Source organism: Salmo salar, chromosome 26 (assembly GCF_965601325.2).
Source record: "Salmo salar chromosome 26, fSalSal1, whole genome shotgun sequence".
Taxonomy (NCBI): Eukaryota; Metazoa; Chordata; class Actinopteri; order Salmoniformes; family Salmonidae; genus Salmo; species Salmo salar.
In genome coordinates, this window is record NC_138316.1 from 37,551,585 (window position 1) to 37,832,247 (window position 280,663).

General features: G+C 43.7%; 4 protein-coding genes and 1 pseudogene across 13 annotated transcripts in view; 3 read left to right on the plus strand and 2 right to left on the minus strand.

The window, feature by feature from the left end:
• LOC123730786 (alpha/beta hydrolase domain-containing protein 17C) overlaps nt 1–2,726 on the minus strand; it is a 50,715-nt gene extending 47,989 nt beyond the window's left edge. Inside the window, exon 1 of the mRNA XM_045708747.2 lies at nt 1,846–2,726. Coding sequence (XP_045564703.1) covers nt 1,846–2,330 — 485 coding nt within the window. The 5' untranslated portion in view covers nt 2,331–2,726. The remainder of the gene's footprint in view (nt 1–1,845) is intronic.
• Nucleotides 2,727–35,860: 33,134 nt separating this feature from the next.
• On the minus strand, nt 35,861–148,731 carry LOC106587844 (aryl hydrocarbon receptor nuclear translocator 2). 9 transcript variants are annotated; one of them, XM_045708572.2, is made up of 21 exons: nt 148,418–148,730; nt 143,594–143,708; nt 129,191–129,238; nt 126,931–126,981; nt 122,542–122,743; nt 122,189–122,221; nt 121,404–121,617; nt 99,223–99,325; nt 95,503–95,568; nt 93,384–93,469; nt 89,346–89,422; nt 84,617–84,751; nt 82,307–82,381; nt 69,703–69,854; nt 61,119–61,194; nt 57,377–57,500; nt 56,471–56,573; nt 56,057–56,195; nt 50,971–51,121; nt 38,443–38,588; nt 35,861–37,321 (listed from the first exon to the last, which is right to left on the minus strand). In XM_045708572.2, the coding sequence occupies exons 1-21, from the start codon at nt 148,446–148,448 to the stop codon at nt 37,223–37,225; spliced, it is 2,226 nt and encodes a 741-aa protein (XP_045564528.1). In that variant the 5' UTR covers nt 148,449–148,730; the 3' UTR covers nt 35,861–37,222. The 9 variants fall into 9 exon arrangements, with proteins under 9 accessions (XP_045564528.1, XP_045564527.1, XP_045564532.1 ...); XM_045708571.2 differs by having other exon boundaries at nt 122,542–122,755; XM_045708576.2 differs by lacking the exon at nt 126,931–126,981.
• A 58,382-nt stretch (nt 148,732–207,113) lies between these two features.
• On the plus strand, nt 207,114–208,536 carry LOC123730791 (cortexin domain-containing 1 protein). The gene has a single exon (XM_045708759.2). The coding sequence runs from the start codon at nt 207,198–207,200 to the stop codon at nt 207,378–207,380; it is 183 nt and encodes a 60-aa protein (XP_045564715.1). The 5' UTR covers nt 207,114–207,197; the 3' UTR covers nt 207,381–208,536.
• Nucleotides 208,537–235,085: 26,549 nt separating this feature from the next.
• LOC106594926 (major histocompatibility complex class I-related protein 1-like) lies at nt 235,086–236,922 on the plus strand (annotated as a pseudogene). Its single transcript, XR_014382856.1, has 2 exons — nt 235,086–235,540; nt 235,636–236,922. The product of XR_014382856.1 is annotated as a major histocompatibility complex class I-related protein 1-like (transcript).
• Nucleotides 236,923–267,016: 30,094 nt separating this feature from the next.
• Nucleotides 267,017–269,598, plus strand: LOC106566091 (major histocompatibility complex class I-related protein 1). The gene is made up of 2 exons (XM_014133932.3): nt 267,017–267,142; nt 267,242–269,598. The coding sequence occupies exons 1-2, from the start codon at nt 267,088–267,090 to the stop codon at nt 268,222–268,224; spliced, it is 1,038 nt and encodes a 345-aa protein (XP_013989407.2). The 5' UTR covers nt 267,017–267,087; the 3' UTR covers nt 268,225–269,598.
• Nucleotides 269,599–280,663: the final 11,065 nt, after the last annotated feature.

The window sequence follows — 280,663 nt, forward strand, 5'->3', positions numbered from 1 at the left end:
TTTGCTTTAGTTTTCATGTACCAAATAATAGTTGTCACGAAAACTGTTGAATTAAATAGCAAATGTGCCTACTCTGGTCTTGGCACATGCGCTCTAGCCAACCGCTCACAGATACAGTGCGGGTAGGCTGTGCGGGTAGGCTAGTCTACATGATGAGATTATGGACAAGACTAAGAGCGAGAACATTTTTTGTCAAACGGCAGTTAAGCGTCGACCATGTTCCTAGAAGACTCTTGATATTTATTGGAAAGCAGCATCAACCTGATCACTGGCACTTTCACCAGCCTGTGAAGTTCATCTGCAGCCTAACACACTGCATGGTTTCCCCGTGTTGTAGCGGAAGGACCACACACACCATATAATCACACCACTTCAATATGGTTATTATAACAATATATCAGCATTTCTACTGCCATTTCTCGCATAATTAATTTTACGGACAAAAAGATCAAACCATGTTTAACGAACAAATTTGGCATTTATCAAAATTGTACCGAAACTTCCTGTTTCCATAACAGCTGTCCTGATTTTGTTTTATACAGTAGGACTTTACTTTCAGAAAAACTGTGGCTAGAAACGTGGTAAATGACAAAGCATTGGGCTGGAGGGAGTTTCCATCATAGCCCTTACACCAGTACATTACTTTCCATTACTTTTCATCCATGCACACTTTTGGGGAATAGGCAGAGGAACAAAATAACAATTTTGGGTCTCTTTTCTGGTGGATATTCATTAAGACTAGCAACATGGCTGCCTATAAGTTTCTGCTTTATCCAACCACTGTCGTTGTCTTGAATATTGAATGTGGAACTGAAAAGGCGCCGGCAGCAGAGTTGCACCAGGCTTCCTTTACTTCCGACTTAATTTGGGAGTTAAGTCACATGGGCAGCACCTAGACATCAGTGGAGGCTGCTGAGGGGAGGATGGCTTATAATATTGGAAACCATGTGTTTGATACCATTCCACTGCTTCCACTCCACAAGCCTGTCCTCCCCAATTAAGGTGCCACCAGCCTCCTGTGCAAGGCATAGGCCTACATTGAAGAGTTATGCGACAGACAGTCACACTATCTGAAACTGAAGGAACTAACAGCCTGTCAGGATAAAGAGCAAGTAAACAAGGAAAGGAAGCTGGGAGTTGGCAGTTGTCTCTCAGTAATCTAGCAACTAAAATGCCAGGCAGTCTGTCCTGCCCTGACCCTGCCTTAAGCATCTCATAGCTGGGCTAGTAAGCTAGTGTCACCTGCTATGGCTAGTTTATAACTAAAGCTCTCTGTCCTCCGCATAAAGAGGAGACACGTCAAACCTGTTATTATGATTTCTGGAAGATCAACGTTTTTGGACACATTCAGAAGGTTTTACCTGATTAAGTATAAGACACAAACTATTGTAAATTAATGTTTAAAGTTCCAGTGTGGGCTTCAAGAGGAGTTGTCTGGCCTGCACAGATCATCAAAGTTTAAACATGGAAGCTTCTGGACATGTTCAGAGTAGCATGGCACAAAATCAATTGAATATGTGCAAAGTATCAAATCACTATGCAACTAGCTACCACCTAAACGTGTGCACAGAATCTAATGTTACCAGTCATCTCAGCCATATAAATGAATAGCTAATGCTCTGCTCTCAGCTGTGTAGGCAAATCAATAAAAAAGCTGTGCAGGCATGTTATAGTGGTTGTCATAGCAATCAAATATGGAGAGGGAGGGGGGCAGCCATAGAAATGGAGTACGGTAGCTAGCAAACGTTGGCTAACTAACAAAGCCCAATACAATAAACCCAACTAGCTATGTAGCTTGCATGTTAGCTTGTTGACACTGGCTGTATAGGCTAGTGCTATACTCACTTGTTCCTTAGCACCTGCCAGGCAGCCTCGATGTCCGCATACAGGTTCTTTTCTGACGGTTTCCCGCTGCTGACACCGTAGCCCGAATAATCATACGAGAAGACGTTGCAGTTTATCCTCGAGCCGAGGCCGATGTAGAAACTGCACATTTGGCCTAAGTCCACTGCGTTACCGTGGGAAAAGAGCAACGTGTACCGGCTGTTGGGTGCGCATCGTACAAACATGCAACCCAGTCGGTTTCCCCGACTGGTTCTGGTGTTGAACACCTCGACAGCGTCCAGTTCGCGTTGGGAGTACTGCCAGTCTGCTCGCTCGGTTAGATGCAGGCTACTCGTCCCGTTAGCATCGGTGTGTACGGAGTACGTGGGTTCGGGAGGGAGAAAGGCTAGTTTGGATGCGATGCGACTGGGGCAGGGCGGGCAACAGAATAGCCAGCATAGTTCGCCGAGGGAAAAACCATTCATCCTTGGGCCTTGTTCGGGCATTGAGGCTCGATTGACGCTTTTTCTTTGTAACACCAGCAAATGTATCCAGCTCTGTTTTTTTTATCTGGCTGGTAACAAAATAACAATAAAACACTTCGTAAGGAGCTAAACAAGCTAGCCACCTAGTACTAGCTAGGCTAGTAGCTGGCTAACTGGTTTCTCCTTTGTATAGCTTGGTAGCTAACGTGATTTACAAAACTCAGAAAGTCGTTAACATGGTTAACGATTTTTTTTGGTGTCTACAGAAGCGATATAACTTCCTTGTTGTCATACAATTTCAAAACGTTGGTCGAAGACTTAAGCTTATGTCAAACGTAAACGTCGAGTTAGCAGGCTAATACAATGTATGCAGCCATATCTTTCAGCAGTAACGCCAAATATAAGATTTCCGGTCGAACCGGATATCCTTTCGCACTTTTTCGTCAAAATCATGTTGATGACAGAACCGTAGTAGCAATAATATGCATATTATGCAGTCACTCACTTGATAGTAGGCTATTATTGAAATATGAGTGTTTTCTCTAATGCATATGCAATCATGCAACAGCTTTGTTCATGCTAGCTACATCAATCGTTTGCCTGAAACCACAGTTTGAATGGAAATAGTGTTGCTTTTCCTGTAATTGCATCTGAATAAATGTACATTAGTTGTAGATCCATTGGGTTGGAAACAAACATGCAAATTGCTGTGAAAAGAAAATGGACAGTTTAAGGACCAGAAATATAAATAGGTTTAGAATATTCATTGAGAAAATGTAATGCATGTGAGAATGATAGGTGGCGGTATATGCACCTGTCAGTTGGTTGTGATCACCCCCCCCAAATGTTGCTTAATGCTCAGCACTAAAGGCTAGTAAATGTCTGACATACAGATTCGAGGTCGCAACGGGGAGCGAGTCGTGCGGACGAAATCTAGAAAAAGTGGGTGATGCAACAATATGGGTGTCAGTTCTGATGTTATGGAGTGGGAGGATAAGGGTCAATGACCAGAATGGTCAGTAGTGGAAAGACATATGTTACGTTCCCCAGTTTCTGTGTTTTGGGTTTGTATGTGTTAGTATGTGTGTATTTCAGGATGGCTTCCTGGATTCTAAGCAGCTGATTGGTCGCCCCAATCGATGATTGGAGCTCTGAACCCTCCCTCTCGTCAGGGGAAACAGCTGTTTTCAATTACCAACTCCTTCTCCAGCTGGATAAAAGCCAGTGTTCCTTTATCAAAAGGAGGGAGCTTCTTTGATATTCTGTGTTGGTTGGTGCTACTCAGTGACAGTTTTGTTGAAGGTATTTTGTAGCTGCTACTTCTGAGGTAGGCCTTAGTGTTTTTTTTTAAATGCCTATGGGATGCAGTGTTTTTGATTATTGAAATTGTTCACTTTGTTAGTAATTATTCTGTTTGTTCCCAGGGGGGAAGGAGAAGGTACCTTGGGAGTGCTTAGGCAAGAGGCTTGCGGGCATACATAACCTGTAGTATTTACTGTCTATGCACACTAGGTAAGACCTGGGCAGACCACCCCCTGTATTTTGGTTAGTGTGCCAGGAGGTGCTAAAAGGTTAGGAGGGGGTGCTTTAACTTTTACTTTCTTTGCTTTGGTTCTGTCTAGCCCCTTTCCCCCACATTACCGTGTTAAGGAGATAATACCATGTACAGGGAATTTCTTTGTCATCCTTACCTACAATCACATACCTCTTTCACCCCATGGGGAGTTGATTTGTAGCAGGGTGTTTCCTCCTCCAAGCGTTGTACATAACAGGAAGAAGTGAGATCTTGATACAGAAAGCATTGGAGCATCTAGTAAAGAGGGCAAGAGTAGTGATGTGTTGGAGTGGTGATGGTGTTTGATAAGACCACAGGGCCTTACACCCTATCTAACTAATGCCATAGAGAAAGAAGTAGGTGATGTGAAATTAGCTTGGTTCATTTGAAATGGTAGATTGTTTATATTGTGTGGTAGCCAGGCTCAGCAAGAGAAGATTAAAAGACATGTCCCTGGTGCTTATGTTAGGTTGAAGGGAGTCATCACTGGGGTCGCAATATCTTGCCAATTGGCCTGGACCCCATATTGTTGACATGGCGCCTCGCCGATCCATCACGACTGGTCTGCCGACGTAATCGTCCGATGTGGTTTCAACAGACTTTTCCGTTGCGACGTCGCCGAAGACCCATCTGCTATCCCCGGCCCGCTAGCTTTCTGAACGCCGTGTCTCCCGCTTGCCTAGCGTGGTAGCGACTACAGAATGGCTCCCTGACCCTCCTATTGCTGCTCATTAGACCTTATGATCACTCGGCTACACAGCTGAAGCCTGCTGGACTGTATATTAACACTACCTCTGTTTATATGTCGGCCCCAGCCTCGAACTCAGGCCTTGTGTGTACCTAACTGACCCCCTTTGCCCATTCATTGCCATTTAGCTGTTGTCTTAGCTCTCCCGACCAAAACCTGTGATTGCTTTATGCCTCTTTCTAATGTCAATATGCCTTGTCTGCTGCTGTTTCGGTTAGTTTTATTTCACTGTAGAGCCCCCAGTCCCGCTCAACATGCCTTAGATGGCTCTTCTGTCCCACGCATGCGGAGACCTCACCTGGCTTAACTGGTGCCCCCAGAGATGCAACCTCTCATCACTCAATACCTAGGTTTATCTCCACTGTACTCACATCCTACCATACCCTTGTCTGTACACTATGCCCTGATTCTATTCCACCACGCCCAGAACTCAATTTATTCTCTGTTCCCAACGCACTAGACCAGTTCTTATAGCCTTTAGCCATAGCCTTATCCTACTCCTCTGTTCCTCTGGTGATGTAGAGATTAACCCAGGCCCTGTAGCCTCCAGTACTACACCTACTCCCCAGGTCACTCATTTGTTGACTTCTGTAACTCTAAAAGCCTTGGTTTCATGCATGTTAACATCAGAAGTCTCCTCCCTAAGGTTGTTTTAGTCACTGCTTTAGCCAACCCTGATGTCCTAGCCATGTCTGAATCCTGGTTTAGGAAGGCCACCAAAAATTCTGATATTTCCATCCCCAAAGACATCATTTTCTGTCAAGATAGAACTGCCAAAGGGGGTGGAGTTGCAATCTATTGCAAAGAGAGCCTGAAGACTTCTGTCATACTATCCTGGTTAGTGCCCAAACAATTCGAGCTTCTAACTTTGAATACCCATCTATCCAGAACCAGGCATCCTCTACTGACAGGATGAGGTCAATATCCTTCCAGGATACCCGGGCCAGGTCGATTAGAAAGTCCTGCTCGCTGAAGTATTTTAGGGAGCGTTTGACAGTGATGAGGGGTGGTCGTTTGACCGCGGACCCATTACGACGCAGGCAATGAGGCAGTGATCGCGGCGATCCTGGTTGAAGACAGCAGAGGTGTATTTTGAGGGCAAGTTGGTCATGATGATATCTATGAGGGTGCCCATGTTTATGGATTTAGGGTTGTACCTGATAGGTTCCTTGATAATTTGTGAGATTGAGGGCATCCATCTTAGATTGTAGGACGGCCGGTGTGTTAAGCATATCCCAGTTTAGGTCACCTAACAGTACGAACTCTGAAGATAGATGGGCAATCAATTCACATATGGTGTCCAGGGCACAGCTGTGGGGCTGAAGGGGGTCTATAACAAGCGGCAACAGTGAGATACCTATTTCTTCTTAGTGTTTCCACACCATCCTAAATAAGCATGCCCCATTCAACAAATGTAGAACTAAGAACAGATATAGCCCCTGGTTCACTCCTGACTTGACTGCCCTAGACCAGCACAAAAACATCCTGTGGTGTACTGCATTAGCATCGAATAGCCCCAGTGACATGCAGCTTTTGAGGGAAGTTAGGAACCAATATACACAGTCAGTCAGGAAAGCAAAGGCTAGCTTTTTCAAACAGAAATGTGTATCCTGTAGCACAAACTCAGTTTTTGCCCACTGCACTGAGGCTAGGAAACACTGTCACCACCGATAAATCCACGATATTTGAGAATTTCGATGAGCATTTGTCTACGGCTGGCCATGCTTTTCACCTGGCTACCCCGGCCAACAGTCCTGCACCCCCCCCCACAGCAACTTGCCCAAGCCCCCCCGCTTCTCCTTCACTCAAATCCAGATGGCTGATGTTCTAAAAGAGCTGCCAAGTCTGGACCCTTACAAATCAGCTGGGCTAGACAATCTGGACCCTCATTCTAAAATTATCCACCACAATTGTTGCAACCCCTATTACTAGCCTGTTCAACCTCTTTTTTTTTGTATCGTCTGAGATCCCTAAAGATTGGAAAGATGCCGCTGTCATCACCTTTTCAACGGGGGAGATACTCTAGATGCAAACTGCTACAGACCTATAGCCATCCTACCCTGCCTTTCTAAGGTCTTTAAAGCCAAGTTAACAAACAGATCTCCAACCATTTTGAATCCCACCGTACCTTCTCTGCTATGCAATCTGGTTTCAGAGCTGGTCATGGATGCACCTCAGCCACGCTCAAGGTCCTAAACGATATCATAACCTCCATCGATAAAAGACAATACTGTGCAGCTGTATTCATAAACCTGGCCAAGGCTTTCGACTCTCAATTACCGTGTTCTTATTGGCAGACTCAATAGCCTTGATTTCTCAAATGATTGCGTCGCCTAGTTCACCAACTACTTCTCTGATAGAGTTCAGTGTGTCAAATCAGAGGGCCTGTTGTCTGGACCTCTGGCTGTCTCTATGGGGTGCCACAGGGTTAAATTCTTGAGCCGACTCTCTTCTCTGTATACATCAATGATGTCGCTCTTGCTGCTGGTGATTCTCTGATCCACCTCTACGCAGACGACACCATTCTGTATACATCTGGCCCTCCTTTGGACACTGTGTTAACTAACCTCCAGACAAGCTTCAATGCCATAAATACCCTTCTGTGGCCGCCAACTGCTCTTAAATGCAAGTAAAACTAAATGCATGCTCTTCAACCAATCGCTGCCCGCACCTGCCCGCCAGACTATCATCACTACTCTGGACGGTTCTGACTTTATGTGGACAACTACAAATACCTAGGTGTCTGGTTAGACTGTAAACTCTCCTTCCAGACTCACATTAAGTATCTCCAATCCAAAATGAAATCTAGAATCAGCTTCCTATTTCACAACAAGGCCTCCTTTACTCATGCTGCCAAACACCCTCGTAAAACTGACTATCCTACCGATCCTTGACTTCGGCGATGTCATTTTCAAAATAGCCTACATCACTCTACTCAGCAAATTGGATGTAGTATCAGTGCCATCTGTTTTGTCACTAAAGCCCCATATACTACCCACCACTGACCTGTATGCTCTCGTTGGCTGGCCCTCGCTTCATATTCATCGCCAAAACTACTGGCTCCAGGTCATCTAAGTCTTTGCTAGGTAAAGCCCCGCCTTATCTCAGCTCACTTGTCACCATAGCAAAACCCACCCATAGCACGTGCTCCAGCAGGTATATTTCTCTGGTCATCCCCAAAGCCAGCACCTGCTTTGGCTGCCTTTCCTTCCAGTTCTCTGCTGCCAATGACTGGAATGAATTGCAAAAGTCACTGAAGCTGGAGACTTACATCTCCCTCACCAACTTTAAGCATCAGCTGTCAGAGCAGCTTACCAATCACTGCACCTGTACACAGCCCATCTGTAAATAGCCCACCCAACTACCTCATCCCCGCTATATTTTTTGCTCTTTTGCACCCCAGTATCTCTACTTGCACATCTATCACTCCAGTGTAAATGCTAAATTGTAATTATTTCGCCACTATGGCCTATTTATTGCCTTTCTACATTTGCACACACTCTATATAGATTTTACTATTGTGTTATTGACTGTACGTTTGTCTATCCCATGTGTAACTCTGCTGTTGTCTCGCACTGCTTTACTTTATCTTGGCCAGGTCGCCGTTGTAAATGAGATCTTGTTCTCAACTGGCCTACCTGGTTAAATAAAAAAATCTGGCTACAGATATTAAATAAAATGTGAAGGGGGACAGAGTGATTGTGGCCAAAATGTTGATCAGTAGGAAAGAGGGTCAAATCAGTGAAGCTTATTAGTGATGCTGAGGTTTGAGAAAGTCTTGATGGGAAAAGTACAGCTAGGATTTCTAAGTTTCAATGTTACAGAATTTGTCACATGCACTGCAGTGTTTTAAATGCCAAATAATAGGGCATGGAGCTCTGTAAAGAAAAGCTGTGCCAAGTGTGGAGAGGAAAGTGATTACAGTGGATGTGGAAGCAATGTGAAGGCTAAGTGCTGTAATTGTGGGGGAGAACACTGCAGCTTTTGGTGGATGCCAGGTATAGAGAGCGGCTCAGATATAGGATCATTCATGATGTATCGTATGCAGAGGCCATAAAACAGATTGGTAGAACTGCAGTGCGGACTGATGGAGCTTACATGGATGTACCTGTAGTAGGTGGACCTACTGTCAGACTGATGGAGTTTACATTTACGTAAATGTTTACGTCATTTACGTAAATGTTTACGTCATTTACGTAAATGTTTACGTCATTTACGTAAATGTTTACGTCATTTACGTAAATGTTTACGTCATTTACGTAAATGTTTACGTCATTTACGTAAATGTTTACGTCATTTACGTAAATGTTTACGTCATTTACGTAAATGTTTACGTCATTTACGTAACTGTTTACGTCATTTACGTAAATGTTTACGTCATTTACGTGTTATCCAGAGCGACTTACAAATTGGTGCATTCACCTTATGATATCTAACGGAACAACCAGTTTACAATAGTACATCTATATCTTTTTGGGGGGGTAGAAGGATTACTTTATCCTATCCCAGGTATTCCTTAAAGAGGTGGGGTTTCAGGTCTCCGGAAGGTGGTGATTGACTCCGCTGTCCTGGCGTCGTGAGGGAGCTTGTTCCACCATTGGGGTGCCAGAGCAGCGAACAGTTTTGACTGGGCTGAGCGGGAACTGTGCTTCCGCAGAGGTAGGGGGGCCAGCAGGCCAGAGGTGGATGAACGCAGTGCCCTTCTTTGGGTGTTGGGACTGATCAGAGCCTGAAGGTACGGAGGTGCCGTTCCCCTCACAGCTCCGTAGGCAAGCACCATGGTCTTGTAGCAGATGCGAGCTTCAACTGGAAGCCAGTGGAGTGTGCGGAGGAGTGGGGTGACGTGCGAGAACTTGGGAAGGTTGAACACCAGACGGGCTGTGGTGTTCTGGATGAGTTGTAGGGGTTTAAGGGCACAGGCAGGGAGCCCCGCCAGCAGCGAGTTGCAGTAATCCAGACAGGAGATGACAAGTGCCTGGATTAGGACCTGCGCCGCTTCCTGTGTGAGGCAGGGTCGTACTCTGCGAATGTTGTAGAGCATGAACCTACAGGATCGGGTCACCGCCTTGATGTTAGCTGAGAACGACCGGGTGTTGTCCAGGGTCACGCCAAGGCTCTTAGCACTCTGGGAGGAGGACACAATGGAGTTGTCAACCGTGATGGCGAGACCATGGAATGGGCAGTCCTTCCCCAGGAGGAAGAGCAGCTCCGTCTTGCCGAGGTTCAGCTTGAGGTGGTGATCCGTCATCCACACTGATATGTCTGCCAGACATGCAGAGATGCAATTCGCCACCTGGTTATCAGAAGGGGGAAAGGAGAACATTAATTGTGTCATCTGCGTAGCAATGATAGGAGGGACCAGGTGAGCATATGACAGTCAAGTGACTTGGTGTATAGCGAGAATAGGAGAGGGCCTAGAACTGAGCCCTGGGGGACACCAGTGGTGAGGGCACGTGGTGCGGAGACGGATTGTCGCCACGCCACCTGGTAGGAGCGACCTGTCAGGTAGGACACAATCCAAGAGTGAGCCGCGCCGGAGATGCCCAACTCGGAGAGGGTGGAGAGGAGGATCTGATGGTTCACAGTATCAAAGGCAGCAGATAGGTCTAGAAGGATGAGAGCAGAGGAGAGAGAGTTAGCTTTAGCAGTGCGGAGAGCCTCTGACACAGAGAAGAGCGGTCTCAGTTGAATGGCCAGTCTTGAAACCTGACTGATTTGGATCAAGAAGTTTACATGGATGTACCTGTAGTAGGTGGACCTATTGTTGGGGCTGGTGCTTCAGGTGGTCCTGGCATGGTTTCAAGGCCTGTTCAAAAATCTTGTGCTCATGACTGTGCGGTGTCAAAGGACACTTTGATAATGAATAAAGTTGACTTCATAGCTTTTATTGGTAAGGTTATCAATACGACTCGGGTTGTGGAAAGCAAAAATGCCAGGTTGAAGGTTATTGTGGAGACGGGAAAATAGATATGGGGGGTAACATGTTACTGTTCAAAGAATTGTTCAGCATGTCAACAACCATAAGGGTGGAGTGTTTCAGCATAATATAGATAAAGTTTAATGGGGTTAGGGAGGGTGTGGTAGAAGTTAAGGATTTATTTGTTTTTGATTTTATGTTCATGGCTGTACAGAATTGAGCAGCTCATGATTGATCGGTGGACTCTAGAGTGTGGCTTGGAGTCTAAGGTAGACATTGTCGTTAGGTTGCTGTGGTGATGGCAATCCGGAGATCTGTGGAAGAACCTAAGAGATACTAGCTAGAAGGTGGAGATGGGATGCACAACTTGATAAGGCTAGTGACTTGACATGCACTGCAGAGCAAAGAGGAGGAATGTTAGTTTGGTCAGGTTTAGGTAGGGAGGCAGTGGTGATTAAGCTGAGTGCGGACAGGTGTGGAGGCTGATTAGCAATTAGTAGCATCTGGTGCTTGTTGAGTTGCTAGGGATCTGTGTATAAGGCAACTAGTTAAAGTGTTGCATTCAAGTCTAGTCCTCTCACCTGAATTGTAGTTAATTCTTAACACCAAAGTATTTCTGGTAAGTGGAAATGTGAATTAGCGTGAAAGCATATATTTGAATACCATAGAGCAGAGGTGTCAAACTCATTCCACAGAGGGCCGAGTGGCTGTGGGTTTTCGCTCCTCCCTTGTTCTTGATCGATGAATTAAGGTCACTGATTAGTAAGGAACTCTCCACACCTGGTTGTCTAGGCTTCATTGAAAGGGGAAAAAACGAAATCCTGCAGACACCAGGCCCTGCATGGAATGAGTTTGACACCCCTGCCATAGAGGTTGCAACTTGCATCTTTTTCTTGTGTGTGTTGTAGTTGGGAGTGGTGTTTCTGCAGTATCATAGAATCCCACTGGTGTGGATCCACCAACGTAACACAAACACACAGTTGTACTCTCTCAAACACACATTGCAATCTCAAACACGCACTCGGACACACTGCCACAATCAGTAATAACCATATGGAGTCGAGACGGGGCTGGATTTATCATAGCTAGAAGGATGACGCACATGACCAGATAGACTAATGTGCTTAAAGCTGACAGTGTGCAGAGAGACGTGGCCTGGGACTTGTCTGAAAACCACTTGGCTGCCTGGGAAATTAAATGGAGTATAAAGTGCCGATTGCTCCAACCCATCTGTTTAATATTCGGAGGAGATAAGCATAACTTTTCTTAGCATAACTTCAATTCCCATGTAGAGCCCCATGCAGCTGTAAAGTGGAGGCATGTGCCCATCACAGGGGGTTGGTGGCACCTTAATTGGGGAGGATGGGCTTGTGGTAATGGCTGGTATCAAACACGTGGTTTCCATGTGTTTGATGCCATTATGAGCCATCCTCCTCTCAGCAGCCTCCATGGGTGCCCATATGCACCATATAAATAACATGTTAGTGTTCTGTGGTCTAGGCATCTACCAGTCACTCACAGACACGCACATGTTAAGAGAAGCATCCTAGAATGTAATGTACCTACTCGCCTCGTCATCTGCCCTTCATCAACCCTAGGTAGGTATGAACAACGCACACATCTCTTTCATCCTCTGCCCTATGTTCCTCTTGTATACGTTGACGTGCATTCTCAAATGAATGGAGACCGACAGGGATCAAGCATTTTTAACTGCATCAAATGTCTAGTTGTCCACTCAAAGCAGATATTTAATCTTGTTCTCGCACACGCCGAGAGCATCTGGTCAGCGGGGTGGTGGCACTGGAATCCTCATCTCTCCCAAGTGGACATTCTCTCTTTCTCCCCTGACCCATCTGTCTATCTCCTCCTTTGAATTCCATGCTGTCACAATCACTAGCCCATTCAAGCTTAACCTGTTGGGGATAGGGGGCAGTATTTGCACGGCCGGATAAAAAAACGTACCCAATTTTTAATCTGGTTACTACTCCTGCCCAGTAACTAGAATATGCATATACTTGTTTGATTTGGATAGAAAACACCCTAAAGTTTCTAAAACTGTTTGAATGGTGTCTGAGTATAACAGAACTCATTTGGCAGGCCAAAACCTGAGAAGATTCCAAACAGGAAGCGCTCTCTCTGACTTTCTTGGCCTTCTTGATCATCTCTAACCAAAACAGGGGATCTCTGGCATAACGTGACATTTTCTAACGCTCCCATAGGCTCTCAGAAGGCGCCAGAACGATGAATGGTGGCTTTGCAGGCCATGGCTGAAAAACATTAGCGCATTTGGTAAGTGGTCGATCTGAGGACAATGAGACTGGAGGCACGAGCCGACACCATGTTTACTTTCTCTCTCTTTGAACGAAAACAACGACTCCCGGTCGGAATATTATCGCTTTTTTTACGAGAAAAATAGCATAAAATTTATTTTAAACAGCGTTTGACATGCTTCGAAGTACGGTAATGGAATATTTTGACATTTTTTGTCACAAAACGTGTCGGGCGCATCACCCTTCTTTACCCTTTGGATAGTGTCTTGAACGCACTAACAAAACACCGCTATTTGGATATAACTATGGATTATTTGGAACCAAACCAACATTTGTTATTGAAGTAGAAGTCCTGGGAGTGCATTCTGACGAAGAACAGCAAAGGTAATCAAACTTTTCTAATAGTAAATCGGAGTTTGGTGAGTACCACACTTGGTGGGTGTCAAAATAGCTAGCCTGTGATGGCCGGGCTATCTACTCAGAATATTGCAAAATGTGCTTTCACCGAAAAGCTATTTTAAAATCGGACATAGCGAGTGCATGAAGGAGTTCTGTATCTATAATTTTTAAAATAATTATGTTTTTTGTGAACGTTAATCGTGAGTAATTTAGTAAATTCACCGGAAGTGTTCGGTGGGAATGCTAGTCACATGCTAATGTAAAAAGCTGGTTTTTTATATAAATATGAACTTGATTGAACAAAACATGCATGTATTGTATAACATAATGTCCTAGGATTGTCATCTGATGAAGATCATCAAAGGTTAGTGCTGCATTTAGCTGTGGTTTGGGTTTATGTGACATTATATGCTAGCTTGAAAAATGGGTGTCTGATTATTTCTGGCTGGGTACTCTGCTGACATAATCTAATGTTTTGCTTTCGTTGTAAAGCCTTTTTGAAATCGGACAGTGTAGTTAGATTAACGAGAGTCTTGTCTTTAAAATGGTGTAAAATAGTCATATGTTTGAGAAATTGAAGTAATAGCATTTCTAAGGTATTTGAATATTGCACCATGGGATTACACTGGCTGTTGAGTAGGTGGGACGCAAGCGTCCCACTGGCCCAGAGAGGTTAACATCTTACCATTTATTGCCCTCCAGGTTCCCTTGGAGAGTTCATCAATGAGCTTGACGCCTTTTAAGTTCCTTTCCTGAGGATGGCTCACCCCTCACAGTTCTGGGTGACTTTAACCTCCCTACGTCTACCTTTGACAAATTTCTCTCTGCCTCCTTCTTTCCACTCCTCTCCTCTTTTGACCTCACCGTCCCCCCTACTCACAAGGCAGGCAATACGCTTGACCTCATCTTCACTAGATGCTGTTCTTCTACTAATCTCACTGCAACTCCCCTCCAAGTCTCCGATCACTACCTTGTATCCTTTTCGCTCTCCTCCAACACTACTCACTCTGCCCCTACTCAGGTGGTATTGTGCCGTCGCAACCTTCGCTCTCTCTCCTCTTCCATCCTATCATCTCTTCCCTCTGCTCAATCCTTCTCCAACCAATCTCCTGATTCTGCCTTCTCAACCCTCCTCTCCTCCCTTTCTGCATCCTTTGACTCTCTGTCCCCTATCCTCCCAACCGGCTCGGTCCTCCCCTCCTGCTCCGTGGCTTGACGACTCATTGCAAGCTCACAGAACAGGGCTCCGGGCAGCTGAGCGGAAATGGAGGAAAACTAGCCTCCCTGCGAACCTGGCATCTTTTCACTCCCTCCTCTCAACATTTTCCTCCTCTGTTTCTGCTGCTAAAGCCACTTTCTACCACTAACTTCCAAGCATCTGCCTCTAACCCTAGGAACCTCTTTGCCACCTTCTCCTGAATCCTCCTCCCCCTCCTGCCTCTCTGCGGATGACTTCGTCAACCATTTTGAAAAGAAGGTCGATGACATCCGATCCTCGTTTAAGTCGAACGACACCGCTGGTCCTGCTCACATTGCCCTACCCTATGCATTGACCTCTTTCTCCCCTCTCTCCAGATGAAATCTTGCGTCTTGTGATGGCTGGCCGCCCAACAACCTGCCCGCTTGACCCTATCCCCTCTCTTCTCCAGACCATTTCCAGAGACCTTCTCCCTTACCTCACCTCGCTCATCAACTCATCTTTGACCGCTGGCTACGTCCCTTCTGTCTTCAAGTGAGCGAGAGTTGCACCCCTTCTCAAAAAACCTACACTCGATCCCTCCGATGTCAACAACTACAGACCAGTATCCATTTCTTTTCTCTCCAAAACTCTTGAATGTGCCGTCCTTGGCCAGCTCTCCTGCTATCTCTCTCAGAATGACCTCGATCCAAATCAGTCAGGTTTCAAGGCTGGTCATTCAACTGAGACTGCTCTTCTCTGTGTCACGGAGGCTCTCCGCACTGCCAAAGCTAACTCTCTCTCCTCTGCTCTCATCCTTCTAGACCTATCTGCTGCCTTTGATACTGTGAACCATCAGATCCTCCTCTCCACCCTCTCCGAGCTGGGCATCTCCGGCGCGGCTCACTCTTGGATTGCGTCCTACCTGACAGGTCGCTCCTACCAGGTGGCGTGGCGAGAATCCGTCTCCGCACTACGTGCTCTCACCACTGGTGTCCCCCAGGGCTCTGTTCTAGGCCCTCTCCTATTCTCGCTATACACCAAGTCACTTGGCTCTGTCATATCCTCACATGGTCTCTCCTATCATTGCTACGCAGACGACACACAATCTTCTCCTTTCCCCCTTCTGATAACCAGGTGGCAAATCGCATCTCTGCATGTCTGGCAGACATATCAGTGTGGATGACGGATCACCACCTAAAGCTGAACCTCAGCAAGACGGAGCTGCCCTTCCTCCCGAGGAAGGGCAAAAAGCCTCGGCGTGACCCTGGACAACACCCTGTCGTTCTCCACTAACATCAAGGCGGTGACCCAATCCTGTAGGTTCATGCTATACAACATTCGCAGAGTACGACCCTGCCTTACACAGGAAGCGGCGCAGGTCCTAATCCAGGCACTTGTCATCTCCCGTCTGGATTACTGCAACTCCCTGTTGGCGGGGCTCCCTGCCTGTGACATTAAACCCCTACAGCTCATCCAGAACACCACAGCCCGTCTGGTGTTCAACCTTCCCAGGTTCTCTCGTCACCCCGCTCCTCCGCACACTCCACTGGCTTCCAGTTGAAGTTCGCATCTGCTACAAGACCATGGTGCTTGCCTACGGAGCTGTGAGGGGAACGGCACCTCCGTACCTTCAGGCCCTACACCCAAACAAGGGCACTGCGTTCATCCACCTCTGGCCTGCTGGCCCCCCTACCTCTGCGGAAGCACAGTTCCCGCTCAGCCCAGTCAAAACTGTTCGCTGCTCTGGCACCCGACTGGTGGAACAAGCTCCCTCACGACGCCAGGACAGCGGAGTCAATCACCACCTTCCGGAGACACCTGTAACCCCACCTCTAAGGAATACCTGGGATAGGATATAGTAATCCTTCTAACCCCCCCCCCCCCCCCCCCCCCCCCCTCTTAGTTTCAGTGTGCTATGATAGGCTAAACACAAACTGTGGGAGAAATTGGCGCTGGCCAGTTTGGCCACCATATCCCTTGTTTCATATCATGTAACATGATCTGGGCCCTGAGCAAAGTACATGTCACTCACTGCACTTGAGCAAAAGCACTAGTAAGACATTTGAACAAGTTCACACATTTCAAGTTTACAAAAGCCTCATTAGCAAAGCCATTAGAGAGAGTAAACATTTAGTTCAGTACGTGCTAGTAATGCCCGGTTTAATGCAACAATCAGCAGTTGAAACAATAACAAAGCGTTTTCCCCAACCGTTTCATTAAAAAGATGAGGGTTAGGGTTGGAGAAATGTAACCACTCTGATTCATAGACGGAGCTATGGATGCAAGGACTGACGATCCATAATATCAAAATGATATGCTCATATGGTGTTTTTACATTTACTTTGTTTTTCAAACATTGGAGTGAACAAGCTTATATTCTGGGTTCTGATGGGGTATGACAGCTGAACTAAGTTCATGAGGCATAAGTTATATTCTTCAAGAATCATTGGGTACATTGCATTGCTTCAGAAGTCCAAAAATGGATGAAGCAACTGTAGATTTCCCCTTTTTATCTCCATCACTTTACCAGTGTCTAAATAAGTGAAATCTGCAATTTTCTGTTCTGTGTAAAAATATCCTTTTCTTAGGACATTTTCTTATGAAAATCAGCTGATGAAATGCATTAGAACAGTGTTTCTGAACTCCAGTCCTCGAGTTCCCCCAACAGTACACATTTGTACTGTAGCCCCGGACAAGCACACCCGATTCAACCTGTCAACTAATCATTAAGCCATCAGTGAGTTGAATGAGGAGTGTTTGTCCGGGGCTACAATGAAAATGTGTACTGGTGGGCGGCAAGTTGGTTCAGTTGCACAAGCTGCCCTCTAGTTGTGAAATTCTGCCCTTAGGATAGAACAAGGGTTTGTCTATCCCAAGACAAATAAGATAGACAGCCTGCTGATCGCTGCCTCTACCCAACTGGCAAGGTCATGGCTTCCCCTCCATATGATTTGTTTGTGGAGTAGTATGAGACTGATCTTCGGCCTGTTTTGAGTGTCCCCTTAGTGGTTAAGGGTTGGATGTCGAGAGGGGTAAGCTGATCCTAGATCAGTGCCAAAGGACAACTTTTTAACCTGGAGTGAATGTTTGTTTTAAATAGATCTGATTCCAGCTATGAGAGAGAGAGGGGTTTAGATTTGTCTCTCTAAGGCCGATGAGAATGGAGGGTTGGGTTAAAGTCCGGTCACAAGCAGGGACAACAATCACCGTCTTGAATTTCTGCTATAACAGACCTCTTACTGCCAAGCTGTCTGCACAATAATCCATCCCATGTTTTGACACATTGCAGTATTTGTATTCTAATGGTATCTCATGTCCATGTACTCAGCTGTGCCTGTGGTAGATGTGAGAAGAGAACTCTACATTTGAAACAGTAAGTGTAATCAAATGAAGCAGAATGTGTTCCTTTAAAAATACATTCTTTCATAAGAGCCTTTATTTTGTAAGGCTAGAGGCTACTCTGGGTGGTGCTAAAGCCTGTACTTAGACTAATTCATCACTCACACCCCAGCCCAAAGGATTTGGTAACAATCACCCAGACACACAATCACTGCAAATGCATATCAGCTCGTGGTGCTAAAATGGCTGTCTGACTTTCAGTCTTAAAAAGTATTTTGTTTAAGAGCGTCATCCTTATGACCGCAATATCTGGAAGAGTTCTCAACTTTAAACAAATATTTTCATGCTAGACCTACAATGGCTACCACAAAAATGTGCACAGTGCCATATCTATTAAATCAACTAGACAAATACTAGGCTGCAACAAGACTTTGTTCTTATGTCAAACAACTTTAAAGTAGGTTTTTATGTGAGGTTGACTAGTTCATCATTTTGTAATGCCACCTCGTTAAATCCATTACAGGGTTAATGGAGGTGAGGGAGCAAGTGCCCAGAGAAAAGAGATGGGTGGGGAGTGAGTGACAGAACAGAGGCCAGAGACAGAGAGATATCGAAAATAGGGAGAGAGAGACAGAGGCATACTGTGAAGAGTGTGATAAGGAGACTATCATAACTAGTGATATAGTGCTAATAAAAAGGTAGAAAAACGCTGGTCAGGGTGAGTAAAGTAAAGCTCCCTATACTTTCAATGCACTTTTCTGCAAAAGGTGGGTTAACCATATGCACAAAATAAAAAGGTGGGATCGTTTAAGTGCGTTTACCTTCCACTGCACCACTGGTCATAACCAGCTGTGTTTCATAACATGACATAAGCAGCTGTGTTTCATAACGTGATAACCAGCTGTGTGTCATAACCATAGCTTGTTCTTTCAGAGGGCACAATGAGGATATGACGCCTTTAGAGTCACACTCTAGCCAGCTTCCCGCTTTGTGCATCAGCACTCCCGTACCTCTTCTCTCTGCCAACTCTATCAACATCTACTTCCTGTATGTGTTTGCTCCCCTCCCTCCCTCTCCCTGCCATGCCTATCGTCTGCCAGGGGGAAATCTCTGCCCAAAAACTAAACTCCAATTTCCGGTTCACGCAATGCTGGGGACCGTAAATCCTTTCATTGCCATACCCTAGATTGCATCCCAAATGGCACCCTATTCCCTATAGGGTGCCTATGTTATGTGTTTCATAACATAGTGCACTATATAGGGTGTCATTTGGGACGTAACCCTCTTGTATTAGCATAACAAGACAGTAGCCGACGCACCCAGATGGTGCAATAAAAAGGGCTTTGAGCAAACAGGGAGAAGTCACCGGGTAGCGTACGTTCGCAATTGACCAGGACTCTCCCAAGGCTTTTGTTCAGGCAACGTCAAAGACACTAATATAACCTGGTTCCTTCACCATAGCCACACAGTATTCACATCAACAATGAAGGGAGCCAATTCAGCTGATTACTCAACAGTACCTGACTCACTCCTTCTGGGAAGAGAAGTGTTCTCAGGAGCACACACACATACAGAGCATACAAACATTCAGACGCACACACACACGCTCCACAATCACATCACTACCAACCACTGACGGACTTCATCTAAAATCCTCAGAGTTAAATAACAGTGTTGATTTCAGCTAGAGAGAGGAAACAGCCATTCTGCGGCACTTAACGATCAAAGGGACCAAGACAAATGATACTTTACCCACTGGGGAGATGGAGAAGAGATGTTTTACGGCTATGATCACCCCCTGGAACAACAACAATCTGAGGTCATCAGACTGCAGTCTACAGCTACGCTAGCGCAACAACAGTACTGAATCTGATGTTCTGAGCTTGCCCTGATAATAGACTTCCATTATCAAAGCCCTCACTCCCACAGAAAAGCAAAGACACACTTAATGACACCTAGACAAGCAGCCAAAGGCCATTGTTTTTTGATCTGAGATGTCTTGCTGGGGGGGGGATTTGGACGCCAGCATCTGCACTTAGATCGAGGCGGATTCATTTTCTGTAGGAATGATGCCTTAATGGGCCTATGGGAGTCCATTCTCAGGCAAGCTGCACGCTTATTGTCTGAAGAGTCTACACATGCTCCATTAAGCAAACACACACACACACACACACAAACGCCCTGGTGGAGTGGTGCCAGGAAAATAACTTCTCCCTCAGCATCAACAAAACGAAGGTTCTGATTGTGGACTACAGGAGACAGCAGAGAGAGCACACCCTCATCCACATCGACAGGGTCGCAGTAGAGGGCCAAAAGCTTAAAGTTCCTCAGTGTGCACATCACTAAAGAGATGAAATAGTCCCTTCACACACACTGTGTGGTGAAGAAGGCACAGCAGGAGGCTGAAGAAATTCATCTAGGCCCTTAAGACCGTCACAAACTTCTACAGATGCACCATTGAGAGCATCCTGTCGGGCTGTATCACCGCCTGATATGGCAATTGCACCGTTCGCAACCGCAGGGCTATCCAGATGTGGGTGTAGTCAGCCCAACGCAACATCAGGGGCACACTGCCTGCTCTCCAGGACATCTACAGCACCCAGTGTCACAGGAAGGCCAAGAAGATCATAAAGGACAGGATGCTCTCAATGGTGCATCTGTAGAAGTTTGTGAGGGTCTTAAGCCACCTGAGCCACTGCCTGTACACCCCGCTACCATCTAGAAGGAGGAGACAGTACAGGTGCATCAAAGCTGGGACAGAGAGACTAATAAACAGCTTCTATCTCCAGGCCATCAGACTGTTAAACAGTCACCACTAGCCGGCCTCCCCCAGTACCCTGCCCTGGATCTTAGTCACTGATACTAACCAGCTACCACCCGGTACTCTACCCTGCACCTTAGAGACTGTTACTAACCAGCTACCACCCGGTACTCTACCCTGCACCTTAGAGACTGTTACTAACCAGCTACCACCCGGTACTCTACCCTGCACCTTAGAGACTGTTACTAACCAGCTACCACCCGGTACTCTACCCTGCACCTTAGAGACTGTTACTAACCAGCTACCACCCGGTACTCTACCCTGCACCTTGGAGACTGTTACTAACCAGCTACCACCCGGTACTCTACCCTGCACCTTAGAGACTGTTCTAACCAGCTACCACCCGGTACTCTACCCTGCACCTTAGAGACTGTTACTAACCAGCTACCACCCGGTACTCTACCCTGCACCTTAGTCACTGTTACTAACCAGCTACCACCTGGTACTCTACCCTGCACCTTAGAGACTACTGCCCTACGTACATAGTCATTGAACACTGGTCACATTAATGATGTTTACATACTGTTTAACCCACTCTATATGTATATACTGTAATCTAGTCATGGCTCATCCTATATAACTAGTGCTGTACACACCTTTTCTATTCATGTACACACATTATATACAGTACCAGTCAAAAGTTTGGACACACCTACTCATTCAAGGGTTTTTCTTTACTTTTACTATTTTCTACATTGTAGAATAATAGTGAAGACATCAAAACTATGAAATAACACATATGGAATCATGTAGTAACCAAAAAAGTGTTAAACAAATCAAAATATATTTTATATATCGAGATTCTTCAAAGTAGCCACCCTTTGTCTTGATGACAGCTTTGCACACTCTTGGCATTTTCTCAACCATTTTCAAAGACCAAGTCCATATTATGGCAAGAACAGCTCAAATAAGCAAAGAGAAACAAAGAGTCCATCATTACTTGAAGACATGAAGGTCAGTCAGTTTCTTCAAGTGCAGTCGCAAAAACCAACAAGCACTATGATGAACTGGCTCTCATGAGGACCGCCACAGGAATGGAAGACCCAGCGTTACCTCTGCTGCAGAGGATAAGTTCATTAGAGTTACTGGCCTCAGATTGCAGCCCAAATAAATGCTTCACAGAGTTCAAGTAACAGACACATCTCAACATCAACTGTTCAGAGAAGACTGCATGAATCAGGCCTTCATGGTCGAATTGCTGCAAAGAAACCACTACTAAAAGACACCAATAACAAGAAGATACTTGCTTGGGCCAAGAAACACGAGCAATGGATATTAGACCGGTGGAAATCGGTCCTTTAGTTTTAGATTTTAGATTTTTGGTTCCAACCGCCGTGTCTTTGTGAGACGCAGAGTATCAAATAAAATAAAATGTATTTATATAGTCCTTCTTACATCAGCTGATATCTCAAAGTGCTGTACAGAAACCCAGCCTAAAACCCCAAACAGCAAGCAATGCAGGTGTAGAAGCATGGTGGCTAGGAAAAACTCCCTAGAAAGGCCAAAACCTAGGAAGAAACCTAGAGAGGAACCAGGCTATGAGGGGTGGCCAGTCCTCTTCTGGCTGTGCCAGGTGGAGATTATAACAGAACATGGCCAAGATGTTCAAATGTTCATAAATGACCAGCATGGTCAAATAATAATAGTCACAGTAGTAGTCGAGGGAGCAACAAGTCAGCACCTCAAGAGTAAATGTCAGTTGGCTTTTCATAGCCGATCATTGAGAGTATCTCTACCGCTCCTGCTGTCTCTAGAGAGTTGAAAACAGCAGGTCTGGGACAGGTAACACGTCCGGTGAACAGGTCAGGGTTCCATAGCCGCAGGCAGAACAGTTGAAACTGGAGCAGCAGCACGGCCAGGTGGACTGGGGACAGCAAGGACTCATCATGCCAGGTAGTCCTGAGGCATGGTCCTAGGGCTCAGGTCCTCCGAGAGAGAGAAAGAGAGAATTAGAGAGAGCATACTTAAATTCACACAGGACACTGGATAAGACAGGAGAAATACTCCAGATATAACAGACTGACCCTAGCCCCCGACACAAACTACTGCAGCGTAAATACTGGAGGCTGAGACAGGAGGGGTCAGGAGACACTGTGGCCCCATCCGATGATACCCCCGGACAGGGCCAAACAGGCAGGATATAAACCCACCCACTTTGCCAAAGCACAGCCCCCACACCACTAGAGGGATATCTTCAACCACCAACTTACCATCCTGAGACAAGGCCGAGTATAGCCCACAAAGATCTCCGCCACAGCACAACCCAAGGGGGGGCGCCAACCCAGACAGGAAGACCACGTCAGTGACTCAACCCACTCAAGTGACGCACCCCTCCTAGGGACGGCATGGAAGAACACCAGTGACTCAGCCCCTGTAATAAGGTTAGAGGCAGAGAATCCCAGTGGAGAGGGTAGGTGAACAGATGATCACCGCATGTGTGGTTCCCACCGTGAAGCATGGAGGAGGAGGTGTAATGATGTGGGGGTACTTTGCTGGTGACACTATCTGTGATCTATTTAGAATTCAAGGCACACTTAACCAGCATGGCTAAAATCGAGCACACAGCCATGCAATCTCCATAGACAAACATTGGCAGTAGAATAGCCCGTACTGAAGAGCTCAGTTGACTTTCAACGTGGCACCATCATAGGATGCCACCTTTCCAACAAGTCAGTTCGTCACATTTCTGCTCTGCTATAGCTGCCCCGGTCATCTGTAAGTGCTGTTATTGTGAAGTGGAAACGTCTAGGAGCAACAACGGCTTAGCCGCGAAGTGGTAGGCCACACAAGCTCACAGAACGGGACCTCCGAGTGCTGAAGCGTGTAAAAATCGTCTGTCCTCAGTTGCAACACTCACTACCGAGTTCCAAACGGCATCAGCACAAGAAGTGTTCATCGGGAGCTTCATGAAATGGGTTTCCATGGCCGAGTAGCCTAAGATCACCATGTGCAATGCCAAGCGTCGGCTGGAGTGGTGTAAATGAGAATGTATTTGACGAGCAAGTGTCCCCATACTTTTGGTCATGTAGTGTGTGTGTGTGTGTGTGTGTGTGTGTGTGTGTGTGTGTGTGTGTTTTCCAGACTGACATTGTTCATTCTGATATTTCTTAATTTCTTTCTTTTTACTTTATGGATTATGTGTGTATTATAACTGCACTGTTGGAGCTAGTAACACAAGCATTTCAGTGCACCTGTGAAAACATCTGGGAATCTCAGTACGTGACCCATAAACTTTGATTTGACATGCAATCACGCACATATTTGACCCCCACGGTTTCCCACACTGATAGGCTCCCAGCTGGAGGAGATTTAACCCCCAGAAGGCCCCTGGCAGACACCAGCCCTGCATACCTCCTCCTTGGGTTCAGTCCAGCCGGGGCCTGGGCCGATCAGGATAGAAGGCCGGGGGACGATTCCTGCTTTCAGCAACCTCACTCCCCTGGGGTTAAAAGACAGAGGTTTGACTTTAATTGAATGAGTTTAACTCAATAACCTTTAGTGTAAATCATCCAATTGACGTTAAAATGACAAATTATATTTATTTACTTAGGCAAATGGACATTGGTGACTTCAGCAAATTGTTGTATTCAGCCTTCAGCTAGTAGCCTAGCTGCTGGTAAGGTGTTACATTGATTGGATAAAGTACACAAGCATGTTACTAATGGTACTAGTTTTAAAGTCCTGAAGCTACAAACAGCTGAATAAGACAGCAGTGAAATGCTTTAGCCATCATATTAAATCCACTGTAGAACCTTTAACAGTTGAGTGCGCAGAAAAAGGCATAGAAGACATAAAATAAAAAAGAATCTGCCTCTGGCTCTCGACGTGAGATCGAGAGAAAATTATGAAACAAGCAGAATCTGATTCATTCCGTTCATCTCCACAGAATTGTTCTTTAAAGCCTCGCTTCCTGTGAGGGATATGACAAGGAAACAAAATCACACATTCTGCCTAAGGGTAAAGCTCCTAGCCAATGAGCGCCCTTTCCTTCCTGCCCCTCAGTGGTAGGAAACCGTCATATTCATGTACCTGTGCTGTAAAAGCACTCAACCACGAAACACTACAATGCGTCTGATTAATAGAAGTGGGTAACACCAGTTATAATTGATGCCCTACGGCAGGGTTTCCCAAACTTGGTCCTGGGCCCCCCACACCCCCTGGGTGTGTGTTTTGGTTTTGCCCTAGCACTAGACAGCTGATACAAATAATCAACTAATTATCAAGATTTGGAAACAGTTCAGGAAACAGTTCAGGACCTAGTTATGACCACGTGCCCTGACCAGGAAACAGTCCAAGACCTAGTTATGACCATGTGTCCTGACCAGAATGAGGAAGAAATAACTACATACAGTAAATCTCCCTCATCATGTATAGTAAATCAACAGTTACCTTTAAGAGGCAATGTTTGTTCACAGTGGATGTGTGAGATGATGTCGCCCATATGCTTTGATTTCTCTGATTTCTCTCTGTCAGCTCAGTTTCACACACACCGCACACACTCTGGCATGCTCACTTGGTAACACCTCTCCAGAATCTATTTACGAGGTCTTGAATGTACAGGTAGTCATTTATAAATGGCTGCCTGGCCTGCATTCCTACCTGACATGACACGCACTAAGATTAGCCTGTAAATACCTATCTGACATCTGCTAAGCTCTGAAACATGCGTGGTCTTTCTGTAGCTACATGCACTGGTGTTTGTCTGGCGTCTACCATAGTCTATCATGCCTGATTGTCATAACCTCATAGCTGGTAGCCTGGTGTTTATTTGAAAGAGACAAGCTGAAGTATTGTTAATGCTGTGCTTTAGGAAGGCATGTCGTTCACACAGCTCTCTGCTCCAGGCTCTGCAATCACCACTGAGATGAGATTTGGAATCTGCGGTGAAATCTGCCGTGTTTGCCAGGGCTGGGCTTTGCGTCTGTCTTTCTGTTTGTCTGTCAGTCTGTGTGCTGACAGGCTTCAATCACGCTCTTCTGCACGGACAACGGCAACAAACCCCAAAACACCATCAACCTGTTTACTTGGGGAATCGTGTTGCTTCGGCTGTGCTTTGGAGGTCACACATTCCACACACTAATTAACAATACACTTTGGTCTGGTTTCCCAGACACAGATGAAGCTTAGTCCTGGACTAAAAAGCCCTTTCAATGGAAAATTTTCATTGAAGTGTGAAAGACTAGGGTTTAAATACGGGTCTCCTGAGAGACACAAGACTGTGTTAGCTCCCCGATGGCTGTGTTAGCTCCCCGATGGCTGTGTTAGCTCCCCGATGGCTGTGTTAGCGCCCCGATGGCTGTGTTAGCGCCCCGATGGCTGTGTTAGCGCCCCGATGGCTGTGTTAGCTCAACGGGCTAACGCACGTCTTCAGGTCTCAGGTAGCATTACTCAACACTTGAGCGTGGTTAATTAGCCCATTGCACATTGTTGTTTGTGTTTTTTTGTGTATATCCCTTATCTGCATCAATTGTCTTTGTATTTTGATAGGCCTACTCTATTGACCACGTTCCAGGCTGACTACATTGCAGTCGGCAGCCAGATCTCACATCGCCTTGATAGGTGTTAAACATACTGTATCAGCTAACCACATGGTATGCTATAGCAATCTGATGCTTGACTGCACAGTTGACGATGTGGCACACAACCATTGGTTGCTAAGTGCAACATGACTACAATAATCAGCCTGGAACGTGACCACGGTCATGCCCATGGATTTCAGTTTGTATTGATCACGTTCCAGGCCAACTACATGCATTGCATCAACAATGGTTGTGTGCCACGTCAGACTGCGCAGTTGGGAATCAGATTGCTATATCACATGATGTGGTTAGCTGATATGTTAAATACCTATCCAGTTGTTGTGAGATCTGGCATGCGTCTGCAATGTAGTCAGCCTGGAACGTGGCCAATGTGGTCATCTAGAACCACGGACACTGTAATATAGCAATCTCAGTGAGGATCTACCTGGATCCCTCAGAGTTAATGCTAACCTCACGGTTAACCCCAGCCTGGTGTTACAGGCCTTCGTTGCTTTTACACACAAAACCCCCTAATGTCAGTCGAATTATGTTTTTAGACATTTTTACAAATTAATACAAAATAAAGCTGAAATGTCTTGAGTCTAAGTATTCAACCCCTTAGTCATGGCAAGCCTAAATATGTTCAAGATTAATTTGGTTAACGTAAGTTGCATGTACTTACTGTGTACAATAATAGTGTTTAAAAGGATTTACCCAGAAAGACTCACAGCTGTAATCGCTGCCAAAGGTGATTCTAACATGTATTGACTCTGGGTTCGGAATACTTATGTAAATAACATTTTGAATTCAGGCTGTAAAATGTGGAATTAGCAAACAGAATTTCTAAGCAAACAGCTGGAGGCAGGGCTTTCTCCTATAGAGCTACATTTTTATGAAATGATCTGCTTATCCATGTGAGAGACGCAGACTCAGTCTCAATGTTTAAGTCTTTACCAAAGTCTCATCTCTTCAGTAGGTCCTATGATTGAGTGTAGTCTGGCCCAGGGGTGTGAAGGTGAACGGAAAGGCACTGGAGCGACGAACTGCCCTTGCTGTCTCTCCACTGGGATTCTCTGCCTCTGACCCTATTACAGGGGCTGAGTCACTGGCTTACTAGTGCTCTTCCATGTCACTCCTAGGAGTGGTGCATCACTTGAGTGGGTTGAGTCAGAGACGTGATCTTCCTGTCCGGTTTTGCGCCCCCTCGGGCTCGCACGTTGGAGGAGATCTTCATAGGCTATACTCAGCCTCATCTCAGGGTAGTAAGTTGGCGGTCTATTGATATCCCTCTAGTGGTGTGGGGGCTGTGCTTTGGCAAAGTGGGTGGGGTTATATCCTGCCTGGTTGGCCCTGTCCGGGGGTATCGTCGGACGGGGCGACAGTGTCCCCCGACCCACCCATCTCAGAATCTATGCTGCAATTGTCTATGTGCCAGGGGGCTAGGGTCAGTCTGTTATATCTGGTGTAATTCTCCTGTCTTATCTGCTGTCCTGTGTGAATTTAAGTATGCTCCCTCTAATTCTCCCTCTCTCCCTCCCCTCCCAGAGGACCTGAACCCTAGGATCATGCCTCAGAACTACCTGGCCTGATGACTCCTGGCTGTCCCCAGTTCACCTGGTCGTGCTGCTGCTCCAGTTTCAACTGTTCTGCCTGCGGCTATGGAACCCTGACCTGTTCACCAGATGTGCTACCTTGTCCCGGACCTGCTGTTTGACTTTCTCTCCCGCACCTGCTGTCTCGACCTCTGAATGCGTCTATGAAAAGCCAACTGACATTTACTCCTGAGGTACTGACCTGTTGCACCCTCTACAACCACGGTGATTATTATTTGCCTGTTGGTCATCTATGAACATTTGAACATCTTGAAGAACAATCTGCCTTAAATGGCCATGTACTCTTATAATCTCCACCTGGCACAGCTAGAAGAGGACTGGCCAACCCTCCGAGTCGGGTTCCTCTCTAGGTTTCTTCTTAGGGAGTTTTTCCTAGTCACCGTGCTTCTACATCTGCATTGCTTGCTGTTTGGGATTTTAGGCAGGGTTTCTGTATAGCACTTTATGACATATGCTGATTTAAAAAGGGCTTTATAAATAAATGTGATTGATTGCTTGAATAAGTCAAGGGATATGAATACCTTGAAATCACTGTATGTCATAAATTTGGCTCTCCAGACCCTCGAGGTCATTTTCACATATGAATTCGGTACCCTGTTGCGGTTCCCTGGTGTGTTTGTGACAGTTCTCCAAAATACATTTTGCTTTCAAAAGACCTGAAAATATCACCTTTAGGATGCGATTTGCAAGACACACATTGTACATGACGTTAGCAAGCTAGCTTGTTCACAATGAGCAACAAGTTCCACTGTCTTAACACTAGGGTCTATCATTCAAGCTGTACAGTAACATGTCAGGATGTGTTTTTTGAAAGCAACCAGATTCAGTAGAGTAGTTACACTGGTGTCAGGAGAACAAGGTCCAAGTAGGTTAAATACACTAGAGCCACCTGAAAACACACACATCCATCTCCTGTGAAGTGTTATTGAATCCTCCCATAAACCCCGCTCACACTGAAACCCTTTTCAGTGTGCCATCTCCAATATTTTCCTCTCAGACCATTCTTTCAAGCAAAGTTTCGGCAACTATGGTGGACGCAGAACCATAGCATTGCATGTGTTCTTAAAGCTGACAAACTCTAAATACAGTAGGGGAAAATAAGTACACCCCCTGGAAAGTATTTTTATTTGGACAGATGTATATGTAATGAAACTGAAAGACTTTATTTTGCAATCATTTATTCATAAAAAAATATCTAAAATAAGTTGTTTTTTTTAAATTAAAAAAGGAAACCCCTAGCTTCAATAGCTGGTGTTGGCTGAAATAACTTTGTGGCCATTTCTTGTAACTGGCTATCAGTCTCTTATATCGACTGGGAGGAATATTTTCCCCACTCTTCTTGACACTGTTGAAGCAGCACTGTAATGTTCGAGGGATTTCTTGCATGCACGTCCCGCTTCAAGTCCCCCCACAGCATTGACAGGATTCAGATCTGGGCTTTGACTCGGCCATTCCATAACCCTCCATTTCTTCTTGTTGAGCCATTCTGTTGTAGCTTTGCTTGTGTGTTTTGGATCATTGTCCTGTTGAAAGATCCATGTTCGGTTCAGCTTCAGCTTCTTGACAGATGGCCTCACATTCTCCTCAAGAATTCTCAGGTACAACATGGAATTTATGGTTGACTAAATGATGGCAAATTGGCCCTCAGGCAGCAAAGCAGCCATAAACCATAATTCCACCGCCTCCATGCTTTACGGTTGGTATGAGGTTCTTCTGTTCAAAGGCAGTGTTTCGTTTTTGCCAAAGATGGCGTCTGGAATTGCAGCCAAACAACTCCACCTTTGACTCATCTGTCCAGAGCACATTATTCCAGTAGTTTTGGTCTTTACCCAGGTGTTGTCTGGCAAAAGTCACTCTGGTCTTGATATTCGTTTTTGAGAGCAGACTTCTTCCTTCCTGACCTTCCACGTAGGGCAAGTTTGTGCAGTCTCTTTCTGACAGTTGACTCATGCACTTTGACATTGATTGTGTCAAGAGAGGCCTGTAGACCCCTTGATGTTATCCTGGTGTTCTTAGAGACTTCTATGAGCATCTTTCGGTCAGCTCTTGGGCTGAATTTGGTGGGACGACCTGTCCTAGGTAGATTGCCAGTGGTCTGGAATTTTCTCCATTTGCATGATCTGTCGGACAGTAGAACGATGTTCTTGGAATTGCTTGGAAATGGATTTGTAACCCCTCCCAGACTCATGGTCATCAGTAATCTTTCTTCTGAGGGCCTCTGAGGTCTTTTGATCTTGGCTGATGTACTACCACCAAACCAAGTTTCTAATCTTTATGGAAGGCTGTACCCTCCCAAGGTACTCTCAAATGATTTCCAAATAATTTGCACCTGTATTGGTGCACCAGATCCACATTTTAGCCATTGTAGGTGATGGTAAAGTACACATTTTTTCTGCATAAGGAAACATTTTTGGTCATTTTAATTGTTTATTTTTTTATTTAACCTTTTTAACTAGGCAAGTCAGTTAAGAGCAAATTCTTATTTACAACGATGGCCTAGGAACAGTGGGTTAACTGCCTTGTTCAGGGGCAGAACGACAGATTTTTACCTTGTCAGCACGGGGATTCGATCTAGCAACCTTACTAGCCCAACGCTCTAACCACTAGGCTACCTGCCGTTAATTGCATAACATTTTCAAAGTACATTTTTGTGTGTTTTTTGTTCCATTGGGTTACCTTTATCAATGAATGTGGTTGGAATTTAGCTCAAATGTCCATGTGCCCAAATGTGTGTTAAAAAAAAAAAAACACTTTTCAAAGGGTGTACTTTCTTTATCACAACTGTATAAGTCTGGGTGCATAAGCAGGCTTGCATAGTACAGCTCGGCTCAGGTCACCTAGTAGGCCTAACAGTAGTGTGACAAGGTCAAGAGAGTGGCTGTATCTAACACTTTTTAAAAGGTTTTCTTACCATGTCACTTCCTTTTTCCAAGTTCAGCAGTGTTTTTACCATTTTGCCTCATATCTAGTCATCTCAGTGTGTTCGTGAAGGAAAGAGAAAGGAAGCGGTAGCCATTTTACTACTGAAACAGCCATTTTGATGTTCTTTCTGCAGACTCATGTCCCGGTAAGTCCACCAGTTCCACCTAAAGGAAAACAGACACACACCCATCTTGTCTTGTGTGAAGTGATAGTGTGGAAAGACAGAGGGACACGCCTGTGAAATCACCACACACAAGTAGGTACTCAAGCACACACACCTTTAGACTGTGAACTATGGGAGATCCCAACTCAGCACCTCCCTCACGTCCACCCTGATTCCTCCCAGAAAGGAAGGGCACACTGTTGCTACTGGCACTAGGACAGGGCTCGGGAGGACTCCAATGAATGAGTGATAAACACACACGTCTTCTCACAACTATATGTTTTGACAAGAAATGGAAACCTACAGTAGAGACAGACCTAACATTTCCCTTGGTAAATCTAATCTTTAGACTAGATTGGAGATTGTCTCCTTTACAAAAACACCGGACAAGGATGTTTCTCAAACAATGGCACACTATTACTTCAAATCAAATCAAATCAAATTTATTTTTATATAGCCCTTCGTACATCAGCTGATATTCTCAAAGTGCTGTACAGAAACCCAGCCTAAAACCCCAAACAGCAAGCAAAGCATGTGAAAGAAGCACGGTGGCTAGGAAAAACTCCCTAGGAAAAACTCCCTAGAAAGGCCAAAAACCTAGGAAGAAACCTAGAGAGGAACCAGGCTATGAGGGGTGGCCAGTCCTCTTCTGGCTGTGCAGGGTGGATATTAAAACAGAACATGGTCAAAATGTTAAAATGTTAAAATGTTCATAAATGACCAGCATGGTCAAATAATAATAATCATAGTAGTTGTCGAGGGTGCAACAAGCACGTCCGGTAAACAGGTCAGGGTTCCATAGCTGCAGGCAGAACAGTTGAAACTGGAGCAGCAGCACGGCCAGGTGGACTGGGGACAGCAAGGAGTCATCATACCAGGTAGTCCTGAGGCATGGTCCTAGGGCTCAGGTCCTCCGAGAGAAAGACAGAAAGAGAGAAAGAGAGAATTAGAGAGAGCATATTTAAATACACACAGGACACCGGATAAGACAAGAGAAATACTCCAGATGTAACAGACTGACCCTAGCCCCCCGACACATAAACTACTGCAGCATAAATACTGGAGGCTGAGACAGGAGGGATCAGAAGACACTGTGGCCCCATCCGATGATACCCCCGGACAGGGCCAAACAGGCAGGATATAACCCCACCCACTTTGCCAAAGCACAGCCCCCACACCACTAGAGGGATGTCTCCAACCACCAACTTACCGTCCTAAGACAAGGCCGAGTATAGCCCACAACGATCTCCGCCATGGCACAACCCAAGGGGGGGGGGGGGGGGGGGCGCCAACCCAGACAGGAAGACCACGTCAGTGACTCAACCCACTCAAGTGACGCACCCCTCCCATGGACGGCATGGAAGAACACCAGTAGGCCAGTGACTCAGCCTCTGTAAAAGGGTTAGAGGCAGAGAATCCCAGTGGAAAGAGGGGAACCGGCAAGGCAGAGACAGCGAGGGCGGTTCGTTGCTCCAGCCTTTCCGTTCACCTTCACACTCCTGGGCCAGACTATACTTAATCATAGGACCTACTGAAGAGATAAGTCTTCAGTAAAGACTTAAAGGTTGAGACTGAGTCTGCGTCTCTCACATTGGTAGGCAGACCATTCCATAAAAATGGAGCTCTATAGGAGAAAGCCCTACCTCCAGCCGTTTGCTTAGAAATTCTAGGGACAATTAGGAGGCCTGCGTCTTGTGACCGTAGCGTACGTGTAGGTATGTACGGCAGGACCAAATCGGAAAGATAGGTAGGAGCAAGCCCATGTAATGCTTTGTAGGTTAGCAGTAAAACCTTGAAATCAGCCCTTGCCTTAACAGGAAGCCAGTGTAGGGAGGCTAACACTGGAGTAATATGATCAAATTTTTTGGTTCTAGTCAGGATTCTAGCAGCCGTATTTAGCACTAACTGAAGTTTATTTAGTGCTTTATCCGGGTAGCCGGAAAGTAGAGCATTGCAGTAGTCCAGCCTAGAAGTAACAAAAGCATGGATTAATTTTTCTGCGTCATTTTTGGACAGAAAATTTCTGATTTTTGCAATGTTACGTAGATGGAAAAAAGCTGTCCTTGAAACAGTCTTGATATGTTCTTCAAAAGAGAGATCAGGGTCCAGAGTAACGCCGAGGTCCTTCACAGTTTTATTTGAGACGACTGTACAACCATCCAGATTAATTGTCAGATTCAACAGAAGATCTCTTTGTTTCTTGGGACCTAGAACAAGCATCTCTGTTTTGTCCGAGTTTAAAAGTAGAAAGTTTGCAGCCATCCACTTCTTTATGTCTGAAACACAGGCTTCTAGCGAGGGCAATTTTGGGGCTTCACCATGTTTCATTGAAATGTACAGCTGTGTGTCGTCTGCATAGCAGTGAAATTTAACATTATGTTTTCGAATGACATCCCCAAGAGGTAAAATATATAGTGAAAACAATAGTGGTCCTAAAACGGAACCTTGAGGAACACCGAAATTTACAATTGATTTGTCAGAGGACAAACCATTCACAGAGACAAACTGATATCTTTCCGACAGATAAGATCTAAACCAGGCCAGAACTTGTCCATGTAGACCAATTTGGGTTTCCAATCTCTCCAAAAGAATGTGGTGATCGATGGTATCAAAAGCGGCACTAAGATCTAGGAGCACGAGGACAGATGCAGAGCCTCGGTCTGACGTCATTAAAAGGTCATTTACCACCTTCACAAGTGCAGTCTCAGTGCTATGATGGGGTCTAAAACCAGACTGAAGCGTTTCGTATACATTGTTTGTCTTCAGGAAGGCAGTCAGTTGCTGTGCAACAGCTTTTTCTAAAATTTTGGAGAGGAATGGAAGATTCGATATAGGCCGATAGTTTTTTATAATTTCTGGATCAAGATTCGGCTTTTTCAAGAGAGGCTTTATTACTGCCACTTTTAGTGAGCTTGGTACACATCCGGTGGATAGAGAGCCGTTTATTATGTTCAACATAGGAGGGCCAAGCACAGGAAGCAGCTCTTTCAGTAGTTTAGTTGGAATAGGGTCCAGTATGCAGCTTGAGGGTTTGGAGGCCATGATTATTTTCATCATTGCGTCAAGAGATATAGTACTAAAACACTTTAGTATCTCCCTTGATCCTAGGTCCTGGCAGAGTTGTGCAGACTCAGGACAATGGAGCTTTGGAGGAATACCCAGATTTAAAGAGGAGTCTGTAATTTGCTTTCTAATGATCATGATCTTTTCCTCAAAGAAGTTCATAAATTTATTACTGCTGAAGTGAAAGCCATCCTCCATTTGCGAAGGCTGCTTTTTAGTTAGCTTTGCGACAGTATCAAAAAGAAATTTCGGATTGTTCTTATTTTCCTCAATTAAGTTGGAAAAATAGGATGATCGAGCAGCAGTAAGGGCTCTTCGATACTGCACGGTACTGTCTTTCCAAGCTAGTCGGAAGACTTCCAGTTTGGTGTGGCGCCATTTCCGTTCCAATTTTCTGGAAGCTTGCTTCAGAGCTCGTGTATTTTCTGTATACCAGGGAGCTAGTTTCTTATGACAGATGTTTTTAGTTTTTAGGGGTGCAACTGCATCTAGGGTATTGCGCAAGGTTAAATTGAGTTCCTCGGTTAGGTGGTTAACTGATTTTTGTCCTCTGACGTCCTTGGGTAGGCAGAGGCAGTCTGGAAGGGCATCAAGGAATCTTTGGGTTGTCTGAGAATTTATAGCACGACTTTTAATGCTCCTTGGTTGGGGTCTGAGCAGATTATTTGTTGCAATTGCAAACGTAATAAAATGGTGGTCCGATAGTCCAGGATTATGAGGAAAAACATTTAGATCCACAACATTTATTCCATGGGACAAAACTAGGTCCAGAGTATGACTGTGGCAGTGAGTAGGTCCAGAGACATGTTGGACAAAACCCACTGAGTCGATGATGGCTCCGAAAGCCTTTTGGAGTGGGTCTGTGGACTTTTCCATGTGAATGTTAAAGTCACCAAAAATTAGAATATTATCTGCTATGACTACAAGATCCGATAGGAATTCAGGGAACTCAGTGAGGAACACTGCATATGGCCCAGGAGGCCTATAAACAGTAGCTATAAAAAGTGAGTGAGTAGGCTGCATAGATTTCATGACTAGAAGCTCAAAAGACGAAAACGTCATTGTTGTTTTTTTTTTTGTAAATTGAAATTTGCTATCGTAAATGTTAGCAACACCTCCGCCTTTGCCGGATGCACGGGGGGTATGGTCACTAATGTAACCTGGGGGTGAGGCCTCATTTAACACAGTAAATTCATCAGGCTTAAGCCATGTTTCAGTCAGGCCAATCACATCAAGATTATTATCAGTGATTAGTTCATTGACTATAACTGCCTTGGAAGTGAGGGATCTAACATTAAGTAACCCAATTTTGAGATGTGAGGTATCACAATCTCTTTCAATAATGGCAGGAATGGAGGAGGTCTTTATACTAGTGAGATTGCTAAAGCGAACACCGCCATTTTTAATTTTGCCCAACCTAGATCGAGGCACAGACACGGTCTCAATGGGGGAAGCTGAGCTGACTACACTGACTGTGCTAGTGGCAGACTCCACTAAGCTGGCAGGCTGGCTAACAGCCTGCTGCCTGGCCTGCACCCTATTTCATTGTGGAGCTAGAGGAGTTAGAGCCCTGTCTATGTTCGTAGATAAGATGAGAGCACCCCTCCAGCTAGGATGGAGTCCGTCACTCCTCAACAGGCCAGGCTTGGTCCTGTTTGTGGGTGAGTCCCAGAAAGAGGGCCAATTATCTACAAATTCTATCTTTTGGGAGGGGCAGAAAACAGTTTTCAACCAGCGATTGAGTTGTGAGACTCTGCTGTAGAGCTCATCACTCCCCCTAACTGGGAGGGGGCCAGAGACAATTAATCGATGCCGACACATCTTTCTAGCTGATTTACACGCTGAAGCTATGTTGCGCTTGGTGACCTCTGACTGTTTCATCCTAACATCCTACTTGTCTGGAACAATTAGAAATAAAACCACGTTCCCCCTGTGTTCTCCAATGTTCTTCTTGCACTTTATGGTTTTGTGTTTATTATTTCTACACTATATTCCGTGACACAAAAATCTGCCCGGAAACACTTCTTTGATTAGAAGCCACGTAACCAATAAACATTTATTTTCACAAGCACAAAAATGTGTTAAACAAAAATAATGGGTAACATTTACACAATTTTATACAGGTTCCTTCAACTCATGTACAATTAAGACTAAACTAAATACCGATAGTTAAATATGTACTCACATTGATGACACCTACATAAACCTACACAAAAAAACAACGTATACTGTGTAAAAGTAACAAGTCAACATAAAAATCACATTATTTACAAAAACATACATTTTTAGATTTTTTTTAAGCAAAGGATTCCAGTTGTAGATTTTGTCCCATCAGTCATTAACCAGAAACACAGTACACAATCTATCATGTAAAAGTTCCCTCGCTATAAAGTAGTATTCAGTCTCTGTTAATAATCAGAAAAGAGAATATAATAAAGTTATAAAGTAGAGCAGCGAGAGCCACAAGGATACACTAAACTAGTATATATACTGAACTGCGTTGCTTTGGCGATATGGCGCTTTTTCCCTTTTTAGCAAGCTGGTGAGTTTTAGCGGTTAGCTTCGATGAAGTGCACTTAAGCATTGTAGCTTAGCGACTTCTGCCGGTGAGTGAAATCTTTATTTTTATTTTTTCTACACAGAATCCTTCTAGACTTCCGTAGGTTTTAGCTAGGCGTTATGAACATCACTACATATAGGTATAATTTACATCATAAAGCTTAATGTAATACTGAGGGAGGAGCAGCAGTGACATACTGTATGATAATATGTATCGATGGCACCAACATTGATCAGCGTGGTGAGTGTCTCTTGGCCTGGAGCAGTTTGGCAGAGTAGACTTCAAATGGAGTGCAAAGTGGATATTGGAAGCTTAAAAGGTGCAATCTGTAATTTTTGTTTCCCCCCCAAAAGTGCTGCCTGCCTCTGCAATTGTTTGCAAACGGAAGGGGGGAGTCTGCATTGGTGAATTTTCCAGGCTTTGTATTTTTTACTGCTTCTTTTGCCTATTTTGTAGTACTTCAACATGCCACTAGGGGAAATTAAAGTTACAGATTGCACCTTTAAATTCACAAGCCTCTGTTAAAAGAACAGGCATCATTTAAGTGAATGAAGACATTATTACAAAGGAAAAGGTCAGTACACCACTAGCAATGTACCAGTCTTCTATAGAACCAACTCTCTTCTTGTAAAGGACAGAGGTATGTGTCAGAGTGTGTGTGTGTTTATGAGAGGGTGCATCTGGACATTCACTGTGCTCTACTGCTAGTGTGTGATAAACTGTGTGTGTGGGGTTGGGTAGCCATGAAGGAACGGATGCACATTGTGTTCTATTCCTTTTCCACTATCAGAGGGTTCTAGTGGAAGAACAGAGCAGTGTTCCATTGATAGAACGTTAAAGGGTTCTACTCGGAGAAGGGAGGGAACATGCCCAGATCAGCAAAGTCTTCAATGTTGTAGTTGGCTGTTCCTTGTGTTGGGTCTCCTGCCATCGGCAACATGTCCTACAGAGAGACAGACGGGGAGGGAGAGAGGAAAGGTCAGGGACACAGACTTTCATGTGGAGCCATATCAGACAGCACTGTGTACACTGGGCTCAGGCCAGGGAAGGAGAGGAAATAAGCCATTGAAGCCCAGTGTGTCCAAGGTGGCCTCTCTTCCTGCCTCCCATACACATGGATTACTGTAGGATATTGGAGCTTGGGATTGGTGTGCATGATACCTGGAAGAGTTAGTGTCTCTCTGTGCTACCTGGAACACCGCTGTCTGGGAGGGGTAAGGGTGTGTCTCTGTTACCTGGAACACCGCTGTCTGGGAGGGGTTAGGCTGTGTCTCTGTTACCTGGAACACTGCTGTCTGGGAGGGGTTAGGGTGTGTCTCTGTTACCTGGAACACCGCTGTCTGGGAGGGGTTAGGGTGTGTCTCTGTTACCTGGAACACCGCTGTCTGGGAGGGGTTATGGTGTGTCTCTCTACCTGGAACACTGCTGTCTGGGAGGGGTTAGGGTGTGTCTCTGTTACCTGGAACACTGCTGTCTGGGAGGGGTTAGGGTGTGGCTCTGTTACCTGGAACACCGCTGTCTGGGAGGGGTTAGGGTGTGTCTCTGTTACCTGGAACACCGCTGTCTGGGAGGGGTTAGGGTGTGTCTCTCTGTGATACCTGGAACACCGCTGTCTGGGAGGGGTTAGGGTGTGTCTCTGTTACCTGGAACACCGCTGTCTGGGAGGGGTAAGGGTGTGTGTCTCTGTGTTACCTGGAACACCGCTGTCTGGGAGGGGTTAGGGTGTGTGTCTCTGTGATACCTGGAACACCGCTGTCTGGGAGGGGTTAGGGTGTGTGTCTCTGTGATACCTGGAACACCGCTGTCTGGGAGGGGTTAGGGTGTGTCTCTGTTACCTGGAACACCGCTGTCTGGGAGGGGTAAGGGTGTGTGTCTCTGTGTTACCTGGAACACCGCTGTCTGGGAGGGGTTAGGGTGTGTCTCTGTTACCTGGAACACCGCTGTCTGGGAGGGGTTAGGGTGTGTCTCTGTTACCTGGAACACCGCTGTCTGGGAGGGGTTAGGGTGTGTCTCTTAACTGGAACACCTCTGTCTGGGAGGGGTTAGGGCGTTTCTCTGTATTACCTGGAACACTTCTGTCTGGGAGGGGTTGGGGTGAGAGTGTGGCTCTCCTCCCTGCTGGCCGTGGTGCTGGTTCTGCCATTGGGACCAGACCTCACTGGGCCGACCCTGGAACTGACCCCCACTCTGACTGCCCTCTCCTGACACATCTAGAGAGAGAGAGGGGGGGGGGAGAGAGGAGGGGGGAGGAGAAGGGAGAGGAGGAGTGAGAGGGAGAGGGGGAGGAGGAGGAGGGAGAGAGAGGGAGGAGGAGAGAGGGAGAGGAGGAGGAGGAGGGAGAGAGAGAGAGAGAGGAGGAGGAGAGAGGGAGAGGAGGAGGAGAAAGGGAGAGGAGGAGGAGAGAGGGAGAGGAGGAGGAGGAGGGAGAGGGAGAGAGGAGGAGAGAGGGAGGAGGGGAGGAGGGAGGGAGAGGGAGGAGGGAGAGGGAGGAGGGAGAGGGAGGAGGGAGAGGGGGGAGGGAGGAGGAGGGAGAGGGGGGAGGGAGGGAGGAGGAGGGAGAGGGAGGAGGGGGGGAGAGGGAGGAGGAGAGAGGGAGGGAGAGGGAGGAGGAGGAGGGGGGAGGGAGGAGGAGGGAGAGGGGGGAGGGGGGGAGAGGGAGGAGGAGGAGGAGGGGGGAGGGAGGAGGAGGGAGAGCGAGGAGGGAGAGGAGGAGGAGAGAGGGAGGAGAGACACAGTGAGCAGTCAGCAACACATTGCGTTAGTGTGAGGTGACCCTTCACCACCCTTGGTGTTCAGATAGGATATGGTCATCAATGTTCTCTGTTCCCTACAGGCCCAGCACTAATACATGTCTACATGCCAAATGCCACCCGTCCCCTATATAGTGCTATATATAGACAACCCTGATCAAAAGTAGTGCACTATGTAGGGAATAATACATATCTCCCTCAGGGGAGAGGTTAGAGATGCTGTTAGGAATGTTTCTGGAGAGCTGGATGCCAGCACCAACATGCAGGTCTGCATTCATGTATGTAGACATGTACTTTACACACACACACACACACACACACACACACACACACACACACACACACACACACACACACACACATCTCCCTATCCCATAAAACACCTACATACCACGACAGGGGGAAGTTATGCAGTAGTTAGTAAGGCTGTAAAACCAATGTTTTATCTTGCTGACGTCATAAACAGCTTTGCAGTCTTGACCTGACTAGTCAATAAATCCTTATCTGAGAGGAGCAGATGGGGAGAGCCACGTGCTGTTGGCTTCCTAGAGAGACATGTCATTTATCAAATATAAATCAGTGTTTGGGGTGTGTGTGTGTTTCTGTACCACTAATATGTCAGAGCCATTGTAACGAGGAAGAGATCCTACTCATAAATGTATTGATTTGCTGAGTGTACTCAAGGTGTCTGATATTTCACCTAGGTGTTCCTAACCTACAGTCAGCGGTCAAACCACTGCACAAAGACACAGACCTAGCTGGGCCTCCCTACTGGGACCCTAGTACCTACAGTCACCAGTCAAACCACTGCACAAAGACACAGACCTAGCTGGGCCTCCCTACTGGGACCCTAGTACCTACAGTCAGCAGTTTACATACACTTATGTTGGAGTCATTAAAACTCGTTTTTCAACCACTCCATACATTTCTTGTTAACAAACTATAGTTTTGGCAAGTCGGTTAGGACATCTATTTTGTGCATGACACAAGTAATTTTTCCAACAATTGTTTACAGACAGATTATTTCACTTATAATTCACTGTATCACAATTCCAGTGGGTCAGAAGTTTACATACACTAAGTTGACTTTGCCTTTAAACAGCTTGGAAAATTCCAGAAAATGATGTCATGGCTTTAGAAGCTTCTGATAGGCTAATTGACATCATTTGAGTCAATTGGAGGTGTACCTGTGAATGCATTTCAAGGCGTACCTTCAAACTCAGTGCCTCTTTGCTTGACATCACGGGAAAATCAAAAGAAATCAGCCAAGACCCCAGAAAGAAAAATGTAGACCACCACAAGTCTGGTTCATCCATGGAAGCAATTTCCAAATGCCTGAAGGTACCACGTTCATCTGTACAAACAACAGTACGCAAGTATAAACACCGTCATACCGCTCAGGAAGGAGACGCGTTCTCTCTCCTAGAGATGAACGTACTTTGGTGCGAAAAGTGCAAATCAATCCCAAAACAACAGGAAAGGACCTTGTGAAGATGCTGGTGTAAACAGGTACAAAAGTATCTATATCCACAGTAAAACGAGTCCTATATCAACATAACCTGAAAGGCCATTCAGCAAGGAAGAAGCCACTGCTCCAAAACCGCCATAAAAAAGCTAGACCACAGTTTGCAACTGCACATCGTGACAAAGATTGTACTTTTTGGAGAAATGTCCTCTGGTCTGATCAAACAAAAATAGAACTCTTTGGCCATAATGACCATTGTTATGTTTGGAAGAAAAAGGGGGAGGCTTGCAAGCCAAAGAACACCATCCCAACTGTGAAGCATGGGGGTGGCAGCATCATGTTGTGGGGACGCTTTGCTGCAGGAGGGACTGGTGCACTTCACAAAATAAATGGCATCATGAGGGAGGAAAATGATGTGGATATATTGAAGCATCATCTCAAGACATCAGTCAGGAAGTTAAAGTTTGGTCTCAAATGGGTCTTCCAAATGGACAATGACCATTTGGCATACTTTGGCATACTTCCAAAGTTGTGGCAAAATGGCTTAAGGACAACAAAGTCAAGGTATTGGAGTGGCCATCACAAAGCCCTGACCTCAATCCCATAGAACATTTGTGGGCAGAACTGAAAAAGCGTGTGTGAGCAAGGAGGCCTACAAACCTGACTCATTTACACCAGCTCTGTCAGGAGGAATGGGCCAAAATTCACCCAACTTATCATGGGAAGTTTGTGGAAGGCTACCCGAAATGTTTGACCCAAGTTAAACAATTTTAAGGCAATGCTACCAAATACTAATTGAGTGTTTGTAAACTTCTGACCCACTGGGAATGTGATGAAAGAAATAAAACCTGAAATAAATAATTCTCTCCACAGAGCATCTGACATTTCACATTCTTAAAATAAAGTGGTGATCCTAACTGACCTAAGACAGGGAATTTTTACTAAGATTAAATGTCAACAATTGTGAAAAACTGAGTTTAAATGTATTTAGCAAAGGTGTATGTAAACTTCCGACTTCAACAGTATATAGTGCTCTACTTTTGAGCACAGCCCTATAAAGTGCACTATATAGGGAATAGGGTGCCATCTGGGCCACACATCAGGAATAATCCACAGGCAGAACTCATACTGGGTAATAAACTGAGGTATGTGGTATGATGTATTGAGGGCATGTAAATTACATGTTCCTCCAAGCTGGAATATTAAAGACAGTGAGATATCTAAATTACATGTCCCTCCAAGCTGGAATATTAAAGACAGTGAGATATCTAAATTACATGTCCCTCCAAGCTGGAATATTAAAGACAGTGAGATATCTAAATTACATGTCCCTCCAAGATGGAATATTAAAGACAGTGAGATATCTAAATTACATGTCCCTCCAAGATGGAATATTAAAGACAGTGAGATATCTAAATTACATGTCCCTCCAAGATGGAATATTAAAGACAGTGAGATATCTAAATTACATGTCCCTCCAAGCTGGAATATTAAAGACAGTGAGATATCTAAATTACATGTCCCTCCAAGATGGAATATTAAAGACAGTGAGATATCTAAATTACATGTCCCTCCAAGATGGAATATTAAAGACAGTGAGATATCTAAATTACATGTCCCTCCAAGCTGGAATATTAAAGACAGTGAGATATCTAAATTACATGTCCCTCCAAGATGGAATATTAAAGACAGTGAGATATCTAAATTACATGTCCCTCCAAGCTGGAATATTAAAGACAGTGAGATATCTAAATTACATGTCCCTCCAAGATGGAATATTAAAGACAGGGAGATATCTCAGTTACATGGACGTATGCGCACACGCACGCGCACGGACTGCCACTCGCACGTGCTCAGCCACACACACATTTATGGATGCATGTACACACACAGAGCATTGAGGAGCGGCCTGGCTGTGTCCCACAGTGATGACTTCACACACAGAGCATTGAGGAGAAGTTTCGCTGTGTCCCACTGTGATGACCTCACACACAGAGCATTGAGGAGCAGCCTGGCAGTGTCCCACTTTGATGACCTCACACAAACAGAGCATTGAGGAGCGGCTTGGCTGTGTCCCACTTTGATGACCTCACACACACAGAGCATTGAGGAGCGGCTGTGTCCCACTGTGATGACCTCACACACAGAGCATTGAGGAGCGGCTGTGTCCCACTGTGATGACCTCACACACAGAGCATTGAGGAGCGGCCTGGCTGTGTCCCACTGTGATGACCTCACACACAGAGCATTGAGGAGCAGCCTGACTGTGTCCCACTGTGATGACATCACACACTCTCACAAGTGAGAAACACAGCAGCAGTCGCTCCACTTCATTTCCTCTCTCCTCTCTACAGACAGACACATACTGAGCCAGACAGACAGACACACAGGGAGACAAATACTGTCTGGTGCACTAACACACTGCATGACACCCTGTAGGGAGATGATTTCAGAGCTATGACTTCTCTCTGTGTGTGTGTGTGTGTGTGTGTGTGTGTGTGTGTGTGTGTGTGTGTGTGTGTGTGTGTGTGTGTGTGTGTGTGTGTGTGTGTGTGTGTGTGTGAGAGAGGTCTCTCCACATTAAACAGAAGCAGATTGATAAGCTCTACAATATATCCCATAGCGTAAGTCATATCCTGCTGCTGAGAGAGATGACCATAAACACACTCAGCACACGGAACCTTGACAGCTTATTGCCGTAAATAATGAGGGAGGGAGGGAGGAACGATTAGCCAGGTGAGCGGAGGGATGATTGTTTGTTTATAGAATGGAAACAAATCGGTAAATGACTGACAAAGTAAACAAACGCAACAATAAAGGGAAATGACAAAACAGACAACAACAGAGGAAATGAGAAGTGCTGAGAAAGAGATCGGCTGTAATTCACTTCTATTTCTTAATATCTCTCCTCACCTCTGTCTCTCTGTCTCTGCACCAAGACTAGCCCGGAGGAGAGAGAGACATAAAGAGACAGAAGGACAAAGGGAGAGTATGTGTGTTAGAGAGACATAAAGAGACAGAAGGATAGAGAACTAGTCCATTAGTGTAATGATTGAACATTAAAAGCTCATCAGATGGTCATGGCTAGACCAGACACCCATTCCCCCCAGCTGAGAGAGATTAACAAAAAGACAGGAGAGAGAAAGAGAGAGGACAGAGACATAGGGAGAGAGAAACAGAGAGGACAGAGGATAGAGAGACAGAGAGGACAGAGGAGAGAGAGACATGGTGCCCTGAGATGTGCCACTACTACTAATACATTCTAATACACTATTTAAAAGCACAAGCTAGATGTTCTGCTCCAACAGTAAAGTATATCCTGGACAGATTCTGGACGACTGAGGGGGAGAGGTTTATGAAAGTGCTGCCGTCAGTTCTTTTCCATTTTTAATGTCTCATATGTAACGACAGCAACATCTGTCATCTAAAACACTTTCTCCCTGTAGCTGCTGAATATCTGGTGTGGATTCCATTCCGCTTTCCGCTCTGCTTTCTCCCTGTAGCTGCTGAATATCTGGTGTGGATTCCATTCCGCTTTCCGCTCTGCTTTCTCCCTGTAGCTGCTGAATATCTGGTGTGGATTCCATTCCGCTTTCCGCTCTGCTTTCTCCCTGTAGCTGCTGAATATCTGGTGTGGATTCCATTCCGCTTTCCGCTCTGCTTTCTCCCTGTAGCTGCTGAATATCTGGTGTGGATTCCATTCCGCTTTCCGCTCTGCTTTCTCCCTGTAGCTGCTGAATATCTGGTGTGGATTCCATTCCGCTTTCCGCTCTGCTTTCTCCCTGTAGCTGCTGAATATCTGGTGTGGATTCCATTCCGCTTTCCGCTCTGCTTTCTCCCTGTAGCTGCTGAATATCTGGTGTGGATTCCATTCCGCTTTCCGCTCTGCTTTCTCCCTGTAGCTGCTGAATATCTGGTGTGGATTCCATTCCGCTTTCCGCTCTGCTTTCTCCCTGTAGCTGCTGAATATCTGGTGTGGATTCCATTCCGCTTTCCGCTCTGCTTTCTCCCTGTAGCTGCTGAATATCTGGTGTGGATTCCATTCCGCTTGGTTGGACTGCAAGGCAACCCCAGCACATAGTACGTTTAGCTTTGACCTTTAACCTCTACCCTATGAATGACTAGTCCAACAGAGATATTCAGTGCACAGCTCACATGGAGCGGTTTAGGTATGTTACCAGGTTTCCTTTGTGGAGATGGTACATTGCTAAAACATGATCTCACTTTACATAACATTTCCCAAAAGACATGGACGTACACTGTACTGTCAACACTTCACTTCTAAAATCACCCTAAAGGATATGTTCACAATGTTTTCACATTCCTGTGTGTGTGTGTGTACACACATGTTTGGGTAACCTCACTTGGCGTGCCTGGGATCCTCTCACCCCATCTGAAGTCATGGGGTGAAAGGGGTAATGGCTGTGTGTGTGTGTGTTAAACGTAGTGTGTGTGTTAAATGTGGATGTGTGTGTGTGTGTTAAACGTGGTGTGTTAAACGTAGTGTGTGTGTGTTAAATGTGGATGTGTGTGTGTGTGTTAAACGTGGTGTGTGTGTGTGAAACGTGGTGTGTGTGTTAAACGTGGTGTGTGTGTGTGTGTGTTAAACGTGGTGTGTGTGTGTGTTAAACGTGGTGTGTGTGTGTGTGTGTTAACCGTGGTGTGTGTGTGTGTTAAACGTGGTGTGTGTGTGTGTGTGTTAAACGTGGTGTGTGTGTGTGTGTGTGTGTGTTAAACGTGGTGTGTGTGTGTGTGTGTTAAACGTGGTGTGTGTGTGTGTGTGTTAAACGTGGTGTGTGTGTGTGTGTTAAACGTGGGTGTGTGTGTGTGTTAAACGTGGTGTGTGTGTGTGTGTGTTAAACGTGGTGTGTGTGTGTGTGTTAAACGTGGTGTGTGTGTGTGTGTGTGTTAAACGTGGTGTGTGTGTGTGTGTGTGTGTTAAACGTGGTGTGTGTGTGTGTGTGTGTGTTAAACGTGGTGTGTGTGTGTGTGTGTGTGTGTTAAACGTGGTGTGTGTGTGTGTGTGTTAAACGTGGTGTGTGTGTGTGTGTGTGTGTTAAACGTGGTGTGTGTGTGTGTGTGTGTGTGTTAAACGTGGTGTGTGTGTGTGTGTTAAACGTGGTGTGTGTGTGTGTGTTAAACGTGGTGTGTGTGTATGTTAAACGTGGTGTGTGTGTGTGTGTTAAACGTGGTGTGTGTGTGTGTGTGTTAAACGTGGTGTGTGTGTGTGTGTGTGTTAAACGTGGTGTGTGTGTGTGTGTGTGTTAAACGTGGTGTGTGTGTGTGTGTGTGTGTTAAACGTGGTGTGTGTTAAACGTGGTGTGTGTGTGTGTGTGTTAAACGTGGTGTGTGTGTGTTAAACGTGGTGTGTGTGTGTGTGTGTTAAACGTGGTGTGTGTGTGTGTGTGTTAAACGTGGTGTGTGTGTGTGTGTGTTAAACGTGGTGTGTGTGTGTGTGTGTTAAACGTGGTGTGTGTGTGTGTTAAATGTGGTGTGTGTGTGTGTGTTAAACGTGGTGTGTGTGTGTGTGTTAAACGTGGTGTGTGTGTGTGTGTGTGTTAAACGTGGGTGTGTGTGTGTGTGTGTGTTAAACGTGGTGTGTGTGTGTGTGTGTGTTAAACGTGGTGTGTGTGTGTGTGTGTGTTAAACGTGGTGTGTGTGTGTGTGTGTGTGTTAAACGTGGTGTGTGTGTGTTAAACGTGGTGTGTGTGTGTTAAACGTGGTGTGTGTGTGTGTGTTAAACGTGGTGTGTGTGTGTGTGTGTTAAACGTGGTGTGTGTGTGTGTGTGTTAAACGTGGTGTGTGTGTGTGTGTGTTAAACGTGGTGTGTGTGTGTGTGTTAAACGTGGTGTGTGTGTGTGTTAAACGTGGTGTGTGTGTGTGTTAAACGTGGTGTGTGTGTGTGTGTGTTAAACGTGGTGTGTGTGTGTGTGTGTTAAACGTGTGTGTGTGTGTGTGTTAAACGTGGTGTGTGTGTGTGTGTGTGTTAAACGTGGTGTGTGTGTGTGTGTTAAACGTGGTGTGTGTGTGTGTGTGTTAAACGTGGTGTGTGTGTGTGTGTGTGTTAAACGTGGTGTGTGTGTGTGTGTGTGTTAAACGTGGTGTGTGTGTGTGTGTGTTAAACGTGGTGTGTGTGTGTGTGTGTTAAACGTGGTGTGTGTGTGTGTGTTAAACGTGGTGTGTGTGTGTGTGTTAAACGTGGTGTGTGTGTGTGTGTGTGTGTGTGTGTGTGTGTGTGTTAAACGTGGTGTGTGTGTGTGTGTGTGTGTTAAACGTGGTGTGTGTGTGTGTGTGTGTGTGTTAAACGTGGTGTGTGTGTGTGTGTTAAACGTGGTGTGTGTGTGTGTGTTAAACGTGTGTGTGTGTGTGTGTGTGTGTTAAACGTGGTGTGTGTGTGTGTGTTAAACGTGGTGTGTGTGTGTGTGTTAAACGTGGTGTGTGTGTGTGTGTTAAACGTGGTGTGTGTGTGTGTGTGTGTGTGTGTTAAACGTGGTGTGTGTGTGTGTGTTAAACGTGGTGTGTGTGTGTGTGTGTTAAACGTGGTGTGTGTGTGTGTGTGTGTGTGTGTTAAACGTGGTGTGTGTGTGTGTGTGTGTGTTAAACGTGGTGTGTGTGTGTGTGTGTGTGTGTGTGTGTGTGTGTGTGTGTGTGTGTGTTAAACGTGGTGTGTGTGTGTGTGTGTGTTAAACGTGGTATGTGTGGATGTTAAATATACGTAAAGCAGATTTAGCCATAATGTCAGACAGAATGTTAAGAGGACAGAAACATGCCACATTAATGAAGACCCACTGCTGTCCCACAGGGATGTTAGAATGTCAGACAGAATGTTAAGAGGACAGAAACATGCCACATTAATGAAGACCCACTGCTGTCCCACAGGGATGTTAGAATGTCAGACAGAATGTTAAGAGGACAGAAACATGCCACATTAATGAAGACCCACTGCTGTCCCACAGGGATGTTAGAATGTCAGACAGAATGTTAAGAGGACAGAAACATGCCACATTAATGAAGACCCACTGCTGTCCCACAGGGATGTTAGAATGTCAGACAGAATGTTAAGAGGACAGAAACATGCCACATTAATGAAGACCCACTGCCGTCCCACAGGGATGTTAGAATGTCAGACAGAATGTTAAGAGGACAGAAACATGCCACATTAATGAAGACCCACTGCTGTCCCACAGGGATGTTAGAATGTCAGACAGAATGTTAAGAGGACAGAAACATGCCACATTAATGAAGACCCACTGCTGTCCCACAGGGATGTTAGAATGTCAGACAGAATGTTAAGAGGTCAGCTGGTATGTCACTATAGAAGAGCATAGACAGTTTGATGATACGGGCCGACACCTGACAAGTAGAAAAAACATGCCTTTTACCAGATGTACTACACACACACACACACACACACACACACACACACACACACACACACACACACACGTTCAACCAAGCCTCTACCACACAGACACAGGCTATGAGGACAAGAACAGACATTTCCAATTCCTACTATTTTCAGGCTTTTCAAGAGAACACTGTGAAAGCCTCAACATGATCCCAAATGGCCAATCATGAAAGATAAAGGCTGTCCCAGGCTCTGGGTTCAACTCATCAGAGAAGAGTCAGGTGTGCGAGCGCTTGGCAGGAACAAAGTCTGCACCAAAACCTGTAGGTTAGGACCCAGGTTTGTAGGTTAGGACCCAGGTTTGTAGGTTAGGACCCAGGTTTGTAGGTTAGGACCCAGGTTTGTAGGTTAGGACCCAGGTTTGTAGGTTAGGACCCAGGTTTGTAGGTTAGGACCCAGGTTTGTAAGTTAGGACCCAGATTTGGTTAAGTAACTTTCCCCAAATTCCCAAGGTTTCCAGAAATCCCGATTGGAAGGTTTCCAGAAATCCCGATTGGAAGGTTCCCAGAAATCCCGATTGGAAGGTTCCCAGAAATCCCGATTGGAAGGTTTCCAGAAATCCCGATTGGAAGGTTCCCAGAAATCCCGATTGGAAGGTTCCCAGAAATCCCGATTGGAAGGTTCCCAGAAATCCCGATTGGAAGGTTCCCAGAAATCCCGATTGGAAGGTTTCCAGAAATCCCGATTGGAAGGTTTCCAGAAATCCCGATTGGAAGGTTCCCAGAAATCCCGATTGGAAGGTTCCCAAAATCAAGAGGGAAAGAGCAGGAAATCTGGGAATCGTCCAACCAGGATTTCTGGAAAACTTGGTAATGTACGGAACATTACTGGAATTTTGCAAACCTAGCAGGGTATAAACAGTATGTATATAAACAGTATATATATAAACATTATTTTAAAAGTTTGGGGTCACTTAGAAATGTCTTTGTTTTTGAAAGAAAAGCTAATTATTTTGTCCATTAACTTCTCTAGGGTAGGGGGCAGTATTTTCACGGCCGGATGAAAAACGTACCCAAATTAAACGGCCTACTACTCGGGCCCAAGAACTAGAATATGCATATTATTAGTAGATTTGGATAGAAAACACTCTGACGTTTCTAAAACTGTTTGAATGATGTCTGTGAGTATAACATAACTCATATGGCAGGCAAAAACCGGAGAAAAATCTAACCGGGAAGTCTGTTGCTTGTTGTCCTTTCAAGTCATTGCCTATCGAACACACAGTGACTTAGTTTTCATTTTGCACTTCCTAAGGCTTCCACTAGATGTCAACAGTCTTTAGAAAGTTGTTTGAGGCGTCTATGATGAACAGAGGAAGTTGGAAGTTGTTGACTCAGGAAAGCAAATGAGTTCATTGGCGAGCATTCACGTGAGAGTTAGCTGTGTTCCAAAACGTTTTTCAAGACACTGGAATCGTCCGGTTGGAATATTATTTAAGTTCTAAGTTAAAAAGGCCTTAAAGATTGAAGCTATACAACGTTTGAACGAACGTAAATATAACCGTTTTTGACTTTTCGTTGTGACATTTTGGCCACGCTTCCTACACTTGGAGTAGCTTACTGAACGCGGAAACAACAAGGAGTTATTTGGACATAAATTATGGACTTTATCAAACAAAACAGCATTTATTGTGGACCTGGGATTTCTGGAAGTGCCTTCGGATGAAGATCATCAAAGGTAAGTGAATATTTATAATGCTATTTATGATTTTAGATGACTCCAAAATGGTGGGTATCTGTATTGCCTAGTGAATGTTTCTGAGCGCCGTACTCAGATTATTGCAAAGTGTGCTTTCCCCGTGAAGCTTTTTTGAAATCTGTCACAGCGGTTGCATAAAGGAGATGTTCATCTACAATTCTTTGAATAACAGTTTAATATTTTATCAACGTTTATGATGAGTATTTTTGTAAATTGTTGTGCTGATTCACCGGCAGTATTGGAGGCAAAATATTTTCTGAACATCACGCGGCAATGTAAAATCCACCTGCCCAAGAGAGGTTAAAATAACATCAAATTGATCCGAAATACAGTGTAGACATTGTTAATGTTGTAAATGACTATTGTAGCTGGAAACGGCAGACTATTTCATGGAATATCTACATAGGCGTACAGAGGCCCATTATCAGCAACCATCACTCCTGTGTTCCAATGGCAAGTTGTGTTAGCTAATCCAAGTTTATCATTTTAAAAGGCTAATTGATCATTAGAAAACCATTTTGCAAGTATGTTAGCACAGCTGAAAACTGTCGTGCTGATTAAAGAAGCAATAAAACTGGCCTTCTTAAGACTAGTTGAGCATCTGGAGCATCAGCAATTGTGGGTTCAATTACAGGCTCAAAATGGCCAGAAACAAAGAACTTTCTTCTGAAACTCGTCAGTCTATTCTTGTTCTGAGAAATTAAGGCTATTACATGTGAGAAATTGCCAAGAAACTGAAGATCTCGTACAACGCACTGTACTACTCCCTTCACAGAACAGTGCAAACCGGCTCCAACCAGAATAGAAAGAGGAGTGGGAGGCCCCGGTGCACAACTGAGCAAGAGGACAAGTACATTAGAGTGTCTAGTTTGAGAAACAGACGCCTCACAAGTCCTCAACTGTCAGCTTCATTAAATAGTGCCCACAAAACACCAGTCTCAACGTCAACAGTGAAGAGTCGACTTGGGGATGCTGGCCTTCTAGGCAGAGTTCCTCGGTCCAGAGTTCGTTTGCCTTTCTTAATCTTTTATTGGCCAGTCTGAGATATGGCTTTTTCTTTGCAACTCTGCCTAGAAGGCCAGCATTCCGGAGTATGTACACACACACACACACACACACACACACACACACACACACACACACACACACACACACACACACACACACACTTTGATGTTATCACTGATCAAACATGATTGGATAAATCCTGGAAGAGAATGAGAAGAACATCTTTTTGATGGAATGCTTTGCTGTGATTGGCTGGTGCTTACCGAACGCCGTGCTCCGGTTGGCCAGTCCAGAGTAGGCGTTGCCGCTGGGCGATGAGGTGGCCGGGGAGGACAGGGGGCTGTAGGAAGATGGGTCTCCTTGGTAACTGTGGCCGGAGCCTATCCCAAACGGACTGGACTGGGCCTTAGTGGACTGGATAGAGAGAGAGAGAGAAGGAATTTTTTTTTAGTGTGTGTGTGTTGTACTAGACTAGCAGAGAGACGTGTGTGTTTTACTAGACTAGCAGAGAGACGTGTGTGTTGTACTAGACCAGCAGAGAGACGTGTGTGTTGTACTAGACCAGCAGAGAGACGTGTGTGTTTTACTAGACTAGCAGAGAGACGTGTGTTGTACTAGACTAGCAGAGAGACGTGTGTGTTGTACTAGACTAGCAGAGAGACGTGTGTGTTGTACTAGACTAGCAGAGAGACGTGTGTGTTTTACTAGACTAGCAGAGAGACGTGTGTGTTTTACTAGACTAGCAGAGAGACGTGTGTGTTTTACTAGACTAGCAGAGAGACGTGTGTGTTGTACTAGACTAGCAGAGAGACGTGTGTGTTGTACTAGACTAGCAGAGAGACGTGTGTGTTTTACTAGACCAGCAGAGAGACGTGTGTGTTGTACTAGACCAGCAGAGAGACGTGTGTGTTGTACTAGACTAGCAGAGAGACGTGTGTGTTGTACTAGACTAGCAGAGAGACGTGTGTGTTGTACTAGACTAGCAGAGAGACGTGTGTGTTGTACTAGACTAGCAGAGAGACGTGTGTGTTGTACTAGACTAGCAGAGAGACGTGTGTGTTTTACTAGACTAGCAGAGAGACGTGTGTGTTGTACTAGACTAGCAGAGAGACGTGTGTGTTGTACTAGACTAGCAGAGAGACGTGTGTGTTGTACTAGACTAGCAGAGAGACGTGTGTGTTGTACTAGACTAGCAGAGAGACGTGTGTTTTACTAGACTAGCAGAGAGACGTGTGTGTTTTACTAGACTAGCAGAGAGACGTGTGTGTTGTACTAGACTAGCAGAGAGACGTGTGTGTTGTACTAGACTAGCAGAGAGACGTGTGTTGTACTAGACCCCGCAGAGAGACGTGTGTGTTGTACTAGACCAGCAGAGAGACGTGTGTGTTGTACTAGACCAGCAGAGAGACGTGTGTGTTTTACTAGACTAGCAGAGAGACGTGTGTTGTACTAGACTAGCAGAGAGACGTGTGTGTTGTACTAGACTAGCAGAGAGACGTGTGTGTTGTACTAGACTAGCAGAGAGACGTGTGTGTTGTACTAGACTAGCAGAGAGACGTGTGTGTTTTACTAGACTAGCAGAGAGACGTGTGTGTTGTACTAGACTAGCAGAGAGACGTGTGTGTTTTACTAGACTAGCAGAGAGACGTGTGTGTTTTACTAGACTAGCAGAGAGACGTGTGTGTTGTACTAGACTAGCAGAGAGACGTGTGTGTTTTACTAGACTAGCAGAGAGACGTGTGTGTTGTACTAGACTAGCAGAGAGACGTGTGTGTTTTACTAGACTAGCAGAGAGACGTGTGTGTTTTACTAGACTAGCAGAGAGACGTGTGTTTTACTAGACTAGCAGAGAGACGTGTGTTGTACTAGACTAGCAGAGAGACGTGTGTGTTGTACTAGACTAGCAGAGAGACGTGTGTGTTGTACTAGACTAGCAGAGAGACGTGTGTGTTGTACTAGACTAGCAGAGAGACGTGTGTGTTGAACTAGACTAGCAGAGAGACGTGTGTTTTACTAGACTAGCAGAGAGACGTGTGTGTTGTACTAGACTAGCAGAGAGACGTGTGTGTTTTACTAGACTAGCAGAGAGACGTGTGTGTTGTACTAGACTAGCAGAGAGACGTGTGTGTTGTACTAGACCAGCAGAGAGACGTGTGTGTTGTACTAGACCAGCAGAGAGACGTGTGTGTTGTACTAGACTAGCAGAGAGACGTGTGTGTTGTACTAGACTTGCAGAGAGGCGTGTGTGTTGTACTAGACTTGCAGAGAGACGTGTGTGTTGTACTAGACTAGCAGAGAGACGTGTGTGTTGTACTAGACTAGCAGAGAGGCGTGTGTGTTGTACTAGACTAGCAGAGAGACGTGTGTGTTGTACTAGACTAGCAGAGAGACGTGTGTGTTGTACTAGACTAGCAGAGAGACGTGTGTGTTGTACTAGACTAGCAGAGAGACGTGTGTGTTGTACTAGACTAGCAGAGAGACGTGTGTGTTGTACTAGACTAGCAGAGAGACGTGTGTGTTGTACTAGACTAGCAGAGAGACGTGTGTGTTGTACTAGACTAGCAGAGAGACGTGTGTGTTGTACTAGACTAGCAGAGAGACGTGTGTGTTGTACTAGACTAGCAGAGAGACGTGTGTGTTTTACTAGACTAGCAGAGAGACGTGTGTGTTGTACTAGACTAGCAGAGAGACGTGTGTGTTGTACTAGACTAGCAGAGAGACGTGTGTGTTGTACTAGACTAGCAGAGAGACGTGTGTGTTGTACTAGACCAGCAGAGAGACGTGTGTGTTGTACTAGACCAGCAGAGAGACGTGTGTGTTTTACTAGACCAGCAGAGAGACGTGTGTGTTTTACTAGACTAGCAGAGAGACGTGTGTGTTTTACTAGACTAGCAGAGAGACGTGTGTTGTACTAGACTAGCAGAGAGACGTGTGTGTTGTACTAGACTAGCAGAGAGACGTGTGTGTTGTACTAGACTAGCAGAGAGACGTGTGTGTTGTACTAGACTAGCAGAGAGACGTGTGTGTGTTGTACTAGACTAGCAGAGAGACGTGTGTGTTTTACTAGACCAGCAGAGAGACGTGTGTGTTTTACTAGACCAGCAGAGAGACGTGTGTGTTTTACTAGACTAGCAGAGAGACGTGTGTGTTGTACTAGACTAGCAGAGAGACGTGTGTGTTGTACTAGACTAGCAGAGAGACGTGTGTGTTGTACTAGACTAGCAGAGAGACGTGTGTGTTGTACTAGACTAGCAGAGAGACGTGTGTGTTTTACTAGACTAGCAGAGAGACGTGTGTGTTGTACTAGACTAGCAGAGAGACGTGTGTGTTTTACTAGACTAGCAGAGAGACGTGTGTGTTGTACTAGACTAGCAGAGAGACGTGTGTTGTACTAGACTAGCAGAGAGACGTGTGTGTTGTACTAGACTAGCAGAGAGACGTGTGTGTTGTACTAGACTAGCAGAGAGACGTGTGTGTTGTACTAGACTAGCAGAGAGACGTGTGTGTTGTACTAGACTAGCAGAGAGACGTGTGTGTTGTACTAGACTAGCAGAGAGACGTGTGTGTTGTACTAGACTAGCAGAGAGACGTGTGTGTTTTACTAGACTAGCAGAGAGACGTGTGTGTTTTACTAGACTAGCAGAGAGACGTGTGTGTTTTACTAGACTAGCAGAGAGACGTGTGTGTTGTACTAGACTAGCAGAGAGACGTGTGTGTTTTACTAGACTAGCAGAGAGACGTGTGTGTTTTACTAGACTAGCAGAGAGACGTGTGTTGTACTAGACTAGCAGAGAGACGTGTGTGTTTTACTAGACTAGCAGAGAGACGTGTGTGTTGTACTAGACTAGCAGAGAGACGTGTGTGTTGTACTAGACTAGCAGAGAGACGTGTGTGTTGTACTAGACTAGCAGAGAGACGTGTGTGTTTTACTAGACTAGCAGAGAGACGTGTGTGTTGTACTAGACTAGCAGAGAGACGTGTGTGTTGTACTAGACTAGCAGAGAGACGTGTGTGTTGTACTAGACTAGCAGAGAGACGTGTGTGTTGTACTAGACTAGCAGAGAGACGTGTGTGTTGTACTAGACTAGCAGAGAGACGTGTGTGTTGTACTAGACTAGCAGAGAGACGTGTGTGTTGTACTAGACTAGCAGAGAGACGTGTGTGTTGTACTAGACTAGCAGAGAGACGTGTGTGTTGTACTAGACCAGCAGAGAGACGTGTGTGTTGTACTAGACTAGCAGAGAGACGTGTGTGTGTTACTGGTGTAGATTGAGGAGAAGACAGATGATCCTGCTAAACACCATATGCTCAACACACACCCCTTAGCACGCATGTCGTGTGGTCCGATATGCAGATCAGAGACACACACACACACACACACACACACACACACACACACACACACACACACACACACACACACACACACACACCATTATCAGGCTCTGCTGATGAGATTCACTGAAGCGAGGAGAAAGAGAGAGAGAGAAGGAAAGAGAATCTGCATAGCGACCACTGAAACGCATTTCATTAGAAATGCTAATGATGCTATTGGCTAGCTGTTGTCAATCAAAGGAGACATGACTACATTCTGTAGCAGTAGCTATGGGAGTCAGTGTGTGATCAGTGTGTCGTCTGCCTGACTAGAAAACACCTACGCATTACATCTGGAATGGAACCACGTCTGGATTGATTCTACAGATATTTATTCACTTTCAGATTTCTGGATTCTGTCTGACTCTACTCACAACACAAATCATCTCTGCTACATGTTCAGGTCTGTGTTTTTTACCTGGCCTGAGAAGGTAGGGTATGTTACTAGTCCTGTGTGTGTGAGACCTGGCCTGAGAAGGTAGGGTCAGTTACTAGTCCTGTGTGTGTGAGACCTGGCCTGAGAAGGTAGGGTCAGTTACTAGTCCTGTGTGTGTGAGACCTGGCCTGAGAAGGTAGGGTCAGTTACTAGTCCTGTGTGTGAGACCTGGCCTGAGAAGGTAGGGTATGTTACTAGTCCTGTGTGTGTGAGACCTGGCTTGAGAAGGTAGGGTATGTTACTAGTCTGTGTGTGTGAGACCTGGCCTGAGAAGGCAGGGTATGTTACTAGTCCTGTGTGTGTGAGACCTGGCCTGAGAAGGTAGGGTCAGTTACTAGTCCTGTGTGTGTGAGACCTGGCCTGAGAAGGTAGGGCATGTTACTAGTCTGTGTGTGTGAGACCTGGCCTGAGAAGGTAGGGTATGTTACTAGTCCTGTGTGTGTGAGACCTGGCCTGAGAAGGTAGGGTATGTTAATAGTCTGTGTGTGTGTGTGTGTGTGTGTGTGTGTGTGTGTGTGTGTGTGTGTGTGTGTGTGTACCTGGCCAGAGAACGGGGGTCTGTTGCCAGTCCAGGTCACCTGTCCTGGGTTGAGCTGTCTGGAGATCTGAGCTAGGTTCTGATTGGACGATCCCGACGGCTGGATATCGTTCACCCCCGGGACATGGATCACTGAGGAGCTGTGTAAAAAAACACAGACAGACAGACAGACAGACTTTATATGGGCCCCTGCAGACGGTCATATTTAATGTATACTTTAACAACACATTTAACTGTTCACATCTGTCAACTCTAGTCTGCTCAATTGTTTAACCATCACCTGAGGCCCTGTCTTTCCCTATGGCTTTCAACTTTAAACACACATGCTAATGTGCATGCATGCCCGCACACACAGACCCACACAGACCCACACAGACCCACACAGACACACACACAGACACACAGAGAGGTGTACCTGAAGCTCTTGGCAGAGTGTCCGGGCTGGAAGGGAGAGTTCTGGGAGTAGAGCTGCTGACCTCCCGCCGTAGACGAAGGAACCATCATCTTCTTCTCACCAGCTGGAACCACACAATACACACACCGTTTATAGAGAGAGATATATAGAGGGAGAGACAGACATTCAGAGAGACATTCAGAGGAAGATATTTAGAAAGAGGGAAAGACAGACAAATAGAGACATACAGAGAGAGAGAAAGAAAAGCAGACAGAGAGACAGAAAGAGAGGCAGACAGAGAGAGGGACAGAGAGAGAGAGACATACAGGGAGAGGGGGAGAGAGACAAAGATACATACAGAGAGAGAGAGGGAGAGGGAGACAGAGACAGGGAGACAGAGACAGGGAGACATACAGAGAGAAAGACAGAGGGAAAGAGAGATGGAGGGAGAGACAGAGTGAGAGCCAGACAGATATAGGGAGGGAGAGAGAGACAGAAACATTCAGAGAGAGGGAGAGAGAGATAAAATACACCACACAGTCAGAGAGGGAGGGAATGGAGAGATAGAAAAAGGGAAGGAATGGAGAGAGATAAAATACACCACACAGTCAGAGAGAGGGAGGGAATGGAGAGATAGAAAGAGGGAAGGAATGGAGAGGGAGAGAGATAAAATACACCACACAGTCAGAGAGAGGGAGGGAATGGAGAGGGAGAGAGAGCGAGAGAGAGAGGAGAAAGTCCAGTTCTGATTGAGTTGTGTGGAGGTTGTTTTACATTCACACACACACACACACACACACACACACACACACACACACACACACACACACACACACACACACACACACACACACACACACACACACACACACACACACACACACGTAACAAGACGAGTAGAGGTGAGAAAATAACTAGATGTCGTACAGCCTGAGATGCCGGAGTACATGTCAGCAAAGCGCGGGTCTCTCTCCTGTGAGAACATGGTGTCCGTCTTGTCAGTGTTCTTGCCCGCCTCGTGAACCCCTCCTCCCACACTGGGAACGGGCACCTGGAGGGAGACAGGAGGGAAGGATAACTTCATTTAGTAATACTAACTTTATTTATACAAGGGTGTGAGTATATCCCCCTTGCTGATGTACAGTCAACAGCTAGAAAGAGAGGAGAGAAGGACCTCTTCACTTAATGAAACCCTAGAAACTGATGTACAGTCAACAGCTAGAAAGAGAGGAGAGAAGGACCTCTTCACTTAATGAAACCCTAGAAACTGATGTACAGTCAACAGCTAGAAAGAGAGGAGAGAAGGACCTCTTCACTTAATGAAACCCTAGAAACTGATGTACAGTCAACAGCTAGAAAGAGAGGAGAGAAGGACCTCTTCACTTAATGAAACCCTAGAAACTGATGTACAGTCAACAGCTAGAAAGAGAGGAGAGAAGGACCTCTTCACTTAATGAAACCCTAGAAACTGATGTACAGTCAACAGCTAGAAAGAGAGGAGAGAAGGACCTCTTCACTTAATGAAACCCTAGAAACTGATGTACAGTCAACAGCTAGAAAGAGAGGAGAGAAGGACCTCTTCACTTAATGAAACCCTAGAAACTGATGTACAGTCAACAGCTAGAAAGAGAGGAGAGAAGGACCTCTTCACTTAATGAAACCCTAGAAACTGATGTACAGTCAACAGCTAGAAAGAGAGGAGAGAAGGACCTCTTCACTTAATGAAACCCTAGAAACTGATGTACAGTCAACAGCTAGAGAGAGAGGAGAGAAGGACCTCTTCACTTAATGAAACCCTAGAAACTGATGTACAGTCAACAGCTAGAAAGAGAGGAGAGAAGGACCTCTTCACTTAATGAAACCCTAGAAACTGATGTACAGTCAACAGCTAGAAAGAGAGGAGAGAAGGACCTCTTCACTTAATGAAACCCTAGAAACTGATGTACAGTCAACAGCTAAAGGAAAGAGAGGAGAGGAGGACCTCTTCACTTAATGAAACCCTAGAAACTGATGTACAGTCAACAGCTAGAAAGAGAGGAGAGAAGGACCTCTTCACTTAATGAAACCCTAGAAACTGATGTACAGTCAACAGCTAGAGAGAGAGGAGAGAAGGACCTCTTCACTTAATGAAACCCTAGAAACTGATGTACAGTCAACAGCTAGAAAGAGAGGAGAGAAGGACCTCTTCACTTAATGAAACCCTAGAAACTGATGTACAGTCAACAGCTAGAAAGAGAGGAGAGAAGGACCTCTTCACTTAATGAAACCCTAGAAACTGATGTACAGTCAACAGCTAGAAAGAGAGGAGAGAAGGACCTCTTCACTTAATGAAACCCTAGAAACTGATGTACAGTCAACAGCTAGAGGAAAGAGAGGAGAGAAGGACCTCTTCACTTAATGAAACCCTAGAAACTGATGTACAGTCAACAGCTAGAGAGAGAGGAGAGAAGGACCTCTTCACTTAATGAAACCCTAGAAACTGATGTACAGTCAACAGCTAGAGAGAGAGGAGAGAAGGACCTCTTCACTTAATGAAACCCTAGAAACTGATGTACAGTCAACAGCTAGAAAGAGAGGAGAGAAGGACCTCTTCACTTAATGAAACCCTAGAAACTGATGTACAGTCAACAGCTAGAAAGAGAGGAGAGAAGAACCTCTTCACTTAATGAAACCCTAGAAACGGATGTACAGTCAACAGCTAGAAAGAGAGGAGAGAAGGACCTCTTCACTTAATGAAACCCTAGAAACTGATGTACAGTCAACAGCTAAAGGAAAGAGAGGAGAGAAGGACCTCTTCACTTAATGAAACCCTAGAAACTGATGTACAGTCAACAGCTAGAAAGAGAGGAGAGAAGGACCTCTTCACTTAATGAAACCCTAGAAACTGATGTACAGTCAACAGCTAGAAAGAGAGGAGAGAAGGACCTCTTCACTTAATGAAACCCTAGAAACTGATGTACAGTCAACAGCTAGAAAGAGAGGAGAGAAGGACCTCTTCACTTAATGAAACCCTAGAAACTGATGTACAGTCAACAGCTAGAAAGAGAGGAGAGAAGGACCTCTTCACTTAATGAAACCCTAGAAACTGATGTACAGTCAACAGCTAGAAAGAGAGGAGAGAAGGACCTCTTCACTTAATGAAACCCTAGAAACTGATGTACAGTCAACAGCTAGAAAGAGAGGACAGAAGGACCTCTTCACTTAATGAAACCCTAGAAACTGATGTACAGTCAACAGCTAGAAAGAGAGGAGAGAAGGACCTCTTCACTTAATGAAACCCTAGAAACTGATGTACAGTCAACAGCTAGAAAGAGAGGAGAGAAGGACCTCTTCACTTAATGAAACCCTAGAAACTGATGTACAGTCAACAGCTAGAAAGAGAGGAGAGAAGGACCTCTTCACTTAATGAAACCCTAGAAACTGATGTACAGTCAACAGCTAGAAAGAGAGGAGAGAAGGACCTCTTCACTTAATGAAACCCTAGAAACTGATGTACAGTCAACAGCTAGAAAGAGAGGACAGAAGGACCTCTTCACTTAATGAAACCCTAGAAACTGATGTACAGTCAACAGCTAGAAAGAGAGGAGAGAAGGACCTCTTCACTTAATGAAACCCTAGAAACTGATGTACAGTCAACAGCTAAAGGAAAGAGAGGAGAGAAGGACCTCTTCACTTAATGAAACCCTAGAAACTGATGTACAGTCAACAGCTAGAAAGAGAGGAGAGAAGGACCTCTTCACTTAATGAAACCCTAGAAACTGATGTACAGTCAACAGCTAGAAAGAGAGGAGAGAAGGACCTCTTCACTTAATGAAACCCTAGAAACTGATGTACAGTCAACAGCTAGAAAGAGAGGACAGAAGGACCTCTTCACTTAATGAAACCTTAGAAAGTGTATTTATACAGCAGGATTGGGATCAATTCCATTTGAATTTAGTCAGTTCAGGAGCTAAACTGAAATTCCAATTTCAATGTTTTTTTTTCCCTCAGACAAGCATCGAGGACAAATTACATTTCTGTTAACTTCCTGAATTGACTGAATTAAAATGGAATTGACCCCAAGCCTGTTATACAGTTGAGCCCTCTTAAATGTCCAATGCAGCCATTTTTTTAATCTCAATATTAAATAATTTATGGGTAACAATTACCTTACTGTAATTGTTTTGAATTAAAATGGTCATAAAGAAACAAAAATAGCTTCTTTGCAAAGAGCAATTTCTGTGAGGGGAAAACCGAAAACTAGCTGTTATTGGCAGAGAGGTTTGGAACGCTTTCTTATTGGTCTATTAACTAATTGACCACCTGGTGATGTCACCAGGCAGACCAAAACGCCATCCCACCAAAAACAGGCTGAAATTTCAGGCGGTCTTTTCAAATAGCTCTTAACCTAAAAAAAGGGCATTATCATAATATTCACAATTCCACAGTATTATTCCAACCTCATAGTATGTAAATATATATAAAACAGAGAAAAATCACATTTTTGACTGCACTGGGCCTTTAATGATATACAATCAACAGCTTCAGAAGCTGTCTAGCATGAAAAGCCAGGGGTATGGACAGGTAAGTGGGCCACACTGGGTACAGTGGGTATAGGGAAGACACAATGTTATATGTTATATTATGAACAGGCAGGTATAAGGCCAGCTATAGGGGTCCTGTGGGGTACCTGTGATAGGTCATAGGCTGTCAGGCCGTCTCTCTGATGGACCTCCAGCTCTGCCTGCTGCTGCTGTTGGAGCTGCCTGGAGAACACACACAATGACAACACATTAACACAGAATCACACAATACCATCGCTTTGATGTTTCCTCTTTAGATTGTATTATTAGTAACAGATGGTCAAGTTAGTGATACACAATAGCAAAACACCAGCATCCAAACGTACCAGCAAGATACCACACCTGGCACCCTAACGGCTGTAGAACAAATCAGAACATTGACCAACTGGAAAAACCCAAGGGTCCTTTGTGAATACTATTAAATACAGACTACAAGCTGGTCTGTCCATCTGTGCTGAATGACTATAGGGGGTAACAGGCTGCTCTCTCCCCTCTCCATCCCTTTCTGTCTTCATCATTCCCTTGTTTTCTCTCTTTCCCTTGCTCTAGTTCTCTCTCCCTACTCACAGCTGTCCAGGCTCTGCCTCTTAACAAGGAGCAGATTCTAACTGTGTCTTCTATACACTGGGAAACAACAGATTCTAACTGTGTCTTCTATACACTGGGAAACAACAGATTCTAACTGTGTCTTCTATACACTGGGAAACAACAGGTTCTAACTGTGTCTTCTATACACTGGGAAACAACAGATTCTAACTGTGTCTTCTATACACTGGGAAACAACAGATTCTAACTGTGTCTTCTATACACTGGGAAACAACAGGTTCTAACTGTGTCTTCTATACACTGGGAAACAACAGATTCTAACTGTGTCTTCTATACACTGGGAAACAACAGATTCTAACTGTGTCTTCTATACACTGGGAAACAACAGGTTCTAACTGTGTCTTCTATACACTGGGAAACAACAGGTTCTAACTGTGTCTTCTATACACTGGAAAACAAGAGATTCTAACTGTGTCTTCTATACACTGGGAAACAACAGATTCTAACTGTGTCTTCTATACACTGGGAAACAACAGATTCTAACTGTGTCTTCTATACACTGGGAAACAACAGATTCTAACTGTGTCTTCTATACACTGGGAAACAACAGGTTCTAACTGTGTCTTCTATACACTGGGAAACAACAGGTTCTAACTGTGTCTTCTATACACTGGGAAACAACAGGTTCTAACTGTGTCTTCTATACACTGGGAAACAACAGGTTCTAACTGTGTCTTCTATACACTGGGAAACAACAGATTCTAACTGTGTCTTCTATACACTGGGAAACAACAGATTCTAACTGTGTCTTCTATACACTGGGAAACAACAGATTCTAACTGTGTCTTCTATACACTGGGAAACAACAGGTTCTAACTGTGTCTTCTATACACTGGGAAACAACAGGTTCTAACTGTGTCTTCTATACACTGGGAAACAACAGATTCTAACTGTGTCTTCTATACACTGGGAAACAACAGATTCTAACTGTGTCTTCTATACACTGGGAAACAACAGGTTCTAACTGTGTCTTCTATACACTGGGAAACAACAGGTTCTAACTGTGTCTTCTATACACTGGGAAACAACAGATTCTAACTGTGTCTTCTATACACTGGGAAACAACAGGTTCTAACTGTGTCTTCTATACACTGGGAAACAACAGGTTCTAACTGTGTCTTCTATACACTGGGAAACAACAGATTCTAACTGTGTCTTCTATACACTGGGAAACAACAGATTCTAACTGTGTCTTCTATACACTGGGAAACAACAGATTCTAACTGTGTCTTCTATACACTGGGAAACAACAGATTCTAACTGTGTCTTCTATACACTGGGAAACAACAGATTCTAATTCGGTACTCTCAAAAACAGGCCTTTTTGTTTTGTAGGGGAAAGGTTATGTAATGAATAAAATGACCTGTGTCCCAAATGGCACCCTTTTCCCTTCATAGCTTCCTATGGGCCCTGGTCAATAGTCGTTGACTCTTAGGGTACCGGCTGGGATACATCCATTGTTGCAGAGTCAGTGTATTGTAAATGCCTAAACAAGAAGAGCAACACCTGCATGCAAACAAATATTCCCAATAGTCAATGTGGCGGCAATAAGATGTTTCAAGAGCTGTTTTTAAACTCAACCATTTCCAGACAGAATGTCTCCTGTCAGCTCTTATGCATCATTAGTAAGCTGGCAACAGAATGACTGTATTTCTCTCTCACACACACACACACACACACACACACACACACACACACACACACACACACACACACACACACTTGTGCCTGGAATCCATTTGTCGCTGGCAAATTGCACCACAGAATCTAATTCAGGCCCTTAATTTCAGAAGCCTCGGAGTGATTTCCTGCTAAGTTATTTTCTGGAGCATCCAACCCTGACATTTCCTATTTACCCAGAGAGAAACAAACAGTTTTTCTTCTCCTGCCATGAGAAGTATGCAGCTCTCTCTCTCTCTCTGAGGAGACGCGATGAGGAGAGGAGAGGAGGAGGCCACTTTAGACTACAGAGGACCAGTTAGGTTTGAGTCCACAGACAGACCTTAGGAAATTGACAGCTCATCTCTGTCTCTTTTTGCTTTCTCTCTCTAAGTACATCACAACAGTCCTCCTTTCCTGTCTCAAATAAATGACTGAATATCTAACAGAAAGAATGAGAGAGAAAGAGAAACTACTTCCTCCTTTCCTGCCTCAAATCAATTCCTGAATGTCAAAGAGAGAGAGAGAGAGAGAGAGAGGAGAGAGGAGAGAGAGAGAGAGAGAGAGAGGAGAGAGAGAGAGAGAGAGAGAGAGAGAGAGAGAGAGAGAGAGAGAGAGAGAGAGAGAGAGAGAGAGAGAGAGAGAGAGAGAGAGAGAGAGAGAGAGAGAGAGAGAGAGAGAGAGAGAGAGAGAGAGAGAGAGAGAGAGAGAGAGAGAGAGAGAGAGAGAGAGAGAGAGAGAGAGAAACGCGTTAACAACATGAAAGCGTCCCCTAGCAGTGTACATAGACTGGTGCTGTGCTGAACTTAGTGGCCCTGGCCGTCACAGCCTATAAGAGCCTAGCGTCTGACAACAAACCTAATGTGAGTAACTAGAATATATGACGGCCAGAGCGCCAGTGTGTGTATGCCTGTGTGTTTGTGTCCTGATCAAAAACACCTGTCACTAGGAATAAAGAGCTTCCACTGAGGAAAACAAACTACTTCAAAACCCCATTATGTTTAGTGTCCTCTCAAAGAGACACCTGCAGTGAATATTCTCTCTCTCTCTCCCAGACGAGAGGAGAGTAGAGGAGAATAGGAGGTAGAGATGTAGGGAGGGAGGAGGGGTGAGCACACAGAGGTCACCTGGACTGAGAGAGGACTAAGATGGATAACACTTGGCCAGGAAAACTCCAGAGGATATTTGAACTTCTGAAGAATGTGCATAAATAAGTCCAGCCAAGCCGTCTCCAAGTTTCCAGCACAGTTCCACAGTGTCCTGTTTAAGCACCTGTACAGCACTCTGCATCACACGGTCGGGAAGAAACATTATTATGAAAATGGAACCAGTTATTTATTTATTTCACATCAGGGCCAGAGGTTCAGAGTGTGTGTGTCTGACGTGTGTGTGTGGGTTTGTAAGTGTGTGTGTATGTGTGCACTTGTACGTGCGTGTGTGATGCAGATGAGTTACTAAGGTTAATAATTTGTTGTTGTTCTGCTCTGATGCCCCTGGGTAAACTCCAGCGGTGTTAAACAGCGGATGGGGAATGGCTTCATTGGTGACTTGGCTGCTATGATGTGTGTGTGTGTGTGTGTGTGCTCTGCCCACACATTCAGAGCTGGCCTAATAGTGGAGTTCTGAGGGAAGCAGCCAGGTCACGTAGCAGTGGCTGATGGGATGTAGCAAGGGTGCAAGCGGGCAGCCTGAGGCTGGTAGCCATGGTAACAATGCCAATGCCAATGCACGCACGCACACACAAAAGCCCTCCACGGATGACTTCCTAAAGAGAAACAGTCCCAGAAACAGTCCCAGAAGTGGAGGCTAGCCTCTAATATCTCAGTTTATGGTTCCAACCTAGAGCCAGCCAACATTACTAACCATTACAGATGGCTCTGTTGGCTTGCTCAACAACTGAGGCACACTGAGAAGGGGCAGTGTGTGAGGTGTGGGTCTGTCATGGTTCCAAAGTCATCTCCTTCTGCACTCCTGCAGGCTAAAGGACAGTCAGAAAGCCAGTTGGAACATAGACCACACTACCATGCAGCTGTTAGAATACACACTCTCCATTACAATGTTGGATTCCCTTTAATCCAGATACACTGCATGACCAACAGTATGTGAACACCTGCTCATTGAACATCTCATTCCAGAATCATGGGCTTTAATATGGAGTTGGTCCCCCCCTTTGCTGCTATAACAGCCCCCACTCTTCTGGGAAGGCTTTCCACTTGATGTTGGAACATTGCTGCGGGGACACAAGAGCGTCAGTGTGGTCGGGCACTGATGTTGGGCGATTAGGCCTGGCTCGCAGTCAGCGTTCCAATTCATCCCAATGGTTTTCAATGGGTTGAGGTTAGGGCTCTGTGCAGGCCAGTCAAGTTCTTCCACACCAATCTCGACAAACCATTTCTGTACGGACCTCGCTTTATGCATGGGGGCATTGTCCTGCTGAATCAGGAAAGGGCCTTCCCCAAACTGTTGCCACAAAGTTGGAAGCACAGAATTGTCTAGAATGTCATTGTATGCTCTAACGTTATGATTTCCCTTCACTGGAACTAAGGGGCCCGAACCATGAAAAACAGGCACTATGCATTCTCCTGGCATCCGCCAAACCCATATTCATCCGTCAGACTGCCAGATGGTGAAGCGTGATTCATCACTCCAGAGAACGCGTTTCCACTGCTCCAGAGTCCAATGGCGGTGAGCTTTACAACACTCCAGCCAACGCTTGGCACTGAGCATGGTGATCTTAGGCTTGTGTGGGGCTGTTTGGCCATGGAAACCCATTTCATGAAGCTCCTCACGAACAGTTATTGTGTTGACGTTTCTTCCAGAGGCAGTTTGGAACTCGGAAGTGAGTGTTGCAACCGAGGACAGACGATTTAGCAGGGCAGAAATTGTACAAACTGACTGCTTGGAAAGGTGGCATCCTATGACGGTGCTACATTGAAAGTCACTGAGCTCTTCATTACAGGCCATTATACTGCCAATGTTTGTCTGTTGAGATTGCATGGCTGTGTGTTCAACAGGTGTGGCTGAAATAGCCTAATGTACTAATTTGAAGGGGTGTCCACATACTGTTGTATGTATAGTGTAGGTGCATTCACCATGCATTGTATGGTATTTTCATTGTCCAAGGCCCACAGTGTGTACTGCAGCCAGCTCTGAAATAACAGGGCTTTCTCCACTGGCTTCCCACACAACTACATCTTACTTTCTTTATTTGGTCCAGTAGTAGTTGCTACCACAGTAATGACATACGGCCTGGCCTGCACTCTGTGTGTGTGTGGCAATATATGGGCTGTATACATGGATATATGCCCAGCTAGGTCTCCACAAATGATTGGGTGTGTAATCTATCGTTGGTGAAGAGATATCCAATATGAGAGGGGGATATAACCCAGGAGAGTAAACACATTGTCCAGATCCCTATATTCTTTCCCTAATATATGAAGTGTGCACTCATTCACTCCCCCTCAAGAATGTTAAAGCATTGGGCTACGTCCTAAATGGCATCCTACTCCCTACATAGTGCAGTGGTTTTGACCAGGGCCCATAGGAAAGAAATATGGCAGTCGCTCGACATCAATCAAACTCTTAAATCTTGGAGGGGAAGTGAACGAGGGCACACCAGAGATGAGAGAGAAGAAACAGAGTGGTGTCTCTCACGGACAATACATTTACTACAGAGAAACACTCAGTTACACCAACAACCAGATAGATGGTCTGTCTCATAACCCTGTGTGTGTGTGTGTCGCTGGGTGAGACTGGCTCAGGTACCCCAGTGGTCAGATGCTGAGCTTCACAACTGTTGTAGAGGGTTGATGAATGAGATTAGATATTTTATGCAGCCAGGTTTCCACTGCCCTGGCTCTCACCTCAGCTAGAGAGAACGCTGCCACACAACGGAGCACACACAGGGATACACACACACACACACACACACACACACACACACACACACACACACACACACACACACACACACACACACACACACACACACACACACACACACACACACACACACACACACACACACAAATGTTTACTCCACTAATCTGATCTCCAGAAACATTGTTACTACCTTCCTTAAGTCATTATAATGTCTGAGGAGATTGAGAAAATGATGTTTCAGAGCATGTTTCCACACACACACACAAACGGGTGGAGGAGAGAGCAGAACAATCACAATCTAGCAATCTAAACCAAACGGAATAACGGAACTCTTCCAGTGTTTCCCCAGTTCTCTGGAGTGTGAGTGGGATGTTAGTGTTGGAAGCGTCAGGATCAAGTTTAAAGTCAATGTTGATGGTCCTGGGGTATGAGGGTTGCACCCATTCTCTGATTTTTCAACCACTAAAAGGCCTTTCCTTTTCCTCTCTGGCCTCTATTTAGGCACGGTGACAAAATCAACAGTGATGCTACTGCCCCCTACTGACCAGGACCTGGTAGTGCAGGTGAAAAACCGTGCAGGTAAGCAGTCACACGCACTTAACAGGTTAACACGTGTACGTAAACACAAACATGCTCAGGCGTGCACATACACACAAAAACATGCACACGCATCCACAAACACACACATACACTCTACAATACAGTTTCTGCTAGAGGGGATAACTGGGCCTGCTACAGCTAGAGGGGATAACTGGGCCTGCTACAGCTAGAGGGGATAACTGGGCCTGCTACAGCTAGAGGGGATAACTGGGCCTGCTACAGCTAGAGGGGATAAATGGGCCTGCTACAGCTAGAGGGGATAACTGGGCCTGCTACAGCTAGAGGGGATAACTGGGCCTGCTACAGCTAGAGGGGATAAATGAGCCTGCTACAGCTAGAGGGGATACATGAGCCTGCTACAGCTAGAGGGGATAAATGAGCCTGCTACAGCTAGAGGGGATAACTGGGCCTGCTACAGCTAGAGGGGATAACTGGGCCTGCTACAGCTAGAGGGGATAACTGGGCCTGCTACAGCTAGAGGGGATAACTGGGCCTGCTACAGCTAGAGGGGATAACTGGGCCTGCTACAGCTAGAGGGGATAACTGGGCCTGCTACAGCTAGAGGGGATAAATGAGCCTGCTACAGCTAGAGGGAATAAATGGGCCTGCTACAGCTAGAGGGGATAACTGGGCCTGCTACAGCTAGAGGGGATAACTGGGCCTGCTACAGCTAGAGGGGATAAATGGGCCTGCTACAGCTAGAGGGGATAACTGGGCCTGCTACAGCAGTGTTTCCCAAACAGACAAAATATGGCATCACTGGTAAGGGCATTGAGTAACATAAATGCTAATGCTAACAGCGCTAATTAAGTGTAAAAGGTGTGGAAACGCTATGCAGGAAATAAAAAGGTGACTATTATAACTGGTCACTCTAGTCCTTCTAGGCTGATGGCTAAAGGCTGTGTTTTAAAGCCATTGGTATGCACATCATGGTGGACCAGAAGAAAACTGAAAGCTTTTAAGACTGGAGGCCTGGTCACAGCACATATTCAATGGGGACATTATGTATCAAGCCTCTCAGAGTAGGAGTGCTGACTTAGGATCAGTTTTGCCTTTTAGATCACAATGAATAAAAACACATGGATAGAGGGATCTGATCCTAGATCAGTACTCCCAGTTCCAACCAACAGGTTTGTGGAACCTGAGGGACCAAAACAAACACAACCTGGAACCTGTCTCCTACAAAACACACTGTTTAGAGAAGGGAAAATGGGCCAAGTTACACACACACACATACTTTCCTTAAATGTTTAATTTAACACCTTATTAACATGGCGTGAATCAATAACACACTGTTAATATTATCCTCCATACTGAACCTTTAACAGTTGGTAGCAAAACACACTGCTACCATTCCAACGCCATGTACTGTCAATATTATGGCTGACTGACTGACTGACTGGGGCAGCAGACCTGTATGCTGTCACACTGGTGTTAATAGTCAGTAAGTGTGTGTTGGTTGCACGAGCACTGTGTGTGCATGTGTGTGTGTGTGTGTATGTGTGACTGTGTGTTAACAACCAGAGCAATGAGTGAAGTGTCAGCGGTGTGTGTAGAGTCATTCCAGTCCAGACACATGCAGAAGGTACAACACTCAAAGATGTAAAAAGAATCCAGGAGGAGTTTCATTTCACAGTATTTCTGTTGAGGATTTCCTTCGGACATGTTAGAATCCCATTCAAAAGAAGACATCTTTCCAACTCATCATCAAGCTAGGATTATTTCAAATCAGCTGTGTTGTTCTAGGGCAAAAAAGTGCACCAGGGGGGCAGGACCAACCCTGGTCTAGAACATTCCACTGGTCCATGTCTGTCCCAGGACATGAAACGTGTGCCAACAATTTACACACGTTTTTATTATTCAGTATCTATCTCTGTGTGTGTGATCAATGTAAGTAAATATTTCTGTGTGTGCGCGTCGGTCCGTGTGTGTGCGTCCACCTACTTGACGTTGGTGTTGGTACAGATGATGTACTCGATCTCATCGGAGTAGGGGTTCTGGAAGGTGAAGGAGCTGGTGCGGATTAACATCCACTCTCTGTTCTTCATACGAAACCTGTACATCACAGACAACACCTGGCCTTTCAACTTTACCACCTGGAGAGGGAGGGAAGGAGAGAGGGAGGGAAGGAGAGAGGGAGGGAAGGAGAGAAGGAGAGGGGGAGGGAAGGAGAGGGGGAGGGAAGGAGAGAGGGAGGGGAGAAGAGGGAGGGAAGGAGAGGGGGAGGGAGGACAAAGGTTAGATAAGGCACATCACAAACAATCTGACCACCTAGAGTGGAGGGCAGGGGAACCTTGCGTGTGTGTTTGTGGGGGGGGGGTCAACATATAAACGCTTAAATCAGCAAATTCAAAACAGCACATATTGTAGAGACAGAGAGGAGAGAGAAATGTTCCTCCATCTTACAAAGAAAAAAAAGGAGTAATTTGAGGCAGGAAGGAGTTGGGAGTACTCAACAAAAAAAGGCTGATTCATTTCTTATTTGGTCAGCTTTAATCCATCTCCATCAAACTAACGTCTTCCTCAGAGTTTCTCCATCTTTGGTGTGGAGCGTGGAAATCTGGTGGACTTCAGAAGATTTTAGGTTTTCGGTTCCAACCAGTCTAATCTCCCCACCCATACCTCTCCCACCATTCTGAACAAACACACACACACACCTACAAAATAGCCTCCAACACGCTACTCAACAAATTGGATGCAGTCTATTACAGTGCCATCCGTTTTGTCACCAAAGGCCCATATACTACCCACCACTGCGACCTGTATGCTCTCGTTGGCTGGCCCTCGCTTCATACTCGTCGCCAAACCCACTGGCTCCAGGTCATTTACAAGTATTTGCTAGGTAAAGCCCCGCCTTATCTCAGCTCACTTGTCACCATAGCAGCACCCACCCGTAGCACGCGCTCCAGCAGGTATATCTCACTGGTCACCCCCAAAGCCAATTCTTCCTTTGGCTGCCTCTCCTTCCAGTTCTCTGCTGCCAATGACTGGCACGAACTGCAAAAATCTCTGAAGCTGGAGACTCATATCTCCCTCACTAGCTTTAAGCACCAGCTGTCAGAGCAGCTCACAGCACCTGTACATAGCCCATCTGTAAATAGCCCATCCAATCTACCTCATCCCCATACTGTATTTATTTATTTATCTTGCTCCTTTGCACCCCAGTATCTCTACTGTCCACATTCATCTTCTGCACATCCACCATTCCAGTGTTTAATTGCTATATTGTAATTACTTTGCCACCATGGCCTATTTATTGCCTTACCTCCCTTATCTTACCTCATTTGCACATGCTGTATATAGATTTTTATACTGTATTATTGATTTTATGTTTGTTTATTCCATGTGAAACTCTGTTGTTGTATGTGTCGAATTGCTATGCTCAATCTTGGCCAGGTCGCAGTTGCAAATGAGAACTTGTTCTCAACTAGCCTACCTGGTTAAATAAAATATTCTCTCTCTCTCTCTCCTCTCTCTCTCCTCTCTCTCTCTCTCCTCTCTCTCTCTCTCTCTCTCTCTCTCTCTCTCTCTCTCTCTCTCTCTCTCTCTCTCTCTCTCTCCTCTCTCTCTCTCTCTCTCTCTCTCTCTCTCTCTCTCTCTCTCTCTCTCTCTCTCTCTCTCTCTCTCTCTCTCTCTCTCTCTCTCTCTCCTCTCTCTCTCTCTCTCTCTCTATATATATATATATATATATATATATATATATATATATATATATATAAGCATACCGGTGAACCTCACCTGTCAGTCTGGCTAATGGATGTGCTTCGTTGCATCTAAATGCAAAATGGCTTTCAGTTAGGGGATCTGAAATGGCCAATCGTAATGAAAGCTCTGTGGACAATCTCAGAGACATGGAAGAGTGTTTTTCCTTCCACACAGAGGGCACCACCAGCAAAACAACAGTGGGAGAAGGCCAGAAATGTCATCTAATTTTGATTTCCTTATTGACTTGAGCAAATGTGGATTAGCCGCGTTTCTCATTGCTTAAACATGGCCTAGGGAGGGAGTGAGCATCCTATTGGTCAGAATGTATGACCTGTGACCTCAGTAACAGGAAGAGATAGTGGAGCAGTCTGTCGTTCTTGGCAGCAAATCTCAAATGGCACACTATTCCCTATGTACTGCACCACTGTTGTCCTGAGCCTGGGGCTAAGTAGTGCACTATGTGTATGGAACTAAGCGTGATTTGAGATTCACCTACAGAGACACTGGAAGGTGTGTGTCCGTGCTTGTTTGTATCTCTGTTTTTGTGTGTGTTTGTGTCTTCTAGGTCATGATTACCTGTATGAGAGACTATCCCAGGAAGTGAAAGGCCAGGGCTGGATGGGGCTGCAGCCCAGAGGGTGCACCCCAAATGGCACTATATTCCCTACATAATGCACTACTTCAGACCAGAGCACGTAGTGCACTATAAAGGGAATAGGGTGTCATCTGGGACGCAGCTGGTAAGACGGACCACCAATTATCCCAATACTTCTACTCTACTGTCAGCGACTGAGGCTGGACTGATAGTGGCAACTACACAGAAAGAGACAGGAGGTAGAGAGGAGGTGAGGTGAAGGGAGAGAAAGAGAGCAGGAGAGAGAGGGAGAGAGAGAGCAAGACAGAGATGGTGTGCAAGAGAACGAAGTGCATTTGAGTGAAAAATACTTACAACCCTCATCTCTATCTCTCAATCTTTCATTACCTGAGCTGGAGTGGTTCCTACACTCTACGTGTGTGTGTGTGTGTGTGTGTGTGTGTGTGTGTGTGTGTGTGTGTGTGTGTGTGTCATTACCTGCCTCTGATGATTTTAAATGAATTAACGGTCAGTAGGCTGGGAAAACAAAAATGGTTTTCTGCCAAGAAAAACTGTGTTGCACAAAAGTCAATCGCATACAAACCAATCAAAGCTGACACACAGCTGAGAGCCAAAGCTATTGGACTGTCAATACCTGAACATAAAGGTACCAGCGTCTCTCTCTCTCTACCTGTCCGTCTGTCCCTCCACCTGTCCCTTTACCTGTCCATCTGCCCCTCTCCACCTGTCCCTTTACCTGTCCGTCTGTCCCTCCACCTGTCCCTTTACCTGTCCATCTGCCCCTCCACCTGTCCCTTTACCTGTCCATCTGCCCCTCCACCTGTCCCTTTACCTGTCCGTCTGTCCCGCCACCTGTCCCTTTACCTGTCCATCTGCCCCTCCACCTGTCCCTTTACCTGTCCGTCTGTCCCTCCACCTGTCCCTTTACCTGTCCGTCTGTCCCTTCACCTGTCCCTTTACCTGTCCGTCTGTCCCTTCACCTGTCCCTTTACCTGTCCGTCTGTCCCTCCACCTGTCCCTTTACCTGTCCGTCTGTCCCTCCACCTGTCCCTTTACCTGTCCATCTGCCCCTCCACCTGTCCCTTTACCTGTCCATCTGCCCCTCCACCTGTCCCTTTACCTGTCCGTCTGTCCCGCCACCTGTCCCTTTACCTGTCCATCTGCCCCTCCACCTGTCCCTTTACCTGTCCGTCTGTCCCTCCACCTGTCCCTTTACCTGTCCGTCTGTCCCTTCACCTGTCCCTTTACCTGTCCGTCTGTCCCTTGACCTGTCCCTTTACCTGTCCGCGCCCTCCCCCCCCTGCCTGCCCCTCCACCTGTCCCTTTACCTGTCCGTCTGCCTCCCCTGTCCACCTGTCCCGTCCCTTCACCTGTCCGTCCTGTCCGCTGTCCCACCTGTCCCTTTACCTGTCCGTCTGTCCGCCTGTCCCTACCGCGCTGCCCCTACCGCCTTTACCTGTCCGTCTGTCCCTTCACCTGTCCCTTTACCTGTCCGTCTGTCCCTTGACCTGTCCCTTTACCTGTCCGTCTGTCCCTCTACCTGTACCTTTACCTGTCCGTCTGTCCCTTCACCTGTCCCTTTACCTGTCTGTCTGTCCCTTCACCTGTACCTTTACCTGTCCCTTCACCTGTCCCTTTACCTGTCCGTCTGTCCCTTCACCTGTACCTTTACCTGTCCGTCTGTCCCTTCACCTGTCCCTTTACCTGTCCGTCTGTCCCTTCACCTGTACCTTTACCTGTCCGTCTGTCCCTTCACCTGTCCCTTTACCTGTCCGTCTGTCCTTTCACCTGTCCCTTTACCTGTCCGTCTGTCCCTTCACCTGTACCTTTACCTGTCCGTCTGTCCCTTCACCTGTACCTTTACCTGTCCGTCTGTCCCTTCACCTGTCCCTTTACCTGTCCGTCTGTCCCTTCACCTGTCCCTTTACCTGTCCGTCTGTCCCTTCACCTGTACCTTTACCTGTCCGTCTGTCCCTTCACCTGTACCTTTACCTGTCCGTCTGTCCCTTTACCTGTCCCTTTACCTGTCCGTCTGTCCCTCCACCTGTCCCCTTACCTGTCCGTCTGTCCCTTCACCTGTACCTTTACCTGTCCGTCTGTCCCTTCACCTGTACCTTTACCTGTCCGTCTGTCCCTTGACCTGTCCCTTTACCTGTCCGTCTGTCCCTTCACCTGTACCTTTACCTGTCCGTCTGTCCCTTCACCTGTCCCTTTACCTGTCCGTCTGTCCCTTCACCTGTCCCTTTACCTGTCCGTCTGTCCCTTCACCTGTACCTTTACCTGTCCGTCTGTCCCTTCACCTGTACCTTTACCTGTCCGTCTGTCCCTCACCTGTACCTTTACCTGTCCGTCTGTCCCTCACCTGTCCCTTTACCTGTCCGTCTGTCCCTTCACCTGTCCCTTTACCTGTCCGTCTGTCTCGCTACCTGCCTGTGTCTGTCTGTCTGTCTGTCTGTCTGTCTGTCTGTCTGGCGCTACCTGTGTCTGTCAGTCTCTCTCGCACTACCCGTGTCTGTCAGTCTCTCTCGCGCTACCTGTGTCTGTCAGTCTCTCTCGCGCTACCCGTGTCTGTCAGTCTCTCTCGCGCTACCCGTGTCTGTCAGTCTCTCTCGCGCTACCCGTGTCTGTCAGTCTCTCTCGCGCTACCCGTGTCTGTCAGTCTCTCTCGCGCTACCCGTGTCTGTCAGTCTCTCTCGCGCTACCCGTGTCTGTCAGTCTCTCTCGCGCTACCCGTGTCTGTCAGTCTCTCTCGCACTAACCCGTGTCTGTCAGTCTCTCTCGCGCTACCCGTGTCTGTCAGTCTCTCTCGCGCTACCCGTGTCTGTCAGTCTCTCTCGCGCTACCCGTGTCTGTCAGTCTCTCTCGCGCTACCCGTGTCTGTCAGTCTCTCTCGCGCTACCCGTGTCTGTCAGTCTCTCTCGCGCTACCCGTGTCTGTCAGTCTCTCTCGCGCTACCCGTGTCTGTCAGTCTCTCTCGCGCTACCCGTGTCTGTCAGTCTCTCTCGCGCTACCCGTGTCTGTCAGTCTCTCGCGCTACCCGTGTCTGTCAGTCTCTCTCGCGCTACCCGTGTCTGTCAGTCTCTCTCGCGCTACCCGTGTCTGTCAGTCTCTCTCGCGCTACCCGTGTCTGTCAGTCTCTCTCGCGCTAGCCGTGTCTGTCAGTCTCTCTCGCGCTACCCGTGTCTGTCAGTCTCTCTCGCGCTACCCGTGTCTGTCAGTCTCTCTCGCGCTACCCGTGTCTGTCAGTCTCTCTCGCGCTACCCGTGTCTGTCAGTCTCTCTCGCGCTACCCGTGTCTGTCAGTCTCTCTCGCGCTACCCGTGTCTGTCAGTCTCTCTCGCGCTACCCGTGTCTGTCAGTCTCTCTCGCGCTACCCGTGTCTGTCAGTCTCTCTCGCGCTACCTGTGTCTGTCAGTCTCTCTCGCGCTACCTGTGTCTGTCTGGCGCTACCTGTGTCTGTCTGTCTGGCGCTGCCTGTGTCTGTCTGTCTGGCGCTACCTGTCTGTCTCTATGTCTGTCTGTGGTGCTGCAGGCAGTATGTATGTGTGTGTGTGCTGACAGGGCTTGTCAGTTAGCTCTGGGTGATAGAGCTGAGGTCTCTGTGCTGCTCATATCAGGAGATATCTGGGCCAGACAGGTGGATGTGAGCTCTCTGCCAGATGAGAGAATCTGTGTGTCAGAGGGTAAGGAGTGCGTGTCTTAGACATTTTGTGTGTGTGTGTGTGTGTGTGTGTGTGTGTGTGTGTGTGTGTGTGTGTGTGTGTGTGCCTGTCAGAAAGGTAAGTGTGTGTGGGGTTTCTGTTCCCTGCAAGGAAACATGTAAAATAATATTGCCCTAACAAAACATTCCTCAAGGATAGTCTCTCTCACACACATGTTGATATTTCACCTTTCACCTCATTGCTGGTGTTCAGTACACGGCGCTCCCCTGGCAGACACACTGAACAGCAATGCAGAGGACACACACCTGGGTGCTCAGATAGAAATATATCATGTACAACAGATCTGTCAGTCCAGTTTATTAGGATTAGGCAATAGGGTTTGCTCTATTCCTTACATTTCTATCCGCGAAGTTGTGAACGTTTCACCCTTCTAAACTGGACCCTGCAGTGTGTTCCAGAGCACATCTTAAACCATTACAGATTGGCCAATAGTATTAGCCTGTCTGCCAGTCCTTGGCATGGCTCCAGTCTTTAGGCTAGGCAGACGAAGGCTCTAGATTTATGACCTTTAATTCCCCAGGTGGGTTACTAAGTCCATCGGTAGGTAATGAATGAACGATGGTCTCAATGCTAAAGATGATCTTGATGGTTTGGTGGAAACTCACCCCTGAGAAAGAGCATGTTTCTGATAGTTTCATTTACAGGTGAGTCTAGGGTTGTACAATTCCAGTAACTTTCCCCAATTTCCCAGGTTTTCCCCATGGGCCCTGGTCAGAAGTAGTGAACATGGGCCCTGGTCAGAAGTAGTGAACATGGGCCCTGGTCAGAAGTAGTGAACATGGGACCTGGTCAGAAGTAGTGAACATGGGCCCTGGTCAGAAGTAGTGAACATGGGCCCTGGTCAGAAGTAGTGAACATGGGCCCTGGTCAGAAGTAGTGAACATGGGACCTGGTCAGAAGTAGTGAACATGGGCCCTGGTCAGAAGTAGTGAACATGGGCCCTGGTCAGAAGTAGTGAACATGGGCCCTGGTCAGAAGTAGTGAACATGGCTGTCTGTTCTAAAAGCCTGTCTGTTCTAAAGGCCTGTCGGTTCTAACGGGCTGTCTGTTCTAACAGGCTGTCTGTTCTAAAGGCCTGTCGGTTCTAACAGGCTGTCGGTTCTAAAGGCCTGTCTGTTCTAAAGGCCTGTCTGTTCTAAAGGCCTGTCGGTTCTAACAGGCTGTCGGTTCTAACGGGCTGTCGGTTCTAACGGGCTGTCGGTTCTAACGGGCTGTCGGTTCTAACGGGCTGTCGGTTCTAACGGGCTGTCGGTTCTAACGGGCTGTCTGTTCTACACAGTCTAATTCAACCATAATGACAGACTACTGGTGTTTAAATAAAGAGCGCCTCCCGCTTCACCTCGGGGTGACAGGGTCAGGAGAGGACCTGAGTGGAACCACTGGCGTGTGACAGGAAGACAAAGGCTTTACTGCCAGACAGCATAATTCAACTTCTTTGTTGTAATTCAACCTCTTTGTTCACATTATGATGCCCCATCACCTTATTTTACTTAGCCACATACTAGATAACTAGCAAGTTAAGCGTAGGGGTCGTGTTAACAAAGAATTCTTCATTTTACACAGGAAAAATATATTTACATTTTTGTCATTTAGCAGACGATCTTATCTATAAATGTTCATACTTTTTTCATACTGGTCCCCCGTGGGAATCGAACCCACAACCCTCGCGTTGCAAGCGCCATATTCTACCAGCTGAGCCACACAGGTGCATGAAACTGGTAAGAAATATCTTGCTGTGTTTTGTAAATGCAGATCTAAAATTCTTCTTATTGTCATTTCTGCTCGGCATCAGAGCAACCTTGTCCCTCAGCTGTACTTCTCCACTGGGATGACAATTCACCAACAGGCATTCTATCAGCAGACAGCACTCTAACTGATGTGGAGCTACTGTTCTCCATCATTCTATCAGCAGACAGCACTCTGACTGATGTGGAGCTACTGTTTTCCATCATTCTATCAGCAGACAGCACTCTGACTGATGTGGAGCTACTGTTCCTGTATAAAAGACACCTGGGATCCAGAAATCTTTCTGATTGAGAAGGGGTCAAATACTTATTTCCCTCATTAAAATGCAAATCAATTTATAACATTTCTGACATGCGTTTTTCTGGATATTTTTGTTGTTATGCTGTCTCTCACTGTTGAAATAAACCTACCATTAAAATGATAGACTGATCCTTTCTTTGTCAGTGGGCAAACGTACAAAATCAGCAGGGGATCAAATACTTTCCCCCCCCACTGTATAGCTACATGTGGCAAGTTCTCATTGGTCCAAATGGTCTATACAGTCGCGGCCAAAAGGTTTGAGAATGATACAAATTTTCACAAAGTCTGCTGCCTCAGTTTGTATGATGGCAATTTGCATATACTCCATAATGTTATGAAGAGTGATCAGATGAATTGCAATTAATTGCAAAGTCCCTCTTTGCCATGCAAATGAACTGAATCCCCCAAAAACATTTCCACTGCATTTCAGCCCTGCCACAAAAGGACCAGCTGACATCATGTCAGTAATTCTCTCGTTAACCTGTTAAGGCTAGGGGGCAGTATTGACACGGCTGGATAAAAAACATACCCGATTTAATCTGGTTACCACTCCTACCCAGTAACTAGAATATGCATATACTTATTACATATGGATAGAAAACACCCTAAATTTTCTAAAACTGTTTGAATGGTGTCTGTGAGTATAACAGAACTCAAATGGCAGGTCAAAACCTGAGAGATTCCTTTACAGGAAGTGGCCTGTCTGACCATTTCTTGAACTTCTTTTCCATCTCTATCATTTACTAAGGATCTCTGCTCTAACGTGACACTTCCCACGTCGTCCATAGGCGCTCAGAGCCCGGGAAAAAACAGAATGTCGTCATTCCAGCCCCAGGCTGAAACACATTATCGCCTTTCTCAAGTGGCCGATCAAGGGACCGGGGCTTATGCGCATGACCCGACCGCCCCCGCCTTTGGGATTTTTTCCTCTGTTTGCCGAAAAGGAGATTCCCTGTCGGAATATTATCGCTTTTCTACGAGAAAAATGCCGTAAAAATTGATTTTAAACAGCGGTTGACATGCTTCGAAGTACGGTAATGGAATATTTAGAATTTTATTGTCACGAATTGCGCCATGCGCGCGACACTTCTTTACTATTTCGGATAGTGTCTGGAACGCACGAACAAAACGCCGCTATTCGGATATAACGATGGATTATTTTGGACCAAACCAACATTTGTTATTGAAGTAGCAGTCCTGGGTGTGCATTCTGACGAAGACAACAAAAGGTAATCAAACTTTTATAATAGTAAATATGATTATGGTGAGTGCTAAACTTGCCGGGTGTCTAAATAGCGAGCCCGTGATGCCTGGGTTATGTACTTAGAATATTGCAAAATGTGCTTTCACCAAAAAGCTATTTTAAAATCGGACATATCGACTGCATAGAGGAGGTCTGTATCTATAATTCTTAAAATAATTGTTATGCTTTTTGTGAACGTTTATCGTGAGTAATTTAGTAAAATGTTAGCGAATTCCCCGGAAGTTTGCGGGGGGTATGCTAGTTCTGAATGTCACATGCTAATGTAAAAAGCTGGTTTTTGATATAAATATGAACTTGATTGAACAAAACATGCATGTATTGTATAACATAATGTCCTAGGGTTGTCATCTGATGAAGATCATCAAAGGTGAGTGCTGCATTTAGCTGTCTTCTGGGTTTTGGTGACATTATATGCTGGCTTGAAAAATGGGTGTCTGATTATTTCTGGCTTGGTACTCTGCTGACATAATCTAATGTTTTGCTTTCGTTGTAAAGCCTTTTTGAAATCGGACAGTGTGGTTAGATTAACGAGAGTCTTGTCTTTAAATAGCTGTAAAATAGTCATATGTTTGAGAAATTGAAGTAATAGGATTTTTAAGGTTTTGAAAATCGCGCCACAGGCTGCCAGTGGCTGTTACGTAGGTAACCTAGCCCATAGAGGTTAACACAGGTGTGAGTGTTGACGAGGACAAGGCTGGAGATCACTCTGTCATGCTGACTGAGTTTGAATAACAGACTGGAAGCTTCAAAAGGAGGATGGTGCTTGGAATCATTGTTTTTCCTTCTGTCAACCATGGTTACCTGCAAGGAAACATGTACCGTCATCATTGCTTTGCACAAAAAGGGCTTCACGGGCAAGGATATTGCTGCCAGTAAGATTGCACCTAAATCCACCATTTATCAGGTCATCAAGAACTTCAAGGAGAGTGGTTCAATTGTTGTGAAGAAGGCTTCAGGGCGCCCAAGAAAGTCCAGCAAGCGCCAGGACTGTCTCCTAAAGTTAATTCAGCTGCAGGATCGGGGCACCATCAGTACAGAGCTTGCTCAGGAATGGCAGCAGGCAGGTGTGAGTGCATCTGAACGCACAGTGAAGCGAATATTTTTGGAGGATGGCCTGGTGTCAAGAAGGGCAGCAAAGAAGCCACTTTCTCTCCAGGAAAAACATCAGGGACAGACTGATATTTTGCAAAAGGTACAGGGATTGGACTGCTGAGGACTGGGGTAAAGTCATTTTCTCTGATGAATCCCCTTTCCGATTGTTTGGGGCATCCGGAAAAAAGCTTGTCCGGAGAAGACAAGGTGAACACTACCATCAGTCCTGTGTCATGCCAACAGTAAAGCATCCTGAGACCATTCATGTGTGGGGTTGCTTCTCAGCCAAGGGAGTGGGCTCACTCACAATTTTGCCTAAGAACACAGCCATGAATAAAGAATGGTAACAACACATCCTCCGAGAGAAACTTCTCCCAACCATCCAGGAACAGTTTGGTGACGAACGATGCATTTTCCAGCATGATGCAGCACCTTGCCATAAGGCAAAAGTGATAACTAAGTGGCTCAGGGAACAAAACATCTATATTTTGGGTCCATGGCCAGGAAACTCCCCAGACCTTAATCCCATTGAGAACTTGTGGTCAATCCTCAAAGAGGCGGGTGGACAAACAAACTCCAAGCATTGATTATGCAAGAATGGGCTGCCATCAGTCAGGATGTGGCCCAGAAGTTAATTGACAGCATGCCAGGGCGGATTGCAGAGGTCTTGAAAAAGAAGGGTCAGCACTGCAAATATTGACTCTTTGCATCAACTTCATGTAATTGTCAATAAAAGCCTTTGACACTTGTGAAATGCTTGTAATTATACTTTAGTATTCCATAGTAACATCTGACAAAAATATCTAAAGACACTGAAGCAGTAAACTTTGTGGAAATTAATATTTGTGTCATTCTCAAAACTTTTTGGCACAACTGTACATTGAGCCTGAAACAGGATACTTGTTATTTGGCCATTGGCCCAATTTTACTGCTATGAATTCTAATTGGGCAACCACAGGCTACGGGTTGGGTTATAAATTACATCCTGTCCCTTTGTTCTGTGGAGAGTCACTGAGGACAGGGAAGAATTAACGTCTCCCATCTACTTCCCAGCATAACAACTATATTTTTTCTCTTTGAATAAACCTATTTTTCTCCCTTTGATTTTCTTTGGGGTTGAAGAGTAAAATCAACTGCTAACACTGATCACTTGTCTTTCAATATAAAACGTGACCCCAGTCAATACACAGCTGGAATCAGTCGCTCCTGCTTTCTCCCGTTGTGCTATTTACAAACATGTGACTGGCTCAACTGTTCTGGGGAACTACGGTAAGCTTCATAATGAAAAATAATGTGGCGTGAAATGAAGAACGCAATCTGCTTTATCTCCTAACGTATTGCAAAAGTTGACAGCATGTATTTACTTAAAAACTAGCTACAAAAAAATAAAATGTATTTAAAAACTTCAGAGATAGTTTCAATGCTATTGCCTGTATTGAAAACCCACCCCGTGGCTACCCCAGCATACGGTATACTGCCCAAGCTTAAATGAGACTTGTTGAAAATCTCCCTACAAATGCACTTCATTCATCATTTCATCATTGGTTGGAGGAGAGAAGTGGCTCAGGAGCATTCCTGCACATCGATCATTTCATTATGTCACTCCTATTCTCTCCTCTACCCATCCTCGGTCTCACCTATTCTCTCCTCTACCCATCCTCGGTCACTCCTATTCTCTCCTCTACCCATCCTCGGTCTCTCCTATTCTCTCCTCTACCCATCCTCGGTCACTCCTATTCTCTCCTCTACCCATCCTCGGTCACTCCTATTCTCTCCTCCACCCATCCTCGGTCACTCCGATTCTCTCCTTTACCCATCCTCGGTCACTCCGATTCTCTCCTTTACCCATCCTCGGTCACTCCTATTCTCTCCTCCACCCATCCTCTGTCACTCCTATTCTCTCCTCTGATCATCATGTCCTTCTGTTATCACCCCATCCTTCTCTTCTATTCCTCTTCCCCCTCTCCTCTTCCCCCCCCCCTCCCTCTGGTGGTGTAGTACCTGTAGAAAAATCTCTCAAGAGGTCTCTCTGTAGTCCTCTGAGTGACATAAATCTTCCTCATACCGCTCTCCTCCACCCTCCCTTCGTCCCTCCTCCCTCATCCACCTCTCCTTCTCTCCGTACCTGTTGAAAGCTCTCTCTCAGGTGACTCTGGTCCTCTGGGTGACAGAACTCCAGGATATCTTTCCCCAGCAGATCCTACACAAGACAATGACACAATAAATACACACACATTAATAAAACTACACACTTCAGGTCAATTTCAAATCCTGAAATACATGTACAATATATTAATTTTGAAACTTTGTCAAATTCCTGGACAAAAAAACATTTTCAATGGAGATTCTGTATTGACAATGCCTTTTAGTCCAGGACTTAGGACAACAGGCCATACAGATCATACATCATTCAGACCCTTGGACTTGAGTCAATGGCCTTTTCTCAATTAATCTTTCTTCCATTCCTTGCATCCGCTCTCCCCGGCTCTTTCTCATTGCAGAAAAAGGTCTGAGGGGAGGGACCTTGGACCTTCTCCTCCAATACGATTAAGAAAGGGCTGAGGAGATTGAGGGCAGAGGATTTGAGATCGAGCCAGTGATACATATTTAAATCATTCTTCCTGTCATGGAGGGGAAAGAAATGAATGGTGTGCGGCCCAAATGGCACTCTATTCCTTGGCCTATTAGTGGACTACTTTTGACCAGGACCCATAGGGCAAAAACAAAAGTAGTGCATGCTTTAGGGTGCCATTTGGGGGGAAAAACGCTCTTCGTTAAACAAATCAAATCACATTTTATTGGTCACATACACATGGTTAGCAGATGTTAATGCGAGTGTAGCGAAATGCTTGTAGCGAAATGCAAACATCCTACATACACATAGCAGCTGCGCTGTAGACAATCATACATGATTATACATTAACAAGGTAAATCAATCACAAAAGAAACTCGCATCCTGCCAAGTGATCACTTTCTCATCCTAATAATGCGACTTTATGGCAGGAATCGGCCCATTTTCGCTAATCTGTTTCTGTAGTGTGAATGGCGTGGAAAGGAGAGGGGTGGACTGGGAGAGAACGCTATTTGACCAAAATTCCCAGATCTTCCTGAAGTCCCGGCTGTAAATGAACTGGAATCAGGATTGATTAACCAGGAAAATCGGGGAATGTGTAGAAAGTTATTAAAAAATGTCCAACCCTAAATGTTTAATGGATTGATCGGTCAACAGTCTGTCAGGTTTAAAATGTTGGTCTGTATTCTGGTGTAGGCTAAATTCAAGCGCTTCGGAAAAACACTATATGTGTACATGCTTTCTTTACACTGTAACTCTATCCTACAGTCTCAACCAACATCTGACCTATCAAGAGTCAGGCTGGGAAAATGGACAACACTTCAATCTTAAGTTATTGAAGCTTTAAATAACTTACAATAACTTAAAAGATAGTTGTCTGTGTTTACACTTGTAAGTCATCATGTTTAAGAGCTGCAGTTGGATTGTCATCTAAAAAGGCCCTACTGTAACTTGTGTCTGTAAACTCACATGTACGTACTAACACACTTCCAGACAGCGGTCTTACATTACAAGCCATCAAACAGGGGTCATCTCTCTTCATAAGGCAATATTAGGAACCAGGGTTTCTATAGCTTCTGTGAAAATGCATATGTCCCTTCCTCTCTTTCACTGCTGATCTAACATGGTGGGACAGCTGAAAACAAGGACTACTGGTACAGCCTGTCTCCTTGATCTGATCATCAGCTGGGCCAGAAGATTCTCTTCCTCAATAGAGAGCAGCGAATTCATACTAGGAAAGGACTATGACATCCTGGCATTTAAAGTCTACTTATTTCTTTTTTTCAATTATACATACTAAAAAACATACTATTGTTGCATACCCAAAAAAGCTATTTAGTACATACTTGGTGTTTCCCATAGATTATTTTCCAGGCAGTGCATAATGACCATGATGTCAACATTTCGGGCCTCTTCAATTTCAAATGAAATCTGCTGAACAGAATTCTCCAATGACAGGGGAAACACCGCCCCAAAACACTTTTTGTCATCTTTACATTTAACAGTCTGTGACATGGCATCGAACGAGCTGCTCCATTTCATCAAGGGGGGTAGGAAATCTATTAACAGGTTACATCCCTACTGACCACAGATGTGTTCCTCTTGATAAAATAACAGAATGCTTTGACGTGACCTCGCAGACCGTTTCAGGTAAACAGGTTATGTTTTGCAACATTATCGCAACATTTGTGATGAGTGGGCATGGAATTAGCGGCTCCAGTTCACCATAGGGGTTCTATTGTGAACTCTGACGAGTGGCATCACAGGCTGTTCCGGTTACGTTTCGCAATTTTTTAAATGTTTCGCATCATCGTGCCCTACTAAACGCGACCCTGATTGTGATAAGTAGGGGGAGGAACCAACCTGAGGCTGGTATCCAATCACGTTGATGCACCGCGGGTCCACGAAAGTGATGATGCCGTCTGAGTTGTGGCGCGACAGGAACTCCGTGGGAACCGTCAGGCCGTTCATATCCATGGAAACGGGAGAACTGGTCACCTAGGAGATGAGAGGGAACATGCCATCAATTAATTAATGAGTTAATAAAAACCTCAGGAAAATTGACTGATGAAACATTGTTACAAAGGTTTTGACAGACTTGCTGAAAATTTAAACATCCCCCCAATTGCTATTAGTGCATTTTTTCTCTTAACCTCTTGACTTTTCATCAGGTGGGAGATGTCTCTTTGGACATGGTCACATAAAACCTCAGGCCTCTTCACCTCCTAAAACATGCTGCCTAAGAATGTGAAGTTCCTCCCTTGCTACTTAAAAGCAGAGGAGAAGGATGAAGGGACCAGAGGGTTAGATATATGTGAGAGAGATTAAAGGATGGAGGGACCGGAGAGTTAGATATATGTGAGAGAGATTAAAGGATGGAGGGACCGGAGAGTTAGATATATGTGAGAGAGATTAAAGGGTGGAGGGACCGGAGAGTTAGATATATGTGAGAGAGATTAAAGGGTGGAGGGACCGGAGAGTTAGATATATGTGAGAGAGATTAAAGGGTGGAGGGACCGGAGAGTTAGATATATGTGAGAGAGATTAAAGGATGGAGGGACCGGAGAGTTAGATATATGTGAGAGAGATGAAAGGGTGGAGGGACCGGAGAGTTAGATATATGTGAGAGAGATGAAAGGGTGGAGGGACCGGAGAGTTAGATATATGTGAGAGAGATTAAAGGGTGGAGGGACCGGAGAGTTAGAGAGATTAAAGGATGGAGGGACAAGAGGGTTAGATATATGTGAGAGAGATTAAAGGGTGGAGGGACCGGAGAGTTAGAGAGATTAAAGGATGGAGGCACCAGAGAGTTAGATATATGTGAGAGAGATTAAAGGATGGCGGGACCGGAGAGTTAGATATATGTGAGAGAGATTAAAGGGTGGAGGGACCGGAGAGTTAGATATATGTGAGAGAGATTAAAGGGTGGAGGGACCGGAGAGTTAGATATATGTGAGAGAGATGAAAGGGTGGAGGGACCGGAGAGTTAGATATATGTGAGAGAGATTAAAGGGTGGAGGGACCGGAGAGTTAGAGAGATTAAAGGATGGAGGGACAAGAGGGTTAGATATATGTGAGAGAGATTAAAGGGTGGAGGGACCGGAGAGTTAGAGAGATTAAAGGATGGAGGCACCAGAGAGTTAGATATATGTGAGAGAGATTAAAGGATGGCGGGACCGGAGAGTTAGATATATGTGAGAGAGATTAAAGGATGGCGGGACCGGAGAGTTAGATATATGTGAGAGAGATTAAAGGATGGAGGGACCGGAGAGTTAGATATATGTGAGAGAGATTAAAGGGTGGAGGGACCGGAGAGTTAGATATATGTGAGAGAGATGAAAGGGTGGAGGGACCGGAGAGTTAGATATATGTGAGAGAGATGAAAGGGTGGAGGGACCGGAGAGTTAGATATATGTGAGAGAGATTAAAGGATGGAGGGACCGGAGAGTTAGATATATGTGAGAGAGATTAAAGGGTGGAGGGACCGGAGAGTTAGATATATGTGAGAGAGATTAAAGGATGGAGGGACCGGAGAGTTAGATATATGTGAGAGAGATTAAAGGATGGAGGGACCGGAGAGTTAGATATATGTGAGAGAGATGAAAGGGTGGAGGGACCGGAGAGTTAGATATATGTGAGAGAGATTAAAGGGTGGAGGGACCGGAGAGTTAGATATATGTGAGAGAGATTAAAGGATGGAGGGACCGGAGAGTTAGATATATGTGAGAGAGATGAAAGGGTGGAGGGACCGGAGAGTTAGATATATGTGAGAGAGATTAAAGGATGGAGGGACCGGAGAGTTAGATATATGTGAGAGAGATTAAAGGGTGGAGGGACCGGAGAGTTAGATATATGTGAGAGAGATTAAAGGTGGCACTATGAAGTAGAAGGTAAAAAGCAGGAGGAGGATGGGAGTACTAGGAAGGTTATATTTGGAGCCTTCAGGGCCCTTATTCATAAAGCGTCTCATAGTGGGAGTGCTGATCTAGGATCAGGTTCCCCCTGTCCATTTAATCTAATTCATCAAGACCTAAGAAACTAAACTGATCCTCGATCAGCACTCCTACTCTGAGAAGCTGTATGAATACGGGGCACTTTTTCAGGAACATGTTTAATCTGTTGGGGCTAGGGGGCAGTATTTGCACGGCCGGATAAAAAACGTACCCGATTTAAACTGGTTACTACTCTTGCCCAGAAACGAGAATATGCATATAATTAGTAGATTTGGATAGAAAACACTCTAAAGTTTCTAAAACTGTTTGAATGGTGTCTGTGAGTATAACAGAACTCATATGGCAGGCCAAAACCTGAGAAGACTCCATACAGGAAGTGCCCTGTCTGACAATTTGTTCTCCTTCTGTGGCATCTCTATCAAAAATACAGCATCTCTGCTGTAACGTGCCATTTTCTAAGGGTTCCATTGGCTCTCAGAAGGCGCCAGAAAGTGGAATGACGTCTCTCCAGTCACTGGGCGAAAAACAGCAGGAGATTTTGTGAGTGGTCAGGCTGAGAACAGTGACACTGGAGATGCGCGTTCATGTGAATTCTCAATTTTTTTCTTTCAGCCTTTGAATGAATACAACGTCGCCCAGTTGGAATATTACCCTATTTTACGAGAAAAATAGCATAAAAATTGATTTTAAACAGCGTTTGACATGCTTCGAAGTACGGTAATGGAATATTTAGAATTTTTTTGTCACGAAATGCGCTCGCGCGTCACCCTTCGGATACGGACCTGAACGCATGAACAAAACGGAGGTATTTGAATATAACTATGGATTATTTGGAACCAAAACAACATTTGTTGTTGAAGTAGAAGTCCTGGGAGTGCATTCTGACGAAGAACAGCAAAGGTAATCCAATTTGTCTTATAGTAAATCTGAGTTTGGTGAGGGCCAAACTTGGTGTGTGTCAAATTAGCTAGCCGTGATGGCCGGGCTATGTACTCAGAATATTGCAAAATGTGCTTTCGCCGAAAAGCTATTTTAAAATCTGACACCGCGATTGCATAAAGGAGTTCTGTATCTATAATTCTTAAAATAATTGTTATGTATTTTGTGAACGTTAATCGTGAGTAATTTAGTAAATTCACCGGAAGTTTGCGGTGGGTATGCTAGTTCTGAACATCACATGCTAAAGTAAAAAGCTGTTTTTTTATATAAATATGAACTTGATTGAACAAAACATGCATGTATTGTATAACATAATGTCCTAGGAGTGTCATCTGATGAAGATCATCAAAGGTTAGTGCTGCATTTAGCTGTGGTTTTCGTTTTTGTGACATATATGCTTGCTTTGAAAATGGCTGTGTGATTATTTTTGGCAGGGTACTCTCCTGACATAATCTAATGTTTTGCTTTCGCTGTAAAGCCTTTTTGAAATCAATGTGGTTAGATTAACGAGAGTCTTGTCTTTAAAATGGTGTAAAATAGTCATATGTTTGAGAAATTGAAGTTATAGCATTTTTTAGGTATTTGTATTTCGCGCCACGCGATTCCACTGGCTGTTGACTAGGTGGGACGCAAATGTGTTGTGTTCAATTCTGTTCCCCCATTAGCTTCCGTTCAAGACACCAAAGGCCTGTTTCTTCCTAATGTCATCAGATCATATAAACATTAGATTTGTTGTAGCATGTGATGTGGTCTCATAAAGACTTCAGTTGTGTCCAAAAGCAAGGAGAGACGAAATCTGGATTACAATGTCCTGAAAACTGTCCCAAGCGGTTAATTGGCCCTGAAAACTGTCCCAAGTGGTTAATTGGCCCTGAAAACTGTCCCAAGTGGTTAATTGGTCCTGAAAACTGTCCCAAGTGGTTAATTGATCCTGAAAACTGTCCCAAGTGGTTAATTGGCCCTGAAAACTGTCCCAAGTGGTTAAATTGGCAGCGTTTGAGATACAGTAGAAAAGGTTTTATCAAAACTTAACAGAAAATATGAACTGTTTTGACCATTTAGCCAGATACTGTACATGTCTGGTGTGTCTTATGCACATGTAAGCACCCTTTACGTTTTCAAGCTAATTTCACACAATTCTACACATTTTGCAAGGGGTAGAGAATTGCTAGGCAGTTGTACAGCTAATGTCCTGCAATTTGACAATTGTTTTCATGTCTTATGTGTGTTTACATGATACCAGGGATCGAAGCCTGACGGAGTAAGCCGGGACACAGACTGCGGTCCACCAGTTGAGTATGGGGGGTATATGGGATACTATGAGGGGACAGTAGTGGTTCAACTCCCTCTAAAACATCAGAGAAATCTGGGAGCTGAGAAGGTTAAGGTAGGAGATGGTAGATGTTGGACACGGGAATAAGGGTTGAACTGGTTGAGTTATGGTAGGATGGGAAGAGGTCTTCAGTGCTCGTTCCACCTGTCTGCTCCATTACTGTAATCCTCCTATACTGATGCTCCCCGACAACCCCGTGCTCTCAGGTCACACCTTCTCATGCACAATATACACCCACCCAACCAGAGCATGTACACACACACACACACACACACACACACACACCCACACACACACACACACACACACACACACACACACACACACACACACACACACACACACACACACACACACACGATGGTACCTGCAGTCTTCCGATGGCCACAAGGCAGTATTTACTGGTCTGTCCTGCCTCTGTGTCTTCTTCTGGTATGGTCATACCTGACATAGAGAGAAAGGAGGAGAGAAAAGAGAGAAAGATATTAAATACAAGAGAGAGAGATATCAAGATGACAGCTATCTAATAAAGTGCAAATGTGTGGTTTCAGATGTGAACTTTGTGTTGTTGAGGTGATTTCCAGCATGATGCTGTGTAGTCTAGTACCGTACCAGTGTGGTGTATATTTCCAGCCTGACACAGTGTAGTCTAGTACCGTACCAGTGTGGTGTATATTTCCAGCATGACACAGTGTAGTCTAGTACCGTACCAGTGTGGTGTATATTTCCAGCCTGACACAGTGTAGTCTAGTACCGTACCAGTGTGGTGTATATTTCCAGCCTGACACTGTGTAGTCTAATACCGTACCAGTGTGGTGTATATTTCCAGCCTGACACAGTGTAGTCTAGTACCGTACCAGTGTGGTGTATATTTCCAGCCTGACACAGTGTAGTCTAGTACCGTACCAGTGTGGTGTATATTTCCAGCATGACACTGTGTAGTCTAGGACCGTACCAGTGTGGTGTATATTTCCAGCATGAAACAGTGTAGTCTAGTACCGTACCAGTGTGGTGTATATTTCCAGCCTGACACAGTGTAGTCTAGTACCGTACCAGTGTGGTGTATATTTCCAGCCTGACACAGTGTAGTCTAATACCGTACCAGTGTGGTGTATATTTCCAGCCTGACACAGTGTAGTCTAGTACCGTACCAGTGTGGTGTATATTTCCAGCCTGACACTGTGTAGTCTAGGACCGTACCAGTGTGGTGTATATTTCCAGCATGACACTGTGTAGTCTAGGACCGTACCAGTGTGGTGTATATTTCCAGCCTGACACAGTGTAGTCTAGTACCGTACCAGTGTGGTGTATATTTCCAGCCTGACACAGTGTAGTCTAGGACCGTACCAGTGTGGTGTATATTTCCAGCATGACACTGTGTAGTCTAGGACCGTACCAGTGTGGTGTATATTTCCAGTAGAGGTCGACCGATTATGATTTTTCAGCGCCGATACCAATTATTGAAGTACCAAAAAAGCTGATGCCGATTAATCTGCCGATTTTTACATATATATTTGTAATGAAGACAATTACAACAATACACTTATTTTAACTTAATATAATACATAAATAAAATAAATGTAGTCTCAAATAAATAATGAAACATGTCCAATTAGGTTTAAATAATGCAAAAACACAGTGTTGGAGAAGAACGTAAAAGTGCAATATGTGCCATGTAAGAAAGCTAACGTTTAAGTTACTTGCTCAGAACATATGAAAGCTGGTGGTTCCTTTTAACATGAGTCTTCAATATTCCCAGTTAAGAAGTTTTAGGTTGTAGTTATTATAGGACTATTTCTCTCTATACCATTTGTATTTCATATACCTTTGACTATTGGATGTTCTAAGAGGTACTTTTGTATTGCCAGCCTAATCTCGGGAGTTGATAAGCTTGAAGTCACAAACAGCGCAATGCTTGAAGCACAGCTAAGAGCTGCTGGCAAATGCAGGAAAGTGCTGTTTGAATGAATGCTTACTAGCCTGCTGCTGCCTACCACCACTCAGTCAGAATTAGAATATAATAAATACACAGAAATACGAGCCTTAGGTCATTAATATGGTCAAATCCGGAAACTATGATTTCGAAAACCAAACGTTTATTCATTCAGTGAAATACGGAACCGTTCCGTATTTTATCTAACGGGCGGCAACCCTAAGTCTAAATATTGCTGTTACATTGCACAACCTTCAATGTTATGTCATAATTATGTACAATTCTGGCAAATTAATTAAGGTCTTTGTTAGGAAAAAATGGTCTTCACCATTGGTCTTCCAGGTGCTGCATATACCGTGACTCTGCTTGCACAGAACGCAAGAGAAGTGACACAAATAAATGTAAAAGAAAATCATGTTAGCAAGGCAATATTAACTAAATATGCATGTTTAAATAAATTTAAAAGAAATTCATGTTAGCAAGGCAATATTAACTAAATATGCATGTTTAAAAATGTAGTTGTGTATTGATTTTAGAGAAAGGCATTGATGTTTATGGTTAGGTACATTAGTGCAACGATAGTGCTTTTTTCGCGAATGCGCTTGTTAAATCATCACCCGTTTGGCGAAGTAGGCTGTGATTCAATGATAAATTAACAAGCACCGCATTGATTATTTGCAACGCAGGACAAGCTAGATAAACTAGTAATATCATCAACCATGTGTAGTTAACTAGTGATTATATTAAGATTGATTGTTTTTTATAAGATAAGTTTAATTCTAGCTAGCAATTTACCTTGGCTCCTTGCTGTAACAGGTGGTCAGCCTGCCACGCAGTCTCCTCATGGAGTGCAATGTAATCGGCGTTTAATCGCCGATTACCAATTGTTATGAAAACTTGAAATCGGCCCTAATTAATTGGCCATTCCGATTAATCGGTCGACCTCTAATTTTCAGCATGACACTGTGTAGTCTAGTACCGTACCAGTGTGCTGTACAAGCTGCTTTCTCCAGAACAGCTGAGGCGCAAGCAGATAAAACACACAAACACACACCCACACAAATCATCCGGAACAAATATCCAAAATCTCTTACTGCCAGTATCCATATTCATATACATCACAAAGGGAAGGAGGGAGAGGAGGGAAAGAGAATGAGCAAGAGAGAGTTTAAGTCTTCATTGATTTAAATGTTGATATCAGTTTCCCACAGTAATGAATTCCTTTCTTGTTTCCTTGACAACACAAAAACACCTATTAGTCATAATGAAGACTGTTCACAGGTCTCCCTCCCCCCTCCTCCCCTCCCCTCCCCTGCCCTTTCCTCTCCCCTCCAGTAGGGGATCAGTGTGTTTTTCTATCCGTTTGTCTTATTGTCTGTATAATTTTTCAAATGACAAATAAAAAAAAAAGTTAAAAATAAATAAATAACAAACAAGAGAATCTGTGTTGAGGACTTTTACATGCATAGTCAACCAACTAGCCAGCCACGTCAATGCAAGAAGTAGCCTGCGGCCCAAATGGCACTATATTCCCTGTATAGTGCACTACTTTTGACCAGAGCCATATGTGAATAAGGTGCCAATTGGGACACATCCGTCTAGATTCAATAATATACTCTAGATTCAATAATATACACAACTATCATTTTGATGTTCCATCCCAGCCATACCATCCATCCTACTACCTGACCTCTGTCCACTTTAGTCTCCCCAGGGCCTTTGTTCAGAAAGACACTCAGAGAAGGAGAGCTCATCTAGGATTTCCTTTTACATGGTCAGGGGAGGACCTGATCCTAGATCAGCACTCCTAATCTGAGATGCTTTCTGAACATGGACCCAGAAGAGCTGACATGAGACATAAGCTACATTCTACCAGTTCTTGTGCTGTTTTCGCGTGTGTGCACGCGGGTGATGCGTCTGATTTAGTACCTTAAGACTGATAGTGGGCGAGCGATAGACTGACAGTCCAGAACATTCCACTGGTCTATTTATGTCCCAGGAAGTTAAACATGTGTCAACGATTTCCACACACATGTGGCGTGTCCGTGTGATCGGGGATTCTGGGAATCATTCAGTATAGCCTCAAAGCAGTTGAAATACATTTCATACTGTGATGCTGAAAGTTGCTCCCCACCCCCCCATTTAGACACCTGGTTCTGAATCCCAAAACACTCATGGGAATTGCAGACAGAATTCCAGGCCGGGGGGTTGCGTGACTCTGTAAACACTTGAAAGAGTTGGAGTGTGTGTCAACGAGTGCATCCGAGGTCATGTGTGATCTCTGACCCCCATCCATCCTGGATGCCACGTGTGTGCATGCGTGTGTATGCGTTTGTGCATGTGTGCGTGTGTGTTCTGCTACCACCACTGTTGTCAATGTTTTGAATGGAAAACCCACACACTGCTAGCATCAACAAATCTATTAGTTGACCTAGTTAGGGAGATAAAAGGTTGTGTATGGTCAGTAGATACCTGCTGGGGGCCATGCTTTGATGTAGCCGGTACAGTGCACCACAGAGTACTGATCCTCTCCCTCCTTCGAGGGTCCCAGACCGTTCCTAGAAACAATCAGATTACACACACATTTAACAACACACACATTTAACAACACACACATTTAACAACACACACATTTAACAACACACACATTTAACAATACACACATTTAACAATACACACCAGGGTTTTTAATGGATCAATAATGGGCTTAGGTGGTGGGCGTGGCAGGTGTGCGTGAAAAATGCTATTTTTTAAAGCCAATTTCCTGCAATTCTATACATTTTCCCATGACGCTGAGAGAGAAATGTTGCAGTTTTAAAGCTAATTTCTATGCATTTTGTAATGGCTAATGCTGTGTTCTTTTGCTCAAACATAATAACAACATCAACACTGCTAAATTCATTGTGGAAATGTCAATTCTCCCTGACTGTCTAGCTTTTATTTTGGTGATTGTTAGTTGTCAAAGATTATATTATTAAAAAATATACACTGAGTGTACAAAACATTAGGAACACCAGCTCCTTCCATGACAGACTGACCAGGTGAATCCAGGTGAAAGCTATGATCCCTTATTGATGTCACTTGTTAAATCCACTTCAATCATTGTAGATGAAGGGGAGAAGACAGATTAAATAATTATTTTTAAACCTTGAGACATGTGCCATTCAGAGGGTGAATGGGCAAGACAAAACATTTAAGTGCCTTGCCTTATTATTTCACTGCCATACTGTGTTGGATATTGTCCAGCCATCTTGTCTCAAGAGGACCACAATGGAAATAAGTCCCAGACTTTATTGTGTGTTATCCTCCATGATTTTATTCATGTGCATGTATGGCTTTTAAGTTTAATGTGTGCTTGTTTTTAAAATGGTCGAATGAATAAACTAAACAAAAAAAACTTGGAATGGCGTATTGTAGTAGGTGCCAGGCGCACCGGTTTGAGTGTGTCAAGAACTGCAATGCTGCTGGGTTTTTCACACTCAACAGTTTCCCGTGTATCAAGAATGGTCCACCACCCAAAGAACATCCAGCCAACTTGACAACTGTGGGAAGCATTGGAGTAAACCTGGGCCAGCTTCCCTGTGGAACACTTGACACCATGCCCCGACGAATTGAGGCTGTTCTGAGGGCAAAAGGGGGTGCAACTCAATATTAGGAAGGTGTTCCTAATGTTTTGTACACTTTTTCTATATACAATGTTTGGACCGAAACAATTGTTATGCGGCCACCCAAGGATTTCAATGGCAGAAAAAACCCAACACACGTAAAGTTGCACATGTAAACATGAACGTACACACAAACAAGTTATCTTAGCCTGATGAAGGGAGATGGGGGGAGGATAGAAGAGGTAGAGAGAGGAGGAGAAGAACAGGGAGAAGATTTATCTGCTAGCCTGGTTCCTCTCTAGGTTTCTTCCTAGGTTCCTGCCTTTCTAGGGAGTTTCTCCTAGCCACAGTTTTCTACATCTACACTGCTTGCTCTGTGGGGTTTCAGGCTGGGTATCTGTAAAGCACTTTGTGACAACGGCTCAAATAAAAAGGGCTTTATAAAAATGTTTGATGTTAATTTGACGAGGTTAGTCTCAGATTTTTTCAAGACCTGGCCAAAATAGCAGCACACAAAGTTGCAGACACATTTACAACATAAAACACTACAGCAAGATAGTTTTGGAAAGTGTGGTGCAACTTCATTTTCCATCAGAGTGTTCAACCTAGCTTTAAACTCATTTAAAAAGGGACAAGCTCCTGTAATTTCAGGACCTGAAGCTTGTTCCAAGCGAAAGGTGCAGAGAACTGGAAAGCTTTTTCCCTAGCCCTGTACGGACCTTAGGCCCAATCAACAAAACACAGTCATGTGAGCGCAGGCCATAGTTTTCATTTGTCTGCTGGACAATGTAGTTACACAAGTCAAATGGGAGCTGTCGCAATATGGCCTTCTAAATAAAAACATTCCAATGATCTAATCTCTGAAGAGCTAAATCATTGGTACGTTTATTTATTTCTATGGCCATATTGAGACAGGGGAGAAGAACATCTAGTAAAAAAAGAAAGGTATGAATAGTAAAGTGAGAGCTGACGTCTGTTTGTCTCACCTGTATCTCTTCCTCATGTTGGACAGTCGGTTGAGAGAGATGTGGTCCAGTGGGGTGCTGCCACATCTGACGAGGAACACACAGGGTACATCAGAGATCAACTAGATTCAGACACGGGACGATCTTTGAGAAACACACAGGACACTATACATCAGAGATCATTAACTAGATTCAGACACGGGACGATCTTTGAGAAACACACAGGGTACTATACATCAGAGATCAACAACTAGATTCAGACACGGGACGATCTTTGAGAAACACACAGGACACTATACATCAGAGATCATTAACTAGATTCAGACACGGGACGATCTTTGAGAAACACACAGGACACTATACATCAGAGATCAACTAGATTCAGACACGGGACGATCTTTGAGAAACACACAGGACACTATACATAAGAGATCATTAACTAGATTCAGACACGGGACGATCTTTGAGAAACACACAGGACACTATACATCAGAGATCATTAACTAGATTCAGACACGGGACGATCTTTGAGAAACACACAGGACACTATACATCAGAGATCAACTAGATTCAGACACGGGACGATCTTTGAGAAACACACAGGGTACTATACATCAGAGATCAACTAGATTCAGACACGGGACGATCTTTGAGAAACACACAGGACACTATACATCAGAGATCATTAACTAGATTCAGACAGGGGACGATCTTTGAGAAACACACAGGACACTATACATCAGAGATCATTAACTAGATTCAGACACGGGACGATCTTTGAGAAACACACAGGACACTATACATCAGAGATCAACTAGATTCAGACACGGGACGATCTTTGAGAAACACACAGGACACTATACATCAGAGATCAACTAGATTCAGACACGGGACGATCTTTGAGAAACACACAGGACACTATACATCAGAGATCAACTAGATTCAGACACGGGACGATCTTTGAGAAACACACAGGACACTATACATCAGAGATCAACTAGATTCAGACACGGGACGATCTTTGAGAAACACACAGGACACTATACATCAGAGATCAACTAGATTCAGACACGGGACGATCTTTGAGAAACACACAGGACACTATACATCAGAGATCAACTAGATTCAGACACGGGACGATCTTTTCTTGAGCGGATGCTCAGGGGGTCGGAACATAATTACATAATTTGTAGACTGCATATTTGACAAGAAGAATATTTGACCAAAACAATAATTTCAAACCTCACATTTGTATATGATCACATCTCTCTCTGGTATGCGTGGGAATACTTTGGAACAGATTTCCAAAATGTACATCACTTGGAGCTGACTGTTTTTACAATCATGTCAATTCTTTGTTGCTACGGATACTTGGGGGCAAATAAAATCACCCGCAAGTTGGGGAACCCTGCTATACGTCATACATACAATGGTACCTCTGGGCCCCCCCCCACACACACACAGTCAAGCAGAAACAGACAGACACAAACACAGAGAAAGGAACGGAGTGGGAGGAGACAGAGACTAATGTTAATCAGAGAGATGTTTAGACCAGAGAGCTAGAACACATGAGCTGCTGAACTGGGGACATGTCAACCCACAGCACTGATGAGGTGTATGGACCATAAACCAGAACACACACACGCACACGCACACACACGCACACACACACACACACACACACAGAGAACAAATAACCAGTGCCTGACATTATATAATGTACTGTTATGTTCGCTGTGTGAGACGACGGATGCAGGACAAATTGCACCCTATTCCCTATATAGCGTACTACTTTAGACCAGAGCCCTATGAACTATATAGGGAATAGGGTGCCATTTAGAACACAGGCATGGTGAGTGTTATTGGAAAAATCTTGTTTGGTGTGTTGCCATGTTGCTGTGGATAGGATTCTCCTCAATGAGAACAATACATTTGAAATCTGAACCTGCTTTTTTGTGTGTGTGTGTGTGTGTGTGTGTGTGTGTGTGTGTGTGTGTGTGTGTGTGTGTTTTCATGTCTGCTAAATGACAAGTGTACTGATTAGATGACTGCATAGAAATGGAGAGGGAAAACAACATGTACTGTTGGACCAGGTCTCTCTTACAGAACAGACTGTATCTCACAGAGACCTGAGGACCTGGATAAAGGAAGTTTAAAAGAAGCAGAAAAAGAGATTTATGGACAGTGATGTCAGCTTTAACTGCTGTAACCAAGTCTACACAGTCTCACATTATGGAAACCAAGATGGAAGCCATTTGACATGTGAGTTTCTTTCAGCCGGTGAGTCAGGTATCATTGAGAGCAGAGAGGAGGGACAACCTGGGTTTTTCCACTGATCAACAAAAGGTTCAAGAGGACATCATCTTCTGCCCTTCTGGAGTTAGCTAATATTAGCTTCCCTGAAATGACGTTGAAGAATGAACAATTCCTTTCCACTTGGTTGCATGGCATGCTGTTCGGGGATCTGTGTGTGTGTTGTGTATTCTCAGCTGTGGTCACCGCAGAGTGCAGACAGTCATCCCTGCATGCTGTTTTCAATTTGCCAAGCGGCCTAAATAGCAAAAGGAACAAAAGACACACACACATTCCAGTCGTCCTAACAAAGCGTGATTAGCATCTGTGTAATGTGAGTGAAGCAGACAACAAACATCTCTGTGCTAACGAAGCTTTACGCACGCCAGGCCGCATCGGAAACAACGGGAAACACGTGTCGGTGGTCTGGGTTTTTTAAAACCCGCTCCAGTCAAACGGTCAAGTTCAAAAACATTCGGTCATTCTGTGGGCATTAGAGGAACCGGTTTGTAAACATCCTGAGAATGAAATAAACAAAAGTAGCGCTCAGGGTTGAAGCGAGTGGGAGGGGGCGGTGGTGCATGACACAAACACACCCACCCAGGGGGGATTCTAAACTGGATTCCCAACCTTATGGATTCCTGATTATTGAAATATCTGCAGCAGGATAGGTCATACATAAATGACGTGTGAGCTATGGAAGCATCCATCACTTTAACCAATGGTGTCTTCACTTCATCTTGGGGATAGAAAGCATATGGCTCGATGGCCGCGGGGGGAAAGCATATGGCTCGATGGCCGCGGGGGGAAAGCATATGGCTCGATGGCCGCGGGGGGAAAGCATATGGCTCGATGGCCGCGGGGGGAAAGCATATGGCTCGATGGCCGCGGGGGGAAAGCATATGGCTCGATGGCCGCGGGGGGAAAGCATATGGCTCGATGGCCGCGGGGGGAAAGCATATGGTTCGATGGCCGCGGGGGGAAAGCATATGGCTCGATGGCCGCGGGGGGAAAGCATATGGTTCGATGGCCGCGGGGGGAAAGCATATGGTTCGATGGCCGCGGGGGGGTGAAATAGATTATGGCTACACACTCATCACAGTCTACGTCCCAAATGACACCCTATTCCCTATATAGTGCACTCTATGGGTCCTGGTCAGAAGTAGTGCACTATATAGGGAATAGGATGCCATTTGGGATGCAGAACGCATCTCCCAGGCAGGTGTGAACCAAAGACTGGATGATTGCTGATGTAGGGAGACGAAGGTATCTACATATCAGAGAAGACTAAGTTTTAAAGGATGGACGAGTCCTATTGGGAGTGAGTTTACAACACAGGTGTTCATCACTTTAAATCCCCCGCAGATGGAGAGATGGATCCAGTTGATATATTGTACGTGCACACTAGCACACACACAGACAGAGACACACACAGACAGAGACACACACCTCATTCTGCAGATGAAGGATCGTCTGGAGCCCATGCACATCCTCATAGAAGACTGTTGCCCCTCTTTCTTCACTGTTCCTGTCTTCAGGTCCAGGATACGCCCTGAGACAGAGAAAAGAACATGAGATGAGAGACACACACACACACACACACACACACACACACACACACACACACACACACACACACACACACACACACACACACACACACACACACACACACACACACACACACACACACACACACAGCCTTGCGGCATCCTGAGGTTCGGGAGTAGAGCTGCACCACCGTTTCCGTCTGGGACAGAACATTTTTGTTCATTTTATATTTACGTCATTTAGCAGACGCTCTTATCTAGAGCGACTTACAAATTGGTGCATTCACCTTATGATATCCAGTGGAACAACCACTTTACAATAGTACATCTATATCTTTTTTTGGGGGGGGGGGGGGTTAGAAGGATTACTTAATCCTATCCCAGGTATTCCTTAAAGAGGTGGGGTTTCAGGTGTCTCCGGAAGGTGGTGATTGACTCGTCAGTGTATCGCTCCCTCGTTTCTCATTAAGTGTTTGGAGAGGAAAAACAATATAATTCCTGATATTTAGCCTAATGTAATAAATGGAGAGAATGTCTCTTCCTTTTCTCTCCCTCTGTCTGTCTTCCTCTTCACCCCATTTAGACTATTAGCTGCATCATTACTGACTAGTCTGTAGGAAAAACATGTCTACAGTAATTCCAGACAAATAAGCTTTGTGTGTGTGTGTGTGTGTGTGTGTGTCCTGCAGCGATCCATTCCAGCTGACCCCAGTGTTTTTATTCCAGAGGAATTCCTCCTCCACACACACAGTCAGTCTGAGCTGCGTTGCAACTAATTTGTTTGTTAGATGACTGGGGGCTTAGATCATGCTAACAGCTATCGAGTTAGCTAGCGCCAGCCAGAGGTTATTCAGCAGGACAAGGAGCGGATTCAAGCCACACACACACACACACACACACACACACACACACACACACACACACACACACACACACAAAAACGAGTATGAGCGAGCACACACACACAACACATCGTACTCTCCACAATTCACATTCCAGCTATAGACTACACAACAGGCCAATTCAAGGCCGGGGGGGGGGGGGGGGGGGGGCATTTGACAAGGAATGTTGATGACAGGTGGGGGGTTTAATGTTGAAACTGGACATATGGACAACCTGCCAGTAACATTAGTGTAATGAATGCAGCATTAGACAATGTTAACTCTGCTGCCTCCCAAAGCATTGATGTGGTCATCTATACTGTTCTATTATTGCAGTGGATCCTCAAGGGAGGGAGGCGGCCAGTGTTTGACCCCAGCTAAAGGCTGGATTGTAGTTTTGGCTATAGTCTTGTATTGGAGAGGATACAAGGATCTCAGCTCCCCCTCTTCCTGAGACTGACCCCTGAAGGCTGAAAGAGAGCTCTGGACGAATACAACCCGTCTTAGCACGGACATTGCCATTGAAGGTTTCCACCATTTTAAAGTACGAGATGAGACCTCTTTCTACCTCTATGGACTGACCACTATGTTTAGATAAAGACATTATCTCCCTGGGGCTCTGGGTTTTGAACGTGTTGATAAGCTTTACCACATGTATCTCCTAGGGTCTTTCTCATGGATTGTTGACAGGTTTTCAAGCTCCATTGGTTCGAGTAAAAAAAACAAATAAAAAAAAACACTGCTCTGAAACACTTCTCTAAAACCCGCATGCACAGGTTATTTACCATTATAAACTGGGTGGTTTGAGTCCTGAATTGTGATTGGCTGACAGCCGTATACAACGGGTATGATAAAACATGTATATTTACTGCTCGAATTATGTTGGTAACCAGTTTATATGCGACCAATATACCACGGCTAAGGGCTGTGTCCAGGCACTCCAGGCACTCTGCGTTGCATCGTGCATAAGAACAGCCCTTAACCATGATATATTGGCCATATGCCACTCCTCGGGCCTTATTACTTAACCTGTTTGGGATAGGGGGCAGTATTTTCACGGCCGGATAAAAAACATACCCGATTTAATCTGGTTACTACTCCTGCCCAAAAACTAGAATATGCATATAATAGCATATAATATATTTGGATAGAAAACACTCTAAAGTTTCTAAAACTGTTTGAATGGTGTCTGTGAGTATAACAGAACTCATATGGCAGGCCAAAACCTGAGAAGACTCCATACAGGAAGTGCCCTGTCTGACAATTTGTTGTCCTTCTGTAGCATCTCTATCGAAAATACAGCATCTGTGCTGTAACGCGACATTTTCTATGGCTTCCATTGGCTCTCAGAAGGCGCCAGAAAGTGTAATGGGGTGTCTGCTGTCTCTGGGCGAAGAACAGCAGAAGAATTTGTTAGTGGTCAGCCTGGGAACAGTGAGACTGAGAGGCGCGTTCACAAGAATTCTCCATTTTTTTCTTTCAGCCTTTGAATGAATACAACGTCGCCCGGTTGGAATATTATCGCTATTTTACGAGAAAAATAGCATTAAAATTGATTTTAAAAAGCGTTTGACATGCTTCGAAGTACGGTAATGAAATATTTTGATTTTTATGTCACGAAATACGCTCGCGCGTCACCCTTCGGATAGTGACCTGAACGCACGAACAAAACGGAGCTATTTGAATATAACTATGGATTATTTGGAACCAAAACAACATTTGTTGTTGAAGTAGAAGTCCTGGGAGTGCATTCTGACGAAGAACAGCAAAGGTAATGCAATTTTTCTAATAGTAAATCTGAGTTTGGTGAGGGCCAAACTTGGTGGGTGTCAAAATAGCTAGCCATGATGGCCGGGCTATGTACTCAGAATATTGCAAAATGTGCTTTCGCCGAAAAGCTATTTTAAAATCTGACACCGCGATTGCATAAAGGAGTTCTGTATCTATAGTTCTTAAAATAATTGTTATGTATTTTGTGAACGTTTATCATGAGTAATTTAGTAAATTCACCGTAAGTTTGCGGTGGGTATGCTAGTTCTGAACATCACATGCTAATGTAAAAAGCTTGTTTTTGATATAAATGTGAACTTGATTGAACAAAACATGCATGTATTGTATAACATAATGTCCTAGGAGTGTCATCTGATGAAGATCATCAAAGGTTAGTGCTGCATTTAGCTGTGGTTTTGGTTTTTGTGACATATATGCTTGCTTTGAAAATGGCTGTGTGATTATTTATGGCAGGGTACTCTCCTGACATAATCTAATGTTTTGCTTTCGCTGTAAAGCCTTTTTGAAATCGGACAATGTGGTTCGATTAACGAGAGTCTTGTCTTTAAAATGGTGTAAAATAGTCATATGTTTGAGAAATTGAAGTTATAGCATTTTTTAGGTATTTGTATTTCGCGCCACGCTCTACCATTGGATATCCGCTAGCGGAACGTCTGTCCCTAAAAGGTTCATTATTACCATGGTTTACCATGAAGAGGATGGAGACAAGAGAGAAAGGAGATTATGTTATTTACCAGTATTATAACCATGAAGAGGATGGAGACAGGAGATGAGGTTATTTACCAGTATTATTACCATGGAGAGGATGGAGACTAGGTTATTTACCAGTATTATTACCATGAAGAGGATGGAGACAGGAGATTATGTTATTTATCAGTATTATTACCATGAAGAGGATGGAGACAGGAGATGAGGTTATTTACCAGTATTATTACCATGAAGAGGATGGAGACAGGAGATTATGTTATTTACCAGTATTATTACCATGAAGAGGATGGAGACAGGAGATTAGGTTATTTACCTGTATTATTACCATGAAGAGGATGGAGACAGGAGATGAGGTTATTTACCAGTATTATTAACATGGAGAGGATGGAGTCAGGAGATGAGGTTATTTACCAGTATTATTACCATGGTTAACCATGGAGAGGATGGAGACAGGAGATTAGGTTATTTACCAGTATTATTACCATGAAGAGGATGGAGACAGGAGATGAGGTTATTTACCAGTATTATTACCATGAAGAGGATGGAGACAGGAGATTAGGTTATTTACCAGTATTATTACCATGAAGAGGATGGAGACAGGAGATGAGGTTATTTACCAGTATTATTACCATGAAGAGGATGGAGACAGGAGATGAGGTTATTTACCAGTATTATTACCATGAAGAGGATGGAGACAGGAGATGAGGTTATTTACCAGTATTATTACCATGGTTTACCATGAAGAGGATAGAGACAGGAGATGAGGTTATTTACCTGTATTATTACCATGAAGAGGATGGAGACAGGAGATGAGGTTATTTACCAGTATTATTACCATGAAGAGGATGGAGACAGGAGATTATGTTATTTATCAGTATTATTACCATGAAGAGGATGGAGACAGGAGATGAGGTTATTTACCTGTATTATTACCATGGAGAGGATGGAGACTAGGTTATTTACCAGTATTATTACCATGAAGAGGATGGAGACAGGAGATGAGGTTATTTACCTGTATTATTACCATGAAGAGGATGGAGACAGGAGAGTAGAGGTATGTTTCCCAAACAAAAAACCAGACCAGGAACACATTGGCTACATCATGTTATTTCCCCTGAGAGATCAACACACCCCCACACACTAAGACACCAACAAGTGCAAACAAGTTTGTTTGTGTGAGAGTGAGTTTCATCTGCTGTGTTTGTGTGACCTCATGTTCTAACTGACGGAGGTTAGGCTTGGCTGGGCTTCCAGGACAGCAGAGAACAGGCGACAGGAGAGAAGTTATCACACACACAGGGCTTGGGTTTCGGTAAATGACTTAACGAGGAGATAGTTTAATCAGTGAATTCCCAGGCTTGTCTGGAGGAGATGACTAACATGTTCTCTTGTTAGCAGGAAAGCTGGGGGGCTAGCTGCTGTGTGTGTGTGTGTGTGTGTGGGTGTGTGTGTGTGTGTGTGTGTGTGTGTGTGAAGCTATCCTCTGCTTCTCTCCATCTGTCAGTTGAGCACAACAGGTAAAGTTTATCCTGGAACTAATTCCATGTGAAACACTGCAGGGTAGAGGGAGAAGAAAAACACTGCTGCACATGTCTGGACACCATCAGCTGTGTTAGTGTGTTGATTTGTGTTGAGCTCCCGTTTATATAGGGGGGGGGGGGTGTGTGTGTGTGTGTGTGTGTGTGTGTGTGTGTGTGTGTGTGTGTGTGTGTGTGTGTGTGTGTGTGATCCCCATTGGTCAGGGATGGTCTCCACTTAGTGATGATTTCAGGGAAACCGAGAGGAAATGAAGGGATCATGCAGACATTTGTAGACTGTGTGTGAGGTGTGTGTGTGTGTTGATATGTGTGTGTGTGTACGCCAACTACCATCCAGTCCAAAAACCATGTGTTTCTATGTGTAGTGCTAGGGGTTGTTTAAGGTCTAGGTGCGCCACACACACAAAAGGAATGTGCGGTATGTGCTATCAAACCATGTGTGTCTATGGAGTGTGACACTCAAAGGAGATAAGATAAAGCAGTGACAGGCCACTGAAGTCCTCAACAGCTGCCATGTCACTGCTGCTTCTACTGGTCGACTTTCAGTGAAAGAGTCAGATTTTGAAAACCAGGGTCAATCGAGAGAAAATGACAAACAAAATAAAAAATACAAAAAGATTAAATAAAATCGGGATGGTAAAAAGTTTTCAGTGTAAACTTAAAACAACTATTACCAGATATAAAGTAAGTAGGAAAGATAATGGACCTATATATATTTAAATAATATTATCTTTGAGAACTAACAATCATCAAAATAAAAACTAGATAGTCAGAAAGAATCTAAAATTCTCAATGTCATGGCACGGTGCCTCTACTGATTTTGTTATAATGTTTGAGTCATAAGAACAAGACATAAGCCATGGCAAAATGTGTAGAATTGTAAGAAATTAGCTTTAAAACAGCAAAAACACCAACACTTTGCCACTGCTGTTAAAACAAATCTTAGGGGAAACACTGAATACAGATTTGTTTTTCCTTTGCAAAACGTTTTACTACGGTTTGCAATTCAACACAACCCAGGTGTGAAAACTCTGTCATTGTTCCATCTCTGAATGGCCAGGGGATACACAACAATGATGGAATGATAACCAGGCACAGATGAATGTGCCTGGCTGGCAACCAAGCATCCTCTCTCACTTAGCAACCACAGCTACCTGTAGTCAAATGACCAAAATAACAACATAGTTCATAGTTCCAGGGACCATAGTTACGGCATCGATTAGCCCTATGGCTTAGACCTTTTGGAACATAGATAGCAGCCGATAGGATTTATGCAGTAAGGTACACTATGCAGAAATCGCTCCGCCATTTCCTGGATGCTAAAATTCAAATAGTTTGCCTAATTTCAGTTTGTGACAAAACGAGCAAGTATAGTGTAGAGAATCATTGTACAATCTAAACCTCTGAAATATATTTTCTATAACAAAAAATATTGTATTTTCAGCTGTTTAAAGCTGGTTAAAGACGCAAAAACAAAACATAAGAACGGCAAGCATAGAAATAGTGCACATAGAACAGGTCTACTGCTTCTTAGACTTGCTTTAAATGAGATCTATAACTCAGATTTCTATGTGAATTTGGTCAGGTCGCCCAAAAAGTTACATATTGCAGCTTTAATGTCAAGGAATGATGAACACAGACGATTGTTGAAGATATACCTGATCACGTCCTAATATGGGGAACAACTATTGTTACAGGAAATCAAACTGTGCATGCCTAGGTCGTGTTACCACTGGTTTAACTCAAGAGTTTAGATCAAGACCCACCAACTACATAGAGTTCAGTTGCTGCCGACTGCTAAACAATAGCTTCCCATGCAAAGTAGTAGTACAATCATCATTTACAGAGAAGTGAGGTTTAGAAGTTTGTTATACACATAATATTTAGTCATGGTTCTGGAAGAGCAGAGCCAGCTGTCTTGACTTGGTTGGTTTCACACACACACACACACACACACACACACACACACACACACACACACACACACACACACACACACACACACACACACACACACACACACACACACACACACACACACACACACACACACACACACCAGGGTTTCCATTAGTTGGTAATATGAAAAGCAGATAAATAAAACTGGCGCCGGCCAATTATCGGGAATAAAACAACATAGCAAAATAATGGTTGTTAGCCTGTTCATTGATGGAAATACCAGTTGACATTTCACCTATAAGTGTTTATTTTGTTTGGAGGGGGGTTAGATCAGCTTAAAAACTGCAGATAGAATGTAGCTTCCATACATGTAATTGTCTGCATCATTTCAAATCCGCCACATATTTTTATTGTATATATATTTTTTTATTATAACCACACACACACAGTACTAGTCAAAATTTTGGACACACCTATTCATTCAAGGGTTTTTCTTTATTTTTATTATTTTCTACATTGCAGAATAATAGCAAAGACATCAAGACTATGAAATAACACAAATGGAATTATGCAGTAACCAAAAATATATTTTATATTTGAGATTCTTCAAAGTAGCCACCTTTTGCCTTGATGACAGCTTTGCACACTCTTGGCATTCTCTCAACCAGCTTCACCTGGAATGCTTTTCAAACAGTCTTGAAGGAGTTCCCACATGCTGAGCACTTCTTGTCTGCTTTTCCTTCACTCTGCAGTCCAACTCATCCCAAACCATCTCAAATGGGTTGAGGTCAGGTGATTGTGGAGGCCAGGTCATCTGATGCAGCACTCTCCTTCTTGGTCAAATAGCCCTTACACAGCCTGGAGGTGAGTTTTGGGTCATTGTCCTGATGAAAAACAAATGATAGTCCCACTGATGGAGTATCGCTGCAGAATGCTTTGGTAGCCATGCAGGTTAAGTGTGCCTTGAATTCCAAATAAATCACTGAGTGTCACCAGCAAAGCACCCCCACACCATCACACCTCCTCCTCCATGCTTCACGGTGGGAACCACACATACGGCGATCATCCGTTCACCTACTCTGCGCCCCACAAAGACACAGCGGTTGGAACCAAAAATCGCACATTTGAACTCATCAGACCAAAGGACAGATTTCCAGTGGTCTAATGTCCATTGCTCGTGTTTCTTGGCCCAAGCAAGTCTCTTCTTCTTATTGGTGTCCTTTAGTAGTGGTTTCTTTGCAGCAATTCGACCATGAAGGCCTGATTCACACAGTCTCCTCTGAACAGTTGATGTTGAGATGTTTCTGTTACTTGAACTGTGTGAAGCATTTATTTGGGCTGCAATCTAGATGAAGTTAACTCTAATGAACTTATCCTCTGCATCAGAGGTAACTCTGGGTCTTCCTTTCCTGTGGCGGTCCTCATGAGAACCAGTTTCATCATAGTGCTTGATGGTGTTTGCGACTGCACTTGAAGAAACTTTCAAAGTTCTTGAAATTTTACAGATTGACTGACCTTCATGTCTTCAAGTAATGATGGACTGTCATTTCTCTTTGCTTATTTGAGCTGTTCTTGCCATAATATGGACTTGGTCTTTTATCAGATAGGGCTATCTTCTGTCTGTATACCACCCCCACCTTGTCACAACAAAACTGATTGGCTCAAACGCATTAAGGAAAGAAATTAAACAAGTTAACTTTTAACAAGGCACACCTGTTAATTGAAATGCATTCCAGGTGAGTACCTCATGAAGCTGGTTTAGAGAATGCCAAGAGTGTGCAAAGCTGTCAATAAGGCAAAGGGTGGCTACTTTGAAGAATCTCAAATATAATATGTACACTACCGTTCAAACGTTTGGGGTCACTTAGAAATGTCCTTGTTTTTGAAAGATTTTTTTTTTTTGTCCATTAAAATGACATAAAATTGATCAGAAATACATTGTAGACGACATTGTTAATGTTGTAAATGGCTATTGTAGCTGGAAACGGCAGATTTGTAATGGAATATCTACATAGGCGTACAGAGGCCCATTATTAGCAACCATCACTCCTGTGTTCCAAAGGCACGTTGTGTTAGCTAATCCAAGTTTATCATTTTAAAAGGCTAATTGATCATTAGAAAACCCTTTTGCAATTATGTTAGCACAGCTGAAAACTGTCGTGGTGATTAAAGAAGCAATAAAACTGGCCTTCTTTAGACTAGTTGAGTATCTGGAGCGTCAGCATTTGTGGGTTCGATTACAGGCTCAAAATGGCCAGAAACAATGAACTTTCTTGTTGTGTAGATCCAGTTTGCGCTGTTCTGTGTACTACTCCCTTCACAGAACAGCGCAAACTGGATCTAACCAGAATAGAAAGAGGAGTGGGAGGCTCCGGTGCACAACTGAGCAAGAGGAAAACTACATTAAGAGTGTCTAGCTGAGAAACAGATGCCTCACAAGTTCTCAACTGCCAGCTTCATTAAATAGTACTACAAAACACAAGTCTCAACGTCAACAGTGAAGAGGCGACTCCACAGGATGCTGGCCTTCTAGGCAGAGTTGCAAAGAAAAAGCTCAGACTGGCCAATAAAACAAACAACAAGATTAAGATGGCCAAAAGAACACAGACACTGGACAGGGGAACTTTGCCTTTGTCCCGCGCCACGTTTTTCTAACATAAACCCTGACACACAAAGACACACACACACACACACACACACACACACACACACACACACACACACACACACACACACACACACACACACACACACACACACACACACACACACACAGGAAAGTAGAGTGTAAACAAATACTTCAGAGTCAGTGTGCATTATCAAGACGGGACCCAGAGGCTGTGGATACATGTAGTTTCATTATCCAGACAGGACACAGAGGCTGGGGATACATGCAGTTTCATTATCCAGACAGGACCCAGAGGCTGAGGCTACATGTAGTTTCATTATCCAGACAGGACCCAGAGGCTGAGGATACATGTATTTTCATTACGCAGACAGGAGCCAGAGGCTGAGGCTACATGTAGTTTCATTATCCAGACAGGACACAGAGGCTGTGGATACATGTAGTTTCATTATCCAGACAGGACCCAGAGGCTGGGGTATATGTAGTTTCATTATCCAGACAGGACCCAGAGGCTGAGGCTACATGTAGTTTCATTATCCAGACAGGACCCAGAGGCTGGGGATACATGCAGTTTCATTATCCAGACAGGACCCAGAGGCTGAGGCTACATGTAGTTTCATTATCCAGACAGGACCCAGAGGCTGAGGCTACATGTAGTTTCATTATCCAGACAGGACCCAGAGGCTGGGGTACATGTAGTTTCATTATCCAGACAGGACCCAAAGGCTGGGGTACATGTAGTTTCATTATCCAGACAGGACCCAGAGGCTGGGGATACATGCAGTTTCATTATCCAGACAGGACCCAAAGGCTGGGGTACATGTAGTTTCATTATCCAGACAGGACCCAGAGGCTGGGGATACATGCAGTTTCATTATCCAGACAGGACCCAGAGGCTGGGGAGACATGTAGTTTCATTATCCAGACAGGACCCAGAGGCTGAGGCTACATGTAGTTTCATTATCCAGACAGGACCCAGAGGCTGGGGTACATGTAGTTTCATTATCCAGACAGGACCCAGAGACTAGATGTAGACAACTATCCCTCCTTTATCCCTCCCTTCATCCTCTATCCCTTCATCCCTCTATCCATCCCTTCATCCATCTCAATCTATCCCTTCATCCATCTCTATCTATCCCTTCATCCGGTATCCATCGAGTCATCCCTCTATCCGTCCCTTCATCCCTCTATCCATCCCTTCTTCCGCTATCCTCCCTCTATCCATCCCTTCATCCTCTATCCCTCCCTTCATCCTCTATCCCTTCATCCCTCTATCCATCCCTTCATCCATCTCAATCTATCCCTTCATCCGGTATCCATCGAGTCATCCCTCTATCCGTCCCTTCATCCCTCTATCATCCCTTCTTCCGCTATCCTCCCTCTATCCATCCCTTCATCCTCTATCCATCCCTTCATCCTCTATCCATCCTCTATCCATCTCTCCCCATCTCTTTCTGACAGATTAAACTCAGAGCGAAGCCATGTGAAGTGAATCCAAATGTATACCTACCACTCCAGCCCCCTTTCCCTCCCCCTCTCCAACCCACCCTCACACCCACAGACGGAATGGAGGTTGAAGCATTTCATCTCTCACTTTGCCAGCGGGTCCTCATTCACTTTCGGCCTGGTCCAATCCCTATTCATATAATATGCATGCTCATCCAATCAGTAACCTCGGCATGCAAACAGCTCATTAGCCATGCGAGGGCGTGGGAGGAGTAACCGGGCTCACTCAATCACTGTGAAACATGAGGCTAATCACACACATAAACACACACACACACACACACTCAATCAGTGAGAAACATATCACAGGCTGATCAGGGGCTGATGCAGGCTAAATATTTTATCTGGAGCTGTTTTCCACTCCAGGACAAATGATCAGGCTACACTGAGAAGACACCAGCTTGGAGATGAAATCAGTTAAATGTTCCAGTTTCAGGGGAGTATATTCCACCCCCGTGCAGCAATCGGTGTTAATCTGAGACGTGTGGTTTGGGAGGCGACGGGAACATCCGTGTGTGTCAGAGCGGAGGAGAAATGTCAGCAGAGTTTTACATGGGGCGGCTCAGAACAGATGAGGGGGAACTCGGAGAGAGGATGCATCCCAAATGGCATCCTATTCCCTATATAGTGTACTACCTTTGACCAGGGCCCATAGGACTTGTGTCAAAAGTAGTGCACTTCATAGTGAAACGAGTACCATTTGGGAAATCATGTTCAATTGAATTTCACACTGGGAGCATGTTGTTAGCACTCTGTAGGATTACTGTAGAAGACTCACTGTCTCACTCCCACTCCAAAACCAAAGTTTACTGAACATTATTAGAGACGATGTTCTGTTGCAAAAATGACGACTTGAGGTCTGAAAACCTCTGCTAACCCTGGATAACCCCTAACACTCCTATCAACGACCATAACCATGTACTGACATGTATTACATATGCTAACACATCACATTGTACACAATGATAGATATATTCGTTTTTTTTGTTGTACATTTTTTGGGGTGGCCACAACGTACCATTGGTCCTTATGGGAGAAATAAGGAGTTATTGACCTGAATTGACCTCCTCAACAACCTTCTCTTCCCATCACTATGACTCCCATCACTAAGCTGCAGACAGCAACAACTGCTCCATCACTATGACTCCCGTCACTAAGCTGCAGACAGCAACAACTGCTCCATCACTATGACTCCCGTCACTAAGCTGCAGACAGCAACAACTGCTCCATCACTATGACTCCCATCACTAAGCTGGAGACAGCAACAACTGCTCCATCACTAAGCTGCAGACAGCAACAACTGCTCCATCACTAAGCTGCAGACAGCAACAACTGCTCCATCACTAAGCTGCCGACAGCAACAACTGCTCCATCACTAAGATGCAGACAGCAACAACTGCTCCATCACTAAGCTGCAGACAGCAACAACTGCTCCATCACTAAGCTGCAGACAGCAACAACTGCTCCATCACTAAGCTGCAGACAGCAACAACTGCTCCATCACTAAGCTGCAGACAGCAACAACTGCTCCATCACTAAGCTGCAGACAGCAACAACTGCTCCAAACAAAACAACAGTAGCCTGAACTGATCTGTCTGGTCTCTCTCTGTCAGCGAGCTGGCAAACACACTTGATTCTAATCATGCACATACAGGCAGGCAGGCAGGCAGGCAGGCTAACGCTAACACACACACACACACACACACACACACACACACACACACACACACACACACACACACACACACACACACACACACACACACACACACACACACACACACAAAACAGGGGGAGAAAGAAGGCCAGACAGAACAAAACATAGTTAGTTTAGTTACACTAGGTTTCACAATGGGCCAAGGCTCTAATGCTCTGACTGACTTCAAAGGGCACGTGTGTGTAAGTGTGTGTGTATCAAAGTGTGAGTCTCTATGCATGTGCGTCCTCGATATTCTCCAGAGGGAGAGAAGAGTGTGTGATGGCTGTGTGTTGTGGACCATTAGATTCAGAAGAGAGGCTGTAGAGTCTATGCGAGGACAGATTGATGGTGGTATTCACATGGCTACAGTGCCCTCTAGTGAACAGTTATTGTATATCCCTCCTTGTCAGATACAATACAGTGTTTTATGGATGCACACCTTTCTTCCAGGCAGGGAAACAGTCATTCTTGTTAGTCATCCTAACCAGAGAGGTTTTAACTATCTTAACTATTGATGAAACAGTTTGGAGTAGAATTCCATAGCTAAAGTATGGCTTACTGAGCTATATTCAGAGGGGTTGGGTTTAATGCGGAAGACATATTTCAGTTGAATGTATTCAGTTGTGGATCTGACTAGGTATCCCCCTTTCCCTTTATAGGACGCAATAGAATCTGTCACAGACTTCTGGGAATGAGAATAAGAGTGAAGACCACCGTCACTATCTGTCAGAGTTGGGTATAGAACAGGATGGGACTGTCACTATCTGTCAGAGAGTTGGGTATAGAACAGGATGGGACCATCACTATCTGTCAGAGAGTTGGGTATAGAACAGGATGGGACCATCACTATCTGTCAGAGAGATGGGTATAGAACAGGATGGGACCATCACTATCTGTCAGAGAGATGGGTATAGAATAGGATGGGACCATCACTATCTGTCAGAGTTGGGTATTGAACAGGATGGGACCATCACTATCTGTCAGAGAGCTGGGTATAGAACAGGATAGGACCATCACTATCTGTCAGGGAGTTGGGTATAGAACAGGATGGGACCATCACTATCTGTCAGAGAGATGGGTATAGAACAGGATGGGACCATCACTATCTTTCAGAGAGTTGGGTATAGAACAGGATGGAACCATCACTATCTGTCAGAGTTGGGTATAGAACAGGATGGGACCATCACTATCTGTCAGAGAGATGGGTATAGAACAGGATGGAACCATCACTATCTGTCAGAGAGATGGGTATAGAACAGGATGGGACCATCACTATCTGTCAGAGAGATGGGTATAGAACAGGATGGGACCATCACTATCTGTCAGAGAGTTGGGTATAGAACAGGATGGGACCATCACTATCTGTCAGAGAGATGGGTATAGAACAGGATGGGACCATCACTATCTGTCAGAGAGATGGGTATAGAATAGGATGGGACCATCACTATCTGTCAGAGTTGGGTATTGAACAGGATGGGACCATCACTATCTGTCAGAGAGTTGGGTATAGACCAGGATGGGACCGTCACAATCTAAATGTTTTTCTCTCCAGTTGTGTCTGTTTAGCGCGGTTTCCTCCCAGTTGTGTCTGTTTAGTGCGGTTTCCTCCCAGTTGTGCCTGTTTAGCGCAGTTTCCTCCCAGTTGTGCCTGTTTAGCGCAGTTTCCTCCCAGTTGTGTCTGTTTAGCGCGGTTTCCTCCCAGTTAGAAGTCGACCGATTAATCGGAATGGCCGATTAATTAGGGCCGATTTCAAGTTTTCATAACAATCGGTATTTTTGGCCACCGATTTGCCAATATTTTTTATTTATTTATTTGTAATAAATATCTTTTAACTAGGCAAGTCAGTTAAGAACACATTGTTATTTTCAATGACGGCCTAGGAACGGTGGGTTAACTGCCTTGTTCAGGGGCAGAACGACAGATTTTTACCTTGTCAAGCTTGGAGATTCAATCTTGCAACCTTACGGTTAACTAGTCCAATGCTCTAACCACCTCCTTTACATTGCACTCCATGAGGAGCCTGCCTGTTACGCGAATGCAGTAAGAAGCCAAGGTAAGTTGCTAGCTAGCATTAAACTTATCTTATAAAAAACAATCAATCAATCATAATCACTAGTTAACTACACATGGTTGATGATATTACTAGTTTATCTAGCCTGTCCTGCGTTGCATATAATCGATGCGGTGCGCATTTGTGAAAAAGGACTGTCGTTGCTCCAACTTGTACCTAACCATAAACATCAATGTCTTTCTTAAAATCAATACACAAGTATATATTTTTAAACCTGCATATTTAGTTAATATTGCCTGCTGACGTGAATTTCTTTTAACTAGGGAACATGTGTCACCTCTGCAACAGAGTCAGGGTATATGCCGCAGTTTGGGCCGCCTGGCTCGTTGCGAACTGTGTGAATACTATTTCTTCCTAACAAAGGCAGGCAACTTTGCCAAACGGGGATGATTTAACAAAAGCGCATTTGCGAAAATGCACAATCGTTGCACGACTGTACCTAACCATAAACATCAATGCCTTTCTTAAAATCAATACACAGAAGTATATATTTTTAAACCTGCATATTTAGCTTAAAGAAATCCAGGTTAGCAGGCAATATTAACCAGGTGATATTGTGTCACTTCTCTTCCATTCACTGCACACAGAGTCAGGGTATATGCAACAGTTTGGGCCGCTTGGCTCGTTGCGAACTAATTTGCCAGGATTTTTCATAATTATGACATATCATTGAAGGTTGTGCAATGTAACAGGAATATTTAGACTTATGGATGCCACCCGTTAGATAAAATACGGAACGATTCCGTATTTCACTGAAAGAATAAACGTGATAGTTTCCAGATTTGACCATATTAATGACCTAAGGCTCGTGTTTCTGTGTGTTATTATGTTATAATTAAGTTTATGATTTGATAGAGCAGTCTGACTGAGCGATGGTAGGCACCAGCAGGCTCGTAAGCATTCATTCAAACAGCACTTCCGTGCTTTTAGCCAGCAGCTCTTCGCAATGCATTGCACTGTTTATGACTTCAAGCGTATCAACTCCCAAGATTAGGCTGGTGTAACCGATATGAAATGGCTAGCTAGTTAGCCAGGTGCGCACTAATAGCGTTTCAAATGTCACTCGCTCTGAGACTTGGGAGTGGTTGTTCCCCTTGCTCTGCATGGGTAACGCTGCTTCGAGGGTGGCTGTTGTCGATGTGTTCCTGGTTTGAGCCCAGGTAGGAGCGAGGAGAGGGACGGAAGCTATACTGTTACACTGGCAATACTAAAGTGCCTATAAGAACATCCAATAGTCAAAGGTATATGAAATACAAATCATATAGAGAGAAACAGTCCTATAATTCCTATAATAACTACAACCTAAAACTTCTTACCTGGGAATATAGAAGACTCATGTTAAAAGGAACCACCAACTTTCATATGTTCTCATGTTCTGAGCAAGGAACTTAAACATTAGCTTTCTTACATGGCACATAATGCACTTTTACTTTCTTCTCCAACACTTTGTTTTTGCATTATTTAAACCAAATTGAACACGTTTCATTATTTATTTGAGGCTAAATTGATTTTATTGATGTATTAAGTTAAAATAAGTGTTCATTCAGTATTGTTGTAATTGTCATTATTACAAATAAATAAATAAATAACAAATCGTCCGATTAATCGGCGTTGAAAAATCATAATCGGTCGACCTCTACTCCCAGTTGTGTCTGTTTATCACGGTTTCCTCCCAGTTGTGTCTGTTTAACGCGGTTTCCTCCCAGTTGAGTTTGTTTAACGCGGTTTCCTCCCAGTTGTGTTTGTTTAGCGCAGTTTCCTCCCAGTTGTGTCTGTTTAGGGCGGTTTTCTCCTAGTTGTGTCTGTTTAGCGCGGTTTCCTCCTAGTTGTGTCTGTTTAGCGCGGATTCCTCCCAGTTGTGTCTGTTTAGCACGGTTTCCTCCCAGTTGTGTCTGTTTAGCGTGGTTTCCTCCCAGTTGTGTCTGTTCAGCGCGGTTTCCTCCCAGTTGTGTCTGTTCAGCGCGGTTTCCTCCCAGTTGTGTCTGTTCAGCGCGGTTTCCTCCCAGTTGTGTCTGTTCAGCACGGTTTCCTCCCAGTTGTGTCTGTTCAGCATGGTTTCCTCCCAGTTGTGTCTGTTTAGCATGGTTTCCTCCCAGTTGTTGAAGGTGATGTGGAATTTCTTAAGGTTCGTTTTATGTTGTATTTGTAGCATTTATTTTGCCCGCCAGGGGCTCACTAACCTTCCTTCAACTGGGAGTGCATCAGCTACTTCGGGAGGCGTGAGTTGGGCATCCGGGTGACATGGAATTCCATCAGAGTTGGTGCTGTATTATGCACTGAGTGTACAAAACATTAGGAACACCTGCTCTTTCCATGACATACACTGACTAGGCGAATCCAAGTGAAAGCTATGATCCCACTTGTTATATCCACTTCAAATCAGTGTAGATGGAGGGGAAGAGACAGTTTAACCTGTTATGGCTAGGGGGCAGTATTTTCACGGCTGGATAAAAAACATACCCGATTTAATCTGGTTACCACTCCTACCCAGTAACTAGAATATGCATATACTTATTACATATGGATAGAAAACACCCTAAAGTTTCTAAAACTGTTTGAATGGTGTCTGTGAGTATAACAGAACTCAAATGGCAGGTCAAAACCTGAGAGATTCCTTTACAGGAAGTGGCCTGTCTGACCATTTCTTGAACTTCTTTTCCATCTCTATCTTTTACTAAGGATCTCTGCTCTAACGTGACACTTCCTACGTCGTCCATAGGCGCTCAGAGCCCGGGAAAAAACAGAATGTCGTCATCCCAGCCCCAGGCTGAAACACATTATCGCCTTTCTCAAGTGGCCGATCAAGGGACTCTGGGCTTAGGCGCGTGACCCGACCGCCCCCGCCTTTGTGATTTTTTCCTCTGTTTGCCGAAAAGGAGATTCCCTGTCGGAATATTATCGCTTTTCTACGAGAAAAATGGCGTAAAAATTTATTTTAAACAGCGGTTGACATGCTTCGAAGTACGGTAATGGAATATTTAGAATTTTTTTGTCACGAATTGCGCCATGCGCACGACCCTTCTTTACCATTTCGGATAGTGTCTGGAACGCACGAACAAAACGCCGCTATTCGGATATAACGATGGATTATTTTGGACCAAACCAACATTTGTTATTGAAGTAGCAGTCCTGGGAGTGCATTCTGACGAAGACAACAAAAGGTAATGAAACTTTTATAATAGTAAAGCTGATATTGGTGAGTGCTAAACTTGCCGGGTGTCTAAATAGCTAGCCCGTGATGCCTGGGCTATGTACTTAGAATATTGCAAAATGTGCTTTCACCAAAAAGCTATTTTAAAATCGGACATATCGAGTGCATAGAGGAGGTCTGTATCTATAATTCTTAAAATAATTGTTATGCTTTTTGTGAACGTTTATCGTGAGTAATTTAGTAAAATGTTAGCGAATTCCCCGGAAGTTTGCGGGGGGTATGCTAGTTCTGAACGTCACATGCTAATGTAAAAAGCTGGTTTTTGATATAAATATGAACTTGATTGAACAAAACATGCATGTATTGTATAACATAATGTCCTAGGGTTGTCATCTGATGAAGATCATAAAAGGTTAGTGCTGCATTTAGCTGTCTTCTGGGTTTATGTGACATTATATGCTAGCTTGAAAAATGGGTGTCTAATTATTTCTGGCTTGGTACTCTGCTGACATAATCTAATGTTTTGCTTTCGTTGTAAAGCCTTTTTGAAATCGGACAGTGTGGTTAGATAAAGGAGAGTCTTATCTTTAAAATGCTGTGAAATAGTCATATGTTTGAAAAATTGAAGTTTTTGTATTTTAGAGGAGTTTGTATTTCGCGCCACGCCCATCATTGGATATTGGAGCAGGTGTTCCGCTAGCGGAACGTCTAGATGTAAGAGGTTAAAGAAGGATTTTTAAGCCTTTAGACAATTGAGATGGATTGTGTATGTGTACCATTCAGAGGGTGAATGGGCAAGACAAAACATTTAACCTGTTACGGCTAGCGGCACACCTCGACAACATCCGGTGAAATTGCAGAGCACCAAATTCAAACTACAGTATTATAAATAATTAACTTTCATGAAAATATACATGTAATACATCAAAATAAAGCTTAACTTCTTGTTAATCCAGCCGCTGTGTCAAATTTCAAAAAGGCTTTACGGCGAAAGCTCACCATGCGATTATCTGAGGACAGTGCCCTGCAAATCATTTTTCAACCAGGCAGTTGCGACACGAAAGTCAGAAATAGCGATATAATATATGCCTTACTTTTGAAGGTCTTCTGTTGGCACTCCAAAAGGTCCCAGTTACATTACAAATGGTCCTTTTGTTCGATAAAGTCCTTCTTTATATCCATAAAAACTCAGTTTAGCTGGCGCGCTTCATTCACTAATCCACCGGTTTCCCTCCATCAAAATGCATACAAAATGAATCCCAAACGTTACTAATAGACTTATCCAGACAAGTCAAACAACGTTTATAATCAAACCTTACGTACCCTAATACGTAAATAAATGATAAAATTTAAGACGGAGAATCGTTATTGTCTTTACCGGAGATAAACAAAAAGAACGCGCTCTTGTCCATGCGCATGGCAACACTACAGCTAAAATGGGAGCCACTTTTTGCACCTAATTTTTGCAAAAACCAGCCTGAAACTCTTTCTAAAGACTGTTGACATCTAGTGGGAGCCCTAGGAACTGCAATTGGGGAGGATTTCGCCTTATAATAAAAGTGACAGCTATTGAAAACAGTGGTAGGATGAATTTTTGGGGGGAGGATGGTTTGTCCTCGGGGGTTTCACTGAGTGTTTTCTATCCAAATCTACCAATTACATGCATATCCTAGCTTCTGGGCCTGAGTAACAGGCAGTTTACAGACATCATTCAAACAGTTTTAGAAACTTCAGAGTGTTTTCTATCCAAATCTACTAATAATATGCATATCCTACCTTCTGAGTCTGAGAAGCAGGCAGTTTAATTTGGGCACGCCTTTCATCCGGACGTCAAAATAGTGCCCCCTACCCTAGAGAAGTTAACACACTCAAAGCAGTGTGCCTGGCACCTACTACCATACCCCATTCAAAAGCAAATGTTTGGTCTTAAGAACTGCAATCCTGATGGGTTTTTCACATTCAACAGTTTCCCGCTAAGGACATCCAGCCAACTTGACACAACTGCGGGAAGCATTCAACATAGGCCAGCTTCCCTGTGGAACGCTTTCGACACCTTGTAGAGTCCATGCACCGACAAATAGAGGCTATTCGGAGGGCAAAAAGGGGTGCAATTCAATATTAGGAAGGTGTTCCCAATGTTTTGTACACTCCGTGTAGTAGTGATGATGCTGTTTATGTTGGCCTCCTCCAGGACGCTGCTGTTGGTGTGCCTGTCCTCGCAACTGATCCTCAGGATTTTTCGTGAGGATCTTTGCAGGTGTTGTTCCAGTGCTTTCAGGTATCTACTGTAGGTGGTCCATGCACTCCGTATAGCAATGTGGGAAGGATAACAGCTTTGTAGACCAGTATTCCGATGAACTTGTCAGGGCAGCTGTATTTTAGTGTCCACCAGAAGTGTGGCGTAAAGGCCTTCACAGGTTAAAAAAGTTGAACCCGTTCCGAAATGGACCTGGGGCTTTCCCATCCGGAACAGATATGCACATTTTAAAATAGGAGACCCGTTCCGAACGGACCCGAGGACAACTAGACCTGTTCCGTATAGACCTGGTCGGCTCCAGACCCGGTCCAACCGAGTGAGGGAAGCAGCAGAAAAGTACATTTTTAAGCTACTTTATTAACTCAAGCAGATAAAGCGTAAGGGAGCGGAGGTAGAGAGAGGTGACGCTCTAGCAGGGGCCGTGCTGTGTGTGTAGTACGGTTTCTAGATTTTCATATCATACCGTCCTTCTCTCATTCCGGGGTTTACGGTATTACCGACTTAGTGCATAAGGGGGCGCAAAAAAAAGACCATTAGGCATCCGTTACCTGAATGCTAACAAAATTAGCACAGGTAAAAGTTCATTTCCCTGGAAGCTGTTAGCTAAATATGCTAACAAGCGCAAAAGTGCGAAAATAAACAAACTTGCAAAGACAGACAATCCAGCTCATAAAGTTAATTTATTTAACCAGGCACATCAGTTAAGAACAAATTCTTATTTACAATGACGGCCTACCCCGGCAAAACCCAGACGATGCTGGGCCAATTGTGCACCGCCCTATGGGACTCCCAATCACGGCCGCATGTGATGCAGCTTGGATCCAGGGACCGCTGCGCCACTCGGGAGCCCCGAGTGGATTTAACTAAATTCTTATTTACAATGACGGCCTACCGGGGAACAGTGGGTTAACTGCCTTGTTCAAGGGCACAACGACAGATTTTTACCTTGTCAGCTCGGGGATTCGATCCAGCAACCTTTCAGTTACTGGCCTAACGCTCTAACCACTAGGCTACCTGCCTGCCACCCCCCTCCTACCTACATATATATATAGGTAGGAGCTACCGAATGTAATGTTTTGTGAGTTTGGACATTTACAAACAAATGTGAACGAGAGACAATGTACAAATTAACAAAGTTTTGTCTGCTCTGAAGCAGCTCTGTCTGTCTGGAGTTGCTCGGGACGAGAACGGAGAGGAGACAAAAGCAAGGAAATCAAAAGATATCTGTACAGCTGCCACTGCTAATTAATCCAAAGGGCTTTGACTTCTCAAACAGAAAGCTTACACAACATGATGGGCCGTTATCTTATTAATTCAGTAACTTACTTAACTAGCAATTTAAACTCAAGGGTTGCGTTAACGCAGAATTCTTCAATTTTTCACGAAGGAACAAATATATAAAACACGTAAGAAATCTCTTGCTGCATTTTGTAAACGCAGATCCCCAAAAATATTTTCTGCTCGGCATCAGACTATTTTTGTGCGTCAGTTGCACTTCTCCACTCAGATGAGAATTAAAAAAAGGGCATTCTATCAGCAGACTGCGCTCTTTACTGATGTGTAGCTTTTTTCACCGGCCTTGTCCCCGCCACTTCTCTTGTAGCTGGCGTGCTTTGAAGATCATATCTGCAGTACCTCTGGATGGGCGGAAGCAACACTGTGATTCTGGGAGTACTTCCTCAGACAGGGGTAGCAGTTGGTTGGCAAGGACACGTGCAAGAACTTCTAGCTATGTGAACAGTGTTATTCCTGAACGGTATAGCGGACCAATATTCCTACCTATCGTGGAGTTCTAGCTTGGGAAACTGCAGTATTCCTAAGCAGCATTCACAACCAACATTCCTACCTCTGACATGGAGTTCTAGTTAACGGAATAGCAGTATTCCTGAACAGTATTGCGAACCAACATAGCTTTCACTAGGGAATATCAATGTGTATAGCAGTATTCCTACCTGTCATGGAATTCTCTGAGGTGCTGAGCTGTTCCCGCAGCTTGTCCACGTCGTCAGGATGCACTTGCTCATACAGCGTGCTGCCAAACCACTCCGACTGCGGGTGGTTGAGCACCGGCGTCACCGAGTCAGACACGTAGATCACGCGGCCCGTCTCCGCGGCGACCACAAACAGGAAGCCGTCGGCCGCCTCCAGGATGAGGTGCTTCAACTCCTATTAGACGAGAGGAGAAAAGAGAAACAGAACACACACACGTGTGTGATGGCAGAGCAGAAACACACGTCACAGTAAAGATGAGGGATATACAGTATTGACTGACATACCATTGGTGAAAATCCGGGACAAACAGACACACACGCCAAGGGCAGAGGCAGGGGACATGACAGACAGCCTGCAAAAGCTTTATTTATTTCAAATTGATAAGATCAATATGCTGACAGGAAATTGTGTCAGCGGATATCATTTGTAGAGCTGCACAGATGTGCAGACCCAACGTACAGAACCCAAATGCAGAGTCAAAGAGAACAGAACAAAACCAGTTCATAGACTCACCTTTTCAGTTTGGCTTTGTACTAGTTTATTTATGTACTCTTTTTCATCTCTAATTCCTATGTGTTTGTATTCATTTTGATCATATTATGCTGCTTTTATTGCCTTTTATGTTACTTTGTCTTTTTATTGTTTACTTTTTAATGACTATTATTACTATTTTATTATGTACAGCACCTTGAGTTGCGGTCTCTGTATGAAATGTGCTATACAAATAAAGTTGTTTTATTATTACCTGTTTGCTGAGGAGGAGGGTTTGTAGACCCTGCTAAATTACTCACACAGACACACACACACGCAAAACGCACACACACACAGATACGCGCACATCAGCCCCCATGACCAACCCACCCACAAAACACACACACATTGGTCGTGTTCCAGGTCGACTACATTGCAGTCATTGCATGGCATCAACCAATGGTCGTGTGCCATTTCATCGACAGCGCAGTTGGGTTATCAGATTGCAATATCATGCGATATCATACGATGCAGTTAGCTTAAACACTTTACACTTTGTGAGATCTGGTAGTTGTCTGCAATGTAGTCAGCCTGAAACGCGGCCATCGTCACCCCCACCTATAATACCTGCTCGGTCAGGAACGAGGGCTTGTACGCCCCGTCAGTGGACGTGTTCCCGGTCCCTCTCATGGACTTCATGTGGGACACGGCCATGCGGAGGATAGTCAGTTTGTCTGGCTTGCGGGCCAGAGCGCTGCAGGTGGGCACCATGTCCGACAGCTCCGTGATGTACTGGGTCATCTTGTTACGGCGACGCCGCTCTATCTCGCTGTGGTTCTCTCTGGAACAGAGAGGAGGATTTAGACACATAGGGGGAAGCGTCGCTGGTGGTCGGGGGGGGGGGGTTATCACACGGCTCCAGATCAGAGCTGTAGACACCCGGGGGTGGTGGTCGTCACTGGTTGGCCACAGTTGACAGGATATAAATGTAAACATCATTTCTTATCTTTAAATTCACAAATCAGTGAAAAGTATGGAGCAGACAGAAGGGGTCTTTGAGGCTGTACTGTGGGACGATTTGGTGTGTGTTTGTGCATTTCTTTTAGCATTGATGTGTATGCACCATAACCCTAAACCCAATTCTGATTTCATGATAATGCCGTTTTTTTTCTAACATGAGCATCCAGTGACAACCATCTGCATATACCAGTGTTTCCCCTAGCAGTGCTTAGGCCGGACAGGCTGCCTACAAAATCATTCACCTCCCTTGGTTTGAATTGGAACTTTGGGTGTTAAAAGCTTAGTATGTTAGTTTTAATACAGTATGGTAAACTCTAGTGAACCGACTTCAAACTTGGTTGTTCAACACCTACCTATGGCTGGATACACACTTTCACTTAAACTGAATTCATTGTCAGCCATTCTTGGAGATAGGAGTATGTGCACGTACTCTAAGAACCATAATACTCTGTACTAGAGAAGACTAAAGGGAAGTTAGGAGAAGAGAAGTTATTCAGTTGCTTTTCAGCGTTTGAGTTTGTCTTCTGAGGACATAAAGAACATACAGGGATTAAAGAACACAGCAGACCAGAACACAATCTCTGAGCTACGGATAGACGGGTCCTCAAATTCTATGTTCATTTATTTGATCATGAACGTCATGTGTGAATAACATACATTGCCTTCAGAAAGTATTCACACCCCTTGACTTTTCCAACATTTTGTTGTTACAAAGTGGGATTAAAATGAATTTAATTGTCATGTTTTTCAAAGATCTAAACAAAATACTTGGTAATGTCAAAAATGTGTCAAATAAAACACTAATATATCTTACTTATAAGTATTGACTCATTGGGTTGAATACATGTTACAATCACCTTTGGCAGCGATTACAGCTGTGAGTCTTTCTGGGTAAATCTCTGGATTGTGAAACATGTGCCCAAGTTCTTCAAACTCTGTCAAATTGGTTGTTGATCATTGCTAGACAACCATTTTGAGGTCTTGCCATACATTTTCAAGCAGATTTAAGTCAAAACTAACTCAGCCACTCAGGAACATTCACTGTCTTCTTGGTAAGCAACTCCATTGTAGATGTGGCCTTGTGTTTTAGGTTATTGTCCTTCCGAAATGTGAATTCCTCTCCCAGTGTCTGTTGGAAAGGAGACTTAACTAGGTTATCCTCTAGGATTTGGGGTGTGCTTAGCTCCATTCAGTTTTTTTAAATCCTGAAAAATTCCATAGTCCTTAACGATTACAAGCATACCCATAACATGATGCAGCCACCACTATGCTTGAAAATATGGAGTGGTACTCAGTAATGTGTTGTATTGGATTTGCCCCAAACTTGACACTTTCTATGCAGGACACAAAGTGAATTGCTTTGCTTTGTTGAAAACAGGATGCATGTTTTTGAATATTTGTATTCTGTACAGGCTTCCTTCTTTTCACTCTGTCAATTAGGTTAGTATTGTGGAGTAACTGCAATGTTGTTGATCCATCCTCAGTTTTAAACTAACTGTTTTAAAGTCACCATTGGCCTCATGGTGAAATCCCTGAGCGGTTTCCTTCCTCTCTGGCAACTGAGTTAGGAAGGACGCCTGTGTATTTGTAGTGACTAGGTGTATTGATATACCATCTAAAGTGTAATGAATAACTCCATCATGCCCAAAGAAATATTCAATGTCTACTTTATTTTTTACCCATATACCAATAGATGCCCTTCTTTGCTAGGCATTGGAAAACCTCTGTGGTCTTTGTGGTTGAATCTGTGTTTGAAATTCATGTCTCGACTAAGGGACCTTACAGAAAATTGTATGTGTGGGGTACAGAGGTAGTCATTCCAAAATCATGTTAAACACTATTATTGCAGACAGAGTGAGTCCATACAACTTGTGACAAATGTTTCCTCCTGAACTTATTTAGGCTTGCATAACAAAGGGATTGAATACTTATTGACTCAAGACATTTCAGATTTTCATTTGTAATTCATTTGTAAACACTTCGACATTATGAGGTATTGTGTGTAGGACAGTGACAAAAACATCTAAATTGAATCAATTTAAATTCAGGCTGTAACACAACAAAATTTGGGAAAAGTCCATGGGTGTGAATTCTTTCTGAAGGCACTGTATTTCTAATGTCCCAAATAGGTGAGGTTGCCATACAAACCCTTTTTGAGTCAGTACTAATTGAATTGGTGAGGTTGCCATACAAACCCTTTTTGAGTCAGTACTAATCGAATTGGTGAGGTTGCCATACAAACCCTTTTTGAGTCAGTACTAATCGAATTGGTGAGGTTTCCATACAAGCCAAGTTTTGAGTCAGCACTAGCTGAATAGGGTGAGGTTTCCATAGAAGCCCTTTTTGAGTCAGCACTAACTGAATAGGGTGAGGTTTCTATACAAGCCCTTTTTGAGTCAGCACTAACTGAATAGGGTGAGGTTTCCATACAAGCCCTTTTTGAGTCAGCACTAACTGAATAGGGTGAGGTTTCTATACAAGCCCTTTTTGAGTCAGCACTAACTGAATAGGGTGAGGTTTCCATACAAGCCCTTTTTGAGTCAGCACTAACTGAATAGGGTGAGGTTTCCATACAAGCCCTTTTTGAGTCAGCACTAACTGAATAGGGTGAGGTTTCCATACAAGCCCTTTTTGAGTCAGCACTAGCTGAATAGGGTGAGGTTTCCATACAAGCCCTTTTTGAGTCAGCACTAACTGAATAGGTAGCCATTTGGGACAGAACCTTCATTTCCATAGCAGAGGTCTGGTGGCATAAATACATTATGAAGATGAATGATGAATAAAACATCAGATTAATAAATTGTCAATTTTGAAAATTATGTTTGTATTCAGAGTTAGTAATATAAATTAGGGGAGCTTTGATAGATTTTTGAATTGGTATGATTTACTTGAATTTGACTTGCACATTAATCAACATTACTGTAAATGTCCAGGGGTATGGAGTCCCTGGGCATTTAGGCTTTCCATCTGAAATCCCTGAGAATTTAGGCTTTCCATCTGAAATCCCTGAGAATTTAGGCTTTCCATCTGAAATCCCTGAGAATTTAGGCTTTCCATCTGAAATCCCTGAGAATTTAGGCTTTCCATCTGAAATCCCTGAGAATTTAGGCTTTCCAACTGAAATCCCTGAGAATTTAGGCTTTCCATCTGAAATCCCTGAGAATTTAGGCTTTCCATCTGAAATCCCTGAGAATTTAGGCTTTCCATCTGAAATCCCTGAGAATTTAGGCTTTCCATCTGAAATCCCTGGGCATTTAGGCTTTCCATCTGAAATCCCTGAGAATTTAGGCTTTCCATCTGAAATCCCTGAGAATTTAGGCTTTCCATCTGAAATCCCTGAGAATTTAGGCTTTCCATCTGAAATCCCTGAGAATTTAGGCTTTCCATCTGAAATCCCTGAGAATTTAGGCTTTCCATCTGAAATTCCTGAGAATTTAGGCTTTCCATCTGAAATTCCTGAGAATTTAGGCTTTCCATCTGAAATTCCTGAGAATTTAGGCTTTCCATCTGAAATTCCTGAGAATTTAGGCTTTCCATCTGAAATTCCTGAGAATTTAGGCTTTCCATCTGAAATTCCTGAGAATTTAGGCTTTCCAACTGAAATCCCTGAGAATTTGGGCTTTCCATCTGAAATCCCTGGGAATTTAGGCTTTCCATTTAAAGTCCCTGGGCATTCAGGCTTTCCTTTTGACCGTATTCTATCCAAGTCTCCACAGCTCTGTGGGTCAAATTCACTCAGTGCTTGGCTGCACTGTTTGAAATTAAGTTTACACCTGATATTTCCATTAAGGAATGAAAGACAACTGTAAAAACATCCCTTTTATCCACGCTAAACAGTTAGTGTTTAAAAAAAAATACATGTAGTGTTTTATTCACTGGTGAAAAGAGCAGGTGTAACCTGACACTGCTGTAAACGTTAGGTAAGTGTTTTAGTCAAGCCCTGGGAGGTGGGGTGAGTCAGTGAAATCCTGTGGAGCTCTAGCAGGCCAGGCCTACCTGGCATATCTCTCCTTATCATCACCAGGTATCTGATCATCATCATCATACCTAGAGAGAGGAGCAGAGAAGAACAAAGCATGTAACACCTGGGACACCACTCACTGAGACGCAAACACCTGAACACAGTAGCATGACCACAGTAGCCTGACCACACCCTAACACAGTTGCCTGAACACAGTAGCCTGAGAACAGTAGCCTGAGAACCGTAGTCTAAACACGGTAGCCTGAGAACAGTAGCCTGAGAACAGTAGTCTAAACACGGTAGCCTGAACACAGTACCACAGTAGCCTGAACACAGTATCCTGAGAACAGTAGCTTGACACAGTAGACTGAAAACGGTAGCCTGACCAAACCCTAACACAGTAGCCTGAGAACAGTAGCCTAACACAGTAGCCTGAGAACAGTAGCCTAACACAGTAGCCTGAGAACAGTAGCCTAACACAGTAGCCTGAGAAGAGTAGCCTGAACACAGTAGCCTGATCACACCCTAACACAGTAACCTGAACACGGTAGCCTGAACACACCCTAACACAGTAACCTGAACACAGTAGCCTAAATATGGGATAACACAGTAACCTGAACACGGTAGCCTGAACACACCCTAACACAGTAACCTGAACACTGTAGCCTGAATAAGGGATAACACAGTAACCTGAACACGGTAGCCTGAATAAGGGATAACACAGTAACCTGAACACGGTAGCCTGAATAAGGGATAACACAGTAACCTGAACACGGTAGCCTGAATAAGGGATAACACAGTAACCTGAACACGGTAGCCTGAATAAGTGATAACACAGTAACCTGAACACGGTAGCCTGAATAAGGGATAACACAGTAACCTGAACACGGTAGCCTGAATAAGGGATAACACAGTAACCTGAACACGGTAGCCTGAATAAGTGATAACACAGTAACCTGAACACGGTAGCCTGAATAAGGGATAACACAGTAACCTGAACACGGTAGCCTGAATAAGGGATAACACAGTAACCTGAACACGGTAGCCTGAACACAGTAGCCTGCATATGGGATAACACAGTAACCTGAACACAGTAGCCTGAATATGGGATAACACAGTAACCTGAACACGGTAGCCTGAATAAGGGATAACACAGTAACCTGAACATGGTAGCCTGAATAAGGGATAACACAGTAACCTGAACACAGTAGCCTGAATATGGGATAACACAGTAACCTGAACACAGTAGCCTGAATAAGGGATAACACAGTAACCTGAACATGGTAGCCTGAATAAGGGATAACACAGTAACCTGAACATGGTAGCCTGAATAAGGGATAACACGTGTAGAATTAGAATGATACACATGCTATTTATGGGCTTTAAAAAGTGTTAGATATTTTGATGAGAGCAACATGCACAGGACAGGTAATGGGTGTTACAGCAGAAAATGGGCATGCGTTGTATTAAGTGGCTGTAAAAGTGCTAACTATTCCCTATGTAGTGCACTACTTTTGACCAGAGCCCTATGGGATCGGTACTCTCTGGCCTCTAAGAAGGCCTCACTAGAGTGGACTAGACAGGGGAGAGAAGTTGAAAAATAGGACTTCCCGTGGCCTGGTCAGGTATGGAGTAACAAGAGACTTTCAGAAGGTGTGTGAGAACACTTTTTATAATAAGCAGTGGCATGCTGGATGTCTGCAACAAAGCACACTATTTATCAATGTGGTATTTTTGGTCAATAGGCTCTGGTTGTTTGGTAGGCTCTTCTCATCAACTTTAAAATGAGAGAGTTAGTAATGTGGCAGAGGTAGTAGTGTGTTTCTCATTATATACAACATGCTGTTGTAGTTTATCTTCTCCCCAGCAGAGGGCATTGTCCCCACTCCACTAACAGAGACCACTGCTGCCAGGGAACTCTGGATAAATCTGAGAGAACACAGAATAGAGGAAAAACCACACTTTGGAGAAAAACAACACGTGAGAGAATGCCTGTGGGTGGAAGACAGCTGAAGCTGCTTTTGAGGAACAAAAAAAAACGTTTAACAGATCAAAAATGTTAAAACGCTTGAAAATATGAAACAATGAGTTTGGTAAATGTGATTGAATGTCCATAGCAATAAGATGACAACAAGGAATGATTGTACAAAATATGGAATTCTGTATAATAAACACTCATAGCAACAACTTCAAGTCTAGAACTTGACTGCTTCTCATAGAAAGAGTTATTTGTTATAACAATGAGTGACACTTACTACATGGAAATATCAGTCGGCCATCGTTCACTGTTCTCACCTTGAAAATTTACTTGGTCCTTCCCCATCCTCGTCATCAAAGTCCATCCTGCAATCAAAGACCAAAACAGTTACTCATCTAGTCTAGGGTGTGTGTGTGTGTGTGTGTGTGTGTGTGTGTGTGTGTGTGTGCGCAAACTGTCCATATTTGTGTGTGTGTGTTGCCATTGTTTTATGGCTGTATGCTTATATTTTCCTGCTGAGGGAAATTAGCTTGACAGCCAACTCTTTCTAGCTTTCTAATCCAGTGGATACAAAATTTAAAAACATTCAAACAGAGATACCACAATGAGAATGCTTATTTCCTCCCCTGTTCCTACTGAACAATGAGAATGCTCATTTCCTCCCCTGTTCCTACTGAACAATGAGAATGCTCATTTCCTCCCCTGTTCCTACTAAACAATGAGAATGCTTATTTCCTCCCCTGTTCCTACTAAACAATGAGAATGCTTATTTCCTCCCCTGTTCCAACTAAACAATGAGAATGCTTATTTCCTCCCCTGTTCCTACTGAACAATGAGAATGCTTATTTCCTCCCCTGTTCCTACTAAACAATGAGAATGCTTATTTCCTCACCTGTTCCAACTAAACAATGAGAATGCTTATTTCCTCCCCTGTTCCTACTAAACAATGAGAATGCTTATTTCCTCCCCTGTTCCTACTAAACAATGACAATGCTTATTTCCTCCCCTGTTCCTACTGAACAATGAGAATGCTTATTTCCTCCCCTGTTCCTACTGAACAATGACAATGCTTATTTCCTCCCCTGTTCCTACTGAACAATGAGAATGCTTATTTCCTCCCCTGTTCCTACTAAACAATGACAATGCTTATTTCCTCCCCTGTTCCTACTGAACAATGACAATGCTTATTTCCTCCCCTGTTCCTACTGAACAATGACAATGCTTATTTCCTCCCCTGTTCCTACTGAACAATGAGAATGCTTATTTCCTCCCTTGTTCCTACTGAACAATGAGAATGCTTATTTCCTCCCTTGTTCCTACTGAACAATGAGAATGCTTATTTCCTCCCTTGTTCCTACTGAACAATGAGAATGCTTATTTCCTCCCCTGTTCCGACTGAACAATGACAATGCTTATTTCCTCCCCTGTTCCGACTGAACAATGACAATGCTTATTTCCTCCCCTGTTCCGACTGAACAATGACAATGCTTATTTCCTCCCCTGTTCCTACTGAACAATGACAATGCTTATTTCCTCCCGTTCCTACTGAACAATGACAATGCTTATTTCCTCCCCTGTTCCTACTGAACAATGACAATGCTTATTTCCTCCCCTGTTCCGACTGAACAATGACAATGCTTATTTCCTCCCCTGTTCCTACTGAACAATGAGAATGCTTATTTCCTCCCCTGTTCCAACTGAACAATGAGAATGCTTATTTCCTCCCCGTTCCGACTGAACAATGAGAATGCTTATTTCCTCCCCTGTTCCGACTGAACAATGAGAATGCTTATTTCCTCCCCTGTTCCTACTGAACAATGAGAATGCTTATTTCCTCCCCTGTTCCTACTGAACAATGAGAATGCTTATTTCCTCCCCTGTTCCTACTGAACAATGAGAATGCTTATTTCCTCCCCTGTTCCTACTGAACAATGAGAATGCTTATTTCCTCCCCTGTTCCTACTGAACAATGAGAATGCTTATTTCCTCCCCTGTTCCTACTGAACAAGGCCCTGGTGCAACAGCAACAGAAATTGTGAAATGCATAGTCACTGCCAAACAGAAAATGAATCAATTTCCTCTGCGTCCCTCGACACTAAGACTGAGTCTCAAATGGCACACTTTGCCCCTATAGTGCACCACTTTTGGACTAGGGCCCATGGGCCCTGCAGTCGACATGTTATGATGAAAACACTACAACTCAACTTCACTGAGACATTTGATTGAAGAGTATCAGAAAGAGCATTAAAAACCTTAAGTTACGGCCACATTTCTGAGGAGTCTTTTCTTATGCAGCATTTGAGTACATTTCAAGGTTGCTGTTAACACAACATGTAATAAATAGTAAGCAAGTGTGTCAAGAAACAACGCATGTCATGACTCCTACCGTAGGCGGCTCTCCCTCCTGTTGGGGTGGCGCTCGGCGGTCGTCGTCGCCGGCCTACTAGCTGCCACTGATTCCCTTTTCCCCCTTTCCTTTATTGTGTGCACCTGTTTTTGGTTTGGGCTGATTAGCTGGGCTATTTTAGCCAGGAGGCCCGCCTGCTCTGTGTGCGGGATTATTTGTTTGCTGTATTGCTTGTGTATGCACGCTCATTTGTATTTTGAGGTGCGAGCGCGTATGTTCCGCCGACCTGTTTTGTCCCATGTGTTTGGGCACTTTGGTTTTTTGTGTGCGCTCTAGTTCGCTGTTGGGGCGGCTTGTGTTTTGCCGTTGTGTGTTGAATAAATAAACCACCCTGCATTCTCTGCCTCCTGCTCCTGACTCTGCACCCACTACACCCTAGCGTTACAACGCAACCTGAGAAGAAATCATACCTTTAACTTTTTTTTTACACCTTTATTTAACTAGGCAAGTCAGATTAAGAACACATTCTTATTTACAATGACGGCCTAGAACCGGGGGTTAACTGCCTTGTTCAGGGGGGATTCGTTTTTGCAACCTTCAGTTACCAGTCCAACGCTCTAACCACCTGCCTTACATTGCACTCCACAAGGATTAACAGGCTGACCACCTGTAACGCGAGGGCAGCAAGAAGCAAAGGTAAGTTGCTAGCTAGCATTAGACTTATAAAAAACTATCAATCTTAACATAATCACTAGTTAACTACACATGGTTGATGATATTACTAGTTTATCTAACGTGTCCTGCGTTGCATATGATTGATGCGATGCCTGTTAATTTTCATTGAATCACAGCCTACTTCGACAAACGGGTGTTGATTTAACAAGCGCAAGTTGCGAAAAAAGTACTGTCGTTGCACCAATGTACCTAAACATCAATGCCTAACAGGAATATTTAGACTTAGTCACCCGTTTGATAAAATACGGAACAGTTCCGTATGTCACTGAAAGAAAAAAACTTTTGTTTTCGAGATGATAGTTTCCAGATTCAACCATATTAATGACCCAAGGCTCGTATTTCTGTGTGTTTATTATATTATAATTAAGTCTATGATTTGATAGAGCAGCCTGACTGAGCGGTGGTAGGCAGCAGCAGGCTCGTAAGCATTCATTCAAACAGCACTTCACTGTGCTTCAAGCATTGCTCTGTTTATGACTTCAACCTGGGTGGGTATAATTTGTGGAACGTTCCAACAGGAATCTATTCCAAAAACTTCCTAAATAACAAGGTTTCCAAAAAACTACGCATACAAAGTTGTATAGCGGCAGAATAAGATACCGGGTAGGGAGTGGTCTATTTCATTGCGTTTTTCACTCATCACGTTTATTCCGAAAAATGTCTGTCCTCGCATGTCTGTTTGCCTATGGACAAACATTAAGAATACGCTACGTGGTGAGTTGATGCCTATTCGGCAGCTAGTTAGCTAGGTTTGTATGCGTTGCTACTTTGTATGCGTTGTTGGTTGGCAACCTTTTACTTTATGTTTTTTTGGAACAGATTCCTGTTGGAACGTTCCACCCCTTCAAGCTTATCAACTCCCAAGATTAGGCTGGTGTAACCGATGTGAAATGGCTAGCTAGTTAGCCGGGTGCACGCTAATAGCGTTTCAAACGTCACTCGCTCTGAGACTTGGAGTAGTTTTTTCCCTTCTTCTGCATGGGTAACGCTGCTTCGAGGGTGGCTGTTGTCGATGTGTTCCTGGTTTGAGCCCAGGTAGGAGCGAGGAGATGGACGGAAGCTATACTGTTACACTGCCAATACTAAAGTGCCTATAAGAACATCCAATAGTCAAAGGTATATGAAATACAAATCGTATAGAGAGAAATAGTCCTATAATTCCTATAATAATATAATAACTACAACCTAAAACTTCTTACCTGGGAATATTGAAGACTCATGTTAACCTGTTAGGGCTAGGGGGCAGTATTGACACGGCTGGATAAAAAAACATACCCGATTTAATCTGGTTACCACTCCTACCCAGTAACTAGAATATGCATATACTTATTACATATGGATAGAAAACACCCTAAATTTTCTAAAACTGTTTGAATGGTGTCTGTGAGTATAACAGAACTCATTTGGCAGGCAAAACACTGAGACATTTTCTGACAGGAAGTGGATACCTGATGTGTTGTATTGCCTTTAAACCTATCCCATTGAAAAACACAGGGGTTGAGGAATATTTTGGCACTTCCCATTGCTTCCACTAGATGTCACCAGCCTTTACAAAGTGTTTTGAGTCTTCTGGAGGGAGATCTGACCGAACAAGAGCCATGGAACGATGATGTCCCATTAGACACCTGGCGCGCGAGTTCATGTTGGGTACCCTCGTTCCAATACGTTATAAAAGAGTATGCATTCGTCCACCTTGAATATTATTCATGTTCTGGTTAAAAAAGGCCCTAATGATTTATGCTATACAACGTTTGACATGTTTGAACGAACGTAAATATATTTTTTCCCCTCGTTCATGACGAGAAGTCCGGCTGGCTTAGATCATGTGCTAACAAGACGGAGATTTTTGGACATAAATGATGAGCTTTTTTGAACAAAACTACATTCGTTATGGACCTGTGATACCTGGAAGTGACATCTGATGAAGAGAATCAAAGGTAATGGATTATTTACATAGTATTTTTGATTTTAGATCTCCCCAACATGACGTCTAGTCTATCGCAACGCGTATTTTTCTGGGCGCAGTGTTCAGATTATTGCAAAGTGTGATTTCCCAGTAAGGTTATTTTTAAATCTGGCAAGTTGATTGCGTTCAAGAGATGTAAATCTATAATTCTTTAAATGACAATATAATATTTGACCAATGTTTTCTCATTTTAATTATTTAATTTGTGACGCTGACTTGACTGCCGGTTATTGGAGGGAAACGATTTCCTCAACATCAATGCCATAGTAAAACGCTGTTTTTGGATATAAAAATGAACTTGATAGAACTAAAAATGCATGCATTGACTAACATAATGTCCTAGGAGTGTCATCTGATGGAGATTGTAAAAGGTTAGTGCATCATTTTAGCTGGTTTTATGGTTTTGGTGACCCTGTCTTTGAATTGACAAAACATTACACACAACTCTTGTAAATGTACTGTCCTAACATACTCTAAATTTATGCTTTCGCCGTAAAACCTTTTTGAAATCGTAAAACGTGGTTAGATTAAGGAGATGTTTATCTTTCAAAGGGTGTAAAATAGTTGTATGTTTGAAAAATTTGAATTTTGACATTTATTTGGATTCAAATTTGCCGCTCTTGAAATGCACCTGCTGTTGATGGAGTGCACCACGGGTGGCACGCTAGCGTCCCACCTAGCCCATAGAGGTTAAAAGGAACCACTAGCTTTCATATGTTCCCATGTTCTGAGCAAGGCACTTAAACATTAGCTTTCTTACATGGCACATATTGCACTTTTACTTTCTTCTCCAACACTTTGTTTTGCATTATTTAAACCAAATTGAACATGTTTCATTATTTATTTGAGGCTAAACTGATTTTATTGATGTATTATATTAAGTTAAAATAAGTGTTCATTAAATATTGTTGTAATTGTCATTATAAAAAATATATATAATAATAATCGGCCGATTAATCGGTATCGGGCTTTTGGTCCTCCAATAATCGGTATCGGCGTTGAAAAATCATAATCGGTCGACCTCTACCTTTAACGCCTTACTGTTTTAGACTAGGGGGTCAACACACTGAACGGACAAACACGTCAGAATGACAAACTGTTCCAGAGGTGTTACGTCTGTTTTTGCACGTTGCCTTTGTAATGTAAAGCAATTTGCATTGTTTGCCTTTCACATGAACAGCACTATAGAAATAAAACATATTGTTATTATTAAAAAAGGTACAATCAAGTAGGTATTGTTCAGAGCATAGAGGAAGCGTGGGATGTGCAAACCGCTGAGGCCGCCTCTGTAGTTGAAAGGTTGCCATGCCACTAGTGATGACTCTTCCAGAGTGGCGTTTTTCAATCTCACCTCACGCCTGTGTGTCTAACAGACTACTGAACTGACCTGTGATGTCTTGATACAGCGATCTGTGTTCTTAGTGTGTGTGTGTGTGTGTGTGTGTGTGTGTGTGTGTGTGTGTGTGTGTGTGTGTGTGTGTGTGTGTGTGTGTGTGTGTGTCAAAGCAATGTACACCAGTACATTTCACATAATCTGATGACTGATTAGCTAGAGCATATATGACTGAGATTGTGAATGATTCTTAGGCTTGACTGAATTCAGCCTCCGGTCGAGTTCGCACCTGATGACGGACCAAGATAGAGTTAAACAGAGGACCATTTACTGTTATAACTGAGGTATAAAGGAACACAGTCACTGAGTAGTGTCATGAGTTGAGTGCTGAGTAATTACAGCCTTCACCTTAATGCTATAGTCTGTGATAATAATCTTCTCTCCTACTCATTCTTCTGATAATAAGTGACTGATGAGAATTTGTCTGTCTCTGTATTCCTAAGTATCACTCTGTCTGCTTGCCTGTCTGCCTCTGTATTCCTAAGTATCACTCTGTCTGCTTGCCTGTCTGCCTCTGTATTCCTAAGTATCACTCTGTCTGCTTGCCTGTCTCCTAAGTATCACTCTGTCTGCATGCCTGTCTCCTAAGTATCACTCTGTCTGCATGCCTGTCTGTCTCTGTATTCCTAAGTATCACTCTGTCTGCTTGTCTGGCTGTCTGTCTCTGTATTCCTAAGTATCACTCTGTCTGCTTGTCTGGCTGTCTGTCTCTGTATTCCTAAGTATCACTCTGTCTGCTTGCCTGTCTGTCTCTGTCTGTCACATGCAGTCCCTCAGTAGTGTGGCTTGCCCCATTCAATGGCTCTTTCTCAACTGTCTTTCCTCGATTCCCCGCGTCCCCTCTCCTTGCCTCCTTCTCAAAACGCATTGGAGGAGAGAAGGTCTCAGGGGAGGGACCTCAGATCTTCTCCTCCAGTTATAGGGAGGTTAGTAACCAAGGAAACCAGGAAATAGAAAGCACCTACACAGACTAACATGTCACAGCGTAGTATGCATGGTTATGTCTGATAAGAGAGGTAATGTGAAACGCATGGTTATGTCTGATTGGAAAGGTAATGCAGTATGCATGCCTGATAGTTAAGGTAATGCAGTATGCACTGTTATGCCTGATACGAGAGGTAATGCAGCATGCACGGTTATGCCTGATAAGAGAGGTAATGCAGTATGCACGGTTATGCCTGATAGTAGAGGTAATACAATATGCACGGTTATGCGTGATAGTAGAGGTAATGCAGTATGCATGGTTATGTGTGATAGTAGAGGCAATGTAGTATGCATGGTTATGCATGATAGTAGAGGTAATGCAGTACAAATGGTTATGCCTGATACACGAGGTAACGCAGTATGCACGGCTATGCCCGATACGAGAGGTAACGCAGTATGCACGGCTATGCCTGATACGAGAGGTAACGCAGTATGCACGGCTATGCCTGATACGAGAGGTAACGCAGTATGCACGGCTATGCCTGATACGAGAGGTAACGCAGTATGCACAGCTATGCCCGATACGACAGGTAACGCAGTATGCACAGCTATGCCTGATACGAGAGGTAACGCAGTATGCACGGCTATGCCTGATACGAGAGGTAACGGAGTATGCATGGTTATGCCTGATACGAGAGGTAATGCAGTATGCATGGTTATGTCAGATAGAGGTAATGCAGTATGCATGGTTATGTGTGATAGTAGAGGTAATGCAGTATGCATGGTTATGTGTGATAGTAGAGGTAATGCAGTATGCATGGTTATGTGTGATAGTAGAGGTAATGCAGTATGCATGGTTATGTCTGATAATAGAGGTAATGCAGTATGCATGGTTATGCGTGATAGTAGAGGTAATGCAGTATGCATGGTTATGCGTGATAGTAGAGGTAATACAGTATACATACAGCATGCTTCCACCGAGCACAAGCCTATCTCAGTGAAAATTGAGGATCATTACTCTGTGTCAGTATATGTTGTTGACCGTCTTAGTCAGGCTCCTACTGGAAATGACTCCAGTTTTTCTATCCACAGACATTCATGTAAGGAGTAAATAAAAGATGCCCTGGACGGGTCCCTGTTGTGTTCCGTGTCATGTCGAGTTGCCATATTGCCTGGATGGCTTTCGCTTTTATTTCTTCATGTTTGTGTAGGCTAGATGTATAATGGATACAGTGCATTCGGAAAGTATTCAGACTCCTTGACTTTTACACATTTTGTTACATTACTGCCTTACTCTAAAATTGATGTAAATCTACACACAATCTACACACAATACCACATAATGACAAAATGTATAAAAATAGAAAACAGAAATACCTTATATACATAAGCATTCAGACCCTTTGCTAGGAGACATAAAATTGAGCTCAGGCACATGTTTCCCATTGATCATCTTTGAGATGTTTCTACAACTTGATTGGTATATTCAATTGATTGGACATGACTTGGAAAGGAACACACCTGTCTATATAAGTTCCCACATTTGACAGTGCATGTCAGAGAAAAAAACCAAGCCATGAGGTCAAAGTAATTGTCCGTAGAGCTTCGAGACAGGATTGTGTGGAGGCACCGATCTAGGGAAGGGTACAAAATAATTCTGCAGCATTGAAGGTCCCCAAGAACACAGTGGCCTCCATCTTTCTTAAATGGAAGACGTTTAGAACCACCAAGACTCTTCCTAGAGCTGGACGCCCGGCTAAACTGAGCAATCTGGGGAGAAGGGCCTTGGTCAGGGAGGTGACCAAGAGCCCTCTGTGGAGATGGCAGAACCTTCCAGAAGGACAACCGTCTCTGCAGCACTCCACCAATCAGGCCTTTACGGTAGAATGGCCAGATGGTAGCCACTCCTCAGTAAAAGGCACCTGATAGCCCGTGTCATGACGTTGGCCTGTGGGTAAGGTTTATGACCCCCCCCCCCCCCCCATAAATACCTTTCTCCCTTCCCCTCTCTGACCCTACTGAAGGACTTGAATAGCCTGTGTTAACCTCTATGGGCTAGGTGGGACGCTTGCGTCCCACCTACGTAACAGCCACTGGCAGCCTGTGGCGCGATTTTCAAAACCTTAAAAATCCTATTACTTCACTTTCTCAAACATATGACTATTTTACAGCTATTTAAAGACAAGACTCTCGTTAATCTAACCACACTGTCCGATTTCAAAAAGGCTTTACAACGAAAGCAAAACATTAGATTATGTCAGCAGAGTACCAAGCCAGAAATAATCAGACACCCATTTTTCAAGCCAGCATATAATGTCACCAAAACCCAGAAGACAGCTAAATGCAGCACTCACCTTTGATGATCTTCATCAGATGACAACCCTAGGACATTATGTTATACAATACATGCATGTTTTGTTCAATCAAGTTCATATTTATATCAAAAAACAGCTTTTTACATTAGCATGTGACGTTCAGAACTAGCATACCCCCCGCAAACTTCCGGGGAATTCGCTAACATTTTACTAAATTACTCACGATAAACGTTCACAAAAAGCATAACAATTATTTTAAGAATTATAGATACAGACCTCCTCTATGCACTCGATATGTCCGATTTTAAAATAGCTTTTTGGTGAAAGCACATTTTGCAATATTCTAAGTACATAGCCCAGGCATCACGGGCTCGCTATTTAGACACCCGGCAAGTTTAGCACTCACCATAATCATATTTACTATTATAAAAGTTTGATTACCTTTTGTTGTCTTCGTCAGAATGCACACCCAGGACTGCTACTTCAATAACAAATGTTGGTTTGGTCCAAAATAATCCATCGTTATATCCGAATAGCGGCGTTTTGTTCGTGCGTTCCAGACACTATCCGAAATAGTAAAGAAGTGTCGCGCGCATGGCGCAATTCGTGACAATAAAATTCTAAATATTCCATTACCGTACTTCGAAGCATGTCAACCGCTGTTTAAAATCAATTTTTACGCCATTTTTCTCGTAGAAAAGCGATAATATTCCGACAGGGAATCTCCTTTTCGGCAAACAGAGGAAAAAATCCCAAAGGCGGGGGCGGTCGGGTCACGCGCATAAACCCAGTGTCCTTTGATCGGCCACTTGAGAAGGGCGATAATGTGTTTCAGCCTGGGGCTGGAATGACGACATTCTGTTTTTTCCCGGGCTCTGAGCGCCTATGGACGACGTGGGAAGTGTCACGTTAGAGCAGAGATCCTTAGTAAATGATAGAGATGGAAAAGAAGTTCAAGAAATGGTCAGACAGGCCACTTCCTGTAAAGGAATCTCTCAGGTTTTGACCTGCCATTTGAGTTCTGTTATACTCACAGACACCATTCAAACAGTTTTAGAAAATGTAGGGTGTTTTCTATCCATATGTAATAAGTATATGCATATTCTAGTTACTGGGTAGGAGTGGTAACCAGATTAAATCGGGTATGTTTTTTATCCAGCCGTGTCAATACTGCCCCCTAGCCCTAACAGGTTAAATATAGAGAGTCTGGGAACATCAAACAAATGGGGAAAGGAACCATATTTTGGTAATAAAACCAGTTGGAAATATGCTTTGGAACGTAATGAGTATGTATGTAAGGTTCGGTTGTCATCTGAGACATTATGATTGATGACAGGACGACATAAACTGTACCTGAGAAAGTATACGCCCTCTAGTTATCAGAGTAACATGGAATTGTTATGCAATTGAAATGTTTGATATTGAAATTGTTTGTTAGGAGATTAAATGTAATTTTAGCTTCCAAATGAGAGATTTGGGTTTTCATAAGGAAAGTGCCCTGCTTGATCAGTGGCCCACCCCTGTGAAGAGGAGGGGTTCTAAACGATGAAACACATCCTTCCCCCCTCTCCACTATGTAAGCCTTTGACGAAAAGATAACCAGTGGTTCCAGTACGTGAGGTCTGCAGCCTCTACGTTAGAAGGACACACATGTCAAGGACAGAACTAAGCCAACCTCGGCGTGAGCTATGGTATGAACTGGTATGAACTTTGAGCTTATTCACTACAGAAGTGATACTTCCTAGCCGTTGAGTTAGCAGCGGCCGCTGTCGACGGGGGCTAGGAAAGGACGGACGACGGATCCAGTCTAACAGACGGACGAAGATACCACCACGTATCCAATTTACCACCAGAGACATTCTTCCGAGTTTACAGGAAGATCTGTTGGCCAACCCGGCCAGCATCTACGACCAATCTACCGAAGCGCAGCTCAGAGTAAATATTTATTGCATTTTCCTTTTCCAAATGGGCGGTAATTTAGAATGCATAAGATAATGTATTTACGTTAGCATAGCTGCTGTTTCTTTGTTCCTAAATCTTCTCGCTCTGTCATTCAAGCCCAACCCCCTTTCCTTTGTGTAACCAGCCATGATACAGGTTCCGTCCACCAGGACGGTTTGTGTATGACATCATTTGTATTCGGTGTATTTGTAATTCTGTGTGATTAGTTAGGTATTTAGTAAATAAATAATTAAACCCAATTTTGTATTGCTGATTCAACTTGTTAGCCAGGGTTCGTGAAGATAGCCAAGAATTTACAACTTTCATTATGAGACTGAAAATAAGACAAGGGTTAATATTGACTGCTATCGATGTAAAATATTACAAAGTATTTTAACCTGTTAGGGCTAGGGGGCAGTATTGACACGGCTGGATAAAAAACGTACCCGATTTAATCTGGTTACTACTCCTGCCCAGTAACTAGAATATGCATATAATTATTGGCTTTGGATAGAAAACACTCCAAAGTTTCTAAAACTGTTTGAATGGTGTCTGTGAGTATAACAGAACTCAAATGGCAGGTCAAAACCTGAGAGATTCCTTTACAGGAAGTGGCCTGTCTGACCATTTATTGTCTTTCTTTGACATCTCATTCAATTACAAAGGATCTCTGCGGTAACGTGACACTTCCCACGGCTCCAATAGGCTCTCAGAGCCCGGGAAAAACCTGAATGTTGTCACTCCAGCCCCATGCTGAAACACATTATCGCCTTTGTCAAGTGGCCGATCAAGGGACTGTGGGCTTATGCGCGTGCACTGGCCGCCCCCGTCTTTGTGTTTTTTTTCCTCTGTTTGCCGAAAAGGAGATTCCCGGTCGGAATATTATCGCTTTTTTACGAGATAAATTGCATAAAAATTGATTTTAAACAGCGGTTGACATGCTTCGAGGTACGGTATTGGAATATTTAGAATTTTTTTGTCACGAATTGCGCCATGCGCACGACCCTGATTTACCATTTCGGATAGTGTCTGGGACGCACGAACAAAACGCCGCTATTCGGATATAACGATGGATTATTTTGGACCAAACCAACATTTGTTATTGAAGTAGCAGTCCTGGGAGTGCATTCTGACGAAGACAACAAAAGGTAATCAAACTTTTATAATAGTAAATCTGATTTTGGTGAAGGCTAAACTTGCCGGGTGTCTAAATAACTAGCCCGTGATGGCTGGGCTATGTACTTAGAATATTGCAAAATGTGCTTTCACCAAAAAGCTATTTTAAAATCGGACATATCGAGTGCATAGAGGAGTTCTGTATCTATAATTCTTAAAATAATTGTTATGCTTTTTGTGAACGTTTATCGTGAGTAATTTAGTAAATTGTTAGTAAATTCCCCGGAAGTTTGCGGGGGGTATGCTAGTTCTGAACGTCACATGCTAATGTAAAAAGCTGTTTTTTGATATAAATATGAACTTGATTGAACAAAACATGCATGTATTGTATAACATAATGTCCTAGGGTTGTCATCTGATGAAGATCATCAAAGGTTAGTGCTGCATTTAGCTGTCTTCTGGGTTTTTGTGACATTATATGCTAGCTTGAAAAATGGGTGTCTGATTATTTCTGGTTGGGTACTCTGCTGACATAATCTAATGTTTTGCTTTCATTGTAAAGCCTTTTTGAAATCGGACAGTGTGGTTAGATTAACGAGTCTTGTCTTTAAATAGCTGTAAAATAGTCATATGTTTGAGAAATTGAAGTAATAGGATTTTTAAGGTATTTGAAAATCGCGCCACAGGATTCAACTGGCTGTTACGTAGGTGGGACGAATTCGTCCCGCCTGCCCTAGAGAGGTTAAGAGTTTATTCGGAAGATAACGGCTCTATAAACGTTCTTCCGTGGTGCCCCGACTTTCTAGTTAATTACATTTACATGATTAGCTTAATCAGGTAATATTAATTACAGAGAAATCATTTTATAAGTTAGCATGTCATATCACTTAATCCGGCATAGCCAAAGACACGACACCCGCTTGGAGTTTGCCGAAAGGCACCTAAAGACTCTCAAATCATGAGAAACAAGATTCTCTGGTCTGATGAAACCAAGATCGAACTCTTTGCCCTTAGGTGTCACGTCTAGAGGAAACCTGGCACCATCCCTACGGTGAAGCATGGTGGTGGCAGCATCATGCTGTAGGGATGTTTTTCAGCGGCAGGGACTGGGATATTAGTCAGCATCAAGGGAAAGATGAACGGAACAAAGTACTGAGAGATCCTTTATGAAAACCTGCTCCAGAGCGCTCAGGACCTCAGACTGGGGCTAAGTTTCACCTTCCAACAGGACAATGACCCTAAGAGCACAGCCAAGACAACGCAGGAGTGGCTTAGGGACAAGTCTCTGAATCTCCTTGAGTGGCCCAGCCAGAGCCCGGACTTGAACCCAATCTAACATCTCTGGAGAGACCTGAAAATAGCTGTGCAGCGACGCTCCCCATCCAACCTGTTTTTGCTTTGTCATTATGGGGTATTGTGTGTAGATTGATGAGGGGGAAAAACACGGTTTAATCAATTTTAGAATAAGGCTGTAATGTAACAAAATGTGGAAAAGGTAAAGGGGTCTGAATACTTTCCGAATGCACTGTATGTTGTTGTATAGGCAGAATGCCAGGGCATGGGGTAAATATGTCCTGATTTCACCCCGGGGGTTAACGTACCGTGGAATACCCCCGTAATCTTCTGTTACCTCTGTCTTCAACCTAAGAATGTTTTTTTAATCATACATGCAGCTATATGAGATTACTGTTTGCTTTTTTCGGTGGCACTATATCAAACTATCATACATTGTATATCTCCGGCGTGTTACTCTGTCCTGCTAATAAAGCTTCTTTGAAATTCAACATTGGAATATTGGCCTGTGTGCTTGCTCTGTGTTTTTGTTATCCATGCCTGAAGTTCGCTAATTGGAATAATGAAGCAATTCTATTGATATTTGGTCCTGGGATAAACATGGAATACTCTTGATATACTGGTGTAATACTCCTGGAACACCTGTGGAATAGCCTTGTGGGTAAAATGCAGATATAAAATAGTACTCACCCTCCGGATCTCCTCTTGCCCCCGCGGCCCGGCATGGCTCCGCCCATCCTCACTTGGCCCGCCCCCACCACCGCCCCCGGCATAGTAACGGGCCCCGGCAACTCACTGCCCATCTCTGGAACAGGGGACAGAGAAAAGGTACCACATGAGAACATGGCATTAGTCATTGTGTGACATTGTGACTGTATTACAGCTGCATTAATATTACTCTGAAAGCGTGGACATGGCCATGTGGAACCTCCAGAAGAACATGCAATGGTGGCTTTTCTGTTGTTTTCAATGTAGCCTAAATCCAGCCTGTTTTAGGACACAGAAAGACTGAATATGGCGCTCCGTATCGTGCTGGGTGGTGAGCTGAAGCACATTGCATGCCAAATCACAATTTCTCTCTCTGTGCCTTCTCCCAGGCCTACCAACTCACCCTCTTTCTCTCTCTCTCTCTCTCTCTCTGGTCTACTCTCTCTCTGGTCTACTCATTCACTCCTTCAGCCAGATGTTATGGATATGCTAAACAAACCCCCTTCTCTGCCCCAGTGCTCCCAGCAGTTTTGTTAATATTTGATACAAGCTAGCGTTTCCCCTCTCCTCTCCCTCCCCTTCCTATCCTTCCCTCTCTGTCTCCTCCACTAGCTTCTACTTTTCTCTGTCTTGGAAAAACCCCAGATCCAATGCAGACCCCAGCAAAGAACCAACCAACCAATTCATTCATTCATGAAGTAGCCTAGAGGTATATAAACAACACTTCAACTCATACATGCATAATAACTAGTGCTCAGGAAGTGGTAGCCAGACATAGCATGGCATACTGTGGTTCTAGGTGAGAACACAGTGTCTGGCTACACAGGGCTGGAGAGGACAGCCAGGAGCACTGTGTCAGGCTACAGGAGGCTAGGGCTGGAGAGGACAGCCAGGAGCACTGTGTCTGGCTACAGGAGGCTAGGGCTGTAGAGGACTGCCAGGACACACAGCATCTGGCTACAGGAGGCTAGGGCTGGAGAGGACTGCCAGGACACACAGCGTCTGGCAACAGGAGGCTGGGCTGGAGAGGACTGCCAGGACACAGAGCGTCTGGCTATAGGAGGCTGGGCTGGAGAGGACTGCCAGGACACACAGCATCTGGCTACAGGAGGCTAGGGCTGGAGAGGACTGCCAGGACACAGCATCTGGCTACAGGAGGCTGGGCTGGAGAGGACTGCCAGGAACACCGTGTCTGGCTACAGGAGGCTAGGGCTGGAGAGTGTTAACTCGAAATGACACAATGACAAGGTTCCAGTTTAACAAAGTTTACTATACCGTATGAACACACTACAAGGTAGCCATTACACTCTCGGCTAGGTCCATCAACGAACAGACTTTCTGCGCAGGCACACTCTTGACTGAGTGATAGCCCCGTAATAACAGAAATATAGGGATACTTAAAACATGAACTTAACAGAGAGGACAGTCAGGACACAGTGTCTGGCTACAGGAGGCTGGGCTGGAGAGGACAGCCAGGACACACAGCGTCTGGCTACAGGAGGCTAGGGCTGGAGAGGACAGCCAGGACACACAGTGTCTGGCTACAGGAGGCTAGGGCTGGAGAGGACAGCCAGGACACACAGTGTCTGGCTACAGGAGGCTGGGCTGGAGAGGACAGCCAGGACACACAGTGTCTGACTACAGAAGGCTGGGCTGGAGAGGACAGCCAGGACACACAGTGTCTGGCTACAGGAGGCTGGGCTGGAGAGGACAGCCAGGACACACAGTGTCTGGCTACAGGAGGCTGGGCTGGAGAGGACAGCCAGGACACACAGTGTCTGGCTACAGGAGGCTAGGGCTGGAGAGGACAGCCAGGACACACAGTGTCTGGCTACAGGAGGCTGGGCTGGAGAGGACAGCCAGGACACACAGTGTCTGGCTACAGGAGGCTGGGCTGGAGAGGACAGCCAGGACACACAGTGTCTGGCTACAGGAGGCTAGGGCTGGAGAGGACAGCCAGGACACACAGTGTCTGGCTACAGGAGGCTGGGCTGGAGAGGACAGCCAGGACACACAGTGTCTGACTACAGGAGGCTAGGGCTGGAGAGGACAGCCAGGACACACAGTGTCTGGCTACAGGAGGCTGGGCTGGAGAGGACAGCCAGGACACACAGTGTCTGACTACAGGAGGCTGGGCTGGAGAGGACAGCCAGGACACACAGTGTCTGACTACAGGAGGCTAGGGCTGGAGAGGACAGCCAGGACACACAGTGTCTGACTACAGGAGGCTGGGCTGGAGAGGACAGCCAGGACACACAGTGTCTGACTACAGGAGGCTAAGGCTGGAGAGGACAGCCAGGACACACAGTGTCTGGCTACAGGAGGCTGGGCTGGAGAGGACAGCCAGGACACACAGTGTCTGACTACAGGAGGCTAGGGCTGGAGAGGACAGCCAGGACACACAGTGTCTGGCTACAGGAGGCTAGGGCTGGAGAGGACAGCCAGGACACACAGTGTCTGACTACAGGAGGCTGGGCTGGAGAGGACAGCCAGGACACACAGTGTCTGACTACTTGAGGCTAGGGCTGGAGAGGACAGCCAGGACACACAGTGTCTGGCTACAGGAGGCTGGGCTGGAGAGGACAGCCAGGACACACAGTGTCTGGCTACAGGAGGCTGGGCTGGAGAGGACAGCCAGGACACACAGTGTCTGGCTACAGGAGGCTGGGCTGGAGAGGACAGCCAGGACACACAGTGTCTGGCTACAGGAGGCTAGTACTGGAGAGGACAGCCAGGGTTTCCCCTATCATTACTTAGGAGCAGCGCCACCATGTCTAGTAGCAGCATTCCCTGTGTAGCCTAATCTTTCAGCACGCTTCTTCAATCCACCCAAAGACGACATAATATCACTGGCTCTCACAACAAAACACAACAAACATGGATTATAGCCTATTGCATAATCTGACAAATAGGTTTGTTACTGTGATAAGAGGAGATTAATGCATTATGTAATCTGGCTTTAATGAAAAATAATGCTCTTTGGTAAATGCATTTATTTTTGAATGCAATGCTTTTAGATTCGTGAGAAGTAGTTAACGAGTGTACTCTTCAAGAGAAATTAAATATTATTGGGAAGCAACCCAGGTAATAATCAGTTGGTTGTTCATTCTGTTCCATGCTTCTCTTCACATGGCAACTCTATATGCAGCCACTCTATGTTCCATGCTTCTCTTCACATGGCAACTCTATATGCAGCCACTATGTTCCACGCTTCTCTTCACATGGCAACTCTATATGCAGCCACTCTATGTTCCACGCTCTTCTTCACATGGCAACTCTATATGCAGCCACTCTATGTTCCATGCTTCTCTTCACATGGCAACTCTATATGCAGCCACTCTATGTTCCACGCTTCTCTTCACATGGCAACTCTATATGCAGCCACTCTATGTTCCATGCTTCTCTTCACATGGCAACTCTATATGCAGCCACGGTGCTGTTAACACCCCAGGTATTTCTTCATTACACTTCAATTTGCATATCCAATGAGAGAGAGAGGCCTGCTGTTGTGGTTATTATTGGAAATGACAGTAAAATCGAAGATGAATTTCTTATTAAATGTTTTTGGCAGTAGAACAGTTAGTTTCAATAATCAGTTAACGTTACTGTATAAAAGACATCAGGCCTAGGCTAACCAGAGCAAATAGAACTGGAGTGAATGCACATCAGGAAACGTAAGATTTAGGCCTATTTTTAGAGTACTATTTTTCAACACACAAGGCTCAGGCTACATTCCATAGCCTACACATATTTGATGGCAAGCAGCAATTCAGCAATGCGTATATACACCATTGTTTGCCTTCCTCTAAATGTTTTCTCCTATATCACTACCAAACTTGTATCATTGCCCAGAATTGATTATATTAATAAGAGCGCCAGCGATATAACTGCACCTCAGCTAAGGATGCATTGTAGCCTAGTACTTCCGTAATACAGTACAAATCTGAAAACAAAGTGTATGCTGTGTGTACATTTATTTGCTCAGTAACAATGTAACAACGTAATGACTACATAACAGCAACAATGTAATTAACACCTTTGACTGTCATTACATGACAAATAGAGCTTCAAGGTTCAAACACAGGCAGATAAAGTTAGTTTTACTGGTCATGCATATAACACTAGCTAGGCCACTAGGTTACTATTTAGGCCGTTCACTAAAAACGTTAACTTCTTCCTCAAATAACATTGAGTAAAGAAAGCCAGGCTACAAAAGTGCTGTTAGCGCCCAGCAAGCTGCAGATTTCATCTAGTTAATGACTATCGAATTAACCGGCGATGGAGATGGACCAACAAATCGCTGTGACTGACACCAGTGACAAACATCGAAATGACTCGACTCAAATCGCCCGAGTTTACGTCGATAGGCCAAGGGCTCGGATATGCAAAATAACCTTTGTATCGTGAGGGGGACTGGCTGTTCAGTGAAATCAGAGCACGTAGCAGCAGCTAACTAGCTGCCTGTTGGGTTGAGCCAAAACGCAACCAGTATCTCATTTTGCGTGCAGATAATACATGCAATACATTAAAAAGCTTCTGCCCCTATCATAGGCTGTGTGTGTAAACAATGGACGTATGTTAACGCTATAATGAAGAAAATGAGTTTCTAGGTGTACAGAAAGTGTTTTGAGGCTGCGATAGCACCGTGGGGGAAGGGGATGCTGTGGAGAGCTGGAGCACTGTGAGCCTGACGTCCGCGTCTTCAGCTTTCCATTTCGGTAAATGTCAAAAATACATTTTAAAGATATAATCACCATTAAACCCCCACTGTTTTTGCTTTTTCCTTAAGATAAAATCGCGACTTACCCGATGGATTTACCGCGGCGGGAGTTGCCATGTTGCCTCGATAGAAAAACAAAATGCAGCTATGAAAATGACGCACAATACGGCTCGAGAGCCCCGGGAGAGACAATCCACTCAGTGGTTTGACACGCGAGCTCTCGGTTCAGCCACCTATAGCCTCACATGCATTCGGTCGAAATACAAATAAGTCACGAATATCAACAATAAAGGCCCTGTTATTTCGGGTTCGCTTGGCCCGATGAAGTCAACGGTATTTTATAAATTCGTTCTTTCAGACTGAAAAATGCAAGATGTCTGAAAGGTGTCTAAACACCGCGAGACTTCACTTGAATTAATTCTGTGTAGACTATTTTTGCTTTGAGTCAAATTAAGCTTTGAAAGATGAAAAGTCAGCTAATGTCAGTGAGATACAGTAGCCTAACATCCTTTGCCAGTATTCACTTGTTGAATCGTGGTCCTATCTTTCATATAGAATAGAACAGCCAAATCAAGTAGGCTAAAATGTAATCCCAAATAGGCCAAATGTTTGCTTTGTAAGCATTTGTGGCGCTTCAACAGCGCTCACTTTGTAAAAGACCTTGTGTTTTTCACCATTGTATCATTGTCAAACTATGAGATGGAAACGAGAACTAGCTCCATGTGTTTGATGTGAAGATCAATCCACTTGAGATGCATAGAGGGCATGACTTCCAATGTCACAGATCATTTTAAATGGATGAATCCACAGGGCATTGTTTCAGAATCTGCACAAACCAGCAAGATTCTGGGAGTTTGTCCATCCTGATTTAACTCACAATATTAGCTTTTTTTTTCAATGTATGTTTTAATTTTGTCAGTAGGGTTATAGTTACAATTTGATGTACAAAATGCAACACAAGTGAAGACAGCGGAAAGATAATTTACTCCAAAAGAGATAAAAGGAAGGTAAACTTGGGTTTAGGTTTCAGATTTTTCTGTAGGCCTAATCTAGGAATGAGTTACTGTGTTACACCAATAATTTCAAACTACATGTAATTACAGATGGTATCTGTGACCATTATGTTGATTGTAGGCCTATTCCTATTTCAAACTTAACCCCTGGCCTACCCAACTGTTCACCTGCCTTTTTTTTAGGCACAAACTACTTCAATATACATATACTTCCATAAGTGTTTTAAATTAGTACCAGGCTAACTTTAGACAAGGCTTGTAAGGCTTGTGGGCATCCTAGAGCAAAACAACTGATATGTACTGTAGGTGTTCATGAGATTCTCACCTTTCCAAAGAGGGATCATAGTTTGTGCGCCAAACTGTTCCGACGCTACCAGAAGTTCGTACCAACTTCAGACGAGTCCCATGATGTTTGTGTGGGTCGTAGAGCAAAACGGAGAACACCATCGTGTTCGTGAGAGTCTCATATTTTTCAGTTTTGTAGGCCAAACTGTGCGGATTCTTTAGTTGAATATTTATAGGCCTACTCATGTCTAAAACTACTGTAATATAGTGTAGCTGTTGCAGCCTTAGGATATTTCACACGGTTGTGGTCAACATTTACTAATACTTTCCTGGTTTTAATGAACCTGTTGCAAGTATCTGCAGCTCTGTACCTGTATCATTAGATAATACACCCCCCATTAGGCAAAGGCACACCTAACTGCTCTGTTTTTCTCAGAAGAGATAAATATTCTAACTCGTCTGTCTCTAGATTACATTTCAAGTTTTCCTCTCCATTACGTGCACTGAGTGTACAAAACATTAGGAACACCTGCTCTTTCCATGGCATAGACTGCCCAGGTGAAAACTATGATCCGTTATTGATGTCACTTGTTAAATCCACTTCAATCAGTATAGATGAAGGGGAGGAGACAGATTAAAGAAGGATTTTTAAGTCTTGAGACAATTGAGAAAGGATTCTGTATGTGCCATTCAAAAGGTGAATTGGCAAGACAAAATAATTAAGTGCCTTTGAACAGGGTATGGTAGTAGGTACCAGGCGCACCGTTGTGAGTGTGTCAAGAACTGCAACACTGATGGGTTTTTCATGCTCAACAGTTTCCCGTGTCTATCAGGAATGGTCCACCACCCGAAAGACATCCAGCCAACTTGACACAACAGTGGGAAGCATTGGAGTCAACATGGGCCTGCATCCCTGTGGAACGACACCTTGTAGAGTCCATGCCCCAACGAACTGAGGCTGTTCTGAGGGCAAACGGGGGTGAAACTCAATATTAGGAAGGAGTTCCTAATGTTTTGTACACTCATTCTAGTACCATTGCAAAGTTTAAAATGTAATGTTCTTTCCACATTCATTACAATATATTTATGTTTTATATTGATTTTCATTGGTGGTCAGTCATATTTACAGTATGACATTGTGTGTTAATAAGACATTGAGCATGCCTTTAGACTAAATGTGAATATGTCTCGGTCTACTATAAACCACTGAAGGGAAATGCCGATTTGTGTCAACAATGTAGAACATGACATAAAACATTTACTTTCAAAATTGCAGACATCTAGTTTGGATTCCACATAGCATCTGCAGGGCTAGAGTTTACATTTATTGGGAATTTTGAGAATGTTAAGCCCTCTGCTTGCAGTTTCTCAGATGGTGGGGGAAAAAAACGAATTTAATACAGAAAACTTACAGTGATTTATAAAATAAATGTATTCTACTAGCTAACCACCATTACCTTGAGAGACTAATGCAGTACAATACTTTTCATAGCGACATGTTTGTCTTGTTACATAGCTGTGCAGAATGTAATTTAAAGAGACCAATTCCTAAGAAAGAATAGTTTTCAAGGTAAAAGTTATGCCCGAGGATAAAGTCTGACAACAGTATTGATTGTGCAATGTTTTTGTTGTCAACCGGTGGATTTGTTACTGCAGTGTGTAGTGTATTGTATATATTTACTAATCAATTGACTTAATTCAAAGCCTCCAGATAAATATACCTAAAATGTATAGGCCTTACTGCAATTAAACATAGCCAATGCAAGTAATCAGATTATTACTGTGTTGCTGCATTGTTATAAGTTCTCATTTGTATGTGGCTAGCCTGGGGGATTCTCATTGGCTGTAAACAAACCGCCTTAATTGTTTGTTTTTTTGTTCACAGTAAGGTGGTAGCATGCTGTGTTGCTGTGTTTGGTTAAGGTCCCTTAGATACCACAAAGCAAGATCAATGAGTTATCAAGCTAACGTTCAGAGATAACCGTTAAATCTCTGCATCCTAAAATAAAAACCTGAAGCTAGTGGAGTATGTCTTATGGAGTTTCCATTTTGCCCATCTTTGTTTACCAATGTGGAGTTGTACCAGAATATTTTGGAAAGTTAGCTGGCTAACTCATTCAAATAAAATATTTATTTATTTATTTATTTAACCTTTATTTAGCTAGGCAAGTCAGTTTAGAACAAATTCCTATTTACAATGACGGCCTATCCCGGCCAATCCCTAACCCGGACGATGCTGGGCCAATTGTGCGCTGCCCTATGGGACTCCCAATCACGGCCGGTTGTGATACAGCCCAGGATTGAACCAGGGTCTGTAGTGACACCGCTAGCACTGAGATGCAGTGCCTATAATCGCTGAGCCCATTTAAAGTGCTTTTTCTATCACAACACACTTAGCAGTAAAGAAGTGAAATGAAGGACATAAAAACAAAAACACAATAAAAGAGATTAATAAAATAATATAAAACATGAATTAATTCTGATTTATAGGGCCTGAAATCTTAATGCCAACCAATCCTCTAGACAAAAACTTGCCTGCCAAAAAGTGCCCTGGGCTCGTTTCATCTGGAAGTTGGGTTGCTAAATGTCTGACTCCCACCAAATCTGGCTGTCCTTCTCCAGACTCATTTGTCATTTGCCTGGGTACCAGTCTGGAGTCTGGTTTTGCTCTAGCCAACTGCTCTGACACAAGGGAATGATGGAGTGTCCCTGAATGCTACCCAGGCTAGGGAATTCCTCCTGGGATTCTCTAATGTAATCAATAAGAGTATAAATAGTGGGCAAACTGAGTGGGAAAGAGAGTGAGAGAATGACCCATAGCCAAGCTGCCCCCAAGTTGCCCCCTAGACAGTGATCTTAGATCAGTTTAGCATTTCCCCACTAATGGTTAGGATAAGTTAGGAATGGTTAGGAGTAGTCAGGATTGGGGGAGGGGAAGCTGATGCTAGATCTGTACCTAGGGGAAACGTTACCCCTGAGCCAATATAAAGTTTTTTGGTCACGTACACAGTTTAGCAGATGTTATAGTGAGTACAGCTTGTGTTACTAGCTCCTAACATTGCAGTAAAGTGTCAAAGCAGTGCAACCTGCAACAGACTGGGTGTATTTACGTGTTATTATGCAAACTGTATTCTTATAGTTTAACAAAACTTGGGCTGTATGACAAGGGGGGGGTGTGTGTGTGTGTGTGTGTGTGTGTGTGTGTGTGTGTGTGTGTGTGTGTGTGTGTGTGTGTGTGTGTGTGTGTGTGTGTGTGTGTGTGTGTGTGTGTGTAAAGGAAGAAATAAATAACTTGTGTTCTTCACACACTGTTCTTCCCCCCTCTTGTCTTGTTTGTCCTTGACCGGGGGGGTGGGGAGGGCTGACAGGTCCCAAAGGACAAGAGGAGAAGAGCGTAAGTCTCTCAGGAGTAGTGAAGAGATGAGGGTATTGTGTATTCCTTTCTGTCTGTCTGTCTGTCTGTCTGTCTGTCTGTCTGTCTGTCTGTCTGTCTGTCTGTCTGTCTGTCTGTCTGTCTGTCTGTCTGTCTGTCTGTCTGTCTGTCTGTCTGTCTGTCTGTCTGTCTGTCTGTCTGTCTGTACTTTTTCTGGTGACTAAGGCTTTAGGGACTGAACACAGCAGAGAGTTAATAAAAAATGTTTTTATTTTTTTATTTCACCTTTATTTAACGAGGTAGCCTAGTTGAGAACAAGTTCTCATTTACAACTGCGACCTGTCCAAGATAAAGCAAAGCAGTGCGACACAAACAACACAGAGTTACACATGGAATAAACAAGCGTACAGTCAATAACACAATAGAAAAAAAAGAAAGTCTATACACAGTGTGTGAAAATGGCATGAGGAGGTAAGGCAATAAATAGGCCATAGTAGCGAAGTAATTACAATTTAGCAGATTAACACTGGAGTGAAAGATGAGCAGATGATGATGTGCAAGTAGAAATACTGGTGTGCAAAAGAGCAGAAAAGTAAATAAAAACAATATGGGGATGAGGTAGGTAGATTGGATGGGCTATTTACAGATGGGCTATGTACAGCAGCAGCGATCGGTTAGCTGCTCAGATAGCTGATGTTTAAAGTTAGTGAGGGAAATATAGGTCTCCAGCTTCAGCGATTTTTGCAATTCGTTCCAGTCATTGGCAGCAGAGAACTAGAAGTAAAGGCAGCCAAACGAGGTGTTGGCTTTGGGGGTGACCAGTGAGATATACCTGCTGGAGCGCGTGCTACGGGTGGGTGTTGTTATCGTGACCAGTGAGCTGAGATAAGGCAGAGCTTTACCTAGCAAAGACTTATAGATGACCTGGAGCCAGTGTGTCTGGTGACGAATATGTAGCTAGGGCCAGCCGACTAGAGCATACAGATCGCAGTGGTGGGTGGTATATGGGGCTTTGGTGACAAAACGGATGGTACTGTGATAGACTGCATCCAGTTTGCTGAGTAGAGTGTTGGAGGCTATTTTGTAAATGACATCGCCGAAGTCTTGGATCGGTAGGATAGTCAGTTCTACGAGGGTATGTTTGGCAGCATGAGTGAAGGAGGCTTTGTTGCGAAATAGAAGGCCGATTCTAGATTTAATTTTGGATTGGAGATGCTTAATGTGAGTCTGGAAGGAGAGTTTACAGTCTAGCCAGACACCCAGGTATTTGTAGTTGTCCACATATTCTAAGTCAGAACCGTCCAGAGTAGTGATGCTAGTCGGTCGGGCAGGTTCGGGTGCGGGCAGCGAATGGTTGAAAAGCATGTATTTAGTTTTATTTGCATTTAAGAGCAGTTGGAGGCCACGGAAGGAGTGTTGTATGGCATTGAAGCTCGTTTGGAGGTTTGTTAACACAGTGTCCAAAAAAGGGCCAGATGTAGTTGGGCTGGGGGAGGAGGGGCTAGTTCTGTACTGGCTGATACACTAAACACACACACACACACACACACACACACACACACACACACACACACACACACACACACACACACACACACACACACACACACACACATAAATGCATACACACACATGCAACTTGTGTAGAAACAGACACAAACATACAGAAACACACTCAGGCAACATGCCTATTCACACGCACACACACACACACACACACACACACACACACACACACACACACACACACACACACGTACACCTACCCACCAGTAGTGACAATCAGTGCAGCGTGCTGTATTGAGGTAAAGGACCGGTATGTGTTCTTGATTAACACAGAGTGTCTTCTGTGCTGTGGTCCTCTGTGTACATGATGATCGGACACGTTACGCCACTCCCTCTTCTGTTCTCCTCTGTTGCTCCCTTTCCCTCTCTCTCTACTCCCTCCCTCTTACTTTTTCTCTCTACCTCTCTCCCAATCTCTCTCATCCCACTCTCCCTCCCTCTCTCACCATTTCTCTCTGCCTCTCTTTCCTTCTGTCTCTCTCCCCTTCTCTCTCTCTCTGGAGTCCCGCCGTCTCTTTTTTCTTCATCCTCCTCCTCTCTTGTTCACTCTCCCTCCCTCTTACCTTCAGGAGCACAGGATGTGAGGAGAGCAGGTAGGAACATTCTCTCTTTTCTCTCTCTTCTCTGTGTCTTCTGTTTCTGTACGTCTGTTCTCTCTCTCTCTCCTGCTGGCAACAGTTTTTCATTCTGTATGTCTGTGAAGGGTGTGTTGATGTCTTAATGTGTGTATAGTTGTTTTGGGGGTTTGTGTTTCGGGAGTGTGTGTGTGTATATGTGTGTCAGTGGAGGCTGGTGGGAGGAGATATAGGAGGACGGCTCATTGTAATGGCTGGAATGGTATTAATGTAACGGAGTCAAACATGTGGTTTCCATATGGTTGATGTGTTTGATACCGTTCCATTCATTTCATTCCAGCCATTACAATGAGTCTGTCCTCCTATATCTCCTCCCACCAGCGTCCTCTGGTGTGTGTGTGTGTGTGTGTTGTAGTAGGGTTTGAGAACAGTATATGACTGTGTGTGTGTGGAGGCTACAGTATATGACTGTGTGTGTGTGGAGGCTACAGTATATGACTGTGTGTGTGTGGAGGCTACAGTATATGACTGTGTGTGTGTGGAGGCTACAGTATATGACTGTGTGTGTGTGGAGGGTACAGTATATGACTGTGTGTGTGTGGAGGGTACAGTATATGACTGTGTGTGTGTGGAGGGTACAGTATATGACTGTGTGTGTGTGGAGGCTACAGTATATGACTGTGTGTGGATTTGCCTCTTCGCCGGCTCTCTGTTCCGAAGTGGCTCTCTCTCCTCAGTGACAGCTCAAGTGGAGCCAGAGCAGAGATGCTGTTAGCCCAGAGGCTTGGCTTGTTGAGTTGGCCACAGAACACAGATTGCTTTCTGTTCTGTTACTTTCATGTTCTTCATATCGGAGAGAATGAAGACAGCTTCTGTTCTAAGGTTCAACTATCAACAAGAACTCACGGTCTCACTTCAGTATTCAACGTTTGTCCAGGGGGGGAATTAACATCACATTTTGATGGTAAATTTGAGGCATTAATTCCGACTGGTTAAGGTAAGGGTTAAAACAGAAAAAACGAATACGATTGTCTAGCACTGGGATTGAACCCACAATTATCAGGCCAGGGGTTTAAGCGGTTCCTCTATCCCAATCCACAACACCCTAGCAAACCGCCAGCCTACTAGATGGTAACAGGTGCTCACGTTGCCCCTAGTGAACAGTATTGAGGCATCTCCCCACATCCTACGGGACCTGGACAAACATTGAATACTGAAGTCGATTAGGTGTGAGTTGGCTGCAACTATGGGGATTCACTACTTTAAAGAGGCAATCTGGGATTAGTATTTACGTTTTTAGACTTTTAAATGATTTATATATATCATTGTTTCTTGAAAAATATAACTTATGAGCTTATTTCAATAGGTATAGTAGTTGAATCCCAGATTGCCCCTTTAACAACAATTATGGGTTTAGAACGATACAGCTTCTCTTCTAAGGGCCATTTTTTACTACGATTCTGTCAATACATTTGTTTCAGTGCTGCAGTGAGTAAACCTAAAAAAATGACTGCAGCACTGTACCAACAGTCAGTAGCTATGACCCAAATCAGTGCGAGGCGGATAGAGATTGGGAACCTTCAGTTTTTTTATACTGCAAAGTCGGCACTTTAGAAATTTATCGGAGGAAACACTTGTCATTAAATGTCTTCAGAAACGCAGAGAGTATCTTCTCCAATTAAACCTGCTATCATTCTAGTGGAACTAACTCACTTATTTAATTGAATGGGACCTGAGATATCAGAGAGTTCAGTCCAAATGATCATGATTATGTTCTGTTATATGTTGCTTTTAGCAAGTCGATATTCCAGAGTCAGTATATCCGTACACACACACTCACATAGTTTACATAAGGCATACCTTTTTCCACTAAACCATACATGCATGCACACGCATGGAAACACGCATGTACACACACACACACACACACACACACCACACACACACACACACACACACACACACACACACACACACACACACACACACACACACACACACTAACATTGATTCAGAAGCACAGCCATCAAGAACAATAAGGTAGAAGTCAATGCTCAGATCAATTTCGGCGCAGAAAATGATGTTAACATTGACACATTAGAGGTTTTACTTAAAAAAAAGTATCTGCTCTTTTGATGTTTTCACTGCAGTGGGGGGAAATATAGATTTAGATATATTCTCTCCTAGCCGTGACCCATGGGCACCAGTCTGTGCCAGCTTTAGCCAAAGATGGAGCACTGTGTTGCAGAAAGTCCGTCTAGCCCTATTTGACATGCCTACAGTACTTTGGGTCTGTATATATCAAGCGTCTCAGAGTATAAGTGCAGAGTGTCAGTTTTGCCTTTTAGATCATAATGAATAAGATTACATGGACAGGGGAGATCTGATCCTAGATCAGCACACATACTCTGAGACGTTTGATACATATGCCCCCTGATCCACAGATTATTGGTGCGTTCTGTTTCCAATGACTTGCAGATATTACCCACATTACTCCTGTTTTCAATCCATGAGGCTTCGGATGTCTGGCTACGCAGTAGAAATTGAATGCTGTCATCGATAAACAACAAAAGGAGAAATAGAGAGAAGTGTGTGAGAGAGAGAGAGAGAGAGAGAGAGAGAGAGAGGGGGAGGAATGGGTTTTGGTCTATGCTTCCTTTAGGCCATAGGTGTGATCTCTGACTTCTAGAGAACTGAGAAGATCAAAGAGAATTTCTCTTAGGGAATAATTAACAACAGTCAATTAGCAGGAAAGGTACCAGATGCGGGCTGGTCTAGCAGTAGTGCTGCTGCCCCTGGACTGCTCAACCCTGAAGGCAGCAGATCAATCCCCAGTCAAATGCCTGTTGTCTTTCACTTGAATGGCCAAACTGTAACCTTCACATTTAAATATCCCTCTGAAGTCTATCAACTCCTTGAAGGATTTTGTTTTAATATCAATACATATTTTGAGCATATGTTAATGTGTGTGTGTGTAACCTTTATTTATCTAGGCAAGTCAGTTAAGAACAAATTCTTATTTACAATGACAGCCTACCCCGGCCAAACCCGGACGACACTGGGCCAATTGTGTGCCGCCCTATGGGACTCCCAATCACGGCCGGATGTGATACAGCCTGGATTCGAACCAGGGACTGTAGTGACATCTCTTGCAGTAAGATGCAGTGTCTTAGACTGCTGCACCCCTCGGGAGTGTCTGTGTGCGTTTGTGCGTCAAACTTGAGTGTGTTTGTGTATGTGTGTGTTTTGTTCAATATATCAGTTCAATATATCCCTCTGGGGGTAGCTCAGGTATCATAATGAATGTAGAACAGATGAACTGTCTGAGGCAACACTGAATTTTATAGTTCTATATCTGAATTACAGAGACAAGATTCACCCCGTCATGAACAACGGAAACAATAAAACTCTGTTTGGCCCAAGAAGCTGAAAAGGAGATTGGTAAGCCTAATGAAACAAGTAGTGGAGACAAGCCTTCACCTGATTAAAAATCACCTCAATATTTGCAGGTTGACGTTTATCGCCATGAGTCTTGTCCTGGAGGCAGAACTGAGTTTCCACTAGATGGGCCAGCTACAAAGTCAAAATTGGCTATATTGTAAAAATTCATTAAAACAAAAATGTGCTTTTTGATGGTTAGGCATTTTGGTTAGCAGTGTGGTTAAGGTTAGGGTCCAAATCAGATGTTATGACTTAGCAGCTGTGTCAGCGAGTGACACTCTGCCTAGCTGCCTCCAGTACATGAGCCATCTCAAAAAATGCCAACCTGCTCAATATGTATGATGAGCTCTGTAGACTGAAGTGTTGAGACTGCTTAGCTTTATCCATAATCCATTTTAAGTCTCTTTCAGTTTTAGAAAGTATTCAGACAAGGTTACTCATCATACAAGCATAGTTTTTCATACCCCCTCTGCTACAGTCTGGGCTAATGAGACGATCAGTTGAGAGATCAGAAAACTTAAAGCTCTTTAGAATAGCTTTTCTACTACTTTTGTTAGATAATTCTACCATAGTCTAGTGCACTTTCCAGGCCCAAGCCAATTCAACAATGCAATCTCCGCAAATACGGGAACATTGCCTTTTAAAAGCCGGATTGTCGACAACCCACAATCAGATTGATTCCGGGCCTAACATTCTGCTGAGCAGGCCCAATTTGTTGCATCTAACAGGAGTCCAGAGTTCAGATTTCTATGTCTTTGGAGTGAGCAGGCAGTCTGTGCTGGGCATGAGAGAGAGAGACCGAGCTGGCAGGGGAAGAGCACGTTGCTCTTTGGCTCAGTATCAGTTGGGTCTATTTAGAAATGATTACCACTATCAGGTTTGACATCAGAGTTCCTTGATGGGTACTTAAAGAGGGCATTATAGTAAATCTGACCTGCCATTGGACATTGCTCTTCAGAGGATCCTGCTCTGTTGTCTTGCCCTGGGTTTGCCTTCCATGCAAGATTAGTTGCCAGGAATTCTCCATCTCATGACTCTATGGATGCATCCCAAATGGCACCTTTATCCCAACATAGTGCACTAGGGCTCTGTTCAAATGTTTTTATTTATTTAACTTGGCAAGGCAGTTAAGAACAAATTATTATTTACAATGACAGCCTACACCAACCAAACCCAGGCAATGCTGGGCCAATTGTGCACCACCCAATGGGACTCCCAATCACAACTGGTTGTGATACAGCCTGGATTTGAACCAGGATGCCTGTAGTGACACCGCTAGCACTAAGATGCAGTGCCTTAGACCACTGCGCCACTCAGGAGCCCACTAAAACTGTTGCACTAAATAGGGGAAATTGGGTCATTTGGGACACAGCCCATTCTTAAGTTGCCAGGAATGGAAGAGTAGACATTTGATCAACGAACGACAGGACTACTACAGCTAGAATATCTTATTCTGTAGCTAGTTAGGAGATACTGATACTTCCGTTGCTATAGTTATTCTGTAGCTAGTTAGGAGATACTGATACTTCCGTTGCTATAGTTATTCTGTAGCTAGTTAGGAGATACTCATACTTCCGTTGCTATAGTTATTCTGTAGCTAGTTAGGAGATACTGATACTTCCGTTGCTATAGTTATTCTGTAGCTAGTTAGGAGATACTGATACTTCCGTTGCTATAGTTATTCTGTAGCTAGTTAGGAGATACTGATACTTCCGTTGCTATAGTTATTCTGTAGCTAGTTAGGAGATACTGATACTTCCGTTGCTATAGTTATTCTGTAGCTAGTTAGGAGATACTGATACTTCCGTTGCTATAGTTATTCTGTAGCTAGTTAGGAGATACTCATACTTCCGTTGCTATAGTTATTCTGTAGCTAGTTAGGAGATACTGATACTTCCGTTGCTATAGTTATTCTGTAGCTAGTTAGGAGATACTGATACTTCCGTTGCTATAGTTATTCTGTAGCTAGTTAGGAGATACTGATACTTCCGTTGCTATAGTTATTCTGTAGCTAGTTAGGAGATACTCATACTTCCGTTGCTATAGTTATTCTGTAGCTAGTTAGGAGATACTGATACTTCCGTTGCTATAGTTATTCTGTAGCTAGTTAGGAGATACTGATACTTCCGTTGCTATAGTTATTCTGTAGCTAGTTAGGAGATACTGATACTTCCGTTGCTATAGTTATTCTGTAGCTAGTTAGGAGATACTCATACTTCCGTTGCTATAGTTATTCTGTAGCTAGTTAGGAGATACTGATACTTCCGTTGCTATAGTTATTCTGTAGCTAGTTAGGAGATACTGATACTTCCGTTGCTATAGTTATTCTGTAGCTAGTTAGGAGATACTGATACTTCCGTTGCTATAGTTATTCTGTAGCTAGTTAGGAGATACTCATACTTCCGTTGCTATAGTTATTCTGTAGCTAGTTAGGAGATACTGATACTTCCGTTGCTATAGTTATTCTGTAGCTAGTTAGGAGATACTCATACTTCCGTTGCTATAGTTATTCTGTAGCTAGTTAGGAGATACTGATACTTCCGTTGCTATAGTTATTCTGTAGCTAGTTAGGATATACTGATACTTCCGTTGCAATAGTTATTCTGTAGCTAGTTAGGAGATACTGTATACTTCCGTTGCTATAGTTATTCTGTAGCTAGTTAGGAGATACTGATACTTCCGTTGCTATAGTTATTCTGTAGCTAGTTAGGAGATAATGATACTTCCGTTGCTCTAGTTATTCTGTAGCTAGTTAGGAGATACTGATACTTCCGTTGCTATAGTTATTCTGTAGCTAGTTAGGAGATACTGATACTTCCGTTGCTATAGTTATTCTGTAGCTAGTTAGGAGATACTGATACTTCCGTTGCTATAGTTATTCTGTAGCTAGTTAGGAGATACTCATACTTCCGTTGCTATAGTTATTCTGTAGCTAGTTAGGAGATACTGTATACTTCCGTTGCTCTAGTTATTCTGTAGCTAGTTAGGAGATACTGATACTTCCGTTGCTATAGTTATTCTGTAGCTAGTTAGGAGATACTGATACTTCCGTTGCTATAGTTATTCTGTAGCTAGTTAGGAGATACTGATACTTCCGTTGCTATAGTTATTCTGTAGCTAGTTAGGAGATACTGATACTTCCGTTGCTATAGTTATTCTGTAGCTAGTTAGGAGATACTGATACTTCCGTTGCTATAGTTATTCTGTAGCTAGTTAGGAGATACTCATACTTCCGTTGCTATAGTTATTCTGTAGCTAGTTAGGAGATACTGATACTTCCGTTGCTATAGTTATTCTGTAGCTAGTTAGGAGATACTGATACTTCCGTTGCTATAGTTATTCTGTAGCTAGTTAGGAGATACTGATACTTCCGTTGCTATAGTTATTCTGTAGCTAGTTAGGAGATACTGATACTTCTGTTGCTATAGTTATTCTGTAGCTAGTTAGGAGATACTGATACTTCCGTTGCTATAGTTATTCTGTAGCTAGTTAGGAGATACTGATACTTCTGTTGCTATAGTTATTCTGTAGCTAGTTAGAATATACTGATACTTCCGTTGCAATAGTTATTCTGTAGCTAGTTAGGAGATACTGATACTTCCGTTGCTATAGTTATTCTGTAGCTAGTTAGGAGATACTGTATACTTCCGTGGCTATTTACTGTCAACATTACATTTCTTTTAAATTACTATTAGCTGTGCTCTGTTGTTCTGTGGTTTGGTTTGGAAAGTGTTTGATTTTGTTTACTTTGCTGTAGTGTGGAATAGTTTTTTAGTGTGGTTAACAGTCAGTGTGTCTATCTGTGTGTCTGTATGTAAATCAAATCAAATCAAATCAAATTTTATTGGTCACATACACATGGTTAGCAGTTAATATTGATTCCGTGTGGCTCAGTTGGTAGAACATGGTGTTTGCAACGCCAGGGTTGTGGGTTCGATTCCCACGGGGGACCAGTACGGAAATTAAAACAAATAAAAAAATGTATGAACTGTATGCAGTCACTACTGTAAGTCGCTCTGGATAAGAGTGTCTGCTAAATGACGTAAATGTTAATACGAGTGTAGTGAAATGGTTGTGCTTCTAGTTCTGACAGTGCAGTAATATCTAACAAGGAATCTAACAATTACACATTAATTACCCAATACACACAAATCTAAAGGGATGGAATAAGAATATGTACATGTAAATATATGGGTAAGTGATGACTGAGCAGCATAGGCAAGATACAATAGATGGTATAAAATACAGTATATACATATGAGATGAGTAATGTTAGATATGCTGTTAGGGCTAGGGGGCAGTATTGACACGGCTGGATAAAAAACGTACCCGATTTAATCTGGTTACTACTCCTGCCCAGTAACTAGAATATCCATATAATTATTGGCTTTGGATAGAAAACACCCTAAAGTTTCTAAAACTGTTTGAATGGTGTCTGTGAGTATAACAGAACTCCAATGGCAGGCCAAAACCTGAGAAGATTTCAAGCAGGAAGTGGCCTGTCTGAGAAGTAGTGTTTCATCTTGGCTCTTTTTATTGAAGACTCAGGATCTGTGCAATAACGTGACACTTCCTACGTCTTCCATAGGGTCTCAGAGCCCGGGAAAACGTTGAACGATATCGAGGCAGGCTCTGGCTGAAACACTTTATCGCTTTTGGCAAGTGGCCACTCAGAGTACTATGGGCTTAGGCGCGTGCCCGCTTCGACCGAATGCTTTGTTTTCCTTTGTCTGTTTATCTAAACGCAGATTCCCTGTCGGAATATTATCGCTTTTTTATGAGAAAAATGGCATAAAAATTGATTTTAACCTGTTGGGGCTCGGGGGCAGTATTGAGACATTTTGAAAAAAATATGTGCCCATTTTTAACTGCCTCCTACACCAACTCAGAAGCTAGGATATGCATATTATTAACACATTCGGATAGAAAACACTCTGAATTTTCTAAAACAGTTTGAATGGTGTCTGTAAGTATAACAAAACTCATATTGCAGGCAAAAACCTGTGAAAAATAGATCCCAAAAAAATGTGAATTTTGTGACTGTACTATTTAGTGTCATTGTTTTATAGATACCATAGTGAGAAAGGATTCATTTCGCAACAATCTGAGAAACGTGAGTTTGTCATCATTTTTTATCTAGACATAGGATAGGTTGTGTGAAAATATTACTGATGTTTAACGTTAAAAATGGACCAAAAGATTAATGCTAAACAACATTTGACATGTTTGAACGAACATAAATAGATTATTTACTAGGTTTTTTTAGCTTTTCGGCGTGATTTTACCAGCCCCCACCACGTTTTGTGGGAGCATAATGAACGCTAAGTACTTGGTGTTATTTGGACATAAATTATGAACTTTGTCAAAAGAAACCACATTTGTTCCGGACCTGGAATGCCTTCCGGACCTGGGATCCTGCCTTCTGATGGAGATAATCAAAGGTAAGGGGGTATTTACAATGTTATTATCGATTTTAGATGATGCTAACTGTATAGCATAGCCTGTTGTTCTTAGCATAGCACCCCGTTTATTGCAAAATGTGATTTCCCAGTAAAGTTATTTTGAGATCTGGCCATTCGGTAGCAATTACGAGATGATAATATATTATTCTTTGAATGACAATATTATAATTTACCAATGTTTTCGAATAGTAATTTTGTTATGTTCACCGGAAGCATTTCAGAGAAGAAAAAAATCTGAATTTCACGCTACTGTAAAATGCTGTTTTTGGATATAAATATGAACTTGATGGAACAAAAAATGCATGTATTGTATAACATAATGTCCTAGGAGTGTCATCTGATGGAGATTGACAAAAGTTAGTGCATAATTCAAGCTGGTTTCTGCTTTTGGTGACGCCTGACCTTGAATTGAAAATGGATGTTTGTACTTTTGTGGCTATGTACTGTCCTAACATAATCTAACTTTATGCTTTTGCCGTAAAGCCTCTTTGAAAATCGAACAATGTGGTTAGATTAAGGAGATGTTTATCATTTAAATTGTGTAAAATAGTTGATTGTTTGAGAAATTGAAATTATTAGATTTTTGATGTTTTGAATTTCCAGCCTTGTTAGCAATCCCGGCTCGGGGTTCATTGCTAACCTGTAGCCCCAACAGGTTAAACAGCGGTTGACATGCTTCGAAGTAAGGTAATGGAATATTTAGAATTCTTTTGTCACGAATTGCGCCATGCTCGTCACCCTTATTTAGCCTTTAGGATAGTGTCTAGAATGCACGAACAAAACGCGCTGTTTGGATATAACGATGGATTATTTTGGACCAAACCAACATTTGTTATTGAAGTAGAAGTCCTGGGAGTGCATTCTGACGAAGACAACAAAGGTAATAACATTTTTCTTATAGTAAATCTGACTTTGATGAGTGCTAAACCTGCTTGGTGTCTAAATAGCTAGCCCTGTGATGCCGGGCTATCTACTGAGAATATTGCAAAATGTGCTTTCACCGAAAAGCTATTTTAAAATCGGACATATCGAGTGCATATAGGAGTTCTGTATCTATAATTCTTAAAATAATTGTTATGCTTTTTGTGAACGTTTATCGTGAGTAATTTAGTAAATTCACCGGCAGTGTTCGGTGGGAATGCTAGTCACATGCTAGTCACATGCTAATGTAAAAAGCTGGTTTTTGATATAAATATGAACTTGATTGAACAAAACATGCATGTATTGTATAACATAATGTCCTAGGGTTGTCATCTGATGAAGATCATCAAAGGTTAGTGCTACATTTAGCTGTGGTTTGGGTTTATGTGACATTATATGCTAGCTTGAAAAATGGGTGTCTGATTATTTCTGGCTTGGTACTCTGCTGACATAATCTAATGTTTTGCTTTCGTTGTAAAGCCTTTTTGAAATCGGACAGTGTGGTTAGATTAACGAGAGTCTTGTCTTTAAAATGGTGTAAAATAGTCATATTTTTGAAAAATTGAAGTAATAGCATATCTAAGGATTTGAATAACGCGCCACAGGATTCAACTGGCTGTTGAGTAGGTGGGACGCTTGCCCATAGAGGATATGTAAACATTATTAAAGTGCCATTAATAAAGAGACTAGTGATCCATTTATTAAAGTGGCCAATGATTTGAGTCTGTATGTTGGCAGCAGCCTCTCTATGTTAGTGATGGCTGTTTAATGGTCTGATGGCCTTGAGATAGAAGCTGTTTTTCAGTTTCTCGTTCCCAGCTTTCATGCACCTGCACTGACCTCACCTTCTGGATGGAAGCGGGGTAAACAGGCAGTGGCTCGGGTGGTTGTTGTCCTTGATGATCTTTTTGGCCTTCCTGTGACATCGGGTCCTGTAGGTGTCCTGGAGGTAGTTTGTCTCTACTTCTGTCCCGTCGATGTGGATAGGGGGGTGCTCCCTCTGCTGTTTCCTGAAGTCCACGATCATCTTCTTTATTTTGTTGACGTTGAGTGAGAGGTTGTTTTCCTGACACTCACCTCCTCCCTGTAGGCTGTCTCGTCGCTGTTGGTATTCAAGCCCACTACTGTTGTGTCGTCTGCAAACTTGATGATTGGGTTGGAGGCGTGCATGGCCACGCAGTCATGGGTGAACAGGGAGTACAGGAGGGGGCTGAGCACGCACTCTTGTGGGGCCCCGGTGTTGAAGATCAGCGAAGTGGAGATGTTGTTTCCTACCTTTACCACCTGCGGGCAGCCCATCAGGAAGTCCAGGACCCAGTTTCACAGGGCGGGGTTAAGACCCAGTGTCTCAAGCTTAATGATGAGCTTGGAGGGTACTATGGTGTTGAATGCTGAGCTGTAGTCAATGAACAGTATTCTTACATAGGTATTACTTTTGTCCAGATGGGATAGGGCAGTGTGCAGTGTGATGGTGATTGCGTCTTCTGTGGACCTATTGCAGCGGTATGCAAATTGAAGTTGGTCTAGGGTATCAGGTAGGGTGGAGGTGATATGATCCTAGCCTTGCGAGTGTTAATACATTTAAATGTCTTACTCACGTTGGCCACGGAGAAGGATGGGGGGCCTGCAGTCCTTGGTAGCGGGGTGCATTGGTGGTACTGTATTATCCTAAAAGCGGGCAAAGGTGTTTAGTTTGTCTGGAAGCAAGAAATCGGTGTCTGTGACGTGGCTGGTTTTCTTTTTGTAGTCCGTAATTGCCTGTAGACCCTGCCACATATGTCTCGTGTCTGAGCCGTTGAATTGCGACTCCACTTTGTCCCTATACCGACATTTCGCTTGTTTGAATGCCTTGCGGAGGGAATAACAACACTGAACGGCTGAAAGAAGACGGTGGCCGTCTTGTCACCTCTGACCACAGAACATCGGCCGTCATTTTCTATTCCTTTCCTGACAATTCTACATGTTGAATCACCACCGTTAGTCTAAACCCAGCAGTTTATCACCCAGCCACCCGCTGCTTTAAAGTTGACATTAATGTATAGGCAACAAACTCTTATTGGGGCATAAAAGATCAACCCAAGAGGTCTCTTTTGTGTAGTACCAGCAGGGTGGTTCCAGGTGAAATCCTACCCAGGTTTGGGGTCACCTTGCTGGGGCAGGAAAATCCTAAAGAGTCCTTAACGGACAATCAGGGACCCAGGGGGAAATCATTGGTCCTGTCAAGGCCACAACAAACAGGGACATAGATTTATGGTGTTTTAGTTTCCTTTCCCACCCACCCCCCAAGAAAACATGCCACCTCAGCGGTTAGCTTTAATTTGTTAGCTAGCGACTCCAGCGAGGGGTTATGTGGAATAGTATTGTGTGGAATCAAAGTGCCAGGCCTTTCCCTGAACTATTATCGAGTTCCATCTGGCCCCAAGCATCATTCTACTGTAACACTGTCTGTGGGAATAAGGAGACAGACTTTTGTCGTTTTCACCCCTCCAGCTCTTTCACTTCTTTTTAAAAATGTTTTATTGAGAGAGAGAGAGAGAGAGAGAGAGAGAGAGAGATCCTGTTCAGACAGAGGAGTCAGTGAACATGAACACAGAACAGATCTTTGGTTTCTCTGTCTTTTCATCCCTCTCTCCCTGGTCTCTTTATCTCTTTCACCCTTACACTCTCTTTTGCTCTCTTTCAACCCCCCCTTCTCTCTTGTTTTCTCTTTCTCTCCTCTCTTTCTTCTTCCTCTTTCTGTTTATTTCTCTCTCTCCCCTCTGGTTATTCCTGCATCTATTCCTCTTTCTTGATGTCTCCTTCCCTCTCTTTCTCTCTCTCTCCCCCTCTCTCCTTCCCTCTCTTTCTCCCTCTCTCCTTCCCTCTCTTTCTCCATCTCTCCTTCCCTCTCATTCTGTCCCTCTCCTTCCCTCTCATTCTGTCCCTCTCTCCTTCCCTCTCTTTCTCCCTCTCATTCTCTCCCTCTCTCCTTCCCTCTGATTCTCTCCCTCTCTCCCTCCCTCTCTTTCTCTCCCTCTCTCCTTCCCTCTCTTTCTCCCTCTCTCTCTTTCTCTCCCTCTCCCTCTGCCACCCCTTTCTGCACGGCCCCTCCCTCTCCTTCCCTCTATCTCTCAAGTGTTACTCTGTCTCTCTCTCCCTTTACCCACTCTTCCCCTCCCTCTCCTGTGGCAGATGGGTAAGGATGAATAGAGTCAGCAGCTAGACTCTTTAACCCCTACACCACACCAGACAACACCATACAATACACAGAGATTAAGGCTTTTCTAAACAATTCAACCAAACATGCACTGTGGAAACAAACTCACAATAGAACTCATTCACGGCTGACAGTCATACGGATGCCGTTATCCGTCTTGCGCAGACATTCAAAGCAATTTCTTCCTTCACTCAAAAAAATCCATAGACGAAAACACGAAATCATAGAGGAAAACACTGTAGTTGTGTCTAACTGCCAAAAAGCCTGCTTTATAGCGGTGACTGAGTGACTAGGCAATACATTCATGTTTACTGGATTAAGGAAAGACGTAAAACTCAATTCTATGTGTTATTTTTCTGCATGGTAGGATGGAATGAACTCTGCTGTAGGACATACATACAGCAAATAGCTTAACCAATGAAACTCTTCCTCTAAATCAGCCTCTGACTGCGTCCCAAATGGCACACTATTCCCTATATAGTACACTACTGTTGAGCAGGGCCAATAGACTATTCCCTATATAGTACACTACTGTTGAGCAGGGCCCATAGACTATTCCCTATATAGTACACTACTGTTGAGCAGGGCCCATAGACTATTCCCTATATAGTGCACTACTGTTGAGTAGGGCCCATAGACTATTCCCTATATAGTACACTACTGTTGAGCAGGGCCAATAGACTATTCCCTATATAGTACACTACTGTTGAGCAGGGCCCATAGACTATTCCCTATATAGTACACTACTGTTGAGCAGGGCCCATAGACTATTCCCTATATAGTACACTACTGTTGAGCAGGGCCAGTAAGGAATAGGTTGCCATTTCTCTCCTGCCTTCTAATCCCTGACTGACTGATTGACACTTCTACCCAGGGCTCACACAGGGGAGAGGTTATCAGTGTGTCTGTGTCTGTGTCTGTGTGAATGACTGACTGGGGATTCATTTATGCTCTTCCCACGATTGCAGCTTGTTAATCATAGCAGATCGTTATGAGAGGTTGTTTGTGTCAAACTGTAGTCCAGCTGAAATAATGCAGACACAAGCCATTTATTTACTTCCACAGAGCACTGTCTCTCTCTGTCTCTTCTGCTTTCCATCTCTACCACTCTCTGTCTCTCTGTGTCTCTCTCTGTGTCTCTCTCTGTGTGTCTCTCTCTGTATCTCTCTCTCTCTGTGTCTTTCTCTCTCTCTCTATCCTACTCTGTCTCAGTTTCTCTGTCTCCCCCACTTCCTCCTTCTCTCCACTTCTCCCTCTCGTCTCTTTGTATGGGGGTAATGCTTCCCAGACCCCCTCATGTATAAATACACCACCTCCAATGCAAGGTACATGAGAGATGGTGAGACGGTGTGTGTGTGTCTGAATGTGTGTGCATGCGTGTGTGCGCATGCGTACACATGCATTTGTGTGTGTGTGTGTGTGTGTGTGTGTGTGTGTGTGTGTGTGTGTGTGTGTGTGTGTGTGTGTGTGTGTGTGTGTGTGTGTGTGTGTGTGTGTGTGTGTGTGTGTGTGTGTGTGTTTACTTACTAATGGATGGGTGCCCATATGGCCCTGCCTAGTGGTTTAAGCAGAAACACTTCATAATGAAGCCTATTCACCATTGTAATTAGCCACTGATATAGGAGTCATTATCATTGATCACTGTGTGCTGTTAGAAAGACACCAATGCACTTGATGTCACACTGGGCTCTGGCTCTGGCTCTGGCTCTGGCTCTGGCTCTGGCTCTGGCTCTGACTCTGACTCTGACTCTGGCTCTGGCTCTGGCTCTGGCTCTGGCTCTGGCTCTGACTGGCTCTGACTCTGGCTCTGGCTCTGGCTCTGACTCTGACTCTGGCTCTGGCTCTGGCTCTGGCTCTGGCTCTGGCTCTGGCTCTGGCTCTGACTGGCTCTGACTCTGACTCTGGCTCTTCTATCTGGCTGCTGTATGCTTGGGGCCAGGAGGTTTTTGTTTGTTTATTTTATTTTTTTACTCTGGGCCTTAGTTATAACTACTATAGTAGCTATAGCCTGTACCTAGGGACAACAGTGTGTCATCACTGTATGATCTAATGGAGTTAAACTCTACTATAGTAGCTATAGCCTGTACCTAGGGACAACAGTTTGTCATCAATGTATGATCTAATGGAGTTAAACTCTACTATAGTAGCTATAGCCTGTACCTAGGGACAACAGTTTGTCATCACTGTATGATCTAATGGAGTTAAACTCTACTATAGTAGCTATAGCCTGTACCTAGGGACAACAGTGTGTCATCACTGTATGATCTAATGGAGTTAAACTCTACTATAGTAGCTATAGCCTGTACCTAGGGACAACAGTGTGTCATCACTGTATGATCTAATGGAGGTAAACTCTACTATAGTAGCTATAGCCTGTACCTAGGGACAACAGTGTGTCATCACTGTATGATCTAATGGAGTTAAACTCTACTATAGTAGCTATAGCCTGTACCTAGGGACAACAGTGTGTCATCACTGTATGATCTAATGGAGTTAAACTCTACTATAGTAGCTATAGCCTGTACCTAGGGACAACAGTTTGTCATCAATGTATGATCTAATGGAGTTAAACTCTACTATAGTAGCTATAGCCTGTACCTAGGGACAACAGTTTGTCATCACTGTATGATCTAATGGAGTTAAACTCTACTATAGTAGTTATAGCCTGTACCTAGGGACAACAGTGTGTCATCACTGTATGATCTAATGGAGTTAAACTCTACTATAGTAGTTATAGCCTGTACCTAGGGACAACAGTTTGTCATCACTGTATGATCTAATGGAGTTAAACTCTACTATAGTAGCTATAGCCTGTACCTAGGGACAACAGTTTGTCATCACTGTATGATCTAATGGAGTTAAACTCTACTATAGTAGTTATAGCCTGTACCTAGGGACAACAGTGTGTCATCACTGTATGATCTAATGGAGTTAAACTCTACTATAGTAGTTATAGCCTGTACCTAGGGACAACAGTTTGTCATCACTGTATGATCTAATGGAGTTAAACTCTACTATAGTAGTTATAGCCTGTACCTAGGGACAACAGTGTGTCATCACTGTATGATCTAATGGAGTTAAACTCTACTATAGTAGTTATAGCCTGTACCTAGGGACAACAGTGTGTCATCACTGTATGATCTAATGGAGTTAAACTCTACTATAGTAGTTATAGCCTGTACCTAGGGACAACAGTTTGTCATCACTGTATGATCTAATGGAGTTAAACTCTACTATAGTAGCTATAGCCTGTACCTAGGGACAACAGTTTGTCATCACTGTATGATCTAATGGAGTTAAACTCTACTATAGTAGTTATAGCCTGTACCTAGGGACAACAGTTTGTCATCACTGTATGATCTTATTTAGTGAAGCTCTTCTATAGTAGTTATGGCCTTTACCAAGGGTCCAGAGTTTTTCTTTAGGTACGGTATGTATGCTGTAGGCTGATGACAGTAATATAAATCACTCCCACTCTTTAGACAATTGGAGTTGTCTTTTTTCAAGTAAATTTGCATGCCAGAGACAACCTGGAATAAGTTTTATCATTAAAAACATTCCATTTATTCTACCTTGCTTCGGCTAACACACTAATCTGGTTGATTTGTATGCTGAAGGTGGCGGCAGTTTCCACTGAGAAGACAGAGGGGGGTTGGGGTGGGTGCTAAGACCTTAGAATATCATTAATTGTACTGAGCTATATTCAATATATTGTGTCTTATCTTCCCCCCACTTACATATCTTCCAAAACACTTTCTGATATAATATATCAGATTACAGTCATTCAAAGGCCAGGCAATACATCCAAATGACCTCTGAACTCAAGGAAAAAAGAAAACTGTATCATTCAGAAATGTCGGGTGTTTCTCTTTACAATGACAAACTGGAGGAGTTGTTTGATGGGTCTGGCTCTATCTTTTCTCTCCCTATTTCTCTTCCTCTCCCCTCTCTCTCTGTCTCACCCCCCTCTCTCTCTTTCTCTCTGTCTGTGTATATTTGCATAAACAGATGGACATATCAAAGCTGTACGGTTGTACATGTTGCCTCTGCGCTGGCTGAGTTAATTCAAAGATGAAAGGAGGCTGTTTTGTCAGAAAAGGCTTTGGTTGACGGAGTCAGCTGGAATTCTCCATTAAATTGCTAATGGAGTTACCAAGGTTACAGCTGAGAGAGAGAGAGAGAGAGAGAGAGAGAGAGAGAGAGATCCACCCTTTCATAAGGACAAACAACAGCAAGAAAAAAAGTTAACTGAACTCTTCTGTGTAAGAAAACTCCTTATTATTAGGGTGATGAATGTACGGTAATCTCAAAGGTGCTGACACAGGTTCCCTCTTAACCTTTTCCTTGGTCTCTCAGGTACAGAACCAAATAGGCTCTTTGAAAGCCATGTGATAGATGGGAAAGGGAGAGATGCATTATTAAAGCTGATTATTTTCTCCTTTCCCCTCTGGTCTGATCTCGGTCGCTCTGTCTCTTGCTCTCTCAGATGGACAGAACTGCTGGGTCAGTACGGTACACAATGGTACACAGTGCAGTGCACCTGTCAAGGGAAAATGTCTGCTAGTAGAAGATAGTTTCTGCTAAAGGGTAAAGGACTGCTACAGGCCTCTGTCTGAATGTCTGAATAGGGGTTGGACTGTAACAACCAGCGGAGGCCTGTATGTGTTAAAGCCACTGAGACAGACTGACATGTGGTTTAGGTCTGTAGATTACAGAGAGAGAAAGAGACGGGAGAGAGACTGATAAATCAACAGAGGGATGTGTTTATTTATTTATTTTTATTTAACATTTATTTAACTAGGCAAGTCAGTTAAGAACAAATTCTTATTTACAATGACGGCCCTATGGGACTCCCAATCACGACCGGACGTGATTCATCCTGGATAAAGAGAGAGAGGTGAAAAATAAGGGAGACAGAAAGAGAAACTCTTGCTGCTACTCAGGTGTCTCCTGTAAAAGCCATTGAGAGTTTCAGTGTGCAGCCTGACCTGGGCTTTCAGTCCAATCAGGCAAGTCAGTTCCAGTCAGCCAGACCGCACTTCACCTCCTGAGGTAGGAACATCCTGCTACACCAGACTGGGTTAGTCAGGAACACTGCTGCTATACCAGACTGGGTTAGTCAGGAACACTGCTGCTACACCAGACTGGATTAGTCAGGAAAATCCTTCTATATTAGACTGGGTTAGTCAGGAACACTGCTGTTATACCAGACTGGGTTAGTCAGGAACACTGCTGTTATACCAGACTGGGTTAGTCAGGAACACTGCTGTTACACCAGACTGGGTTAGTCAGGAACACTGCTGCTATACCAGACTGGGTTAGTCAGGAACACTGCTGTTATACCAGACTGGGTTAGTCAGGAACACTGCTGTTACACCAGACTGGGTTAGTCAGGAACACTGCTGTTATATCAGACTGGGTTAGTCAGGAACACTGCTGTTATACCAGACTGGGTTAGTCAGGAACACTGCTGTTATACCAGACTGGGTTAGTCAGGAAAATCCTGCTATACCAGACTGGGTTAGTCAGGAACACTGCTGTTATACCAGACTGGGTTAGTCAGGAACACTGCTGTTATAGCAGACTGGGTTAGTCAGGAACATCCTGCTATACCAGACTGGGTAAGTCAGGAACACTGCTGTTATATCAGACTGGGTTAGTCAGGAACACTGCTGTTATACCAGACTGGGTTAGTCAGGAACACTGCTGTTATACCAGACTGGGTTAGTCAGGAACACTGCTGTTATACCAGACTGGGTTAGTCAGGAACACTGCTGTTACACCAGACTGGGTTAGTCAGGAACACTGCTGCTATACCAGACTGGGTTAGTCAGGAACACTGCTGTTATACCAGACTGGGTTAGTCAGGAACACTGCTGTTACACCAGACTGGGTTAGTCAGGAACACTGCTGTTATATCAGACTGGGTTAGTCAGGAACACTGCTGTTATACCAGACTGGGTTAGTCAGGAACACTGCTGTTATACCAGACTGGGTTAGTCAGGAAAATCCTGCTATACCAGACTGGGTTAGTCAGGAACACTGCTGTTATACCAGACTGGGTTAGTCAGGAACACTGCTGTTATAGCAGACTGGGTTAGTCAGGAACATCCTGCTATACCAGACTGGGTAAGTCAGGAACACTGCTGTTATATCAGACTGGGTTAGTCAGGAACACTGCTGTTATACCAGACTGGGTTAGTCAGGAACACTGCTGTTATACCAGACTGGGTTAGTCAGGAACACTGCTGTTATACCAGACTGGGTTAGTCAGGAACATTGCTGTTACACCAGACTGGGTTAGTCAGGAACACTGCTGTTATACCAGACTGGGTTAGTCAGGAACACTGCTGTTATACCAGACTGGGTTAGTCAGGAACACTGCTGTTATACCAGACTGGGTTAATGAGGAACACTGCTGTTTTAGCAGACTGGGTTAGTCAGGAACACTGCTGTTATACCAGACTGGGTTAGTCAGGAACACTGCTGTTATACCAGACTGGGTTAGTCAGGAACACTGCTGCTATACCAGAATGGATTAGTCAGGAACACTGCTGTTATACCAGACTGGGTTAGTCAGGAACACTGTTGTTATACCAGACTGGGTTAGTCAGGAACATCCTGCTGTTATACCAGACTGGGTTAGTCAGGAACACTGCTGTTATACCAGACTGGGTTGGTCAGGAACATCCTGCTGTTATACCAGACTGGGTTGGTCAGGAACACTGCTGTTATACCAGACTGGGTTAGTCAGGAACACTGCTGTTATACCAGACTGGGTTAGTCAGGAACACTGCTGTTATACCAGACTGGGTTGGTCAGGAACATCCTGCTGTAGTACCAGACTGGGTTAGTCAGGAACACTGCTGTTACACCAGACTGGGTTAGTCAGGAACACTGCTGTTATACCAGACTGGGTTAGTCAAGAACACTGCTGTTATACCAGACTGGGTTAGTCAGGAACATCCTGCTGTTATACCAGACTGGGTTAGTCAGGAACACTGCTGTTATACCAGACTGGGTTAGTCAGGAACACTGCTGTTATACCAGACTGGGTTAGTCAGGAACACTGCTGTTATACCAGACTGGGTTGGTCAGGAACACTGCTGTTACACCAGACTGGGTTAGTCAGGAACATACTGCTATACCAGACTGGGTTAGTCAGGAACACTGCTGTTATAGCAGACTGGGTTAGTCAGGAACACTGCTGCTATACCAGACTGGGTTAGTCAGGAACACTGCTGCTATACCAGACTGGATTAGTCAGGAACACTGCTGTTACACCAGACTGGGTTAGTCAGGAACACTGCTGTTACACCAGACTGGGTTAGTCAGGAACACTGCTGTTATACCAGACTGGGTTAGTCAGGAACACTGCTGTTATACCAGACTGGGTTAGTCAGGAACACTGCTGCTATAACAGACTGGGTTAGTCAGGAACACTGCTGCTATACCAGACTGGGTTAGTCAGGAACACTGCTGTTATACCAGACTGGGTTAGTCAGGAACACTGCTGTTATACCAGACTGGGTTGGTCAGGAACATCCTGCTGTAGTACCAGACTGGGTTAGTCAGGAACACTGCTGTTACAGCAGACTGGGTTAGTCGAGAACACTGCTGTTATACCAGACTGGGTTAGTCAGGAACACTGCTGTTATACCAGACTGGGTTAGTCAGGAACACTGCTGTTAAACCAGACTGGGTTAGTCAGGAACACTGCTGTTACACCAGACTGGGTTAGTCAGGAACACTGCTGTTATACCAGACTGGGTTAGTCAGGAACACTGCTGTTATACCAGACTGGGTTAGTCAGGAACACTGCTGTTATAGCAGACTGGGTTAGTCAGGAACACTGCTGCTATACCAGACTGGGTTAGTCAGGAACACTGCTGCTATACCAGACTGGATTAGTCAGGAACACTGCTGTTACACCAGACTAGGTTAGTCAGGAACACTGCTGTTACACCAGACTGGGTTAGTCAGGAACACTGCTGTTATACCAGACTGGGTTAGTCAGGAACACTGCTGTTATACCAGACTGGGTTAGTCAGGAACACTGCTGCTATACCAGACTGGGTTAGTCAGGAACACTGCTGCTATACCAGACTGGGTTAGTCAGAGGAACACTGCTGTTATACCAGACTGGGTTAGTCAGAGGAACACTGCTGTTATACCAGACTGGGTTAGTCAGGAACATTGCTGTTACACCAGACTGGGTTAGTCAGGAACACTGCTGTTATACCAGACTGGGTTAGTCAGGAACAGACAGGTCAAGACCCTGTACCTAGGGACAACAGTGTGTCATCACTGCTGTTATACCAGACTGGGTTAGTCAGGAACACTGCTGTTACACCAGACTGGGTTAGTCAGGAACACTGCTGTTATACCAGACTGGGTTAGTCAGGAACACTGCTGTTACACCAGACTGGGTTAGTCAGGAACACTGCTGTTATATCAGACTGGGTTAGTCAGGAACACTGCTGTTATACCAGACTGGGTTAGTCAGGAACACTGCTGTTATACCAGACTGGGTTAGTCAGGAACAGACAGGTCAAGACCCTGTACCTAGGGACAACAGTTTGTCATCACTGCTGTTATACCAGACTGGGATAGTCAGGAACACTGCTGTTACACCAGACTGGGTTAGTCAGGAACACTGCTGTTATACCAGACTGGGTTAGTCAGGAACACTGCTGTTACACCAGACTGGGTTAGTCAGGAACATTGCTGTTACACCAGACTGGGTTAGTCAGGAACACTGCTGTTATACCAGACTGGGTTAGTCAGGAACACTGCTGTTATACCAGACTGGGTTAGTCAGGAACACTGCTGTTATACCAGACTGGGTTAATGAGGAACACTGCTGTTTTAGCAGACTGGGTTAGTCAGGAACACTGCTGTTATACCAGACTGGGTTAGTCAGGAACACTGCTGTTATACCAGACTGGGTTGGTCAGGAACATCCTGCTGTAGTACCAGACTGGGTTAGTCAGGAACACTGCTGTTACACCAGACTGGGTTAGTCAGGAACACTGCTGTTATACCAGACTGGGTTAGTCAAGAACACTGCTGTTATACCAGACTGGGTTAGTCAGGAACACTGCTGTTATACCAGACTGGGTTAGTCAGGAACACTGCTGTTATACCAGACTGGGTTAGTCAGGAACATCCTGCTGTTATACCAGACTGGGTTAGTCAGGAACACTGCTGTTATACCAGACTGGGTTAGTCAGGAACATCCTGCTGTTATACCAGACTGGGTTGGTCAGGAACATCCTGCTGTTATACCAGACTGGGTTAGTCAGGAACACTGCTGTTATACCAGACTGGGTTAGTCAGGAACACTGCTGTTATACCAGACTGGGTTAGTCAGGAACACTGCTGTTATACCAGACTGGGTTAGTCAGGAACATCCTGCTGTTATACCAGACTGGGTTGGTCAGGAACACTGCTGTTATACCAGACTGGGTTGGTCAGGAACACTGCTGTTACACCAGACTGGGTTAGTCAGGAACATACTGCTATACCAGACTGGGTTAGTCAGGAACACTGCTGTTATAGCAGACTGGGTTAGTCAGGAACACTGCTGCTATACCAGACTGGGTTAGTCAGGAACACTGCTGCTATACCAGACTGGATTAGTCAGGAACACTGCTGTTACACCAGACTGGGTTAGTCAGGAACACTGCTGTTACACCAGACTGGGTTAGTCAGGAACACTGCTGTTATACCAGACTGGGTTAGTCAGGAACACTGCTGTTATACCAGACTGGGTTAGTCAGGAACACTGCTGCTATAACAGACTGGGTTAGTCAGGAACACTGCTGCTATACCAGACTGGGTTAGTCAGGAACACTGCTGTTATACCAGACTGGGTTAGTCAGGAACACTGCTGTTATACCAGACTGGGTTGGTCAGGAACATCCTGCTGTAGTACCAGACTGGGTTAGTCAGGAACACTGCTGTTACAGCAGACTGGGTTAGTCGAGAACACTGCTGTTATACCAGACTGGGTTAGTCAGGAACACTGCTGTTATACCAGACTGGGTTAGTCAGGAACACTGCTGTTAAACCAGACTGGGTTAGTCAGGAACACTGCTGTTACACCAGACTGGGTTAGTCAGGAACACTGCTGTTATACCAGACTGGGTTAGTCAGGAACACTGCTGTTATACCAGACTGGGTTAGTCAGGAACACTGCTGTTATAGCAGACTGGGTTAGTCAGGAACACTGCTGCTATACCAGACTGGGTTAGTCAGGAACACTGCTGCTATACCAGACTGGATTAGTCAGGAACACTGCTGTTACACCAGACTAGGTTAGTCAGGAACACTGCTGTTACACCAGACTGGGTTAGTCAGGAACACTGCTGTTATACCAGACTGGGTTAGTCAGGAACACTGCTGTTATACCAGACTGGGTTAGTCAGGAACACTGCTGCTATACCAGACTGGGTTAGTCAGGAACACTGCTGCTATACCAGACTGGGTTAGTCAGAGGAACACTGCTGTTATACCAGACTGGGTTAGTCAGAGGAACACTGCTGTTATACCAGACTGGGTTAGTCAGGAACATTGCTGTTACACCAGACTGGGTTAGTCAGGAACACTGCTGTTATACCAGACTGGGTTAGTCAGGAACAGACAGGTCAAGACCCTGTACCTAGGGACAACAGTGTGTCATCACTGCTGTTATACCAGACTGGGTTAGTCAGGAACACTGCTGTTACACCAGACTGGGTTAGTCAGGAACACTGCTGTTATACCAGACTGGGTTAGTCAGGAACACTGCTGTTACACCAGACTGGGTTAGTCAGGAACACTGCTGTTATATCAGACTGGGTTAGTCAGGAACACTGCTGTTATACCAGACTGGGTTAGTCAGGAACACTGCTGTTATACCAGACTGGGTTAGTCAGGAACAGACAGGTCAAGACCCTGTACCTAGGGACAACAGTTTGTCATCACTGCTGTTATACCAGACTGGGATAGTCAGGAACACTGCTGTTACACCAGACTGGGTTAGTCAGGAACACTGCTGTTATACCAGACTGTGTTAGTCAGGAACACTGCTGTTACACCAGACTGGGTTAGTCAGGAACATCCTGCTATACCAGACTGGGTTAGTCAGGAACACTGCTGTTATACCAGACTGGGTTAGTCAGGAACACTGCTGTTATAGCAGACTGGGTTAGTCAGAGGAACACTGCTGTTATACCAGACTGGGTTAGTCAGAGGAACACTGCTGTTATACCACACTGGGTTAGTCAGGAACATTGCTGTTACACCAGACTGGGTTAGTCAGGAACACTGCTGTTATACCAGACTGGGTTAGTCAGGAACACTGCTGTTATACCAGACTAGGTTAGTCAGGAACATCCTGCTATACCAGACTGGGTTAGTCAGGAACACTGCTGTTATACCAGACTGGGTTAGTCAGGAACACTGCTGTTATACCAGACTGGGTTAGTCAGGAACATCCTGCTATACCAGACTGGGTTAGTCAGGAACACTGCTGTTATACCAGACTGGGTTAGTCAGGAACACTGCTGTTATACCAGACTGGGTTAGTCAGGAACATCCTGCTATACCAGACTGGGTTAGTCAGGAACACTGCTGTTATAGCAGACTGGGTTAGTCAGGAACACTGCTGCTACACCAGACTGGATTAGTCAGGAACACTGCTGTTATACCAGACTGGGTTAGTCAGGAACACTGCTGTTATATCAGACTGGGTTAGTCAGGAACATTCTGCTATACCAGACTGGGTTAGTCAGGAACACTGCTGTTACACCAGACTGGGTTAGTCAGGAACACTGCTGTTATACCAGACTGGATTAGTCAGGAAAATCCTTCTATACCAGACTGGGTTAGTCAGGAACACTGCTGTTATACCAGACTGGATTAGTCAGGAACACTGCTGTTATACCAGACTGGGTTAGTCAGGAACATCCTGCTATACCAGACTGGGTTAGTCAGGAACACTGCTGTTATACCAGTTTGGTTTGTCAGGAACACTGCTGTTATACCAGACTGGGTTAGTCAGGAACACTGCTGCTATACCAGACTGGGTTAGTCAGGAACACTGCTGTTATACCAGACTGGGTTAGTCAGGAACACTGCTGTTATACCAGACTGGGTTAGTCAGGAACACTGCTGTTATACCAGACTGGGTTAGTCAGGAACACTGCTGCTATACCAGACTGGGTTAGTCAGGAACACTGCTGCTATACCAGACTGGGTTAGTCAGGAACACTGCTGTTATACCAGACTGGGTTAGTCAGGAACACTGCTGTTATACCAGACTGGGTTGGTCAGGAACATCCTGCTGTAGTACCAGACTGGGTTAGTCAGGAACACTGCTGTTACACCAGACTGGGTTAGTCAGGAACACTGCTGTTATACCAGACTGGGTTAGTCAGGAACACTGCTGTTATACCAGACTGGGTTAGTCAGGAACATCCTGCTGTTATACCAGACTGGGTTGGTCAGGAACACTGCTGTTATACCAGACTGGGTTAGTCAGGAACACTGCTGTTACACCAGACTGGGTTAGTCAGGAACATACTGCTATACCAGACTGGGTTAGTCAGGAACACTGCTGTTATACCAGACTGGGTAAGTCAGGAACACTGCTGTTATAGCAGACTGGGTTAGTCAGGAACACTGCTGCTATACCAGACTGGGTTAGTCAGGAACACTGCTGCTATACCAGACTGGGTTAGTCAGGAACACTGCTGTTACACCAGACTGGGTTAGTCAGGAACACTGCTGTTATATCAGACTGGGTTAGTCAGGAACACTGCTGTTATACCAGACTGGGTTAGTCAGGAACACTGCTGTTATACCAGACTGGGTTAGTCAGGAACAGACAGGTCAAGACCCTGTACCTAGGGACAACAGTGTGTCATCACTGCTGTTATACCAGACTGGGTTAGTCAGGAACACTGCTGTTACACCAGACTGGGTTAGTCAGGAACACTGCTGTTATACCAGACTGGGTTAGTCAGGAACACTGCTGTTACACCAGACTGGGTTAGTCAGGAACACTGCTGTTATATCAGACTGGGTTAGTCAGGAACACTGCTGTTATACCAGACTGGGTTAGTCAGGAACACTGCTGTTATACCAGACTGGGTTAGTCAGGAACATCCTGCTATACCAGACTGGGTTAGTCAGGAACACTGCTGTTATACCAGACTGGGTTAGTCAGGAACACTGCTGTTATAGCAGACTGGGTTAGTCAGAGGAACACTGCTGTTATACCAGACTGGGTTAGTCAGAGGAACACTGCTGTTATACCAGACTGGGTTAGTCAGGAACATTGCTGTTACACCAGACTGGGTTAGTCAGGAACACTGCTGTTATACCAGACTGGGTTAGTCAGGAACACTGCTGTTATACCAGACTGGGTTAGTCAGGAACACTGCTGTTATACCAGACTAGGTTAGTCAGGAACATCCTGCTATACCAGACTGGGTTAGTCAGGAACACTGCTGTTATACCAGACTGGGTTAGTCAGGAACACTGCTGTTATACCAGACTGGGTTAGTCAGGAACATCCTGCTATACCAGACTGGGTTAGTCAGGAACACTGCTGTTATACCAGACTGGGTTAGTCAGGAACACTGCTGTTATACCAGACTGGGTTAGTCAGGAACACTGCTGTTACACCAGACTGGATTAGTCAGGAACACTGCTGTTACACCAGACTGGATTAGTCAGGAACATTGCTGTTATAGCAGACTGGGTTAGTCAGGAACATCCTGCTATACCAGACTGGGTTAGTCAGGAACACTGCTGTTATAGCAGACTGGGTTAGTCAGGAACACTGCTGCTACACCAGACTGGATTAGTCAGGAACACTGCTGTTATACCAGACTGGGTTAGTCAGGAACACTGCTGTTATATCAGACTGGGTTAGTCAGGAACATTCTGCTATACCAGACTGGGTTAGTCAGGAACACTGCTGTTACACCAGACTGGGTTAGTCAGGAACACTGCTGTTATACCAGACTGGATTAGTCAGGAAAATCCTTCTATACCAGACTGGGTTAGTCAGGAACACTGCTGTTATACCAGACTGGATTAGTCAGGAACACTGCTGTTATACCAGACTGGGTTAGTCAGGAACATCCTGCTATACCAGACTGGGTTAGTCAGGAACACTGCTGTTATACCAGTTTGGTTTGTCAGGAACACTGCTGTTATACCAGACTGGGTTAGTCAGGAACACTGCTGCTATACCAGACTGGGTTAGTCAGGAACATCCTGCTGTTATACCAGACTGGGTTAGTCAGGAACACTGCTGTTATACCAGACTGGGTTAGTCAGGAACACTGCTGCTATACCAGACTGGGTTGGTCAGGAACATCCTGCTGTTATACCAGACTGGGTTAGTCAGGAACACTGCTGCTATACCAGACTGGGTTGGTCAGGAACATCCTGCTGTTAGTACCAGACTGGGTTAGTCAGGAACACTGCTGTTATACCAGACTGGGTTAGTCAGGAACACTGCTGTTATACCAGACTGGGTTAGTCAGGAACACTGCTGTTATACCAGACTGGGTTAGTCAGGAACACTGCTGTTATACCAGACTGGGTTAGTCAGGAACACTGCTGTTATACCAGACTGGGTTAGTCAGGAACACTGCTGTTATACCAGACTGGGTTAGTCAGGAACATCCTGCTGTTATACCAGACTGGGTTGGTCAGGAACACTGCTGTTATACCAGACTGGGTTAGTCAGGAACACTGCTGTTACACCAGACTGGGTTAGTCAGGAACATCCTGCTATACCAGACTGGGTTAGTCAGGAACACTGCTGTTATACCAGACTGGGTAAGTCAGGAACACTGCTGTTATAGCAGACTGGGTTAGTCAGGAACACTGCTGTTATATCAGACTGGGTTAGTCAGGAACACTGCTGTTATACCAGACTGGGTTAGTCAGGAACACTGCTGTTATACCAGACTTGGTTGGTCAGGAACATCCTGCTGTAGTACCAGACTGGGTTAGTCAGGAACACTGCTGTTACACCAGACTGGGTTAGTCAGGAACACTGCTGTTATACCAGACTGGGTTAGTCAGGAACACTGCTGTTATACCAGACTGGGTTAGTCAGGAACACTGCTGTTATACCAGACTGGGTTAGTCAGGAACACTGCTGCTATACCAGACTGGGTTGGTCAGGAACATCCTGCTGTAGTACCAGACTGGGTTAGTCAGGAACACTGCTGTTACACCAGACTGGGTTAGTCAGGAACACTGCTGTTATACCAGACTGGGTTAGTCAGGAACACTGCTGTTATACCAGACTGGGTTAGTCAGGAACACTGCTGTTATACCAGACTGGGTTAGTCAGGAACACTGCTGTTATACCAGACTGGGTTAGTCAGGAACACTGCTGTTATACCAGACTGGGTTAGTCAGGAACATCCTGCTGTTATACCAGACTGGGTTGGTCAGGAACACTGCTGTTATACCAGACTGGGTTAGTCAGGAACACTGCTGTTACACCAGACTGGGTTAGTCAGGAACATCCTGCTATACCAGACTGGGTTAGTCAGGAACACTGCTGTTATACCAGACTGGGTAAGTCAGGAACACTGCTGTTATACCAGACTGGGTTAGTCAGGAACACTGCTGTTATACCAGACTGGGTTAGTCAGGAACACTGCTGTTATACCAGACTGGGTTGGTCAGGAACATCCTGCTGTAGTACCAGACTGGGTTAGTCAGGAACACTGCTGTTACACCAGACTGGGTTAGTCAGGAACACTGCTGTTATACCAGACTGGGTTAGTCAGGAACACTGCTGTTATACCAGACTGGGTTAGTCAGGAACATCCTGCTGTTATACCAGACTGGGTTGGTCAGGAACACTGCTGTTATACCAGACTGGGTTAGTCAGGAACACTGCTGTTACACCAGACTGGGTTAGTCAGGAACATACTGCTATACCAGACTGGGTTAGTCAGGAACACTGCTGTTATACCAGACTGGGTAAGTCAGGAACACTGCTGTTATAGCAGACAGGGTTAGTCAGGAACACTGCTGCTATACCAGACTGGGTTAGTCAGGAACACTGCTGCTATACCAGACTGGGTTAGTCAGGAACACTGCTGTTACACCAGACTGGGTTAGTCAGGAACACTGCTGTTATATCAGACTGGGTTAGTCAGGAACACTGCTGTTATACCAGACTGGGTTAGTCAGGAACACTGCTGTTATACCAGACTGGGTTAGTCGGCCAGCGCAACCGACGGGGTCGGCACGCTGCTATACCAGACTGGGTTAGTCAGGAACACTGCTGTTATACCAGACTGGGTTAGTCAGGAACACTGCTGTTATACCAGACTGGGTTGGTCAGGAACATCCTGCTGTAGTACCAGACTGGGTTAGTCAGGAACACTGCTGTTACACCAGACTGGGTTAGTCAAGAACACTGCTGTTATACCAGACTGGGTTAGTCAGGAACACTGCTGTTATACCAGACTGGGTTAGTCAGGAACATCCTGCTGTTATACCAGACTGGGTTGGTCAGGAACACTGCTGTTATACCAGACTGGGTTAGTCAGGAACACTGCTGTTACACCAGACTGGGTTAGTCAGGAACATACTGCTATACCAGACTGGGTTAGTCAGGAACACTGCTGTTATACCAGACTGGGTAAGTCAGGAACACTGCTGTTATAGCAGACTGGGTTAGTCAGGAACACTGCTGCTATACCAGACTGGGTTAGTCAGGAACACTGCTGCTATACCAGACTGGGTTAGTCAGGAACACTAATGTTACACCAGACTGGGTTAGTCAGGAACACTGCTGTTATATCAGACTGGGTTAGTCAGGAACACTGCTGTTATACCAGACTGGGTTAGTCAGGAACACTGCTGTTATACCAGACTGGGTTAGTCAGGAACACTGCTGCTATACCAGACTGGGTTAGTCAGGAACACTGCTGCTATACCAGACTGGGTTAGTCAGAGGAACACTGCTGTTATACCAGACTGGGTTAGTCAGAGGAACACTGCTGTTATACCAGACTGGGTTAGTCAGGAACATTGCTGTTACACCAGACTGGGTTAGTCAGGAACACTGCTGTTATACCAGACTGGGTTAGTCAGGAACACTGCTGTTATACCAGACTAGGTTAGTCAGGAACATCCTGCTATACCAGACTGGGTTAGTCAGGAACACTGCTGTTATACCAGACTGGGTTAGTCAGGAACACTGCTGTTATACCAGACTGGGTTAGTCAGGAACACTGCTGCTATACCAGACTGGGTTAGTCAGGAACACTGCTGTTATACCAGACTGGGTTAGTCAGGAACACTGCTGTTATACCAGACTGGGTTAGTCAGGAACACTGCTGTTACACCAGACTGGATTAGTCAGGAACATTGCTGTTATAGCAGACTGGGTTAGTCAGCAACATCCTGTTATACCAGACTGGGTTAGTCAGGAACACTGCTGTTATAGCAGACTGGGTTAGTCAGGAACACTGCTGCTACACCAGACTGGATTAGTCAGGAACACTGCTGTTATACCAGACTGGGTTAGTCAGGAACACTGCTGTTATATCAGACTGGGTTAGTCAGGAACATTCTGCTATACCAGACTGGGTTAGTCAGGAACACTGCTGTTACACCAGACTGGGTTAGTCAGGAACACTGCTGTTATACCAGACTGGATTAGTCAGGAAAATCCTTCTATACCAGACTGGGTTAGTCAGGAACACTGCTGTTATACCAGACTGGATTAGTCAGGAACACTGCTGTTATACCAGACTGGATTAGTCAGGAACATCCTGCTATACCAGACTGGGTTAGTCAGGAACACTGCTGTTATACCAGTTTGGTTTGTCAGGAACACTGCTGTTATACCAGACTGGGTTAGTCAGGAACACTGCTGCTATACCAGACTGGGTTAGTCAGGAACATCCTGCTGTTATACCAGACTGGGTTAGTCAGGAACACTGCTGTTATACCAGACTGGGTTAGTCAGGAACACTGCTGTTATACCAGACTGGGTTAGTCAGGAACACTGCTGCTATACCAGACTGGGTTGGTCAGGAACATCCTGCTGTAGTACCAGACTGGGTTAGTCAGGAACACTGCTGTTACACCAGACTGGGTTAGTCAGGAACACTGCTGTTATACCAGACTGGGTTAGTCAGGAACACTGCTGTTATACCAGACTGGGTTAGTCAGGAACACTGCTGTTATACCAGACTGGGTTAGTCAGGAACACTGCTGTTATACCAGACTGGGTTAGTCAGGAACACTGCTGTTATACCAGACTGGGTTAGTCAGGAACATCCTGCTGTTATACCAGACTGGGTTGGTCAGGAACACTGCTGTTATACCAGACTGGGTTAGTCAGGAACACTGCTGTTACACCAGACTGGGTTAGTCAGGAACATCCTGCTATACCAGACTGGGTTAGTCAGGAACACTGCTGTTATACCAGACTGGGTAAGTCAGGAACACTGCTGTTATAGCAGACTGGGTTAGTCAGGAACACTGCTGTTATATCAGACTGGGTTAGTCAGGAACACTGCTGTTATACCAGACTGGGTTAGTCAGGAACACTGCTGTTATACCAGACTTGGTTGGTCAGGAACATCCTGCTGTAGTACCAGACTGGGTTAGTCAGGAACACTGCTGTTACACCAGACTGGGTTAGTCAGGAACACTGCTGTTATACCAGACTGGGTTAGTCAGGAACACTGCTGTTATACCAGACTGGGTTAGTCAGGAACATCCTGCTGTTATACCAGACTGGGTTGGTCAGGAACACTGCTGTTATACCAGACTGGGTTAGTCAGGAACACTGCTGTTATACCAGACTGGGTTAGTCAGGAACACTGCTGCTATACCAGACTGGGTTGGTCAGGAACATCCTGCTGTAGTACCAGACTGGGTTAGTCAGGAACACTGCTGTTATACCAGTTTGGTTTGTCAGGAACACTGCTGTTATACCAGACTGGGTTAGTCAGGAACACTGCTGCTATACCAGACTGGGTTAGTCAGGAACACTGCTGTTATACCAGACTGGGTTAGTCAGGAACACTGCTGTTATACCAGACTGGGTTAGTCAGGAACACTGCTGTTATACCAGACTGGGTTAATCAGGAACACAGCTGCTATACCAGACTGGGTTAGTCAGGAACACTGCTGCTATACCAGACTGGGTTAGTCAGGAACACTGCTGTTATACCAGACTGGGTTAGTCAGGAACACTGCTGTTATACCAGACTGGGTTGGTCAGGAACATCCTGCTGTAGTACCAGACTGGGTTAGTCAGGAACACTGCTGTTACACCAGACTGGGTTAGTCAGGAACACTGCTGTTATACCAGACTGGGTTAGTCAGGAACACTGCTGTTATACCAGACTGGGTTAGTCAGGAACATCCTGCTGTTATACCAGACTGGGTTGGTCAGGAACACTGCTGTTATACCAGACTGGGTTAGTCAGGAACACTGCTGTTACACCAGACTGGGTTAGTCAGGAACATACTGCTATACCAGACTGGGTTAGTCAGGAACACTGCTGTTATACCAGACTGGGTAAGTCAGGAACACTGCTGTTATAGCAGACTGGGTTAGTCAGGAACACTGCTGCTATACCAGACTGGGTTAGTCAGGAACACTGCTGCTATACCAGACTGGGTTAGTCAGGAACACTAATGTTACACCAGACTGGGTTAGTCAGGAACACTGCTGTTATATCAGACTGGGTTAGTCAGGAACACTGCTGTTATACCAGACTGGGTTAGTCAGGAACACTGCTGTTATACCAGACTGGGTTAGTCAGGAACACTGCTGCTATACCAGACTGGGTTAGTCAGGAACACTGCTGCTATACCAGACTGGGTTAGTCAGAGGAACACTGCTGTTATACCAGACTGGGTTAGTCAGAGGAACACTGCTGTTATACCAGACTGGGTTAGTCAGGAACATTGCTGTTACACCAGACTGGGTTAGTCAGGAACACTGCTGTTATACCAGACTGGGTTAGTCAGGAACACTGCTGTTATACCAGACTAGGTTAGTCAGGAACATCCTGCTATACCAGACTGGGTTAGTCAGGAACACTGCTGTTATACCAGACTGGGTTAGTCAGGAACACTGCTGTTATACCAGACTGGGTTAGTCAGGAACACTGCTGCTATACCAGACTGGGTTAGTCAGGAACACTGCTGTTATACCAGACTGGGTTAGTCAGGAACACTGCTGTTATACCAGACTGGGTTAGTCAGGAACACTGCTGTTACACCAGACTGGATTAGTCAGGAACATTGCTGTTATAGCAGACTGGGTTAGTCAGCAACATCCTGTTATACCAGACTGGGTTAGTCAGGAACACTGCTGTTATAGCAGACTGGGTTAGTCAGGAACACTGCTGCTACACCAGACTGGATTAGTCAGGAACACTGCTGTTATACCAGACTGGGTTAGTCAGGAACACTGCTGTTATATCAGACTGGGTTAGTCAGGAACATTCTGCTATACCAGACTGGGTTAGTCAGGAACACTGCTGTTACACCAGACTGGGTTAGTCAGGAACACTGCTGTTATACCAGACTGGATTAGTCAGGAAAATCCTTCTATACCAGACTGGGTTAGTCAGGAACACTGCTGTTATACCAGACTGGATTAGTCAGGAACACTGCTGTTATACCAGACTGGATTAGTCAGGAACATCCTGCTATACCAGACTGGGTTAGTCAGGAACACTGCTGTTATACCAGACTGGGTTAGTCAGGAACATCCTGCTGTTATACCAGACTGGGTTAGTCAGGAACACTGCTGTTATACCAGACTGGGTTAGTCAGGAACACTGCTGTTATACCAGACTGGGTTAGTCAGGAACACTGCTGCTATACCAGACTGGGTTGGTCAGGAACATCCTGCTGTAGTACCAGACTGGGTTAGTCAGGAACACTGCTGTTACACCAGACTGGGTTAGTCAGGAACACTGCTGTTATACCAGACTGGGTTAGTCAGGAACACTGCTGTTATACCAGACTGGGTAAGTCAGGAACACTGCTGTTATAGCAGACTGGGTTAGTCAGGAACACTGCTGTTATACCAGACTGGGTAAGTCAGGAACACTGCTGTTATAGCAGACTGGGTTAGTCAGGAACACTGCTGTTATACCAGACTGGGTAAGTCAGGAACACTGCTGTTATAGCAGACTGGGTTAGTCAGGAACACTGCTGTTATACCAGACTGGGTAAGTCAGGAACACTGCTGCTATACCAGACTGGGTTAGTCAGGAACATCCTGCTGTTATACCAGACTGGGTTGGTCAGGAACACTGCTGTTATACCAGACTGGGTTAGTCAGGAACACTGCTGTTATACCAGACTGGGTTAGTCAGGAACACTGCTGCTATACCAGACTGGGTTGGTCAGGAACATCCTGCTGTAGTACCAGACTGGGTTAGTCAGGAACACTGCTGTTACACCAGACTGGGTTAGTCAGGAACACTGCTGTTATACCAGACTGGGTTAGTCAGGAACACTGCTGTTATACCAGACTGGGTTAGTCAGGAACACTGCTGTTATACCAGACTGGGTTAGTCAGGAACACTGCTGTTATACCAGACTGGGTTAGTCAGGAACACTGCTGTTATACCAGACTGGGTTAGTCAGGAACATCCTGCTGTTATACCAGACTGGGTTGGTCAGGAACACTGCTGTTATACCAGACTGGGTTAGTCAGGAACACTGCTGTTACACCAGACTGGGTTAGTCAGGAACATCCTGCTATACCAGACTGGGTTAGTCAGGAACACTGCTGTTATACCAGACTGGGTAAGTCAGGAACACTGCTGTTATAGCAGACTGGGTTAGTCAGGAACACTGCTGTTATATCAGACTGGGTTAGTCAGGAACACTGCTGTTATACCAGACTGGGTTAGTCAGGAACACTGCTGTTATACCAGACTTGGTTGGTCAGGAACATCCTGCTGTAGTACCAGACTGGGTTAGTCAGGAACACTGCTGTTACACCAGACTGGGTTAGTCAGGAACACTGCTGTTATACCAGACTGGGTTAGTCAGGAACACTGCTGTTATACCAGACTGGGTTAGTCAGGAACATCCTGCTGTTATACCAGACTGGGTTGGTCAGGAACACTGCTGTTATACCAGACTGGGTTAGTCAGGAACACTGCTGTTACACCAGACTGGGTTAGTCAGGAACATACTGCTATACCAGACTGGGTTAGTCAGGAACACTGCTGTTATACCAGACTGGGTAAGTCAGGAACACTGCTGTTATAGCAGACAGGGTTAGTCAGGAACACTGCTGCTATACCAGACTGGGTTAGTCAGGAACACTGCTGCTATACCAGACTGGGTTAGTCAGGAACACTGCTGTTACACCAGACTGGGTTAGTCAGGAACACTGCTGTTATATCAGACTGGGTTAGTCAGGAACACTGCTGTTATACCAGACTGGGTTAGTCAGGAACACTGCTGTTATACCAGACTGGCTTAGTCAGGAACACTGCTGCTATACCAGACTGGGTTAGTCAGGAACACTGCTGCTATACCAGACTGGGTTAGTCAGAGGAACACTGCTGTTATACCAGACTGGGTTATTCAGAGGAACACTGCTGTTATACCAGACTGGGTTAGTCAGGAACATTGCTGTTACACCAGACTGGGTTAGTCAGGAACACTGCTGTTATACCAGACTGGGTTAGTCAGGAACACTGCTGTTATACCAGACTAGGTTAGTCAGGAACATCCTGCTATACCAGACTGGGTTAGTCAGGAACACTGCTGTTATACCAGACTGGGTTAGTCAGGAACACTGCTGTTATACCAGACTGGGTTAGTCAGGAACACTGCTGCTATACCAGACTGGGTTAGTCAGGAACACTGCTGTTATACCAGACTGGGTTAGTCAGGAACACTGCTGTTATACCAGACTGGGTTAGTCAGGAACACTGCTGTTACACCAGACTGGATTAGTCAGGAACATTGCTGTTATAGCAGACTGGGTTAGTCAGCAACATCCTGCTATACCAGACTGGGTTAGTCAGGAACACTGCTGTTATAGCAGACTGGGTTAGTCAGGAACACTGCTGCTACACCACACTGGATTAGTCAGGAACACTGCTGTTATACCAGACTGGGTTAGTCAGGAACACTGCTGTTATATCAGACTGGGTTAGTCAGGAACATTCTGCTATACCAGACTGGGTTAGTCAGGAACACTGCTGTTACACCAGACTGGGTTAGTCAGGAACACTGCTGTTATACCAGACTGGATTAGTCAGGAAAATCCTTCTATACCAGACTGGGTTAGTCAGGAACACTGCTGTTATACCAGACTGGATTAGTCAGGAACACTGCTGTTATACCAGACTGGATTAGTCAGGAACATCCTGCTATACCAGACTGGGTTTGTCAGGAACACTGCTGCTATACCAGACTGGGTTAGTCAGGAACACTGCTGTTATACCAGTTTGGTTTGTCAGGAACACTGCTGTTATACCAGACTGGGTTAGTCAGGAACATCCTGCTGTAGTACCAGACTGGGTTAGTCAGGAACACTGCTGTTATACCAGACTGGGTTAGTCAGGAACACTGCTGTTATACCAGACTGGGTTAGTCAGGAACATCCTGCTGTTATACCAGACTGGGTTAGTCAGGAACATCCTGCTGTTATACCAGACTGGGTTAGTCAGGAACACTGCTGTTACACCAGACTGGGTTAGTCAGGAACACTGCTGTTATACCAGACTGGGTTAGTCAGGAACACTGCTGTTATACCAGACTGGGTTAGTCAGGAACACTGCTGTTATACCAGACTGGGTTAGTCAGGAACATCCTGCTGTTATACCAGACTGGGTTAGTCAGGAACATCCTGCTGTTATACCAGACTGGGTTAGTCAGGAACATTGCTGTTATACCAGACTGGGTTAGTCAGGAATACTGCTGTTATACCAGACTGGGTTAGTCAGGAACATCCTGCTGTTGTACCAGACTGGGTTGGTCAGGAACACTGCTGTTATACCAGACTGGGTTAGTCAGGAACACTGCTGTTACACCAGACTGGGTTAGTCAGGAACATCCTGCTATACCAGACTGGGTTAGTCAGGAACACTGCTGTTATACCAGACTGGGTAAGTCAGGAACACTGCTGTTATACCAGACTGGGTTAGTCAGGAACACTGCTGCTATACCAGACTGGGTTAGTCAGGAACACTGCTGCTATACCAGACTGGATTAGTCAGGAACACTGCTGTTACACCAGACTGGGTTAGTCAGGAACACTGCTGTTACACCAGACTGGGCTAGTCAGGAACACTGCTGTTATACCAGACTGGGTTAGTCAGGAACACTGCTGTTATACCAGACTGGGTTAGTCAGGAACACTGCTGCTATACCAGACTGGGTTAGTCAGAGGAACACTGCTGTTATACCAGACTGGGTTAGTCAGAGGAACACTGCTGTTATACCAGACTGGGTTAGTCAGGAACATTGCTGTTACACCAGACTGGGTTAGTCAGGAACACTGCTGTTATACCAGACTGGGTTAGTCAGGAACACTGCTGTTATACCAGACTAGGTTAGTCAGGAACATCCTGCTATACCAGACTGGGTTAGTCAGGAACACTGCTGTTATACCAGACTGGGTTAGTCAGGAACACTGCTGTTATACCAGACTGGGTTAGTCAGGAACATCCTGCTATACCAGACTGGGTTAGTCAGGAACACTGCTGTTATACCAGACTGGGTTAGTCAGGAACATCCTGCTATACCAGACTGGGTTAGTCAGGAACACTGCTGCTACACCAGACTGGATTAGTCAGGAACACTGCTGTTATACCAGACTGGGTTAGTCAGGAACACTGCTGTTATATCAGACTGGGTTAGTCAGGAACATTCTGCTATACCAGACTGGGTTAGTCAGGAACACTGCTGTTACACCAGACTGGGTTAGTCAGGAACACTGCTGTTATACCAGACTGGATTAGTCAGGAAAATCCTTCTATACCAGACTGGGTTAGTCAGGAACACTGCTGTTATACCAGACTGGATTAGTCAGGAACACTGCTGTTATACCAGACTGGATTAGTCAGGAACATCCTGCTATACCAGACTGGGTTAGTCAGGAACACTGCTGTTATACCAGTTTGGTTTGTCAGGAACACTGCTGCTATACCAGACTGGGTTAGTCAGGAACATCCTGCTGTTATACCAGACTGGGTTAGTCAGGAACACTGCTGTTATACCAGACTGGGTTAGTCAGGAACACTGCTGTTATACCAGACTGGGTTAGTCAGGAACACTGCTGTTATACCAGACTGGGTTAGTCAGGAACACTGCTGTTATACCAGACTGGGTTAGTCAGGAACACTGCTGTTACACCAGACTGGGTTAATCAGGAACACTGCTGCTATACCAGACTGGGTTAGTCTGGAACATCCTGCTATACCAGACTGGGTTAGTCAGGAACACTGCTGTTATACCAGACTGGGTTAGTCAGGAACACTGCTGTTATACCAGACTGGGTTTGTCAGGAACACTGCTGTTACACCAGACTGGGTTAGTCAGGAACACTGCTCTTATACCAGACTGGGTTAGTCAGGAACACTGCTGTTACACCAGACTGGGTTAGTCAGGAACACTGCTGTTATACCAGACTGGGTTAGTCAGGAACACTGCTGTTATACCAGACTGGGTTAGTCAGGAACACTGCTGTTACACCAGACTGGGTTAGTCAGGAACACTGCTGTTATACCAGACTGGGTTAGTCAGGAACACTGCTGCTATACCAGACTGGGTTAGTCAGGAACACTGCTGCTATACCAGACTGGGTTAGTCAGGAACACTGCTGTTATACCAGACTAGGTTAGTCAGGAACACTGCTGTTATACCAGACTGGGTTAGTCAGGAACACTGCTGTTACACCAGACTGGGTTAGTCAGGAACACTGCTGCTATACCAGACTGGGTTAGTCAGGAACACTGCTGCTATACCAGACTGGGTTTGTCTGAGCTCTAACTGCTCATAGAAGCACACACACACGCACAGACACTGAGTACTTACTGCTGACAGATCGGCTCACTGGCTCACCACATAGACCATGATACAGGTAGATTGTCTTGCTGCAAAGCTCTTAGTACACATCATCGTGTTTTAGTAAGTTAGTGTAGTTTAGTTGGTTTGAAAAGCCCTTTCCGAATGAACAGATACTGCTGTATCATTATTATTCATGAAAAACCTCAAATTTGCACATGTAGCGCATACTGTACATGTATGCATCTTTGGGAGTTAATAAAAGCAGTGATTGAAGAGGGCGTTTACAGGGCAAGCACAATCTCCTGTGTCATTAAGGACTAGATCTCTTGGCAGTGGGTGTAGTATACAGAGGGGTTGCCATAACTAAAAGACTATCCTGTCTTTATAGTGTTATTCAGAAGCTGAATAGTACTGATATACAGGTGTACGTGCTTCATTTGACCAGTATTGTAGCAGCAAAATAATCCAGCAGCAGCAGGATTTGAACAGTTATTCCATAAAGGCTATTAGCTGGACAAAATTAGACTACATGAGAAGTGCAATACTGTTAATATAACCATGTGTTAGTGCGGGTTTTCAGTGAATCTATGTAAATCACAAAGCTCATCTAAATTTTCTGCACTGCAGGAAAAGTCTCAGCAGCAAAAGGGTGATCAAATGAAGATCCTACACCTGTATAACTGAACAAAATGAACTCCTACTGTATGCTACTGTTTTTATACTGTGCTAGAGGAGTAATATAACACAGGTCTGTATATATACTGTACTAGAGGAGTAATATAACACAGGTCTGTATATATACTGTACTAGAGGAGTAATATAACACAGGTCTGTATATATACTGTACTAGAGGAGTAATATAACACAGGTCTGTATATATACTGTACTAGAGGAGTAATATAACACAGGTCTGTATATATACTGTACTAGAGGAGTAATATAACACAGGTCTGTATATATACTGTACTAGAGGAGTAATATAACACAGGTCTGTATATATACTGTACTAGAGGAGTAATATAACACAGGTCTGTATATATACTGTACTAGAGGAGTAATATAACACAGGTCTGTATATATACTGTACTAGAGGAGTAATATAACACAGGTCTGGGATGTCAATGTTTTTATATTATAAAAAACTGAACATGACAAATACATTGGATGACATTATGGAAGCAATAGAGACAAAGTAATAATAGCTTTGTGTTTTAAAGATAGTAACTGAAGAAAAAACATTGTAAAAAGGATAAACAAGCAAATAACAAAAAGGGACATACAAACAACAGGCAGCGGAGTATGTGAAGAACATCAGAGGTGAAAATGTGGCCTCTGTCTTTCATTATCCATCTTTCAATTCCTTTATAGCTTAATTTAGGGTTGCGTTCCTTATCTAATTTCCACAGTAGATGGATTTATAGACATCTGGTCAGGATGACTCAGAACCTGCTTTTTCACAAAGTTACTCGTTTAACACTTTGTCTTAGTTTAATCATGTTTTATAGTCTTTGTATGATGAGAATACTAAAGGAGTAACGATATAAAAACTTAAACATGTTGCACTGGCCAGGCTTTTATTTTCCACAAAGTCATTATTTGTTGAAAGCTGTGTTTTATACAGTTTAATATTCACTGTAATGAATTTATATTTACACTGAACAAAAATATAAACGCAATATGCAACAATTTCAAAGATTTTACTGAGTTACAGTTAATATAAGGAAATCAGTCAATTGAAATAAATTCATTAGGCCCTAATCTATCAATTTCACATGACTGGGAATACAGATATGCATCTGTTGGTCACAGATACCTTCAAAAAAAAGGTAGGGACGTGCATCAGAAAACCAGTCAGTATCTGGTGTGACCACCATTTACCTCATGCAGCGTGGCACATCTCCTTCGCATAGAGTTGATCAGTTGATTGTTGCCTGCGGAATGTTGACCCACTCACCTTCAATGGCTGTGTGAAGTTTCTGGATATTGGCGGGAACTGGAACACCTGTCGTACACGTCGATCTAAAGCATCCAAAACATGCTCAATGGGTGACATGTCTGGTGAGTGGAAAAACTGAGACGTTTTCAGCTTCCAGGAATTGTGTACAGATCCTTGCGCCATGGGGCTGTGCATTATCATACTGAAAAATGAGGTGATGGAGTTGGATGAATGGCACGACAATGGGCCTCAGGATCTCATCACGGTATCTCTGTGCATTCAAATTGCCATCGATAAAATGGAATTGTGTTCGTTGTTCGTAGCTTATGCCTGTCTATACCATAACCCCAGCGCCACCATGGGGCACTCTGTTCACAAAGTTGACATCAGCAAACCTCTCGCCCACACAACGCCATACAAGCTGTCTACCATCTGCCCAGCACAGTCGAAACCGGGATTAATCCAGGAAGAGCGCACTTCTCCAGCATGCCAGTGGCCATCGAAGGTGAGCATTTTCGCACTGAAGTCGGTTACGACGCCAAACTGAAGTCAGGTCAAGACCCTAGTAAGGACAACAAGCACGGAGATGAGCTTCCCTGAGGTGGTTTCTGACTGTGTGCAAAAATGATTCAGTTGTGCAAACCCACAGATTCATCAGCTGTCCGGGTGGCTGGTCTCAGATGCAGATGAAGAATCCGGATGAGGAGGTCCTGGGCTGACATTACACATGCGGTTGTGAGGCCGGTTGAACGTACTTCCAAATGCTCTAAAAAGACATTTGAGGCGGCTTATGGTAGAGAAATGAACATTACATTCTCTGACAACAGTTATGGTGAACATTCCTGCAATCAGCATTTCAATTGCATGCTACCTCAAAACTTGAGGCATCTGTGGCATTGTGTTGTGTGACAAAACTGTACATTTTAGAGTGTCCTTTTATTGTCCCGAGCACAAGGTGCACCTGTGTAATGCTCAAGCTGTTTAATCAGCTTCTTGATATGCCACACCTGTCACGACTTCCGCCGAAGTCGATCCCTCTCCTTGTTCGGGCAGGGTTCGGCGGTCGACGTCACCGGCCTTCTAGCCATTGCCAATCCACTTTTCATTTTCCATTTGTTTTGTCTTTGTCTTACACACCTGTTTTCAATCCCCCGATTACCTGTTCATTATTTAACCCTCTGTTCCCCCATGTTTGTTTGCGAGTGATTGTTTCTATATAGGAAGGTCCGTTATTGTGGGCTCTGCTTTTGTATTGCATATACACCAAGTCACTTGGCTCTGTCATATCCTCACATGGTCTCTCCTATCATTGCTATGCAGACGACACTCAATTAATCTTCTCCTTTCCCCCTTCTGATAACCAGGTGGCGAATCGCATCTCTGCATGTCTGGCAGACATATCAGTGTGGATGACGGATCACCACCTCAAGCTGAACCCCGGCAAGACGGAGCTGCTTTTCCTCCCGGGGAAGGACTGCCCGTTCCATGATCACGCCATCACGGTTGACAACTCCATTGTGTCCTCCTCCCAGAGTGCTAAGAACCTTGGCGTGACCCTGGACAACACCCTGTCATTCTCCACTAACTTCAAGGTGGTGACGCGATCCTGTAGGTTCATGCTCTACAACATTCGCAGAGTACGACCCTGCCTCACACAGGAAGCGGCGCAGGTCCTAATCCAGGCACTTGTCATCTCCCGTCTGGATTACTGCAACTCGCTGTTGGCTGGGCTCCCTGCCTGTGCCATTAAACCCCTACAACTCATCCAGAACGCCGCAGCCCGTCTGGTGTTCAACCTTCCCAAGTTCTCTCACGTCACCCCGCTCCTCCGCTCTCTCCACTGGCTTCCAGTTGAAGCTCGCATCCGCTACAATACCATGGTGCTTGCCTACGGAGCCATGAGGGGAACGGCACCTCCGTACCTTCAGGCTCTGATCAGTCCCTACACCCAAACGAGGGCACTGCACTCATCCACCTCTGGCCTGCTGGCCCCCCTACCTCTGAGGAAGCACAGTTCCCGCTCAGCCCAGTCAAAACTGTTCGCTGCTCTGGCACCCCTATGGTGGAACAAGCTCCCTCACGACGCCAGGACAGCGGAGTCAATCACCACCTTCCGGAGACACCTGAAACCCCACCTCTTTAAGGAATACCTGGGATAGGACAAAGTAATCCTTCTAACCCCCCCCTAAAAGATTTAGATGTACTATTGTAAAGTGGTTGTTCCACTGGATATCATAAGGTGAATGTACCAATTTGTAAGTCGCTCTGGATAAGAGCGTCTGCTAAATGACTTAAATGTAAAATGTAAATGTAAATGTTTATATGTTGAGTAAAATACTTTTTATTTACTCATATCTGCTGTCCTGCACTTGACTCCTATACACCAGCTACACACAGACTTCCTGACAACACCTGTCAGGTGGATGGATTATCTTGGCAAAGGACGGGCTCATGGGCTTATGGTATGGGCTCACTAACAGGTATGTGTACAAATTTGTGTACAACATTTTAGAAAAAAAAGCTTTTTGTGTGTGTGGAACATTTATGGGATCTTTTATTTCAGCTCATGAAACATGGGACACTTTAAATGTTGCGTTCATATTTTGCTTCCGTGTAGTTGTATCCTGACCTTCACTACAGCATACAGACGTGTTGAATACTCAGTAATACTTTATAATAATCGCCTCTAATAAATAATTTATAAACCATTTATTAGATGCTGTACCGACTATTAACAAATACTTCTCTAAACGATTAATTAAAGGACGTTATTAAAAGCGTTATTGTGTTGTCTTTATTACTGTCGATAAGGATGTTTGCTTATTTGTTTGTTTGTTTATCTATCAGTTGTGAATGGGCCTGGTGGACAGTATTAATTGCGGAGAAGTAGAGTTTACCACTAATGGGAATTTCATGAGACCTGGTTTGTTTGTATTTTCTGCTTGGATATTAAAAGTGATGGATGCTCTAATCCTTCATAACACCAGATATCGACTAAGTGTCTCCGTTATTTCCAGAAGCTTTGAACACAGCCACAATTGATTATTTCACTTTGCACTCTCTATTCTATACTGTATATCCCCCTGTGTAAAACTGGCAAGGCAGTATCACTCATTCTGGTGGTGGGATTTCTTTTCTTAAAAAGACATGTAATGATTAAGGAGCTGTAACTCTAAATGTTTTTTTCTGGCTAGTAGAATTAGGGTATACTACAGTGTCCATGTAATAACTCCTACTGAGACTGAGGCTGTCCTAATATGGACACCGTATAAACAGCTCTAGAACAAGGTACAATTGCCCATATACACTACCGGTCAAAAGTTTTAGAACATCTACTCATTCAAAGGTTTTTCTTTATTTGCACTATGTTCTACATTGTATAATAATAGTGAAGAAATCAGAACTATGAAATAACATATAGAATCATGTAGTAACCAAAAAAGTGTTAAACAAATCAAAATATATTTTATATTTGAGATTCTTCAAATAGCCACCCTTTGCCTTGATGACTGCTTTGCACACTCTTGGCATTCTCTCAACCAGCTTCACCTGGAATGCTTTTCCAACAGTTTTGAAGGAGATCCCACATATGCTGAGCACTTGTTGGCTGCTTTTCCTTCACTCTGCGGTCCGACTCATCCCAAATCATCTCAAATTAGTTGAGGTCGGGGGATTGTGGAGGCCAGGTCATCTGATGCAGCACTCCATCACTCTCCTTCATGGTAAAATAGCCCTTACACAGCCTGGAGTTGGGCTGGGTCAATGTCCTGTAGAACAACAAATGATAGTGGGACTAAGCCCAAACCAGATGCGATGGCGTATCACTGCAGAATGCTGTGGTAGCCATGCTGGTTAAGTGTGCCTTGAACTCAAAATAAATCACAGACAGTGTTACCAGCAAAGCACTGCCACACCATAACACCTCCTCCTCCATGCTTTACGATGGGAAATACACATGCAGAGATCCTCCGTTCACCCACACCGCGTCTCACAAAAGACATGGCGGTTGGAACCAAAAATCGAAAATTTGGACTCCAGACCAAAGGACAAATCTCCACCGGTCTAATGTCCATTGCTCGTGTTTCTTGGCCCAAGCAAGTCTCCTCTTCTTATTGGTGTCCTTTAGTAGTGGTTTCTTTGCAGCAATTCGACCATGAAGGCCTGATTCACACAGTCTCCTCTGAACAGTTGATGTTGAGATGTGTCTGTTACTTGAAATCTGTGAAGCATTTATTTGGGCTGCAACGTCTGAGGCTGGTAACTCTAATGAACTTATCCTCTGCATCAGAGGTAACTCTGGGTCTTCCATTCCTGTGGCAGTCCTCATGAGTGCCAGTTTCATCATAGCGCTTGATGGTTTTTGCGACTGCACTTTAACCTCTATGGGACCGGCGGGACGAATTCGTCCCACCTACGTAACAGCCAGTTGAATCCTGTGGCGCGATTTTCAAATACCTTAGAAATGCTATTACTTCAATTTCTCAAACATATGACTATTTTACAGCGATTTAAAGACAAGACTCTCGTTAATCTAACCACACTGTCCGATTTCAAAAAGGCTTTACAACGAAAGCAAAACATTAGATTATGTCAGCAGAGTACCCAGCCAGAAATAATCAGACACCCATTTTTCAAGCTAGCATATAATGTCACAAAAACCCAGAAGACAGCTAAATGCAGCACTAACCTTTGATGATCTTCATCAGATGACAACCCTAGGACATTATGTTATACAATACATGCATGTTTTGTTCAATCAAGTTCATATTGATATCAAAAACCAGCTTTTTACATTAGCATGTGACATTCAGAACTAGCAAATTCCCCGCAAACTTCCGGGGAATTCGCTAACAATTTACTAAATTACTCACGATAAACGTTCACAAAAAGCATAACAATTATTTTAAGAATTATAGATACAGAACTCCTCTATGCACTCGATATGTCCGATTTTAAAATAGCTTTTTGGTGAAAGCACATTTTGCAATATTCTAAGTACATAGCCCAGGCATCACGGGCTAGCTATTTAGACACCCGGCAAGTTTAGCACTCACCAATATCACATTTACTATTATAAAACTTTGATTACCTTTTGTTGTCTTCGTCAGAATGCACTCCCAGGACTGCTACTTCAATAACAAATGTTGGTTTGGTCCAAAATAATCCATCGTTATATCCGAATAGCGGCGTTTTGTTCGTGCGTCCCAGACACTATCTGAAATGGTAAATCAGGGTCGCGCGCATGGCGCAATTCGTGACAAAAAAAATCTAAATATTCCATTACCGTACTTCGAAGCATGTCAACCGCTGTTTAAAATCCATTTTTATGCCATTTTTCTCATAAAAAAAGCGATAATATTCCGACCGGGAATGTCCATTTAGCTAAACAGAGGAAAGTAAACAAAGCTTTCGGTCGACGCGGGCACGAGCCTGAGTCTCACAGTACTGTAACCAGCCACTACCCAAACGCACTACTTTTTTTCAGCCAGAGCCTGCAAAGCCACTATTCAGCTTTTTACCGCCTTCTGAGACCCTATGGCAGCCGTAGGAAGTGTCACGGGACAGCTAAGATCCTCACTCTTCAATAAACAGAGACAAGAAGAACGACACCTTGTCAGACAGGCCACTTCCTGCATGAAACCTTCTCAGTTTTTTGCCTGCCAAATGAGTTCTGTTATACTCACAGACACCATTCAAACAGTTTTAGAAACTTTAGGGTGTTTTCTATCCATATGTAATAAGTATATGCATATTCTAGTTACTGGGTAGGAGTGGTAACCAGATTAAATCGGGTACGTTTTTTATCCGGCGGTGTAAATACTGCCCCCTAGCCCTAACAGGTTTTAAGAAACTTTCAAAGTTCTAGAAATTTTCCAGATTGACTGACTTTCATGTCTTAAAGTAATGATAGACTGTCGTTTCTCATATCAAATCAAATGTTATTGGTCACATACACATGGTTAGCAGATGTTAATGTGAGTGTAGCGAAATGCTTGTGCTTCTAGTCTAGACAGTGCAGTAATGTCTAACAAGTAGTCTAGCAAATTCACAATGACCACCTTACACACACAAATGTAAAGAGATGAATAAGAATATGTACATATAAATAGGTGGATGAGCGATGGCCGTGCAGCATAGGCAAGATGCAGTAGATGGTATAGAATACAGTACAGTTGAATTTGGAAGTTTACATACACCTGAGCCAAATACATTTAAACTCAGTTTTTCACAGTTCCTGACATTTAATCCTAGTAAAAATTCCCTGTCTTAGGTCAGTTATGATCACCGCTTTATTTTAAGAATGTGAAATGTCAGAATAATAGTAAAGAGAATGATTTATTTCAGCTTTTATTTCTTTCATCACATTCCCAGCGGGTCAGAAGTTTACGTACACTCAATTAGTATTTTGTAGCATTGCCTCTAAATTGTTTAACTTGGGTCAAACGTTTGGGTAGCCTTCCACAAGCTTCCCACAATAAGTTGGGTGAATTTTGGCCCATTCTTCCTGACAGAGCTGGTGTAACTGAGTCAGGTTTGTAGGCCTCCTTGCTCGCACACACTTTTTCAGTTCTGCCCACAAATGTTCTATGGAATTGAGGTCAGGGCTTTGTGATGGCCACTCCAATACCTTGACTTTGTTGTCCTTAAGCCATTTTGCCACAACTTTGGAAGTATGCTTGGGGTCATTGTTCATTTGGAAGACCCATTTGCTACCAGGCTTTAACTTCCTGTCACGTCCTGACCATAGAAAGCTGTATTTTCTATGGTAGAGTAGGTCGCTTGCATTTTTTATCGCTTGCATTTCAATATTATCGCTTGCACAGTGCTCCTTGGGATGTTTAAAGCTTGGGAAATCTTTTTGTATCCAAATCCGGCTTTAAACTTCTCCACAACAGTATCTCGGACCTGCCTGGTGTGTTCCTTGTTCTTCATGATGCTCTCTGCGCTTTAAACGGACCTCTGAGACTATCACAGAGCAGGTGTATTTATACGGAGACTTGATTACACACAGGTGGATTCTATTTATCATCATTAGTCATTTAGGTCAACATTGGATCATTCAGAGATCCTCACTGAACTTCTGGAGAGAGTTTGCTGCACTGAAAGTAAAGGGGCTGAATAATTTTGCACGCCCAATTTTTCAGTTTTTTATTTGTTAAAAAAGTTTGAAATATCCAATAAATTTCGTTCCACTTCATGATTGTGTCCCACTTGTTGTTGATTCTTCACAAAAAATTACAGTTTTATATCTTTATGTTTGAAGCCTGAAATGTGGCAAAAGGTCGAAAAGTTCAAGGGGGCCGAATACTTTCGCAAGGCACTGTAGTCCTGAAATGTCACTGGTCCTGCATGTGCTTGCTGAAAGTTCAGCCTGTAGTGGACAGAGCCTTGGGGAATTGATCAGCTACCTTGTTTATTAATAGTGCGGTTGAGCGGTGTGCCCTCTGAGAGCTCATGTGCAAACGGATACACACACACACTACACAGTACGCACACATACAAACATTTGCGCGTATGCTCACACACACACAAATGGACACACTGCTTCACAGATGCATTTATGTGGACACACTCATTTACGTACACACACACACACACACACACACACACACACACACACACACACACACAGAGAGATGGTAAGGGTAGATAACAACACATCTGCCACGCAGATCCTCAACATGGTGGGGCCTCAGGGGTGCGTGCTCAGTCCCCTCCTGTACTCCCTGTTCACCCATGACTGCATGGCCAAGCACGACTCCAACACCATCATTAAGTTTTCTGACGACACAACAGTGGTAGACTTGATCACCGACAACGATGAGGCAGCCTATAGGGAAGAGCCGAGCACGCCTCCATTCTCATCGACAGGGCTGTAGTGGAGCAGGTTGAGAGCTTCAAGTTCCTTGTTGTCCACATCACCAACGAACTATCATGGTCCAAACACACTAAGACAGTCGTGAAGAGGGCACGACAATGCCTATTCCCCCTCAGGAGACTGAAAGGATTTTATATGGGTCCTCAGATCCTCAAAATGTTCTATAGCTGCACCATCGAGAGCATACGGACTAGTTGCATCACCGCCTGGTATGGCAACTGCTCGGCCTCTGACCGCAAGGCACTACAGAGGGTGTCAGAGGAAGGCCCTATAAATTTCCAAAGACTCAAGACACCAAGTCATAGACTGTTCTCTCTGCTACCACACGGAAATCCTTATCCCAGTCTGCAGTTCCCACATGCTTCAAGAGGGTCACCATTGTTCCTGTTCCCAAGAAAGCAAAGGTAACTGAGCTAAATGACTATCGCCCCGTAGCACTCACTTCCGTCATCATGAAGTGCTTTGAGAGACTAGTCAAGGACCATATCACCTCCACCCTACCTGACACCCTAGACCCACTCCAATTTGCTTACCGCCCCAATAGGTCCACAGACGACGCAATCGCAATCACACTGCACACTGCCCTAACCCATCTGGACAAGAGGAATACCTATGTAAAAATGCTGTTCATCGACTACAGCTCAGCATTTAACACCATAGTACCCTCCAAACTCGTCATTAAGCTCGAGACCCTGGGTCTCGACCCCGCCCTGTGCAACTGGGTCCTGGACTTCCTGACGGGACACCCCCAGGTGGTGAGGGTAGGTAACAACATCTCCACCCCGCTGATCCTCAACACTGGGTCCCCACAAGGGTGCGTTCTCAGCCCTCTTCTGTACTCCCTGTTCACCCACGACTGCATGGCCATGCACGCATCCAACTCAATCATCAAGTTTGCAGGCGACACTACAGTGGTAGGCTTGATTACCAACAATGACAAGACGGCCTACAGGGTGGAGGTGAGGACCCTTGGAGTGTGGCGTCAGGAAAATAACCTCACACTCAATGTCAACAAAATAAAGGAGATGATCGTGGACTTCAGGAAACAGCAGAGGGAGCACCCCCCTATCCACATCGACGGGACAGTAATGGAGAAGGTGGAAAGTTTTAAGTTCCTTGGTGTACACATCACGGACAAACTGAAATGGTCCACCCACACAGACAGCGTGGTGAAGAAGGCGCAGCAGCACCTCTTCAACCTCAGGAGGCTGAAGAAATGTAGCTTGTCACCAAAAACACTCACAAACCTTTACAGAAGCACAATCGAGAGCATCCTGTCAGGTACGGCAACTGCTCCGCTCACAACTGTAAGGCTCTCCAGAGGGTAGTGAGGTCTGCACAACGCATCACCGGGGGCAAACTACCTGCCCTCAAGGACACCTACACCACCCGATGTCACAAGAAGGCCAAAAAGATCATTAAGGACAACAACCACCCGAGCGGCTGCCTGTTCACCCCACTATCATCCAGAAGGCGAGGTCAGTACAGGTGCATCAAAGTGGGGACCGAGAGACTGAAAAACAGCTTCTATCTCAAGGCCAACAGACTGTTAAACAGCCATCACTAACATTGAGTGGCTGCTGCCAACATACTGACTCATCTCTAGCCACTTTAATAATGAAAAAATGGATGTAATGAATGTATCACTAGCCACTTTAAAAAATGCCACTTTATATAATGTTTTCATACCCTGCATTACTCATCTCATATGTATATACTGTACTCTATACCATCTACTGCATCTTGCCTATGCCGTTCGGCCATCGCTCATTCATATATTTTTATGTACATATTCTTATTCATTCCTTTACACTTGTGTGTATAAGGTAGTTGTTGTGAAATTGTTAGGTTAAATTACTTGTTAGATATTACTGCATGGTCGGAACTAGAAGCAGAAGCATTTCGCTACACTTGCATTAACATCTGCTAACCATGTGTATGTGACAAATACAATTTGATTTGATTTGAAGCGGTACTGGAGGTCCAAAAGGCTTCTTAATAGCTTCTACCCCCAAGCCATAAGACTCCTGAACAGCTAATCAAATGGCTACCCAGACTATTTGTATTGACCCCCCACCCCCATTTTTACGCTGCTGCTACTCTGTTTATTATCTATGCATAGTAACTTTACCTTTACGTACACATACATATTACCTCAACTAACCGGTTCCCCCGCACATTAACTCTGTACCGGTACCCCCTGTATATAGCCTCGGTACTGTTATTTTACTGTTGCTCTTTAATTATTTGTTATTTTCCTATTTTCTTTTTAATTATACTTTTTTTAACTTCTGTTTATTTTAGTAAATACTTTCTTAACACTTATTTGTTCTTAAAACTGCATTGTTGGTTAAGAGCTTGTAAGCATTTCACTGTAAGGTCTATACCTGTTTGTATTCGGCGCATGTGACAAATACAATTTGATTTGAATAAAAAATCAACAGTCATTTTGATGTGGTTTATTTATCAGGTACTGTCCTAAAGTTAGAAACTTCCTGTTAGCATTTACTGTCAAAACAACGTAAAGCTTACTGACTGGCTAGAAGTAGTTGGGAATGTCTTTACCATATTCAACTTTTTGCCCTCTGTTCTGTCTGTTTCTGTTCCCCCCTCCTACCTCCTCCCTTTTGTCTATCCTGCCTCCCTTTTCCCCGTAATGCCTTCTTCCTTTCCCCCTCCTGCCTCCTTCCTTTTCCCCCTCTTGCCTCCTACCTTTTGGCCATCCTGTCTCCCTTTTCCCCCTCCTGCCTTTAACCCTCCTGCCTCCTGTTTCCTCCCTTTTATCCCTCCTGCCTCCTCCCTTTTATCCCTCCTGCCTCCTCCCTTTTGTCCCCTCCTGCCTCCTCCCTTTTTCCCTCCTGCCTCCTCCCTTCTCCCCATCCTGTCTCCTCTCTTTTATCCCTCCTGCCTCCTCCATTTTGTCCCCTCCTGCCTCCTCCCTTTTTGCCCTCCTGCCTCCTCTCTTTTTCCCTCCTGCCTCCTCCCTTCTCCCCATCCTGTCTCCTCTCTTTTCTCCCTCCTGCCTCCTCCCTTTCCCCCTCCTGCCGCCTCCCTTCCCCCGCCTCCTCCCCCTCCTCCAGAACCATTCTCAGGATGGTAGAGGTGTGTGTGTGTGCGGCGGAGGACAGTGACAACATAGAGACACAACGACAGCAGCAGCAGCAGGCATGGAGGAGGGGGCCACTCCCGACCCAGAGTTTGTGGACGTGGACCAGGGCATGACGCTGGCCTGTGTGGCCTTCCTCTGCCTTCTCCTGGTGGCCATGATCATCCGCTGTGCCCGGGTCATCATGGACCCCTACAGCGCTATACCCACCTCCACCTGGGAGGAGCAGCACCTGGATGACTAGCGGGGAACAAGCTGTGCTGTTACACATATAACCACACCTGTGAGGGTGCAGACGCATAGGCACGCAGGGACATGCACATGAACGCAAGCGTGGGTAAACACGCACATGCACAAAAGAAAGGAGAAGAGAGGAGAGCTTGACCAGAGAGGAGAGTAGAAGAAAGGAGAAGAGAGTTATGGTCCCAAACAGTAACACTGCCTGTCAACACATCTATTGTCTGGTATCAGTCAGTACTTGAGAAGCGCTGGACTGGATGACAATCAACCATGGTCTGGACGCATTACAGTCTGTGTCTACACCTTCACCCTGTAAACTGCTTCCTGTACACACTAGGCAATACTGGTCATGATGATGATGATGAAGAGAAAGACTATTTAGTACTTTAGGACTTTTTTCAGTTAATTTATTGATCTTACAAAAACATCTGAAGTTTTGTACATTTTATAAGGAAAATAACAATGACTTTGTCTACATAATAGTACTGCTCATGAAACAGGGCCTGTGTTTTTCAGCTTATAGACTAATAAGGCTCAGAGAAACTTTATCCATGCGTCATGTCTGAAAATGTGTGTCAGGCAACAGTATTGCAAAGTAGTGGGAAATAATGTCATCTGTTACAGTCTATATACACACACACACACACACACACACACACACACACACACACACTACACTGCCCACCAAACTGAGAGCAGGCACCTCACTCCAATAACTTGTGGCTATCATCCCCAGCCTTGTCCTCTTCCAGTCATAAATCATCCTTGTTTGCGGCTGCTGTCTGCCCATTAGTTTAAGCACAAAATGGTTATGTTCTGTTATGATGACTTATGTCTCTAGCCAGTGCATTTATTACTTGTGAAACGATTGTATGACTTGCATGTAATGAAGTGCCTCAGCTGACACCACAGAATAGCCAAGCTTGGCTGAATTTCAAATCAACTCCTCTCCTCTATTCTATGGATAGGTGTGAGCAATAGGGTGAATATACCTCCTAGCCAATCAGAAGGCAAGATGAAGCAAGGCAATCACCATGATATGTGATTTAACCTGTCCGATACGTTCATCGGTGCATAGGGGGTAGAGGGGGTAGGGATTAGGGTCGGTTTGGATTTGAGCAGATTATTGACAAGCATTAACCGGCAAATTAGCGGCAAGTGACGATTTGATATGAACCCAGATTGTGCTACATTTAGCCTGTCTATAATAAAGATGATTATGAATTACAAAAACCCTCTTTTGGATGAGCGAGTTGTCTTGGTGTGAGATTGTAATTAGCTGTAAATGAAAACCTAACGGAATCTAATCTTACTTGATCTGGACATGTAATTGGGTCGTGTGGAAAGCCCGATGACATTTCGCTCAGTGTTCACCCACGGGTAACTCTCTAAGTTCCCTAAGGGCCATTCTCATCAACTCCTATTTCATATAGAAGACTTAGAAATAGTTAGTGTGCTGCTACCATTTTGAATTCTGTGTTGCAGCTCGAGTCCAACTCACCACACTATTGGTATGGGACCCATGGCACCCTATTCCCTATTTAGTGCACTACTTTTAACCAGAGCCCTATGGTCAAGGGTACTAAAACAATAATAAGGTGCCACTTGGGACAAATCCTTGATGTAAAATCTCGACAATCTTGAGGTTTCAAGGTTAGGTCCACTGTCTGCAAACAAACCAGCTAATACATACGAGCATTATGCTAATCAGGTTAAATTAGAATAAAATAAAGTTTCAGGAAATAAATGTTCCTCAGGGAGACAGGCTGTCATGTAGATGGTCTAACTCCTTTAAGGATAAATCCCTCCCTCCCTCCCTCCCTCCCTCCCTCCCTCCCTCCCTCCCTCCCTCCCTCCCTCCCTCCCTCCCTCTGTTTTTCTAAGCCTGTTTCTCTCCACAGCAGAATGAGGCCTCCAGCTCTGACACTCAGTCTGTGGTAAAGGTCGGAGTTGTTCTCCTGTTGAACATGCTTTCAGGGGCACAACTACAACATTTATTACATTCAGCATGCGTGTGTGATACTCCGTCATTGTATCTCATGCTTAGTCTTCTTTCACACCTTCCTCCCCCTCCCTTGACTCTCCCTTCTCCTCCCCTCCTTCCCTCCTCCTCCCCTCTTCCTCTACTCCCCTTCTGTAGCGGAGCAAACAGTTGTCCCTTCAGTTGTCTTTGTGAAACCCCAATCTCTCTATGCAGAGGTGTGTGCTTAGTCCCCTCCTGTACTCCCTGTTCACCCATGACTGCGTGGCCACGCATGACTCCAGGACTTAAAATGGTCCACACAAATGCACACAGTCATGAAGAAGACGTGACTGCGCCTCTTTCCCCTCAGGAGGTAGAAAATATTTGGTATGGGCCCTCAAATCCTCAAAAAGTTCTACAGCTGCACCACTGAGAGCATCTTGACTGACTGTACGGTACCAGTGCACCAAGTCTGACCCCAACAGTCTCCTGAACAGCTTCTACCCCCAAGCCATTAGACTGCTAAATCGCTAACAAAATGGCTAAAGGGACTATCTGAATTTATCCTTTTATTTTTGCACTGACTCTACACACACACACACACACACACACAATACCTGCACATTGTAAAGATGGTATTGGCACTGACCCTGTATATAGCTTACTTACTTGTGATTTTTTTTAATCTACTTTACTTCATAGTACTACTGATATTGATTACTGCATTGTTGGGAAAGAGTTCACCAACAAAGACATTTCACTGTACTTGTTCACGTGACACTATAACTTGAAACTTGAAACACACACACACAGTCACACCAGCCAGCTGAATCTCACAAGCCTTTAATCTAGAACATACTGCGCGATCCCATTTTATACGAAGGCAAACGAGTGACATCTCACGACACACACAGACACCATCGTTTTAGGGCTTAACCTTCCTCCTATCTCCCTCATATCTCACACTCAGGTGTGAAATTGCCCTCAAACACAAAGACAGAATCAAACCAAGTCAAACGGCTGGGGGAAGGAGGAGAGATCTGACGTCTGAAATCCCTGTGGTTTTCCGAGCAAGGAGGAATGAGGAATACGTTTAGCTAATTAGCGTGTCGGTTCAGCCGCCCAGGGAAATGACTCCACTTGAACCCATTACTAGGCTTTTGCTACAGTCAGATAATAGTTTATCTGGCATTGAAATTGTTTTTATTATCTTGTCTTGGCTTTGCTTACGTTTGCAAAATTCTGGTAACTTTACAAAAATTCCCAGGTTTTCCAGAAATCCTGGTTGGAGGATTTCCGGAATCAGGAGGGAATAAGAAGGAATCATCAAAACACTCTTTCTGGTAAACATGGGAATTCTGGGAAAGTTAGTGGAATTTTGCAACACTAAATCTGTTAGAATGTCTGTTTTCTACCACAAGAATAAGGCACTACTTAGTTAGTTGTTGAAAAGTCTATTATAAAAGTCTAGGGTTGGAAAGTTATAGCAACTAAACATAAGCAATTTACTGTATTTGGTCATACTTTTATATGAACAGCTGCTGTTTTTAAAATGTGTATGGCAATATAATTCATACATCATTTATTGTCACCCTGCCAATTTCAAACAAAAGATGGCTACTGTAATATCCATTCAAAAGCACAAACAACCTAAACTAACTGGTTCAAAGTCCCCCTTCCAAAGCACAAACAACCTAAACTAACTGGTTCAAAGTCCCCATTCCAAAGCACAAACAACCTAAACTAACTGGTTCAAAGTCCCCATTCCAAAGCACAATACCTAATAGTGGTTAATATTTGACCAGCTGTATTGGAAACTGATCTTTTCCACAAGTCTATTCAAGTCAAGAGTGGCCCCAAAACTTTCCCTTCCTCTTCCTGTTTCATTGATTTAAAGGCAACAGTCAGTCATTTTCTTGGCAAGGTGCTCCACATCTTACTTAGCCTCTTATAGAAGTTTGTTTGGATTCTAAATTGTGTTCAGAAGGTGGCATTAAAAATTCACATTCCTGCACACACACTCTGAGAGTAGACGGGGAGGGAGGAGTGGGTGTGTGTGTGTATAAGGAGAGCTGGACAGGCAGTAGGAAAACAGAGAGAGGGGCAGACTTAGCAGGCTACTGCACACACGCGCAAGTGAACGCAAGCCACACACATGCTGCACACTCTAGCAGATATGTGTATCACAGAAAGACAGACAGAAAATTAACATGATCACACACACAAGCACACATTCAGGTCTAATGATTTCACTGAACGTGCGAACCACTGCTTTTAATCAGGGCAAAGTGACCGGAAACATGACCGTATATAAACCGTGTGGCTATTCCCTCCGCAAGGCGATCAAACAAGCTAAGCATAATGTAACGCCCTGGCCATAGAGAGGGGTTTTTGTTCTTTATTTTGGTTAGGCCAGGGTGTTACATTGGGTGGGCATTCTATGTTCATTTTTCTATGTTTTTGTATTTCTTTGTTTTGGGCCGTGTGTGGCTCCCAATCAGGCACAGCTGTAGTTCGTTGTTGCTGATTGGAGGTCACACATAAATAGCCTGTTTTTCCTTTGGGTTTTTGTGGGTGATTGTTTCTGTTTAGTGCTTTCTGTTTCGTTGTTAGTACCTGACAGAACTGTCGGCTGTCATTTTGTTTATTTTGTCAAGTGTTCTCTTTTTTCAATTAAAATTAATTCAAGATGAACACATCCTCCGCTGCACCTTGGTCTTTCTTTAACGACGGCCGTTACAGAATCACCCACCAAAAACGGACCAAGCAGCGGAGGAAGGAGCAGCACAAGGAGAGGATGAAGCAGCGTGCTCGGGAGGTCATGGCATCCTGGTCGCTGGAGGTGTTGGCGTCAAGGATTGACTGGACATGGGATCAATTATTTGACCACTGCAACAACCTGCCGAGGGAGAGCGACGGACACGGGAGGCAGCCCCCCCAAAAAAAATTTGGGGGGCACACGGGGAGATTGGCGGAGTCAGGCGGTAGACCTGAGCCAACTCCCCGTGCTTACTGGAGGCAGCGCAGTACTGGTCAGGCAACGTGTTATGCGGTTAAGTGCACGGTGTCTCCAGTGCGCGTTCATAGCCCGGTGCGCTATAGGCCAGCCCCCCGCAAGTGCCATGCGAGTGCAGGCATCGAGCCAGGACGGATTGTGCCAGCTCAGCGCGTCTGGTCTCCAGTGCGCCTTTTCGATCCAGGTTATCCTGCACCGGCTCTGCGCACTGTGTCTCCAGGGCGCTGGGAGGGTCCAGTTCGCCCAATAGCTGCGCTCCGCCCGTGCCGGGCCAAAGTGGGCATTCAGCCCGGAGTGTGGGTAAAGAGCCTTCGTACCAGAACTCCAGTGCTCCCCCACAGCCCGGTTTATCCTGTGCCTCCTCGGACCAGGCCTCCAGTGGGTCTCCCCATCCTGGTCAGTCCTGTGCCTCCTCCACGGACCAGGCCTCCAGTGGGTCCCCCCATCCTGGTCAAGCCTGTGCCTCCTCCACGGACCAGGCCTCCAGGGGGTCTCCCCATCCTGGTCAGTCCTGTGCCTCCTCCACGGACCAGGCCTCCAGTGGGTCTCCCCAGCCTGGTGAGTCCAGTGACTCACTTCCGTCATCATGAAATGCTTTGAGAGACTAGTCAAGGACCATATCACCTCCACCCTACCTGACACCCTAGACCCACTCCAATTTGCTTACCGACCCAATAGGTCCACAGACGACGCAATCGCCATCACACTGCACACTGCCCTAACCCATCTGGACAAGAGGAATACCTATGTAAGAATGCTGTTCATCGATTACAGCTCAGCATTTAACACCATAGTACCCTCCAAACTCGTCATTAAGCTCGAGGCCCTGGGTCTCAACCCCGCCCTGTGCAACTGGGTCCTGGACTTCCTGACGGGCCGCCCCCAGGTGGTGAGGGTAGGTAACATCTCCACCCCGCTGATCCTCAACACTGGGTCCCCACAAGGGTGCGTTCTCAGCCCTCTCCTGTACTCCCTGTTCACCCACGACTGCATGGCCATGCACGCATCCAACTCAATCATCAAGTTTGTAGACGACACTACAGCTTGATTACCAACAATGACAAGACGGCCTACAGGGTGGAGGTGAGGACCCTTGGAGTGTGGTGTCAGGAAAATAACCTCGCACTCAATGTCAACAAAACAAAAGAGATGATTGTGGACTTCAGGAAACAGCAGAGGGAGCACCCCCCTATCTACATTGACGGGACAGTAGTGGAGAGGGTGAAGAGTTTTAAGTTCCTCGGCGTACACATCACGGACAAACTGAAATGGTCCACCCACACAGACAGCGTGGTGAAGAAGGCGCAACAGCGCCTCTTCAACCTCAGGAGGCTGAAGAAATTTAGCTTGTCACCAAAAACACTCACAAACTTTTACAGATGCACAATCGAGAGCCTCCTGTCGGGCTGTATCACCGCCTGGTACGGCAGCTGCTCTGCCCATAACCGGAAGGCTCTCCAGAGGGTAGTGAGGTCTGCCCAAGGCATCACCGGGTGTAAACTACCTGCCCTCCAGGACACCTACACCACCCGATGTCACAGGAAGGCCAAAAAGATAATAAAGGACAGCAACCACCCGAGCCACTGCCTGTTCACCCCGCTAACATCCAGAAGGCGAGGTCAGTACAGGTGCATCAAAGCTGAAACCGAGAGACTGAAAAACAGCTTCTATCTCAAGGCCATCAGACTGTTAAACAGCCATCACTAACATTGAGTGGCTGCTGCCAACATACTGACTCATCTCTAGCCACTTTAATAATGGGAAATTGATGTAATCAATTTATCACTTGCCACTTTATATTATTTATATTAGATAATGTTTACATAACCTACATTATTCATCTCATATGTATATACTGTACGCCATACCATCTACTGCATCTTGCCATCTTGATGTAATTAGATGTATCACTAGCCACTTTAAACAATGCCACTTTATATAATGTTTTCATAACCTACATTACTCATCTCATATGTATATACTGTACTCCATACCATCTATTACATCTTGCCTATGCCGTTCTACCATCACTCATTTATATATTTTTATGTACATATTCGTATTCATTCCTTTACACTTGTGTGTACAAGGTAGTTGTTGTGGAATTGGTAGATTAGTTGTTAGATATCACTGCATGGTCGGAACTAGGAACTAGAAGCACAAGCATTTCGCTACACTTGCATTAACACCTGCTAACCATGTGTATGTGACAAATAAAATTTGATTTGAACGTTATTTGTAATTAATTTACAGTGTCATCTACAGTGTTATAGCCTTCCCTGTGGCTCAGTTGGTAGAGCATGGTGTTTGCAACGCCAGGGTTGTGGGTTCGATTCCCACGGGGGGCCAGTAAGAGAAAAAAAAAGAAGAAAAAAATGCATGAAATGAAATGTATGCATTCACTACTGTAAGTCGCTCTGGATAAGAGCGTCTGCTAAATGACTAAAATGTAAATGTAAATCTGATTGGTGTTTGGCTGTGTGTGCAACATGCAACATGGTTCACCCTCTCTTCCTCATTCCACCCTCAGTTTTCATTGTCTTAAATTTCCACCTTCACTTGTTTGACTCGTTCAACAATATTAAAGTACCTTGCCTTGTTTTGACAAGTGAAAAGAAAAGTCTGTCAGTCACTTCAGAGCTAGAAACCTGCTATGTGAGGATACTGGAAAAGTAGTGAACGTTTCAAAATCATGGGCAAACTGTCTGTCTTTTTGTTTGTTCATTAGTTTTACACCATTGTCAACACAGGTAAAATGGACTTAACTTTCTCTCAAACTAATTTAATGTTTTTTTTTATGTTATAAAATGTCAAATGTCCATAGCCTTATGTATGTGTCTCGTTACTGGTTTTGTTTTATCAAACGTTTCACCTGCGCCTGCTTCCTGACTCACAGCTCTGTTATTAGTTGGCCTTTTCCTGGTGGAACAGACCACCATATCTTTGGTTTTCTTGGTGTTTAAAACAAGTTTGTTCCAGCAAGCCCATTCCCTGATAGTTTCCAAATCTACTTGTAGAGCTTGTTGTACTGATTGTCTTGCTGTATAAATTGTGGTATCATCTGCAAATATAGTAGCTTGAGTTTCGGATAAGGAAGTTCATTGGTATATATTAAGTGAAGTGGCCCAAGGCAGCTGCCCTGTTGTATTCCACAGTTTAAAGGATGAGGGGAAGAAAATTAACCGTTTATGTAGATGGACTGTTTCTTGTCAGTTATATATGACTGTACACATTTCAGTGCTACCTCCTTAAAACCATTACCTCAGCAAAAAAAGAAACGTCCTCTCACTGTCAACTGCGTTTATTTTCAGCAAACCTAACATGTGTAAATATTTGTATGAACATAAGATTAAACAAGTGAGACATAAACTGAACAAGTTCCACAGACATGTGACTAACAGAAATGGAATAATGTGTCCCTGAACAAAGGGGGGGGGGGGGGGGGGGGGTTCAAAATCAAAAGTAACAGTCAGTATCTGGTGTGGCCACCAGCTGCATTAAGTACTGCAGTGCATCTCCTCCTCATGGACTGCACCAGATTTGCCAGTTCTTGCTGTGAGATGTTACTCCACTCTTCCACCAAGGCACCTGCAAGTTCCCAGACATTTCTGGGGGGAATGGCCCTAGCCCTCACCCTCCAATCCAACAGGTCCCAGACGTGCTCAATGGGATTGAGATCCGGGCTCTTCACTGGCCATGGCAGGACACTGACATTCCTGTCTTGCAGGAAATCATGCACAGAACGAGCAGTATGGCTGGTGGCATTATCATGCTGGAAGGTCATGTCAGGATGAGACTGCAGGAAGGGTACAACATGAGGGAGGAGGATGTCTTCCCTGTAATGCACAGCGTTGAGATTGCCTGCAATGACAACAAGCTCAGTCCGATGATGCTGTGACACACCGCCCCAGACCATGACGGACCATCCACTTCCAAATCGATCCCGCTCCAGAGTACAGGCCTCGGTGTAACGCTCATTCCTTCGACGATAAACGCAATTTCGACCATCGCCCCTGGTGAGACAAAGCCATGACTCATCAGTGAAGTGCACTTTTTGCCAGTCCTGTCTGGTCCAACGATGGTGGGTTTGTGCCCATAGGCGACGTTGTTGCCGGTGATGTCTGGTGAAGACCTGGCTTACAACAGGCCTACAAGCCCTCAGTCCAGCCTCTCTCAGCCTATTGCAGACAGTCTGAGCACTGATGGAGGGATTATGCGTTCCTGGTGTAATTCGGGCAGTTGTTGTTGCCATCCTGTACCTGTCCCGCAAGTGTGATGTTCGGATGTACCGATCGTGTGCAGGTGTTGTTACACGAGGTCTGCCACTGCGAGGATGATCATCTGTCCGTCCTGTCTCCCTGTAGCGTTGTCTAAGGCACGTTCAGGCAGATGAGCAGGGACCCTGGGCATCTTTCTTTTGGTGTTTTTCAGAGTCAGTAGAAAGGCCTCCTTAGTGTCCCAAGTTTTCATAACTGTGACCTTATTTGCCTACCGTCTGTAAGCTGTTAGTGTCTTAACAACCATTCCACAGGTGCATGTTCATAAATGGTTTATGGTTCAATGAACAAGCATGGGCAACAGTGTTTAAACCCTTTACAATGAAGATCTGTGAAGTTATTTGGATTTTTACGAATTATCTTTGAAAGACGGGTTCCTGAAAAGGGACTTTTCTTTTTTTGCTGAGTTCATAATAATTTTGTCAAAATTATTTCATGATCCACTATCAAATGCTGCACTAAAATCTAAATATGGTACACCCACAAACATGCCATTATCCATAGCATTGAGCCACTGGTCAGTTATGTCAACCAGTGTTGTGGTAGTGGAATTATTTTTGCGGTAAGCATGTTGATTGGCTGTAATCAGATCATTCTTTTCCACTTACTCCCATATTTGTCTACTCACAATACCCTCCAATATCTTACTGAGTGAAGGGAGTAGACTAATTTGTTGACTATTGGCAGGAGTAATGGGTTCTTTACTGTCTTTCAGAATAGGACACAGTTTAGTATGCTTCCATACTTCTGCAAACATCCCCTTTTCCAGTGATCAATTAAATAAGTATTTTAGTGGAGCTGCAATCTGGGGAGCAGCATAGCGAAGTAAAAAATTGTCCATAAGATCATAACCTGTAGATTTACCATCGGGTAATGACTTCAATAGGTTTAACACCTCCTCTACTGACACCATTTGTAGACTAAAAGAGCAGGTTTTGTGATCATCAATCCATTGGACAATAGCTTGTTTTGAAGAATGGTTGTTTACATTATTGCTCAGTAAATTAATTTTATTAAAAAATCTGCTAAATTATTGGCAATATCAGCTGGTTTTGCTATTGTTCTCCCGCCAACCTCCACACTAGATGGGCATGATGAGATAGATGTGCCAAATACGCCCTTTACTGTATTTCATACCTTTTCAGAACAATTTTTACAATCAATAAATAAATGTTCTTATGATTTAATTTAACTGCATAATTATGTAGTGTTCTATAATTCTGTTCATCAATTTCTAGTTTAGATTTGGCTGCGAAAACGTTTGCCATATTTCTTTGAGAACCTAGGACATCATCAGTCCTTGGAGATGGACGAGCCCCAACTGTACTCTTTCTTAATGGGGCATGATGGTCCATTACATCAGTGAGCAAATCAATAAGACATTCTGTAGCGTGATTTTAATAATCTTCTAGATATATCAGCTCCCAGGGTACAGCAGCTAAATCATTTTGAAATAGCTCATGATTAAATGTTTTAAAATTTCTCTTGACCACAGGGTTTCTTTTGGAACCTTGGTGTTCATGGTTATGGTCACAATATTATGGTCTGTCCAGCCCACTGGCATTGATCTGGCTTCCAAGCATTGCAATGGTATATTACAGAAGATCAAATCAATGCATGTGTCCGAATGGTGACCCAACTTAATTGATGATCTAGTAGTATCATTAACCATTTGTTTCAAACCACAGTTCTCGGCATATCTCATCATTTTAGTTCTATTTGAATTATTATGATCCTTCCAATTTATATTAAAATCACACAAGATGAACACATCTCTGATGATATTAAATAACAGTAATTTAGAACCGAATGTGCAAATTGTCCAAACAGATCTGCAAGGTAGATGGATTATTTTAAATATGTAATTGGACCATAAACAGATATGGCTCATTAACCTGCTCAAAAAATTAAGGGAACACTGAAATAACACATCATAGATCTGAATGAATGAAATAATCTTATTAAATACTTTTTTCTTTACATAGTTGAATGTGCTGACAACAAAATCACACAAAAATAATCAATGGAAATCCAATTTATCAACCCATGGAGGTCTGGATTTGGAGTCACATTCAAAATTAAAGTGGAAAACCACACTACAGCCTGATCCAACTTTGATGTAATGTCCTTCAAACAAGTCAAAATGAGGCTCAGTAGTGTGTGTGGCCTCCACGTGCCTGTATGACCTCCCTACAACGCCTGGGCATGCTCCTGATGAGGTGGCGGATGGTCTCCTGAGGGATCTCCTCCCAGACCTGGACTAAAGCATCCGCCAACTCCTGGACAGTCTGTGGTGCAACGTGGCGTTGGTGGATGGAGCGAGACATGATGTCCCAGATGTGCTCAATTGGATTCAGGTCTGGGGAACGGGCGGGCCAGTCCATAGCATCAATGCCTTCCTCTTGCAGGAACTGCTAACACACTCCAGCCACATGAGGTCTAGCATTGTCTTGCATTAGGAGGAACCCAGGGCCAACCGCACCAGCATATGGTCTCACAAGGGGTCTGAGGATCTCATCTCTGTACCTAATGGCAGTCAGGCTACCTCTGGCGAGCACATGGAGGGCTGTGCGGCCTCCCAAAGAAATGCCACCCCACACCATGACTGACCCACCGCCAAACCGGTCATGCTGGAGGATGTTGCAGGCAGCAGAACGTTCTCCACGGCGTCTCCAGACTCTGTCACGTCTGTCACATGTGCTCAGTGTGAACCTGCTTTCATCCGTGAAGAGCACAGGGCGCCAGTGGCGAATTTGCCAATCTTGGTGTTCTCTGGCAAATGCCAAATGTCCTGCACGGTGTTGGGCTGTAAGCACAACCCCCCACCTGTGGATGTCGGGCCCTCATACCACCCTCATGGAGTCTGTTTCTGACCGTTTGAGCAGACACATGCACATTTGTGGCCTGCTGGAGGTCATTTTGCAGGGCTCTGGCAGTGCTCCTCCTGCTCCTCCTTGCACAAAGGTGGAGGTAGCGGTCCTGCTGCTGGATTGTTGCCCACCTACGGCTTCCTCCACGTCTCCTGATGTACTGGCCTGTCTCCTGGTAGCGCCTTCATGCTCTGGACACTACGCTGACAGACACAGCAAACCTTGCCACAGCTCGCATTGATATGCCATCCTGGATGAGCTGCACTACCTGAGCCACTTGTGTGGGTTGTAGACTCTGTCTCATGGTACCACTAGAGTGAAAGCACCGCCAGCATTCAAAAGTGACCAAAACATCAGCCAGGAAGCATAGGAACTGAGAAGTGGTCTGTGGTCACCACCTGCAGAACCACTCCTTTATTGGGGATGTCTTGCTAATTGCCTATAATTTCCACCTGTTGTCTATACCATTTGCACAACAGCATGTGAAATTTATTGTCAATCAGTGTTGCTTCCTAAGTGGACAGTTTGATTTCACAGAAGTGTGATTGACTTGGAGTTACATTGTGTTGTTTAAGTGTTCCCTTTATTTTTTGGAGCAGTGTATAATAAATGATTAACCGGGTGTAACGCCCTGGCCATAGAGAGGGGTTTTTGTTCTTTATTTTGGTTAGGCCAGGGTGTTACATTGGGTGGGCGTTCTATGTTCCTTTTTCTATGTTTTGGTATTTCTTTGTTTTGGGCCATGTGTGTGGCTCCCAGTCAGGCACAGCTGAAGCTCGTTGCTGCTGATTGGGAGTCACACATAAGGAGCATGTTTTTCCTTTGGGTTTTGTGGGTAATTGTTTCTGTTTAGAGTATTTTCCTAACAGGACTGTTTGCTGTCGTTTTTGTTCATTTTGTAGTGTTCTCTTGCTTTTTTGAATAAAAATTCTAATGATGAACACATCCTCTGCTGCAACTTGGTTCCCTCTTACAGACAGCCGTTACACCGGGCAAGCAATACAAGACTCTTATTATGGTGGGAGATTATAATACTGTTTTAAATACCTCAATGGACCGTAAAGGAAATCACACTACAAACTATCACCCTCATGCTCTTAAGGAAATCATGAATGTCATGGATATATATTGGAACTAGTGGATATTTGGAAGCTTACATATCCTGACCTAGTGAGATATACATGGCAGAGGCTCAATCAAGCTAGTCGTTTTGACATCTTGTCATTCTCGTTGGCACAAAAAGTGAAAAAAGTGTTGATAGAATGTGGTCGGACCATAAGATAATTGGTATTTAAAAAAATAAAAAAAATGCACCTTTATTAAACCAGGTTGGCTAGTTGAGAACAAGTTCTCATTTACAACTGCGACGTGGCCAAGATAAAGCAAAGCAGTTCGACACATACAACAACGCAGAGTTACACATGGAATAAACAAACATTACAGTCAATAATTCAGTAGAAAAAGTATATGTACAGTGTGTGCAAATGAGGTAAGATAAGGGAGGTAAGGCAATAAAATAGGCCATAGAGGCGAGGTAATTACGATAAAGCAATTAAACACTGGAGTGATAGATGTGCAGAAGATGAATGTGCAAGTAGAGATACTGGGGTGCAAAGGAGCAAAATAAATAAATAAATACAGTATGGGGATGAGGTAGTTGGATGGGCTATTTACAGATGGGCTATGTACAGGTGCAAGGATCTGTAAGCTGCTCTGACAGCTGGTGCTTTAAGTTAGAGAGGGAGATTAGAGTCTCCAGCTTCAGCGATTTTTGCAGTTCATTCCAGTCATTGGCAGCAGAGAACTGGAAGGAAAGGCGGCCAAAGGAGGAATTGGCTTTGGGGGTGACCAGTGAAATATACCTGCTGGAGCAGGTATATTACATTATTCTTATGGAATATTCACGTGGGCGAGGATATTGGAAATTTAATCAAAGCCTATTGGATGATATATTTTTTTGTAACTAGGACAGAGACATTTCTAACAGAATTCTTCCACCATAACAATGGTACAGCAAATCCGCTTATTGTATGGGACACTTTTAAATGTGCCTTTAGAGGTCATGCAATTCAGTACTCATCTCAAAAGCAAAATACATTTTGGTCAAAGGAGTCCATACTAACAAAGCAAATAGAAGGTCTAACAGAACAGATAGATAGCAATAAAAACTGACCCTTAGAGGCTCAGAATCAGTTAGAGAAAAAAAACTCAAAGAAATGGAGGAACTTATTCAACAAAGATCAAGTGTAATAATAAAGCTGTATGGAAAATAGGGAAAAATGCACCAAATAAGTTTTTTAAATCTTCAACAAAGAAATGCTACCAAAAATAATTTACTGAAACTTGTTACAAATGATCCAGTCACCTAGGATTCACCACCAACATTTTGAAAGAGGAAGTAAAGTACTTTAAGTATATGTTTTCATTTCAGTCTCCTCCATCTCCTCTAACTGAATCAATTGTTTTTCTTAATAATGTAAAATTAACAGCCATACAGAAAGACTCATGTGAAGGTGAAATTACAGAGGAGGAATTTCTTGATGAAATTAAAGCCTTTAAGTCCGGGAAATCTCCAAGGCTGGATGGCATGCCAGTTGAGGTATACCAAACCTTTTTTGATATACTCAGAGGACTGTTATTAGCATGTTTTATCCCCTCCTATGTAAATGGTAGATTATCAGACACTCAACAAGAAGGTCTGATTTCATTATTACTGAAACAGGAGACAAGTGGGAAATATAAAGACCCAGTCCATTTAAAATTATTGGAGGCCCCTTACACTTCAGTGTTGTGATGCAAAAATTCCAGCAAAATGTATAGTGCATTGAATTAAAAAGGTATTGTCCAACATTATTCATTCTAATCAGAGAGGTTTTTTACATGGACAATACATTGGAGATAATATAAGGCAAGTACTGGAAACAATAGGACACTATGAAAAATCTGAGAAACCAGGCCTGCTATTCATAGCAGACTTTGAAAAGGGAATTTGATAAAGTATGACTGGAGTTTATATATAAATGCCTGGAACATTTCAATTTTGGAGAATCTCTTACAAAATGGGTTAAAATCATGTATGGTAACCCTAGGTATAAAATATTCAACTATGGCTATGTCTCAGAAAATTTTAAACTGTCAAGAGGAGTAAAACAAGGTTGTCCACTATCGGCATATCTATTTATTATGGCCATCGAAATGTTAGCTATTCAAATTAGATCCACAAATAATATCAAGGGATTAGAAATACAGGGCTTAAAAACAAAGGTGTCATTGTACGCTGATGATTCATGTTTTCTTTTAAATCCACAAGTTGGATCCCTCCACAGCCTCATAGAGGATGTTTTTTGAAACGGCAAGCCAGACAAAATTAAACGGCCTATTTATATAATGAATACAAATTCAGAGGACTGAAATTAAATATTAAAGCATTAGAGCTCTCACTAAAGGCTTCATTCATGTAAAAGTTATACTTAAATCCGAACTGGTTCTCTAGCAAATTAGTAAAATTGTCTCAACCAATGTTCAAGAAGGGCCTTTTTCCCTTTATTCAGATTACAACCTCTCACTTTCATTTGTTTGAAAAGGAAATAATTTCCCAAATATCGCTATTTTTAAAACAAGCCATAGAAAGTTGGTTGCAATTTCAATTTAATCCACCAGAAAAGACAGAACAAATAATACAACAAATATTGTAGTTAAACTCAAATATACTAATTGATTAAAAAAATTAAAACATAAAGAAAACAGACGCCTCACAAGTCCTCAACTGGCAGCTTCATTAAATAGTACCCGCAAAACACCAGTCTCAACGTCAACAGTGAAGAGGCGACTCAAGGATGCTGGCCTTCTAGGCAGAGTTGCAAAGAGAAAGCCATATCTCAGACTGGCCAATAATAAGAAAAGATTAAGATGGGCAAAAGAACACAGACACTGGACAGAGGAACTCAGCCTAGAAGGCATCACGGAGTCACCTCTTCACTGTTGACGTTGGGACTGGTGTTTTGCGGGTCCTATTTAATGAAGCTGCCAGTTGAGGACTTGTGAGGCATCTTTTCCTCAAACTAGACACTCTAATGCACTTGTCCTCTTGCTCAGTTGTGCACTGAGGCCTCCCACTCCTCGTTTTATTCTGGTTAGAGCCTGTTTGCGCTGTTCTGTGAAAGGAGCAGTACACAGCGTTGTACGAGATCTTCAGTTTCTTGGCAATTTCTCGCATGGAATAGCCTTAATTTCTCAGAACAAGAATAGACTGGCGAGTTTAAGAAGAAAGTTCTTTGTTTCTGGGTATTTTGAGCCTGTAATCGAACCCACAATTGCTAATGCTCCAGATACTCAACGAGTCTGAAGAAGGCCAGTTATATTGCTTCTTTAATCAGGCTCACAGTTTTCAGCTGTGCTAACATAATTGCAAAAGGGTTTTCTAATGATCCGCCTTTTAAAATGATAAACTTGGATTAGCTAACACAACGTGCAATTGGAACACAGAAGTGATGGTTGCTGATAATGGGCCTCTGTACGCCTATGTAGATATTCAATTACAAATCCGCCATTTCCAGCTACAATAGTCATTTACAACATTAACAATGTCTACACTGTATTAACATTACATTTACATTTACGTCATTTAGCAGACGCTCTTATCCAGAGCGACTTACAAATTGGTGCATTCACCTTATGATATCCAGTGGAACAACCACTTTACAATAGTACATCTATATCTTTTTTGGGGGGGAGGGTAGGGGGGGAGGGTTAGAAGGATTACTTAATCCTATCCCAGGTATTCCTTAAAGAGGTGGGGTTTCAGGTGTCTCTGGAAGGGGGTGATTGACTCCGCTGTCCTGGCGTCGTGAGGGAGCTTGTTCCACCATTGGGGTGCCAGAGCAGTGAACAGTTTTGACTGGGCTGAGCGGGAACTGTGCTTCCGCAGAGGTAGGGAGGTGAGCAGGCCAGAGGTGGATGAACGCAGTGCCCTTCTTTGGGTTTAGGGACTGATCAGAGCCTGAAGGTACGGAGGTGCCGTTCCCCTCACAGCTCCGTAGGCAAGCACCATGGTCTTGTAGCAGATGTGAGCTTCAACTGGAAGCCAGTGGAGTGTGCGGAGGAGCGGGGTGACGTGAGAGAACTTGGGAAGGTTGAACACCAGACGGGCTGCGGCGTTCTGGATGAGTTGTAGGGGTTTAATGGCACAGGCAGGGAGCCCCGCCAACAGCGAGTTGCAGTAATCCAGACGGGAGATGACAAGTGCCTAGATTAGGACATGTGCCGCTTCCTGTGTGAGGCAGGGTCGTACTCTGCGAATGTTGTAGAGCATGAACCTACAGGATCGCGTCACCGCCTTGATGTTAGCGGAGAACGACAGGGTGTTGTCCAGGGTCACACCAAGGCTCTTAGCACTCTGGGAGGAGGACACAATGTCTACACTGTATTTCTGATCAATTTGATGTTATTTTAATGGACCAAAAATGTGCTTTTCTTTAAAAAACAAGGACATTTCTAAGTACAAACTTTTGAACGGTAGTGTATACAGTTGAAGTCAGAAATGTACATACACTTAGGTTGGAGTCATTAAAAATAATTTTTCAACTACTCCACAAATGTCTTGTTAACAAACTATAGTTTTGGCAAGTCGGTTAGGACATCTACTTTGTGCATAACACAAGTAATTTTTCCTACAATTGTTTACAGACAGATTAATTCACTTATAATTCACTGTATCACAATTCCAATGGGTCAGAAGTTTACATACACTAAGTTGACTGTGCCTTTAAACAGCTTGGAAAAATCCAGAAAATGATTTCATGGCTTTAGAAGCTTCTGATAGGCTAATTGACATTATTTGAGTAAATTGGAGGTGTACCTGTGGATGTATTTCAAGGCCTACCTTCAAACTCAGTGGCTCTTTGCTTGACATCATGGGAAAATCAAAAGAAATCAGTCAAGACAGAAAAACAATTGTAGACCTCCACAAATCTGGTTCATCCCAGGGAGCAATTTCCAAACACCTGAAGGTACCACGTCCATCTGTACAAACAATAGTATGCAAGTATAAACACAATGGGACCACACGGCCGTAATACCGCTCAGGACGGAGACGTGTTCTGTCTCCTAGAGATGAACGTACTTTGGTTCGAAAAGTGAAAATCAATCCCAGAACAACAGCAAAGGACCTTGTGAAGATGCTGGAGGAAACGGATACAAAAGTATCTATATCCACAATAAAACGAGTCCTATATCGACATAACCTGAAAGGCCGCTCAGCAAGGAAGAAGCCACTGCTCCAAAACTGCCATAAAAAAAAGCCAGACTACGGTTTGCAACTGCACATGGGGACAAAGGTCGTACTTTTTGGAGAAATGTCCTCTGGTCTGATGAAACAAAAATAGAACTGCTTGGCCATAATAACCATCGTTATGTTTGGAGGAAAAAGGGGGAGGCATGCAAGCCGAAGAACACCATCCCAACCATGAAGCATGGGGGTGGCAGCATCATGTTGTGGGGGTGCTTTGCTGCAGGAGGGACTGGTGTACTTCACAAAATAGATGGCATCATGAGTAAAGACAATCATGTGGATATATTGAAGGAACATCTCAAGACATCAGTCAGGAAGTTAAAGCTTGATCGCAAATGGGTCTTCCAAATGAACAATGACCGCAAGCATACTTCCAAAGTTGTGGCAAAATGGCTTAAGGACAGCAAAGTCAAGGTATTGGAGTGGCCATAACAAAGCTTTGGGGTAGACGCTGTTAAGGAGGTAGACGCTGTTAGATTTTGCGCTCCGGTACCGCTTGCCATGCGGTAGCAGAGAGAACAGTCGATACCTAGAGTGGCTGGAGTCTTTGACCATTTTTAGGGCCTTCCTCTGAAACTGACTGGTATAGAAGTCCTGGATGGCAGGAAGCTTGACCCCAGTGATGTACTGGGCCATACGCATTACCCTCTGTAGCGCCTTGCATTCAGATGCCGAGCAGTTGCCATACCAGGCGGTGATGCAACCAGTCAGGATGTTCTCAATGGTGCAGCTGTAGAACTTTTTGATGATCTGAGGACCCATGCCAAATCTTTTCAGTCTCCTGAGGTGGAAAAGATGTTGTCGTGCCGTCTTCACAACTGTCTTGGTGTGTTTGGACCATGATATTTTGTTGGTGATGTGGACACCAAGGAACTTGAAGCTCTCGACCTGTTCCACTACATCCCCGTCGATGTGAATGTGGGAGTGCTCGGCCCTCCTTTTCCTGTAGTCCACGATCAATCTCTGGTTCTATCACATTTAGAGTATTGTCCTGTCATATGGTCATCTGCAGGAACAAACATACCTAAACCAACTCCAACTCACTCAAAACACGGCTGCCGGATTAATTCTTTAATGCTTTGTTCAAATGAATGTCCACAAAATGCACCAGAATATCTTATGGCTCTCTGTTGAACACAAATGACTATCAAGTCTTTTGATTTTCTTTAGGAATGTTATATTTTTCTAGAAACCACAGTATTTCTCAGACCAATTAGTGTATACTGGTGTAAGAGATGTCCCACGAAGACAAGAAGATGGTTCTCGGCACCAGTGTAACAGATGTGATCTGTCAGGCTGGTCTCGGCACCAGTGTAACAGATGCTCCATGAAGACCAGAAGACTGGTCTCGGCACCAGTGTAACCGAGTGTGATCGTCCTTCGTAAATCTCTTGAGTAATAGAGAAAGGATGTCTATCCAGAGATCCCAGTTGATTGCTGTTTATTCCTGATGATAGACACAAGAAAGCACATTAGATGGGTGTAGATTTGTGATTTGTCTGTAATAATAACTGAATTAGCAAGGAGCTAATGCCACCATTACAATTAGAGCATGCTAGCTAACTCGCTCTTACAGCAATAACATACTGTTAGAGCATGCTAGCTAACGCGCTCTTACAGCAATAACATACAAAAGCACATCCCAGGATGCCCCCAATATCTAACAGGTACCGTACACACATACACATATTGCCCTTAGAACAGCCTCAATTTGTCAGGTTATGGACTCTACAAGGTGTTGAAAGTGTTATACGGGGATGCTGGCCCATGTTGACGCCAATGTTTCCCACAGTTGTGTCAAATTGGCTGGATGTCCTTTTGGTGGTGGACCATACTTAAGAACTGCAACCCTACTGGGGTTTTCATGCTTAACAGTTTCCCGTGTGTATTAAAACCTTTTGGGGCTAGGGGGCAGTATTTGCACGGCCGGATAAAAAACGTACCCGATTTAAACTGGTTACTACTCTTGCCCAGAAACGAGAATATGCATATAATTAGTAGATTTGGATAGAAAACACTCTAAAGTTTCTAAAACTGTTTGAATGGTGTCTGTGAGTATAACAGAACTAATATGGCAGGCCAAAACCTGAGAAGATTCCAAGCAGGAAGTGCCCTGTCTGACAATTTGTTGTCCTTCAGTTGCATCTCTATCGAAAATACAGCATCTCTGCTGTAATGTGACATTTTCTAAGGCTTCCATTGGCTCTCAGAAGGCACCAGAAAGTGTAATGGGGTGTCTGCTGTCTCTGGGCGAAGAACAGCAGGAGAATTTGTGAGTGGTGAGCCTGGGAACAGTGACACTGGAGATGCGCATTCATGAGAATTCTCAATTTTTTTCTTTCAGCCTTTGAATGAATACAACGTCGCCCGGTTGGAATATTATCGCTATTTTACGAGAAAAATAGCATAAAAGTTGATTTTAAACAGCGTTTGACATGCTTCGAACTACGGTAATGGAATATTCTGAATTTTTTTGTCACGAAATGTGCTCGCGCGTCACCCTTCGGATAGTGACCAGAACGCATGAACAAAACGGAGGTATTTGGATATAATTATGGATTATTTGGAACCAAAACAACATTTGTTGTTGAAGTAGAAGTCCTGGGAGTGCATTCTGACGAAGAACAGCAAAGGTAATCCAATTTTTCTAATAGTAATTCTGAGTTTGGTGAGCCCCAAACTTGGTGGGTGTCAAATTAGCTAGCCGTGATGGCTGGGCTACATACTCAGAATATTGCAAAATGTGCTTTCGCCGAAAAGCTATTTTAAAATCTGACACCGCGATTGCATAAAGGAGTTCTGTATCTATAATTCTTAAAATAATTGTTATGTATTTAGTGAACGTTAATCATGAGTAATTTAGTAAATTCACCGGAAGTTTGCGGTGGGTATGCTAGTTCTGAACATCACATGCTAATGTAAAAAGCTTTTTTTTATATAAATATGAACTTGATTGAACAAAACATGCATGTATTGTATAACATAATGTCCTAGGAGAGTCATCTGATGAAGATCATCAAAGGTTAGTGCTGCATTTAGCTGTGGTTTTGCTTTTTACGTTAGCATGTGACTAGCATGTTACTAGCATTCCCAACGAACACTTCCGGTGAATTTACTAAATTACTCACGATAAACGTGAGATAGCCCGGCCATCACAGGCTAGCTATTTTCACACCCACCAAGTTTGGTACTCACCAAACTCAGATTTACTATAAGAAAAATTGGATTACCTTTGCTGTTCTTCATCAGAATGCACTCCCAGGACTTCTACTTAAACAACAAATGTTGGTTTGGTTCCAAATAATCCATAGTTATATCCAAATAGCGGCGTTTTGTTCGTGCGTTCAAGACACTATCCGAAGGGTAACGAAGGGTGATGCGCCCGGCGTGTTTCGTGACAAAAAATTTCAAAATATTCCATTACCGTACTTCGAAGCATGTCAAACGCTGTTTAACCTGTTAGGGCTAGGGGGCAGTATTGACACGGCTGGATAAAAAACATACCCGATTTAATCTGGTTACCACTCCTACCCAGTAACTAGAATATGCATATACTTATTACATATGGATAGAAAACACCCTAAAGTTTCTAAAACTGTTTGAATGGTGTCTGTGAGTATAACAGAACTCAAATGGCAGGTCAAAACCTGAGAGATTCCTTTACAGGAAGTGGCCTGTCTGACCATTTCTGGAACTTCTTTGCCATCTCTATCTTTTACTAAGGATCTCTGCTCTAACGTGACACTTCCTACGTCGTCCATAGGCGCTCAGAGCCCGGGAAAAACCTGAATGTCGTCATCCCAGCCCCAGGCTGAAACACATTAGCGCCTTTCTCAAGTGGCCGATCAAGGGACTCTGGGCTTAGGCGCGTGACCTGACCGCCCCCGTCTTTGTGATTTTTTCCTCTGTTTGCCGAAAAGGAGATTCCCGGTCGGAATATTATCGCTTTTCTACGAGAAAAATGGCATAAAAATTGATTTTAAACAGCGGTTGACATGCTTCGAAGTACGGTAATGGAATATTTAGAATTTTTTTGTCACGATTTGCGCCATGCGCACGACCCTTCTTTACCATTTCGGATAGTGTCTGGAACGCACGAACAAAACGCCGCTATTCGGATATAACGATGGATTATTTTGGACCAAACCAACATTTGTTATTGAAGTAGCAGTCCTGGGAGTGCATTCTGACGAAGACAACAATAGGTAATCAAACTTTTATAATAGTAAATATGATTATGGTGAGTGCTAAACTTGCCGGGTGTCTAAATAGCTAGCCCGTGATGCCTGGGCTATGTACTCAGAATATTGCAAAATGTGCTTTCGCCGAAAAGCTATTTTAAAATCTGACACCGCGATTGCATAAAGGAGTTCTGTATCTATAATCCTTAAAATAATTGTTATGTATTTTGTGAATGTTTATCGTGAGTAAGTTAGTAAATTCACCGGAAGTTTTCGGGGGGTATGCTAGTTCTGAACGTCACATGCTAATGTAAAAAGCTGTTTTTTGATATAAATATGAACTTGATTGAACAAAACATGCATGTATTGTATAACATAATGTCCTAGGGTTGTCATCTGATGAAGATCATCAAAGGTTAGTGTTGCATTTAGCTGTCTTCTGGGTTTTTGTGACATTATATGCTAGCTTGAAAAATGGGTGTCTGATTATTTCTGGCTTGGTACTCTGCTGACATAATCTAATGTTTTGCTTTCGTTGTAAAGCCTTTTTGAAATCGGACAGTGTGGTTAGATTAACGAGAGTCTTGTCTTTAAATAGCTGTAAAATAGTCATATGTTTGAGAAATTGAAGTAATAGGATTTTTAAGGTTTTGAAAATCGCGCCACAGGCTTCAAGTGGCTGTTACGTAGGTGGGACGAATTCGTCCCGCCTAGCCCATAGAGGTTAAAATCAATTTGTATACGATTTTTCTCGTAAAATAGCGATAATATTCCGACCGGGAGAAGTTGTTTTCGTTCAAAGACTCAAAGAAGAAAATGGACCCTTCACGTGCACGTACGCACCCGTCTCATTGTTCTCAGATCGACCACTTACCAAATGCGCTACTGTTTTTCAGCCAGTAACTGCAGAGTCATCATTCAACGTTCTGGCGCCTTCTGAGAGCGAGATGACAAAGAAGGCCAAGAAATGGTCAGAGAGGGCGCTTCCTGTTTGGAATCTTCTCAGGTTTTGGCCTGCCATATGAGTTCTGTTATACTCACAGACACCATTCAAACCGTTTTAGAAACTTTAGGGTGTTTTCTGTCCAAATCAAACAATTATATGCATATTCTAGTTACTGGGCAGGAGTAGTAACCAGATTAAATCGGGTACGTTTTTTATCCGGCCGTGCAAATACTGCCCCCTATCCCCAACAGGTTAAAGCCTATTTATTTTTGTACAAGCCATGTTTTGTTAAAGCCTATTTATTTTTGTTACAAGCCGTGTTTCATTAAAGCCTGTGTAAAGTTAATTTGTTTCAATGTACCGGTAGGCACCTGCGGCTTATAGACATGTGCGGCTTATTTATGTTCAAAATAATGTTTTTTTTTTAAATTCAGTGGGTGTGGCTTATATTCAGGTGCGCTTAATAGTCCGGAAATTATGGTACTGTCTTTCTGCAGTCAAAAACTGCAAGAGGAACCATAACCAATCCTGTTACACTAGCAACAAACATAACATTTAAACAGACAGTCAAATTCATTGAATCTGATCCTCCCAGGCCTAGAACAAATCTCCTTAAATCAACAGTTTTATACAGAGCTATCACTGAATGAATTCTTTACCAACTTCCATTTCTTAGGCAAAACATAAATCCACCTTCAAGAAAACAATATAAGTACATCTAATGTGATGGACCATATTACTGGACTGGTATTATGGAACATCTAATGTGATGGACCATATTACTGGACTGGTATTTTGGGACATCTAATGTGATGGACCATATTACTGGACTGGTATTTTGGGACATCTAAAGTGATGGACCATATTACTGGACTGGTATTATGGAACATCTAATGTGATGGACCATATTACTGGACTGGTATTTTGGGACATCTAATGTAATGGACCATATTACTGGACTGGTATTATGGAACATCTAATGTGATGGACCATATGACTGGACAGATACTATATAACATCTAATGTGATGGACCATATTACTGGACTGATACTATATAACATCTAATGTGATGGACCATATGACTGGACAGATACTATATAACATCTAATGTGATGGACCATATTACTGGACAGATACTATATAACATCTAATGTGATGGACCATATGACTGGACAGATACTATATAACATCTAATGTGATGGACCATATTACTGGACAGATACTATATAACATCTAATGTGATGGACCATATTACTGGACTGGTATTATGGAACATCTAATGTGATGGACCATATGACTGGACAGATACTATATAACATCTAATGTGATGGACCATATGACTGGACAGATACTATATAACATCTAATGTAATGGACCATATTACTGGACAGATACTATATAATATCTAATGTGATGGACCATATGACTGGACAGATACTATATAACATCTAATGTGATGGACCATATGACTGGACAGATACTATATAACATCTAATGTGATGGACCATATGACTGGACAGATACTATATAACATCTAATGTGATGGACCATATGACTGGACAAATACTATAGATCTGTGTAAAAACATCTTTAGATTTCATTATAATCAGGCACTGTGGATTAATTATGCATTACTCAGTTCATTAAACTCTAGTTAAATAATCACCTTTGTATAATGCACATTGTTCAAGAAAAGAGTCAAATGAAATTATACTGCCAGATTATAATTAAGCAATAAGGCCCGAGGGTGTGTGGTATAGTGCCAATATACCACAGCAAAGGGCTGTTTTTAAAGCACGACGCAACGTGCTGCCCTTAGCCGTGGTATATTGGCCATATACCACAAACCCCTGAGGTGCCTTATTTCTATTATAAACTGGTTACCAACTTAATTCGAGCAGTAAAAATATATGTTCTGTCATACCCGTGGTATATATGTCAGCCAATCAGCATTCAGGGCTTGAACCACCCAGTTTATAATGCATTTTACAGTACTTTTGCACAGATTTTACCTACAGTATTTTCCACCATAAAGATGTCACTCAGTAAATCAATAGGATGAAGACAAAACACAAAGTCACAGGAAAGTTTAAAAATGTATATTTTTTTAGATGTCAGGTCGCAAACACATAGTTATGGAACATTATGGAATATAACACTGCTTCTGGCAACAATACTTTAGAATGATAAACAAGGCTTCAGCTGCAGTCAGAGAAGAGTTTCCCTGACATTGAAACGGTTTATATTATATTTTTTATTTATTTTATTTTACCTTTATTTAACTAGGCAAGTCAGTTAAGAACAAATTCTTATTTTCAATGACGGCCTAGGAGGAAGGCCCTAAAAATTGTCAAAGACCCCAGCCACCCCAGTCATAGACTGTTCTCTCTACTACCACATGGCAAGTGGTACAAGAGTGCCAAGTCTCGGACAAAAATGCTTCTCAACAGTTTTTACCCGCAAGCCATAAGACTCCTGAACAGGTAATCAAATGGCTACCCGGACTGTTTGCATTGTGTGCCCCCCCAACCCCTCTTTTTACGCTGCTGCTACTCTGTTTATCATATATGCATAGTCACTTTAACTATACATTCATGTACATACTACCTCAATTGGGCCGACCAACCAGTGCTCCCGCACATTGGCTAACCGGGTTATCTGCATTGTGTCCCGCCACCCACCACACGCCAACCCCTCTTTTACGCTACTGCTACTCTCTGTTCATCATATATCCATAGTCACGTTAACCATATCTACATGTACATACTACCTCAATCAGCCTGACTAACCAGTGTCTGTATGTAGCCTCACTACTTTTATAGCCTCGCTACTGTATATAGCCTGTCTATTTACTGTTGTTTTATTTCTTTAGTTACCTATTGTTCACCTAATATATTTTTTGCACTATTGGTTAGAGCCTGTAAATAAGCATTTCACTGTAAGGTCTACACCTGTTGTATTCGGCGCCCGTGACAAATAAACTTTGATTTGATTTGAACAGTGGATTAACTGCCTTGTTCAGGGGCAGAACGACAGATTTTTACCTTGTCAGCTCAGGGATTCAATCTTGCAACCTTTCAGTTACTAGTCCAATGCTCTAACCACTAGCCTACCTGCCGCCCCATCTTGTCTTGGCTCTGCATGGGGGTTGAAAAATCCTGGTAACTTTCCCAAAGTTGGGAATTAGTGGTATTTTGCAACCCTAACTTGGTTAGACTGTCTGTTTTCTACCATTCCACATCCTGAAAAAATTACAATAAGTCACTACTTAGTTAGTTGTTGAAAAGTCTATTATAAAAGTCTAGGGTTGGAAAGTTATAGCAACTAAACATAAGCAATTTACTGTATTTGGTCATACTTTTATATGAACAGCTGCTGTTTTTAAAATGTGTATGGCAATATAATTCATACATCATTTATTGTCACCCTGCCAATTTCAAACAAAAGATGGCTACTGTAATATCCATTCAAAAGCACAAACAACCTAAACTAACTGGTTCAAAGTCCCCCTTCCAAAGCACAAACAACCTAAACTAACTGGTTCAAAGTCCCCATTCCAAAGCACAAACAACCTAAACTAACTGGTTCAAAGTCCCCATTCCAAAGCACAAACAACCTAAACTAACTGGTTCAAAGTCCCCATTCCAAAGCACAAACAACCTAAACTAACTGGTTCAAAGTCCCCATTCCAAAGCACAAACAACCTAAACTAACTGGTTCAAAGTCCCCATTCCAAAGCACAAACAACCTAAACTAACTGGTTCAAAGTCCCCATTCCAAAGCACAAACAACCTAAACTAACTGGTTCAAAGTCCCCATTCCAAAGCACAATACCTAATGGTGGTTAATATTTGACTGTTTCATTGATTACATTTTTTTTTGCAAAGTGGTCCACAATCTTTCTTGGCCTCTTATATAAGTTTGTCTGGATTGGGAAGTGTTCAGAAGGTGGTATTAAAAATTCCCATTCCTGCACACACAATCTGAGAGGAGACGTGGAGGGAGGAGTGGTTGTGTGTATGTTTGTGTATGAGGAGAGCTGGACAGGCAAAACAGAGAGAGGGGCGGGATTAGCAGGCTAATACACACACACACACACACACACACACACACACACACACACACACACACACACACACACACACACACACACACACACACACACACACACACACACACACACTGTGGACTCAAGCCACACACATGCTGCACACTCTAGCACACATTTGAATCAAACACAGACAGACAGAACATGAACACAGTCATACACACACACGCACACATTCAGGTCCAAGGATTTTTTGTAATTCATTTACAGTATCATCTGACTGGTGTTTCGCTGTGTGCGCAACATGCAACATGCAGCATGACTCACCCTCTCTTCCTCATTCTCCCCTCAGCTTAATTTTGTCTTAAATTTCCGCCTTCACTTGTTTGATTCGTTCAACAGAATTAAAGTACCGTACCTTGTTTTGACAAGTGAAAAGAAAAGTCTGTCAGACACTTCAGAGCTTGAAACCTGCTACGTGAGGATACTGGAAAAGTAGTGAACATTTCAAAATCATGGCCAAACTGTCTGTCCTTTTATTTATTCATTCGTTTTACACCGTTGTCAACGCAGGTAAGATGGACTATCTACTTTCTCTCATAACTCATTTAATGATTTGTTATGTTATAAAAAATATCCATATCTGTGTATAATTACTCCTCTACCAGGTTCAGGATCACATTCTCTGTGGGCACTTGCAACACACATCATCGGAGAGACGCCTTTCCCTGAGTTTACCGTTGTGGTGATGTTGGATGATGTTCAAGTGGCTTACTATGACTCCAACATGAAAGACTTTATCTACAGGGTAAATAACCCCTCAGACAAAATACACGACGAAGCTCAGGAAGGAGCTTATGTATTTGGAGTTATATACCAGAGCATTAAAGAGAGATCCTTTCAGCTAAAGCACCACTTCATCCTCACAGAAGGTGTTCAAGCTCAGCAAAGAATGTCTGGCTGTGAGATGTTGGACAATGGAGAACCAGCCATGGTCATGGTAAAGGACACTTTCAATGCCATTTATACAGATCAAATGGTATATTACAACATGACACATTTTATATATGATGCTGGGAAACTACTACCAGGATGGGATGGGATGGGATGAGGCAAGCATATGAAAGAGTACTGTTTGAGAATGTTCACCTTCCCATTTGCATCAGAACACAGAAGACTCTACTGAAGATAGAGAAGAACGTTGTGATGCGTAAAGTTCCTCCCAGACTCAGGTTGATAAAGAAAGAGGTTTCTGGAGGGCTCCAGGTGAGCTGCCCGGCGTTTGGTTTCTACCCCCGCCACATCAACCTGACCCTGCTGAGAGACGGCCAGCCAGTGGCAGAACAGGAGCTGACAGGGGGGGAGGTGCTGCCTAGTGGAGATGGGACCTACCAGCTGAGGAAGAGTCTGGAGGTCAGTACTGAGGAGCTAAAGAAGAGACACAACTACACCTGTACTGTCTCTCACCTCAGTCTGGACAACAAGCTGGATGTCAGTTGGGAGTCTGGGGCAGAGAGAGTTCACCTGTCCACCCTCTCAATTCTACTGGTGATGCTGCTGATTCTTATTCTATTGGTCATATTCATTTGTGTCAAAAGGAGGTGGAGTAACACTGCCTCCCAGTCTAAACTTGCCAACGTTGATGCAAATGTGTCAGAAGAAATGTACCTTTATTCAGTTTCTGAGACTTAATAAAATGGTGGGACACTGATGCAACTTTGTCGATTCAGCTCAAATCACAATGAAAATATAACTGCCAGAGAGCACCTATGAGGGCAGACACAAAATGTATGAATTATTCTGTTATTGTTGGTTAATCTTCCCCTCAACAACGTTCTGTAAAGGATCAGTTTGGGGAGACTGTTGACAATAACAAATATCTGGGCATTAGTCCAGATCTGCATTTATATATTTTATATGCTGGTTTGGCATCCCGACAATAAACAAAGGTAATCTTTGAATTATTTCTGTTATGTAATCTGTCATTTATAATCATGACTATTCATTCATTTCACAATGCACTTTATATCTGCAGTCAGTGCCATGAAAAGTCCTTTAGTGTTACTTTTCCCCAGTCAAATATTCAGGCTTATATTTCCACTTCAAGGCTGGAACACAACATAGAAAAATAAGATCTATCTACTATTATGTTATGATAAACACTGAATGGTATATCAAAAGGTTGAAAAGCCAATATCTCCATTCCACATTGTGAAATAAGTATCCTTCCATGTTACCTGCTTCCTAATGAGACTAACCAGGTCTCCTGCACATCCTAAACCTGCTTGGTGCATTTGTCCATGTAAAAGCCATAAAAATAACTTACCTACATTCCATTACCGATGTAAAGGGCAGGTGCTCATAGACTATGTTCCAAATAGCACCCTATTCCCTAAATAGTGCACTAGCGGCCCTGGTCAAAAGTAGTGCCCTATATAGACTATAGGGTGCCATTTGGGATGCAGATATAATCACTGGCTTTAGTTAATTAAGTTCCCCAGTTCTGCACACTCCAGTGTTTTCACATAAAACATCCTAAAGGAAGAAAAAAGGCAGAATTGTATTTGTCTTGGAGACAGATGCCTCATTATGTCATTTGTCAATCTGAAATGAATCAGTGTTAGTGCTGCTCGAGAGCAGAGATTAATACAACACAAATACTGTATTTGCTTTCGGAAGACTCACACACACACACACACACACACACACACACACACACACACACACACACACACACACACACACACACACACACATACACACACACACATGGCTGCTCTGTCATTGTATATCTCAAGTCTTCTTAATTTTCTGGCATTTCTAACCAGATCCTGCCTCAGCAGTTCTGTCATTCTGAGTGTAACAGTGGATCTTCTATTCTACCAGCCACTGCCCAGACGACACCATTGATTTACACTTTTGCAGAAGGCTACAGAGACTAGTCTAGGGAAGGAAACTCCAAACATGGTAGTCTCTAGAGGACACACTGGCACAGTCACACACACAAGCAGGGACTGATGTATGCACACACGCATTTATAGTGTGATCTAACTGGTCCTTGGCCGCGGACACAACATGCAAAATGACTGTGTTTAGACAATCAAGACACCAAGCTAAATCCAAGGGCAGAAAACATGTTACAGAATAAATCATCTGGGCAGCCCCTTGAACAGCCTGGAGTTTCCAGATTAAGCTGGGTGAAGTCATTTCCAGACTGACACCAAAGCGAAAGCGCCCTCTCTTCCTCATTCCACCCTGTTACAGACACACTGAAGCTTGATGTGCAATTAAACTGAATGTTTTTACTTTAGATCCATATATTAACTCATACAAACGTGTGTGATCCTCACACATCCAGGGGTCCTACTGATCTCCCCAAACTCCAACCAACCCCAACCAACCAACTCCAAACAACGAATCACAAACAACCATAAACAGGTACCCCAAAGAACCACAAACATCCCCAAACATGTATCTCAAACAACCAAACTAGCTACTAGCTAAGCCCTGGACCAGACCTAGTTAGTATGACCAAAGCTAGACCAGAGTTAATGTGGACCAGAGCTAGCTAGCCATTAGCTACACCCTGGACCAGAGCTACTTAGTGCGGACCAGAGCTATACCAGAGCTGGTTTGGACCAGAGCTAGCTAGCTACTATCTATGCCATGGACCAGAGCTAGTGACAGATTATAGCTCTGGTCCAGGGTTTTCGAACACTGCATGCGCACATATTAACTGAGACACAAAAAAACCCATCTGAAACGCAAGCGCATGCACTTTGAGGTTCGCAGACCAGGTGGCCTCAGCGCACATAATCTACAGCTGGACAGTTTTCGATGTTTGGGGTTGTTTGGGGTACATGTTTCTGATTCTTATTGGCAGACTCGACAGCCTTGGTCTCTCAAATGATTGCCTCGCCTGGTTTACCAACTACATCTCTGATAGTGTTCAGTGTGTCAAATCGGAGGGCCTGTTGTCCGGACCTCTGGCAGTCTCTATGGGTGTGCCACAAGGTTCAATTCTCGGGCCGACTCTCTTCTCTGTATACATCAATGATGTTGCTGGTGATTCTCTGATCCACCTCTACGCAAACGACACCATTCTGTATACTTCTGGCCTCTCTTTGGACACTGTGTTAACTAACCTCCAGACGAGCTTCAATGCCATACAACTCTCCTTCCATGGCCTCCAACTGCTCTTAAACGCAAGTAAAACTAAATGCATGCTATTCAATCGATCACTGCCCGCACCTGCTCGCCCGTCCAGCATCACTACTCTGGACGGCTCTGACTTAGAATACGTGGACAACTACAAATACCTGGGTGTCTGGTTAGACTGTAAACTCTCCTTCCAGACTCACATTAAGCATCTCCAATCCAAAATGAATTCTAGAATCGGCTTCCTATATTGCAATAAAGCATCCTTCACTCATGCTGCCAAACATACCCTCGTAAAACTGACCATCCTACCGATCCTCGACTACGGTGATGTCATCTATAAAATAGCCTCCAACACTCTACTCAACAAACTGGATGCAGTCTATCACAGTGCCATCCGTTTTGTCACCAAAGCCCCATACACTACCCACCATTGCGACCAGTACGCTCTCGTTGGTTGGCCCTCGCTTCATACTCGTCGCCAAACCCACTGGCTACAGGTTATCTACAAGGCTCTGCTAGGTAAAGCCCCGCCTTATCTCAGCTCACTGGTCACCATAGCAGCACCCACTCGTAGCACGCGCTCCAGCAGGTATAACTCACTGGTCACCCCCAAAGCCAATTCCTCCTTTGGTCATCTTTCCTTCCAGTTCTCTACTGCCAATGACTGGAACGAACTGCAAAAATCTCTGAAGCTGGAGACTCATATCTCCCTCACTAGCTTTAAGCACCAGCTGTCAGAGCAGCTCACAGATCACTGCACCTGTACATAGCCCATCTGTAAACAGCCCATCTATCTACCTACCTCATCCCCATACTGTATTTATTTATTTATCTTGCCCCTTTGCACCCCAGTATCTCTACTTGCACATTCATCTTCTGCACATCTACCATTCCAGTGTTTAATTGCTATATTGTACTTACTTCGCCACCATGGCCTATTTATTGCCTTAACTTACCTCATTTGCACTCATTGTATATAGACTTTTTGTTTTCTTTTGTTCTACTGTATTATTGACTGTATGTTTTGTTTATTCCATGTGTAACTCTGTGTTGTTGTATGTGTCGAATTGCTATGCTTTATCTTGGCCAGGTCGCAGTTGCAAATGAGAACTTGTTCTCAACTAGCCTACCTGGTTAAATAAAGGTGAAATAAATAAAATAAATCAATTGTTTCTGGTTGTTTGGAGTTGCTTGGGGATCCTGTTTGGGGTTGTTTGGAGTTGTTTGGGGTTGTTTAGGGATCCTGTTTGAAGTTTTTTGGAGTTGTTTAGGGATCTTGTTTGGGGTTGTTTGGAATTGTTTGGAGTTGTTTAGGGATCCTGTTTCTGGTTGTTTGGAGTTGTTTAGGGATCCTATTTGGGGTTGTTTGTGGTTGTTTAGGGATCCTGTTTGGGGTTGTTTCTGATTGTTTGGAGTTGTTTAGGGATCCTGTTTGGGATTGTTTGTGATTGTTTGGAGTTGTTTAGGGATTCTGTTTGGGGTTGTTTGGGGTTGTTTAGGGATCCTGTTTGGGGTTGTTTGGAGTTGTTTAAGGATCCTATTTGGGGTTGTTTGGGGTTGTTTAGGGATCCTGTTTGGGGTTGTTTGGGGTTGTTTAGGGATCCTGTTTGGGGTTGTTTGTGATTGTTTGGAGTTGTTTAGGGATTCTGTTTGGGGTTGTTTGTGACTGTTTGGAGTTGTTTAGGGATTCTGTTTGGGGTTGTTTGTGACTGTTTCGAGTTGTTTGGGGATCCTGTTTGGGGTTGTTTAGGATTGTTTGGAGTTGTTTAGGGATTCTGTTTGGGGTTGTTTGTGATTGTTTGGAGTTGTTTAGGGATCCTGTTTGGGGTTGTTTGTGACTGTTTGGAGTTGTTTGGGGATCCTGTTTGGGGTTGTTTGTGATTGTTTGGAGTTGTTTAGGGATTCTGTTTGGGGTTGTTTGTGATTGTTTGGAGTTGTTTAGGGATCCTATTTGGGGTTGTTTGGAGTTGTTTAGGGATCCTATTTGGGGTTGTTTGGAGTTGTTTAGGGATCCTATTTGGGGTTGTTTGGGGTTGTTTAGGGATTCTGTTTGGGATTGTTTGGAGTTGTTTAGGGATCCTGTTTGGGGTTGTTTGTCATTGTTTGGAGTTGTTTAGGGATTCTGTTTGGGGTTGTTTGTGATTGTTTGGAGTTGTTTAGGGATCCTATTTGGGGTTGTTTGGAGTTGTTTAGGGATCCTATTTGGGGTTGTTTGGAGTTGTTTAGGGATCCTATTTGGGGTTGTTTGGGGTTGTTTAGGGATCCTGTTTGGGGTTGTTTGTGATTGTTTGGAGTTGTTTAGGGATTCTGTTTGGGGTTGTTTGTGATTGTTTGGAGTTGTTTAGGGATCCTGTTTGGGGTTGTTTGTGATTGTTTGGAGTTGTTTAGGGATCCTATTTGGGGTTGTTTGGGGTTGTTTAGGGATCCTGTTTGGGGTTGTTTGTGATTGTTTGGAGTTGTTTAGGGATTCTGTTTGGGGTTGTTTGTGATTGTTTGGAGTTGTTTAGGGATCCTGTTTGGGGTTGTTTGTGACTGTTTGGAGTTGTTTGGGGATCCTGTTTGGGGTTGTTTGTGATTGTTTGGAGTTGTTTAGGGATTCTGTTTGGGGTTGTTTGTGATTGTTTGGAGTTGTTTAGGGATCCTATTTGGGGTTGTTTGTGGTTGTTTAGGGATCCTTTTTGGGGTTGTTTGTGATTGTTTGGAGTTGTTTAGGGATTCTGTTTGGGGTTGTTTGGGGATGTTTAGGGATCCTGTTTGGGCTTGTTTGGAGTTGTTTGGGGATCCTGTTTGGGGTTGTTTGTGATTGTTTGGAGTTGTTTAGGGATTCTGTTTGGGGTTGTTTGTGATTGTTTGGAGTTGTTTAGGGATCCTGTTTGGGGTTGTTTGTGACTGTTTGGAGTTGTTTGGGGATCCTGTTTGGGGTTGTTTGTGATTGTTTGGAGTTGTTTAGGGATTATGTTTGGGGTTGTTTGTGATTGTTTGGAGTTGTTTAGGGATCCTATTTGGGGTTGTTTGTGGTTGTTTAGGGATCCTATTTGGGGTTGTTTGGAGTTGTTTAGGGATCCTATTTGGGGTTGTTTGGAGTTGTTTAGGGATCCTATTTGGTGTTGTTTGGAGTTGTTTAGGGATCCTATTTGGGGTTGTTTGGGGTTGTTTAGGGATCCTGTTTGGGGTTGTTTGTGATTGTTTGGAGTTGTTTAGGGATTCTGTTTGGGGTTGTTTGTGATTGTTTGGAGTTGTTTAGGGATCCTGTTTGGGGTTGTTTGTGATTGTTTGGAGTTGTTTAGGGATCATATTTGGGGTTGTTTGGGGTTGTTTAGGGATCCTGTTTGGGGTTGTTTGTGATTGTTTGGAGTTGTTTAGGGATCCTGTTTGGGGTTGTTTGTGATTGTTTGGAGTTGTTTAGAGATTCTGTTTGGGGTTGTTTGTGATTGTTTGGAGTTGTTTAGGGATTCTGTTTGGGGTTGTTTGTGATTGTTTGGAGATGTTTAGGGATCCTGTTTGGGGTTGTTTGTGACTGTTTGGAGTTGTTTGGGGATCCTGTTTGGTGTTTTTTGTGATTGTTTGGAGTTGTTTAGGGATTCTGTTTGGGGTTGTTTGTGATTGTTTGGAGTTGTTTAGGGATCCTATTTGGGGTTGTTTGGGGTTGTTTAGGGATCATGTTTGGGGTTGTTTGTGATTTTTTGGAGTTGTTTAGGGATCCTGTTTGGGGTTGTTTGTGATTGTTTGGAGTTGTTTAGGGATCCTGTTTGGGGTTGTTTGTGATTGTTTGGAGTTGTTTAGGGATCCTGTTTGGGGTTGTTTGTGATTGTTTGGAGTTGTTTAGAGATTCTGTTTGGGGTTGTTTGTGATTGTTTGGAGTTGTTTAGGGATTCTGTTTGGGCTTGTTTGTGATTGTTTGGAGTTGTTTAGGGATTCTGTTTGGGATTGTTTGTGATTGTTTGGAGTTGTTTAGGGATCCTATTTGGGGTTGTTTGGAGTTGTTTAGGGATCCTATTTGGGGTTGTTTGGGGTTGTTTAGGGATTCTGTTTGGGGTTGTTTGGGGTTGTTTAGGGATCCTGTTTGGGGTTGTTTGGAGTTGTTTAGGGATCCTATTTGGGCTTGTTTGGGGTTGTTTAGGGATCCTATTTGGGGTTGTTTGGAGTTGTTTAGGGATCCTGTTTGGGGTTGTTTGGGGTTGTTTAGGGATTCTGTTTGGGGTTGTTTGGGGTTGTTTAGGGATCCTGTTTGGGGTTGTTTGGAGTTGTTTAGGGATCCTATTTGGGCTTGTTTGGGGTTGTTTAGGGATCCTGTTTGGGGTTGTTTGGGCTTGTTTACGGATCCTGTTTGGGGTTGTTTGTGATTGTTTGGAGTTGTTTAGGGATTCTGTTTGGGGTTGTTTAGGGTTGTTTAGGGATCCTGTTTGGGGTTGTTTGGAGTTGTTTAGGGATCCTATTTGGGGTTGTTTGGGGTTGTTTAGGGATCCTGTTTGGGGTTGTTTGTGATTTTTTGGAGTTGTTTAGGGATCCTGTTTGGGGTTGTTTGTGACTGTTTGGAGTTGTTTAGGGATTCTGTTTGGGGTTGTTTGTGACTGTTTGGAGTTGTTTAGGGATCCTGTTTGGGGTTGTTTGTGACTGTTTGGAGTTGTTTGGGGATCCTGTTTGGGGTTGTTTGTGATTGTTTGGAGTTGTTTAGGGATTCTGTTTGGGGTTGTTTGTGATTGTTTGGAGTTGTTTAGGGATTCTGTTTGGGGTTGTTTGTGATTGTTTGGAGTTGTTTAGGGATCCTATTTGGGGTTGTTTGGGGTCGTTTAGGGATCCTGTTTGGGGTTGTTTGTGATTTTTTGGAGTTGTTTAGGGATCCTGTTTGGGGTTGTTTGTGATTGTTTGGAGTTGTTTAGGGATCCTGTTTGGGGTTGTTTGTGATTGTTTGGAGTTGTTTAGGGATCCTGTTTGGGGTTGTTTGTGATTGTTTGGAGTTGTTTAGAGATTCTGTTTGGGGTTGTTTGTGATTGTTTGGAGTTGTTTAGGGATTCTGTTTGGGGTTGTTTGTGATTGTTTGGAGTTGTTTAGGGATTCTGTTTGGGGTTGTTTGTGATTGTTTGGAGTTGTTTAGGGATCCTGTTTGGGATTGTTTGTCATTGTTTGGAGTTGTTTAGGGATCCTATTTGGGGTTGTTTGGAGTTGTTTAGGGATCCTATTTGGGGTTGTTTGGGGTTGTTTAGGGATCCTGTTTGGGGTTGTTTGGGGTTGTTTAGGGATTCTGTTTGGGGTTGTTTGGGGTTGTTTAGGGATCCTGTTTGGGGTTGTTTGGAGTTGTTTAGGGATCCTATTTGGGCTTGTTTGGGGTTGTTTAGGGATCCTGTTTGGGGTTGTTTGGGCTTGTTTACGGATCCTGTTTGGGGTTGTTTGTGATTGTTTGGAGTTGTTTAGGGATTCTGTTTGGGGTTGTTTAGGGTTGTTTAGTGATCCTGTTTGGGGTTGTTTGGAGTTGTTTAGGGATCCTATTTGGGGTTGTTTGGGGTTGTTTAGGGATCCTGTTTGGGGTTGTTTGTGATTTTTTGGAGTTGTTTAGGGATCCTGTTTGGGGTTGTTTGTGACTGTTTGGAGTTGTTTAGGGATTCTGTTTGGGGTTGTTTGTGACTGTTTGGAGTTGTTTAGGGATCCTGTTTGGGGTTGTTTGTGACTGTTTGGAGTTGTTTGGGGATCCTGTTTGGGGTTGTTTGTGATTGTTTGGAGTTGTTTAGGGATTCTGTTTGGGGTTGTTTGTGATTGTTTGGAGTTGTTTAGGGATCCTGTTTGGGGTTGTTTGTGACTGTTTGGAGTTGTTTGGGGATCCTGTTTGGGGTTGTTTGTGATTGTTTGGAGTTGTTTAGGGATCCTGTTTGGGGTTGTTTGTGATTGTTTGGAGTTGTTTAGAGATTCTGTTTGGGGTTGTTTGTGATTGTTTGGAGTTGTTTAGGGATTCTGTTTGGGCTTGTTTGTGATTGTTTGGAGTTGTTTAGGGATTCTGTTTGGGATTGTTTGTGATTGTTTGGAGTTGTTTAGGGATCCTATTTGGGGTTGTTTGGAGTTGTTTAGGGATCCTATTTGGGGTTGTTTGGGGTTGTTTAGGGATTCTGTTTGGGGTTGTTTGGGGTTGTTTAGGGATCCTGTTTGGGGTTGTTTGGAGTTGTTTAGGGATCCTATTTGGGCTTGTTTGGGGTTGTTTAGGGATCCTATTTGGGGTTGTTTGGAGTTGTTTAGGGATCCTGTTTGGGGTTGTTTGGGGTTGTTTAGGGATTCTGTTTGGGGTTGTTTGGGGTTGTTTAGGGATCCTGTTTGGGGTTGTTTGGAGTTGTTTAGGGATCCTATTTGGGCTTGTTTGGGGTTGTTTAGGGATCCTGTTTGGGGTTGTTTGGGCTTGTTTACGGATCCTGTTTGGGGTTGTTTGTGATTGTTTGGAGTTGTTTAGGGATTCTGTTTGGGGTTGTTTAGGGTTGTTTAGGGATCCTGTTTGGGGTTGTTTGGAGTTGTTTAGGGATCCTATTTGGGGTTGTTTGGGGTTGTTTAGGGATCCTGTTTGGGGTTGTTTGTGATTTTTTGGAGTTGTTTAGGGATCCTGTTTGGGGTTGTTTGTGACTGTTTGGAGTTGTTTAGGGATTCTGTTTGGGGTTGTTTGTGACTGTTTGGAGTTGTTTAGGGATCCTGTTTGGGGTTGTTTGTGACTGTTTGGAGTTGTTTGGGGATCCTGTTTGGGGTTGTTTGTGATTGTTTGGAGTTGTTTAGGGATTCTGTTTGGGGTTGTTTGTGATTGTTTGGAGTTGTTTAGGGATTCTGTTTGGGGTTGTTTGTGATTGTTTGGAGTTGTTTAGGGATCCTATTTGGGGTTGTTTGGGGTCGTTTAGGGATCCTGTTTGGGGTTGTTTGTGATTTTTTGGAGTTGTTTAGGGATCCTGTTTGGGGTTGTTTGTGATTGTTTGGAGTTGTTTAGGGATCCTGTTTGGGGTTGTTTGTGATTGTTTGGAGTTGTTTAGGGATCCTGTTTGGGGTTGTTTGTGATTGTTTGGAGTTGTTTAGAGATTCTGTTTGGGGTTGTTTGTGATTGTTTGGAGTTGTTTAGGGATTCTGTTTGGGGTTGTTTGTGATTGTTTGGAGTTGTTTAGGGATTCTGTTTGGGGTTGTTTGTGATTGTTTGGAGTTGTTTAGGGATCCTGTTTGGGATTGTTTGTCATTGTTTGGAGTTGTTTAGGGATCCTATTTGGGGTTGTTTGGAGTTGTTTAGGGATCCTATTTGGGGTTGTTTGGGGTTGTTTAGGGATCCTGTTTGGGGTTGTTTGGGGTTGTTTAGGGATTCTGTTTGGGGTTGTTTGGGGTTGTTTAGGGATCCTGTTTGGGGTTGTTTGGAGTTGTTTAGGGATCCTATTTGGGCTTGTTTGGGGTTGTTTAGGGATCCTGTTTGGGGTTGTTTGGGCTTGTTTACGGATCCTGTTTGGGGTTGTTTGTGATTGTTTGGAGTTGTTTAGGGATTCTGTTTGGGGTTGTTTAGGGTTGTTTAGTGATCCTGTTTGGGGTTGTTTGGAGTTGTTTAGGGATCCTATTTGGGGTTGTTTGGGGTTGTTTAGGGATCCTGTTTGGGGTTGTTTGTGATTTTTTGGAGTTGTTTAGGGATCCTGTTTGGGGTTGTTTGTGACTGTTTGGAGTTGTTTAGGGATTCTGTTTGGGGTTGTTTGTGACTGTTTGGAGTTGTTTAGGGATCCTGTTTGGGGTTGTTTGTGACTGTTTGGAGTTGTTTGGGGATCCTGTTTGGGGTTGTTTGTGATTGTTTGGAGTTGTTTAGGGATTCTGTTTGGGGTTGTTTGTGATTGTTTGGAGTTGTTTAGGGATCCTGTTTGGGGTTGTTTGTGACTGTTTGGAGTTGTTTGGGGATCCTGTTTGGGGTTGTTTGTGATTGTTTGGAGTTGTTTAGGGATCCTATTTGGGGTTGTTTGTGGTTGTTTAGGGATCCTGTTTGGGGTTGTTTGTGATTGTTTGGAGTTGTTTAGGGATCCTGTTTGGGGTTGTTTGTGACTGTTTGGAGTTGTTTGGGGATCCTGTTTGGGGTTGTTTGTGATTGTTTGGAGTTGTTTAGGGATTCTGTTTGGGGTTGTTTGGGGTTGTTTAGGGATCCTTTTTGGGCTTGTTTGGAGTTGTTTGGGGATCCTGTTTGGGGTTGTTTGTGATTGTTTGGAGTTGTTTAGGGATTCTGTTTGGGGTTGTTTGTGATTGTTTGGAGTTGTTTAGGGATCCTGTTTGGGGTTGTTTGTGACTGTTTGGAGTTGTTTGGGGATCCTGTTTGGGGTTGTTTGTGATTGTTTGTAGTTGTTTAGGGATTCTGTTTGGGGTTGTTTGTGATTGTTTGGAGTTGTTTAGGGATCCTATTTGGGGTTGTTTGTGGTTGTTTAGGGATCCTATTTGGGGTTGTTTGGAGTTGTTTAGGGATCCTATTTGGGGTTGTTTGGAGTTGTTTAGGGATCCTATTTGGGGTTGTTTGGAGTTGTTTAGGGATCCTATTTGGGGTTGTTTGGGGTTGTTTAGGGATCCTGTTTGGGGTTGTTTGTGATTGTTTGGAGTTGTTTAGGGATTCTGTTTGGGGTTGTTTGTGATTGTTTGGAGTTGTTTAGGGATCCTGTTTGGGGTTGTTTGTGATTGTTTGGAGTTGTTTAGGGATCATATTTGGCGTTGTTTGGGGTTGTTTAGGGATCCTGTTTGGGGTTGTTTGTGATTGTTTGGAGTTGTTTAGGGATCCTGTTTGGGGTTGTTTGTGATTGTTTGGAGTTGTTTAGAGATTCTGTTTGGGGTTGTTTGTGATTGTTTGGAGTTGTTTAGGGATTCTGTTTGGGGTTGTTTGTGATTGTTTGGAGTTGTTTAGGGATCCTGTTTGGGGTTGTTTGTGACTGTTTGGAGTTGTTTGGGGATCCTGTTTGTGGTTGTTTGTGATTGTTTGGAGTTGTTTAGGGATTCTGTTTGGGGTTGTTTGTGATTGTTTGGAGTTGTTTAGGGATCCTATTTGGGGTTGTTTGGGGTTGTTTAGGGATCCTGTTTGGGGTTGTTTGTGATTTTTTGGAGTTGTTTAGGGATCCTGTTTGGGGTTGTTTGTGATTGTTTGGAGTTGTTTAGGGATCCTGTTTGGGGTTGTTTGTGATTTTTTGGAGTTGTTTAGGGATCCTGTTTGGGGTTGTTTGTGATTGTTTGGAGTTGTTTAGAGATTCTGTTTGGGGTTGTTTGTGATTGTTTGGAGTTGTTTAGGGATTCTGTTTGGGGTTGTTTGTGATTGTTTGGAGTTGTTTAGGGATTCTGTTTGGGGTTGTTTGTGATTGTTTGGAGTTGTTTAGGGATCCTGTTTGGGATTGTTTGTGATTGTTTGGAGTTGTTTAGGGATCCTATTTGGGGTTGTTTGGAGTTGTTTAGGGATCCTATTTGGGGTTGTTTGGGGTTGTTTAGGGATCCTGTTTGGGGTTGTTTGGGGTTGTTTAGGGATTCTGTTTGGGGTTGTTTGTGGTTGTTTAGGGATCCTGTTTGGGGTTGTTTGGAGTTGTTTAGGGATCCTATTTGGGCTTGTTTGGGGTTGTTTAGGGATCCTGTTTGGGGTTGTTTGCGGTTGTTTAGGGATCCTGTTTGGGGTTGTTTGTGATTGTTTGGAGTTGTTTAGGGATTCTGTTTGGGGTTGTTTAGGGTTGTTTAGGGATCCTGTTTGGGGTTGTTTGGAGTTGTTTAGGGATCCTATTTGGGGTTGTTTGGGGTTGTTTAGGGATCCTGTTTGGGGTTGTTTGTGATTTTTTTGGAGTTGTTTAGGGATCCTGTTTGGGGTTGTTTGTGACTGTTTGGAGTTGTTTAGGGATTCTGTTTGGGGTTGTTTGTGACTGTTTGGAGTTGTTTAGGGATCCTGTTTGGGGTTGTTTGTGACTGTTTGGAGTTGTTTAGGGATCCTGTTTGGGGTTGTTTGTGACTGTTTGGAGTTGTTTGGGGATCCTGTTTGGGGTTGTTTGTGATTGTTTGGAGTTGTTTAGGGATCCTATTTGGGGTTGTTTGTGGTTGTTTAGGGATCCTGTTTGGGGTTGTTTGTGATTGTTTGGAGTTGTTTAGGGATCCTGTTTGGGATTGTTTGTGACTGTTTGGAGTTGTTTGGGGATCCTGTTTGGGGTTGTTTGTGATTGTTTGGAGTTGTTTAGGGATCCTATTTGGGGTTGTTTGTGGTTGTTTAGGGATCCTGTTTGGGGTTGTTTGTGATTGTTTGGAGTTGTTTAGGGATTCTGTTTGGGGTTGTTTGTGATTGTTTGGAGTTGTTTAGGGATCCTGTTTGGGGTTGTTTGTGGTTGTTTAGGGATCCTATTTGGGGTTGTTTGGAGTTGTTTAGGGATCCTATTTGGGGTTGTTTGGAGTTGTTTAGGGATCCTATTTGGTGTTGTTTGGAGTTGTTTAGGGATCCTATTTGGGGTTGTTTGGGGTTGTTTAGGGATCCTGTTTGGGGTTGTTTGTGATTGTTTGGAGTTGTTTAGGGATTCTGTTTGGGGTTGTTTGTGATTGTTTGGAGTTGTTTAGGGATCCTGTTTGGGGTTGTTTGTGATTGTTTGGAGTTGTTTAGGGATCATATTTGGCGTTGTTTGGGGTTGTTTAGGGATCCTGTTTGGGGTTGTTTGTGATTGTTTGGAGTTGTTTAGGGATCCTGTTTGGGGTTGTTTGTGATTGTTTGGAGTTGTTTAGAGATTCTGTTTGGGGTTGTTTGTGATTGTTTGGAGTTGTTTAGGGATTCTGTTTGGGGTTGTTTGTGATTGTTTGGAGTTGTTTAGGGATCCTGTTTGGGGTTGTTTGTGACTGTTTGGAGTTGTTTGGGGATCCTGTTTGTGGTTGTTTGTGATTGTTTGGAGTTGTTTAGGGATTCTGTTTGGGGTTGTTTGTGATTGTTTGGAGTTGTTTAGGGATCCTATTTGGGGTTGTTTGGGGTTGTTTAGGGATCCTGTTTGGGGTTGTTTGTGATTTTTTGGAGTTGTTTAGGGATCCTGTTTGGGGTTGTTTGTGATTGTTTGGAGTTGTTTAGGCATCCTGTTTGGGGTTGTTTGTGATTTTTTGGAGTTGTTTAGGGATCCTGTTTGGGGTTGTTTGTGATTGTTTGGAGTTGTTTAGAGATTCTGTTTGGGGTTGTTTGTGATTGTTTGGAGTTGTTTAGGGATTCTGTTTGGGGTTGTTTGTGATTGTTTGGAGTTGTTTAGGGATTCTGTTTGGGGTTGTTTGTGATTGTTTGGAGTTGTTTAGGGATCCTGTTTGGGATTGTTTGTGATTGTTTGGAGTTGTTTAGGGATCCTATTTGGGGTTGTTTGGAGTTGTTTAGGGATCCTATTTGGGGTTGTTTGGGGTTGTTTAGGGATCCTGTTTGGGGTTGTTTGGGGTTGTTTAGGGATTCTGTTTGGGGTTGTTTGTGGTTGTTTAGGGATCCTGTTTGGGGTTGTTTGGAGTTGTTTAGGGATCCTATTTGGGCTTGTTTGGGGTTGTTTAGGGATCCTGTTTGGGGTTGTTTGCGGTTGTTTAGGGATCCTGTTTGGGGTTGTTTGTGATTGTTTGGAGTTGTTTAGGGATTCTGTTTGGGGTTGTTTAGGGTTGTTTAGGGATCCTGTTTGGGGTTGTTTGGAGTTGTTTAGGGATCCTATTTGGGGTTGTTTGGGGTTGTTTAGGGATCCTGTTTGGGGTTGTTTGTGATTTTTTGGAGTTGTTTAGGGATCCTGTTTGGGGTTGTTTGTGACTGTTTGGAGTTGTTTAGGGATTCTGTTTGGGGTTGTTTGTGACTGTTTGGAGTTGTTTAGGGATCCTGTTTGGGGTTGTTTGTGACTGTTTGGAGTTGTTTGGGGATCCTGTTTGGGGTTGTTTGTGATTGTTTGGAGTTGTTTAGGGATTCTGTTTGGGGTTGTTTGTGATTGTTTGGAGTTGTTTAGGGATCCTGTTTGGGGTTGTTTGTGACTGTTTGGAGTTGTTTGGGGATCCTGTTTGGGGTTGTTTGTGATTGTTTGGAGTTGTTTAGGGATCCTATTTGGGGTTGTTTGTGGTTGTTTAGGGATCCTGTTTGGGGTTGTTTGTGATTGTTTGGAGTTGTTTAGGGATCCTGTTTGGGATTGTTTGTGACTGTTTGGAGTTGTTTGGGGATCCTGTTTGGGGTTGTTTGTGATTGTTTGGAGTTGTTTAGGGATCCTATTTGGGGTTGTTTGTGGTTGTTTAGGGATCCTGTTTGGGGTTGTTTGTGATTGTTTGGAGTTGTTTAGGGATTCTGTTTGGGGTTGTTTGGGGTTGTTTAGGGATCCTGTTTGGGGTTGTTTGTGATTGTTTGGAGTTGTTTAGGGATTCTGTTTGGGGTTATTTGTGGTTGTTTTGCAGCCCTCTTCTATAATGTATTCATGCAAGTAATTCAAATATTTACTTTATTTTAACAAAAAATACAAAATAAATATATATAACTGAATTCCCACCATAGTCCCTGAACTCCAATCATTATTTGTCCGTGCCAGTAAAATGTGTTACGTACTACAGATCTTACTTTGATCCCTCTTTTCTCACTGAGAACAGGAAGTGCAAGCTTGTATTTGAGGTTTAAAAAGGCTTCTAAGGTTTGTAATTCACACTTTAAAATGTCAGACTTGACTTGCCCTAACAAAAATGATCAACCCCACACTGCATGTGATACATTCGTTAAGCAACAGCATTCAATACTCAACTGAACTGGAACCCCACATTACTGAACATACCCAAAATAACTTCAGTCACATTCATCATTTAAAAAAATAATAGTCAGTAATATGTGCGTTCCAGAAGAAATTCCCTCTGAGAGATCTTGTTCTTGGATTGAAGAAGTTCCCGTAAGAATGCTTTTTTACATTTCTTATACAGCAGGGGCAACCTTCTAACATAAGTTGTGCATCTATAGTATCTTGACATGCTCTCAAAAACACAAATAAAATGTCATTAATTGAGTAAGTCTTGAAGGTATTGCTTTGTATATAAAATACAATTCTTTATAATATATTGGGAAGTTATATGTTTCTAAGAAATTTCTATAAGAGAGTATATTCCCTTCTTAATCAAATAAATCATGCACAAATATAATATTTATATCAAACCAGTTAGGGAAGAATAAAGACTTGTTTTTAACAACAATATCTTTATTGTTCCACAGAAGTGTTTTGTGTAGGGAGAAGTTGTGGACATGATTTCCAGGCTAAAAGGGCTTGTTGGGGAAATTTTGACAGTTTGATGGGTAATTTTGCCGGAGAATAGTAGCACCAACCCAATTTCATAAAAATATGACAAGGATTGAAGTATCATATAGATTCAGAGCTAAGCATACATATTTTTTTAAATCCAGATTACTTTAAAAGGTATTGTTGATATCAATAAATCTAGTACTTCAAGCCCATCAACAGCTCTTTGGATTGACATTACAGATTTCTCAAGTTTGTGTTTATTTTTCCATATAAAGTCTAGGAAAGTGTTGTTGATATCCTTGCTGGTTGGATCAGATAGAGATAGAGCAGGGTAGACAATGTGACAGACCCTCTGCTTTGGACAATAAAACCCTTCCAATAATAGAGAGGTCACACTGGAGCCAGTTATTACAGATGGATTTAGTTTTCTTTCATCTCTGAGAGAAATTGAGATGTTGACAGACAATATGGTTTTTCGCCACGTTCGTATTTCACATTATCTTTCACTGGAATATTCTCAATAAATTGGTAATTTGAGTTACACAGGGGCATTTATTTAAGTTAAGTTCCAGACCAGAAGCAGAAGAGAATGATTTGATAATATTAAGTGCAATAGTAACTTGATCCTTGTCTTTTAGAAACAGAGTTGTATCATCTGTTAACTGAGATATATATATAGATTTTTTTTTCTCCAAATATTGAAATAGCTTTTAATTCAGGGTTATTTAAAATGCTAATATATAGTAATTCTACAACTAAAAGCAATAGGAAAGCTGAAATAGGGCAACCCTGGCGTACACAATGGTGAATATTGAATATTTTAGATTTGTTACGATTAATCATAATAAAACTATTAATATCTTTATAAAACATATTGATAACAGAGACAAAGCTAGTTCCGAAACCAAAAGTGTACAACAATGTATTAGGAACTTGTGTTCTATTGTAGCAAATGATTTACAAAAGTCGAGGAATAAAATAATAGCCTTGTAGTCAACTGAATCAGCGTGATCTATCAAGTCTAAAACTAATGTTACAGCTGATGTGGCAACCTTTCATCAAACCAGTTTGGGTTTCATTTATAAAGGTGGTTTAGGCCCATTTTAAGTTTATTAGCATATGCTAAAATTATCAATTCAAAATCTGTATTTAATAATGTAATAGGTCTCCTATTATCTATGAAAAGGGGATCTTTCTCAGGTTCTGATATTGAGGAGATAACCCTTTGTTTCATGGTAGTAGTAGTAATCTCACCATTAGCCAGACATTCTTGGAACATGTTAAATACTGGTTCCTCTAAACGTTCCCAAAAGTGTAAATAAAATTACACAGAAAGATCGACTGTTCCAGGTGCTTTGCCCTTCATATATTTAAGAGCATCTCTAAACTCTACTATAGAAAACTAATCTTCACATATGGACTTGAACTCATCAGAAATCATTGGAACATGAACATAGACATGTTTCATAAAATGTTCACATTCAATTCCATTAAAACTAGATTTATACCGATTTTAATAGAAAGAACACACAGTTAGAGATGATTTTAGGGTCATTACACAAGGTATTGTCAATATATAAGGCAGAAAGAGATTTTCTCTCATAGTTCCTTTTTTCAAGAGCAAAGAAATAGCTTGTGTTTTTCTCTCCATCATCAACCCATTGTTCTCTAGATCTAATGAAGTCCCTTTAATTAAATCAATGTACATTTGATATAGTTCTATTCTAGATGTATTCAAATCTGTTTCTTCCTTTGCTGAAAGGGTATTCTTTTCTAAAAGAACATTCAACTTATTCATAAGCTCATCTCCTTTCAGACATGTTTGCTTCTTTAGTTCCTTACTGTGTGTAATGGTGATAGATCTTCCTTTGAACTTTTTTCCCTTTAACTTCTTTGTTAACGACTGAGTCATTTAGGAGTGAATTAAGTTTCAAGTATTCTCGAATGCCACTGGATTTTTCAGAACATTCTAACTTCAATAATATAATTTTATGATCAGTCAAAGGAGCATGTTTATGCCTTACTTCTTGTACATACTGTAAAAGATGGGGGAGAAATGAGAAACAAATCAATTCTGGATCTGACCATCATTCACTTATTACACCAGGTGTATTTGTTTAAGTTTGTATTAAAGTAAGCTTATCAGCAAGATCCAAAAAGAAAGTCTTATTTGAGGTGTGAGAATTGTACATTGTACATTTAATATATGCAATTGTACATTGCATATATGCAATTGTACATTGCATATAATAAAACAAGCATTATCTAGTTTCTCCCATCTTTGGACACACAAGACTCTGAAATATCACCTCTTAACTTATGAAGCAATATCAATAGTCTCAGCTGAGGGGTTAGACCCGTGACTATAATAAACAGTATTTCCCCATTGTGATTTCTAATAACTAGAATCTGAATCGCAGGAGTGAGTCTCTCGAAGACGAATGAAATATGCATTAGAATGTTTACAAAAAAAATAAATAAGTGATTTTCTTTTAGTTATGTCTCGTAAACCTGATATTTAAAGACACATCATGTAGTTCTTTGAATTCAAAACCTGACAATAAAAAAATAAGGAGTCTTTTGCAATGAGTTCTGGAAAGTCTTCACGTGGGCTCCATGCTTCTGTCTTGCTGCTATATGTAATGATATTAGGAAAGTATTTGTTTCCAGCGAGTGTATTTGATGGGTTGCGTTGCAGTAGCAAGCTTGGCTGGCAAGCCACTTTGGTAGCTACTAGCTGGTTAGCTAGCTGAGACCCAGAAGAGATGAGAATGTTTTTGTGAATGAAGCACATCTTCTGACAGTGACACAGTGCTCCCCTGTGGACTGAAGCTGAACTTTACTACAACAGTATATTTAACCCTGTTCAATGTAGAGATGGTAGAACTGACTAAGTTAAAATAATCATAGAGGACTTATAACCTATTCCATTCTACAGGTGAACATGCTTGGCTCATGTCTGTTTTTTCCATATAGGCTACGTAACAAATTTAAAACTCACCTTTATTAAAGTTGCAATACAAGGTATATACTGTATAGTGTAAAGAATCATTGTACTACCTAAACAGCTGTGAAATATCTGTTCAATAAACAAAATTATAATATTTTCAGCTATTTGATGCTGGTGTACAAAACCGAAAGTCAAAGACGCAAAAACTAAAGTTAAGAACGGGAAGCATAGAAATATTGCACATAGAACATATCTACCGCTTCTTAGACTTGCTTTCAACGATAATGACATATCTATAACTCATATTTCTATGCGAATTTGGTCGGATCGCCCAAAAAGTCACATATTGCAGCTTTAAAGGGTTAAATGATTTCATTAAGCTTTTATTTTGATTACTATTTTTATTCACTTAGCTACTTACTTGTTCTATTGTTGTTGCATTGTTGAAAGGTTAACCTGCAAATAATCATTTCCTTGCACTTTGTATTTCATGTATACCATGTGTTTATGACAAATAAACAAACTTGGACTTGAACTTAGAAGGGAAGGGGGAGGGCAGCCAGAAAGAGAGGGGAAAAGATGGCCAGCTTTGTGGTTAGATTGTAGGTAAACAAAACATTGAAAATACATAGGCTCTTATGTTATGTGTCCTCAAATGGCCGGTGTAGGCCGTCAAAGTAAATGACAATTTGTTCTTAACTGACTTGCCTAGTTAAATAAAGGTTAAATGTAAAAATGTTTTTAAAATGTTATGTAATCTAAAAATCTTACATTAGCTGGTTGAACTGACACAATCTCATTCATTCATCTATTATACAGGTACATTTTTTGGGTCTCAGAGGAGACTAGATTTTTTTTTTTACAGTTGAGTTGCCCTGGTAATGACAGTGTACAGTAACTTTAAAGAGCAACTGACCATAAAAAACAACTTCTCATTTAGAAAGCAGTCTATGTGGCATCAATGTGCATCAGAAACATTTATTCTACTGTCAAAATTGAATACAAAGTTTAAATTGGATAATTTTGGTCATAAAATCTCGTCCAAAACTACGTTTTGTGAGACTTGTGCTCGTGACTGCATCACAACATAAATGAAGGTTGGGTTTATTTCAATCCTGCCCACAGCTGGCAGCACACAAGTACATTTGGGTTGACTTTGGATATGCCTATGGGGCTAGTTAAGGACCATTGGTAAACTACAGAATATACATGAGACAATATGTTAAAATTACAAGAGGTTAACCTCAAACCAACTATAAATTGTATAAATGCATATACAAATATTGAACGCAGTTAATGAGAGAACTAAAAGGTATGCAACACTAAAATATTGTCTCATTTACATTGTGTAATTTATTGATGGTCCTTAACTAGCCCTGGAGATAGGCTATCCAAAGTCAGGTGGCACACCAGCCGGATGAAGCTAATTGGCAAAATAATTTGTCTAACTCTTCCCACATCAAACCCCACACTGAAATCAACTCATGGTTGAATTCAGTGGTGGTCGCTAATGAACAAAATCTAGAACAAGGCCAAATCAGGTAGTGCAGTCTCCCTTGAAAACTAACTAATGTCATGTTGCAACTCTACCTTCCTACTTTTCAGTTGAGCCAAGGAGAAGAAAGTGACAGAGAAGGCAGATGGAGAGAGAACAGAGGTGAGATGAGAACACAGTACACTGTATCACTTCAAGCTGCTCTATAGATTCTAATTAGTTGTAATTGTTTGCACAAATTATAACAGGTGAAATGCAGACTGTAACGGTTGTCGTCGGGGATAGAGGACCAAAATGCAGCAGGAATGTGGATGCTCATCTTGATTTATTTTAAGTCAAGAAAACATCAAAATAACAAACAACGAAGAACTCACGAACAACAAAACAGTCTTGTCAGGCTCACACACGCAAAACAAGAAACAATCTCCCACAAACACTACACCAAACAATTACCCATATATAGGACTCTCAATCAGAGGCAACGAGAAACACCTGCAACAATTGAGAGTCCAGCACCCAAACCTAAACATAGAAAACCTAAACTAGACAGAATGCAGAAATACAACCTAGAACATACACCCAAAACCCAGGAACACATAAATCAAACACCCCTCTACAACACACACAAAGCCCCCACCATACAAAACAAACATCCCTCTGCCACGTCCTGACCAAAATACTAAACAACTACTCCCTCTGCTGGTCAGGACGTGACACAGACAGTGAAAAAGTAAAACATGGTTTTCAAAGAATTTGCAGGTGAGGTAAAAAAGCCTGTGAAATTACTATTAACACCTTAGCACAGTTTGTCTCCGTTTAGAGAGCTAGTAGGGGCATGCGGCTATTGTCTTGGACTGCCAATAGGAACTTGTTATCCACCGGCTGTAGAGTGTAGAAGACGTGTTGTCCCTCAGCACCAAGACAATGGAGTAGAATCGCCTGTTTGTGAGCGTCAGCAGCTCTGTACAGATTTACAGCTACCATATACCAGGGCTGCCAACTTCTGAAGAAAGCTTGGAGTGAGATTTTGCATAGATGGGGTCTGGGGGTCCTCCCCCAGGAAAATTGTACTGTTTTAAAGCTAATTTCCTGCTATTCTATGTATTTTAACATGGCTTAGGCCTATGACCAGGAAAGAGAAAAAAAACACAGGTCAGGTGTATTCATAATGTTTGAACATTAAATGAACACTCAAAATTCACTACTTTTAGATTTTTGGGGAATGAAATTTAAAGTATGCAAATATTTTTTTAACATACTTTTTAGGTAGTTTGACACTATAGTGACAGGAATTAAATTCGATTGTGAGACAGGCAAATGGGAGAAACAGCTGGAAGGTCAGTGGAAATGCTCTGCACATATAAAACTAATATTACAGTTTTTCCCAATTGCTAAAACACAATTTTGCAAACTAGGCTGGTTTTATCAAAATACTTAACACAATTCACAAAACCACACACCCAAACTGAAAAATACCTCATATATCCTGCAAAATGAAGCACTGCAACCAAAACTACATATAGCATTATGAAAATCAAACGTTTGCACGAAATGGCACACACTTCATTCATATTAACAGATTTTTGTCTAACCAACTACACACTGTTGGGCATAATGAAAAGCACTCTCATCTTTAGTATGCTTTGCCATAATACTAAAATAGTTCAAATTGTAGAAAATTCTTCAGATGCACAGAAATATTTGCAGATACACACACATGCTATTTTTTATTTTTCACCAAACAAGTCAGTGCAACATATGCACAGCAGATATATTTACATTGGACTGAACAAAAAATATGCTCACAAAAAAATAGTAAACTGAAAAAGAAAATTGCAGAAAAAATGTGCAGAAAAAATATATATATAAAAAAAAAGAAGAGGCAAGAAAAATAATTAGGCAGCATCTTGCCGCACAGCTGGGTCTGGCCACAACGCCTCATCCACATCACAGGCAATATCTTCCCTTGCCAGACATCGAGGGAAGAAGCGCCTTATCCATCTCTGAATCGCACCCACATCAATCTCATCACATGCCTCTTCCATAGCCTGCACAAGAGGCATGCGCACAAAGGGCTGCCGGTCGTATACCTTCCACCGCCATGCCGAAAATAACTCTTCTATGGGGTTCAGAGATGGTGAGTATGGTGGGAGGTATTGCACGAGAAATGGTGGGTGGTCAGCAAACCAGTTTTGGACTGGGGCTGCACGATGAAAGCTCACGTTGTCCCATACTACAATGTACCGGGTTCTTTGATGGTCTGCATCATTCATACGCTCTGGTGGTATGAGAATGTTGTGGAGTCTGTCCAGAAATGTGAGAATATGGGCTGTGTTGTATGGTCCAAGGTTGGCATGATGGTGGACACCATGCGTATTGGAGATGGCAGCGCACATTGTGATGTTCCCACCACGTTGGCCAGGAACATCTATAATGGCTCTGTGGCCAATGACGTTTCTCCCCCTTCTTCTGGCCTTTGCTAGGTTGAACCCAGCCTCATCTATAAAGATGAACTCATGTGGGATTGCATGAGCATCCATTTCCAGTACTCCCTGAAAACAAAGAACAAAAGCAGTCAATATGGTGTTATCCAGTACACTGGAAAACAATGTTGCGTGTAGTGTACTGCAGTCAATATTGTACTTACATCCACATATGCTCGTCTGAGTTTCTTTGAGAGTTTCTCTCAAACGGCACCTTATATAAAGTTGTTTCATTCTGATTTGGTTTCGCTTGAGAATGCGAGCCAATGTGGACTGACTCGTTGAATGTTGTTGAATGTGGTGTTGTCTTGGATGATGTGGCTTTGAATTTCTCGTAATCTGATTTCATTATTTTCCAAAACCAAGTTTACAATGGCAGCTTCCTGTACCCCAGTGAACATTTGACTCCTTCCTCCACCATGGTTGCGTCTCTCAGTCCTTTAGAAAAACAAAAAAACAAAAATATAGGGCTTGGACAATGCAGCCTAAAGATATTTCCCCCACAGTAGAGTAAATTCTACAGGAAATTTGTGCAGTTAGTGTATGACATCAGTCATTCATGAAGTAAACAGGTGTCACCCAACTGATACACTATGACATGGGGTGTACTACATAGTGTGAAAGAAATTTTGGTTACATACCTGTACTCCAGTCTAAATGTCCGGATGACACAGGCGACAGTAAAACAGCTCAAGTTGGGCTGCACTCTCTGTCCAGCCTCTCGCATTGTCAGCCCATGGTTGATGACATGATCAACTAAGGTTGCTCTGATTTCATTTCAAAGTTGTTGTCTTCTTTGGCCATGAACTCCTCTACCAGCTCTACCCCTACCTCTCACTCTTCCTCCACCTCTCATTCTCACCCTCCCTCTTCCTCTTCCTCTCTCTGCAACGGCTTCCATTGTTGCTGTAAAACAAAAGGTGCTCACCTGTGGTCTTTTCATAGTACTTACTTCCTGATTGAAGTGGTAACAATTAACCATTGAGGTGTTTGGCCAGGTGGCACATGTATTGGCCAATTAGCTCATGTAGTGTCGTTTTGAATGGCAGTGTTTTGAAATGGCAAACATGTGACTTTATGTCAGATTCTTGTGTCTTATGCAGAGAACCGTGTGCAGTGCATTTAAAAAGTGCCATTTTGAATTGCAAAATGTGTGTAAAGCAGAAAATGTGTTTAGACTTTTGGAGACTTGAGAAGAGGTTTTGCTCTCTGTGTGTCAGTTTAAATAATTGTGCTGTGCATGTCATTTTAGTGTGTTAGCAATTGGAAAAAACTGTAATGGCTGATGGCAGTGGGTAACCAAATCAGAGATTGCAGTCTCCTTGTCCATTGACTGCTTTCAAGATAAGGACACAAACATTTTGTATTTTGTAATTTTGGGGAACTATCTCAGTTGCGTTCAAGCAATGTGACTGCTACATTGAGGGTGTGAAAACCTCACTGGTGATTGACACTGTAGCAAAATAGTCACTTTTGAACAAAGCCACTTAAGACTTATTCTTCTCACAATTCCCACTGCAGAGACCAGCAGTATCCCCCTTGCCATCATCTTACTCTACATAGACAAAATATGTGTTTATGAGTTGTGAGTCCCCCTACCATCTCTGACTAGCATGTTCACAGTACTAAAATGTCAGATGGATCTCAACTCGCTCATCGCCTTGACCATCCGGATCGATGGGCAGCTACGGGAATGTAGGAAGGAGAGGTCTGAATCCGGTCTCCCTCGCCCTCCCAAGGATTCCACCTCGCCTCCGAGGCATCCCGACGTCTACGTTTCCGAGAGAATCTGAGGCTACCCGAGTTCCCCCGAGAGTCTCCGAAGTCTGCTGATTTGTCTCTTCCCGAGCCGATGCAACTAGGCAGAGCTAGGATGTCTCACAGTCCTTTGTCTTCTGTTTCTAGGCCCACCCCTTTCCCCCGTCTCATCAACGGCCAACCGGCATACACGGTGATGCGCCTCCTGAAGGTTCGGCCGCAGGGCAGGGGATTCCAGTATCTGGTTGACCGGGAGGGTTATGGCCCGGAGGAGAGGTGCTGGGTCCCCACTAGGGTCATCCTGGACCCAGCCCTCATTTCTGAGTTCCACTGCCGGCACCCCGATCAACCAGGTATGCGCCCAGGTAGGCGTCCCTAGAAGGGGGGTACTGTCACACCTTAATCTGTTTCTCCTGTCTTTGTGCTGGTCTCCATCCCCCTCCAGGTGTCACACATCTTCTGCATTATCCCCTGTGCATTTATACCTGTGTTCTGTTTGTTTGTTGCAAATTCGTCTTGTCTTGTCAAGCCTAGCAGCATGTTTTTCGTACTCCTGTTTTCCGACCTCTGCATGCCCTTGACCTGTCGTTTGTCTGCCCCCTGTTTTATAAATAAATGTCTGTTATTCTAACATGTCTACATCTGAGTCTTATCCTGAGTCGTGATAGCTTATTTGTAGAACTTATTCAAAACTGTCTGTGAATGGCTGCAAAAATACATAGCCTCATAGAATTCATTTTCAAAGACACATGTAGGCATATCACATATCAAATCTGTGACTACACTGACACAATTGAGAAGTGGAATAATAAAATATTGTAATTGTGGGGAATAATTCTTGCTGACAAAAACACAAATTGCATTTTATTTTAGCCCATTGTTAAGAATGAGAATTGTTCAACTGATCACTAAAAAGCTTTGTTGTAGAGCGTTTAACACCAAATCCGGGGAGGGGCCAGCTGAGTTTATGTTTTATCATATGCTTCAATGTGCAGTGGTTCACAGTGCTGTGGCAAGGTACAGTTGGATCTCCAGGGACCGGTAGAAACGGTTGGAGATGATGGCGGTAAGCTACATTTGTCCATCTTCATCGCCTAAATTGTACTGTTTGTCCAGTTAAACTGCTCGTCTTTACATCATATCCACATGTTAGCAACTCATAAACAGAGCAAAAAAAGAAACACCCCTTTTTCAGGACCCTGTCTTGCAAAGATAATTTGTAAAAATCCAAATAACTTCACAGATCTTCATTGTAAAGGGTTTTAACACTGCTTGTTCAATGTACCATAAACAATTAATTAACATGCACCTGTGGAACGGTGGTTAAGACACTAACAGCTTACAGACGGTAGGCAATTAAGGTCACAGTTATGAACTTAGGACACTAAGGAGGCCTTTCTACTGACTCTGAAAAAGACCAAAAGAAAGATGCCCAGGGTCCCTGCTCATCTGTGTGAACGTGCCTTAGGCATGCTGCAAGGAGGCATGAGGACTGCAGATGTGGCCAGGGCAATAAATTGCAATGCCGTACTGTGAGACGCCTAAGACTACAGGGAGACAGGACGGACAGCTGATCATCCTCATAGTGACAGGCCATGTGTAACAACACCTGCACAGGATCGGTACATCCGAACATCACACCTGCGGGACAGGTACAGGATGGCAACAACAACTGCCGGAGTTACACCAGGAACGCACAATTCGCGATAGGCTGAGAGAGGCTGGACTGAGGGCTTGTAGGCCTGTTGTAAGGCAGGTCCTCACCAGACATCACCGGCAACAACGTCGCCTATGGACACAAAACCCACCGTCGCTGGACCAGACAGGACTGGCAGAAAGTGCTCTTCACTGACAAGTCGCGGTTTTGTCTCACCAGGGGTGATGGTCGGATTCACATTTATTGTCGAAGGAATGAGCGTTACACCGAGGCCTGTACTCTGGAGCGGGATTGATTTGGAGGTGGAGGGTCTGTCATGGTCTGGGGCGGTGTGTCACAGCATAATCGGACTGAGCTTGTTGTCATTGCAGGCAATCTCAACGCTGTGCGTTACAGGGAAGACATCCACCTCCTCATGTGTTATCACTCCTGCAAGCTCATCCTGACATGACCCTCCAGCATGACAACGCCACCAGCCATACTGCTCGTTCTGTGTGTGATTTCCTGCAAGACAGGAATGTCTGTATTTTGCCATGGCCAGCGAAGAGCCCGGATCTCAATCCCATTGAGCACGTCTGGGACCTGTTGGATCGGAGGGTGAGGGCTAGGGCCATTCCCCCCAGAAATGTCTGGAAACTTTCAGATGTCTTGGTGGAAGAGTGGAGTAACATCTCACAGCAAGAACTGGCAAATCTGGTGCAGTCCATGAGGAGGAGATGCACTGCAGGAGTTAATGCAGCAGGTGAACACACCAGATACTGTCTGTTACTTTTCGCGGTGTCCGATTTTAAAATAGCTTTTCGGTGAAAGCACATTTTGCAATATTCTGAGTAGATAGCCTGAGTAGATATCAATTTTTATGCGATTTTTCTCTTAAAATAGCGATAATATTCCGACCGGGAGAAGTTGTTTTCGTTCAAAGACTCAAAGAAGAAAATTGACTCTTCACGTGCACACGCACGCCCGTCTCATTGTTCTCATATCGACCACTTACCAAATGTGCTACTGTTTTTCAGCCAGTAACTGCAGAGTCATCATTCAACGTTCTGGCGCCTTCTGAGAGCCTATGGGAGCCTTAGAAAGTGTCACGTTACAGCAGAGATCCTTTGTTTTGGATAGAGATGACTAAGAAGGCCAAGAAATGGTCAGAGAGGGCGCTTCCTGTTTGGAATCTTCTCAGGTCTTGGCCTGCCATATGAGTTCTGTTATACTCAGACACCATTCTTCCCCAACAGGTTAAAACAACCGTGACAGAATCTCCTACCTCCAAAGGACCAAGCAGCGTGCCCAGGAGAAACAGGACTGGACCTGGGAGGAAATTCTGGACGGGAAATGACCCTGGAGTCAGGCTGAGGAGTATCGCCGTCCTAAAGAGGAGATTGAGGCAGCAAAAGCAGAGCGGCAATATTACGAGGCACTATACCAACCACGAGGCAATCCCGAGAGACAGCTCCCCCAAATTCTTTGGGGGGGCACACGGGAAGATTGGCGGAGTCAGGTTGTAGACCTGAGCCAAGTCCCCGTGCTTACCGTAGGGAGAATGTGACCAGTCAGGCACCGAGTTATGCTGTGATGCGCACTATATCACCAGTGCGAATTCATAGCCCGGTGCGATCTGTGCCTGCGCCCTGCATTTGCCGTGCTTACCGTGGAGAGCCGAGGGGTGAACCCGAGCCAGTCAGGGAGTCGAGTGTGGAGCTCGACGCAAGATTCCGGAGAGAGGTGCTGGCGTTGAGAGCGCTGCGGAGCGGGCGTGCTGAGGAGCGCGTCATCAGCCCGGTTCCACCTGTACCGGTCCCACGCATCAGGCCTCCAGTGCGCCTCCTCACTCCAGTACGTCCTGTGCCTCCTCTCCGCACTCACCCTGAGGTGCGTGTCATCAGCCCGGTGCCACCTGTACCGGTCCCACGCATCAGGCCTCCAGTGCGCCTCCACAGCCCAGTACGTCCTGTGCCTCCTCCCAGCACCCTCCCTGAAGTGCGTGTCCTCAGTCCAGTATATCCTGTGCCTTCTCCTCGCACTCGCCCAGAGGTGTGTGTTACCAGTCTGGCGCCACCTGTGCCAGCCCCACGCATCAGGCCTCCAGTGCGCCTACCCAGTCCGGTGTGTCCTGTTCCTGCTCCCCGCACTCGCCCTGAGGTGCGTGTTACCAGTCTGACGCCACCTGTGCCAGCCCCACGCATCAGGCCTCCAGTGCGCATTCCCAGTCCAGAGCTTCCGGCGACAGGTCCCAGTCCAGAGCTTCCGGCAACAGTTCCCAGTCCAGAGCTTCCGGTGACAGTTCCCAGTCCAGAGCTTCCGGTGACAGTTCCCAGTCCAGAGCTTCCGGCGACAGTTCCCAGTCCAGAGCTTCTGGCAACAGTTCACAGTCCGGAACCTCTTGAGATGGCCTACATTCCGGAACCTCCAGCGGCGGTCTGCAGTCCAGAACCTCCGGTGATGATCCGCGGTCCGGGTCCTTCGGCGACGATCCAGGGTCCGGTGACACAAAAGCGGAGGGATCAGCTGGCGGAGCGGGGGCTACGCCCTGAACCTGAGCCGCCTCCTCTGCTGGAGGATCCACGGGATGAGAAGGTTCTTCGTCCTGCACCAGAGCCGCCACCGACATTAGTCACCCACCCAACCCTCCCTTTTTTACTGTCACGTCCTGACCATAGAAAGCTGTTATTTTCTTTGGTAGAGTAGGTCAGGGCGTGACAGTTTTTTTTTGTCTAGTTTAGATTTTCTATGTTTTGTTCTAGTTTTTGTATTTCTATGTTGGGTTTGTATGGGATGATCTCCACTTAGTGGCAGCTGGTCATCGTTGTCTCTAATTGGAGATCATACTTAAGTAGTTGTTTTTCCCACCTGTTTTTGTGGGAGATTGTTTTTTGAGTTAGTGTATGTTGCACCTCTTCGTCACAGTTTGTTTTGTTGATTAGTTTATTTGTATGTATTGCATAGTTTCACAGTTTAATAAAGAAAATGTGGAACGATACACACGCTGCGCTTTGGTCCACTCCTTTAAACAACCGTGACATGTAGTCACTTTTCCCTAATCTCAAAAAAGGACAGATCAGAACAACAATTTAGTTTAGGCATTTCCAATTCAAGAAATCCAAACAAATTATTTACTGTATGACAAATTATTACTACTACCAATATTCCTAATACAAATTTCTAAAACAAATGTCAAAGAAAATAACCACATTCTGTTGAATTCTTTTCTCAAATTGGCTTATACTCCCCTTATCACACAGTCAACCTCATCGCAGGGTCACAGGATCAGGGAATTAGACCGCTAATCCTTCGGGAGTAATCTAGATCATCCAGCAGACCCAATCTGGTGAGATTTATATTGAAACAAAACAGAACAAACAACAATACACTCCTTTATACATTATTCGATACATTCCTACATATCACTCAAGGTGTGTAAACTTCAATCCAAGACCTCAAAAGACTGGTCATTCCCCTATTTTGACACGTGAAAAAACAACTGCAAATCAAATTAGAATTACTACCCTTAATATCTCCATTAATTTTTTTATTTACCCATAACTTCATAGTAAAAATAGATTAGAGACAGGTCTATCCTTCATGTGGTCCGAATCACACATATTACTATTAATTATAAACTTCTCTCTAATTATCAGTATTACAAATGACCTTCAAATCAGAATTACATATGACCATTAAATCATCACCCAACCATCTCTCAGTTTTCCATTGAGGGCGATCAAACCACACTAGAAAGTCAAGACAGATAAATAAGTGTTTCTTTCTCTATTAGACAAATTATTTAAAAATAGTCAAACATTTCATACATTTCGCATTCCAGGTTACAGTAAGTTTCTTCAGTACATTTCATATCAAAATAATTAGGGTGATCAAATAAAACTCCGAAAATAAAAACTTCAGAAAATTCCATGTGTGTGCCCCTTTAAGATACATTTTCTTTAACTAGTGAAAAACACACTAAAACCAAATGAAAATAGACCACTCACAATAAATCAGACATATTTCCACGACAATATTCTGAATTATGTCTGTATTCTGCTTGTATATTGTCTATTGCTGTCAGCACCTTCTCAGTAAGGTAAATTCTGGGTATGTGTAAATGTACTTGACGAATATATGTGATACTGATTCTAGAACCTTACATTACTGAACACAGAACATCCTCAGTGTTTTAAACTAGAACCTTAAATTACTGAACACAGAACATCCTCAGTGTTTTAAAGCTAAAGCAGTCTCTTCCTCATTCCATTCTCAGTGCATATCAGTTTGAATTCCCACCACCACTTGTTTGACCTGTACTTGTTTGACTTGTTCAACAACTTTAAAGTGCCTTACCTTTTTTTGCTAAGCGAAAGGAAAAGTCTGTCAGACTCACTTGAGAGCTAGAAACCTGCTACGCGAGGCTATTGGAAAAAAGTGAACACTCAAAGTCATGGGCAAACTGTCTGTCTTGTTTTTTATTTTGTTTTACACCATTGGCAATGCAGGTAGATTTGACTACTTACTTACTATCAAACTCATTTAATGGTTTGTTATGTTATAAAATGTAAAATGTCCATAACTTCATAATATAACTCCTCTCCCAGGTTCAGGATCACATTCTCTGTGGGCACTTGCAACATATATCAACGGAGAGACGCCTTTCCCTGAGTTTACGGTTGTGGTGATGTTAGATGACGTTCAAGTGGGTTACTATGACTCCAACATGAAAGACTTTATCTACAGGGGACATAACCCAACGGACAAAATACATGATGACGTAGCTCAGGACGGAGCTTATGTATTTGGAATTATATACCAGAGCATTAAAGAGAGATCCTTTCACCTAAAGCACCAGTTGAATCTCACGGAAGGTGTTCAAGTTCAGCAAAGAATGTCTGGATGTGAGATGTTGGACAATGGTGAACCAGCCCTGATCATGTTTAAGGAGACTTTTAATGGCATTTTTGTAGATCATGCGATATATAACAGCATGACACATTTTACATACGATTCTGGGACACTACTTCTAGGATATTATGGGATAAGGCAAGCATATGAAAAAGCACTATTTGAGAACGTTTTACTTCCCATTTGCATTAAAAACCTGAAGACAATCCTGAAGAGAGAGAAGAATGTTGTGATGCGTAAAGTTCCTCCCAGACTCAGGTTGATAAAGAAAGAGGTTTCTGGAGGGCTCCAGGTGAGCTGCCTGGCGTTTGGTTTCTACCCCCGCCACATCAACCTGACCCTGCTGAGAGACGGCCAGCCAGTGGCAGAACAGGAGCTGACAGGGGGGGAGGTGCTGCCTAGTGGAGATGGGACCTACCAGCTGAGGAAGAGTCTGGAGGTCAGTACTGAGGAGCTAAAGAAGAGACACAACTACACCTGTACTGCCTCTCACCTCAGTCTGGACAACAAGCTGGATGTCAGTTGGGAGTCTGAGGCAGAGAGAGTTCACCTGTCCACCCTCTCAGTTCTACTGGTGATGCTGATTCTTATTCTATTGGGCATTTTCATTTGTGTCAAAAGGAGGTGGAGATGCACTGCCTCCCATCTGAAACTTGTCAACGTTGATGCAAAAGCGTGAGAGGAAATTAACCTGTCTTCAGTTTCTGAGACCTAATAAAATGTTGGGACACTGATGCAGCTTTGTCAGTTCAGCTCAATTCACAATCAAAATATGACTGCCAGAGCACCTATGAGGGCAAGTGTGAATTATTCTGCTATTGGCGGTCAGTCTTCCCTTCCCCTCAACAAAGGACTGTAAAGGATCAGTTTGGGGAGACTGTTGACAAAAACAAATATTGGGGCATTATTAGTCCCGATCTGAATTTATATATTTTATATGCAGGTTTAGTAACCTGAGCATTATTGAAGGTAATATGGTTGTTAATTCTGTTACGTAATTTGTGATTTCTAATCATGACTATTCATTAATTTCACAATGCACTCTATATCAGTTTTGTATTAGCTGAAAGCCAGTATCTTAACCAGAAGGAGAATCATGTGATCATGTGTATGAGGTCTGTTTATTTTTGAAAAGACTTTACAGTGTCTCTGTTGTATTGTATGTAGTGTATGTTCACCCTTACTGCACAATAATACCTTTATTACAGACAATAAAATGTAGCCTAATCAATTAATGCAGTGATTAATGTTAACTACGACATTAATTAATGTAATTAAAGCAATGTCAAGTATACCGTAACTTCTCTCAGGAACTTGTTTATCACTGTGGAAGGGAAATCAGACCCTCTATTTCACTCCAGTTTAAGACTGGCATGAGGATTCATCTAAGGTGAATGTTGTATGCATCATAAACAATTAAACGGTTTTATGTTAGGGAGAGTTCACATGTCCACCCTCTCAGTTCTACTGGTGATGCTGCTGATTGTTATGCTATTGGGCATTTTCATTTGTGTCAAAAGGAGAAGATGCACCGCCTCGTAGACATTGTCATAACTTGCCAACTTTGATGCAAAAGTGTCAGAAGAAATTAACCTGTCTTCAGATTCTGAGACCAATAAAATGACTGCCCACACTATTATTATTGCAGTATTACAGATGAAGGATCTTCATTTGAGCCAGTTTGCTACAGCAGGAAAACAATCCTGCAGCAACAGCAAATGAGAATTATTATGTGGATTACTTTTGAAGGGGTTGATACAGTTTTTGTCAAGGTAGTCTGAAATTTCAAAGTGGAAAATACAACTTTCAGAATACTTTTTAAACCTCAAACCTTCACCTGAAACAGGGTGATCAAATGAAGATCCTACATCTGTATTGCTGACACAAAATGTGCAAAAGATTTTGTTATTGTCGGTCGATTTCCCAGCCCCTCAACAAATTACTATGAAGGTTCAGGTTGTGGAGACTGTTGACAATTATAAATATCTGGGCATTCGTCCAAATCTGCATTTATATAAATTCAGCAAAAAAATAAACGTCCTCTCAATGTCAACTGCGTTTATTTTCAGCAAACTTAACATGTGTACATTTTTGTATGAACATAAGATTCAACAACTGAAACATAAACTGAACAAGTTCCACAGACATGTGACTAACAGAAATTGAATAATATGTCCCTTAACAAAGGGGTGGTCAAAATCAAAAGTAACAGTCAGTATCTGGTGTGGCCACCAGCTGTATTAAGTACTGTAGTGCATCTCCTCCTCATGGACTGCACCAGATTTGTCCGTTCTTGCTGTGCGATATTACCCCACTCTTCCACCAAGGCAACTGCAAGTTCCCGGACGTTTCTGGGGGGAATGGCCCTAGCCCTCACCCTTCGATCCAACGGGTCCCAGACGTGCTCAATGGGATTGACATCCGGCTCTTCGCTGGCCATGGCAGAACACTGACATTCCTGTCGAGCAGGGTATTACGCACAGAACGAGCAGTATGGCTGGTGGTATTGTCATGTTGGAGGGTCATGTCAGGATGAGCCTGCAGGAAGGGTACCACATGAGGGAGGAGGATGTCTTCCCTGTAACGCACAACATTGAGATTGCCTGCAATGACAACAAGCTCAGTCCGATTATGCTGTGACACACCGCCCCAGACCATGACGGACCCTCCACCTCCAAATCGATCCCGCTCCAGAGTACAGGCCTTGGTGTAACGTTCATTCCTTCGACGATAAACGCAAATCCGACCATCACCCCTGGTGAGACAAAACCGCGACTCGTAAGTGAAGAGCACTTTCTGCCAGTCCTGTCTGGTCCAGCGACGGTGGGATTGTGCCCATAGGCAATGTTGTTGCCGGTGAGGTCTGTTGAGAACCTGCCTTACAACAGGCCTACAAGCCTCCAGTCCAGCCTCTCTCAGCCTATTGCGGACAGTCTGAGCACTGATGGAGGGATTGTGCATTCCTGGTGTAACTCCGGCAGTTGTTGTTGCCATCCTGTACCTGTCCCGCAGGTGTGATGTTCGGATGTACCGATCCTGTGCAGGTGTTGTTACACATGGCCTGTCACTATGAGGACGATCAGCTGTCCGTCCTGTCTCCCTGTAGTCTTAGGCGTCTCACAGTACGACATTGCAATTTATTGCCCTGGCCACATCTGCAGTTCTCATGCCTCCTTGCAGCATGCCTAAGGCACGTTCACGCAGATGAGCAGGGACCCTGGGCATCTTTCTTTTGGTCTTTTTCAGAGTCAGTAGAAAGGCCTCCTTAGTGTCCTAAGTTCATAACTGTGACCTTAATTGCCTACCGTCTGTAAGCTGTTAGTGTCTTAACCACCGTTCCACAGGTGCATGTTAATTAATTGTTTATGGTACATTGAACAAGCATGGGAAACAGTGTTTAAACCCTTTACAATTAAGATCTGTGAAGTTATTTGGATTTTTACAAATTATCTTTGAAAGACAGGGTCCTGAAAAAGGGACGTTTCTTTTTTTGCTGAGTTTATAATAATTTTGTCAAAATGATTTCATGATCCACTATCGAGTTTATTTTACATGCTGGTTTGGCATCCTGAGCATTAACAAAGGTAATCTGTGTTAATATGTGTTATGCCTTCTATAATTTCTAATCATGACTATTAATTAATTTCTCAATGTACTCTATATCTGTGCTCTATTAGGTGATAGCCACTATCTTAACCATAAGGAGAATCATGTGATAATGTGTATGAGGTCAGTTTATTTTTTGAATGGCTTTAGTGTCTCCATAGCTGCAGGAAGTATGGGTGCTGCAGCACCCCCTGAAAAATCATATAAAAAAAGATGAATATTAATATTAGTGCCGTTTACAATGTGGGAGGACCATTTTGTTTTTCATGAGCATGGCCTTGTTTCCATTACAGTATATTGGATGACTGTTATTCATATTCCATTCACCCAGTTCAATATAAAAGTGAAAGGTTTAGGCTACTACATGATACTGAAATATTCCCTATACCCATCATGAGGTTGCTACAACCTAGCCTATTAATGAAATGTACAACATAGGTGCACAAAGGTTGAGAGAAAAATTAGGTGACAGACAGTGACACATAGACAGACTGTACCTTGCACACTCTTGCCTGCATCTAGCTGATATAGGGAGTAATCACTAGTCCAACAGTCCAACAGTAGCAAACAACAGTTTCTATTGAACAAATGTATGTATGTTTATCCGTTTTGTTCTGTTCGCTTCTGTTTAAGAACCGTTTTTCAACATAATCAACGGAATGAATATACCTGTCACAGTTGTCGTAGTGGAGAGAAGACCAAAATGCAGCGGGTATGTGGATACTCATTCTTTTAATGAAAAAAACTCAAAGCATCCACAGGAAAAACAAACAATAAATGATACTCACGACCAAACAGTGTGGCAGGCTAAACAAGCAGTGCTCACAAACAATTACCCACAAACACACAGACAAACACACCCTACTAATATAGGACTCCCAATCAAAGGCAACTCAACACACCTGCCTTCAATTGGGAGTCCAATCCCAATTAACTCTACATAGAAAACAAACCTAGAACCTATACCCACAACTAACTAACTAAACCTAGAAATACATAAACACAGAGCAGTGCCCAAAACCCCCGGAATACATAAATAAAACAACCTACTACCTACACCACGAACCCAAACCATATAAAACAAATACCCTCTGCCACATCCTGACCAAACTCCAACAACAAATAACCTTTAACTGGTCAGGACGTGACAATACCCCTGGTCACGCGTAAACACAGTTCCCTTTCATAGCAGCCACGTTGTATTCCTTCTCGCATCTATGCGCTTTCCTCCTCTCACCTTTTCCCTTCGCTTGTGGACTTTAATGCACAATGAATCAGCTGTATGTGACCAGGCGCAAAAAAACTTTCCAAGCCAAACCATATCATAACCACTACACAGCCTACATCGTTGTCACCATATTAGCTAAAGTAACGTCACAGTCAACATAGCTAATAGAATTAACATGTTCGTAAACCGCTACAATCATGCATTAATGTTACAGTGTACAGTCAGTAAGCAGTTTAGCACTTACACCACATGCCCGGTGGCAATGAATTAGTAAAACCAAAAGCTTACCTTGTCTTGGAAGAGTTCCAGTGTTGTGTTCAATAGACATAGCCAGCTAGCTAACATAGCATTCCTCTGTTTGAGCAGGGTGTTTTAGTAGACTAAACTAGCTAGACGCATTTGCTAGCTAAGTAAGTGAAACTGAAAGTGAAAAAAAGACAATCTCTATCGCTCTTGCTTCTCCTTCATTTTGTAAGAAACTCATTTTTTCAAAATTGTTAAACTATTGTCTAGCTCTCTCTTTGAGTCAACTACTCACCACATGTTATGCACTGCAGTGCTAGCTAGCTGTAGCTTTTGCTTTCAGTACTAGATTCATTCTCTGATCCTTTGATTGGGTGGACAACATGTCAGTTCATGCTGCAGGAGCTCTGATAGGTTGGAGGACGTCCTCCGGAAGCTGTCATAATCATTGTGTAAGTCTATGGAAGGGGGTGAGAAGCATGAGCCTCCAAGGTTTTGTATTGAAGTCAATGTACCCAGAGGAGGACGGAAGCTAGCTGTCCTCTGACTACACCATAGTGCTACCCTACAGAGTGCTATTGAAACTTCGCTAGACCTTCATTGCAAAATAGTGTATTTTAATCAATTATTTGGTGCCGTGATTATATTTAGTAACTTTTTAGATGTTTTTAACATTTTTATTTTCATGAAATTCACTGAGGAGGATGGTCCTCCTCTGAGGAGCTTCCACTGATTAATATGTACGGTGCATTCGGAAAGTATTCAGGCCCCTTCACCTTTTCCACATTATGTTACATTACAGCCTTATTCAAAATGGATTAAATACATTTTCTTCCTCATTAATCTACACACAATACTCGATAATGACAAAGCAAAAACAGGTTTTTAGACATTTGTGCAACTGGATAAAAAAACAAAAAACAGAAATACCTTTTTTACATATGTATTCAGACGCTTTGCTATGAGACTCAAAATTGAGCTCAGGTGCATCCTGCTTCCATTGATCATCCTTGAGATGTTTCTAGAATTTGGTTGGAGTCCACCTGTGGTAAATTCAATTGATTAGAGATGATTTGGAAAGGCACACACCTGTCTCTATAAGGTCCCTCAGTTGACAGTGCATGTCAGAGCAAAAACCAAGCCATGAGGTTTTCCCCCCTCATCTGAAGTCGGTACAGCCGATCTGCCAACTTCGGTCTGTTAGCGTCCGAACCGTTTGGACTACACACTAATATGTACATGTCTGTTGTTTTGCTTGAGGACGCCCACAGGCCTCACAAGATTTGTCTTTAGATTCCCCGGTACCAGTTGAAAAAATGAATGGAAGTATATAAGGAGAAGAGTCTCTCCCTTCTCTGGTGTATTTGGGTTTACAAGATACCGTGTGAGAGCCTTCATGCCTAAACCTGTGCAGTGTGATAAACGCAAATGATTTGGCCATGTGTCAAGTGTATGTAGATGAAAGGAGTACCGTATGCCAGCTGAGCCTAAATGCTGCAATTGTGGTGGTGAAAATGTGCCAGAATTCCTGAAGTGTCCTGATAGGATGAAGGAGACGGAGGTGGCAAGAATGAGGGCTGTCCAGCATGTCTCCTATCCTGAGGTGGTGAGAATAAGGGCTGTCCTGCATGTCTCCTATCCTGAGGTGGTGAGAATAAGGGCTGTCCAGCATGTCTCCTATCCTCAGGTGGTGAGAATAAGGGCTGTCCAGCATGTCTCCTATACTGAGGTGGTGAGAATAAGGCCTGTCCAGCATGACTCCTATCCTGAGGTAGTGAGAATAAGGGCTGTCCAGCATGTCTCCTGTCCTGAGGTGGTGAGAATAAGGGCTGTCCAGCATGTCTCCTATCCTGAGGTGGTGAGAATAAGGGCTGTCCAGCATGTCTCCTATACTGAGGTGGTGAGAATAAGGGCTGTCCAGCATGTCTCCTGTCCTGAGGTGGTGAGAATAAGGGCTGTCCAGCATGTCTCCTGTCCTGAGGTGGTGAGAATAAGGGCTGTCCAGCATGTCTCCTGTCCTCAGGTGGTGAGAAGAGTGGAAGAAAGGAGTGACGTTGAAGAAGTAATGGTAGTAGGAGTAGAGACACCAGAGAATGTTCCTTGTCAACAGAGGGATCGTGACATGTTGCATGTAAAGAAGGTGGACATGGTAGTGTTTGTTGCATTGGTTATCAACTGCACAACGCAAACAGAGAGGAAATCTGAGAAAATAGGCATCGTTGTGTGCGGCTGAAAGTTTTTTGGGACTCTTTTGGGATTTTTGGGATTTTACAGCAGAGGCATTACAAGGAATCCTGTCGATGAATGCTCCGTCCTCACAGGCCCCTGAGCCTGTGTAGGGATATGATTTGAATTGTGACTGAAGTGGGATGTTTTTTAAATTTTTTGTATTTTGTATGATGTCTGGGTTTTCCCCTAACTTTCCCACAATGGAACATTTTTGTTTCCCCACCCCGTACAGTAGGTGTCGGCAATAGACCAGTAGGTTGTAGTCTGCCATAAAACCTCAAAGAAGAAGATGCTCTTCTAACGTTTGTTTGCAGACCGCCATAATACTATAGAAGAAGAAGAAAGTTTTCTCAGCACCAAATATGGTAGTGAGAGCAAGTCCAGCTGCGGGTCGGAGACCGCAAGGAGGTGCAATGACAAGAAAGGGAAAGAATGGTACCATTAAGATGAGAGATTCATCTCCTGACTCTTGATAACATACCGACTTCCTAATACACACCAACAAATACGACTTATTGGTCTTCATGCTCTCCTTGAGCCAGCCCAGGATCAAGTGGGCCTACCTGCGGCGACAGGTGTATTGGAGACTTCCAACGTTTGTCCTGAGAATTCTACCAGAGATGATTTTGGACCGGTAGGAGTAATATTTTTGGCCGACCTACACTTTGTGTCACGCTGGGTAAAGGACAAACTGGGAATGGTCGATTCAGTGAAAGTTTTGAGAAGTGGGACTGAGCTTTGACACAGAGTTTTTACCTTATAACGTCAGGTTAGGTTATATTTGCTATTCTGTGAGGGCCTATGTTTAAAATCCACTGATGTTTTAGGTGTCAAGGATTCATACGTGTTGCAGCAGTGTGTAGAAGGGAGATCCCCACGCTGTGAGAAATGTCCAGGAGGGCATAGTCAGAGGGAGTGTACAGTTGCAAAAGAGAAAGCGCTGTGTGTCAACTGTGGGGGTGCTCATGCAGCTGAGGACCTGAAGTGAGAGAGAGACAGGTTGAGATTGCCAGAGTTTGAGTGGGACAGAACGTGTCCTATGCTGAGGCAGTGAAGAGAGCAGAGGATAGACCAAGAGTGAGTGGGTTGACTGGGAGACTCCCTGTGAGTATAGGCCTGAAGAGAGAGATCCAGAGAGGATGAGTTTCAGTAAGGTTGGATTTATTGTGTTTATAGCCATAGGGATCTACTGCACTGTAATGATGGAGCAGAAGTCACAACAGATAGATGTGGTAGTTGCAGCAGCAGAGAAGTATTTGGGTGTTACAGAACTACAGGAAGTTTTGCGAGAAGGGGTTACATCATGTCAGGCTGATGGCCTGGTGTAGGATCGTTTAGGGCCAAAGTAGTGGGATGGGGTGGTGGGCTTTTTGGGGACAGTGTATAGGTGCAGGTTAGATGGAGGTGCAATTCAATATTTTTCCATTTCCATTTTTTATTTCTTTTTTGTGACCAAAATGTGCAATCCGCACCAAAACCTGTGAAAGGCAGCAATATGCAACACAGCATCTAGCCTGCCAGAAAGTTACATGAAAAAGAAGAAAGAAGAAAGTTGCAGGTAGTGAGAGAGGATGGAACTAGGTGAAACTGGGCTGACATTCTGCACAATCTGATCTGAATACATTTTTAAGTTCCCAAAACTAGAATATGTTACAAACACAGTGCATTGACAAAGTTTCAGAAAATTGTGTTGCTAGGTCGAATTGAGCTTGTGCACATGCGCACTTCACGGAGGAGGCATTCCCTCACGGAAATATGCAAACACATGCTACAACGTGCCAATAGGATCTCGCTAGCTCGTGCTTGGCTTTGCTTCTTCTGCTTGTTCTACCCAGTATGCTCCATTTGCTCCCACTGTAAACAACACAGATGAATGATCGGAGGAGGAAAGATGGTGGAAGTGGATGTAAAGTATGATTTAAGCAGTGTGTGGAGTAAATTTGGTGAAGAGGAATGTTCTGAATCGACTACAGTAGTATCGAAAACTGGAGCAAAAAGAAAATTGTCTAAAATTGTAGTGGAGGACGTGTGTAAATTATAATGAATCGCTTCTTGTTGGGATGCGTTTATTGAGCAAGGATGCATATGTGGGAAACCTATTAGAGGTGTCAAAAATTGTGAAGTATGCGCTTGGAAATGTGGAGTCTGTCAGAGTGACCAGGAGTGGTCTTATTTTGTTTAATTGTATTTCTGATGAGCAGAGGAAAATTGCAGTGAGTCTCAAAAGAATCCAGACAGCAGAGGTTTTGTGTTTTGAACTTGGGAATAGAGCACCCGTCAAAAGAGTTATCTCAGGGGTGACGACGGATGATCAGGTTGAATCCCGGAAGAGAATTCCTGGTGTGGTTGGTGCCCGGCGTCTGACCCGCTGGGTGAATGGAGAAAAAGAAGAAAGTCTGTACTGTTCTTTGTTGATAAAGAGCAAATACCTACCCATGTGAAGCTTGGTTATGAAAGATACGCCGTAAGAGCTTTCGTCCTCAAACCACTGCAGTGTAAGACTTTTAAAGGATTTTGCGATTTCAAGTGTGTGTAGATGAACAGTATACTGAAGAACGATGTGTAGAAGGACAACGGTGTTGCAATTGTGGTGGGGATCATGATCCTGAGTTCCTGGAGTGCCCTGTAAAGGTGAAGGAGGTAGAGGTGGCAAAAGTTCAGTCAACCAAATCTCCTGTGTTGAGATTCACTGTCAGATGCTAGTGAAGATATGGTATTGGATAGAATACAGCCTGTAGTAAATGTTTGCTGCCAGACAAAAGATACCCTTTGTGTTAAAAAGGTGGATTTTGTCACATTCATTGCCACAGTTATAAACTGTACAGCACAAGTCTCAAAGAAGTTGAAGCAACTGGACATTGTTGTGGCTGAGGCAGAAAACTCAAGGATTTTACATCTGTAGACTTACAAGGGGTACTGGAGCCGGAAGACCCGCCCTCCCAGGTTCCCCTTGAGCCTGTGTAGGGATCAGATCTGTTTCATTTATTTATTTTAACAGAAAAGTTGTTTCATTTAGTTTAGTTTCTTTATTTTTGGGTAGTTTTTTGGTAGTTCAGTTTTTTGGGGAATCCTGTTTCCATCCTGTATTGTAGGTGGCGGAATGCACATTCAATTGTGATCGTCAGAATATACCATAGAAGAAGGAGAAGAAGAAGACAGAAATTAACAATCATGGGTTAGTTATAAATATCTTTGACAAGAAGCATGCAAGCTCTATACAAAAAATATGCTACGCAGTTGGCTAAGTGAAAGGGAAAGTCTTTCAGACTCACTTCTTGCTATGCAGTTGGCAGTGGCGATTTTAGCATGTAAATCTTGGTGGGGAAAAAATAATAATAAGTGGGATGCATGCCAGCAATACCACTACACAACACAACACTAAACAGAGAGTGTGGCGCGAAATACAAAAACCTTAAAAATGCAATAACTTCAATTTCTCAAACATACGACTATTTTACACCATTTGAAAGATAAGACTCTCGTTAATCCAACCACATTGTCCGATTTCAAAAAGGCTTTACATCGAAAGCAAAACATTAGATTATGTCAGGAGAGTATCCTGCCAAAAATAATCACACAGCCATTTTCAAAGCAAGCATATATGTCACAAAAACCCAAACCACAGCTAAATGCAGCACTTACCTTTGATAATCTTCATCAGATGACACTCCTAGGACATTATGTTATACAATACATGCATGTTTTGTTCAATCAAGTTCATATTTATATCAAAAACCAGCTTTTTACATTAGCATGTGATGTTCAGAACTAGCATACCCACCGAAAACTTCCGGTGAATTTACTAAATTACTCATCATAAACGTTGACAAAATACATAGCAATTATTTTAAGAATTATAGATACAGAACTCCTTTATGCAATCGTTATGTCAGATTTTAAAATAGCTTTTCGGCGAAAGCACATTTTGCAATATTCTGAGTACATGGCTCAGCCATCACAGGCTAGCTATTCAGACACCCGCCAACTTCAGGGCTCACTAAACTCAGAATTACTATTAGAAAAATTGGATTACCTTTGCTGTTCTTCGTCAGAATGCACTCCCAGGACTTCTACTTCAACAACAAATGTTGTTTTGGTTCCAAATAATCCATAGTTATATCCAAATACCTCCGTTTTGTTCGTGCGTTCAGGTCACTATCCAAAGGGTAACGCGCGAGCGCATTTCGTGACCAAAAAATTCAAAATGTTCCATTACCGTACTTAGAAGCATGTCAAACGCTGTTTAAAATCTATTTTTATGCTATTTTTCTCGTAAAATAGCGATAATATTCCAACCAGACAATGTTGTATTTATTCAAAGAGGGAAAGAAAAAAATGGCGAGGTCTCGTGAACACGCATCTCCAGTCTCTCTGTCACCAGGCATACCACTGACAAACTGTGCTGCTGTTATCTGCCCAGAGACAGGAGACGCCTCAATCCGGTTTCTGAAGGCTTTAGAGAGCCAATGGAAGCCTTAGAAAGTGTCACGTAACAGCTCAGATGCTATAATTTTGATAGAGATGCAACAGAAGGACTACAAATTGTCAGACAGGCCACTTCCTGCTTGGAATCTTCTCAGGTTTTTGCCTGCCATATGAGTTCTGTTATACTCAGACACCATTCAAACAGTTTTAGAAACTTTAGAGTGTTTTCTATCCAAATCTACTAATTATATGCATATTCTAGTTTCTGGGCAAGAGTAGTAACCAGATTAAATCGGGTACGTTTTTTATCCGGCCGTGAAAATACTGCCCCCTATCCACAACAGGTTTTAAACAAATGTGGTTTCTAATAAGTATTGAGATGTACAAACTATGGCATAAGGAGATGACAAGCGGATAAGAGGCAATCCGTAATTTCGATTAGGACATTAATGAGCGAGCTAGGACGGACGTAATCAATATAACTATTTGTTCAGCAATTTTGAAATGTATTGTGACAGAATTCAGAACATGGACCGTTCTTACAGTGTTCTCCCTCTACACCAAGTCAGAACCGTAGGATAAATAAAGGGGGCATATAAGCAGACAATGAAAGCCCTTACAATATTCAATGATTACATATCTCTGAAACAGGTTATAGGCTAGATGTGCACCACCAAGTCAGAACAGTAGGCAAAATTAAGAGGGATAAATAGACCAAATGATTAGGGTGAGGCACATGGCCTACTAACATCTTACTACACAACATACACTTAGTATTACTTTCTTAGCTACAGTATACGTATCTCCCTGCCATATTACATAATTTATGCAGCACCATAAAATGCATTTTTGGACGTGGGCAAATGTTGTCATAAAAGTCTGACATTCTCTGGATTGATCTTCAGGTCATAGCTCTAGAAAGAGGCCAGATTTACAATTCCGAGTTGGATGACCGTTCAAAACGTATTTTTGCAGTCTTAGCTCATTTATTGCTGACTTCCCAGTTGTCTTGAACTCACTGAAGTCAAGTTTTCGCAGTTACGAGTTAAGAGTTGTTTTGACAGCATGGCCAATGTTGAATGTTTATAATTTTAAAATTGGGAAAGAACTTAATCCCAGATTTGGGACCACACAGCCACTCTCACTGATTTCTTCCAAACCACTCATTGTTGAATTTAATATTTCAAACTTGTGTAATGTTTATGTAGAATGGCCGATGAGCACCGATATGTTTTATCTATAATTTCTCTTCATTATTTCTCTTCATATGAAAAGGATTAAAAAGGATTTGCCAGTAGATTTCCGACTTGATTCATGATGATGACTGCTAGCTAAGACTTTGAAAGTATGATGTTGACATGATCAGTCCAATCAAAGCTACTGTACA

What these genes read in the sequence shown, in the direction of transcription:
- LOC106587844 (XM_045708571.2), bottom strand. Translation starts at nt 148,448, where the DNA reads ATGGCAACTCCCGCCGCGGTAAATCCATCGG. An exon ending in CTCAGAGAATTCCATGACAG is followed by an intron (nt 99,326 to 121,403) that starts GTAGGAATACTG and finishes TCTCTGTCTCAG; the next exon opens with GGCGTATCCTGGACCTGAAG. An exon ending in TGTACCAACACCAACGTCAA is followed by an intron (nt 61,195 to 69,702) that starts GTAGGTGGACGC and finishes TGTGTTCTCCAG; the next exon opens with GCAGCTCCAACAGCAGCAGC.
- LOC123730791 (XM_045708759.2), top strand. Translation starts at nt 207,198, where the DNA reads ATGGAGGAGGGGGCCACTCCCGACCCAGAGTTTGTGGACGTGGACCAG.
- LOC106566091 (XM_014133932.3), top strand. Translation starts at nt 267,088, where the DNA reads ATGGGCAAACTGTCTGTCTTGTTTTTTATTTTGTTTTACACCATTGGC. An exon ending in TTACACCATTGGCAATGCAG is followed by an intron (nt 267,143 to 267,241) that starts GTAGATTTGACT and finishes CTCCTCTCCCAG; the next exon opens with GTTCAGGATCACATTCTCTG.